Source organism: Pararge aegeria, chromosome Z, assembly GCF_905163445.1.
Source record: "Pararge aegeria chromosome Z, ilParAegt1.1, whole genome shotgun sequence".
NCBI classification, from domain to species: Eukaryota; Metazoa; Arthropoda; class Insecta; order Lepidoptera; family Nymphalidae; genus Pararge; species Pararge aegeria.
In genome coordinates, this window is record NC_053208.1 from 3,187,060 (window position 1) to 3,396,226 (window position 209,167).

Here is a 209,167-nt window from a genome sequence, read left to right on the forward strand (position 1 = left end):
TATATTATTATTTTATATTTAGGCATATACAAAAGAAGGGATCGGCTCTACGAATTTTATGAGGAAAAACAGTAGAAAAAACGTCAACTTTCCTCGAACTCGTCAAAACTTACTCTAAAATATTTAAAAAGGTTTGTGTCCCAGCATAATCTCTTCATATAAAAGAGAAAATAATGAAATATGATAACAACATACAGAAACCTGGAAAATTGTTAATAACGAGTCTGGAAAAACAAAACCTCGTGATATGGACTTCGAGGTAATTGTCAACGATAATAAAATAACCTCTGGCACGGAGGTTGCAAGTACTTTCCAAAACTTTTTCACGAGTGTTCCCAACTTATTGAGAGATCCTTTCATACGGATAAACACTCAGACACTGAAAGCATTCCTGTTCGTCACAAAAACATTTTCCAGTTGTAGGAATCGAACCCACGGGCTTAGACTCAGAAACCGGGTTTCTTGGGCGCTGCCCACCGTGCCAATCGGCCGTCAAATTTGATGTTCGTTTCTGTTGAAGTATTAACTCGTTTGAAAAGGCATTTGATATACATTTTCCTTCACCTTCTATTCGAAGCTAGTCATGTTTCGCGTCGCTAATAAGCTTAAAATAAGGAACACCGGTAAATTGAAATTTAGCTCGTTCCCCAGTGCAATATTATTTCATAGTTTTGGTGCACGCTCAGAAGCTCTTACACTTCATAAATGCATTTAATTAATAATAATACTTACAGAAACTAACGTAAAAGCATTAATGAACTTTGTTTTAACGTTCCACAGCGAGGTCGGGACTTCGTTTTTGTCGACGTTTTTTTTTTTGTATGTGCTGCGGTCTTATAAATTGGAGGCTGCAGGTTCGATCTGGGCAGATGTAACTTATACGCCTAAGCATTGCGATGTCGCGTTAAGACTGTATATTTATATACCTTTATATTAGGGTGATCCAAAACAAATTTTTGTTTCTTTCCAAACAGGCTCAAAAGTCTTTTGGGTGTAAAAAAAAAATCTGTGAAAAGATGAGCCCTTAATATTAATATTAAATGTTTGTTTTCTTGTATTTCGTTAAATTATTATTACGAAACAAATAATTCGCAAAAAAGTAATATTGCAATCATAAATTTAGAAATAAACTATCCTCTCTCTTAACTAGGAAGGTTGCTTTTGCGTTCTTAACACGCACCGCAAAGATAGAAATAAAATTAATTTAAAATTATTACTTTTATTGCTTTCATTTACAGTATTTTGCCGGTACTTTTGTTTCACAGATACAGTGGGACGACATTCTATGTAAAAAAACTTTTAGACCAAATGGCTTCCAAAAGAAACCGTGCTGGTCTTCTAGCAGTCCGCCATGTCACACTATGAGAGCACGCATAAGTACATGATATGTCAGATTTAAGTAGTAGTAGCTCATGTAAAAGAGCTCATCCGGAGAAGGACTTTCGACGGGCCTACTTCTGCTTCTAAACCACGTTGTCGTGGTTGCCAGTGTAATTATAGGCACATGAGGCACTACGCCCCAGGTCGCTGGACTTAGGGCGCTATGTTGACGTATTCCTTGCATGCCCTAAGAAGTGTTGCTCGATTAATAGGCGATGGTTTTTTGTACTAACAAGTGGGCCATCTGCATATTCCATCAATAAAACCCCAAAAATGTATACATACCAAATTTAGCGTGTGCCACCCAAGCCTCGGATAGCATCTCAAACCATTGGTCTCCCACCGGTTCACCTTCCCTACCTGTGCCTCTCACGTGCGAGAGAAGATTCCCTTTGCCCACCAGGACATTAAAACGATGTAGGCGATGATTATGAAAATGTTATAGATAGCGGGGAAAACAGCAGCCACTCGACATGCTGACAGTTTCACGGACAGTTAAAGCGCAACAAACGGAACGGAAACCGAATGGGACAAAGAATGGTAAAATTACCCATTCCAAGATAATTTCTTATTCAATCAATTTAACAATAGAAGTAGTATGTCAATTCAATGCGATTTTCCTTGGTTAATCTACTCCATATTATCAAAGTAAAACTATTTTGCTTCTTTTTTTATTCAGAGCGTATCATATAATTGGAATAATTTAAAGGGGACAGCAGGTCAGAATAAAGTCTACCTCCGCAGTGCTACAACTACCATTCACGGCGCTACAACTACCAGCGATCACCGACCCCTCTGCCCAGCGTGGTGACTATGAGCGGAGCCTGCCGTAGGAAGAGGCCTTTAGCCCAACAGTGGGCAGCGATAGGCCGTTGATGAAAGATCTCTCTTTGCCTTAGACGTGCTAGTCTTGAGAGTACACTCTCAAGAGTTCGTAGTTCGTGGCTGCCGAGAAAAATTACACAGCTTTCATGGATCGCGCAAATCTTCCACAATTTTTTTTCGGGAGAGTTCCACCGCAGTTTTCTGGGTCAATGATTTCACTGTGTAAGTCTATCGAGTTGGTGATGGTAACTTGAAGGTTAGGCTCTGAATCCGATTGCGGTGATAGCGCATAAGGTAGACGCTTGACTTCACTTTCGGGGGCCGAGTTCGAATCCCAGCACGCACTTCTAACTTTTCTAAGTTTTGTGAGTTTTAAATAATTAAAATATGAACGGTGGAAAAAATACTTTAGGAAACCTGAATGCAAGCATGTTCTCAAAGGTATGTGGAGTCCACCAGCCCGCACTGGACCAGCGTGGTGGATTACGGCCTTAACCCCATCTCCTTGTCGGAGGAGGCCCGTGCTTCGTAATGGGTTGATATGATGTGGTGATGATCCGGCAAATATTTATCAGATGCTTAATTTTCGAGATTATTTGTATACCTCACTTTGTTGGAAATTGATGGATCTTTCGGGATAAAATACGAGACAGCTGTAAAGTAGCTAGCTACTTTACAGCAGGCCTAGGCCTGTGTGGCTGCTTCGACGCGTGTGACATTTTGACAATGATAAAAATTGTAGGCTCTTTCATTAAAAAGGGGCCTGCCCAATAGTGGGTCATTAATAGGCAGTGTATAAAGATGAAATAAAAAAAATAAAAGCCTTGAGAATTATTATAATCGCAAAGAAAATTTCTCATGCGGGCCTGCCCTTAAAGATTAGAGGGTTTACTTTATTTCTCGGATCCAAATTGTTTTTTTCTTTTAATAACGAAACGTCATGTTTTCCACAATCCTGGATTGCCAAGCCGACTCAATTTATTTAAATAAAATGTGTGTATACCTATTTCTGAGTGGGAAAAACCTCTTATATAATTATGTAAACCGAGAGCAATGAAGGTCTTTGTACAAAGCGGGTGTTTTAGCAAATAGCGTCTCACATGCTATCTACGGGAAGAATCAAATGAAATGTTGGTGAATGTGTAGGTAGCCGGTCTACCAGTGGCATACTTAGTACATATCCATTATCCATACACGTGTTTCAGTCACTAGACGTCCGTAACGTCCTAGCCCCGGGACGACGATGGTCCTATCCATTATTTTATTTATATCGCCAGAAAATTCGCCAGCGCTAAAGAGTGAGGCAAAACGTAACGCGGCACAATAACTTTTTATCAAAGTCAGCTTGACGCACTGCTACACATTGCTCCAAAACAACTATATGCGCCTCGTGTAAATAACAACAATTTAATCTTCTGATGGAAGATTTAAATTAGATTGAAATAACAGCTGTCCTTTTCTGCACTTATAGATCCCTGTAGATATCACTATCTGCCATCTGAAGATTACTGATCGGACTAGAGTGGTTTTTAACATCGGGCATAAGGCAACGCAACATCTCGGTGTATTGGGATTCAGGTGCTTCCACGCTTCTACACTGTAGTCCTCTCGTGGGTGCATTTGCGGAAGACATCGCAAGATCTCAGTGTAGGGTTTTTCAGTCGTTTCCACGCTTCTTTACTGTAGTCCTAGGGTCAGTGCGTTTGTGGTACGTAAGGCAACGCAAAATCTTAGTGTATGTTTCAATCGTTTCCACGCTTTTTTACTGTAGTCCTCTCTTCGGTGCGATTGCGTAAGATATTGCAAGATCTCAGTGAAGGGTGATTTAGTAGTCCTATCGTCAGTGCGTTTGCTGTGCGTCGGTTGTGCGTCCGTTGCACTTTAATGCATTACTTTGAATGATATGTAGGTTAACACAGCGTCACATCTCATGCGTCGCTTGACTCGCAACATAACATCGACTCATGAGGCTATCCTTTTATTGTGTACGACACTGATTATTCTTATTTTAAAAGCTCTTGTTTAACTTACTTTGTAAGATGTTTTGTGGTATATAATTTTTATTCCATATATCAAGGACACGCTGACAACAGATTAAAACGGAGGCTTAAATAGTGTTTATTATCAACTAAATTTAATTTAAACATATTTGTTATGTTATAAATCATTAAAATACCAAGAAACTAAAATACATCGAACCAACAATTCAATTGAAGACGTATAGAAGAACTTGTTTAAAAATATGTTTGAAATTCATATTCAATAAAAAATTCAAATAAAAAAAAAGACCCAACCACTTTTATGACATATCAATGAACTAACCATGCCAACGAGCCATAATAAAATCCGATTTAAGCAAAGCTTTGCTGAATAAAACGGAATTTTTCATTGTAGACTTTGATAAATGTTTTTTGCACGTATTTTAATCACTCAGTGACGATTCCCTACAATAGAAGATTATATTGTAAGGACGCATCAAATGTGCTTGTTTTACTTATTCGTCATCATCATCAACGCATTACCGGCCCACTACTGGGCACGGGTCTCCTCCCACAGTGAGAAGGGGTAAAGAGCGTAAACCACCACGCTGGCCCAGTGCGGATAGGTGGACTCCACACACCTTTGAGAACAGTATGGAGAACTCTCAGGCATGCTGGTTTCTTCACCGTTTTTTTGTGGTATTTTAATTGCTTAAAATGCACATTACTTAGAAAAGTTAGGCGTGCGTGATGGGATTCTAACTCGGCCCCCTGAAAGTGAAGTCGAAGTCCTACCCACTGGGCTATCACCGTTTCTCAAATATTTAAAACACGAACCTACAAAACTTTTGGTAGTAAATAATGTGAATATATGCATATATAAACCTGCAGGCTTAAAAACCTGGCGAAAGCAATTCGTCCCGGACATAAAAGGTTTCCTGCTTCTAACAAAGTTAGAATCATTTTCGACGAAAAGATTATCCTCTCAGGCATTGTCTCTTTTAAAATATATTATATTTTTAACTTCTCATGCCCTTGAAGTTGATTTTATGCCAAATGTAAGCGGAATTAGTGAATGAAAGTAAACTGTTTTATTTTTTTATTTTAGGGTCTAGTGCATACAGTTATAACTGACGTCACGGTTCTGGGTTTTAGGAGTCACAGCGCATGAAACAGAAAGCTGTATCTGTTTAACCAATTACAGCATTTTTGTAAGAAACTGTTTGATGGCCGGCTGTTCGCTCATTTGGCAGAGACCCTGCTTTCTAAGTCCAAGGCCGGGGTTTCGATTCCCACATCTGGAAAATGTTAGTGTGTTGAACTTGAATGTTTTTCAGTGTCAGTTGTTTATATGTTCATTATATGTATTTATATATATTATTCATAAAAGTATTCATCAGTCAGTTGTTAGTACCCATAACACAAGCTACGCTTAATTTCGGGCTAGATAGCGAAGTGTGTATTGTCGTATTATTATTCTTATTTAACTCTTTATTTGTACACAACTATGAAGTTAGGAAAATAAAAGAACAATAGAAATACAAAGACAGAAGTAGAATACAAAAGGCGACGAAGGCTTAGTAGCGATCTCTGCCAGGCTTTCAGATCCAATGCTTTGGATTAGGACAAGATGAGCGAGAGCGGACAGGTGATGTAAAATTATTATAAACCTACTTTCAAATAGCTAAATACAAACACATAAATAAAATTGCACAAATAAGAAAAATATAAAAAATAAATGTAAAATAATAAACTAATATATACTCAATCATAAATAAATACTTAAGAACATATAGATAATAAAAATAAACATAAACAAGGTAAAAAAATTCGTCATTAATGAGCAAGATAAAATGCTTTCACCGCGTATTTTAAATGTTACAAGCGATTTTGCCTCACGTATATTTATTGGGAGCGCATTCCACAATTCAATAGCGATTCAATAGCTTGCACTGTAAACGAGAGTTTATAGAACTTCGTCTTGTGAAAAGGAATGTGAAGTGTCAGTTACACCATGATCTTATTTCAGCAGGCAATCTTACAAAATGAAACTTTACCTTGAAATATGAAGGTGTTTTAGGATTAAATAACACACAGTACAGAAGTGAAAGTACGAGATGCATATCCCGGCGACGGCGGATAGGGAGCCACTTGAGCTTTTGTCGAAATTCAGATTCGTGGTCATACTTGCGTAGGCCAAATATGAACCGAATAGCAAGATTTTGGAGACGCTCAAGTTTGTTCAGATGGTCCTCAGCCAAAGTAAGATAGCTTTTGTCCGCATAGTCAAGAATAGATACAAGGAGAGAACGTGCCAACATAACTTTAGTCGGGATTGGGAGATCTCAGACGACGCAGTGATCTCGTGTTCGCAAACATACGCCTACTTATTTCTTTTACATGTGTGGACCAATACAAATCATGATCTAAATAAACCAAGTAAGCCAAGTAAGCCAAGGTCCAAGTAAGCCAATGTCTTTAACGGTAGCACAAAAAGGTATACCTTAAAGGTTATAAAGAATAGCCCTTAAGTTACGGCCATCAACTTTCGAAATCATTCCAGGGCTGCCAATGATTGACGGCCGACGGGCGCAGTGGGCAGCGACCCTGCTTTCTGAGTCCAAGGCCGTGGGTTCAATTCACACAACTGGAAAATGTTTGTGTGATGAGCACAAGCGTTTTTCAGTGTCTGGGTGTTTTTATGTATTTTCCAAGTATTTATATATATAAAATTCATAACAATATTCATCAGTCATCTTAGTAACCATAACACAAGATACGCTTACTTTGGGGCTAGGTGGCGATGTGTTTATTGTCGTAGTATATTTATTATTTATTTATTAATGATGATTGATATTGACTCCACAGGATTAACTTTTAGACCATATTGCATGCTCCACTCATAAATAATCCCAAGATCCAATTCGTAGTATATTTATTATTTAAATATATAGTGTAACAATGTAATGTTAAGATTTGACGTCCACTGCTAGACATAGGTCTTTTTAGGGAGTTCCAAACCCAAAATCACGGTCTTGTGCCGTTTATTTCCAGCGGCTCACTGAGACTTTCCTGATGGCATCCGTTCACCTCGTCGGGTTGCCATTCCATCACATTGGGACACCGTGCTCCACCCATTGCAACTTTAGCTTCGCGACTCGTTAAGCTTTGTCCTTAACTCTGGTTCTTCTACGGATCTCCTCGTTCCTGATTTGATCACGTCGAAAGACTCCTACCATATAGCTCTCGCCCGCTGTAGCCTTCTTAGGAGACCCATAGTCACCAAGCACGTTTAGGAGCCATAAGTAATCTGGCAACACGCACTGTAAATTAAATAAAGATATAATTCAAAAATTCCAAATTCAAAATTCATTTATTTCAAGTAGGCCTAATATAAGCACTTTTGAAACGTCAAGTCTGTCTGTTTGTAGTGATTCTACCACCGGTTCGGAAGGCAGATTCTACCGAGAAGAAGCCGGCAAGAAACTCAGCAGTTGCTCTTTTCCAACATCAACAATTTACATTTTTCATTTTAACATTCATTTTTCTATCTTGTGAGAGCTGAAAGCGGAGCCGGATGCTTCCAAGCAACCTTGTCATTAAAAAATTCATCAATTGTATAGTAACCTCGCTGTAATAAATGTGTTTTAACAAATTCTTTAAACTTGTGCATTGGCAGGTCCAAAATCACCTTATATATATAGATAAGTGTATAAAAATTTATTTGGTTAATGATCTATCTTTTAATGAGGCCCGCTTCAGCGGATGCACTTCGACCCCCCAGGATCTTTTGTGCTCAAAAGCTCTTTTGGTTAATGATAAAAGGCGTGCAATGTCGCAGGCATAGCATTTTAAAGAGTGTTTTGAGGAATAGCCACCACCACCACCACTTTGGAATAAAATGACGCGGCGGAATTACTAGATATGATGAGAGTAAATATTTACGATGCGCGCGCACACCATCACAAAAAACCGACACCCTGATATAAGCTATAAGGTTTGACAGTGTACACTTTCAATAGTCGAAGTCTGCAGGCGCTTTTCGGTGATTCAATTGTGAAATTTCAAATATTAATGTTGGTTGATAATGAGTAATAGTATTCCAAATTCAATTATGTTTATTATGTCCATTTCTTGAATTATGTAGAAATATATATATTTTTTTATTTCAATAAACTTTATTTAACTAACTGATATTGCGTTATAATAAAACTTTCAATGTATTAAACACCTTTTTCTAGAAACGTAGGATAAGGCGAAAGATGAAATTTTGTTAAAGTATTTAAATTTTTATCTCGTTATGCCAAACGAGTATAACTTCTAACGCGTATGCATAAGTACACTCACGTTTTTTTTCTATAGACATCACCTAAATTATTAAGTATTCGGTTAAGGCAATGCCTAGGCTTACTGAAAACGGGTATTTGTCTCCTACAATAGGCACGGTCACCATAGTTCAGTAGTCTTAATAGAAGATTTGTGAGTTCAAAACCAAAAATCTTCTATTTTTTGGAGCAGTTTTCGCATATCAAACTCTGTGCCGTCAAAGTAAAATTGACCTAATGTTCATTAATTTAAGGTCGCAAATCCAGTACTACTGCACGGCTAGCATGGGCAGGAGACAATTATATCTCCGGGAAAGTATATAAATTTATCTTCTCCCACAGCTTTATCAACTCTCATAGTCACTGGCACACAAGTGGAAATAATATCCAAATAATATAAGTGTATTAATAAACGGGGGTGAACTTCTCCTATTCCATGTTCCAGTTATTTAGAAGGTGGGTTAGTTACTTAGTACCCTTGTCCGGGGATACAATCGGGGGATATAATTTTTATCTCCCGCCCGTACTCGCCCTGCTGAGGTTTGTTATACAAAAGTTCTTTCATTAGCCCGAGCTAAAATTAGGCAAATTTCAATGCAAATAAGATCCATTTTACTCCCATGTTCACGTATACACATACTCTAAAACAACTCCTTAACTCCTTTGCGAGCCCCCAAATCTTATGCTAAGGCTACAGGTCGAACTATTAGCGATGGTTACTGATAAGTTTAAAAATAAAATAAATAATTATTGAAGTTTGAAAAAGTTTTTGGGGACTTCTTTCTTTTCAATAGAATTTTCTTTCTGAATTGGTCATGAATACAAATACAGACAGACTGGATGACCTCCCCCTCAATTTAGGAATTTACTGTGTTTAGGTCTGGTTGAAGTCTTTGAACCTGGCTAGTTGGTACTCTACGGATAGTTATGATGCCAGGGTATGGGTTTACTATAAAATACCCCTAGGTACACGTTACGATCGTAGACTGCATTATTACTTACAAGGTAGGATTATCGTCAAGGGCTCACTTGTAGTCAATGAAAAAGGCATAGGTACTAGAAGAGCATTTGAAACATACCTTTAACAAAAAATCGATTTATATTAATGTAAACTGATAGGTCTGACAGTAAATATATCCCAAACCAAATCTACACGCCCCGATGGTAGGTATAGATAATGTATTCAATGTTCGCGAATAAATGATACGGGGGAACACTGAATAATGGAAGTAATATTGTCGGGGCTGTGATATTTATGATATACGTATTGTTTTGGGAGGCGTGCTGCTGTGGTGGTGGCGAAAAGGTACCTTCCTTTCTTCTATTAGATTTAAAATTATTACCAACTTTCGGATTCATAAACAAAGCGTACACTCGTCTTAAGGAAGATAGAAACTTCTTTGCAGCAAAACAGATATAGCAAATACAGTACATAGTGTTAGGATGCCTTATCACTGTCATTAGCAAGATTTTTCTTATTGTTCTAATTTACTACTTACCATTACTCTTGATGCTTGTTTTAGATATATTTATATATATATATATATATATATATATATATATATATATATATATATACTATAATACTATATATATATAAAACAACTCCTTAATCTTAATATATATAAATCTCTTGTCACGATGTTTGTCCGCGATGGACTCCTAAACTACTTAACCGATTTTAAATTAAATTGGCACACCGTGAGCAGCCTGTTCCAACTTAAGAGATAGGATAGTTTAGATTTTTAATTATAGTCGCAATTTTATTTTATTGCAAATTATTTTTGTATAATTAATTGACAGTCACATGTTATATACATATAATACTACTATACTACTTTAAGGCTTAGCGATACTGAATGCTTTAAAAACAAAATCAAATGCAGACGAAGTCGCGGGCAACAGCTAGTATAATATATATATTATACAAAATTTATATTACTCATACATTATTTTTATTATTATTACTTTTTTGCGCCTACGACAAGTTCTTAGAGTGAACCATGGTTGACTGGTACAGAGTTCTAAGTATTAAGTTCGCCTTTTGTGCATGTTGTGTTTTCTTGTGCAATAAAGTTTACAAAAAAGAGGGATATTTTATATGCGACCTAAGCATATTAAGCTAACAGTTAAACAGTGAGCGGATGGTCTTGAGGTTGAACTCTACGCGTTTACACATGTAGAATTTCAGTTCGCCTAGGATTCAATGTGTATCGCCTGAAGTATTTACTTAACATTATACATGTGTTAGTGAAAACTGAAATAATACTCTACGGGCTTTACTAATACTTTACATTATGTACTCTCTCTGAGACTTATCTGTGAAACCGTAACCTAATAGTTTTTGAGAATAGCACTGCCATAGGTTTTACTGAAAGAAACCAGATACAGCCCTAACACCACACGCAAAATAAAAATCATGTGACTCCTGTTACTTTATTATAAAGGTGCGCGTCGCGTAGCGTAGGTACGATGCGCGTGTCGGTCTTTTATCTTCAATAGGGTTGTCATAAGTAAACACTTAGAATGTTTTAAATTAGTATTTATGGAAAAATATATATGCTTCTTTTGATTTAATATTGTTACAGGGTGATTCCTTACACGTTACACGTTATATATGCAAAAGTGTTTTTGTTTGTCCTACTCTCACGCCCTAACTATTCAACTCGATTTTTGATTAGAGAAGATTTAGTAAGTTGAAGCGGTGATAGATCAGTGGTTAGGACTTCGACTTTTCGGGGGGCCGAGTTCGAATCCCAGCTCTTCGGAACCTCTAACATTTCTAAGGTGCGTTTTAAGCAATTAATGTATCACTTGCTTCAAGCTCACTTGCTTGCATGCCTGAGAGCTCTCCATAGTGTTCTCAAAACTGTGAACGTCGACTAACCGCACTGTACCGGCGTGGTGGACTTCGGCTTTAACCCATTCTCATTGTGGGAGGAGACCCCTGTAGTGGGCCGGTGATGGATTAATTATGATGATGATGAGCTAGTTGAAACTTTTTCTACTCTCCCCTGTAGATAAAGAGCGCTACTTCAATCTGCCACCTGAAGATTTTAACTAGGTAATTGCATTAATTGGATCACAATTGACTGTTATTACCACATCATGCTAAAATGGCTGAACCTACAGATTTTCATGAAAGTATTATTATGATATACATTATAACAATTATTAACACAATGACTTCTATCCCGAATTTCTTAAAATTTCATTAACTTTCGCGTTCATAAGATAAGATTTTTTTTTTTTAAGACGGCAACTTATCGGTTGCTCCTGTGGTGCTGCAGATGTTTATATGGGCGTCCGTGATCACTGAATATCAAGTTAAGTTACCTTGTGAGTGAGTGAATTGCTCGTTTGCCCGCTATTAATATGAGAAAAAAAAAGAAAGATAATTACGGAAGAAGCATATCGCTTCTTCTGTACTACTGTGTTAAATTTGTAGTAAAATAACTTTATCTCTGATTTAAATATGTTTTTTTCTTTTTTTTTGTACTTATATTACAAGCGTACAAGTAAATAGTGAGTACACACAGATACATTTGTTAAAGCACTAGAGCTAGAATAAATGTTTACAAAAGGCAATTCATTCAATTGCAAGAACCCACTCTGCAAACCATCGGAACACTTTACTGTTCCACGCACGCACATATATGTCTACACGGCTCAATACGAAGAGTAAAGGAAAATGGCGATTACAAACAAAAGAACGCAAGTAAAAAATAGGTAATCGCCAGCAGGATTCGCGCAACATCGGTTCCGTACTAGTCTCGTGATTTGTTCTCGATATCAAACCATTAACGGCCCACTACAGGGGAAGGGGTCCTGTCAGACTGAACCCTTCTCGGGTTCAGGCTTCAGTCCACCATACTAGCCAAGTGCGGGTTGGTGGACTTCTCAGGCTCCTGAAAACCTTATTTAGGTTCGTAGGCAGTAGGTGTCTTCACGATGTTTTTCTTCACTGTTAAAGCATGATATATTTAAATAAATAAATAAAATATACTACGACAATACACACATCGCCATCTAGCCCCAAAGCTTGTGTTATGGGTACTATACCTAAATACATAAATACTTATAATATACAGCTAACCAACCGACACAGAAAAACATTTATGAGCAATTTTTATAATTTTTAGTAGTGTTTTTTCCTACACTTGGAGGAACTATAAATTTTATAAATTTATGTACAACACACAAACATTTTCCAGTTTAGGGAATCGAACGGCATTGGACTCAGAAAGCAGGGGCGCTGCCCATTGCGCCAGTTGGCCGTCAAGATTACGACAACAATAAAAACGCACATAACTCTGAAAGTTAGACATGCGTGCCGAGGATCGAACTCGGTAACCCGAGAGGAAGCCGAAGTCCTAACCACCCGGCTATCACCGCTTGAACTTCCTATGATCAATTTATTTTACATTTTTTGCTTTTTGAACTTCAGATTTAAACAAAGGACGATGGGTGGTGTATTATTTGAATTTTTTTACGTTGGTTATCCTATGCATTGGTAAATAGTACAAATGGAGTTTTTAGTTCACAACTAGTCATCCCGTTTTAAAATTTTGATCACCCCCACTCTAGCCTCATATAAAGATGTTTTATTGACGTTTCCTGTTCAAGTTGCATAAGCTTAAAATCATGCCTGTATAAAAATTAGACAAACGGACACCGTTGCATAACTAAATATTGTCTCTATTTCAATAAAAATCCTTCCGTGTTTACTTTTTTTATTTGCGTAGTTAATTAATTCCAAAAATATACCATTAGCACCTATGATAGTGGGATTATTGTAGACTTGGAGAATACAGTTGTTTTAAAATCTACCTTGTTTTTGTAGATACCTAAAGAAATAAAGTAGTAAAGAAATGTTACGTAAGTATAGGTCTTCGGTATAACACGCTTCTACAACAGAGGTGGAAGTGTTATAATATCTTAATCGACCTATTTTCTTCCACATTACGGAGCGTCGGAGTCACAGTGTAAAACCATAGTTAAAGTTCATATTTCATTTTTAATTCACAATTAATTTAGTAAACGCGTATCGAACCTGACAACTCCCGCAGAATGCCGTGTTGCAATTTATGTGTTAAAAATATTTCTTTATCTATTGATTTATCTGTTAAATTGTATAATTATATAAGCACTAATCGGACGTTAAAATATTACTCACTCTTTCATTATAAAACGTCTGAAAAAATACCGTGTATAGTGCATCAAAACAAGGAGCTATATGACTGATATATGTAGACTGTGGCGTGACACAGTAGGTTGCTAAGTAGGGCAGTGTCAACTGAAAGCGAAAGGGATGGAGGGAAACATCAAAAAGAAATTATTCGAGTGACAATTTACAACCGTTCGGTTTCGTGGCTTTGATGTAATTCGATATTTTTATTCTTACACCAGTTTGTGTTTTCGTCGATAACTATTACATCGTTTGCAATGAACAAACTTTTTGAAAGACAAATAACAGGGCAGGGGTCTCCTTCCTCAATGAGAAAGTCCATCGCGCTGGCCCAGTGCGGATTTGTGGACTCCACACACCTTAGAGAACATTATGGAAAACTATCAAGCATGCGGGTTCCATCACGATGTTTTCCTTCATCGTTGAATCAAGTTATATTTTACTTACTTAAAACGTACATAACTTAGAAAAGTAAGAAGTGCATTCAGAGTTCGAATCAGCAGACTCTGCCCCCTGAAAGTGAAGTCGAGCTCCTACTCACTGGGCTAAAACTGCTTCGCACCGATTGAAGTTGAATGAATAAAAAGGCCTTATCGAAAAAAAAAAAAAAGTTCATTTTTGCATTATAGCGTTTTTATTAAAAACCCTTAAATTAAAGAGTAATTGCAGTTTGAAAAATGTATTTATCACCGTACGAAGAATATAAAATTTTTCATTACTTTGAAAGAAATAGTAAAATTATTTTTAAATGTTTTCGCGATCGATATCTAGCATAAATGCGCTTGCATTGACGAGAACACTTCAGTCTTTCGCGAAGACTCAAGTGACTTTTACTTGCTTTTATCATCTTGCTTGTGATTTTGTTAAAAGGTCGACGACCGACTGGCGCAGTGGGCAGAGTCTGTCTTCTGAGGCCGTGGGTTGAATTTCCTCAAGTGGAAAATATTAATGTGATGTACATGAATCTGTCCGGATATTTCTCGGTAAATAATAAGTATTTTTGTATAGGTTTTATCCATAAAAAAATTCATACCCATAACACAAGCTAAGCTTACTTTAGGGGTTAAATGTCGATGTGTGGATTATCGTTGTATTTTTATTATATGATATTCTAATCGATATTTTCTTTTAAAGGAGATTCTGATGAACAATTAATTTCACGAGGATCCCCTGGTGGAGCGAACTAGGAGAGCCTGATGATACTTTATGTCGTTGGACTATCTGATTGCAAAAATAGAGATTACATTCGTTCATATTGCAAAGGAATTAGTTATACTCGTAGTTTTTGGCGTCAGTATTAAACAAAATTCCGAGCAATATTCCTAGCCCATTGCCACTTCAGCTTCGCGACTCGCTGAGCTAAGTCGGTAACTCTAGTTCTTCCAGGGATCTCCTCATTTCTGATTCGATCACGTAGAGATACTCGTAGCATAGCTCTCAACCGATGGACGTTGGGGTCTTAAGGTGCTGGAATGGCGACCCCGCACCGGTAAACACAGCGTAGGTCGGCCCCCAACGAGGTGGACAGATGACATCAGGTGATTCGCTGGGAGCCGCTGGAGGCAATAGGCCCAGGACAGTGGTTTGTAGAACTCCCTATATAAGACCTTAAACGATTTAAATTTCTTGGCCCGTGCACATCCCAAGGCTTTCTGCGATCCACCAAAGAAAATTTGCTAAGAATGGTGAAGTGTAACTCTCGCAGTTATTCGGAGTTCTTTACAGTAAAAGCGGCAACGCTGTGGAATGAACTCCCTGGTGACATTCGACGCTCTAAATCCCTAACGATTTTTAAAAATCGTGTAAGGAGGCACTATTTGTCACTATAAACATGTTAATATTATGTGTATATGTATGTGTATTTATGCATATTATTTTAAATAAATCTGTCATTTATTTAAGATAACAATTAAAAACGAGATTTAATTTAATTTAACAAATATAAACTATTTAAAACTAAATAAAATCTAAAACGTCCTCAAAACCTATTACATATTATATTATTACATTTATTATTTTATTTAATGGTTTATGTATATAATATATATATATTTTATATAGAATTCAAATTTCCCCTCTCTCATTGCCTTATTCCAATTATTAAGGTAGCATGGAAGAGATCACTTTTAGTGATAAGGTCGCATTTTGCATATAATTTATGTTAATGTAAGTGTTCCTGTGTGTGTTTCCTTTATTATGCAATAAAGTTGTTTAAATAAAATAAAAATAATAAATAAGACCTACGTCCAACAGTGGACGTCAATTGGTTGAAATGATAATGATGTTTATTAAACAAAATTAAACAAAATAGTGGAGTTGATTAAATTTTGTAAATCCGCTACAGAATAGCACGGAATAAATAACATTACTTTGTAGCGATACTAATGAAATTATTACTCAATAATGAGTTTTCATTTAGTTTGTGCAGTTGATGTTGAAATATAATTACACGAAATGATGCGATGATATTATATATTGCGCATTACCTAGAAGAATACCTATAGTGTTAATACTACCTTGTCCCTGACGGTTTGAGATTGTATCGAAAAGTCTAAGAAATAACAACAAGCAATATGTGGAATATGTGGTCTCCTGTTCGAATGAAAAGGGTTTTTTTATAATTTTGAATTGGTATTTGAACTCTCATACATGCAGGTTTCCTAACGATATTTCCTTCATCGTTAACAGCAAGTGATAATAATTTTTTTTAAATTAAAAACACACAGAACTCCAAAAAGTGGTGCGTGCCGGGGCTCGAACTCGGTCTCCACGAAAGAAAAGCCGATGCCTTTCCCACTAGGCTATATAACTCACATCAATAAACTTTGTAGTTATTGACATTATTTTTGTATTTATTTATACATTTATATATTTATTATATTAGATATATATCTATTCTAGCGGGTTCTTTTGTAAATTTATGTTTTTTATTTATACTTCTGAAGCGTCCTTTACGTTGTATACTTTCACGTTTACTCCATAATAATACATAATATTTTTCGATTGTTATTTGAACTAGTTTAAGTTTATAATATATTGCACAAAAAATTCTAAAATAAACACATAAGTATAGATTCTCAGTTTCATTGTGAATCAAAATCAGGAACTGAAATACTGTGACATTTTGTACCACTATTTATTTATATAGGTGTTATTTATTTATTTTATTTATTTATTTGGTTTCTATGACCCATCACTACGCACTACAGTATAACATAAATAGCATTATTAAAAACTAAACTAAAGAAAAAATAAAACTTAAATTAAATATAAATATGCAATATAAAAAAAAGTTACAAATTAAAATATACTATATATATATGTTATGATAAGTGTGTTTGTTTGTGCCTACTTCAATCCCTTACCAATTTAGTTAAATATAAACATAGATTTGGTAGAATCGCCCGAGAGTAACACAAGCTACTTGGGTCTCTGAAAAAAAATTAATATTCCCAGGGATCCCAAAAATCTACCTTCGTTCGCTTCACGTCCTTACATAAACAAACGACTTATTCACAGCAGGTGACACCTTAGGGCGCAGCTAGTTACTGAACATGTATTACGATATTAAATCATCTCGGTCAATCAGCGAAGTTATAAAATGAGCAAACATTAAGACTGCACACCAAAATGGCGCATTTATATATTTATTTTATTTTATTTATTTATACTCTTTATTTGTACACCACTCAGAAAAACGAGACAAAAAAAGAACAAACACAAGAAGAATGAAGCAGGATACAAAAGGCGGCCTTATCGCTAAGTAGCGATCTCTGCCAGGCAACCTTAGGATTAGGAAAACTAAACAGAAAACAAATAGGTGGGGTACACTATTTAGTACATACATACGAATATCTACATGCTAAAACATAAACCAGACTACTAAATAAAAAAAAAATACTAGTGATAAATATAAAAAATATAATAAAATATAATATATATGGTTTTTCACTGGGAGATCTAAACTGTGATTGGGAAATTTTTGAGAAAAACCCGCTTACTAGTGATACTTAAGTAAATGAACAAGCATTCAAATAAGTTCAGCCTTTTCAGTAGGTACTACAATAAAATGGATAGTGTTGAAATCACTACCCCTTCTTTTTAAGTTACCGGTTAGTAGCGCAACAATGACTCCATTTCGATTACACACCAAACTTGAAACTGAACGTGGAAATACTTCTTTACAGGCTCCATTACTAGGCTTGATATTTTATATTTCTTTTTCGCAAACCATGTAATCGAACGGAGGGCCTCGTAACCGGTAGTGAAAACGCTAACTACTAAACCGACGCGGCATATATAGAACATAATCAGCAAAAATGTTAAAGTTTTTTCTCGTAACCGCGATCATTCGAGTACACAAAACATTTGTTCTTATTTCGTAACACCGCGCTGTCATAAATTTGTCTTAAAATAATCAGCGTGGAGCCGTATTTTACATATTTAACGACTTTTTACTGAGAAGTATGTTTGAACATTACAATAAGACCAATAAAGTAAACGTATGTGTGTTATGTACTGATTAAGAGTGATTTTTGCATTTACAAAATAACTGTCTCTTTGTTAACAGCTCTCTCTAAGATATCTTGAGGTACTGGGATCGATTCCCGGTTCGGGCTAAGAATGCTAGGTATGGAATTATATGTAAAATTTTCAGTCATCATCGTCAACCTATCACTGGCTCGCTACAGGGCAAGGATAAAAAGGATTGAAGCCAAAGTCCAACACGCTGCCGACGTGCGGATTGGTAGACTTCACACTTCTCAAAAGAACGTTATGGATCGCACAGGTATGCAAGTTACCCAGCGATGTTTTCCTTTACAGTTAAAGCAAGGGATATTTCAATTTCTGAAATAAAAAAAACACAAAACTCCGAAAAGTTAGAGGTGCGTGCCGGAGATCGAACACGGTCCCCGCGAAAGGGAAGCCAAAGCCATACCCACTGGACCCAGTGGCGGTACTACCATACAAGCCGAAAAGTCGGGCTTGCGTTACAATAAATATCTCTTTTAAATTTTTCTCGACTATTCCGAAATGAAATTAACAAAATAATTAAAACTTGATATATAACAATGTATATACTCTTTGTCTACTTTACTGCAAGCACTACGTTACTGTGGCAGGTAGTCTCTGTGGTAGCAACCAGCCGAACGGCGCGGCACCGCGCCCAACTACACTATCGCGCTCTTCGCGTGTCTTCGTACGCGATCGGAGGCCCCGCTTTGTCTCGCTCACACTCATTTGCTTATATGGGGCTTTTATTTTACTGCTCTCTCTCATAGAAATTTCTTTAGCAGAGTATTTAGCAGAGACAATCTAGATTATTTAATAATTTAGTATGGAGATCAAATGCCAGATTGCGAGTTGAAGTTAGTGAAGATGACCTGCGAGCGAATTGAAACAACTCCACGCGTGTTATTGTTTGCGTTACAACTAGTTGACACTTGACAGATTTATTATTATTGATTAGTAACTACTTATTATTATTATTGATTAGTCCCAAGGTGCTGGAATGGCAGCCCCGTACTGGTAAGCGCAGCGTTGGTCGACCCCCAACGAGGTGGACAGACGACATTAAGCGCGTCGCAGGTAGCCGTTGGATCCAAGCGGCTCAGAATCGTGGAACTTGGAACTCCCTACAAAAGACCTATGTCCAGCAGTGGACGTCTATCGGTTGATGTGATGATGATGATGAGTAACTACTTAGTTGGGAGTTTATTATTGTTTTTTTGAGTTGAATAGTGCATTTTACTGGTTTGTTTTCTTAAAAATTATAGTAAATATTGTTAAATATGAGCTCAATTTGTGTGCAAATTGTTTCTGTGGCGAAATCAAAAAATAATTGGCGAACAACAGGTACATTTTTGCATATTTTTTTTCTAATGAAAATAATTGTTGGAATGCGGCTGGTTACGACATTTACCAGGCATCATAAGAATTAAAGAGAGCAGAACTCAAAGAAACACTTGGGATTACTATGATTACTTTTTAATTTTGGCAAACATTGCATAGAAACTTCTTTATCATAATTCGCGTGCTGACCCTAACCGTAGTGTTTTTGAAAGATTTGTTGATATGGTTTGTCATTTAGCACAACAAGAATGGTGAATTAGAGATCATGACGAGTTAAATTTGTCCTTTAGGTAACTGGGCTTGCTCAAATTTAAAACCCTAGGAACGCCACTGACATCACAGTTTCGAATTTTCAGTGCCAATTTAATAATACTATGGCCTAGTACTGGGAATCTATCGATAGAAAGACCCGATAAACGATAGGTTTTAGCGGCCAAATGTTGTAACTAAAACCTACCCTTTACCTATTATCAACACACAACCGCGTAATCACCGAACTTTCAATCCAATTCTGTGGGAAATCGGGCGCCATTTGCCCCGCCAATGTCGCGTGAAATTAGAGGTCTAAGTTTACTCTATTTTTGTACTTAGGTAAATAGAAGGCGTATGTTTTTAGCCCCTACCCTAAGGCTCCAGTCATATAAGTTATAAATACACATAAAACTGAAAGTCAAATTATTAATTTCTTCAGTAAAAAGAAAATATACTACGCCAATACCCACATCGCCATCTAGCCCCAAAGTAAGCGTAGCTTCTGTTAAGGGTACTAAGATGACTGATGAATATTTTTATGAATAACTTACGCTAGTTATATTAATCCAGCCCGTTTCGCCGGGCTAGATTTTTTAAATAATAAATTTACCATAATACGATAATAATCAGTAAGAAGCCGCCAAGCACATTGGAGCTAATCTGTCTTATGAGGGAAAAGGCCTGTGTCCAGCAGTGATACATTTAAAGAAGAAAGATGATTATTTTTATAAATAAACTAGAATAAATGGCCTAACGATTTGAGACGGTCATACAGTCACAGTGTGTTGTATAGCTCCACCTATAGATGGAAAATTAAGTTGACCGCAGACACAATTTAGGCGCTTCCCGCGCCGCTTTCCCTCGAATCTTTCTTCCTTGTGACGTCATTCGCATAAGGAAACTACGTAATCAATATACGGCACATTTCCACTGTCCATGAGCATTCATTGAGCCTAAAAGTTACTAACTTCCTCGCTGGTCTACTTAGCATATTTTACTGCGGATTCCGAGGTCATGTTAAAAATTAGTTAAAAATAAATCCTGAATAGAGATACCTGATCCGGAGTAAGGAGTTAGGAAATTTCTCTGAGCACTATAAACCGTTAATCGTTTTTATTAAAACCCACTAAACTGCATTTGAGTAGCGTGGTGGTTCTGTAAACTCAAACCATCTTTCCTATATCATAAAAGGCCTGTGCCCAGAATTGGGACGTTTAAGGCTGATGATAATGAACCCCTCTACTATGAAGAACACGTTAAGCTATTATGGCTTACGTGTGATATTAAACGTTATAAGCCCACCCACCCGCATTGGAGTTGCATGGAGGTTCTATGCATTCGGAGCAACGCCAAACCGGTCGCTCGTTTCTACTGAGCGACGCTTGGCTCACAGTGCAGATTTACCTACATTGGATTAATTAGTGTGATACCTGCTGTTTACCGTATTAATAATAAAAATCTTAAGAAGCTTTCGCTTTGTTGTTGGATCAAGGGTCGGATATAGAAGGCAGTAGTCAGTGAAACAGCGCGTATTGGTGAGGAGGTTGCTCACTCTGGAACCCTGACCGCCGATTGCTTGGGCATCAAAAGCCCCGCAAGCGGAGGGTGGATGTTTTTATTTATAATTTTTTAGTAGTTTTCATTTTATTATTATAATTTAGCATTGTTAAGAATTAAAAAGAAAAATTAAATCAATTAATGTAATAACTACAATAATAATAATAATAATTTATTTGCTAGAATTGTGGGTCATAACAAGTTGTTATACAGTAATTAAAATAAACTCCCACACAATCTACTGTAAATGACAGTATGCAAATCTTTTCTGAATCTACTGAATAATATTCAAACTCATTCAAATTAAAAAAAAACTATGAATAAAGAAATTAGTTAAGGAAATAATACTAAAAGACAAAGAATTACAAGTAAATTTATTTGATCAAATGTTTTTTTTAAATTATTGTTTCTTAAAAGGTTAAATAATTTGATGTATTCAAAATTCAAAATTCAAAATTCAAAATTTATTTATTTCAAGTAGGCCTAATATAAGCACTTTTGAAACGTCAAGTCTGTCTGTTTGTAGTGATTCTACCACCGGTTCGGAAGGCAGATTCTACCGAGAAGAAGCCGGCAAGAAACTCAGCAGTTGCTCTTTTCCAACATCAACAATTTACATTTTGCATTTTAACATTCATTTTTCTATCTTGTGTGAGCTGAAAGCGGAGCCGGAAGCTTCCAAGCAACCTTGTCATTAAAAAATTCATCAATTGTATAGTAACCTCGCTGTAATAAGTGTGTTTTAACAAATTCTTTAAACTTGTGCATTGGCAGGTCCAAAATCACCTTAGGAATCATATTATAAAAGCGTATACTCAATCCCACAAATGATCCCTGTACCTTACGCAGACGATATGCAGATGACACTAATTTATGACCATTTCTTGTAAGTCGACTGTTTATGTCCACTTTATTGTTTAAACTTATTAGATACTAGCTGTACCCTGCCACGTTTCGCTGTGGCATTTAAATTACATTAAATGGTTGAGAAAAATAGATAAAAACAATCCTTGATACGTATTATATATCATACTAAAATTTCAGCTCGATCGGTGTAGAACTTTTAAATTTTGAAGTGTACACAAACCAACCAACATAACATTTTTTTATATATATAGATTACAGGAATGTGTAGTGTCCAAGTAAACTCATGTGAGTTTTGGGATGCGAAGAATATTTATTTTAGTTGTTTGTGTCAAAAATTCGATTCCGGCTACGATGGTCAAACCTCAGAGGGATTTTCAACTACGCGGAAGATATTATTAGTGTATGCACCAACACAGGTGCAGACTCTACTCAACTCGCAGTGCTCTCCGGGGCACGGGGTTGAATAACCGATAATTTCCAAACTACTAGTTGATACTGAAAAAATCTTGATTGAGACACCCAATAGGTTATATTGGCCCGACCTAACATCAAAGATTAACGTCTTGAATTTCTTTCCGAACTCAGTGTTCAGGATACGCCATGAGATCCGCACTAGAACGACGATAATGTTATTCACACCTTCATGGATGACCTAATTGGTCATAGAAATAGGCTAGCTATTATATTTTATTTAAGTAAAACACAGTATAATTTATAAGCAATTTTCTTGATTAAAACTTCCACGGGTATCCATCTAGCACGTTACAGCTTGTAGACAGTTTATTTACGTTGCCTACATAATTTGAATATACTGCTAAAGCTGGAAATCCACAAACAAAACAATTATATGTATCGCCTAGCTTTCGGGAGCTAGATAAATATTACTAACGTACTTTACCGTTTAGCTATGTTCAATTTTTGACATTACGTCTTAGCGTCCGTTGCGGGACCTAAGCCTTTCTGAGAGAGGCCTCCGCTTTTCTTATCCAGCTACTTCCATCTACATTCATAAAGTCACATGTCCAAAGGGCTGGAGGTCGTCTCACATTTTTTTACTAACAATAAGCTTGCGCGTGGTGATAATCATGGCTGTTAGAAGGCAAACATGAGGTATAGGTTTTAGCACGCTTACCTAGGTAAAGCCTTTTCACTCTTGCCTTGAAGGTACTCAAGTTATACGTGGGAGGAAACACAGTTGCTGGGAGAGCGTACTACATCCTAACGGTACGTATCGGAAACTTGGATATTAGTGCGTGTTGATGGAATTTCAACCACATAAGGATGCCACCGCTCACGGTATTTCACTGTTCAGTGGTAGGGACGGGGAAACAAGATTTTGCAGTTCCTGACCACACTCAGCGAAGTATTAAGTTTCGAGCTGGTACTTGGCAGAGCCCTCAGCCACAGGTGGCTACGGTACTGTACGCTTATTCAGACTTGAGCCTGCTACAGTGCGAGGAGTTGTCCTAGCGTTCTGCCTGACCATATATATTTTTTTTTATTTTGAATACTTTATTGCACAAACTTAGAAACAATAAAGAAACACACAAGAAACACACAAGAAAAGAAAAAAAATAGGTAAAAATAAAAACAATAAAAAAATGAAATAAAAATAATGTTAAATACAGTTGTGTGCAAAGGCGGCCTTATTGCAAAAGCAATCTCTTACAGACAACCCTTGTTGAAAGCGATAATAGAAAACATGAAAGAGGGACAGTGCAAACAATGAAACATACCCAGGCAAGAGAAAAAAAACCCATATTAGGGATAACAAGTTTTTAGCAGCAACTTTGCTCTCATCTTTAGACTTGATGCATTTAGGAAAATTGAGATTGGATGAGATTTACACTGCAATATCTGGTCTGCGATTCCCACTACGGAACACGTCTAACCGAAAGGTTAGACGTGTTCTAAGACAGATAAAACAGCTGCTGTCGCCGAGCAGCATTGCAGTGTTCCGGTCTGAATGGCGAGTTTCAGCGTAATTACAGACACATGAGTCTTAACATCCACGCCTCAGGCCTCTTAACAACGGTATGCGCTTTGTAGGCCATAATCCTTGCATGCTCTACGAAATGTTGCTCTGTTTATAGACGATAGTTCCACTTACCATAGGTGAGCCAGCCAGACGCACACACGCAAGAACACACACACGTACACACACAAACACACATACATCCAAACACACACACACACACACAAACAACACACACCCACACACACACACGTTATACGATATGGCAGCTTAGTATAGGGTGACAAATAAAATATATTCTTTAGATTGACTCTCCTTTGAAAAGTCGAGTTTTTATGTTTGTTGTTACTATAACCTCTAATTGTGGGTGTAGATTTTACGAGAAGAAGCCAGCAAGAAAATCAATAGTGGTTCTTTTTAAAGATCAAACTATTAGTATATTTGTATTAAATAGTGTGCGCATCAGTAAAAAATCCCAAACAAATTATTATATTTCACACACATTCTGTGTGAATAAATAGAGAAACGCTGCACGTATTTCACCGGAGCTTTCTTTTTAACCCTGATTTAAAGGAAATAAATGGCCTGGCCTCCGCAGCCCCTCACGATGAATGATCATTATTAATCCAGCTTTGCGTTTGACTGGTATTTTTACGTGATGACAAGTGATGTGACGAGCGGTGAAAGCCTAGTGGCTTATACTTCAACTTCGGGGAGACCGAGTTCGATATAACTTTTCAGAGTTATGTGCGTTTTAAGTTTACTTTAGTTAGGAAACCTCGAAAGCGTGAGAAGTCTACCAATCCGCACTTTTCCAGGGACTATGGATTTAGCCCTCCTCATTTTGTGGGGAGACCTTTTAAGCGGGTATATAGTAGTGGTGGTTTTAAATGACAATGTGAGATGGTGAAACAAAAAAAAAACATCCGGCTAAGTTTGTTGTGATCTTCTTCTTAGACGTTTGGAACCCTCGTAGACTTAGTTTTAAGTTGACGAATTTAGTTATCGCCATGGATTCATATGTCATATTTTACAAGTAATGTACGCATCAATCCCTCAATCGAAATAGTTTGTCGACTTAAATGTTTTCTTACGTCACAATATGGCATCCGAATTTGGTTTCATGTCTCTAGTGATTCTTGCATGAATAAGACAATTTTTTTTGGTGCAAGAATCATTTAAATCGGTCACGGGTTTGATCTCTCGAGCGCCAAAGTAAGTCATCCATTGAGTCACGCAGTTGGGGAAAAAAAGTTCTGAAAAGGTAATAAATACATAGCGTGTACTTTCGCATTTAAACTGTTAAATTTTGTGTGAATGTGCCCTAATTGAAACATTAAATTGCGTCATATTTGCCTAATCCAATGTATATGAATACAAACGCCAAATACAAATACGATATCCGTAGTTTACGACTTCCAAGTATCTATTTATAGTTAGCATTGTGCTAAATGTTAAGATTTTTATGCTCCGATGTTAAATTAACAAACAGATTTTATTTTTAAAATGTTTGGAAAATATTATTTGAGTGTTGAGTGTGTAATGTCGAATTGATTACCGGTATGTGAATTATGCATTAAAAGTAATATAAAAACTTGTCTTTCATAGTTTTAGTTGGGTACAAGAAATTTTGACTTTGACTATAAGTAGAGAGAAAAAAATGTGAACCTATCCCTTAGTGTATCCTTAGCGCGACAGACGGTTTTTGGGTATCATATGAGTATATGCCATGCATTGGACAGGTGGTCAAGACTACAACTATTAATGGAGTCCTGATGCCGATGTGGCATTGACGTTTTCAACCCTAATTTTAAGAATTTAACTCGTTAATTTAAAAAGCTTATGTTCAAACAATGAAGTAAAATACATTTAATACACCATAGTAGTATCGCCGTAGTGATGTATAATGAATACGAGTAAATGCGATTGATGTATTTTACAGTGACAAATATCGGGGTTTGAGGGATATGTTTATAGCGATCAGTTCTTCGCTGCGTATAGTGGAAAGTAGTCCTTAACATCGTACCCCCGAACACATTATTTTCTTATCTAAAGAGGGGTGGGGTCGCATTAGGCACGATAAACTTTTATCCTTATTCTATCGAGATAGTATCAAAAAGTCTGATAGGGCAATGAATTTCAAGATTTTTGCAAAGAGCATTTCTTCTGCAAGCTGATCTGTGTTCCTTAATTTCAGGCGTAGGTCTCAAGCCTCACGTTCTTGTTACCACATGCCTCAGACCGAAACACAGCATTGTTGCTTAGCGGCAGAAATAAGCTAGCGACAGTACTTACCCCGACGAACTCTATCATATTTGACGACCGATTGGCCCAGTAGGCAGCGACCCTGCTTTCTGAGTCCAAGGCCGTGGGTTCGTTTCCCACATGGAAGATGTTTGGTGAATATAAATGTTTTTCAGTGTCTGGTATATCTATATTTTAGAAGTATTTATGTATAATATTCATAAAAATTATTCATCAGTGATCTTAGTACCCATAACACAAGCTACGCTTACTTTGGGGCTAGGTGGCGATTGCTCGATAAATGAGCGTAGTGTGTATTGTCGTAGTATATTTATTTATTTATATATTTTATCACAAAAAGTCTACTTCTCCTAAATACGTTACTTATTGTTGCGGTCGCATTACCATAGAATCCGCACAAATTCTTAACATAAGAATGGATACGCAAGTAAGAAGCTGCAAGCGCGGGAGAGACTGCGACATCAAGTATATTCCTCAGTGGTTTGCCGGAAGATATTTAACTTCCGGCAAAATCAGTGTACAGTCATAGGCCTAATGTCACCGCTATCGGATCCGTATTCCATTTCCGTATCCCAGTTCTATGGCATCGACATAGGGTGACATATTTTAGCGATCGTTTTCAAATTTAGAAGATACATTCTATTTCAATGCAAAATTTCACAAAGATATCTTAAGCGGTGACGCCATGCGTAGGAATTAAATTAATTGAATTAACTAAATTAAAAAATTAAATTAATTAATTAAAAAATTCAAATCCCGGAGATAACTTTTACCAGCAGCTTTACCGGGATAAATATTAACCTATGTCCATCTCCAGGATGCAAGCTACATGTTTTCCAAATTATATCAAGATCGGTTCTACTGTTCAGCAGAATATAGGTAACAAGCAAACAAGCAGACACTTTCGCATTAATAATGACTATGGATATTAAAGTTAATATATTATGTTTATTTGTATTATCGTAATACATATAAATAAAGCTGATGATTTTATTCCTGAGATCATCGCGTTCGTTACTTGAACGCGATGATCCCAGGAACCGCTGGTCCGATTTGAAAAATTAATACAGTGTTGGATAGCCCATTTATCAAGCAAAGCTATAGGCTATATAACATCACACTAAGACCAATAAGAGCATAGCACCAGTAAAGAATGTTTCAAAATCGGGGTTCTTTTTTTCTTTTGAGAGATTCCGCTGTGCGTTACTCATCAAAATCATGTATGACAAAGATGTTCCCCTTTAAGAGTTCTAAAAAACCCACGATAGCGTATGTCTATCTTTTAAGGGCGACTTATACGCGAAAGAAGTCGCGTGGGACCGCTAGTCCAACATAAAACAAGAAAATACCTAACTTTTATTACTTTTTCGGACCTTAAGCACACTGTGGCATCGTGAGTCGTATTTCCATTAGCTTTTTCTCTAGAATAACAACAAAAATTGGTTACCACGAACTTATTTTCACGGACACATTTCGACGAGTTTAGCATTAATACTTATAACTAGCTTATGTCCGCTGTTTTCGTCTGCTTTATTATGAATGGATAGTTAGATCTTTATTTGCATAATGCACACGATTACATAGATGTCATTTAAATGTCCATTACAAAGTCACAATGTTTTGTCATTAAATAACATACAATAATAAAAAAACATACAATTTTAATACAACACAATAATACAATATGCGTTAATTATTTAATAAATAAATAACAGAAATATTCAATTAAAAATTCATGTTCAATGTAAAAAAAAAACACATTTGTCACATTTTTGGGCATTGTTTTGCATTACGCTTTTAATAATTTTACGCATTTGCAACCCGAGCATAGAATGAAAAAATTTAGCTTAGTTTGTATATTAGTAATTAACGCAGAGGATATTACTGATATGATTGGGAAAAGAAGCGGTTTCCGGGAGATTCCAAGTTTTTAAAACTGAAACGAACCTTAACAACATAAAAGCTAGTTGCGGGCAACAGGTAGTATCTTATTTAAGCAGCAATCGAAGTATTATTGGTCATTAAAACAAAACCCATTTGTGTATAGGTTCTGTGCGGTCGAAATGGCGGAGTTTATTAAGATGAAACGTTATCGTTAACTGTGTCAAGATGGATATTATATGATAGGACTTAGTAGTATTTTATTCATTTACCTATTGAATACCAAATATTGAAATTAACATGAAAAAAGACCTGCACAAGAACAACGTACCTCTAAAGACTAATATAATTTTTTAATAGAATACCGATTTTATGCTTTTCGTAGGATATAATTTTCGTAGAGGTATAATGAGTAGGAGCTCGACATCACTTTCGGGGGGCTGAGTTCGACTCCCACGACCTCTAACTTTTGTAAGTTAACTGCTTTTTAAGTAACTAAAATATCACTTGCTTCAACGGTGAAGGAAAACATCGTGAGGAAACCTGCATTCATGAGAGATCTACATACTGTTCTCAAAGGTGTGTGGAGTCCACCAATCCGCACTGGGCCATCGTGGTGGACTACGGCCTTAACCCCTTCTGTGGAATGATACCCGTGCTCTGGTAGTGGGCCGGTTATGGGTTGATGTGATAATGTTTTATAACGACGCGGAAATACGCGTGAACTAAATCGCCTTTTTCACTTCATAATACTTCATTGTATCAAAATTCGCGTCACAGATTGCGGTTTCGAGTGCAATGCGATGCGAGTATGATTGCGAATACTGGTCCATAAATAGAAGTTATATTTTCAGTAAAGTAAAGGCCTTAGTACACCACATCAACTTAACACCGCCATATCACCGCCGATTCAATTCCAAGTTTTATTTTTATTTTTACCCACGAAGTTTGCCCTGGACTGCAATCTCACCTGGTGGTAAGTGATGATGCAGTCTAAGATAGTAGCGGGCTAACCTGTTAGGGAGTATGGTAGTTATATTAAACCCATACTCCTAATCGGTTCCTACTCGACATTGTGTGTTGTTGTCGTTGGGGTGGTAACTAGCCACGGCCGAAGCTTTCCACCAGACCAGACCAGGGAAAATTCAGAAATTATAAATTCCTAAGTCGCCCCTGCCGGGAATTGAACCCGGGTCCTTTCACTTAAATTCACAGCGTTTACCGTTGCGCCAGGGAGGTCGTCAAATGTCGTTTACGTTGGATTTAGTGCAGTCAGCTTGACATTCACTAGTCGAAAGCATAGCGTTATCGAGTGTACAGTGCTTCGTTAAAATACCGACTACACCTATTACGTTTTAGTGTTTGTGAGCTGAATGTGATTAGAACTCCATGACGCAATTTCAAGACACGAATGTCATATTCTACTTTGATAATTGTGTTTTGGTTCGAATACCAGACCCTGGTTCCGGCCGACAATTCTTAGGTTATATATATACCTATAGTTTTCCAGTCAAGCAATTGGCATAGCTGCCAGCTTTTTAGAAATTGTCAAGGTCAGTGCCACGGAAAGCATATTACGCTGCCGGTGTAAAAAGCTAGTTCAAGCCCAACCAACCCACTAAGCCCACCAACATATAATTTTAATTAAATGTTATGTTTTATTGTGGTTTAATTACGGCGCCTTTAGACGAGTTTTAGTTGTACGAGCTTCCTGGCGCAGGTGAGTGTTGCGTTCTCACAAGTGAAGTTCTCGGGATCGATTGCTGGTAGGGGCTAATTGTATTTATTAATTTATATTTTATACATAATTTCTGGTCTGGCGAGCTCAGAGACCAGACAAAAAAGTGCTGCTAAACGGTTTAGCGTTCCTGTACGACGTCGCGTAGAAACCGGGGTATTGGTTAAATTTAAATGCCATACTCCATGGCCAGTGGCGTGCATAGAGGGTATGCACAGGGTATGCAGATGAATGAATATGAATAAATACACTTTTATTGTACACCAAAGGAAAAAAAGTAGTTACAGAGATATAAATACATATCAAGAGAGTATAATTTGGTGGCCTTATCACTACATTGCGATTTCTTCCAGGCAACCAATGGCGTAAAAGGAAAAAAACATAGAAAAGAGAGAGATGCTATAAAATGAACAAATCTCCAGTACGCGTTATAAAAAACTTAAGGATAAGCATTGTAAGAGTTATAAAAAGCCTACTTGCAAGTATTTTTAACTCGTACTGGGGATTTTCTTCATTTTATATCATCTGCATATCCTGTGTATACCCTCTATGCACGCGAGTGTCCATAGCCTGAATCCTTATCCTTAAGAAATTTTCATTTTAAAAGGGTCAGCGTTAAGTTGATCGGATGTGCTAAGGCCTTAAGCGCGCCATTGTGGCCGCGACAGTTGTTTGTCAGCAGGGCGGTCGGGTCAGGAGGGGTTGTCACACTGCCGGCTGGTATTGTGCCGCTCGTGCTGATTGCTATCCGCGGGATATTAGCATAAGACAATGTCGCCTTTGCTGACTCACATTTTTGAGATGCTAAAGGGAATCGGTGATTTTAATCTCGGCCGCAATCATCGCGGGTTGTGCAATACGACAAAGGCCAGTTTAACGCCCGGGATAGAAGCAAGCGTTAAGCGGAAATCCATGATATATTATGAAAAATATGCTTCATTTGCTGTACTCCGCGAAAAGCAGGAGAATCTGTATGGTGTAGTTTAATTAATTTCTTCAATACTTATACTCCACATGTAAGTGTATAACAATTATTCATTGTAAAGTCAACATCTCTTGAGGATGCTCCGGTTACATGCCGATGATCTGTTTGGTGTGGAGTATAAATATTGAATAAATTATAAATTACATCATACAGATTCTCCTGTTTTTCGCAGAGTATAGCTAATTCAGCTTAGTTATCATAAGTTAAACGAACGTTTTAAAAAAAAATCAAATACTTTTATTTCAAGTAGGCCTAGTTTTTAAGCACTTTTGAATCGTCAAGTCAGTCTGTTTGTAGTGACTCTACCACCGGTTCGGAAGGCAGATTCTACTAAGAAGAGCCGGCAAGAAACTCGGCAGATTGCACTTTTCCAACATCATTTTATAGTTTAACAATCTTTAGAATTTTTCTGTTTTGTGAGAGATGAAAGATTATCAATCGTGTAGTAACCACGATTGGTTAAATGTTTTTTAAAATATTGTTTAAACTTATTAAATTTAGTTTATCATCGTCACTTCATTAATGCGTCGGAATTATCGTTAAAACCCGCCAACCTGTATTAAAATAGCAAGGTTGGTGGGCGAAGCATCGTCATCAGTCTATATATTTTAATTCTAACCCATTACCGGCCCACTACAGGGCACGGGTCTCCTCCCACAATGAGAAGGGTTTAGGCCGTAGTCCACCACGCTAGCCCACGACGGACGCACATAACTTAGAAAAGTAAGAGGTGCTGCTATTCGAACTCGGCAAGCCGAATTGAAGCCGAAGCCAAAAAAAAATTACTTGGCTAACTTCAGGTTTAAGTTGGTGAACGAAGTTATCACCATCCCCTTACAATTATGTAAACATAATATATGTATAAACGTTTCATAAGTGATTGTAAAAGGCCAACATGAATAAAGAAATTTAGAATTTTTACTTATTATTATACAATCAATACAAGAGATGCAATTACGCGGTTTAATTACTAGGTATATAGGGAAATGATGATATCGAAAGTGACACGGACATTTACGGTCCAATCAACGTGACCTGTTATCAGAACACTTCAGTAAACGTAGCCTCGGATTATCATACACCAATTTTTGTACCTTTTAAAATACTTATCAACCAAAGGACGAACTATGCCGCTTTTAGTCAATTCGCATTGGTATATTGATATAGTTAGTTATGCATTAAGTTAAAAGGAAAATCAGTAGAAGAATATACTTTTTTTCTTTCAGAAAATTAGTTAAACCATAACCGATAACAAAGCTTTTATTTTCAATATTCTCTTTTCACTTCTTTTTAGAACCGCTTTGTCATCGCAATATCGACTCTACTCTGTCGGAGTAAAGAGTGCAAAATAATATTTCGCTTAAGTATTGAATGGGTGTAAAGGCTAGGACTCACAGTCAAAATAGCATGACATGGCATGTAAAGCCAAAGTCAAAGTCAAATATTTCTTTATTCCAATAGGCATATAGGCACTTATAATGCGTTGATTACATAGAAAAATGTGTACATAGTAGTGAGTAGTGATGGCGATAACCACTCACATTACTACCATCTCACATTGTCTCTCACATGCTTTGACATCCCGTGGTTTTGAAAAGTTTTTATGCAAAATATTTATTTGTTTGAAAAACGAGGTAAATGAAAAATACTTTTTCTTATCTTTTTACTATTATATCTCTTAAGAGATATGAGATGAATTGGTACTAGGCTTGTTACGGGCTAAGATTGCTTAAAGAATTTAAGAATAATTAGTAAAGTTAGGGTTTAACTAAAAAAATACATGATCGTTAATTTTCAACTAATTAGTTTCGGACCGTCATAAGAAACAGCCAAAATCAAAAACCAAAAAACCATACCCTAACTATGAAATAATATAATCGTAGGAACACCGAAATTATTTTTACCTTGTTTGTAATCGCTGTAATCTGTAAACTCTATGAAACGAAAATGCTTCACGATAAAGGTAGAACACATAAAAGTATGGGAGAGAATGAGATAGAATAAATTACACATTTTGTTTCCTATTTTTGAATATTTTACAGTGAAGTAATAAGTATTTTTAAGCTTGGTAATATATAATTAACGTTACATTTATCCTCATATTCTTGACACTCTATATCCATCTTGATCTCACGAAGGCTAACTTTTCTTAAACTTTACTGCTTCCGAGTTTGAATGAATTGCACAGGATTTTTTCATGCAATTATGCAAATGGATCGGTGCAGTATTTGAGCCGAGCATGAATAGCAATAAAATTAGCACACTTTCGAATACATGTTCCAAGTATGGATTTTCCTGCACCGTTCTGCTCATGAGCACCGGCCTGATGAAGCAATTTTTGTAGCGAATCCTTTTGTATTATTCTAAGATAACAATAAAAACTAACACAGTTACGCATATAGGAGTATAGATTTTCCTGCACCGTTTTGCCAGTGAGCACCGGCCTTATGAAGCAATTTTTGTAGGGAATCCCTTTGTATTAGTTTAAGATAACAAACAAACGAACACAATTACGCCGATAGAAATATGCATTTTCTGCTACCGATTGATTTCACTGTTCTGCTAGTGAGCACCGGCCTTATGAAGCAATTTTTTGTAGAGAATCCTTTGTATTATTCTAAGTCCTTCGACTATATTATTTAGCTCACTTTATTTCCTCCACATTGTTCCGGTATGATTGACAGTTTCTAGTTAATTTATAACAATGACGTCCAGGCCCGGAGTAAACCTGGCGGGGCTCGTCCTGTGTCTCAGAAAGTACATTAATCGGAATAATCGTTTATAACCACCAACTTTAAAATAGCATGGTTGGTGTATGTTTTAAAATCCACTATCCTTTGACACCTGTGCTGAACTGTTTTAAGGCAGTTTGCGTCCGAATAACAACCAGTGTCAATAATTATGTATATCTTTTAGTCTCGCCCATTTTCACACTTATAGAAAACTCTTTTAATATCGATTAAACGACGTAAAATTTTTGTTTTCTATTATAAATTAATATCAGTAAGGGTTCATTGTTGGAAAAATTTCAAGTAAAAGTTTAGGTACAACTTTTACTTGAAATTTTTAAAGAGATAAAATTCACTCAAGGTTTTTACTAAGTAAGTATTTGTAGGTAAGCTACAGGGCTGTAATTTAGTATTTAAGTTAATCTTATATAAGAAAGATAACTACACCACGAAAAGACTTAGGGATTCAAATCAAGGGAATGACAAAGGGTGAAACCTTTGGTGGGTAACCATTCACCCATAGAGTAAAGAACAGTAAGGAGAGTTTTCTTCCAGTGTCAGTAATAATGTATCTCGCCAATTTTTACACTTATAGAATACTCTTTTTATATCCATTCAATGGAGTAAAGGGCCCAATATTTTTTTTAATTGATTGGGTAAGGGTACTTTGTGGAAAAAATTTGAAATTAAAGTTGTACCTACAAGATAAAGTTCACTCAAGATTTTGACTAAGTAAGACCTACAGAGCTGTAATTTAATATTTGAGTTTATTTTATATCGCAAAGATGGTGACTTCTGCCTTAAATTATCCCAAATAATTAGACGATACAAAACATCCTAAAATTAACTTTATATTATTTATATCAAATTAATTCAAATTAGTAATTATGATTAGTAAAAATGTTATACAAGAAAAATGTGATAATTGTTAGTAGAATAAAGGCTTTTCTATTTTTATTTTATTTTTATTTTACATTTCAAAGATAACTACACTACGAAAAAATTTAGAGATACAAATCAAAGTGGTGAAAAAGGTTGAAACCTTTGGTGGGTAACCTTAGAGTAAAGAACAGTGTTCTTCACAGGCAAGAAGGTTAAGTCTTGAAGTCATAACCCCTCTTGGCCAACGCCATCCGGACAAGAACACAACGCATTTTCGATATTCATATAAAAATTGGAGCTGAAATCCTGTGTTTCATGAGTCGTGCCTCTTACTAAATAGTAAAAATGAAAAATCGCAAAAATGGCCCAACCTCAAAAATAACTCAAAATTCAACACCTGCACCGTACAAAGGCACCAAAGGTATTAATTACTCTACTACTCAACGGTATTGCTACTAAACTTTGAATACCTATACAGACCCCGATCCATTTTACAAATTGGCATTCGCACGGAACATGGTTAATGGGGGCGGCATTGTTATTTCTAACCGACTTAAAAAATAACCTTAAGAAAGTCTAAATACTTTTTTTTTGTTTGTCTGTTGTGTTGATGATTTTTATTTTGTTCGTTCGGTATACTTTCGAGGTAGTCCTATTACCATTAGGTTAAAATCCTGGCCTAGTGGTTACAACATAAATTACTTTAAACTTTGTATACTATGTAGCTTTTATATAGTAGCAAGGAAGGTACCTAGTATCTTTACTTGGCACCAACTTAAAATGTTTTATTAAATATGATTAGAAGTATACTTTTATTTCTTGGTTTTAGTGCGTTGGTCGATTATAAATATTATAGTGGAATTCCTTGCTGTTTTGTTAATTTTTCATTAATTAACACATTTTATTAGTAGTTCTACATAATCTTACCAATATTACGACTCAATAGATAGAAAAGTTGATATAAATAGATTGTTGCTAACTATGGGCCTCATGAAAGCTTAGAGTCACTCAGCGGGAAATGAGGAGATCATGGGGCATATAGCTCGGGAAATTGATGGACGTTGGGGTCCCAAGGGGTGTTGGAAGGCAAACTCGCACCGGTAAACGCAGCGTTGGTGGACAGACGACATCAAACGAGTCGTGGGGAGGCGTAGGAAACAAGCGGTTCCAGAATCGTGGAGTTAGGAACGCCCTACAACAGAGCAGTGGACGTCAAGCGATGGAAGTGATGGTGATGAGATAGAAAAACTGATATTAATTTTCTAGTGGCTACTTTTTCTAGTGGTTCAAGAGTCCATCATAATATTACTCCACTCATTTCCCGCAGAATCGTTAATCTTTATTTGCACACACGTACAAACATTCACACACACACACACGAATATACACACACACACACATATACACAGACACACACACACACACACACACACACACACACACACATATACACAAACATCTCACAGAAAACCAGAGACAGACACATAGTACCCAAACGCCAAACGTATACGCCTGCGATCCGTCATGGGTAATAATCCTGAAAATTGTGAAAGCATGGACCACTTACCTATATCACACGAATGAGCGGCCATTTCTTGCATGCCTCGCCGCACACTATTTATATATAGCTACTACTTCGTGAAAACCTAATAGCTTCGGAGCTGATGGCAATTTCCTTATTAGTTAGTACCAGGGCTCAGAGTGATAGGAAATAAAGAATTAAAGCTAGCTGTTCGCAAGCTTTATTTCTTTATTTCCTTTTTGTTATAATACGACCTTTCTAAGTTTTTAAAGATTTATCCATGATAATACTATAAATCCACATGTGTGTCTGTGTGTTTATTAGTTTTCGACTGACAGAATCAGAATAGTAAAGGCTGTAGTCCATAAGCCATAGTTCATAAGCCTTTCGAAACATTATTAAGAACTATCAGGCGTGCAGGTTGCGTCACTATGTTTTCAGCAAGTGGTATTAGATTGCTTAAACAAAAGACGTACATAAACTACACCATACACCGACAGCTTTTTCTTACTTGCCTAAACGTTTAATTGGGACGCACGAATTTAAAGTGGAAATGAAAATAATTCTTATTAGGAGTTAATATGCAAATAATGATTGTATCATAGATAAGGTGTGACATCATTTGACGTGTTTTAAATTGTAACTTTTATTTTAAATCTAACTTTTATATAAATATAAATAAATAAATAAGTATACTATGTACAGTAGTAGTAGTAGAGCACGTGAAGATCGTGACATGTGGAAATATCCTACTATTATTATAAATGTGAAAGTGTGGAAGTTTGTTACTCAAACGGCTGAACGGATTTGGTTGAAATTTGGCATGCATGTAGCCTTTGCCATGGAAACGTGTGCTCTCCAAGGCGAATTGTCAACTACAACGTCAATTGACTTAACATTCATACCGTTATAATGATCATAAGTATATGTATACAGATTACCTCAAAAAGGTGGAGAAAGAATGAGGATGAAGGAGAGAATTAAAAAATGGAGCGATTTGGTGTGGATTAGAAACCTTTTATCCAGATTCCTTAAGTATTTCCCGCTCGAAACTTGAAATACGAGGGGGACGACAGCTTTGAAATTCGCTAAGAATGTCACCTATGCTATGAGAAAAGAACATGTACTCTCTAATAGTTCTCGCGGTAGAATTAAAAATTTTTAACAAGCGAAGCTTTTCCCCAATTCTGAGGTCCACGCAGACGAAGTCACGGTTAGAAGCTAGAATAAAAATAATTTTCATTAAAAAAAGTTAAACAATGAAAATACATTTTTCCACCTAGAAATTATAATGAACTGTGTAAAGCGGACAACGATTGTGTGTTTGTATATTTGATGCAAACAATAATTGATTACTGACCAGGATGATGATGTATAAGCATAATGTAAAAAAAAAACCACGTTAAAGCTGTTCAAAATAATATTTTAAATATAGACGTGACGCCATTGTTTTGAATTCGGCGTTTCTCTTATTCAAACGTTATTGAAGTTAAAACCCATTCTTACGTTAAAACCTTAAAAAATAAGATTTTCATAATGTATGAATAATATATGAATCATATATAAATGTTGTATTTATCATTAGATAAATACAACATTTTAACGATTCTTTGTTACTGTCATTATTACTATTTTTACATCTAGGTTATTCAGATTTTACATTTTAGGCATGCCTGAGATATCTTCATAATGTTGTCAAAAGTGTGTGTAGTCCACCAATCCGCACATGGTGGACTACAGCCTTAACCCCTACTCACTGGGTTTCTTACAAGGGTATACAGAAGAAAAATTGCATAAAATGGCACAAATCCTCCTGCTATACGAGCTATATATAAATTTTAGGTTAGGCAGTGCTTTTGTGCATGTATGAAGTGCACGCCACTGCCCCTACTCATTGTGGGAGGAGACCCGTGCACTGTATAGGGTTGATACGATGACATTTTAGCCGCCAGCTCCCGAGCTATGTGCTCATTATTGCTCGTTCAACCCATTCAACACCGCGGTTGTTTCGTACGTTGATTAATGAAAATCGGGACCACTGCATGTGTTTTGTTTGATCACACACATTGAACGCCCTGAAGGAATTGAGTGTATGACTGAGTGATTGATTGATGGTGTCTCGGAATATAAAGTAGGTTCTGAAGAGTTTAAGGACCTCGCTACTATATAAAATCGAATGCATGTTAAATAATGCAGGCGGCAAAAAATGCGCAATTTAATTGCAACATAAAAATAATTTAACAACAACAAGTAACAATTACAAAAAAAAAATTAAGAATTAATAAAAACAATAATAATAGCAATAACCAAAAATTTACAAATAATAAAAACAGAACATTAATTATTGCAGTTATATCATAATCATACCTACCCATATTATCGCAGAATATGTGATACTTTACGTTATAAAAGGTTAAAAACACGTGCCTCGTGTACACCGTGCGAGAAACCACAATTAATACGCCTCTAGCTGACATATTAAATGTTTGAAAAATGGTAATAGCCTGCGCCATAACTAACAGTAACCAACCTGGCAAGTTCCCACTGCACCTCACCGATATATCTTCCCGCAGCGTCGAAACAGATTAATCTCGGACACGATAAATAATATGAAAACTTTTTAACGTACTTATGTACGCAAGTAAGACACCTGTAAACGTTCACGTATTTATGTTTACGCTGCAAGTTAGTCTTCTACTGCAAATGTACCTGGTGGTAAGTGATAGTGCAGTCTAAGATGATAGCGGGCTGACCTGTTTAAGGTTTATTGCAGTTATATTATAATCAAACCTACCTATCATTGTTTCTACTAGGCGTCGCACCGAAACGCCTATCCTGATCGCAGCTTTTTATCACCCTACTGATAACAGTAGTTAACTAGCCACGGCTAAAACTTCCCAGCAGACCAGTCCATGTCTAGAACTTCCAAAGTCTCAAATTGTCCCGACACGGAATCGAATCTAGGCCCTTCCTCTTAAGAGACCACCTACAGATAACTGGTATCTTAGAAACGGGCATAAGATATGTTTAACCCGGAAAAGAACGCGGGAATCGTTAACGTGCGCTTAAAAAATAAGCGTTTGTTAAAATACCATAATATGACTATAAAGTTATACGAATCTTGATGTGATTTTGCAAATATACTATATTATAATAGCTTGCTTCCTAATCACGAAATTATTAAAAACACTGAAAATCACGCGACGCGTCCCTGGATCGGACATTTTGATGGTTTTCAATTCAATTTTCATACAAAATCATGAATTTGGATAACACGCTGACGCCATCCAGTTTCGCTCGAATTTAGGCTTGTCAAAAATTTCAAAAACGTGTCTTTTATATGCTAATAGGTATATACTTTCGATATATTTTTCTATACGGCATTCCCAATCTGATGAGGCATCGCTCATATTTTTAGGAGATTTATAAAGAATTCGCACTTTTTACACTCTTTTACTAGACTATTTGATGTGATTTAAAAAGAGTCTTATTCCCAATTATTTCGATTTAATTAGAAAAGCACGAAGACGTTCTTGACCGCGCGTCATGTCACGTCATTTTGTTGCTGGCCTGCACGTAACATTGGCGCAATAAGACACGAAGCCGCGCTACACTATAATACTTAAATGCGTTATTATTAAATTATTAAATTCATATTTGGTTCAGTTTTACGTAGTAGAAGTATAAGTAAGCTTTTAGTGAAAGATATACTGCCATGCTTATTTCTGCGGCCAAGCGGTAATCTTCCGGTCTGTAGAGAGTAGTTGCTGGTATGAACAGGCGAGTGAAGCTTAAAACCTACGCCTCAGAGTGATAGAAACGAGGCGGCAATTCATATGACTTGTTCCTTTCTCTCTCTCTCTTTAGCCGGTCCCTCATGACTGAGGATCGTGATCACTGCTGTGGCGAGTAATCTTGTCATATATGTCTCTCTCCATCGGGTCCTGTCTTTGGCCATTTGTATTGCGTTATAGAAGGCTCCTATGTGTATAGGTTATTTTCCTACCATTACCGCGAAATGTAATTTGGGAGGTGGTACAAATCACCCGTGGTGTATTTTGACCATTATTATATCAACCCATTACCAGTCCACTGCAGGGCACGGGTTTCCACAATGGCAGACACCGTAGTCCACCACGCTGGCCCAATGCAGATTGGTGGACTCCACATCGTTTTAAAAACATTATCGAGAACTCTCAGGCATATAGGTTTCCTTAGGATGTTTTCCTTCACCGCTGAAGCAATATTTCAATTGCTCAAAAAGAACATTACTCAGAAGTCCGAACCACTGGGTTATTATCACCGTTACCTAGATTAATACGATGTTAGTAATTAATTACGCTATGTGAAACGGATGTCACTTGCGTTCGCTTCATAGCCCGTTAGTGATGAAATTTCTATCTAATCACCGCCTTGGTATAATGGGCACACACCAACTTGCGATAAAACAAAATCTGAGTCTCCGTAACGCCTCTATTATGACTTCAATGTAATAACATGAAGTAACACTGATAAATTACGTAGACCATGTTCTATATTCAACTCGCTTTGAATACATCGTATATGTTAAATTAACCTTTAGAAAGAATACAGCTTTCGCAAATTGCTTTCAATGTTAGCTATGATTTATATAAGCGTTCCAGCCGTAACAAAAAGAGGAAAAAACTTTGCATTTAAATTTTTCTGCAGCCAAGTAAAAAATGGCAAATTTTTTGACGACCTTTGTGGCGCAGCGGTCCTTGCTGTGGTTTAACTTTGGAGGCCCGGTTCGATTTCGGCAGGAGAGATTTGAGAATTTATAATTTCCGAATTTTCTCTAATCTAATCTGGTTGGAGGCTTCGGCCGAGGCTAGTGACCAAAACGTGCCGCTAGGCAGTGCGCGTCGTAAACTTTTAGTGGTATGGGCTCAATGTACTCCCCTGCCACTCTGCCGTACTCCCTAATAGTGCCGCCCGCTACCATCTTAGATTACATCATCACTTATCACCAGATGGGATTTCAGTCAAGGAATGTCGGGATGGGATTTCAAGAACAAAAAAAATTATATTACTGTTAGGGAGTACGGCAGTTACATTGAGCCCACACCCCTAAAAGTTTACGACGCACATATATATATATATTAAGCAATAAATGGGAAAATCCCTTTATGGAGCACTGGGTTGGTACACACTCCTAGAGGGTACCTCAAGAGGGTACTTACCTTAATTAGGAGATATTTTTATTTATAGGTTTAGCCATTTTTAATTTATAAAATGGTAAATAAGATAATAGTTACTAGCTAAGGATTTTCGTAATAAACGTTATTATTATTATAATTATTATATATGTGTATACTAGCGGACCACAGCGCCATCTGTTGGGCTAATTTGTGAATCTAAACCATCCAGGGTGCCACCCAAACGTATACCATTCAAATCGGTCCAGCCGAGGAGTTCAGTGACATACACACGCACACAAGAAATATAATATATATTACCTACTACTTGCCTACCTATAATACTGTTACAATAACAGTTATTTGAGGGTTGTTATTCAAAAAACCCGCTTTTGGGGATATCTTATTACAAACCATTAATTTAACTCCACATGTGAATGTCTCTATTTTCAAAACATCTACCTTTTATTCAGCGTTTCGGGGTTTATATAACCTTTGGTTTGGGTACAGTTACCTTAAATCCATTGCTATTTTCTTTTACGCTTATAGTAGCCTAGAAATCCTCGTTAAGTAACAATAAGGCCACCATATTGTAATTTAACCCGTACTACATTGCTCTATTGTATTTGTTTTCCTTTATTTTTTGTCTGTGTTGTACATAAAAATATACATAATAATATAGGAATATGAATACTGGATTATAAATAACTAGACTGTCACTGCTCTCTGAACATAAAGCTTAATTTGCTGAAATTTTTGCTTAATATGCTTGCTGCAATGTAAAATTACTGCACTCTTTATATACGGATGTTCCGAAATGCGGTCTCTTTGTATCCGCTACGACACAAGATCAACCTCAGGTGTTACAGACAGATATTCACTTTACAATACAAAACTGCAAATTCTTAACAATTTTCCTTCACACAGCATGAACTACTGGAAAGTTATAGGTATAATCATCATACCAACCCGTTACCGGCCCACTACAGGGCATAGGTCTCCCCCACAATGAGAAACGATTGAGACCGTTCACCACACTGCCCCAGTGCGGATTTGTGGACTCCACATAGGTTCTTTTGAGAAAATTATGTAGAACTCTCAGGCACTCAGGTGTCCTCACGGTGTTTTCCTTCACCGACGAAGCATGCGATATTTTCGTAGAAGCAAAGCTATGCTTTCGTCTTTCGTCCCAGGGCATGCAGGGAACATGTCCTACAATGTGCCTACCTGGGTCCGTCGACCTGAGGTGTAGCCTCCTAGAATTACATAATATGGAACCACACCCTTCAGGGCTTCAGATCGGAACACAGCATTGCAATTATTTAATCCCCGGATATAGCAAGTAAAAAAACAGTCTCACGCACACACACAAGCGCGATTGCACACACGCTAGGGCACTTACACATATACGCACATAACATACTCAACACAAATACTGCATGTTGAATTTGCATGTTTAAAAATAAATAAATAAATGTATTGCATTATTTTATTCAAATAAACTGAATTATGTGAGGGAAGAGTGAGATCTTCTGGCACGGGTTTGAAACTGAACAGAGGATAAGGCCTTATCTGCTATTATTATATTGCGTGAAAAAAATAATTTTAATTTTATTTCGGGCTACCTCTGTCATAATAAGCTCTAGAAGCTATCCAATATTATCAATGTTTATTAAATTTCAATTTAATTGGAAAACCAAGAGCTGTAATTACAAAATGGATTGTAAATTGGTTGACTCCCTTCGTACCAAATTTATAGAAATAGGTATACTTACAGTAGCCTCGCAATATATTTATAATAATATAATCTTTATTAAACAAAACATAAGTAATTATAAACAAACAGTCGATACATATAAACAGTCGACTAACTAGAAACGGATATAAATTAGTTATATCTGCATATCGTCTGAGAAAAGTACAGAAATCCTTTGTCGGGATGGGTATATGCTTTTATAACATGATACCGAGGGTAATATTAGATCTAGGTTGTGCCACACATAACATATGTGGTGTTGTGAATATTGTAATGTGTGGTGTTGTGAATATTGTAATGTGTGGTGTTGTGAATATTGTAATGTAAAAAATAAATGTTTCTTTCTTTCTTTCTTTCTATCTACCTTTACTTAAGTTTAAACAATATATTAAAACACATTTAACAAATCGTGGTTACTACGCGATTGATGAATTCCTTAACGACAAGGCTGCTTGGAAGCAGGCCACTCCACTCTCATCTCTCTAAACAGAAAAGTTCTAAAGATTGTTAAACTTTAAAATGATGTTGGAAAAGAGCAATCTGCTGAGTTTCTTGCCGGCTCTTCTCAGTGGAATCTGCCTTCCGAACCGGTGGTAGAGTCACTACAAACAGTCTGACTTGACGTTTCAAAAGTGATTATTAACTAGGCCTACTTGAAATAAATGAATTTGGAATTTGACTTAAAAGTATACCAAAGTTTTAACTTACTTTAAACTTTCGACTTAAGACTTAAAAATAACAAGTTTTCACAGATAAGTACTATAATGTTAAAAGGGTACCTGGTAGAACCAAGCAAAAATGCAGCAAATTATACTTGGAAGTTAAATTTTTCTGACATGCAACAGTTTATCTAATATGTTGCGATGTACACTATTCATATTACCATAAAATAAGTCAATGTCAGGGTCATTGTAAACAGAATTAAGAAGGCGAATCTGTTCGCGAAAAAAATCTGTTCTTAGTTTAAGTTAAAGGTATGTGTAGAATATCTTTATGTCTAGGTAACCGTGAGGGTACAATAAATTCTAACTTAGTAATTCCGTACTATCTAAAAAGTTTTAGGAAAAAAATTGTATGCGAATAAAACATTAATAATGACCTCAAAAATTCTAATTTTAATTCAATATTACTTATCAATCTGTTAAAAAAGCTTAATTCATATTCACATTATTTTGTATTTTTTTGTAATGTGACCGCGGATAACGATAATGCTGTATACACCTATAATTGATTATTGTAATGGCACTAGACAGAATTTTAATTCTAACACAGTAGTTACAATTAATTGTTGCTGTGTCTTATGAATAAATTAATAAATAAATATTATATAAAGGGCTCAAGGTGTAAGTGCTATTTAATAAGAAGTTTTAGAAAGTTGAAATATGTGCTTATTTGATTAAATACGACGAAAAATCGACTATAATGTTTTACTTGTGATGGTAGACACATCAGCGCTCGGTGGAATCACGTTATCTAAAGTGCAGCGGCATCCACATTAGCACTGAGCAAACTTTGATAAAAATGACATTTGATTATAACCGCCGTGATATATTTACTAGCTAAAATTATACCACACCACTGAAATGTTAGAAATAACACCAGCTGTACCCGACTTGTTCTGGAAATTATATAGTACCACAGATAAGTTAGAATTAACACCAGCTGTACCCGACTTGTTCTGGAAATTATATAGTACCACAGATAAGTTAGAATTAACACCAGTTATACCCGGCTTGTTCTGGTAATTAAACAGCACCTCAGAAAAGTTAGAAATAATACTAGCTGTACCCGGCTTTTTCTGGAAATTATATAGTACCTACCACAGATAAGTTAGAATTAAAACCAGTTGTACCCGGCTTGTTTTGGTAATTAAACAGCACCTCAGAAAAGTTAGAAATAATACTAGTTGTACCCGGCTTGTTCTGGTAATTATACAGCATCACAAAAAAACTATAAATATATAAGAGTTCTGTATGGTGTAATTTTTAATTTCTTCAATCTTTATACTCCGTACCAAACAGGTCTTCGGCAATGTACAATCTGCGCACGTTTCTCTCCGACACCGGAGAATCCTGAGCATCCTGAGATGTTGACTTTACAATGAATAATTGTTAAATGCCTGACACTTCAGCCTGACGCATCAGCTAACGCAGGGGCAATTTGAGAATTAATAATTTCTGAATTTTCTCGTCTGGTCTCGTGGGAGGCTTTAGCCAAGGCTAGTTACCACCCTACAGACAAAGACATGGATTTAACGTTCCGGCCCGATGTCGCGTAGAAACTAATTAGGAGTGTTGGTTTAATATAACTGCCAAACCCCAAGCAGGTTAACCTGTTACCATCTTCGACCGCATCACTTACCACCAGGTGAGATGGCAGTCAAGGGCTAACTTGTAGTGGAATACAAATAAACCATTCCCGTTGGTACGTAGGAATAAAAAGCACACAATGCTAGCCGAATGTCAGCTCCTAAAAATTTTATAGGTTTTATTGCCTAATTATGAAGATAAGAAATTAATATTATTTTTTTACATGAAATGCGTTAAACGAGATAGGTATGTGATTGTGGAAACTTTTTTTAAATCTACTAAAACCCATATTTTCGTTACAGTAATATTTATGTAAGACTCATAATTTAGTCAAAGCACGTGAATAAAGCTGCCCGGTAGAGCTATTTATTCTGCCTTTACTGTACAAGTAACATTATGGACTTACTTACTTCTAAATATAAAATATTTCTATAATAGAAAGATTTATTTAAATCGGTTCAGTAGTTCCAGAGCCTAATTTGTTGTTACGTATTGAATACCTAAAAATTTTTGAACTTTAAATATCTATACCAATATAATACAAAAACCTTTATATCCAGAAATTTTTAAATTACGCTTCACTTTTACAAGAGTGATTGTTTTGTGTCAAAATCAACAGTGACTCGTAATTTTTAAACCATGACAGAGCACAAAACAATAATTTTTCGTGAGCAATTGCGTGTGTATTTTTGGAACGCTGAAACAATTTTTAGTACCAGTTAAATGGCGTTACTGCGACGTTGATATAGTTATAAGTCAATTTGACTTAGGATCACTAGCTTTAGGTTCAATTCCAAGGTTAAAAAAATAATGTTAAGGTTAGGTTAACTTCAATTGGTCTAACAGTATTCAACAGTGCAGTGCTGGACTAATCTGAGTGTACTTTTAAAAAGCTTGCTTCATACGATAATTTCAATATTAAGCTATTCACGAAACTCCGACTGTTTGTTATTCTTTAGATTAGAACAATTCATTTAGTCTTTGAACACTAACATTTCAATTATAAGTGTATGCTAGATACCATCTGATGATTCTATGATGATTCTACCTTACAGTGAATACGCTCCAGATAAACTATTCACTAATTTTTATGAAAAATTATATTGCGTTTTACGAAAACATTACTTTGTGATTTATTTATTGAAGTTACATACGTGACTTGTTCAGATAAAACTGGATTGACCGACGTAGCTCAACGAAGCGAAGCTGAAGTGACAATGGATTGGGCACATATATTGGGGAACCAATGGTATGGAGCCGTTGGAAACAAGCGGAACGTGGATTTTGAAACTCCCTACAAAATCCCTTTGTCCAGCAGTGGGCGGGAATCGTTTTAAATAATGATGATGATGATACTTAGCAAGATATGTCTAGTGTTTGAATTAGTGTAGGAGAGTATATTTGTCTGATTTGAACCCTTTAAAAAAGCACGAGGATCCAATAGTAATTAGAATCTAGGAACAGTAATTTGGGTTAGATTAGTAAAGTTGAGTTTCGTCTCGCGAGCCGGGCGAAGTGGTCGTTTCCGAGCATCGCTAATAATATTTTATTGTGCCCGTCGGGTTCAGGGTCTCGGTAGTTATTTACCTACGATAAGTTCTGATAAAGTAGGTTGGTTAAAGTGCTAGTTTTGTTATTGTTTTTATTACGATATTGTTTAAGTTGGATATCTCTGAGAGTTGACCTGCCCAGTTTGCCGGACGGTTCGACTCTTAGAGATGAGTGAAGATTTATCATCGGATGAGGTAAACGCAGCTACCCTCAGCTTAGTGTCTACACTTGCTTTGAGCGTGAGTTTAAGGAATTGGTGTCCACTTTACGATCATCTCGCAGAGTTGAGTTGGATTCAGCCGTCTTTAGTTCTGGAGAGTTTTTGACTTTTTGGTTTAGAATGTCGTCAATTTCACGGAATGTTGTGGGCTTATTGCTATGCTGAAGCTGGGTAGCTTAAGCTCGCCCCAGTGATAACTAGAGTCGTAAGCTAGAGTCGCTTGACCCACCAAGTCTGCATCAAAAATTATGGATCCAGACGCTGCGCAGGGAAAAAAGTGCAACCCTACATTGTGAATAGGAAAAGCTAGGAGAACAAGCTCTCAAGTTTGATCAAGAATAGGCTATATTATACTTGAAAACTTGTTCTTAGCTTGATGTCTACCTTCTTGATGATGTTGCTTGGTCGATGTATTTTGACTACCTCCCTGGCGAAGCGCTGTGCGGTGTGGTTTTAAGTTCGTGGTCCGGGATTCGATTCCTTTCAGGGGTAATTTGAGTATTAATAATTTCTGATTTTCTCTTGTCTGGTCTAGTTGGAGGCTAGCCTTTGCTAGTTACCACCATAACTGAAAAGAGATTTAGCGTTCTTTTCCGTACAATGACCGCAAATAAATCGATTAGGGGTATGGATTTAATATAACAGACAAACGCCCTAACAGGTTAGCCTTAAAAATTCTAAGGCAGGGCCAACTTGTACTCAAAAAAATTTGCTGATTTATTAAATGAATAATGGTCATAGTTATCATGTGCTAAATGTATGTAGGATAAATAATCCTCATCTACCCTCCTCTCAGAATGAGACGGATTTAGGCCGTAGCCTACCACGCTGGCCAAGTGTGGATTGGTAGACTCCACACGCTGTTGAGAACATTATGGAGGACTCTCAGGCATTTGGGTTTCCTCACGATGTTTTCGTTCACCGTTTAAAGCATGTGATATTTAAATTGCTTAAATTAAAACGCACATAACTCCGAAAAGTCATTGATGCGTGCTGAGGCTCGAACTCGGTCTCCTCGAAAGGAAGCCGAAGCCTTACCCACTCGGCTGTCACGGAATCCTCAATAAATAATATGATTTAAATATTGTCTCTATTGTCCACAGAAAAGCATTATAAATGCCAATCATACAATCGTGCTGTTGTTGGCGAAGCCTTCGCAAGGGCTGCTACGCTTCAGCCCTCTACACAATGGTGAGTTACTTTTACGCTCATTCGGTACTTCTACTACTACGTTCTTTAATCATTGAGAGATAAATTTAAAGATTTTAAAATAATAACAGTGTCAGTACTTATTTGAAAATTTAATGTACGTTCATAAAAACATTTCTAAATTTAAGGAAAAATGTTACTGCAATAATTTAAACATTAGAAGTAAGAATAAACTTACAGTGCAATATACTAGGTTACATAAAATTCATAATTCGTTTAAAGGTAATTGCATACAATTCTACATTAAACTACCCATTGACATCTTGGAGATGTCTTTTAAAAAGTTCAAAGTTTGTATTAAACGTAAGCTTATAGAAAAGTCATATTATAGTATAAAGGACGTAATCGATAAAAAAGCTTGGGTGTGAATTATTGCTCTAACCAGGTTGCTCTTCTAATAATTTTAAATGACATCGTGAGATGGCGATAACAAAAAAAAAACGCCCGGCTAAGTTTGTTGTGGACATCTTCTTAGACCAGGACGCGTTTGGAACCCTCGTAGCTTTAGTTTTAAGTTTACGAATTTGGTTATCGCCATCATCTCACTACCGTGTAATTCTTATGTACGCATCAAAAGTGCCAACTATGGGCCGGGCCTACTTGAATAAAGATATTTTTGAATTTGACTTTGAATACAAACCCGCGTCTGATTCGGTTTTATAAAAACCAACGTGATACGTTTGTTGTCCCGGGATAAGAATACGTGTTAGTGACGTTGTGAAAATAGACTTTAACTATTGGCAAAAAGTAGACTGCAATAGTATGAGGTATTGATTACAAAAAGAACAACCGACTACTCGTATGTTTATTTAGGGATTCCCCTAACTTAGCACGTGCTACCCCCGTTGCTCCATTTATAAGTAAACGAACGTGGTTATCTCCATTGTCACAAAAATATATTAAATAATATACCAAAGATAACATACCATAGAATAAATAATGCATTATTTTTAGTTTTTGGGAAACTTCATCCATAGCTAAATTTCTTCAACATGCTGGCATAGAACTTAAAAGATTTACCAGGTTTTAGCAAAAACAAGTGTAAAATCGTTGTCGTTAAAGAGTTGAGCTAATAGGCTACTGAGTTATATTTAATTGAAAAAACTCTATAGTAAGAAACTGTCTCATTAATTTCCACATAATTAGCCAATATGCCCTCTCTATTAAGCACACGCAATTTGCAGATGCAAGTAAGCTGACAGTATTCGGCTTACGACATACGTCAAAGTGAGCTATGAGTAATGTATAACGAGATACTGTAACTTTAGTACAAGATTGCTCGCTCGCAATCAGGAGTCGTTTTCGAATTTGGAAAAACTTGAACATCGAAGTAAAATGGATCTTATTAGCATTCAATTATATCTCAACTTTGCCTACAAAGCTTTAAATTCTGTAGCTCGGGTTTTCGAGAAAATATTTGTAAAATAGAAAAGAAGAAGTATAGGATTTAAGTTAATTGGTTAAAGCGCTCAAGCCGCGATCGCCAGAGAGAAGGGTTCAAATCCTGTCGGTTTAAAAAAAATTATATTTATTTTAAATTTATAAAGACACTTATAAGAATTATAAGAGCTTCATGACTAAGTCAACTACCCTCTATTTAAAATTGTTAACGTGCATAGGTATAAAGCGATGTTTGTTAATCCAGCTTTACATTATAATGTCTACACCTAGCCACTGGGAAAGTGTTTAATAACGGCACTCAAGAACACAAACATAACTTTAATGTCGCGGGCATGCTTTCCAACAATTTCCGAGCACATACATGACTTGCATTTCACGCTTAAACTAAACCCTGGAACCGTACAAAAGCTTTCAGCATATATAGCTAATAAATGCCCGGCTTCAGAACTCTCTATACATATAAGTATACCATAAGGGATATAATAGATTTGCCGTATATAATAGATTTGCCATAATAGGTTTGCTGTTTTACTCGCCTTGAATTAAATAAATTAAATATATACTACGACAATGCCCAAAGTAAGCGTAGCTTGTGTTATGGGTACTAGGATGACTGTTGAATTTTTTTATGAATAATATACATAAATACATATAAGTAATAATATACACAACACCCAGACACTGAAAAACATTAATGTTCATCACACAAACATTTTTCAGTTGTGGGAATCTTCCACTTCCAACTGCGCCACTCGGCCGTCCAAATTTCATACAAATTGCCAAAACACATTGTGCGACTGGATGAATTTTCGAAACTCCTTTCTTAAGGCTGTTTACTTAATAATAGCTGTATCGTGTGTGTGCTTATCCCTACCCTACTAATATTATAAATGTCAATGTAAGTTTGTTTGTTACGCTTTCATGCAAAAACTACTGAACCGATCCTCATGAAACTTTGTACACATATTCTTGGAAATGTTAGGAGTAATATAGAATACTTTTTATCCCGACATTAAGTTCGGTTCCTTTGGAAGTCTACCGAGTCGCACTTGACTAGCGTGGTGGCCTAACGTTCTGAGAGGAGAACCGTGCCCTATGGCCGGTGACAGGAGATTATGAAATTGATGAAAAAAAAAATGTTTAAACAAAAGGTTAATTATGAGAGTATGCATCACGAGAGCCGTACGATCAATATATAAACTTGGAACACGCGAATCGCTTCGTGAAAAATTTAAACAAATAGGTATTCTTACAGTAGCTTCGCAATATATCTATAATAATATAGTCTTTGTGAGAATATTATTATTGTCAAAATATTACTCTTTGTAAACAAAAAGCTGAAATTAACAATCGACTTACCAGAAACGGACATAAATTAGTGATAACTGTATATCGTCTACGAAAGGTGCAAAACTCCTTTGTGGGGTTGAGTTTACGCTTTTACAACATAATTCCTAAGGAAATTCTTGACCTTCCAATGCATACATTTAAAAAAATTGTAAAAACGCATCTAGTACAGCGAGGTTACTATACATTTGATGAATTCCTCAAGGACAAGGTAGATTGAAAGCAGCCAGCCTCGCTCTCATCTCCCGTAAGATAGCAAAATGATTGTAAATGTTGATGTCGGAAAAGAGCAACTACTGAGTTTTTTGCCGGCTCTTGTCGGTAGAATCTGCTATCTGAACCGGTGGTAGAGTCACTACAGGCATACATACTTGACGTTTCAAAACTGCTTATAAAGTAGGCCTACTTGAAATAAATGAATTGGTTATCGAAATACTCCAGCGATACCAAAACTTACTAAATGCTAAGAGTTGCTAAATGCTAAGGGTTGCTAAATGCTAAGGGTTGCTAAATGCAAAGGGTTGCTAACTGCTAAGGGTTGCTAAATGCTAAGGGTTGCTTACCGCTAAGGGTAGCTAAATGCTAAGGGATGCTTAATGCTAAGGGTTGCTAAATGCTAAGGGATGCTAAATGCTAAGGGATGCTAACTGCTAAGGGTTGCTAAATGCTAAGAGTTGCTTACCGTTAAGGGTAGCTAAATGCTAAGGGATGCTTAATGCTAAGGGTTACTAAAAGTTAAGGGTTGCTAAATGCTAAAAGTTGCTAAATGCTAAGGGTTGCTAGATGCTAAGGGTTGCTGAATGCTAAGAGTTGCTATATGCTGAGGGTTGTTAACAAATGCTAACGGTTTGGTTTAACAATACTATAGACATGCATGAATATCTTGCAATGCCCACTGTGCCAAAAGGCTTTTAACATTGTACATCAAAATATACAGAGCTAAACCGGCAAAGAATAAAACAGAACTGTTTGTGGAAAAACTCAATATACACATTCTGTGTATTACGGAGCATTGGCTCACTGGAGTACATCTAGCCGTTAACATAAGGAATTACAATGTGTTTGAATTTTGAACATTACTAAACACAAGCAGTAGCCTAAATAGGCTAAAAAGACCCACTATGGAACAATTATCTGCTGGACAATAAGCGGGAGACCACTTGTGAAGAGATATTCAATGTCGCAGCTGCGTATAAATTTGACCAACGCGACGCATCAATTCTAGTTAGAGTTAGACCGACTGATTGCAGAGCCCGGATAAAAAAAAAAGTTTAAACGTGACTAGCCATTTTTCTCGGGAAATGTTAATGAACTATGTGATAAACTCGTAAAACACTTATGGTTCAAGTTCGCCGCTCGTTTAGTATCGCCCATGGGACACGTGTAGGGAGGTAGCACGTAGTTCCTGCGGACATCTGTGGATGTGAGCTTCGGGTCATCTCCCTAATGGCGGGCCGCCTCACGCACGGACAATGGGTGAAATGAAATAAATATTTACAATGCGTGAGAGATCACGGAAAGCTGTAATAATAATAAATCTTTTATTTGGGAAAAAAACAACACATAGGAATTAACATATAGAGTACACGCTCAACATATCACACAAAAACATATAAATGAGGGCAAAAACAATAAAAAAAAAAGTATCTTAAAATTAGGTAGCTAAATCAAAATTAAATGAGCTAAAACAAACAAATATAATTCTATTAAAAATGTTTCTACTATTGTGTAATACAAGAACTTGCAAATTCGTAAGAAAGTAATATTTTATGTTACTTCAAGAACTGCCACGGCGTGAGAAAATTAACGAAAACATTAATGGATTTACAAACTCGCGAAAAAAAACTTTCTATAAAATTAACAACGAACGAAAATATATTAATAAGTCAGCCTTTCGATAAAAAATAATCTGGTTACAGCGCCTTAACATTCCATTGGGTTCCATTTTAAATTTATCCGTCCTCATTTAGATCAATTTATTTTTTATAAATTATATTTATGACATCTTTATTGTGACATTGTAAGAATCTTAACTTACATAAGCCAAAGTTTTAATTTATGAATTTATTAACAATAATAAATTCATAAATTAAAACTTTGGCTTTGTCAACGTTTATAGAATAGAACTAATGAAATGTATCTAACAACTAATAAAATAAAATGACAACGCCAATTTTCAAGCGCTTGGTAGCACATCTATATCGGTAACTAGCCACGACCGAAGTCACCCACGAGACCTGATCAAAGAAAATTTAGAATTTAGAAGTTATCAAATTGATCTTACGAGGTATCGATTCCGTGACCTCTCCTTTATAAGACCACAGCGCTCACGGTAAAAGGTCAAAAGATAAATTAATAAATGTACTAAGACAATACCACCTAGCCTTAAAGTGAGCGAAGCTTGTGTTATGGTTACTAAGATGCCTGTTATTTTTTTATGAATAATATACTTAAATACTTATAATATACAGATAAACACCCAGACACTGAAACACATTCATGTTCATCACACAAACATTTTCCAGTTGTGGGAATCGAACCCACAGCCTTGGACTCAGAAAGTAGGGTGGATGCCCACTGCGCTAATCAGCCGCCAAAATAACAAAAATAAATGTGTTAAATTAACAAAATAACATTGAGATCAGTTTAATCCTGACAATGACACGAAGTTACATTTTAAGACAGAAAAATACTTGAATTTTTACTGGAAACAATTTGGAGAAATAATCACGCAAAAGGGAAAATGTGATATTACGTCCGCCTACCCAGGCGCCCGCATTGATGGATGATCACAAAAGAAAAATAAGTAAACTCTGTAAGCTCTTCCGAAAGATTGAGGCCGTCTCGATGTCGGTTTTGTTCAACATGTTTGTTATGGGACACTGATTATGTAGTTGTGGATTCTTCTTTGCGGGCCGATATCTGTTTCGTAGCAGCACCGGTCTTCTCCTACAATGAGGTCACGCGCATCACGCTGGCCCAGTGCGGATTGGTGGACTCCAAACACCTTTGAGAACATTATGGAGAGCTCTCAGGCATGCAGGTTTCCTCTTGATGTTTTCCTTCAACATTGAAGCGAGTGATATATTAATTGATACAACGCACATGGCTTAGAAAATTAAGAGGTGCATACTGGGATCTAACTGCCGCTTCAATGTATGTTTGTATGTACCCGAGCTGAAAATCAAAGAAAAGATTCCTTCCCCGGTTCTGGTCTTCAAGCTTTTAAGATACTGATAGCTAATAGATGGATATTTCACAATGAAGCTAACCTCAAGCAATAATTACTAAATAGAAAAAACATCTTTTCTTGACTATATTTCTGACTAATCGGTTATCAGCTGTAGACAATAAAGTAAAATTAATCCACGGGAAAAAATGTCAAAGTAAAATTTGAAATAAGAATTTCTCAGTTTAAAAAATAAAACGGATAAGATTAAAAATACTATATAAGGATTACTTAGTATTTGGATTATGTTTGGTTATACAATCATATCTTACCCAATTCATCGAAACCTTCGTCGCGTTCCGGCAGACATTGTTGTATAATAAGTAGTAATATGTCTTGTATTCGTATTTTAAATTTCTGTTTACCTACTCATTTTCATAAACGTTCGTGTGTTTTGAAATAACAAAGGACCCTTACAAATATTATCGAACGAGCATTTAAGTCTAATCTCTGATTCAGCCTTTGTATGAAGAATTCAGTTTGAAGTCACAAATGCAATTCGCGCATTGTTAAGACTCCCATGACATACAGTGTCACGCAAATAATCTTATCTTTAGCTCGCAAAGGAAATCTAGATTCAATCATTTGAGTCACCCTTCGTAACGGAAACGCAATTGTTGTTCATACAATGATGTGCAGTAGGTACTTTGAGATGTCTCTCAATAAGTTCAAAGTTTATATAAAACGTAAGCTTACAGAAAAATCCCATTATAATATTAAGGATTACTTGAACGATTAAAAAGCTCTAGCTTCATAGCTTAATATAAATAAACTGTGAGATGGTGATAGCAAAAAAAATACTTGGCTAAGTTTGTTGCGGGCTCTTCTTAGACCAGGGCGCGTTTGGAACCCTCGTAGTTTAAGTTAGCGTACGAAGTTATCACCATCCTCTTACAATTATGTAAACATATATGTATGAACGCTTCATAAGTGCCTGTGATAGGCCTACATGAATAAAGAAATTTTGAATTTGAATTTGAATTTGTACATGCTTTAGCATGTAGGGTGACCAAACATTCATTTTGATTCACAATAACAACCCATTAGCAGCCCACTACAGAGTACGGGTCTCCTCCCACAATGAGAAGGGGTTAAGGCCATAGTCCACTACGCTGGCCCAGTACGGGTTGGTGGACTCCACATACCTTTGAGAATATTATGTAGAGTTCTCAGGCACGCAGGTTTCCTCACGATGTTTCCTTTACCAGTGAAGCAAGAGGTCTATTAATTACTTAAAAAGGTTACTTGGAAAAGTTAGAGGTTAGCTGGGATTCGAACTCGGTCCCCAGTATAGAAGTCGAATCCTACTCTGGGCTATCACCGCATCACTTAATAATAATTGTATAATTTTATTCTTTACTAATACTACTACTATTATTATTTTGCAAACTGCATGTTTTTCTTTGATCTTTTCTCGTATTTAACCAAAATAATCTCTTTAGGTAGATGCATCTTAAGCTCGGTAGGGCTTAAGATCCGTGTTCAGAAATATCGCTGATCTAAATTCGTAATTTTACTCATGTGCTCTACGGGCGATTGGCACAGAGTCCAAGGCCGTGAGTTCGATTTTCCACTGGAAAATGTTAGTGTAATGAACATGAATGTTTTTCGACATGAATGTGTCTGGGTGTTTATCTGTATACTAGCGGACCCTTCGTCTGCGTATGAGTCAATCAAAAAGCTAGCATAGTCATCGTGGCTAGCTATGTACCCCCTATTATTTTACGTGGTATACTGAGTTAATAAGTTGCCATTATTTTAGTTGATACATACATACATACATCCATCCATACATTCACACTCACAAACATTCGCATTTATAATGTAGGATGATATACATGAATTCGATCGTTGTCCTATATGCCTTGCGACTTGCTGTTACGAAGAGTTATGTCCTTTATCTCCGACCATATTTATCAGATCCTTATTAAAATAAGAGGATACTTGCTTAATAGTATGCACTTTCAAATAAAAAAAGAATTATTAAAATCAACTCAAATTTAACGGAGCTTTGAAGTATTTTACTTCAAAGTTGAATTTGAGTTATACCCCATTACAGATAAAAATTTATATCCCATTACCCGGAGGAAACTTATTGTTTATCGGGATTAAATATCCTATATTTTGATTAGGAATATCAGCTACCACTATCCCAAATTTTATTTAAACCCGCTCAGTAGTTTTCACGTTTCAGACAGACAGACAGATAGACGGACAGACGGACAAGAATTAAATAAAAATCAGTTTTTGACTCAGTATCGATTATAAAGCATCTCCCGGTCAAAATTTTCAAAATATATTAAATGTACAGAAATCGTCTAGTTACAGTTTTATTATAAGTATATATTAAATGTGTATTAACAAATTTTCCAGTTAAAAAGTCAGCATCTCAGTGAGTCTACCTTAATTATTCATAATTTTTATTCAACGCCAAAAATAGGCTGCGCGGCCGTTACGGTGTTAGAGTAAAAAAGCAGCTTGAAAAAGAATTCTAAATATAATTATATATTTTTTTTAGTATTAAATATTAATTTAAACATTTGAAAAAAACTATAACGACATCAGAACTCTTGAAACAATACGGCCGTAAGAAAAAAAATGTAAGTTTCTCATAAGGTTATAAGTTTGTTAATTCCCTATTTTTTTTTCTAACTTGTTGTTACAAATGACAAAATAAAAATATTTTCTTCGTGGAGCCGCATACTATGCATATAGTACGTGATAAAAGTAACTAAACTAACTATAACTAAAGTTTTATATTTTGGTTGTGATAATTTTTTGAAATGAATCATTAATGAATAATTTTTGATTTACAATACAGATCGGCTATCTGCTTGTTCCATGAAGTAATTCGATTAAAACAATCTAGCATTGGCGCACCGCATACTATGCATATAGTACGTGATAAAAGTAACTAAACTAACTATAACTAAAGTTTTATATTTTGGTTGTGATAATTTTTTGAAATGAATCATTAATGAATAATTTTTGATTTACAATACAGATCGGCTATCTGCTTGTTCCATGAAGTAATTCGATTAAAACAATCTAGCATTGGCGCACCGCATACTATGCATATAGTACGTGATAAAAGTAACTAAACTAACTATAACTAAAGTTTTATATTTTGGTTGTGATAATTTTTTGAAATGAATCATTAATGAATAATTTTTGATTTACAATACAGATCGGCTATCTGCTTGTTCCATGAAGTAATTCGATTAAAACAATCTAGCATTGGCGCACCGTAGTAGGTCTCTAACCTCACCTTTACTTAACAGCTGTCAGACACAGTGCTATTAATTTAAATAATTAAAAGCCGTCAGCAGCCGTGGCAAATATGCCATGTAATGTTTCACTCTTAAAACTGTGGTATTTTAATTTCAAAAGAAATTCACTACAATGTTTTATAAAATCTAAGACTGTAGTTGAAATTTTAGAAATTATGAAAAGATTAATCCAACTTTTAACAAAGCTTTGATAAATTGAGCCGTCGTAAATCAATTTTAATAACTTTGCAAGTAAATATGTCTATGTCTAGAGTTTATTTTGAAAGTTGAATTGGTATAAAATTTCATAAAGGCTCGTTGTAAAAACCGAATATTTATTAATACAAAATTTAATCTCTTGATCCTTCTTCACAATTAATTCATACAAATGTTTATTTATACATTATTCATAACCACACAAATAAATACAAATTGAAGTGTCAGTTATAGATTTTATATAATCTCTCATCTTCAAAATTCATATGCTATTTAACTTATTTAAAAAAGTATGCCTAACGTACTTTTAATAAGAGTTTTGTATTGATCTTAAGAACAGTTACAGCGTTGAAGAATCAAGGAATCATTCAATTACGTAGGAACACCCGTAACGACAGATTGTAACTCACTTTGCCAGTTGCCTCACCAGTTGGTTCACCCCGGAACCATTGAGCAGATTTGAATAAAATCTGTCAAAAAGGTAGATTACCTTCTAGGGAATAGCATATTATTTTTATCGAAATATATTATACGAAAACCCTTGACCGAGAATTTATGGAAAACAGATAGTTTTTAAAAAAATGTAAAGGATAGAATCTTAGAGTTCAGTGTTAGGAACTCGACTTCACTTTTTTAGTAATTAAAATAGCGTTTTAAATAATTAAAATATCTCTTGCTTCAACGGTGAAACCTGCATGCCTAAAGTCTCTCCATAATGTTCTCAAAGTCATGTGAAGTCCACTAAAAAGTCTCAAAGTAGTGTGAATTTGGCAAGCAAGCCCGAGCTAAAATGTATGTATGTTAAAAGTGCTTAGCTTGTAAGGAGATATTTGTTCATTTCATTCTTACTCATTTAATTATTACTAGTTTCTGCCCGCGACTTCGTCAGTGTGGACTTCAGAATTGGGTCTAATGGGATGTTTTGATACAAAATAATGTGAATATCTTATATATATAAGATATTCAAAACACTACTTGTAACAAACTTCTACGATTCAATTTATACCAGTAAAAGGTCCATGTGTAAATTATTTATTATCTTTAGAACGTAAAAGATAACATTCCATTTAAAACTTTAAAATGTGCATTATAAATAGTGTTTCCAGTTCACATGTATTTATTGCACACCTATTTTAACTATAATATCTTTCACATCAAAGTTTGACACCTGCTGTAGCTTTCTTTAAAACTTTTAAGAACAGCAATCCCACGATACGGTATTTTAACCTAACTCTAATGATTTATGCAGTGGATGCCAAGATAGCTCGCGTATAGTGGGTTAGTTTTCGACTTTCCTGAAAAGTATTTTTATGTTCTTGCCAAGTTTGTTATAGCTTATAGCATATGTGTTATTCTGATAACCTGTATTAATATTATGAGCTTAATTTGCTATACTACGCGAAAAGCAGGAGAATCTGTATGGTGTAATTTATAATTTTTTCTTCAGCAATGTAACCTCTAAGCACGTTTCGTTCCGAAACCTGAGCATACTCAGGATATGTAATCATTAAATTGTATTGCCAAGCCCTCATTTTAAAGTCAAGCCTTAACAATTAATAATTGTAAAGTCATTAATAATTATAGTTTTAATAATTGTTAGTTCATTGAAAAGTCAACATCTCCTGAGTACGAAACTCTCTCCGAAACCGGAGCACGGTTTCGGAGCAAAACGTGCATAGAAGGTACATTGGCGAAGATCTGTCTGGTGTGGAGTATAAGGCTTTTCGCAGAGTATATCAAATTAAGCTTAATTTTCATAATGTAACATGGATTACCGCAAAGTAAGTCTGCTTCTATCCAATACTTATATTGCTGTAACGGTTTATCGAAGTCCTTACCACCGCATAAATAATTGTTATTTATCATTAATTCATACCGCCGATCTCAGACAAGGATTAACTGATACTGAAACTACGTTATCTAACGATCGGAAATGACATGGAAGTTACTTAATGTAGTATCATACTAGATTTAGTGGAATTAGCTTACTCCTAATGTAAATGGTATATGGTAAAGCGATGATAGCCCAGTTGGTAGGACTTCGACTTCACTTTCGGAGGCGCGAGTTATGTGCATTTGAAGCAATTAAAATATCACTTGCACCAACGGTGAAGGAAAACATCGTGAGGAAACCTGCATACCTGAGTTCTCCATAATCAAAGGTTTGTGATGTCGACCAATCAGCACGGGGCCAGCGTTGTGGACTACGGCCTTTTAACCCTTTCTCATGGTGGGAGGTGATTGTGATAAGTTGAGTTTGAATTGTTAAGCCGCTATGCCATTATATTCAAACCAGCTGAATTATTAATAATTATCATAACTTAGAGAAGTTAGAGGAACGAAAGCTTTTTCATAGTACGAAATTCGAACTCGGTCCTCCGAAAGTGAATCTGAAGTCCGAACCGCTAGGATATCACTGCTTCTGTCTTTAATGATGACTAGGAGGCAATATAGTTCATATTTATAGGCGTTATTGATCAATTAGTTTCGTGATACGTAACACTTTGATGCTCTTACTCTTTACATTAACAGCAACTTCCATCAAGGAAATTTAATGTTAGCAATAATTTCACGCAAATTCCAACCTCGAGGTATGCAGATTTAACCTTTAGGTAAATGTTTCACGCCCTCGACTTATGATATTACTGATTATAGACATGGGCATTGTACAAGAATTAAATCCCAAACACATAATGTACTATAAGTTTGACGGCCGAATGGCGCAGTGGGCAGCGACCCTGCTTTCTGAGTCCAAGGTCGTTCGATACCCACAACTGGACAATATTTGTGTGATGAACATGAATGTTTTTCAGTGACTGGGTGTTTATCTATATATTATAAGTATTTATGTATATTATTCATAAAAAAAATTATTCATCACTTATCTTAGACAAGCTACGCTTACTTTGGGACTAGATGGCGATGTGTGTATTGCCGAAGTAGGTATATGTATTTTATATTTATTTTATTTATTTATAATTCGGATAATCTATATAAGTCCTATGTTTTTGACGACCTCCCTGGCACAACGCTGTGAATTTAAGAAGGAGGTCCCGGATTGGTTTGGGAATATATAATTTCTGAATTTCCTCTGGTCTGGTCGGGTCTAGTGGAGGCTTAAGCCGCGGTTAGTTACCACCCTACCGCCAAAGACGTGCCAAAAAGCGATTAAGTGTTCCGGTGCGATTTCGTGAAGAAACCGATTAGGGGTATAACTACCATAGCAGGCTAACCTGTTAGCTCCCTACAGGTACTATTTTAGACTCATCGTCACTTACCACCAGGTGAGATTGCAGTCAAGGGCTAACATGTAGTGAAATAAAAAATTAAAAAAAAGTTCTAGTCATCACTCTTCTTTATTAACACAATTAATAAAATTCCGTTTATAAACGTTCAATATTCATTTTGAGTCTTATCATTTGATACCCAAGCTAAGGAAGTTGTGATAAAAAAAATTATTTGCCTTTTTGTTCTGGCGGCCATCTTGGGCTGAACCCGAATTATTTACCTTTCAAACCAAAGAAATAAAATTAAAATCGTCTCCCGATCAGGAGCCACGATGCCTCGGAAAGTCACAAACACACACACAGCCACGTAAAACTTCTATAACACCCTGACGTTTTGCTTGAAATTAAATACTTGTAATTAATCTGCCCACAACTTAATCAGCGCAATTAGGTACTTTGAGTGCTCTTGAAATACCTTTTACTTCGGTATTTTTATACTTTTTAAGAAAATCGATCAAAGATGGCCGCCGCCACCACTTAACAGATTAAATGTTTTTTCACGACCCCCAATTATATGGATATCAAATGAAAGGGCAATATGTGTCCGGAGTTTTGATTTTTTTTAACAATACTTGTTCGGAGGACCAATTCTTTTATGGTTTTGCGCTACAATCCAGTTACACACACACATACAACACATCTCGTAAACAGTTACACACACTAATATATGTTACCAATATTTTTTAAGTTAAAGCAGTTTTCTTTGCATTATGCTAATGTCGCAGCTTATGGAGTTTTATGTTTCGTTTTTATCCCGAACAGATTTATTTTATGTCCAATTCCTTTATCGCTGTTGTATCAAAGTTTATGATAGGTTTATAATATTAAAATGTTTTCCACATCTGTATTACACCAACATTCGGAATTTATTTGAATTTGCTGCCTCAAAATATATAACTTATAAATCACTACTACATGAAATTTATTACAGCAAGAACTATAAGTGTAAAATATTCTGCTGAGACATTAAAGTTACTTGATTTATAGACTTACAGCGAAGATTAAAAAACCGAAGACACTACAGTTTGTTTTCTTAACCTGCGACGTAAATAACGACCAGGTGGTATACGTTTCACGTGTCTGTGCGTTTGTGTGTTTGTGTGCGTTTGTGTGTTTGTGTGTGTGTGTGTGTGTTTGTGTGTGTGTGTGTGTGTGTAGTCTGTATTCTATCCTTATAAGTTTTTATTACACAGACAGTCTACTAACAACCTGGCACTCAAAGTACAATATGTAACCATTTAAAAACTTCTACTATTACTACTTATCCTATTAAATGTTAAAGTGTGTATGTTTGTTACTCAATCACGTAAAAACGGCTGAATGGATTTAAATGAAATTTAGCATGCATGTAGCCTTTGACATAGAAAAGAACATAGGCTACCTTTTATCCCAATCCCTAAGTTCCCGAGGAAAAAGTAAAAATTGTTAACTACTTTAGACCCAATTCTGAAGTCCACCAGACGAAGGCGCGGGCAGAAGCTCGTGAAGGTATAATTAGTACTTAGCTTTAGTTTTACAAAACTAGTTGGTCGAAATTAATTGTCTAGTACGTGTGTATGTTTTGGAGTCTATTAAAAACCACTGAACTAATTTTGATGGGAACCTTTTTTTAACCGGTTTCAATCAACCTGAGACGTAGGTGGCTAGCCTTTGTATTATAGTATAAAGGACTATGTTATCGATAAAAAAGCTTGGGTGGGAATTATTTCTCTAACCAGGTTCTTCTTCTAATAAAAATGGCAATGTGAGATGGTGATAACAAAAAAAAACCCAGATGAGTTTTTTTGTGGGCTTCTTAGACCAGGACGCGTTTTTAACCCTCGTAGCTTTAGTGCTACGTTTACGAATATGGTTATCGCCATCATTTCACTACAGTTTACTTCTCATATAATGCAATCATATTTGCCACCTTAGGGCCTACTTAAATAAAGATATCTTTGACTTTGACTTCGACTTTGTAACACAGCATTAAGCTCTACTTTCATTTAAAAAATCTACAGCAATAAGCTAAAATTTACTTGTAAAAAATTTAATATTCATTCTTTTTACCATTTTTCTGGCATAATTAACTAGTGTCTAAAGTGGCAGCATTAATAAACGCATATTCCATCTTTCTCTCTGAATACTTTATAAAGTTATTCGGGCTAACGTTAGTATATCATTGGTCGGGAATATAACTCCAAGTAACTCTCCATAATAAATCGTCTGATGAATGGCTTCAGCAATAAGCCGTCGCATCAAATTAAATAAATACCTGTCTAATTCATTATCACCATAATTCATTTATTTATTTCATTAGATATACCAACTATACACTGTATTATCAATAACATTTTAGATAGTTTATAATCCGAGTACAGTTATCGCTTATTAATTAAATTAAGTTAAAAGCAAAAATAGTATAAACAAAATAAATTAAAATTAAACTAAAATTATCCAGGCACCATTCCGAAATTCACGGTCTTGGGATGCTTGTTTCCAGCGGCTCCCAGCGTTTCGCTTGATGTCACCTGTCCGCCTCGTTGGGGGCCGACCAACGCTGCGTTTACCGTTGCGGGGTCGCCATTCCAGCAACTTTGGACCCCAACGTGATCGGTTCTGCTAGCTATGTGCCCCGCCCATTGCCATCAGCTTCACAACTCGCTAAGCTATGTTACCTTATTCTAGTTTATCTACGGATCTTCTCATTACAATAGTAACTTAACTATTTATTTATTTATTTCTTACAATCAGTAGGTAGGTTACATAGGTGACTGCACAATCCTCTATTGTTAAACAGCATTTTAAAATTAAAGCGAGTAGGTGAATTAATACGCCGCCAGCTGGCAGTTATTTGCTCTTTTGATAACTTTTTTAGATGTTACGATAATAACTAGAAGAAGTTATTATCATGCTTTTGCTAAAAACTATATTAACATATAGTTAATAAAGTTTTGTACTAGTAGCCGTTTTTTTGATTTTTAGTTCGTTTTTTTATTTATTTCTAAGTCTATATGGTAGAAACTGTTTAGTATTCTAAGTTGTATTATTTCAATTTGTTCGACGCAAGTTTTAAAAGTGCGGCCATAGATGCTGAGTCAGTCCGATTAACTATACACTTCAATTAATCTACTAACAGCCAGAACGCTGATTTTCCCAAGAGTTGGCTAAAATCCGTTATTGCAGTCTTCGATTAAATATAAATATGTGTGCAAATGAAGATAAATATTATCCTAAGCTCTTAGTCCCACTAAAGGACACCGCAGGCTAATCTCTCGGAGGAGAGTCGGATTTAGAGCAAAAACTTTTTACGCTGCTCCGAAACTCTTCTTTTCATTGAAATTATTATTATGATATCCATTAATCACGACTTTGTTCAACACATTGTCGAAACTTATATATTGGCAGGTCTTAAATTTCCTTCGGGGATTATGTTAGCGTATACTAAATCCCACAAAGGTTTTCTTTGCTTTACGCAGATTATATAATATGAAGATGTGGATTATATGTAAACTAGCGGTCTCTCGCAACTTCACCCGCGTAATAGTCTACTTTAAACAGACAGACAAGACAGATATATGCTGTTGCGGATTTTTTTTAGAACTTTAATGGGGAACAACTTTGTGATACTTGAATTCTTGCGCAACGCACGCAACGGATGATCTCAAAAGGGGTAAACCCGATTTAAAACATTCTTCATTGGCTCCTATTGGTCTCGGCGATAAATGGGCTATCCAACACTGAAAGAATATTTCAAATCAGACCAGCAGTGCCTGAGATCGTTGCTTTCAACTAACGGATTTAATTAGAATTTCACAGTTTATCCTCCTTTTAGATTATTCATTATTTGACACCAGGTGAGATTTCAGTCAAGGGATTTGAATTGGAGGTTATTTTATTCCACTACAAGTTATCCCTTGGCTGCAATCTCGCCTGAAGTGATGCTAAAGTCTAAGATGACAACGGGGATACAGGGTGTGGCAGTTATATACCTAAAACACATACCCGTAATCGGTATTTAAGCGACGTCGTACCGCAACGCTAAATCGCTTAGCACCTTTGTGGCGGTAGAGTGGTAACTAGCCACGGCCGAATCTTTCCACCAGACAAAATAACAGTATTTTAATTACCATCATCATCATATCAACCAATTACCGGCCCACTATAGGGCACGGGTCTCCCCCCACAATGAGGGTTTAGGCCTTAGTCCACCACGCTTGACGCTGGCCCGGTTTGGACTCCAAACGCCTTTAAGAACGTTATGGAGAATCTCTCAGGCATGCAGTTTTCCTCACGACGTTTTCTTAACAGTTAAAGCAAGTGATATTTTAATTACTTAAAACGCACATAACATAGAAAAGTTGAGTCGAACTCCTACCCACAAGTATATCACCGCTTGCTTGGTTCGTGTGGACATGAAATTAAGCACCGAGTCTCTAACATAACGTAGTACTAAGAAAGCATATTGCAAAAATATATATAAGCAAGTAATATTTTAATTTCGTAAAACGCATATAACTTGGAAAAGTTAGAGGTGCGTGCTGGGATTCGAACTCGGACTATCGAAAGAGAAACCAAAGTACCTATTTACCACTAAATTTTCACCGCTTCATCAGCCTGTTAATATGATTTGATATTATCGCATATGCGGAACGTAATTAAACAAGAGGTAATTCCGTCGCGGTCTATTAAACGTTGCAGTACCGGGATACTGGGTGTAGAGTTATCGATACGCAGCGTCAGTTAGTTATAAATATTAATTAACGTGAACTTGAAAAGGATCGTTATCGTAACTGTCAGTCCGTTATTATCGGAACAAAGTTTCGGAACGCGGCACGAGGAAAAGTGTTAACCGTTGACTAGGTAAAGGACTTTATATTTCTTTGCTAACATTTGGTCCGTTTCAAAAATGGCCGATTGCGCAAATTTTTGGTTGATTACAAGTAACTACTCTTTTAGAACCATTTACATATGAATTGTATATTCCTATAATATTTCAGTCAATAGGTACATACTAGTACCCGTAGTTTTTGACGTAGTTTTGTGATAGCCAGCGGTCTTAATATTGAAGCGTAATTTTATTGGCTACTAGCATACCCAGCCCGCTTCGCCGGGCTAGATTATGCTTTATTTTATTTAAACAATAAACTTACACCATTAAATTTTTATTTTAAGTCTCATAATATATTAAATCATTTATTTCTCTCCTATTCTCTTCTCTTCGCGAGAGATCATTATCTACACCCATGTACACCCAACAATAGAATATCATAATAGTAAATAAAAGTTGTATTTGACAGTTTGACGGTTCAAAAATAGGAGTGCTCCGATCGTTACCAAACTTTACAAGATTACTTGCCAGGTCAATCTGGAGATTCTCTGAAAGTTTCATTGAAATCGGTCCAGCCGTTTTGGAGCCTATACGGAACATACCCACACACTTTCTCTTTTATATATAGAGATAGATGACAATTGCAACGCCAACGAAACCACGTTCATCATCTCACTGAGATGCAATGCACTTTAACTGGTAGGTGTCGTCATCATCATCATATCAACCCATTACCGGCCTACTACAAGACACGGGTCTCCTCCCACAATGAGAAGGGGTTAAGTTCGTAGTCCACCACGCTGGCCCAGTGCGGATTTGTGGACTCTACACACCTTTGAGAATATTATAGAGAACTCTTAGGCATGCAGTTTTCCTCACGATGTTCTCCTTCACCGTCGAAGCAAGTGATATTTTATTACTTGAAACGCACACAACTTAGAAAAGTTAGAGCTGGGATTCGAACTCGGCACCCCAAAGGTGAAATCGAGCTCCTACCCACTAGGCTATCACCGCTTGCTTGGTAGGCGTAGAGAAATGAAATTAAGCACTGAGTCTGTATTATATATATATATAACGTAGCTCGTAAGACACTAAGAAAGTATATTTAAAAAACACATCCATACTTTGGTGGTGTGAAAAAATTTATAATATAGAATTCGCTAGTTACTTTACGGCTCTTGAAAGGCACCGCAAAGTTGATACTCGTAGGATGTCTAATTGGTTTAAAGATCGCCGAGCTTCTGTAGGAAATTGTGTGAAATTGATTCTAAATAGCCAACATCCTCCTATGCGCTGAGCTAATGTATTGGATCTGATACCATTAGCTGAACCCTAATTTATCGCAAGAACCTCGTGATATTATTTAAAAGCTGCAAGACACTTTCTCGCCATACATAGATGGAATGGAATGGAATTTACCATGAAATGTGAATTCTCACATCATTTTTTCGACAGTAGAACTTAGTTTGTTTGATAGAAAGAAAGATAGTAATAATAGATAACTAGAAGATAGTTTGTTTGATGGCCGATTGGCGCAGTGGGCAGCTACCCTGCTTTCTCAGTCTAAGGCAGCGGGTTAGATTCCCACAACTGATGTTTGTGTTGATGAACATGAATATTTTTCAGTGTTTTGGTGTTTATCTATATACTATAAGTATTTATATATATTATTCATAAAATTATTCATCAGTTATCTTAGTACCCATAATACAAGCTACGCTTACTTTAGGACTTGATGGCAATGTATTGTCGTAGTATATGTATATATAGTAGGGTATTAGATGCAGTGTCTACCTAGGTCCAGTGAACCATAGAACAATATTTACCATCGATTAAAAGGAGTTATTTATTATTCTTGCGGCGTACTTGTGGCGTAGGATTCTCTCGCCGGTTGAATCGTACACATTTTTGTATTTGTGTCTCTTACCTATCGTTTTTTCTGTTGCATCCGGTTTGAAATCACAAGGATTCTAAAGAATTTTCACTTCAATTACTACTACTTGAGAGTATGAGATTGGTTTAAATGTTTTATGATTTGTTGCAGGCCTACTTTGCAGTCACCATAGTGACAATGTGTCACTTCATTGACGTGGAGCGTCGGTACCTCACCGGCGCCATGAGCGAGCCCGAGTCGGAGAGCTTTTTAGAACCCGAAAAGATAACACCTAGTGAGTGTACACCTTAATTATACTGTTTTGTTTTTAAAGATTAGTTAGCATAGTTTTAAGCTTATATCGTTTTTATTCAATAAATATAATATATATGCCGCGTGGTGACGACAGATTATAATACAGTTTTCACTACCTCTCCTTTTCCGTGGAAGTAATTCCCTTCCGATATTTAAGAGTCGTCTGAAGGACTACACAGTCCATAGCATAGTTTTAAGTAAATAAATTTATTTCAACTAGATGTTGCCCGCAACATCGTCCACATGTGTTTTTATAGTCTTGTAAAAAAAAATCCTGTAGTGAGAGAGAGAGATGATGAATCGAGTATTTATTGTAGAAGTTATCGAGTTTATAAATTTCAGGACTACACCTAAATAGAACATTAATTTCTAGAGATACACTTAACTGAAAAAGTCACGAACACACGAGGCACGGGTGTCCACTGTCCCCATACAATGAGGAGGGTTGAATTCCGTAGTCCAGTCCATCACGCTGGCCCAGTACGGATTGGTAGACAGTATCCGATTAAAATGAATTAAAAGTATTTCACTGCTATACAAATAACCTTGATGATAAAACCATTTATTTGAATATGAATTGGATAAGCAGGCGTTACTTTGCGGAAATCCATGATATATTATCAAAATCAAGCTTAATTTGCTATACTAGTCTTGGCAAGAAAATAATAATTTGGCAAATAAGGGTCTCGCAATGGTAACCACATCGTTGGATAACAACTTACTCACTCTTAATTTAGATAAAACAAAATTTATGACTTTTAGTATACATAACAAAACTCAACCTCAGCATGGGGTCTATGTCTATAAAAGCTCACACATGCAATGATTTAATAGACTGCGCATGTTACTGCATTAAAAAAACAAGCTTTATTAAATATCTTGGTATTACGATTGATCAGATTCTAAACTGGAAAGAGCACACAATTAAATTAAGCAGTAGGATTAGGAAACTTATTTATATATTTAAATAAATAAATAAATAAATAATAAATATACTACGACAATACACACATCGCCACCTAGCCCCAAAGTAAGCCTAGCTTGTGTTATGGGTACTAAGATGACTGATGAATATTTTTATGAATAATATACATAAATACTTAGAAAATACATATAAACACCCAGACACTGAAAAACACTTATGCTCATCACACAAAGAATTTCCAGTTGTGGGAATCGAACCCACGGCCTTGGACTCAGAAAGCAGGGTCGCTGCCCACTGCGCCAGTCGGCCGTCTATATATCTATAAATATATCTATAAATGCCGATGAAGAATGAAGAATGAGGCAATATACCCTCTACGCACGTTTCGCTCCGAAACCTGAGCATGCTCAGGAGATGTTGACTTTACAATGAATAAATGATTTAACAATTATTGATAATAATAATTAAATATTATATAGAGGATATATTGCCGAAGATCTGTTTGGTGTGGAGTATAAGGATTGAGGAAATTATAAATTACACCACACAGATTCTCCTGCTTTTCGCGGAGTATAGCAAATTAAGCTTGATTTTCATAATATGAATATGAATTAATTCTAGATAATGTAAACCACTTTTGTTTCTACCGACGATCTAATAAAATTTTAGGACACAAAAGCTGTTGTTGCGGCAACAATCATAGTTAGGTACATTCCCTTGTGGACTTTTTTGTAGGTAATAATGAGTACTTTAATCATTTAGTACATATTTTTTATGTATAATCAATAGTTTTCTCAGCGCATGCCAAGTAATCAATTTTGGCTGGCAACATTTTGATTCTTTGCGTTACATTATTGATTTCTTATTAATAATTTGAAATTTTTTACAAAATAATATATCCCATGTTACTGCCAAAATTCATTTATTTCAAGTAGGCCCAGTTTATAAGCACTTTTGAAACGTCAAGTTTGTAGTGACCCTACCATTGGTTCAGAAGGCAGATTCCATCGAGAAGAGCCGACAAGAAACTCAGCAGATTGCTCTTTTTCAACATAATTTTACAGTTCACAATGTAAAAATATATATTTAATATATTTTCTATCTTGTGAGAGATTAGAGCAGAGACAGCTTCCAAGCAGCCTTGTCGTTAAAAAAATCATTAATCGTATAGTAAATTTATTAAATGTGTTTTAACACATTGTTTAAACTTATACATTGGCAGATCCAAAATTACCGTGGTATTTAGAATATTAAAATATAATGCCACAATTGACTTCTACACCTTTCGTAAACGATATGCAGAAGTCACTAACTTATGTCCATTTCGAGTAAGGCAGTTGTTTATATCCACTTTTCGTTCATAAGTTTGTCTTACAAAAAACTATATTGTGAGGCTACCGTAAGTACCTATTTCTTTAAATTTCACGGAGGGATTCACGTGATTTAAGTTTATATATTGACAGTACAGTTAGTGTGTTAGTTAAGACTTCGTTGGGATGATAAACTGTTAAAACCGGTCCTGTACTTTCTGATCCTATTGGGTACAAACAAACAAACAAAAAATCTTTCCCCTTTATAAAATTAAAGTATAGATATAATATAAGATAATCATCGCATGCATTTATTAAGATGCTAGTGGTAACTAGCCAGAGCGAAAGCCAGAGAGAAGAGAAAATGCCTGAAGCATACTGCTCCGTTAGCGGAAAAGGAGTTGTTATGTGGGACTTGCACCTAAAAACTCTGTGCGTCCCTCAATAGACCTATAAGTGACAGTACGGGATTCACTTGCGTATTCACCGCACTCTCGCCAAGGTTTTGACCCCAATGGCGGGCCCATAACCGATGGACTGGTCACTGCCGAATCCCCCAGCTCGGCTAGCATGGGCAGGAGACAATTATCTCCCCGGGGAAAGGATAAAAAGTATAACTATGTAGTTCTTCCTCTTTTTCTTCTGCTGGCGGCTCAGGTTCGCCTGGTCCCTGGTGTCACGTCGACCGGCTACGATCTATTGTGACGCCGCTGCCTAGATCTCCCAGCAAGCACTGGTTGCCTTCAGGAAAAGCAGCACTTTCCTTGCTGGAAAAAATTTAGCTTCCTCTGGTTGCATTACTATGTAGTTATTAGTATGTATTTTTTTTAATATACACAAACTGCAGTCTGTTATCCTTTTCTTTTCCTCATCCTAAGGTTGCCTGTAAGAGGTCGCTACGAAGCGATAAGGCCGCCTTTTGTATACTGCTTCTGTCTGTGATTTTTTATTCTTCTTCTTTATTTTTATTTGTGTGCAATTAGAGACTATAAAAAAATGACTTCTCCCTACAGCTTTATCAACTTTTAGAGCCCTGGAGCACAAGTGGCAATAATATCCAAATAATATATAAATAATAAAATAAATATACTACGACAATACACATACCATCTAGCCCCAAAGTAAGCATAGCTTGTGTTATGGGTACTAAGATGACTGATGAATAATTATATGAATAATATACATAAATACTTATAATATATAGACAAACACCCAGACACTGAAAAACATTCATGTTCATCACACAAACATTGTCCAGGTGTAGGAATCGAACCCACGGCCTTGGCTCAGCAAGCAGGGTGGCTGGCCACTGCGCCAATCGGCCGTCAAAATATGTTTATTAATGAACGAGGGTTAACTTCTCCTATTCCCTGTTCCCGTGCTATATCAGGTGGAAACGTTAATTATATGGCGGGGATATAAAGCGGTTCTAATTTTTGTCTTCTGCTATTGCTAGCCCTAGCCCAGGTAGGCGCATGCTACACGGCCCGCCGCCTCCTCAGGTCTGGCATTAGTTGGGTGACAAACTTCCCACTATACAGACCCTTTTTTTATTGTCGTTGTGGAAAAAAAACCACCACGGCATGTCCTTCTCGTTGGCTTTATTGGACGTCCGGGGAACCCGTTGTATACTTCCCAGACCACTAGACAGACCCTGCCTAATCGAACCTAAAAACCTCGAAATCCGTAATTCATATACTGAACACGACGGGCCTTAAAAGGTTTACCTATTTGAATTTAATGTCGCTAATTTTCAAAATGGTTCATCAATCTAACTAATGCGCGAGGCGTGGTAGATACCGTTGAAGTGTTTCCGGAATTTTTACGCTACATAGTTAGCTTCAGCTTGGACTGATGTAAATAGATCATTCAATGCCCAAAGAAAAATGTATTCGGTTACCTATTAGCGTTCCTTCGCGACTTCGTCCGCGTAAAAGTCAACCTTGAAATATAGACATGTGCTTTCGATGATATTTTGTTAGAACTTCTAAAGAGGTACAAATTTGTGATATATGATTTCATCGTAACTTTAACCGTTTACGCAATGTACGCAGCGAAAGCTCTCAAAAGGAAAAATTACCCTCGATTTTCCGTTAATATGTAATAAAATAAGTGTCGGCAAGATGTCTTCATATTAGTGTCGAAAAAATTATTACATTTTCGGTTTCGCCCCCATCCGCTCAGACTGTGTAACGCGTCATAAGGAAGTTCTTTCCGAACACAACTCTGAAACTCTGAATTTGTACTCCAGGGCCAGAGTCTTAACCAAACCACGGCTAACATACGCATGCGCTGAAGCGAAAAAAAAGTTTACGCTCTCTATTTGCTTGCGCGATACAGTCACAGGTTGTCTTTCCGAATAATCCTGCAGTCACTCATACATGTGGGGATTTTCAAATTCCCCCAGGAGCTAGTAACCCCGAGTTAAACATGATAACTAAACGATAGAAGCATTTTTAACCTTCTCTAAACCTTATCCTACGAGGGAAGGCTGGGCGTAATCTGACTATGCCGAGTTTCAGTTAAAATGACAAACCTTCCAAGTAAACAGTTGTAGGACGTAGTTGCATTCTGAATAATAACGATGAATTAACTGCTATTAAATATGTGCTACTAAATGTCCAGTGTTTAGGAGGTTTCTCGGTTGCGTTAAAGGCTGCTGACATACTTACTGCGGCTTTTATACTTTGTTAGTGACATGAATTGGAACGATCGATGTAGATACTTTGTCGATGCTTTGATATATACTTAAAGTTTGTAAGCGTTATGTTAACGATACTGAAACCTGAGATTCAGTACATTATTCAGAGTCTCCTTTTCATGAATTTGACGTTAATTTTAACACTTTTTTTAACTTATTTCAGCATGCAATCATCTACTCAGTCTGTCTAAACTAGAGTTTAAAAGATATTAAAAAAAATATATTGTAAATTTGAACTTCACAGCGCGCGTAAGCAACTGTATCTATCTCTCTCGACATTAGGGCGCCTGTATCAAGTTTAACTTGCTTCAACGGTGAAGAAAAACAACGTGGGGTGATGGAAACAAAGGTGTGTGGAGTCCACCAATACGCACTGGGCCAGCGTGAATGACTTCGGCCTTAAGCCTTTCTCACTGTGGGAGGACACCCGTGCTGTGTAGTGGGCCCGGGTGTTATACGATCATAATGATGATTCAGAATCAAAGCGTATGTATGTGTATAAAAGTAAAATGTAATGTCCCTTATATAATGGAAAGCATGTAGTATTTTTCTACATTTTACCTGGCACCATCTTAAAACGTTGTTGATAATATTTATTTATTTATTATTTTTGACGTGACAACGTCTTATATATTGGTTTGCCGGGTGACACTTCAAGAAACTGCGTTACGCTCCGCTCACGTTATGCGCTCACAATGAGAGCGAGTGAGAGGCACGCGTCCCTTCCACTCGGGCATGGTTAGCCCGCCTAAGAGCGAGAGAGACAGACATAAAAAGTGAAAGGCTGTTTCATTGTACGCAAATGTATTGTATATTATTGTATGTATATTTGTATATAAATACGTATGTATGTGTAAAGGTAAAAATAAAATTTTGTTAATATGAAATTCAGTGCGAGATTCTTTGTATAAATTAATGTTTTAAATATAATTCTTTGTATAAATAAATGTTTTAAATTGTTACTATTATTTTATCCTTCTTCCTACTATACGAATGAATATTCACATTAAAATTATTTTACCACTCAAAGTCGTTGTCACGTAAAACTTTCGCCCGTATACCGACTTTACAGGCAACCAATTTTCTTTTTGCTTTTTAGTTGGATAACAAAGTCGGTTCATCAATGTCAAACAATTGTTTTATCACGCTTTTTAGTGGATAGGTATACAAACATATCTACGTTATAATAGCCGAATATGCTTTTCCCAAAGCCGGGGCATTGCATCGGGAGTTCTCCCGGCACTTCACCATCAGCTCATTTATGTGGTACCATAATTGAAGGGCTACCAGTGCAATACTTATTATTGTGTAGTTTCGGTGGCTACCCGTAGTCTTCATCATCAGTTTCACTTGACCAAATGGTGTGCTTCGGTAACAAATGCTCAAGTTACTTTAAAAATACTTAAGTCCATATAATATTTGAAGAGTTCCCTCAATTTTTCAGGAAACCGTTCAACAGATCTTAACCTAATGAGAATGGGATCACATGGGAAGTATACCATCGCAAACAAAAAAATAATTTATCCAATCGGATTATAAATGACAGATTTCTGAGCTAATAAACACTAGAAAAATAAATAAAAAAATGCAACATAATTGAGAACAAATATTGGATAGCAGGCGTTTACTTTGCGGAAATCCATAATTTATTATGAAAATTAAGCTTAATTTGCTATAATCCTCGAATATAGCAAATTCTGTATTCGGTACATTGCCCAAGATCTGTTTGGTGTGGAGTATAAAGGATAGGAGAAGAGTATGAATCTGTTAGGTTTGAAGAAATTACAAATAACACCAAACAGATACTCCTGCTTTTCGCGGAGTATAACAAATTAAGCAAAATTTTCATAATAATTGAGAATCTTCACTTTTTTTGTAATTCGGTTAAAAGAAAAAGAAAAATTGATCTCGAACACCTAAACAAAAACAGTAAATTGATATCCTTTTAAAGATCCATTGAAAACAACTTTACAAAATAGTTAAACATCGGAAACATAATATTGAAAATGATTACTATAGTAATTAGATACCAGTTTTCATAAGTACCAACTTTGAACGGTTGCACAGAAGTTTCGCTGGTCGAGTATGAATAACAGTATCAAAACTGATACCCAACTACGGAGAAATGCAATCTCTTTAGAAATCTAAACCTGGGCTACTTAAGCGTTGAAAACAAAGATGTACTTACAAAATGTTGCAAACCCTGATTAAATAACAAACATCTTATATTTTACAAAAATACGTAGTCAGTGGCCACCGTAGTGATATTGACTGTGCTAATTTACTGTTGACGTGTAAAACAAACAACGTCCTTAGAGTTTATTGGAATAGGTGGCCACTGACTACGCCTATTGGTAGACATTATATACTTTTATTATTATTTATTTTGAGACATAAAGAACACAGTTATATGAAAAATGTATATGTTTATATGTTAATCATAAATCTATCCACATATTATTGTAATTATTGTAAGACTAGCTTCTTCCCGCGACTTCGGCTGCGTGGACTTGTTTCTAAAGCTTCGTTCGATAACAATTTTAATCCTACCACGGTAAGTTGAGAGATCGGTATAGAAAGTACATGTCTTTTCCATAGCATAGGTGACATGCATACCAAATGGCAAAGCTGTTTGCCCGCGGCTTAGCTCATAAACAATTTTCGGTTTTCCGTCGGGAACTTCTGAAGGATACGGGATAAAAGGTAGCCTAAATTTCATCCAAATCTGCTCAGCTGTTTTTGCGTAATTAAGTTCTTGGCCACGAAACAAATCGCGTCGCGAGAATTTTTGATCAAATGTTTTTTTTAAATATGAATATATAAATAATATACTACGACAATACATATATCGCAATCTAGCGTAGGTTGGGTTATGGGTACTTAAATGACTGATGCATATTTTAATGAATGATATACATATATACTTATAATATACAGATAAACAGACACTGAAAGACATTCATGTTTATCACACACACAGCCTTGCAATCAGAAAACAGGGGCTCTGCCCACTCGACCGTCAACTGCATATCGTCATCATCATATGAACCCAATGCCCATGTCCACTGTAGGTCACAGGTGGTCCCACAATGAGAAGCGTATAAGGCCGTACTCCACCACGCTGGCCCAGTGAGGATCGATAAACTCCACACACCTTTGAAAACATTACGGAGAACTCTTAGGCGTGCAGGTTTCCTCGAGATGTTTACCTTCTTTGTTGAAGCAAGTCATATTTTAATTACTTAAAACGCACATAACTTATAAAAGTTTGAGGTGCGTGCTGAGATGCGAACTCGGCCTTACGATAATGAAGTCAAAGTCCTACCCATTGGGCTACCACCGCTTCACTAATACTACTACTACTATTATAACTCGGATTCACGGGCAAGCAAGTTAGTTTTCAATCAATTTGAGCGCCATATTAATATCATTTATTATTAAGAAATCTAGCTTCGCGTTGTCAGTGTGCGCTGGCCCTTAAAAACCCCACCCTCGGGCTAAATTAAATTTTTTGGGTCTCATTTGACCATTTTATTGGGGACCGGGAGTTATCGCAAGAGATGGGCTCAATGGTCAAAGTTCAGTAATATGATTTACTGGAAAGGAAAACTGATCAAAAAATATTACACGGACTCTTATTTTCAAATCTATATAAATGATTTAGCTTTGACTTGCTGTGTTAATCGGTATTTTAATCGTATTTTTTTCATATGAGGACTATGCTATCTGTTTTGATTAATAAATTCGTATTCAGAATAAATTTTAACTTATTAAATAAATATACATATAATAATATATAATACTAGCTGTTGCCCGCGACTTCGTCTGCGTTTGATTTTGTTTTTAAAGTATTCAGTATCGCTAAGCCCTAAATGAGTATAGTAGTATATATATATATAAATATATATATATAAATAACATGTGGCTGTCAATTAATTATAGACAAAAAATTAGCAATAAAATAAAATTGCGACTATACTTAAAGAACTAAGCCATCGTAGTTAAATATAATATGGTTATATTTATTCTCAGGCAAGAGAACAATATTGTGAGAACACGTTGCACTGAGAGTACGCTAAACACTCTGTCTCATTTATTTCACAGATATTTGATAACAGTCGTTTAAGTCCGCTACTATTATTCCCATATTACCCGTATTAAAACAGCACGTAGGATCTTTGCTCTAAAATCCCTCTCCTATAAATAGGGGCACGAAATTAGATAGATAGATAGATCTTTATTTGCATAAAACATACGTTTACATAGATGCCATTTAAATATCAATTACGAAGTCACAAACTATTGGTTGTGTGTATTGAAATATACAAACCATTGGCATTTAACACATAAAATCAATTTTAAAAAATTATGCAGATTTAATACAGTACAATAATACAAAAGCGGTAATAATTATTAGGGTTAAAAAAAAATCAGAAACACTAATCAATATAAACTGTTCAATGTCGAAATAAAAAACATATGTCACAGTTGTTTTTTATCATATTGGACTCATACTCGCAACCATTTCTTCATCTTTTGCGTAAAATGTTTTATTGAAAGTTGTCAGGCTTGTCACATAACATAAACTTCCACTGCTTAATACTGGTTTTCTCTAGGTATTTAATATGTTTTGAGACGGTATTCAACAAATCGCCGTCGCATTCGATTATCTCCACACAACGCATAATGATATATGCAGCTGTAGCCGTCCATAAGTTGGTATGATTCAAAAAGAAAAAAAATCAAAATTCATTTATTTCAAGTAGGCCTAATACAAGCACTTTTGAAACGTCAAGTCTGTCCGTGTGTAGTGACTCTACCACCGGTTCGGAAGGCAGATTCTACCGAGAAGAAGCCGGCAAGAAACTCAGCAGTTGCTCTTTTCCAACATCAAAAATTTACATTTTATATTTTAACATTCATTTTTCTATCTTGTGAGTTATGAAAGCGGAGCCGGATGCTTCCAAGCAACCTTGTCATTAAGAAACTCATCAATTGTATAATAACCTCGCTGTAATAAATGTGTTTTAACACATTCTTTAAACTTATGGATTGGTAGGTCCAAAATTACCTTAGGAATCATATTATAAAAGCGTATACTCAATCCCACAAATGACTTCTGCACCTTTCGCAGACGATATGCAGATGTCACTAATTTATGACCATTTCTTGTAAGTCGACTGTTTATATCCACTTTTTGTTTATAAAGACTAATATGTTGTCTTACAAATACTATATTGTTATAAATGTATTGTGAGGCTACCGTAAGTATACCAATTTCTTTAAATTTTTCACGGAGGGATTCACGTGATTTAAGTTTATATATTGACCGTACAGCACTTTTCTGCAATATGAATATAGTTTCAATATCAGCAGCTTTGCCCCATAATAAGCTCCCGTAAGACATCACACTATGAAAGTACGCGAAGTAAACAAGTCTTGCTGTTTCTACGTCAGTAATCTGTCTAATTTTCCTGACGGCGTAGGCAGCCGAGCTTAGTTTACCTGCTAGTGTATCTATATGGGTACCCCACTGAAGCTTACAATCCAAGGTCATGCCCAGAAAAACTGTGGAATCTTCCATTTTTAGTGATTCTCCATTTATTATTTATTAACATTACAACATATTATTTTTATTAACTTTCTTTACATTTGGTAAAATAAATTCCACACACTTAGTTTTTTTTGCATTTAAAAGTAAATTATTGACAGTAAACCAGTGCGACACATGCGACATAGCACGGCTTACATCGTCAGAGTTGTCTCTACCTCTATCAGTTTTAAAAATTAGAGATGTATCATCAGCAAACAGTACAATGTCACAGGTTTCACTGACATGGTGTGGTAGATCATTTATATACACCAAAAATAGAAAGGGACCCAAGATTGAACCCTGTGGGACACCCATTGACGTAGCCGACCCCTGCGACTTAATGTCTTTTATGCAAACCCTTTGGGTTCTGTCACTGAGATAAGAGGCAACCAAATTTAGTGCAACGTTTTTGATACCATAATGGGCTAGTTTAAGAAGCAAGGTTTTATAATCGACACAATCGAATGCTTTGGATAGATCACAAAAAACACCAATGGCATTCTGGGAACGTTCCCAGGCATCGTACACATGTTTTAAAAGTTTAACGCCTGCATCCGTGGTACTACGACCTTTAGTAAAACCGTACTGCTCCGGATGTAGTAAGTTATTTACATTGAAGTGATTCAAAAGTTGATTTAATATAATTTTTTCAAAGACCTTACTAAGAGCTGGTAAGATTGAAATGGGTCTGTAATTGTTAATGTCGTTTTTATTGCCAGATTTAAATAGAGGTATAAGTTTACTATGTTTCATTAAATTTGGAAAAGTACCTCTATCAACACATTCATTAAAAAGTATGGCTAAGTAAGGGGCAATAACGTCTATAATGTTAGATATTACCATTACAGACATACCCCATAAATCACCGGTTTTTTTCTGTTTCAACAACTTAAAATTCTTTATTATATCATATGCAGATATATGTTTAAAATTAAATAAAACTTTGCACTCATTAACGTTGTTCCTCAATAAACTCTGAGCTGCAGTAGGTGAAGAATTAAGTGAATCAGTCAACAAAATAGGAACACTCTGACAAAAGTTTTCAAAGGTACTTGCAACCTCACTGTCAGCGGTAACTTTATTATCATTAATAATTAATTCAAAGTTTACGTTGCGAGATTTAGCTTTCCCAGTTTCATTATTAACAATTTTCCAGGTTGTTTGTACTTTGTTATCCGATTTTATGATTTGATCCTTAAAGTATAGCGACTTAGCATGAAAGCAAACGTTCTTAAACGTTTTAGAGTACATTTTTACATGTTGTAGGAAAGCTGAAGTATGGTTATATTGTTTTTCACTATAGAGCTCATACAAATTATCTCTACTTTTGTATATGCCAATAGTTGCCCAATCGCTAAACTTTATTTTTTTATTGAAATCTATATGTTTGAAATTGAATATTTTGTTAAATTCATTTTCTATAATATTAAAGAGCGTACCATAAATGCTGTCAGGATGACCGTTCTTAAAGACAAGGGCAGGAATTTTGGATGATATTTCACCTTTGAATCCTTTGAATCGCGTCAATTTGCTCTTAGTTATCGGCCTACACTTGACGATATGTTTATCTTTGTTTATATTATTCAAAACAGTAACAGATGAACAGATGTTGAAATGAGACGCCTAATAAGATTATTAACTACTAATAAGTGTATTGACTATTTACTTTTCCACTGCACAACAATTATCTCTCCGGGGAGAAAAATAAAAATTCATCGTTTCCCACAGCTTTATCAACTCTCAGACCATTGGCGAACAAGTGGAAATAATATCAACAAGTGTAATAATTCGGTTAAAATTAAGGGGGTAAAATAGGGCATTTAAGTTAAGTTAAATATACAAAATATGCATTTAGGTTAATGACATAAAATAAACAATGCGTTTATAATTTTTTTTCTACTCTCTATAAAAAAAAGTTTTTACTGACTTTTTTTCTCATTAAGTCTAAAAACCTGACATTTTGAAAATAGTTTTTTTTTAAATCGTAAACACCTGTTACGAAGTGTTTATTATGAATATGTATAACTGAAGGACATAAAGTAATTCTTTGAAAATTCACTTATTAAATACCTTATTACCTCAGTGTGTCTTTCTACGTTTGTAGCCATCTAACATACAAACTATTGAAATAATTTGGGTGCGATTCTATTAATTGCTTGTGAAGCCGCGGGCAGAAGTTGTTTATAAATAAATTGCAAAGCTACTGTACGAATACTGAACTGTGGAATGCACTCCCAATAAGCATACGACAGTCAAGGTCACTAGACATTTTCAAACATGCTGTTAAAGCCTATAACTTGAGCAATAAAGACGGCAGTGATCTCTTACGTATGTATATTATGTTAAAGTTTATATTAGTTTAGTATTTTTTATATTAATTATTATTAGTATTTTATTTGTGTATGTATATAATAATAATACACCCCACCAATCGGTTTCCCTTGGTTTTCCTAATCCTAAGGTTGCCTGGAAGAGATCGCTACTAAGCGATAAGGCCGCCCTTTGTATCCTACTTTTTAAGTTTATTTTTGTTGCTTTCCTTGTTTTTATTTTCTATTTGTGGTGTACAAATAAAGTGTAAAAATAAATAAATAAATAAATGGAATACCCTTTTCTTCATTGATCTAACTAAACGATTTCGTTCATATGGTAACCGCTGTTTTGGGTGGCCTTCTGCAAGGTAAAAAAAGGTAGGTAACCAGCCATTAATGGTGAGACTCTTCTTACAAACTAATCTTTCCTATTTTTATCCTTTTGCACGTTCCAAAGCTTCATTAAACCTGGCGAACAAAACGACATGACAACCTTTGTTCATTGAGTCGTTGGATTGTTTGTCTCGTACAGCCGAGATACTATTTTAAATCGCGTTTAACGTAATTCCAGAACGTCACTTGACATATTTCCGCAGTAAATCTCTTTGTAACAGTGCTTTGTAATTATGACGGTAAGGTAGCGTTCAGATTGAACGCGCACAGACACACGTTTGCGTCTACGAGATCAATTGTTTGTTGGATCTCAATGCAATATTTACAGATATCAGGTTGTGTCATTTTCTTACGTCTTGTTTAACGGTGGGCCTGAGACTCTTCAAGATATGTGTGTTGCAGCTTACTTCATAATGCACCTCCTCTCCTTTCTGAAACATTTGAACTCCCAAGAACAATAATTCAAAAATCTTTATTGCAAACTACAGTGGTTGGATTACAGAAGTAAAGTGAGTCTTAACTCGTTTCATATGGCTAGGCGGGCTATCCAGTGTCAGGTCAACACCTTCCTCGACGAATAATATGGTAACCACGAAAAGTTAGTTATCAGGTAAAATCCATTATAATAAAATATTTTAATAATAGGTATGTTGCTAAGTATTAGGCTCGGATTACACCTGTAAGTTTTACAGTGACTTACGTAAGTTGTAAGTCACTTTAACAAGGAAAAAAGTTGTTTACATTAGTAAATTAATCGTAAGTGACTTCCGTCATTTATTTACACAAGTAAAACCTACAGGTGTAATCCCAGGCTTAAATTGAGTTATTTTTTTTATAATATTTTGATAAAATACAGTTGCTAAGTTTGATTTTCGGTGCAGCCTTATATGTCATAAAAAGGTTTGTGATTTTGTGTACAGAAAAGTTCGCACGAACTTTAAAAATAACATTAGTTTATGAATATTATAAAAAAATTGCATTAAAAAGCGAATTATGCTACTTATCGATTTCAATACGGACAATAATAAAAATAAAAACATTGCTGGAAATAAACTGTTTATATACGTAGCGCATCGTAACCCGCCACGTCGTAGCGCGAGCTATTCGCTACGAGCCTTAACGTTACGTGGTGGCTACGAGACAAAAAAAATCTAGACAATTATTATTCGCGCGGCGCTACCGGCGAAGCGTTCATGGGTAGCAGCGACCTTTTTATTACATATTTTTATGCTGTAGTGGTTTGTCATGCAAATAGGCCTTCGTTTTAAATATGCTTGAAAACCGTCTAAATTGACCTCCGATTGGCGCAGCGACCCTGATTTCTGAATCCAATGCTGTGATTTCGATTCCCACAGCTAGATAATTTTTGTGTGATGATCATGAATGTTTTTTCAGTGTCTGTTGATAACTATACAGTTTTATAATTATTTATGTATATTATTCATAAAAATTATTCATCAGTTATCTTAGTACCCATAACACAAGCTACGCTTGCTTTTGGACTAGATTGCGATGTGTGTATTGTCGTAGTAAATTTATTTAGTATATTTATATTTAAATATTTTGTTTGACGAGTTGTGCCGCCCTGTCTCGTAGACATATTACAATAGGACGCGCGTATGTTTATTCCCGCTACCGCATTCGCTCGGCAAAAAATGCAAAAGCGGCAGAATGTTCATATTGCTCGCCCCGCGTTCTGAAGTCGCTATTAACAAGACGAGGCTGTTAAGTTCATTAAAGTCGCGCAAAAATTCATGCACCGCGACTTGCCCCGTGGCTAGCACGTTACGCCACTAATATGAACGAACCTTTAGGTCACCCTACCGGTATCTGAGCAATATTAAGATGCAAAGCTAAGCTGTAAAACTGTATTTAATTTCATACAAAAGTTAGTTAAATTGATTGAGAAGTACTATGTACTTGACTCCAATTGACATATTATGGACCGATTATAGAGTCGAATATCACTTTCTGTAAAATATGTAAGCCTATGTAAAAAAATTACATGGATCCGTTGTTTCACTGCTGCTCGAAAATAGGAGAAATTTCTCACTCCAGTACACATTAACGCACAATTAGTATATTTAATATAATACGGTTAGTTTTCATTCGTTGAAGTATCGAAAATACAGATGTGACCATCAAGATTGACCACGAGGTCACTACTATTATTATAACTTAACTAAAAGTATATAACTTTCTGTTTTTAAATTTTTCAACAGTGAAATTATAAAAGAAAAATACAAAACAGTATTCAAAATTTATGAAAAATAAAAAAAAAACACTCTTCCGCTTGCGGGGCTTTTGAATACCCAAGCAACGGGCTATCAGGGCTCTAGAAAGCGGAACCTCCTCACAGTACGCGCCGTTTCAAGGACTGCATTCTGTATGATCCAACAACCAATCGAAAGCTTATTTTATTAATTAATTCTTTATTGCATACACAATAACAAAATACAAAGAGAAATAAAATAGATAAAAAAATAAACTAGTATAGGTGTGCAGAGGCGGTCTTATCGCTAAAGCGATCTCTCCTAGACAACCTTCGACGAAAGTAGTACTATCAGGGACAGGGACGCAAAAAAAGCAGCTGAGTAATTAATTCAAGTGATCCTATCGGTCTTTTCTGAATATCTCGAGCAACGCGTTCGCACGCTGATTATATGGTCACGGTGGATAGCCGTCTTTAATCTCGCATTACACTGTTCTTTGGAGTTTTAAATGTAACAAAGCTGCCTTAAAATTTTAGCTCGAAATTGTATTCAAGGACACGTTTCCCGCTTTAAGAGTGCTTGCGAATGTTCAATGTGTTAGTTATTACGAAATTCCCCCTGCTTTACCACGTTATTATATTCCATGATAAATAAAATATCAGGGTCTCGAATAGAAGCTTTTGTAACTATTTTTATTCTATTATTTTTTATTACACAAACTACTAAAATTATTATTCTTCGCATCCTGAAACATACATGAGTTTATTTGCACGCTGCACATTCCTCTAAAATCTAATAAGTTTAAATATATCCAATATCATATTTTAACCATTAAAAATCAATACATATACAGCAGGTCGTTCACTAATAAATCCAGTGTAGGTAATTCTGTACTGCGAGCCATCGCGTCGCTCAGTAGATACGACCGACCTACGTTGCTAGTACTAAAAAAAACTTCTTTTTTTTAATCTTTATTTATTTGGGGCATTTAAACAACACAGATATGCCAGCCCCATCATTAAGTAACAAAAATCTTAATTATGACAATAATACCAAAGCTTTCCAATTGTGTCATCCGTTAACATTGCATCCTCACATCATCCCATCATTATCATTAAGTAATCTTTCATACTAAACTTACTAAATCAAAGATTTAGCTTAGGATATATATATATATACATATATATATATATATATATATATACCGGATATACCGGATTTGATGCATTTGGTACAAAAAGACAGATCAAATCCGGTTCCTACCCGGTACATATATTTATATAGTAGGTAGGTAGGTAGCTTACGTCCTTTTCCGAGGTCTGACTGTCTTTTTGTACCAAATGCATCAAATCCGGTTTCTACGAGTAAGTTAGGCATGAAAGCGTAATTTGTTTGTACTTCTATACGAACTTCCATTTTGTATATAATCCACACATTAACTATAAATTAAAAACTAAACTTTTAATAATAATAATTTCTTTATTCCATGCAAAGCCCATATACATTTAAAACAACAATTAGTATTAGTTTATGTACAATATCGAATTAAAAATTAAAATTGCAGTATAAATTGATTCAAATGGCATGTCATAATTATAAAATTAAAAAGACAAAATAAAAAATAAATATAAAATAAAAAGTTACAATTAATAATGATAATCCCTTGCCTACCTAATAGTATAAATGTCGATGTAAGTTTGTTTGTTACGCTATCACGCCGAAACTACTAAACCGATCCTCGTGAAACTTTGTACAGATATTTTCGAAAGTGTTAAAAGTAATATAGGATACTTTTTATCCCGCCATTAAACTCGTTTCCTTTGGGAGAGGGGATGAAAGTGTTTGACGATTTTACACCATAACTCCGACAAATTATAACCGATTTAAATAATTATTTTTGTACTATAGAGGTTATAATACGTATTTAATTTTGCCCAAAATTTGTGTAGATCTGATGAATGTGGTTGGAGATAGAGAACAGCGGAAACCCCTCAGCGGACAGCAGCAAACCCCTCATTTAAGGCTTAGCGATACTGAATACAATAATATTTTTTTATACTAAAATTAAATTAGGTGCCACATCAAAAAACAAAATCAAACGCAGACGAAGTCGCGGGCAACCACTAGTGATTAATATATTATTAAATTTTGTTTCAGTAACCGTGACTCTGAACATCACATTGCTGGCTTGCAGTATAATGGGGCTCATCTCTTGCATTCTGCTCATAGTTGGCGTATATAAGGTATTTTACCCCTTTTATTTAACATGTTTTTACTAACGACCGGGACGTATGTGTGTGTCTGTCTGTGGATTTTTATTTAGATTTTTTTGTATTTGGGAGTGTTCTTAGAAATGTCTGATGAAATCGGTTCAAGATGGCCCCCGATACAAAATGGCGGAATACATAATTTTCTCTACTCTCTCAATATGGGTATCAAATGAAAGGGCTTGACTAGTAGAATACTATACACTATAAACAATTTCAAATTCAAGATGGCCGCCACCACAAATAGCAAATTACATTTAGTTCCCACCTCCCTTAATATGGGTAACAATTCAAATTTAATTGAATGACTTATTTTATTTGATTCCTCTATAAGTAACTGACTGTAATCTCATGTGATGGTAAGGTGATACAGGCTAAGATTGTAACGGGCTAGCCTTTTAGGGGCAGATATATAAACCCCTACCTCTGTGGTTTCTACACGGCATCGTAGCGGCATGTCGTTGTCGGTAGGGTAGTAACTACCCCAAAGTGAAAGCCGGCTATAAAACTAGAAAATTTATGTAAAGCAAAAAATCGATGGATTCGTCAAACGTTTGCCTGTAAATAATTTAAAAACAGTCTTCTTTAAACAGAATAACGCTTCGAAGGGCATGCAAGGAACAGTTCACGGCAATCGTTCGTCAATTACCATCGTTTTTTTCCTCTATTATTTATGGCTTTACTAGCCTTTGTTAAATTCAATTTTTGATTTTGTAAATTTTAACTACAAAGGTTTATAAAAAGTCTTGCTGCTAATAGAAACATAATTATGAACGTAAATTACTTAAAAATCAATGAAAACTTTCGAATTTTCATCCCCTATTTGATGCCTTTAGGGTTGGAAATTTGTTTTTTTCGTTATTTTTAATCGAAATCCTAAAATCAAAGTTTCATGTATGTAACTTGAAAAATAAATTGCTAAATAAAGGATTTGATACAAACTTTCATCCCCTATTTAAACCTTTTAGGGTTAGAATTTTCAAAAATCCCTCTTAGCGGACGGCTCATCATCATCACATCAACCGATAGACGTCCACTGCTGGACATAGGTCTTTTGTAGGGAGTACAAACGGTAGTAGCGGACGGCTACGTTATAATAACTAAATGTGTGCAAAATTTCAGCCCGATCCGTCTAGTGGTTAGAGCTGTGCGTTGATAGATCAGTCAGTCAGTCAGTCACCTTTACCTTTTATATATAGAAGATATATTTTAGTGAGATGGTGATGACAAAAAAAATACCCGGCTAAATCTGTTGTGTACTTAGACTAAGGCGCATTTAGAACCCTCTTAGCTTTAACTTTAAGTTGGTGAACGAAGTTATCACCATCCCCTTTACAGTTATGTAAATATATATATTTATGAACGTGATAAAAAAATATAGAGGATGGATGACCAGGTATTCCGATATTAACTATAATACCAACAATGTTCAGGATGGCACTTAGATCTTTCATTAATTAACAGTATTATTGAAGCTAAATACCTAGTTACTTGAAGTAATTATTTATTCTCATGACTATTATTCTTCCTTCCTATTAAAGTATTCATTTTATAAAAGACATCTTTAAAGCCCACCAACCTGTTTTAGAGCAGTGTTGTGGGTCTGTACTCTATAAACCTGACTTCCCAAGGAGTGAAATAAAACAACTGGACTGACTCTAATACTGTATATTAAGCTTCTCTATAATTCATATTACTTGTTACCTTCAAATGACTCTACTACCAGTTCGGAATGCTGTCTTGGTTCATGTTGGACCATGTGCTTGGTCCGACAACCTGATTGGTTAGTAAAAGTAAGAATTAAATAATAAACGTGTGTGTATTATAACGCATTATCTAGTTATCGGAAAACCAAGTTTCATCATTTAAATTTGAAATTTTTGTAAAAAAATCAATTAAATAGCCGTAATGAGCCCACAGCCTTTGACAATTAAAAGCGTTTTTATGAAAAACTAAAATGTTGACTAAAGCTAACTTCAGTGTGTCGGTTTCTGGTGACGGCGTGCGCGCGCATCGCAAAAATTTTATCTTATCATTTTTCCCTAACGTGCCAAAAGAAGTAAAACTTCAAAAACGCCCGTGTCTGATTTTACAATTGTGTATCAATAGTGGATCAAAAACAAAAAGCACCAATGATCAAAAAAGTAAGAAATAGACACGTTTTCAATCATACGATTGTAACTCGTGTCAATTAAAATGATTCATCCATTAATAGATACTTAATAGATCAATTTTGTATCCAATCAGACGATGTGTTGACTCGGGGTTGCAATCCTTTGATCTTTTTATTAGATGTTTTTAACATATTTGTCAAAAAAAAATAATAGAAAAATACAGACCAATTAAATAGGTTATGGCTTTAGTTTTATGTGGACGAATTTAGTTATCGTCATCAACTCACTTCTTTGTCATATTTTACATATAATGTCAAAGTGCCATCTATGTGCCTATTTGAAATATTTGACTTAATATAAAGAAATATTTGACTTTGACTTTTAAAAGGAAGACATAAATATTTTCTACGACATATTTAGTCGGTGCCGAGTTTTACATGTTTATAGTTATTTATATACTTTTTTAACTTTATAATCTTTATAGCAAAGAAAGTATCTGGTTTTATTTCTTCATTTATTTACCACCGACTTAAAATGTGGAAGAAAACATTAATTTCATGCTTTTGACACAAACATAAAAAAAAATATATAAAATACAACCGAATTGAGAATCTCCTCCTTCTTTAGAAGTCGGTTAGTAATGCCTTTCTCGACCATTTCTTCCTGCATTCTGTATATTATATAAAACAGGTTCCTCTGCCATTCAAAGTCCTATTTATTCAATAAAATAAATTAAATATTGGATGCAAGCAGGCGTTACTTTGCGGAAATCTATGATATTCCATAAAAATCAAGCTTAATTTGCTATACTCCGCGAAAAGCAGGAGACAACACAAATTAACAATTATCCTATGTAAAGTCAACATCTCCTGAGGATGCTCCGGTTTCGGAGCGAAACGTGCGTAGAGGTTACATTGCCGAAGATCTGTTTAGTGTGGAGTTCCTACAAGGATTGAAGAAATTATAAATTACACCACTCAGATTCTCCTGCTTTTCGGGGAGTATAGCAAATTAAGCTTGATTTTTATGGTAAAACAAATGAAGTTATACCTATACAAGGCACTTTTGATGTGTAATATATGCTCCATAGTAGTAAGATGATCGTGATAACTATATTTGTGAACACACAAGGTTACGAAAAACATCTTATTCGAAAAAGAAGCCCAGAGCGATTTTAACCGGTTTTCTTTTTGTTATCACTGTCACACGTTGCCCATTAACCGATAGAATAGAAACAATCCTAAAGCTGATAATATTTATGTAGTGGAAGCGTATAGTGGCACCTAATTTTTTTTTTTTTTTCTTTTCTGGCTTTACAGAGATTAGCCAATGTCAGGTGTTGGCACCTAATGTATATTACTAAATTAGCACATAAGGTGTTGCCAATAGTAATTTAAATAATATTTCACACTACTCGATCGACAATGCTGCTAAGTATTGAAAGGTCAAGTATATCAATAATCCTATAGTACCTTCTGGAGTCCTTAAGGACTTTATGATTTAGATAAGGAAGGCATAACTGAATAAAATCTGTTAATTCTGATATTGTTATCTCGCTCTAGCGTCTGATGGCGTCCTTGTCACTCACCAGAACCGTCAATCGCGAACAATAAAGTTTCAATTTAAAAATAATAATTCCAATACTTGATTCTATCGTCCCTCGCGAAGTGTGAAAAGTAGAGTATTCTACTCAGGGTTAAAACCACACTTCTCAAGATTCTGGATGCTACGTTGCTACGCTACGCTTGGGAGTTACTCTTAAATAGCACGTTTGCTTGGGATTCATCCCAGCGTCAGTTAGTTTTATTTTAACAACGTAGTTTAGTTTTATTTTTTTCAAATCACACCGCAAGCTTCCTTATATGAGGTTGAACAGTCAGCATCAACATCCGGTCAGCTTGGACGAACCTTATCAACGTTTCTGATGCGAATGCGCTACGCGCGTGAAATGCCTAACCTGCATAATAGTTCCGTGCTAAGTTACTTTTTACATTTCAGTAAGCATATACGTAGTAAACAATATGTATTATAAATAATAATTATATTTGTAGTATTACAATTTATAACATGTAGTTTAGTTTGCAATATTTTTATGAAGATATAAATTTATTGCCGCACCAACCCCTTCATTATAAGAACTACTTTCGACAAAGATTGTCTCGGAAAGATCGCTTTAGCGATAAGACCGCCTTTGAACACCTAAACTAATTTTTTTTTTCATTCTTTAATGTGTTTCTCTTTGTATTTTGTTTTTGTGTGTGCAATAAAGAATTCAATAATAATAATAATAAACCTTAGAAGCTATGTAATTGATATATTCTATGCGGTTTAGTTATTTACTGCAGATAATATTTATTTTATATATATTATAGCTGGTAGCTCTTGAGATTAGGGCATTTAACGGGGCCTTTTTAAGGGCGAATGAACTCTTTAGATTTTATAATATTTGGCAAATGGTATTTGATTGATGTGCCGTGTGGTGACGCGGCAGTGGCTAGTCATGTTTCTCGGTGGATCGACGGACGTTGGAGTCGAATAATCCTCGAGTGGAGACCACGTATTTGCAAACATAGACAGCCCACCAACTAAGTGAAGCAACGACTTTTGGAATATGCCAGGCACAGTCTGGATGCGAGAGTGAGAGTACGAAGACTTCTAAGAGTAGATGCTTATTGCCTGATGATGGTGTCGTAGGAGTTTGCTAAACCATAATATAACACCTACTTTTTAGCCCGAGAAAATCAAAACGGGTGACGTTGTGGGAAACAATTATATATTAATATTTTAGTCCCAAAAGAAGCTTATTAGCCAGCTTTAGTGGGATTGCAGTCAAGAGCTAACTTGTAATGGAATCAAAAAAAGTGTTAGAAGTCCATCTTCAACCTCACATACTTTGATAATAAATCGTACCAAAAGTCTGCAAACTCAAATTTGAGCAGCACGAAGCTTCTACTGCTAGAGGATGCCTATGCCTATCGGTGGGACTTGGGTGGGATGTAATTAGGCGGATGATGTCATGAACGGATGATGCAACCGTCAGGTGTACTTATTGTTTCTTCATAATGGAACTTAATATTGGATAATAATCCAATAAAACTTGTGTTTAGTTATAAGTTACATGTAATTAAACTTAGCAATGTTGTGCAACCCCACTTAACAAGAGTGCTATACAGTTTGAAATCAGCGCAAGGAATTTAATGTCGTTACATATTGCTCTCTTTTTGCTACTTTGGATTACATCATAGTAATTTTTGGAGCCTGTTTTAAGTCAAAGTCAAAGTCAAAAATATCTTTATTCAAGTAGGCCCCTGGCCCATAGATGGAACTTATGATGCGTACATTTCATGAAAAATGTATACGCTGCCATAGTGAGATGATGGCGATAACGATATTCGTAAACTTAGAACTAAAGCTACGAGAGTTTCAAAATGCACCCTGGTCTGAGAAAAAGCCCAAAAAAACTTAGCTGTGAGTTCTTTTTCTCGTTCTGTTAAATCTTTTGACTGTACAGTATTAGTAGAGAGAGATAGAATATATATTATGTATGTAAAGTTGATTGTGACTCGAAGTAAGCAACTATTTTTACGTGACGCAATTTATGCTAAGAGGCAATCGTGTATGTTTGGGATATTGATATACTGAAATGGACCGAGAGTAATAACCTCGTAGCTGCATGATTACATTTGTTCTCTATTAGGGATGGTTTATATCTTGCGAGCACGCAAACGATACGCGGAGCTAACTTGAGCAGCTAACTTGATCGAGTACTGAATGAATATGAATTCTGTTAGCTAAGCTGCATTATTTTTAGATGTAGAACAATTACTATAATCAGTAAAGCAAGAACCCTTTGCCTGGCTAGCTCCAGAAGATTCCCCATCTTTTTATCATTTACGCTTGTTTTTCGACTATCTCTGCGAATAAGTTTTCGTCTTTTTTTTTGCATGATTAGCATAAATCATGAATGAGGTATTTTGGGCTAAACTGTCTTCAGACATGTGCCCTAGTTTCCTGACAGGGCGGCTAAATATTGCCTGAATCCCTATCTCTGGTATATAGGATTATGTCTTTCCATTGATTAAGAGTCCTGTTTCTAGGACACAGAAGGCTCGCCTTTCACCGTCGAGTTACTTACATACTGAGCTGTGATTGAAATCATAGGGCATTTTCATGCACTGTATAGACACATCCTTGAAATTATGTCATCCTAGTCCAAATTTTCTAATAAAGCTCGCTCACATTTGTATGTTAAAATCTCTGTCGTAGCGATGTGCATCGTAACCATCAATTCTATGCTTATGACGAAGATTATGTAAACGTGTTTGTTGAATTGTAATTTCTTATCCAAAAATCATTTGTTCATCGCATCCGATAGCGAAAACCAATACATCTGTTGATTCTAGTGGTTTTACATTTACCTTACAGTTATGACGACCTCCCTGACACAAAAGTAAGTGCTGTGAATTTAAGTACGAGATCCTGGGTCCGACTTTCGGTAGAAACAATTTGGGAAATTGAAGTTGCTGAATTTTCTCCGGTCGATCTGGTGGGCAGCTTTGGCCGTGGCCACTCTACCAACAAAGACTTGCAGCTTAGCGATTTCGTGTTCCGGTGCAATGTCGCGTACAAACTGATAAGGTTATGAATACTCGCTAACAGTTTAGCCCGCTACCATCTTAGACGTCATCTTCAATACTACCAGGTGAGACTGCTGTCAAGGGTTAACATGTAGCTAACGAATTAAAAAAAAAACTCGTTATTTCTCCATGCGACCTCAGACGGCTTACAAATAGTAAATCGGTGACCTATATTCTGGCTATATCTGTTCGTAGCGGTATTGCTAGATCTGACCAATTGTTTGACGCTCCCTGAGACTGTCAGACTAATTTGCTCGGAACAGTAAATACGACTGAGACAAACGTTCTGAACCATCTAACTACCGAAATATCTGGTGCCGTTGAAGAAACAGCTTAAATTTGACAACAATTTGCTAGTTCAAGTAACTCGCTCCATGTAAATGTTACCGTTTTTCTAATGCGTAGATATACTGTAGCTATGATTGTTTGCCGTGTATGAATGCTTTTGCATTATGTCGGATCCGACTCCGATGTCACATTTATGCACAATGTTTTATGTATTAAACAATAGCTAGATATATATAACAGGTTGGGAAAAAAGTCTTTTCGCATCATAGTATGTATGAACTTGTAATAAAATCTCTTTGGCTATACTATTTGTATCTGGCTGGTTTGGGTATCATTAAAAGTTTAAATTTTAAATAAGAAAATTCCAAAATTCAAATTAGGAAATTGTGTGATTTTTGAAGATGAGTGAATCTAATGAAGAAATTCGATACATTTTAAAATATTACTACAAAAAAAGTAAAAATGCAACAAGAGCCGCGAAAAAAATTTGCAATGTTTTCGGACCTAGTCGTCTGAGAGAGTAGAGAGAAATTTGGTTTAGGCGTTTTCAATCCGGAAATTTTGATGTCAAAGATGCACCTCGCTCTGGTCGCCCTATTACGGACAAAATGGATGCCATTTTTGAAAAAGTGGAGCAAGATCGGAATATCCGTAGTTACAACGTAGCTGAAGAACACAAAACAGTTTTGGCGCATTTGGCAAAAAACTGGGTACACAAAAAAGCTGGTTATTTGGGTACCTTGGGTACGAGCTCACTGAAAGAAACTTTGTGATTCTTTATTACGACGTAATGAAACCGAACCATTTTGAAGAATCTACGATATTCCCATTTTGAAGTATCATGTACGACAAAAACGTGCGAAAAAGGTCGTGGTCAAATGCCGGTCAGGCTTCACAGACTGTGGCGAAACCCGGTTTAGCTCCAAGTTGATGCTGTGTGTGTGGTTGGATTGGAAGGGCATTATTTAAAATGAGCTGTTACCACCAGGCAGGACCATCTGAACTCTACTGCAAACAACTGATGGGATTAAATCAAGAAGTTGAGAGAAAGCGGCCGGAATTAATCAACAGAAGGGGTGTGGTTATTCATCATGACACTAGTCCTGACGTATCTTTAGCCACTCAGCAAAAATTAAGAGAGTTTGGCTGGGAGGTGTTTATGCATTCTCCGTATAGTCCTGACCTTGCACGTTCAGATTTCCACCTGTTTCGGTCTCTTCAGACTTATTTAGGCAGTGTCAGGTTAACATCACGAGAGTCGCGGTTTTTTAATCAGAAGCCCCAAAATTTCTATAGCGTTGGGATTATGACCCTACCTACAAGATGGCAAAAAGTTATCGAACAAAATGGTACCTACATACTCTAGTTAAATGTAAATAAACTATATTAAAAAATGTTTTGAATTATCTTAAAAAATGCGAAGAAATTTTTTCCCCAACCTAATATATATTCATATTCTACGACAATATACAGACCGCCATCGGAACTAACATGACTGACGAATATTTTTTGATAATAAATACTTATTTGGGTATATATATATATATATATATATATACATATATATATATATATATATATATACCCAAATAAGTATTTATTATCGGTCTGTATATATATATATATATATATACAGACACTGAAAAACATTCATATTGACCACACAAACATTTTCCAGCTGTGGGAAGCGATACTATTTCTATAAAACTGAAATTTCGTCTGTTGGTATGTTCTGTGCAACTGTTAATTTGGCTCACATGTTGCTTGCATCCTGGAGATGGACACAGAATCTATCCCGGAAAAGTTGTGCGTAAATTTACCCGCGGTAATATAGCCGAAATTTTTAATTAAATAGTTTTCATTCTGGAGACATCCATTTCAGCTCGATTAGGACTAGGATTTTTAAAAACCCAAATAGCTGTTTTATAATTTAACCAGCAGACGCGACTACGCGTTGCTGTGTTTGTATTTCGATAAATTATTACACACATCGCAATCTAACCCTTAAGCAATCTTATCTTATGTTATGGATGCTAGGATAAATGATGAATAATTTATGAATAAAGTACAATAACACTTATTATATACGAGTACATACGAACACCCACACACTGAAAAACATGCATGTTCATTACTCAAACATTTTCCACTTGTGGGAATCGAACCCACGGCCTTTGTCTCAGAAAGCAGGGTCGCTATCCACTGCGCCAATCAGCCGTCCAAATAAAATAATATTGCAATTAGAAAATGAGATATATCGTATCTTAAGTAAGAACAAAACGCACATTTAGAAAAAAAGTTAAAATCGGTATGAAATCCGAAACTACCGAAGCAATAGTTTCGAAGTTAATTGCTGTCAATCGTGACACTAGAATTATATATAATAGATATTAATATTAAAGTCTACCTCAATTGTTCTAGGACATAAAATTTATGCTGCTACCGTGGATCTTCTCTATGGCCCTGGAGACTCTGGTGGAAGTCGTCAACTTTATCTACCTGTTCTACTTGCAGACAGTGAGTATTTCTTTTTGCATGCCCAGCTTGCGTTATACTGCAATCTTGCCTCGTCTAAATCAGCAATTATCAGCCGTAAACTTTAATGTAAGTATCAAGAAAAAAAAGACGAGTGAGTTTGTCTACTATGTAGTTAACGTACATGTATCTCTTTATATACCTACACAGCTTACTTTACACACCAGTAATATATCAGTATGGATACGTTTTATATGCTTATAAAATAAATAAAATATTTTTTTATGATAAACTTCCATTATCTTCATCATCATCAAACCGGCCCACTACAGGCCACGCATGGTGGACTAAACCCATCTCATTCTGAGTAGGGTTTAGTTACCTGGCAAAGTGAGAATAGGTAGACTTCCCATGCCACTCATTTCTTTCATTCCCATACCTCTAATAGCATCAGTTCCTCATGTCGTTTACCTTTACCATTGAAGCATGTGATATTTATTTGCTTAAATAAAAACAAATAAATATCACATGCTTCAATGGTGGAAAGAAGAGGAAAGTGAAGCCTTAACCACTAGGCTATCACCGTTTTTTTACTTACGTTTCACTATACCGCCGCAATATTTGGTATAGAGTAAAAAAGAGTCCAGAAACGCTTGCATGTACTGATGCACTTACGTATACGCGAGCGACACAGGTCCGAAATGGCTAATAGAACAATATTCGACGCTACAGTTTTTGCTTGTTAGTAGCGTATCTACTCTTTTGGAATTATATGAATATCAAATTAGCAGATTTACGTGACACCAACCAATTGCGCGAGACACATCGAAACGAAGTACCTATCACGGACATCTTGATGCTTCAACATTACATGCAAAATATATTTACATATATAAATAAAACAAACTAGAAAAGCAAAAATTAATAACACAATGTTCTACCGTGTAATATTGTTTATGCAACACTTTAAGAGTGAGTTAATTCTTTTGTATGAAATTTTAATCTAAGACACCAAGTTTTTCGTGCCACGACATATGAGAGTGACTTGCGCATAACATTCGTAAATCAAAATTAACCCTAATAATCTGCACCAGTAGATACAGTATTCAAGCATTGTTTATACAACTATGGCGGTCCATTCAAAATTTAAATGTTGCCTCATTTTGTTAACTTGAAACTTGCACTGAGGATTTGAGCTGTAATGCGCTTGCATATTCGATATTGCTTTGAATGAACTTACTTCTGTTATATTTCCATGGCAGGAAACATGGAAACCGGAAGAACACCTTAGCGGTTTGTATTTGAAACGACGTTGACCACAAGGCAGTCTGCTAACGGTGTTTGCCATTTTGTGGTAGAGCAAGACGTTTATAGTTTCTGTATGATTGGCTAACAGAACTAAAGTAAACAAAGCTGATGATGATATTCTATTAAGTTTTTCTGTAATTACGATTATTAAGATTACAGGATTATTTTAAGTAGTCATTTTGTAGCTAGAATTGAGAGTTTTACATAGGTATTCAAAAACTATGTGTATCGGATATTAACGTTGTTTCTGAAACATTTAAATTGAATCACAAACTTATTTGATTTTTATCGTTATTATTTTATTTTATTTAGTAAGACCCAAAAAGTTTACTTAGTAATAAGAAAAAGACAAAGAAAGCAGCATAAATACCAACAATTAAGTAGCCGCCATTAAACTTAATCATAAGAACACACAAAAAAGTTGAAGCAAACGTATTAATCTTAATTATGTAACTTGTAACTTGAAATAAACACATTTATATGTACCCTTACTTTGTAACATGTTTATCAACGTGGATATATAAAAATATATATACCTATAAGTAATATACTCACAAATATAAACATTTACATAAATGATAAATAAACTTAACTTTCTTTAATTATTCTTAATTCCATTTAGCTTATTTAATATGCTTCTATGACCTTAAGCTAGAAACAGTAAATGAAAACTATCTTAATTAACAAAGCCAAATTTAATACATTTTTGAAGTGAAACTTCTTTAGAATCGTTGTGATTCCAAACTCGAATCGAAAAAATAAGTCCATAGAGACAAAACACATAAATGTATTGAATTCAGCCGGCCAGAGAGTGAATGGAACACATTACACATTTTGTTTCCTATTTAAGTTACCAAGGAAACCGAATAATATCTAAATAAAGAAACAAACACATAAAAATATAGAACAGAGCGAGAAAGAAAAAATTATAAATTTTTTACCTATTCTAGTTACCATGGAAACTAAATTATAAACGTTACATTTATTCTCATAGTTCTGATACTCTACATCCACCTCACTCTCTCGTAGGATACTTTTCAGAAGTTACACTTCTGCCGTGTGTGAATAAATAGTACAGGATTTTTTTTTTAATATAACCATCCACCAACAAACAAACTCATGATTATCAGACCATAGACACAGAGTTGTCAAGAAGATGCGAACGAGCCCATACTCGTGAGACTGAGACCTGCTCGCTCCATAATCAGATTACCATGTGATGATATTGCATTGTATCGGATTAATATATGCATGCAAAATTTTAGCTCAATCGGAAACCAGATTAAATTTAATACACAAGAATTAAAAACTGACGGACAGACACCAGGATAGTTAAAATTGAATAAAAGCGTGTGGTAACAGATTTCACACCAGGGTAGTTAAATTTAATGAAAGCGTGTGGTAACAGATTTCATGTTTGGCCTTCAATATAAACATCTAAATAAAATTCAAAATTCATTTATTACCAGTAGGTTTAATTTATAAGCACTTTTAAAACGTCAAGTCAGTCTGTTTGTAGTGACTCTACCACCGGTTCGGAGGGCAGATTCCACTGAGAAGAGCCGGCAAGAAACTCAGCAGATTGCTCTTTTCCATCATCATTTTATAGTTTAACAATCATTAGAATTTTTCTGTTTTGTGACAGATGAGAGCGGAGTGGCCTGCTTCCAAGCAGCCTTGTCGTTAAGGAATTCATCAATCTTGTAGTAACCACGATTTGTTAAATGTATTTTAATATATTGTATAAACTTAGGTAAAGGTAGATCTAATATTACCTTCGGTATTTTGTTATAAAAGCATATACCCATCCCCACAAAGGATTTCTTACTGAATAAAAACAGAACTTAACTGAATAAAAACATTCAGTACATATATAGTGAAGAAATATGCGCGTTCTTCTTTCTACCTATACTGAGCTATACAAATTATTGGCCTACCCTCATTCTAAATGGTAATAAGTAACGATTTTGGAGCATTAAGCTGAATGTTAATATACTTATCTACTTGATTAACCAAACAAAAATTTGTCGGTGTAGGGAAAAATTATTTTGAGTTTATGCTTAAACCTTTAACTTAAGACCTGTGATGTATATTATGTGTGATGAGTCAATCAGTATATACTGTAATAATCTGACAGTATACTCGTCACTATTTTTTTTGATAAACCAGTTACTTAGGTTACTTTATCAGTAGGTTACGTAATCGATAGTTTACTTAACTCCAGAAAAAAGTTGTGAAGTAAAACCTATCCATTACCAAGAGTATTACAATCTGTAATATCCCAGCACCATGGTAACTTTTTTATCTTTAGCCTTGTAAACATAATAATAATGACGCCTTAATTGATGTAGGTACCTTAATTAATAAAAAGTAGGTAAATAAATAAATATTCTACGACGACACCTTGCCATCAAGCCCCAAAAAAACATAGCTTGTAGGTACTAAGATGACTGATATATATTTTTATGAATAATAAACATAACTACATAAAATAAAGAGATAAACAGCCAGACAATGAAAAACATTCATGTTCATTACACAAACATTTTTCAGTTGCGGGAATCGCATCCACAGACTTGGACTCAGAAAGCAGGTTCGCTGCCCACTACGCCAAATGTTGTTTAAGAAAATTGATACATATTAGTTGAATACTGGTGTCTGAAACATTTTTCTGCTAGTGCATACGTGGCTTTCATGTAACATAGTGTATTTCTTTCTGTAATTAGACCAACTACGAACATCTGTAGTTTAGTTTATCTATTTTGTCGAGGGAACAATAACAATGAGATTGTGCGATAAGGGGATAAAAACATTTTATAGACGTTTTTTGTTAAATGGCCGTCGCTAGGCGTGTAACATGATTAATCGCTTGCTTAACAAAACCTTCACACAGAAAGAGATTTTTATTCATTGGATTTTTGTTATTTCGTAAAAAAAAATCATAGTATATAGAACTTGTAAATGAAAACTGAAATGATACTTCACGGGCTTTAGAGGTATATTATGTACTGCCTCTGAGACCAATCTGTAAAATTGAAAACTTAATAGCTTTTGAGTAAACCACTGCCATAGTTTTTACTAAAAGAAAACAGATACAGCCCTAACATCACATGCAAAATTAAAATCATGTGACTCCGGCCACTTTATTAGGTAAGCGTGTGGGAACTAACATGACTGACGAATATGTTTTTAAATAATAATTCATATAAATTCCCAGACACTAACAAACATTCATGTTCATCACACAAACATTTTCCAGTTGTGGTAATCGAACCCGCGGCCTTGGACTCAAAAAGCAGGGTAGCTGCCCACTGCGCCAATCGGCCGTCAAATTAACATTAAAAGTTTTAAATGGCAACAAAACATTGAAATCTTGTATAAAACAAATAAAACAGTTATCGAATATGTATAAGCTATTAGTTATCTGGTTTGTCACCCCAAGCCGGAATACGTTCCGTTTTCCGGAAATAGACACGTGGTTATAGTTATATGTCTACTCACAAGCTTATTTTATAACCTTATTAAACTTCAGTGGGGATAAAGTAGTGACCTAATTGTGACTGAATTTTATAAATTGGTTATAATTAGAGCAGTACATGTCGTACATGTCTTTTTATGTCAAAAATCTTTCATTTACTTTTTAGTCTAGACATAGTTTTGAAAATATTAATAACTACGAAAAGAATACATTCAAAACGAAAATCTCCATTTATTTTACTTATTTTTAAAAGTTTTTTTTTTTTCTAAACCTCGATACAAGACTCTTGGAGTTGCGACCTGTTTGCGAGACGTACTATACTTGCATAAAACACACTAACCCATCATGTTGCTTCCATGCGAGTGTTACCTATCGCGATGGGTGATAACTAGTGCACAATACGTTTAGTAGTAGAAGAGCTTTTTGTGACAGAGCTCGTCCGTGGACGTACTATTGCCAGTGGCGTGCACTCCATAGATGCACAAATGCACTGCCTACCCTAAGAATTTCATACAAATTTTATTGAAGGAGAATTTTTAAATTTCATGCCATCTTTTTGCTGGTTAAAACCCTTATTGGTTCTATCTTAGTAATTTATTAAAAATAAAAAAAAAGACACTATACGTAGACATTTCAGAGTATTTTGGTTTTCTTTTATTTCTCTAATAACTAATTTATATCTTCTGGTAAATCCTATGGAATATTTGTGGCGGCATGATAATGATGGAGCGAAAACCGCGTTCTATTCGAAACATCTATTTGCATTACGATGAAGACAGACAGACAAATGAACTGGTGAAAGTAACAAAACTCCTCATTTATCTTCTAGTTTAAAATACATGTACATTTTTGTACGTAGTTCAAAAAATAAATACGTCTGCCAAATTCTGTTCGAATTTTCACATTTGAAAACGTCGCCATGGAATAACCACCTGATTTTTATTTTCCTTAATTTTATACCCACTGTTACTCGGGATCATCTCAGGATTCGTTGAACGATCGAACCTCATACATTCAAATCTGTTCTGGCATTTAGCAGTTTCAATTCAAAAACTCACATACCTACATTGATCCTGCAAACATTACACACCTTTTTTGGCAGTCATGTGAAAGTCAGTTGTAAATATTAGTCCCGGGCGTTTCACCTATAGGTACTTGTGGATTGGACTATGACAGGTTATTTGCCGAATGTCTTGTACTCCAAGAGGGCGTACGAAATTATAAGTACTAAGGGATTGTTTTATAGTAAAAGTCTTTCTTTGTTTTTGGCGACTACTAATCAAAATCGTTTCTATATTTTTTAACTAAAGTTATGATTGACGGACCAAGCCGATGTCCTGCCTAAATAAGAGGAAAACCATTGCCTCTAAACAGCACTTCGCAGGCAGCACACGCCGAAGGTGCCTGTAATTAAGCCGGCAACCAAACCCTACAGACTAGAACACAGAATTGCTGCTTGACGGCAGAAATAGGCCTGTCGCTAATATTTGTCTGGATGAGCTCTATCACAAAAAGCTGTACTACTTGAAAAACTTGTCAAAAAATTATTGATACATAATATAGGTTTATAAAGACCATAAATTACAATGTAAAATAACAAAAAACAAAAATAGATACTCGAAATCAAACAGAAACTTTAGAAATTTGGAATGATAAAACGTTTTGGACAAAGTTTTCCCTCCTCGGCTATGTATTGCTAGAAAATAACTAGGCACAAGTATGCAAATTACTTTTGTAATCAACTCGATACTTATACCTTAACCTTTTTTATACTTTTAGATTAACATTTATTCATCTTTTAGATTTTAGATTAATCTATTTTTGGGGTTAGGTACAAAATATTTAATTAATTCAGGTTTCAAATGTAAACTATCAGAAATTCTAATAAATAATTGCAAATTCACTGCTGCAAGTTTTAGTAACTACTTCGTAATAATAAACTTCCTGCTTTTCCCAAGCAGTCCCTCAAAATATACCATGCCCTCTTGGCCCATTGTTAACATAATATGACATGTTGAAGCTGTTCTGCCACTTGACAGGTCCGATTAATCGGGTACATTTTGGTTATAAATAAGCGTTCATAATATTATACAAATACAATTATTGTTATTATTCATTCTTTTTATTCCGCTACAGGCTAGCCATTGACTGCAATCTCATAATTATCAATCCATCACCGGCCCACTCCAGAGCACAGGTCTCCCCTCAGCGAGAGAAATGTTTAGACCGTATTCGTAGAGCATCGTAGGCCAAGTGCGTACTTGAGACTTTAAAAGCCATTGAGAACATTATCGTGAACACCCAGACAAGTAGGTTTCCTTGAACTTTAAAGCAATATTTTCCAAGAGGCATAACAAAATAGCAGTTAGCAGCAGGCAAAATGTTGTTGACGTTTGGCAAAAAAATTGTTCAAAAACTCCACTTTGGTATATAAAAAACCAAAAAAAAAAATTCTTTAAACATTTTTAAGACGGTGCCAAGTAAAAGGTAGAAAATATCTTGGTACTTTCCTTGTTACTTAAAATTGAACCGTATACCAACAAGTTTAGTATTATAGTGAGTTATTCTTACATTTTTCCTCTCACCGACTTTAAAATGAATAGAAAATATTAATTTCTTGCTCATCGAGGTTCAATTCAGATATCCCGATATCCAGGTTCATAGCGCGACATTCATTTGTCGGACGTCTAACTAGATGTCACCACTTGTACTTTCAATCGCGCTATCGTTTGGTTCACCTCAAAAGTATAAGAGGCGTCGACAACTAAATTCGTTACTTATTGGTTATCGATAACTAATTTTTGAAAGACGGACAAATCATAGTAATATGATCGTCCTCTATAACTAAGCTATGTTCGTGAGTACGTGAGCCACTAGAAAACTATTAGTTTTCTAATGACTAGCGTAGTATTCGCGGATTAATATACAGACCAAGCATAAAAACGCGTTTGTACATATTTAGACACACACACGCGTTAGAAGTTATACTTCATTGGCGTAACAAGATGAAAATCTTTTCAAAAATTTTATATTTCGCCTTATTCTACGTTTGTAGACGACACTAACATTAAAAAAAGGTTTTTAATACATGGAAAGTTTTATTATAACGAATTATAGTTAAAGGAAGTTGATTAAATATCACATAATATAAATATATATTGTGTATACACTTGTCAGTTCTTACGCAAACATACGTAGATGTCCTTACTTTTACTTTGTTGACAATATATAGCTAACTTCAGGGTTTTGGTTATTGGGACAGAGTGCGCGCGCATCGTAAAAATTTAGTGTCATAATTTTTCACTAACGCGCTAAAATAACTTAACTTGAAAACGTGTGTTATTTAATTTTTAAACAAAAGCGTCAACAGTATTAAAATAATACTGCTTCAGCGATGGTAGTAAGGCACCTGTTTGCGGCAAATAACATAGTAAGGAACACTCAACAGCTATGCGGTACTTTTAATAATTTAATCTGCTTCCCGCTGCTCGAGTCGCAAGAGAGACCTCTACATTAGTTTTTAACTGGCATGATCAAGGAAGAACCAGAAATTGTCTGGAACACGTTTCATTTCACGTGGTTATATCGCATATAAACTAGCTGTAGCCCGCGACTTGGTCCGCGTTTATTTAAGGTTTTTATAAATCCCGCGGAACCCTTTTGACGGGATAAAATGTATCCTATTGCCATGTGCAGGGTTCGCACTATTTTTATGCAGTTTTTCACCAAGGTAAGGAAAGCTTCGCTTATATAAATGCTTTTTTTTAAATCTCGTGGGTATCTGTTCCTAACAGCTTTTTTAGCATTTCCAGAGTGCATAGTTATGTGCCAAATGCCATTAAAGTCGGTTTAACGGCTGAACAAACAGACAATTATAATTTTAGTATGTATACTCTTTATATAATATTAGTATGAACTCTCAGGCATGCATTTAGTATTACTTCTCATCAAAATAACTACTTCATTTGGTTTAATATCGCAATGCAATTTATTAGATAATATATAATCTATATTTTAATAACTCATAATCTACACAAAATTTAGAAAAGGAAATTTTAAAAGATAGGCTACACAATATTTTAATTTAAAAGTATAAATGATACAGTGATTAAGAAAACATTAGTTGATAAGGGTAAACACTTTTTTTACTCAAGATTACCTCCAATGTTGTAGGATCTTTAGTAAAAAAAAAAAAGAGTGTTGTGAGTAAAAAAAATCATTACCTACTATGTTGGTGAAAATATGTAAACCATACGCAGTTCGAACGTGTATTATCCGACTTAGCCCCGCAAGCCGGAACACGTTCCGTTTCCCGGAAAGAGACACGTGGTAATGGAAACACGTATACTCGCGAGCTTATTAAATAACCTTATTACACCCTCCTCAGTGAGGGCAGAGGAGTGACCTGATTACAACTGATCTATACCAATATACAAGTTATAGCAATGTTTACATGTTACGTCATAGCTTAAGGAAAGGCCCTTTTGTCTGCACCCTGAAAGTTGACAATAATTTTCTATTGTATATTATAAAAAATGATTTGTTAGCTGGGGGTAGAAACTTAAAATTAAAAATTTTCATCCCTAAAAGGGCTAAATAGGTGGTGAATGGAGTAACATACACTTCATTTTTTCTTACATAAACTATACACTTCAGTTACTTTTTGGTGTACAGATAGTTTGAAAAATTACAAATAATGTATAAATTTTCAAAAAAGACTTTCAATATGGTGTGAATTAATGGGCCAGAGTGGTGGACTATGGGACCCCTTCTCATTGTGGGAGGAGACCTGTACCCTGTGGGCCGATAATGTGTGACATGATGATGATGTTCAACAAAACCTTAAATTTTGCATATGACAGATACAAGATATTTTTTAGGTATAGTAGATACTTCCGAACATCGCAGGCCAGTCTTTCAAAATTAATCGCGCTTGCGAGCAAGAGATTGGTCCGACGCAGGACGCAACTTTTAACGCCGCAGGTTTTCGCGGGGGTATAACCGTCGCTTTAGGATGTTGTTTTTTAAAATGTATATATACCAACTGTGTTGTAAAACTAAAAACATGATATAAATATTTTCTACAACATTTTTAAGTATGTGCCAAGTAAAATGTTGACAATCACTTCATTAAATACTACACAGTCCCTTTTATGTAGCAAGTATGAACCAGAAATTGTCAAACCAAAAATAATTTTATTTCAAATACGTTTATACTTGACAGATTTCAGAGGTAACGAACATAAAAAAAAAATACAACCGAATAATTGATAACCTCTGCCTTTTGTAATTAAGAACTATTGTTCAATATTTTGTCTTCATCTTTATTAACATAATGTTTAAATCTTCTTTTTGCAATAAAAAAAACCTAGCTAGGTGAGTACCTACGTCATAAGAGACATTTACCTAGATTTATGTAACCCTAGATAGATCTCAGAAGAATATAAAAATTATATTTGAATTTACTACTATATTTTAAAAATATTGCAATTTTACATGAATGCAGCGCAACGAATGCGCTTTCTACCTTCGCTTGATGTAACAAAACTAAGTGGCCAACACTTGTATGAGAAATGTTTGCCGGCTGTGAAGACTTTTTCATTCGCACTGGTAGCGAAGCAGGTCAAGTTAAGTTTTTGTTTGATATAACCAACTAACTCTAAACATTGTCTGGGTTCGTTGGAAGTTATCGGGCATATAAGATATATATTGGGGTTTCAGGATTTAAAATAAAAACAACCGATGACTCTTGTTATACTTTAGTCAGATATTCAGTCCAATATCCAATACAATTCAAATCGCTGGTCAGAAGTTGCTTCAATATGCTCTCTAGCAAACTAAGTTGAAAGTCCGGTTTTGTACCACTTATCTGACACCTTTTTTTACATGTAAATCGTGAACAGAGGAATAATCCAGAAACATTATTCATGACTAGTCTTGAATAAATTTAATTTACTCGTAGTTCACGTTGTCATGCGCGGTTCTGATCTTTATGTTCTAAGTGATAAACGTTCTATGTAACAACATTACATTATTGCTAAACTGGTGGAGAATCTTTTATTATGCCTTGGAAAGCAACAAGCTAGGCTATAGTTAGACTTGACGTTTTATCCAAGCATTGCCGATTCATTGCAAGGTTCTCAGGAGATGTTTCATCAAATCCATGTGATGATTATGCAGGAATGTTTTGACCTCTCTGTTGTAGTCTTATAAGTGGGTGGTCCCGAGTTCGATCGCCAGTAGGAAGAGTTTTGTCATTTAGGATTTCTGTAGTCTTATCTGGAGGGATGCTTCAGCAGTCGCTAGTGTCCGCGTAGGAACTGATAAGGGGTAAATATGAGTTTAATACGACTGTCATACCCTTAGCAAAATAGCCTGCTACCATTTATACTGCATCATCACTTACCACCAAGTTAGATTGCTGTAAACATGTAAAGGAAAAAGAAAATTGGAAACTTAAAAAATTTGCGAGCAAATACAGCGTCAAAAACATTGATGTTAAATGCACAGTGCATGTCAGTGTGACAAAAAGAATCAAATGTTTATTATATTAGGAAAATGTTTTAACAGTAAAAAACATTTTCTGCTCGTGCTACCAGCTCGTTCCACCGATAGCAGGAGAAGGAATTGTGGTTCCTCGTCGTACTACTGAATGCTTCTACTTAGTTTCTCTTGAGACATCACTCTAATATTATATAAAAAAAATGTCATTGACTTTTCTTTTTTAATGGATCTTTAGACTGGTACCAATCAATGACATCATCGAGAGAATAACAAAAGCAAAAGAGAAAGACAGGGGTTTGAAACCTTCTAGAAATTAATTTTTCATGCATGCTTAATTAAGAATGTTGCTATCCAAAATAATAAAAGCTCATCTCATTCATGAAGACCAAGGTCTCCGAACAGTGATGACCTACGGATATGAACCGTGGTCGCTTTCCATGGACCTCACAAGATGTCTCAGAGTCATTCAGAGGGCGATTGAGAGAGCTATATTGACAGTATCTCTACGTAATCAAATCAGAAATGAGGTGATTCGTAGAAGAACCAGAGTTACTGACATAGCTCAGCGAGTCGCATAGCTGAAGTGGGAATGTGTGGGGCACAAAACTCGAAGAATCGATGGACGTTAGGGTTCCAAGGATTGGCGACCCAAAACTGGTATACGCAGCGTTGGTAGGCCCCTACGAGGTGCACAGACGACATCAAACAAGAAACAAGTGACCCAGGAGCGTGCATTTTCGAACTCCATACAAAAGATCTGGTAGAGGACTTCAATCATTTGAAGTGATGATGATAATGATGAAAAGCTAACCAATAACTAAACAAAAGTTAAAATTTAATACCTACAATACTACACAACGAAAAGGGATTTTTAACAAGTCATGCATTGCACAATACATTCCATGCTATCGACTTTTATGTCACTAAGTAGGTGACCATTATGTCACAGACGTCTGATTGGCGCAGTGAGCAACGATCCTGCTTTCTGAGTTCAAAGCTTAGGACTCCACAACTGGAAAATGTTTGTGTGATGAACATCAATGTTTTTCAGTGTTTGGGTGTAAATTAATAAAAAAGATATTCATCAGTTATATTAGTACCCATAACAAAAGCTACGCTTACTTTGGGGCTCCTTGGCGATGTTTGTACTGTCAGAGTATATTTATAAAACTTGTTTGTTTCTGCAGATATATGAACAAAATCGATCGTTAAAATAGGGACATAGGTTTTAATTTACTCTGTCGTTACTTTGTTTCGATACTAGAAAAAAATCAATGCTTGCGAAATATGCAGTAAGGGTACTTACTGTATGTTAATTTTGATCCGTGAATATGTATGTAGGATAATAAGAGTCGAAACGCTTTACGACGCAGAAATTATTTCACTTAATATTCCGCAAGTCGTTACAGAGTCGTTCCCCTGCGGTTACACACGAGCTGATAGTTAGAATTCTCTGACCACTTATCACACAAAATCACAAAAAAAAAAAACAATTCGACTTCGAAAATTAATGTTATATTGAATACGAGGCGCAGTGGGTGGGCGCAGTGGGTAGCAACCCTGCTTTGAAATTCCGTGTCTGGGTGTTTATCTGTATATTATAAGTATTTTTGTGTATTATTCCTTAAAATATTCATCAGTCATCTCATAAAACAAACTACGCATACTTTTAGATAGCGATTTTTGTATTGTCGTAGTAGGTATACCTATTTTTATATTATTTATTGGTCATTTTAATGGACAATGTGTTTAATATACGTAAATCCATTTACGTCACGTTGTATAATCTTTCATCTGGGACTTTTATGTTTCGAGAAGCTAGCAGATAAATGCCTAGTTAAATTATGAAAGGCCGTAGGTCATTCAGACATTGCTTTGAACCACTTATAAAAGATTCGGCTCTTAATGTTTTTTTTTTTTTTTATGATCTACCTTCATAACAGCCTCTTTGGTCTATTGGGTAGCTTGTTTAAGTAACGAGGTCTTGGATTCAAACCCCAGGTCGGGGCTAAAATTTCGAGTGTTATTTTTTTTCTTTTAAAGAAAATCTTAAGAGTTAGGAAATTGGCGGAAGCCTCGAAGAGCACGTTATGCCGTTGGTGCCAGTTATTATGACTAACTCATGAAACAGTCGTTAAAGCCCACCAAACCGCATTGGAGCAATGTCGTGAGTTTATGTCCTAAATCAATCTCTGCTACGCTGATCAAATTTTTATTCAAGAAATTCTTAGTTTAGCTTAGGTAGAGCTGTCGGTTACTATCTCACACTCTCTCTCATATTTTATAACAAATTACCGAATGAAATCTATGAGATGTCTCTCAATATTTTCAAAGTTTATATAAAACGTAAGCTTACAGAAAAATCCTATTATTATGTCAAGGAGTACTTAAACGATAAAAAAGCTTGGGTGTGAATTGCTCTAACATCATAGCTTAATATTAATTTACTGTGAGATGGTGATAACAAAAAAAAAATATATATATACACTACGACATTGCACACATCGCCATCTAACCCCAAAGTAAGCGCAGCTTGTGTTATGAGGTCTAAGATGATTGATGAATATTTTATTGAATAATATACGTAAATACTTATAACATACAGATGAATACCCAGGCACTGAAAAACATACATGTTAATCGCACAAACATTTTCCAGTTGTGGGAACCGAACCCACAGCCTTGGAATCAAAAAGCAATGTCGGTGCCCACAGCGCCAATCGGTCGTCAAATTTAAAATTATCCGGATAAAGTTAAAGTTTGTTTTGGTCTCTTTTTAGACCAGAACGCGTTTGGAACACTTGTAGCTTTAAGTAAATCCCCTTACAATTATGTAAACTTATATGTATGAACGCTTCATAAGTGAATTTGAATATGGTCTTGGCTGAGGTTAACGTTTCTTTTGTCTCTTAAATAAAAAGCAATGGAAGAGAACTGATAAATAAATAATATATTCTCTCAATTATATCTTTATGTGTTTACTTTATGACTTTGACCTTGTTTGTGTGGGGTGAGTCGTTAATTCGTTATATCTTTCTTGTTTCGAGTTACTGCCTATTTATAGCCTCCTGATACCTACAATATTGGGAAAGCGATTTCCTGTTTGCGAATTTGACGATTCAATAGTATTTAATAAAACAACTAAACGGTATTGGTTTGATAAATACCTATTTCCGTACTATTCCTTTAACCCCTGACGCAAAAACGACGGGGTGACGTGTTTGTGTTTGTGTGTGTATCTCTATGGCATCGTAGCTGCCGAACGGATGAACCGATTTTTAGTGTTCTTAGCTATGTTAGATGACAATCGGTCCAAGATGGCCGCCGCCACAAAATGGCTGATTACGTATTTGTTTACAACTCCTTCAATATGGGTATCAAATGAAAGGGCTTGACTAGTAGAGTACTCTACACTATGATATATTTTAAATCCAAGATGGCCGCCACCATGAAATAGCGGATCTGAGTTTTTTCACAACTCCCTCAATAAAGGTCTTGAATAGGTACGTTTTTCAACCGTTTTTTTTTTGTTTATTTGTTACGCCATTACTCCACCAAGTTTACAACAAATATCGAGGAAACTCTTCAAATATTATAGACACAACTATATTTGAATATTTTTTAATGTAACTTGAGCATTTTCTTTCATGAAGCAGCATTTAGTCACGTCAACCTGGTTATGAAGACAAAGTCTGGCCACCGAAACTTTATAATAAAAAGTATTGCACTAGTTGCGCTTCGATTATATTATATAGTGACGTAAGCGATTTATGCTCGCCACAATAAAGGAGCTGATGATGAAGTTTCGGGAGAACTCCTCAACCATTAACTTAAAAAAATAATTCGGAAAAATCAATATTTGATTTTAACTTAAATATAAATGCAAGCGTACCCACTAAAAAGCGTGAAGCTTTTAATTGTTTTACATGTCAAAACTGTTTATATTATTTAGTGTCCGGGATTTTTAAATTATAAATGTATATATATACCTCTTATGTATTCCATTTGATTATATTATTCATTTCAAGGACAGCATTGCCTAAAATTTATAAGATTCTAAATAAATAACGTATTCCGTCCTCCATTACCGAAAACATTCCCCAGATTCTCATAAATTTTAATGAAACCAACCGAGTTTTTTTGCGTTAATTATCACAGGATTATGATAAGTATCGAATTGGTGGTATACCCTTGATATTGAAGCATAATGATATTTGCGTCGGTGATAGCGCAATGGGTGGGAATTCGGTCTCACTTTCTGGGGCCGAGTTCGAACCCCAGCATGCACCTCTAACTTTTCTAACAAGCTGACCGTGCAACTTCATCTGCACCAAATCGGTTATTACCGGAAAACACAAAAAAAATGACATTTTCTAAAAATGAATCCTAGCTAGATCGATTTATCGCCCCCGAAACCCCCTGTATACTTAATTTCATGAAAATCATTTGAGCCGATTCCGAGATTCCAGATATTTATATAAAAGAATTACTCGTTTAAAGATATAAGATATATGTGCGTTTTAGGCAATAAAAATATAAAATAAATAAATATAGTACGACAACACACACATCGCCATCGCCCCAAAGTAAACGTAACTTGTGTTATGGGTAGTAAGATGACTGATGAATATTTTTATGAATAATATACATTAATACTGTATATTACAGATAAACACCCAGACGCTGGAAAACACTTATGTTCATCACACAAACTTTTTCCGGTTGTGGGAATCGAACCCACGGCCTTGGACTCAGAAAGCAGGGTCGCTGCCCACTCCGCCAGTCGGCCGTCACTCTTACTATAGAGTACAAAATATATAGCGAAGAATATATAAAGCGAAGAACTGTAGGTATACAGTTCTTTGCTTTGTTTTATAAATACCTCATGTAACAATGCCACTCGATACGTCTTATATAGTAATAAGTAGCTAATCGTTACATAATTGACACGCGGGGGATCTTCCCGATGAGGAATTTAGCCTACTTTATCTTGATAACGTCTTACAAAACATCTGCTCATAATTCATGTCTAAACGGTGTCTAATCGCAAGTTAAGTGAAAAGTCAAACTCACGCACTGATGGTTCCGTCACTTGAAAGCAAAATAAATTATCGTAGTCACTGGATCCAAGTTAAGTAGTATCTTTTTGGGACAAAACTCTACTCTGAAGGGCGTGGTTGCCGGTGAAATTACGGGCGAGTGAGGTTTAAAACCTACCCCTCAAATTAGTGGCCACAGGGCAGCACGTTGCAGGATTTACGAAGTGTTACTTTGGCGAGGGTTATAATAACGTGGGCAATCTAAAAGACCTATATCCAGCCTTCTTCGGCTAAGGTGAACCTGTACACGCAAAGCCGTAACGTAGTTGACTATGTTCAAGATCCGTAAAGAATTATTGTGCAATACGCATTCATCTTACACTTTTGTCTTCAAACCAAGAAGCCTGATAATGGAATTTGATCGAAATAATTATCCTTCCCGTTGAATCTGATAATGTTTGTGATCGAAATTACGGGCGACGGGCGATATTATTAAAACAAATGTCAGGAAAGTTGGACAGTTGTGGCAGTCTGACAGACTAACGTCTTAAGCGTCTTATCAAGGTTACGGTAGTAAATAAATATTTTCTGCTGATATAAATAAATAAATCCAATGCATAACCTAGATTGAATCTTTGGATGCTTAAAAAGCATAATGGGCATTATAAATCATTTTGGAAAACTGGAAAATATTTTCGAAGTTCAAGCAGTACAAAATAATGTTTATAAAAGCGTAACGTCATTATTTTAAATTCGACGTTTCACCTGTCGTGGTGGATCGGTGGTTTTGGCAGTTTTGTTTATTGAAAATGAATCCCAATCTCACTTCGAATATAAATATAAATACTTTTTTAACGATTCTTTAACATTAAAGATGATGGATGTAATAAAAATACAGGGTATGGGAGGGTAACAGAAAGGTTTCGGGTTCGAATCTCAGCAGGGACAGAAAGAAAGAAGAAATAACTAATAGTACTACTTATTTAAATTTAATAAAAGTTTGTAAAGTAGACAATTTCATGCAAAAATTAGTAGGGACAACTTAAGTTACAGTTAAAGTTTAACTGTAACTTAAAACCTCCTTAGTGCATCAGGATATTATTTGCTAGAGAAAAACTAAAAGCACTAGAAAACAAAAATTCTAAATTCATTCAAGTAGCCTAAATACAAGAACTTTTGAAACATCAAGTCTGTCTGTTTGTATTGACTCAACCACCAGTTCAGTTTACATTTTAACATTCATTTTTCTATAATGTGAGAGATGAAAGCTGAGTCGGATGCTTCCAAGCAACCTTGTCATTAAGAAATTCATCAATTTTATAGTAACCTCGCTGATATAAATGTGTTTTAACATATTCTTACTCTAACTTATGCATTTGTAGGTCCAAAATTACCTTAGGAATCATAATATAAAAGCGTATACTCAATCCCACAAATGGATTTTGTACCTTTCGCAGATGACACTAATTTATAACCATTTCACATAGACTAATATGTTGTTGAAAAGAATGACTTTCCGCATACATGAAAAGTCAACTTTTTGAGCAAATGTATTTAAAAATATATTTATTTGTATACTAGCGTTTGGTTAATTTGGGAAGTTAATTATTGCTATATCATCATTTCAGCTGTGACCAGTTACCGCACTCCCGACAAACCCACGTCCCCAAATGATTTATTAATAACCTTGCATACATCGGTCATTTTAGCGCATTGCCATCTTCTGTCTAACTTTATCATCAAGTCAGATAAGTCAGGCGTTAACATGCATTGTATGGCAAATATTGGTTAATTCTAAGCAATCAGTTATGTCAACTGTATCGGGAGTTTAAAAAAAAATATTCATGTTAAAAATGCTACACAGGTCTACCTCCGAAAATTCTAAGAATTTGTCGACTCCGATCTCAAACAATATTGGTATGCGAAACTCGAATGTTTCAAAATATGTCACACCTCATGAGATGTTGGGGTTATAATAGACAAAGATTTGGGATAATGATAATAAAATGACAAGGTCACGACAAATTCTCACTAACCGAAATTTTAGTATCTAGTCAGCTTTCTCTAAGCAAGACTTTACGTTTGACCTACCTAAACCTTAACTTTTTTAAGCAGTTTACATCTTAGGTACCTACTATGCCGACGGGTTATTACTAGCATCAACGGTGAAGGTACAAAGCGTGAGAAAACATTATGAAGAACTTTTTAGCATCCAGGTTTCTTCACAATGTTTTCCTTCACCGTTGAAGCAGGTAAAATTTTAAATACATTAAATGCACATAACTTCGAAAAGTTACAGATGCGTGCTGTTATTCGAACTCGGCCTCCGAAAATGAAGCCGAGGTCCTTACCACTTGGCCATCTCATCGAAGTCCAAACAACTTGACTATCACCTAATGAGTAATATACGAATTGAAATGCATTTAGACCGTTGCACTACCTTTATTAAACTCGAGTATTCAGAAACCATTGATTTTAACAATATATAGCAGCCTACGTCATATTCCTCTAATTCGAATCGGTAGAAACATACTACCAACCAATTCAAAGCAATCATACCAACAATGGTGCTGAAGGACGTCCTTAATCTTCGCTTCTTTCGCTAATAGATTTCATGTCCTCAACAGTGAAATATTAATGACTTTTACTCTGCGTCCTTTCAACTAAGTCTATGCTAAAATTCAACAATCAAGCTCAATCGGCGTAGGGCGTAAAGTAAGAACAAACCAATATAGTTTCGCACACATAATATTAGTTCCGTACTCTTACATTTCTCATCTTCAGTAAGAAAAACGTTATAAAGTTACAATATTCCCGGATGGGCGTTTGGTTTTGGTCACCTGAGGTCCTATGACTTGTTTAATGTGAGGAGGCCGAATAAAAGACTGAAAGAAAGTTAAAAAAAATATTTTTAATGAATAAATACAGTAAAATTTATTTTGTGAACAATCTCTAACATTCGACCACTATAACATTCTGCTGTTCTATAATTCTAATAATCTAACGCTCACACACAAACACTACCATTTTACCGCTCTACAACTCTAAAACTCTGGCACTGTAACATTCTGCCACTCTAACATTCTACTACACTAACATACTACCACTGTAATCCTGAACACTCTACCATTTGAATACTCTCATTATCATCATCATCATCATCATCATCATCATCACTCATCACAATCGGTTGACGATTGAAGTCCACTGCTAGACATAGGTCTTTTGTAGGTCGTGCCAAAATCCACGGGCCTGGGCCGCTTGTTTCCAGCGGCTTCCAGCGACTCGTTTGATGTAGTCAGTCCACCTCGTTGGGGGCCGACCAACGCTGGCTTTACCTTTACGGGGTCGCCATTCCAGCATCTTGGAACTTCAAAGTTAAGCGAGCGATATGCCCCGCCCATTTACACTTCAGCTTTGCGACTTGCTGAGCTATGCCTGAATTGATCACGTAGAGATACTCCCAACATTGCTCTCTCCATCGCCCGCTGAGTGACTCTGAGCCTTCTTATGAGGCCCACAAAAAGGCCCAGAGTAGCGACCACATTTCCGATCCGTAAGTCATCACTCTACTACTCTACCACTCTACCATATGGATCATTAGGACAAGCATAACATAACTTCTAGACATGTAACTTAAGATTTGTATAGAGATTTGTTTAAGCACCATTACAATATGTTTTCTTCACATTCGCTGATTAAAATTTGATGAATTAAACATTAATTATTATCATCATTCGCAGCCTAGTAATATCCCACTGATGGGCACACGCCTCGTTGCTCATACGAGAGACGGTTTTAGAGCATGTCCCCACCACGCTGCTCCAATGCGAGTTGGTGGCCTTTAACGACTGCTAACACAATTAAGTTATGATAACCAGAACGCACAGAGGTTTACAGTGCCAATTTACTAACTCCGGGTGTATGGATAAAAATTTAATATGCTAAATACATAATAGATACCTTTAATAATTTTTGACCCGACCCGGGTATTGAACCCAGGACCTAGTGATCCTTAGTTGAAAATGCTAAGCACCAACGAGAAATATAATTTTAAAAGTCAGAAGAAATAAACACAAATAATTATTTTTTACTCGGCTTCCATAAAAGGGAATACAATCTTAAATTATTTGCTTGGATACACACCAAAAATGGCCGATGGCTACCAATGTCGTTCGCAAAGAGCTTGTATATAATTATAATGGCGTTCTTGTATTGCTTTTATCCAATAATATTATTTATTTTGAGAAATATATTTTATTTACAATATATAAAGACATCCTGACATCATCCGCATAAAATTTCTGATATCCCGTTCTCGATACCGAAGGTCATAAGTACAGATAAACTCTGATGTTAAATATTAGTGGCAGACACATTTAAAAACCACATACAAAAAAAATAGAAGGTCAATTTCAATAAAAACTCAGTTTCAGCTTTACCAACTCTTTTAAGGCTATTTTTAAAATATAAAAACACGTTATAAATATTCTTTATAGTTTTGGTTTTGCATTGATTGTCTAGAAGAGATTATTAGAAAATAGCTGTGATCTTAAACTTGACCTTCAAAGTAAATAGCGATGACACCGCGTATTTGGCATAAGAATTCCTCATTTATTTCTCTAAGAATCTTGACTGTTGAACAAAGTTTTAGAACAAAAGTTTTTCATTATCATGATAACTAATATTTGGATTTTGGGCATCCAAAGAATATCCAATACTAATACTTTAGCTTGGCCTCAATATTTTGAAGAGTTACGTGCGTTCTAATGAATTATATATTGCTGGCATTAAAGGGAATGAAAACAATGTGAGAGTGAAACCCTAAGTGAATAGTGATTGATGCAATAGCTAGACTTATTCCGTACCTAACGTTTTTGTGCATATAGTTTCTGCTCGTTATTCGCCCGCCTTTCTAACCGTTTTTGAAGTTATACTTCTTTTGGCGCGAAGGAAAAAAATGATGAGAGTGAATTTGTACGGTGCGCGCGCACACCGACACCGTTATTCTACATCGTAAAGTTAGTTCTAGGTGGCATGAAAATCGATAACTATATTCAAGTTCATATTCTAGTATTTTTATATTTAGAACACGTGTTTCGTAAACAGTGTGAATAAATAAATATAATTACGTTAATAAAACCTTTTTTATTGAAATAAAATCTCTTTGATTAATTTTAATATTAATATTCCTGAATTTTAATTTATTTTTCCATACGCCAAAGAAGTATAACCTCTAACGCGTGTACATAAGTACACACACTCTTTTTTTTTAACAAATATCGTTGGAGCCGCTCGTTTTCCTGGGATCAAAAGTACCCCTAGTTACTCTTCGTCCTTTTAACTAACTCTGCGCCAACAATGAAGATGCTTGGTTGCTTTGGTCATGTAGGCAGGACGAACATACAACAAACATACTATCGCATTTTTAATATTAAAATTCAAATTCTTTATTTGGAAAAATTATGTTACCATTTTTTGTTTCAACTTTCACGCATAATTGTCCAGATATTGAGGTAACTTAATAAGCATAATATTAAGAATATTGCCAGTAAGATAATTACGTAATATCTAGTCTAATATTTTTGTGCACAAAAAATTCCTTGATTGAATAAAATGAATTAGGATTATATGCAAAATGCATCATACCTATATCTATAAAATATCGGTAGTAATAAATCTGAAAAAATACACCCTATTGAGTATACAGTCCATTTTTCTCGGACCGTAACCCTCTGGACCCACGATTCATTTATTACGGCCATTTGAATTCATCATTCATTGTTTTATTTGGTGTCCCGTACTTACTTACTTACAGTGGTAACAAACTTTTTTTGTTAAGGTGTTTTTACATTAGCTTCTTTGTTCGTTCTACTTGAAACTCCGCCCAGATAAACACTTTTTATTGCGGCACCGAAATGTTCCTAATACATTTTCTCAATTAAGATAATCTAAGAGAGATCGCTTTAGCAACAAGCCCACCTTTAAACGCCCGCTTGTTTATTTTATTTTGTATATTTTTTTTTATGTGCTCATTAATCACTTCAACTAATCAATCAATGCCTCCTATGAGAAGACTTTTGGAAATGAACTCTGGAACAAAACTTCTATATTCAAAGAGTAGTGAAAAATATCTCATAATTATTAGTAATAATCGAAGTAATTAAAATATCACTTGCTTCAACGGTGAAGGAAAACATCGTGAGGAAACCTGCATGCCTTAGAGTTCCACATAATGTTCTCAAAGGTTTGTGGAGTCCACCAATCCGTAATGGGCCAGCGTGGTGGACCACGGCCTTAACCCCTTCTCATTGTGGGAAGAGACCCGTGTTCTGTTGTGGGCCGGTAATAGGTTGATGTGTGATGATGATTGAAAGTCCATGCAGATTATTCATTGTAAAGTCAAAATCTCCTGAGGATGCTCCGTTGTCGGAGCGAAACGTGCGGAGACGGTACATTGCCGAAGATCTGTTTGGTGTGCCGTATGAAGACTGAAGACATTATAAACATTAGACTGCTTCGTAATAGCACATTAAGCTTGATTTTTATAATATAATTTTCTTAGTTAGAGGTACAAACCGAAGTACAAAGAAAAAAATAGGTTGTCTGTAAAGTCGGCTTACTGACGATAGTTGAACGTGACAACGTCGTAAGAAAATACTGATGGAATGGTTGCATTTTTCAAAAGAAAATTTTAATTTTATTTATTTGATAAATATCATCGTTGCTATAAACAATTGACACCACATTCACTTTTCACTGCACTTAATCCTTGCCGAAAACATGTATATGTATTATTGTATAGAAGCTGTCCACGCAGACGATCGCTCACTCAAGTAGGAGAGAGACAGATCTCGAACGCGGAGGCCGACTGTGCCTCTTTGTTGCTCGTTCCGCGCTCTCGCTTGCACTTCAAGCCTTGAATGGAACGCCTCAGAGCGAGGTAACGCCGCATACGTCATGTTTTTTCGTGCGTGCAGCCGGCTCCCTCGAATTATAAGACGTTGTCACGTCAAAAAAATAGTTTTATTTACAATGAGGACATTTCTCGAAGGTGTAAGGACAAAGGTGGCAGAGATAACGTAAAGTTATAGCGCTGTAATTTTTGGTTTGAACATTTTTTTTAACGTCAAAAATGTATATAGTTTTACATTTAGATATTGTGTCATCAAGGGCGTAACCAAGCGATATATAAAGACAGTTGGAGAGAGTTCTACATTCAAGTACCTAATAAATAAACAAATTCATATTTCTGCCTGTCTGGAGTTAGATTGTAAAGTTGTTTAACTTGTTTGACTAACTCGGTATCTTACTTTTAGGAACTTAAATAGCGGGCTCTTTACGAGGAATATTAAAGGGGTTGGTGAAAGTCAACAAAGTTGGCAATTTGCATTTCTGTCATCAAACGAGTAATATATTTTTAACCAACATCATAAAGAGAAATATATTTGAAATATCTTTTTTGTATTTCATTTAGATGAGTAACTACTACACACACACACACACACACACACACACACACACACACACACACACACACACACACACACACACACACACTATAGGGCACGGATCTCCTCTCAGACTGAGACGGGTTTAGTCCGTAGTCTACCACGCTGGCCAAGTGCGGATTGGTAGACTTCACACGCCGTTGAAATCATTATGGAGAACGCTCAGGCATGCAGGTTTGTTTCCTCACGATGTTTTCCATCACCGTTTAAAGCAAGTGATATTTAAATTTCTTAAATTAAAACGCACATAACTCCGAAATATCAGTGGTGCATGCTGGTACTCACTAGGCAATCACAACATCTTCTTGTGTACGGTTACTACTTATGCAGCAGTTAAATTCGGATGTTGGCGACACACAGGGGCATAAAATATTCTACCTCTTTTATAAATAAACTATATTTAGTTTTTGACTATGCCATATTTATTTGCTTTAATTTTTTTTAAGTACTTCCGCGAAAGTAGGTCAATATAATAAATAATGTGGCATGGACACTGTATAATATATTGAATCGTAGTAGTTAGTTAAAAGTAATTTTATGAAATGAAAATGTATAAAGTACAGAGGTTTAGATACCAACAATATTGGGATTGTGTATAAATTCCAACGCGAATGTAGTGATACAAGAGCATGTTGAATATGCAACACGTGCTTACACTAATTTCCTTACAAGCTAAGCATTTTTAACATACATACTTTTTACTAGGAATTATAAGACGTTGTTACGTCAAAAAAGTTATTTAGGTACCAGTAAACTACGGAGCACTTAAAAATTATAATATGTATTCAAGAAGAAGATGCGATTGCCATACCATCATCATCAACATCATCATATCAACCCATTACCGGCCCACTACAGGGCACGGGTGCCTCACACAATGAGAAGGGGGTTAAGGCCGTAGTCCACCACGCTGGCCCAGTGAGGATTGGTGTACTTCACACAACTTTGAGAACATTATGGAGAACTCTCAGACATGCAAGGTTTCCTCACTGTTTTCCTTCACCGTTGAAGCAAGTGATATTTCAAATGCTAAAAACGCACATAACTTAGAAAAGTTAGAGGGGCGCGCAACCTTGAAAGTGAAGTGGAAGTCCTACCCACTGGGCTATCACCTCTGTTACGTTATGCTAGAAAATATATGCTTTTTGATTTCCGTTGGGAAAGTGAATAATCGCGAACCTTAAGGATACGCCATCTTTCTCATCCTACCCAAGCTCGATTAGCGCTCAATAATAATTAAACTTTGTCGAAAATCCCCTACAGATTAGTTCCCTGCCCACTCAAATTAAGCTATCAAGTTTACATGAATAGTCAAGTTATTTAATCAGCGTTAAAATATTTGCGTACTTAACCACGTAGAAGGTTAATAACAAAGAAATCTATAAATATTTTAAAATAACTGAAATGAAATTGCAAATTGCAAGAACGTGTCACGTTCGTATGAACTTTTCGCTGCAGGCACCAGTGTGTTCCTAGGAGATCTCCCAATATGTACCGAGGTTGGCTATCGAGGGGGGTTTGATAACCCGAATCCCCCCCCCCCCACAAAAAAGGCTATTTTCGTTACATTTAAAGAAATAATATAATATGAAGGAGATTATTTTTGCCTTTTTTTTATCGATGTTCGATGATCGTCATCACCTTGATACTATTAACGTCACGCTGCACGCTGATTTCCTTGAAGTGACTTAGACAATTCAAGTGTATACTATGAGTGCATAACTACAAAAAATTACTAGTGTAAGGAAAGCCAGAGCCTTTAAGCTTCGACTTAATCTACCAAGCTATCATAATTTTATGTGACTGCCTTAAAACTAAGATGTTTATCAGAAATTAAAACATCCTAGTTTCCAGGTGTTTATTATTCTCTGAAATGATACAATTTTAAAACAAAAAAGATCAGCGAAGTTCTATCGGCATTAATGATACGTAGCATATAAAAGTTGGTTTAATTTTTACAAGCTTTTATTTCTTTGGCTTCGCCAATAATGACGTACTAACCGTTTGATAGATCTTGGTTAATATTTGGTATATTAACCTCTAAGATAAGATCTATCTAAATAGATAAAGTGATCAGGCGCTTGAGTAGCTAGTATTGAAAGCTTGTTAAAAATAAACATGTACATACATAAATAGTTTCTTTTTGATTATAAAGTAATTGTAAGAAATCTTTTATTTGTATCACCGTTTCTATTAAAAATAACCAATACATTGCATCGCTAACCCCGACAGCTTTGTATAGTTTGTGTGACTATTTTTATGTTTTTGTATGGCTAGTCCATTTGCATGATTATTTTCTTTCTTAGGGCCCCGTCGTGCCATATGATACCAACAGAAGCATCAACTTTACCAACACGACTGAGACTGACATCAGCGGGCAACGGAATGATAGGAAGGAACCTGTGATCAAGTATGCGGGACAGGTAGGTAACTTCGTGGATACACCTGCAGGCTTAACGTGAGATTTTTTAATTACGTTTACACACTCGACTGTGTGAAAGTAAACTACGATTATTATGGAAACGAAACTGCGCCATCTAGTACGATTTTGAGAAACTGTATTGTCACTAGATGGCGCTCTTTTGATTCCATACTAATCATTATAATGAAAGGAAACAGTTTTGTCAATAGATGGCGTTCGTTCCATTCCATACAAATCGTAATTAACTTTCACACGATCGAATAAGTAAACTTTGGTAAAAATCTCACACTAAGTACCCTGAACCTTAAGTGTAGTGTTGCTTTTAAGAGTCTTAAAAGCAACACTAAACACTTTTAACATTAAACAGGGTCATAAGCATACTAACATACTAGTTTTAGGTACAGTCTTCACATAGAAGAGAGAGTTTTAGAACATAGGTCTAATCAAATGTAATTTTAACACCCTGACGGTTCCACTCATAAAGACTAAAGAAACCAAACTTTTTCGGTATTCATTAGTGTCTTGACGTTCCTGTTGGAAATTCTTAGTACCAGCCTGGAGTTAAGGCATTGATGTGGGCCTCGTGCCTCGAAAACCACGTAAATCAATGGCTTCATCTTTACCCTTAACGATTATTGTAACTAACACATCTGCAGGTAAAAATGGAATGATGACTCACTGACTGACTGACCTGGCAACGCACTGCAACGCAATAGGACGGATCGAGCTAAAGTTCGTCATAAAAATAGTTTTTATAATGTCGGTATAACATATGTTTAGAAAGGTACCATTTTAAAAGCCCAAAATTTTACTGAAACCCGCCAACCTGCATTGGACCAGAGGCAAGCATGGAGGGTATGCACAGGTTATGCATATGATATAAAATGAAGAAAATCTCCAGTAAACGATTTATAGACACTTGGGGAGGCTTTCTATAACTCTTACAATGCCTGTCCTTAAGCTTTTATAACTCGTATCGTTTGCATACCCTGTGCATACCCTCTTTGCTTGCCACTGGGTATGCCAATCTTGACGACAGTGAATAGCGCGATCGCGACTTTAAATATAACTCTACTAGATATTCCCTGCGGCTTCGCCCGCGTAAATATCGGGACGCAGCGTACCTAGTCTACACCTGTACTCATACGTGAGATTTTAGACAAACATTTTTGTTATCTTTGGTATTTTTTTTTTTTTTTAATTTATGCTATATTACTTCTGATACCTCTAAGAATACGTGTACAAAGTTTCATGGTGATCGGTTTAGTAGTTTTTGCGCGAAAGCGTAACAAACAAACTTACATTCACATTTATAATATTAGGAAGGATTGAAATCTAAACTACGTATAACATTAACTTGTAACATTTTGAAACCTAGTTTCGGCAACACTGTCCGTCCGAATGTCACAACTGTTCAGCTAAAGCTATTAAAGCTGAAGTTGAAATACAGCATATTGGTAATTTGTTTTTAGATATTTGCTTTCCCATTTCGCATTATCTTTTCCATGTACTCTGTTATTGACAGTAGCAACTTCGTAGCCGATTGATCTTTAAGAATAAGAGTTTTAGGAATTTCAGCTTTAAGCTTCCACGAGTATACAAGGCGAGGCAAGTTAGGCTAAATAAAACTGTCACGTTCAAACTTGGTCAAAACAGCAAACCTGTCTCACAACACACTCAACCACAACTTGTCACTTGTTGTATAAATAAATATACAGTGTGTCTATGAAGTGTGAGGGGTTCCGTGCATAGTTAAGGTTTTAGATAGGTAGATAGATAAAAAGTATTTATAGCACATACAGAAAAAAAAGAAAATTAAAAAAAACAAAAGTTAAATAAATATATATGCGCAAAGGCTTATCGCTGAAGCGATCTCCTCCAGACAACCTTTGGTTGAGAAAGCATGTTTGGATGGAAAACGGGATAGTGCAACATTCAATATAAAAATAAATAATTTATACACATTGTATGTAGCGTATTAGGTTTTAAGGCGAGGTCTCCATTTAACCCTGACCTATAGTTTGCATTTAGATCAATCACGAGATAGAAGATATATGAATTAAGTGCATGCATTTCTTACAATTTTTTGTGTTAAAGTTAAATACCAAATTAAAATTACATTTTCTCTCTTGTTTCAGCTCAATTTCAATCCAATAATATCGTTTTTATTCACACTGGACTTTTTCATCATCATGCTGAACGTGAGTAATTAATTTTTATTCAATAATATAGCTATATGTATAATCGTAAAAAACGTGTGTTTACTTATGTAGACGCGTTAGAAGTTATACTTCTTTGGCGTAATAAGATCAAAATCTTTACAAAAATTTTATCTTTCGCCTTATTCTGTTTGTAGAAAAAACTACACTAACAATAGAAAAAGGTATTTAATACATTGAAAGTTTTTTCGCGCATTATCTAGTTAATAAATATAATAAAGTTTATTTAAATACCACAAATCAAAACAAAACAAAGTTCTCACGCATATATACCTACGTTATAAATGTGTTTATTTTACTTTGTTGATTATAGCTTCAGGTGTCGGTTTTTGTGGTGGTGGTGAAGGTGTGCACTTCGTAAAAATTTACGCTCATAATTTTACACAAACGCGCCAAATGAAGTATTACTTCGAAAAGGCGTGTAAACCGGGTCATTTAAGAAACAAAATGGCGCCGTCCAATTGGTGCTAAAATACGGCGGATCAGGCGGTCGCCCAGACAACCGGTATTGCCAACTTGACTGTAGCATTTAACTAAAGCCATCCTAGAAAGGCTATGCCGTATAACTAAGAGACAGAAATACGAAGTAGTTTATGAATATTCTAAGAGATGGCACTGATTTATTTGTTACTCAGATCCTAGGTTAAATAAATAGGATCCTGAGTAAAAAATAAATCCGGAATAGTAGAAGCGCAGTAATATAATCCATGGCCTGATATTTTGCTTGCTTGATTGATCCCCACATTGCGTCCCACAGATACATGAACACCGATATTTTGAAAAACCGAAAATACTTACCTGCCCTAGCTTGTATATTTATGAATTGCTGGTATTTATCAAAATGAACAATCACTTGTTTACATATAGTGATAGCGAACGCAGGAGCAATTAAAATGTATAATCCATATTCCACAGCGTTATTTAGGATTAGTATTTTCATTATGGCGCCTAAAATATTACCAGCGTCGTTAGCCAACAGAAACATAAATCTTGCAGATTTTAAATATAAGATTAAGAAATTGCTTATTGTGAAATGTTATTATACCACCCAAGAATATTTAACAGATACAATATTATAGTTTGACATGAATAATAATAGATTAGACCAGCAATTGAGTATAGAATTGATCAGAAATATGCCGATTAATCCCGTAATTTTAATGTCAGTTTTGTAATTTGTTACTTATTCCTCCCCCATTTCTTGTTGATTGAGAGATTGGAGATTCTAACTTTGCTTGTTTTTTTATTATTATTGTCTATAATTGAAAGTAGATATTAGTTTAACAACATATTTTTAATGCATGCGATTAAAGGCGGATTGTTATAGCTATAGTACCAACCAACATTGTGAAAGCCAATCAGCAAATAAACGAATTTAATTTAATTTCTGAAATCTGATAATTATGCTATGAAATTAAGTATATAATATAATAGATAGTCACGAAGCTGTTTTGAAACAGAGTTGACAGAGTTAAGCATGTACTAAATTCCACTTTTCTATGTCCTCAACAGTTTCCATACCCTGCTATATACACTGACTGACTAACTTAGTAACAGACAAAAGTATAACGATGATGAAGAAACTTTTTCTTTTTGAGTGAAACTACCGACCACCTGCGCATATTTGTACCGCATATTTAGTATGGAGATAATACGTTACTTCGCTTGAACTGTTCGAAAAGCTACTCAATACTGATATATTTTGAAATAGCAACAGCTTTCCGGTATTGATATTTTCATGTTATTTGTAGGTACAAATAATGAAACGCCTATCATTAACAGCGATCCGACATCATAATGAAAAATGTTCAGCGTTAGTTAAGACAAAAATGAACGTTGAATATAATTAATCATTTTTTAATTTAACGGACTGGGGATCTAACGGACAGGCAAACAAAGACTTCGAAATTATAACGAAGAAAAATGTGACTCAAACAGCTACCGGGATAAGATTGTTTTCCATGATAGGCATTAGGTGATAGTTCGAATAGAGCGATGCCTATTTTTCTGGCATGCACTCACTCACCTCGCGTAAGCATTCCTAGGCATGCCATCGAATGCCATTGCATCCCAAAGTATGCAACGTGCCGCTACTGCCGTCGCGTACTTCCGTACTATCTTTTAAAGTTTTTAATGTCACAGTGGGAAATCTTGAAGCAGATCTGTAAACATTGGAATCTGTAACGTTTTACGACTAGTTAGATATATACTATAAATATACTACGACAATAAATACTACGACAATAGATTTTGTGTGTTGTGTGTGTGCTTGTTGTTTTGTGTTGTGTGTTTTGTTGTTTTGTGTGTTGTGTGTGTGTGTTCTTAGATGGGTGTTTTTTGAATAATATACATAAATTCTTATGAAACACATATAAGCACCCAGCCACCGAAAAACATTAATGTTCATCACACAAACATTTTCCAGCTGTGGGAATCGAACTCAATCATCGGTCTCAGAAAGCAGGGTCACTGCCCACTGCGCTATCGGCCAAATAACTTTCGTTACAACCACATTTAGTAAGATAAATAAATCCAAAAATGGCCATTAAAATGTGACCAGACTATAAAACCTAAACATTACGAAATACGAACGGAGAAATGAATGGTTTATTTAACATAATTCAAGTAAATAATGTGTACTTAAGTTATTTGTATACTATTCAAGCCAAATCATATGTACATACTAAATGCTCCTTCCAAATCCCGGCATTCATACACTTGGAGACAAAGAGGTGTTTTGTTCGCGTCGAGCTTTTAAACTTTAGGCCTGTAAATCCCTAGGGGGTAACCTTGGAAGTTTAAGAAAATAGTAAGTTTGTAATTTCATTTCATGGAATATTACAATCATTTTTAAAATTTCCTACTATGTTTTTAAAATTGTAACTTAAAAAATATTATTTCAATTTAATTTTATATATAAATTATTTAAGTTATTTATACCACTCCATGAATGATATTTCACAAAAATAATAATAATTACAAGCTAAAAATATTATTACAATAAAAATAAGCCTTCTAACTGTTCACTTATGGGCATGGTACCCAAAATGCTGGCGCTATTGGGTCGAATCTCTAACTTTTCTTTTAAGTTTAATAAAGTAAGGAGTTTTAACTTTAATTAAAATATCACTTGCTTCAGGGGTGAAAGACCTGCATGCCTGAGAGTTCACGAGTTCATATTGATGGTCATGATGACCATCAATATGAACTCGTGAACTCTCAGGCATGCTGAAATGATAATTTTAAATATCGTAGTGCTCGGCAGTCGTCTCTGAGGTTATGTTCATTACGTATTCGTTTTAAGAATGACTACTTTATAGGCTCTTTTGCAACGACAGATTTGTCTATAAACGACCTTACAATAAGAGCCAAAACTCTAACCCTCTAATTAATAAAAGTGGCATAACGTCAGAATAGATAAGCTGTGTTCCGCCATACTTAAACTTCAGTACATTTGATTAATAGGCGGGTACGCATCTTACAAAATGACGTGGCATAAAGTCGAAATAATTATCCTGCATTCCAACTATCATAAAAAACACTGTATTCCGACTACGTTGTTACTTTTTTTCACTACAAGTTAGCTCTTGACCTAGTGACCTAGGTGTCTGACCTAGGTGATGTAGTCTAAGGTGGTATCGGGCTAATCTGTTAAAAGGTATGGTAGTTACATTAATCCTTAATCGGCTTTTGTTGTTTCTTTATTGGTACCCAGCCACGGCCAAACCCTTCCACCAGACCAGAGAAAATTCGAAAATAATAAATTCCCAAATTTCTTCTACCGGGGATCGAAAGCGGGACTTCCTACCAGAGTGCGCACCGCTGCGCCACGGAGGTCGTCAAACCATTGTATTAGCTATAAAGCTAAATAAAATATGTACAAAAGTGCTTTGGCTATCACGCAGTTGCTTATGTCAGTTCCGCTTAAAGAATAATCTCGCTTTACTTTAGTATATTTAAATTTAACTTCATACATAATTCTCATTTGACTTTCTAAAGTAATTTTGAGAGGCTTAAAGGACCGAGCTAATTAAGTCAGCGTATAAACTGGGCCCTTACAAATAATGTAACAGTTTCAAGCCAACTTTACAAAAACAACGCAAAACTAAAAAAGGAAACACTTTACGAAGATTCCAATCTGATGGCAACCACATGCATTCTTCTTCTTCTTCTTCTGTTCCTGGGCCTTTTCCGCACTTGGTTGGTCTGGGACCGTCCGTTGTACGTATGGCCAATGATGCGGCTCCCCGCTGGATAACTCCAACCAGCCGAGCTCACTCCAGAAGCTTAGCAGGCCGGACAGGTTGCCGAGTGCTTCATGGAGTGTTGCTGAGGAGCCAAGGTGTGCTGTGCGTTGTTCTACTACTCCATTGCATTGGAGCATTACGTGTATCGGGGTTTCTTCCGTCTCCATGCATGCTCTGCAGAGAGGGCTGTCAGTTGTACCTAAAATGGAAAGGTGTTTGTTTAGTGGGCAGTGCACTGTTAACCACATGCATACGAGTCGTCATCATATTTTGGTGACCTCCCGACACGCTGTGGTTTCATGAGTAGAATCTCGGGATCCAGGCAGGGAGAATTTGAGATTTTATACTTAATTTCTGAATTTTCTCTGGTTTGGTCTGAGGACGCGGGCGATGGAGAGTGCTATGATGATAATGGCCTGACGAGAGACTTCGGCCACCCCACAAAACAGTGCTGCTAAGCGTTTTAATGTTCCTCTACGAGATAAATCCTGCTACCTTCTTTAACTGCATCATTAGTTGGCTATCTTGTAGTGAAATAAGATAAAGAACTTGCCTCATTGAGGGACAGTAAGACTCGAACATGAACACACGTGTGTCCTATTAATTTTATCTCAGTTCTCGCAAGTAGGCTGCCATTTGCAATGTCCTCAAAGCGTCAAAGAACCTAATTATCTAATTACATTCATTAGTAACCCCATGTTTGGGTATGAGAGTACAGTGTTTAAAAACAAAAGTTATACGCGTCCTACTTATGCGGTATTTAACAAAGAGCTTGGGTAAAAAGTGGTTTGCGCATCCAATCTCTTATCTCCGAGAGATTGCGACATTATAACTGAAAAAAAGGGTTATGTTGCTTTTTAATGAACCAATATTTGCTGCGTTTTTTACAGGTTTTTTTTTTAAATTCGTAACATTTATAACTTGACTACTCATTTCCGATGTGGAATTATTGTAATTAATTTATAATTTTTACCCAGCTGGGCACGAACCTGCTCTAATAATTATAATTTCTCTTCGTAAGTGCTTATAGAAGTGGCCCTTTAAAATAGGACAAAAGCTAGGTTAACCCATAGTTGGCGCAGTGGGCAGCGACCCTGCTTTCTGAGTCAAAGGCTGTGGATTCGATTCCTACAACTGGAGAATGTTTGTGTGATGGGCATGAATGTTTTTAGTGCCTGGGTATTTATCTGTATATAATAAGTATAATGTATATTATTCATAAAAAATATACATCACTCAGTGTAGGAAACGATGTTTTCGCTCAAGAAACTTGCATGCCTCGAAGTTCTCTATAATGTTCTCAACGGTGTGTGGAATCCACTAAACCGCACTGGGCCAGCGTGGTGGACTACTGCCTTAACCCCTTCTCATTATAGGAAGACAACCGTACCCTTTGTGGAACGGTAATGGGTTCAAACCTCGCCTTACAAAGAGCCCACTGCTGGGCAAAGACGTCCTCTTTCTAAGGCGGTACGGTCCTCTTTCTAAGGTTGTACAAATGCTCAGGATAAACTATATGAGGCCGAAATGACTGAATATTACAATCGATTGCACTCCAGCCATATTAACTCACAATCAACTTAATATATCGTTTTGCATAACCGCAGATAGTTTTAATTAATGTGGTCATTAAGCCCGCCGAGATTTCACAATGCGGATAATTGTACCAACAACGAGCAAAAATAATACCCGGTTTTTACCCAACTGTGGTGAAGCCGGGGAAGTTTATACAATTTAAAGTCTAGCAATAATTATTTGTAGTAGTAGTATAATAATAATAAGCCTGACTATAGACCCGGCGTCAGTTCTTAAAAATAGCAGTGCATTGCTCTACTGGGAACGAACGATTATCACTGACAAGTTTATTGCGGCTAAATACACCTAGTGCTAGTCCATCGATCAGTGCGCCATGCGATAATTGTTGACATTACTATTCCATATGACGTTAATCTGGTGAGAGCTGAAAATGAAAAAGTATCTAAATACTTGGACATTGCTCACGAGACCACTGCCATGTGGAGTTTTGAGTCGACCGTTATTGTTCCGATTGTCGTTTCTGTCAATGGTCTTCTCGCAAAAAGCTTCGACCAACATCCTAAGAAGCTTTCGCTTGGTTGTTGGATCAAGGGTCGGATACAGAAGGCAGTAGTCCTTGAAACGGCGCGTATTGTGAGGAAGTTCCTCACTCTGGAGCCCTGACACGAAGATCTGTAAATCCGTGAAGAGTAAACAAAGGCTTTCTCGAGGTACGTTTCCTGTGAACTTTTATGAGAGTAACTATCTCGGGGACGAATGTTTAACCTAAATCTGTATTAGCCTAGTGGTTAGGACCTCGGGTTCACTTTCGGGAGGCCAAGTTCGAATCCCAGAACCTCTAACTTTCTAAGCTATGTGCGTTTTAAATAATAATATCACTTGCTTCAACGGTAAAGGAAAACATCGTGCAGGAAATCTGCCTGCCTGAGAGCTCTCCATAATTTTCTCGAAGGCGTGTGAAGTCCACCAATCCGCACTGGGCCATCGTGGTGAACTGCGGCCTAAATCCGGTAATGAGTTGATGAGAGATGCTTGTAGGTTCTGTCGATATGTTAGGCATGTAGGAGGTTTCTGCCGTGGCTAGTTACCACTCTACCGACAAAGTCGTACCGCTAACCGATTTAGCATTCCGGTACGATGTCGCGTAGAAACCGATAAAGGTCGTGGGTTTAACATAACTGTAAACTGCTATACCAGGTTACCATTTTTGGCAGGTGAGATTGCAGTCAAGTGCGAAGTGTATTGGAATAAAAATAAATAGTATTAAATATCATAGGATGCTTTACAAAGAAAATGCTTCAGTGAGAGGTTCGGAGACGTTGTCGGAGGATGTCATGGAAATCCATTTTAAGGAAGCAATCAGAATAGTTACTTTATTGAGAATGATAAAGTAACTTAATGAGTTTACCGTGCCTTCATTGCGCTTTATTTAAATAACTTTCCATTTTATTACACCTTCGAGCTATAAAAACGAATGGCAGCATAAAATTCACTCGATGCATTTTAAATTTTAATGAATTATAGAGCTCTACAATATAGCAGTTATAAAACTTTTTATAATTAGTATGAATGAATGAATGAATAAACTTTTATTGTACACCAAAGAAAAATATAGTTACAGAGATATAAACATACGAAACATAGAGCAAGAGGGTACAATTACATAGCGATTACTTCCAAAGACGAAAATTAAAAAAAAACGTAAATGTTAGGCAGGTGATGCAATAAATAAGATATAAACATTATTGTAAAACATTGTTCTATTATGCGTATGCGTATGCGTAGTGTTCAAGCTATTTACAATGAATAGGAGTATAAAGATTAAAGAAATTATAATTTACATCGTATGATTGTATAGATTCTTCTGCTTTTCGCGGAGTATAGCAAATTCATTGTATATTATGGTATTTCGCTTCTATCCATTACTTTATGTTATTTTGTTTTCACAAAACTAATCTTAATCCTAAAAATAAATAAACTTTCGTAGCTTATTTTAGAATAATAGAAATTTTGATTGGTAAATAAGAATATTTCAGAGTATAGGAAAAAAATGTGACTTTATAAATGTAGGTTATTCTCGTGTGGCATGCGACCTGCGTTGATACGCTAGCAGTGTCCCATTTATCATGCGCAAACCAAAAGGCTCGAGCAGCTGTGGAATCTAGTTCTCGATGATTTAGATGAACTAGGTTATTTGTAGCGCTTCTGAGACTTTGAAACTACGGTCATCAAGCGCAAATTATTATTTTAATTTTTTTTATACTTGGCAGACCTAGCATATTACCCATCCGATGGCATAAGAAAAGTTTGGCCTTTAAACAGACCAACAAATATCAGGCAATGCAAGCAACAAGTCCTACAAAGTGGCACACCTTGTTAATCAATTTGATGCGTAGGTTTTAATCCTTATGTGCCCGTAATTATACTTCAGCCTGGAACCAACAATGCTGCTCGGTGGCAGAAATAACACACAGTACAGCATTGAAAGAACATGCAAATCTCAGTGACCTTGAATAGGAAGCCACTAAAGCTTTTGACGAAATTTTTGATACATGGTCGCCCAGATATGAACTGAATGTAGCCGACCAGCTTTTGAAGTAGCTCAGGTTTGTTAAAATAGTCCTCGGTCGAATTAAGTTAGCTTGCGTCCGCGTAGTCGAAAAGAGAGAGGAAAAAAAACCAAAGTAATTAGCACATCTATGCTAACATAACTTTAGTCGCAATTGGAAGAATGGATCGCAGGCGACACAGCGATCTAAAAGTCGTAAAAGTCCCCCTACCCGAATCCTCAGTGACTTGCACGCAAGATGATAATCTTAATATATATAAATCTCCTGTCACGATGTTTGTCCGCGATGGACTCCTTAACTACTTAAGCGATTTTAAATTAAATTGGCACACCGTAAGCAGTCTGGTCCAACTTAAGAGATAGGAAAGCTTAGATCTTTAATTATAGTCGCACTTTTATTTTATTGCAAATTATTTGTCTATAATTAATTGACAGTCACATGTTATATATGCTACTATACTCATTTAAGGCTTAGCGATTCTGAATACTTTAAAAACAAAATCAAACGCAGACTAAGTCGCGGGCAACAGCTAGTTCTTTATGAAGATGTAAGCCAAAGTGCTTAATAGAGGCACGGCACACCATTGTATGAAATAGGAGGTAAATTTCCCCAATCAACCTTTGAACACAAATATACCAACAGGGATAGCATGCGAACCACCCGCTCGGTCTACACGTTACTCAAATTTTTCTATTTAAATTGACTGATAATGGGTAGACATAGCACTCTCGTGAAGCACATCCTAGCCCTACATAATAGCCTGAGATTTCGCTGGAATAACCTTGAGTCATTACTGTCTGCTCCAATCAAAAATTTCGGTTAGATCAGTGTTAATAGCATCAACCGTAGTACTAGGATTATCAAGGGTTCAATGATGATATATTTGGATATCATCTGCATACATGTAACACGAATATGTACGAATAGACATACGTTGAGAAATTTTATTAACAAAAATTAGGTACACTCTGAGGTACTCCGGCCGCATTTCAAACATTCTATCATATTAATGTTCCATAATACTTAACAAGACGTCTTTTTAGAGTTGCTGGCGAAGAAAGAATACTTAGAATACGTTTTTTATCGACACTATCATTTGAATCAGAAATAGAGAAATTCAGGAGTTCAATTTCAATGTTGATTTTATCAACGCGGATTTTGTTTTGACCTACGCGGATTTATCCATTCCAAGTGACTCAAGAAAATTCTAAAGTTTAGCGGTATCACCATTCTCGAAGGTCTTATAGATTTGGCGTTGTTGGACATCTCGGCACAATGTATTACAGCGATTCCTTGATTTATGGGACTTTAATCGGTTAGTTTCGGTTAATTCTATAATGACGTTAAGCTGTCGGTTATTGTCACAAAGATGTAAAAGCTCACCTATGCACCTTTGCTCTTAATAACTCTCGTCTATGAGAGAGGATGCCTGTCTTCAGAAGTGGGACGCTTACAAGCTGGTGATGATGATGAGGTGTAAAATAACGCATTAAAAATTCACAGTCAGACGTAATTTATGGTTTAAAATTGCTTTAGAAATTATTATAAAACATTATGACGTCATAACTTCTCTACGCCAGCGCCCGCAACGCTTCAGCGTAGTAACATTTATGTAGCTCGTAAATAACTTGAAAAGAGATGAAGTCATAAAATATAGAGTTATGCCCAAGTATAGTCACACCTTTACATCAGATCTAATTTAAAATATAACCGTCAAGTGCGAGGCGGACTCCCGCACGGAGGATTCTATACCTTAGAAGGAAGAATCTAACTACTTATAAAATATATATATATATATATATAAATAAAAAAACCCACGACCAAAATGACCTTCAATTTGATACCCATATTGAGTGACCATTAAAATGTAATAAATCATATTGTGGTGGCGGCCATCTTGGATTTTAAATTTGTCATAGTGTGTAGTAGTCAAGCCCTTTCGCACACAAATCATTTTAATTTTTATTTTAGCGACCTTCATCTATACTGAAGCTGACTCTGTATTTTTTTTTGTCTGTGTGTCAGTTTGTCTGTATGTAGGTCATAGGATACATTTTATTCCGAAATTTTAACCGAGTTTGCTTTGGAGAGTGGATGAAAGTGTTCGGTGATTTAACACCAAAGCTCCATCAAATGTGAACCGATTGAATATTTTTTTCACAAGTCACAGCTTGCATCCTGGCTCATCCCGGATGAAGGATTAAATTCCGGGAAAATTAACGGTTTCTGAAGGTTTTAAGGTTCATACTGGAACTTCAGGTTATTATTCACTCTTTTGCCAAAAAAGTACTTTATGAGTACTTTTAGTATTAAACATGTATAGGGATTTGATGCAACAAAATAAAATAAATATAAATATTTTGATCTAAAACACGGAAGTGTTTTAAGAAGTGTTTTGGTAAATAAGTGGTTCTTGATTAGTTTTATTTTCATTTGTTTGACACCAAACCGTTCCGATACATAACATTGAGTACAGCGCTATATTACCAGTTAATTGTAATGATATTGTCTGGCGTATTACAGTATAAAATTTGTCACGGAAAACCAATTCGAACAACTTTATCAACATCAATTCATTGAAATTACAGAAAACCTAATTTATTTATAGCACAATATCTAAACTTAATCTGCGGGCATTTGCTAGAATATTTTCAAACAACTTTGTAATGGAACATTTTATTTTACTTCCCAGTCCTTTTTAATTGTTGTGTTTCTAAGTAATTGAATGCAAATAAATCCAAAAGTTTTATTTTGAAAAAGGGTTTATTATAGTAACAACTATAATTTATATTGTAGTTACTTCTCTCAATGTTGACAAGGGAACCACAAAAAATGGATATAAAATAAAAATGAGGGTGGTGCGGTTTATTACCATCACCTTCCTCACTAGCTATTGCTCGGCAATTCGTTGCGCATTTATCTTACTAAAAAAAAAGAAACCGGCCTGCACAAAACCCATAGTTTACCAAGATCTACTAACCCGTTTAAACAGTAGACTTTACGTAAGGAATTGTTAAATTTTTCCTAATATTTCTGAGAGAACCTGCTAAAAACAGAAAAAAAAAATCAAAGAACCTCGGCACGAGTTTTAATTAGAGAGCAGCGTAAGGCAGAGCTCTGAACCGGTTTCAATTTACCGGCAAATTGTGGTAAATAACCAGTTTATTTTAATGTTCCGCGTTTTACCGGTTAAATGATAGAACGAACCGAAATGCTGCATGTCGGGTACCGATATGATTTAGCGAACGATTTCATAACGTTTATTAAACCAAAATAAACCGGTATAAACAAGATACGCTGGTCCCTTTGACAAATATGTTGTACAAAGAACAAATTAAACATTTTTTTAATATATTCTTATAAATCGATGTTTATTTCTACTGTTAAATGTGTGGCCTTAGGCCGTGACTAGCTACCACACTACCGAAAAAGACGTACCGCAAAGCAATTTAGACTTCCGGTGCGATGCCGCGTAGAAACTGTTTGGGTATACGGGTATACTTTCGTACACCTAACACGTTAGACCACAACTGACTAGACTGCATCATTACTTACCATCGGAATTAAAGGCAATGGAAAAATAACGGGTAAGTTTACTAAATATGAAATCATTATGAATACTGCTTTGCAGGTAGCTCGTTTATACTTGGTTCACGCCTGGACTACGATGGCATTGTTTGTGGTGCAGCTTTATTAAAAGCTAGTCAGAAATGAGAGATACAAAACAAGATTATTACTGTTCCTAGTTTAGCCTATATACTGTTATGTACGGCTACAGTAACTATTATTAAAGAATAATATGCCTAAAGGAGTCAATTAAGGGAAAACCACAATTTAAATTGAAAAGTCACTTAATTTTTATTCACATTATAACTTCTACTAATTATAAACTATTAATGTATATTAGTTTTGATAACTCTGAAATATTTGTTTATAATATACTAACAAAAGTTTGTAAAATAATCAAAAAACAAACGGTAACTATAACTGCCAGAATTCAATATGATTGGACAATCCCATTTTTTTCCTCCCGAAACATTACAAAAAAAAATCGTGTGTTTACTTATTTACACGCGTTAGAAGTTATAATTTAGAAAATATTTATTTCTTGCTTTTTAGATGTCGGACAACAAACTCCGTTGTAAATGATTTTACGTACATTTACCGTTCACGCATCGCACGCATTGGAATCTCTCAAAAAAGATATTTTTTTCAGTTTTTGCAACATTTCTCATTGATCATAGTAGCCATTGGTCGTAGCGTGATGTTATAAAGCCGTAATTGATACTACCAAAATAACAAATCGATTTCGAAACAGCATTTTCTGAGATTAGCGCTTTAAACTAAACAAACTCAACAGCTTTATAACATTACAACTGTGCCTATCCAAAAAACCACGTGAATCTGAAACTCCGTTGCGCGGATTTTGAAAGACAAATGCGGCAAAAATAGCCATGCTATCCTGCAGGAACTGTTTGCTTTATCAGACTATATTGTAGGTATGTCTCTTCCAAATTTTAGCGAAATCGGTTCATTCGGTGTGGTGTTAAAGCGTAACCATCCATCCATCCATCCATCCCTCCATCCATCCATCCATCCATCCAATCATGTATCTCGGGTACATGCCCTGCTTTAGCTTTACAGCTGGATGAGCCGTGTCATGTCGATAGCCTGTTAATAAATAGATCTTCGTCCGTAAGTAATTTGGAAGTTATAAAAATCTAATACCTGCCAGTCTTATATCTTCTTAAGAAACTAATTCCTAATAAAAATAATTTATTTAAATGTACGGCGCAAAGCAGAAAATTACATTAAAAGTTATAAAATACTAATCAAGGGCGGTGCAAAACATTTTGGCGCAGCGTTGGGGGCTGTGGTTTTAAGCTGGAGGTTCAGTGTTCGATTCCTAGCAGGGAAAAATTTGGTAATTTATGATTTCGAAATTTTCTCTGGTCTGATCTTGTGGGAGGCTTCGGCCGTGGCTAGTTACCACCCTACCGTCGAAGACGTGTCGTTAAGCGAATTCCGGTACGATGTCGCCGATTACGATGTGGCAACCTCCCTAACATGTTAGCCCGCAACCATCTTAGAAGATCCATCTAAGATTGCAGTGAATGGCTAACTGGTACTTGTATAAAAAAAAAAAAGTACGGGTCGAAAAATTATTGAATGACCGGTCGTATTAGGAATCGGGGATTATCTCGTCTTATAACTAAGAGGAAATATCAAAAAATACTGTCATCAGAGAGAAAAATAAAAATTAATGTGATTATTTTAACGATAACCAGATTTTTATGTACATCATCATCGTCAACCGATTGAATCCCACTGCTAGACATAGGTCTTTTGTATGGAGAGATTTTATTTTACGTACGTACAGATTTTTATGCGGTTATTTAAGGTTGTACGTATAAGGCGCAAACAAAGTTAGTGATTTAACATTAAACCTAAATGTGTAAGGGTCATTAGGCTTCACGACATTTATAACGCGTCATCTTCTATATATCGGATCTTCGGCATAGCTTATTTATAGGCTCATAGCGTTTGCTATCCTAAACTAACATTCTAGCTATTAACCAACGAAGCAGTCTGTATACAGTTGTGACATACAATATAACACACAGCTAGATATGTCTTTTGTAGGAAGTTTGAAATCCGCTTAGGGCCAGCGAATCCCTGTGACTCATTTTATGTCTGTTGATCTCGTCGGGGGTCAACGCTGCGTTTATAGGTGCGGGGTCACCATTCCAGCATTCCAGCTCCCTGGGCCCCCAAAGTTCCTCGGTTCTGCGTGATAAGCGCCCCAGCCATTGCCATTTCAACTTCGCGACGCGTATATTAATCGAATACGATTTTTTATTCGATTAATATTAATCGAATATTGTGTAATTTTTATCACAATATTCGATTAATATTAATCGAATATCGTGATAAAAATCGTAATGTATGACGCGTATATACGCGTCGCGATTTTTTATCACGATATTTGATTATGGTAATGTTAAAAATCGTAATGTTTAAATATCCGATGTGTTTGGTAACTTACCAAATAGAAAAAGTTTCTGTTTAAATGGAACGTATTTTTTGTGTGACAACTTTCTGCTACATACTATAGTCCCAACGAGTCCGCCACTTTATTTTCTCTTTTTCTTCGAAAAAAGTTCCCGTCGGTATTTGAACATGATCTGCTAATTCCGTACTCCAAAAATTTTTAAAAAGCGAAGTTCGTTTGGCGCCGAGCTACTATGCAAAACAAGGTGATAATGCACTGCGATTCGCAAAAGGGAATGTTTAACAACTTTGGTTTCAAAGTCAAAACTTTGACAAAAATATTTTTATTCAAGTAGCACTTTTGATGCATACATTATTGAGATGATGGCGATAAACATATTCGTAAACTTAAAACTAAGACTACGAGGGTTCGAAACGCGACCTGGTCTTAGAAGAAGCCCACCTTAGCCAAGTGTTTTTTTTTATTACCACCATCTCACATTGTCATTTAAAATTATTAGAAGAGCAACCTGGTTAGAGCAAAATTCACACCCAAGCGTTTTTATCCATTACGTAGTTCTCTATACTATAATAGGACTTTTCTATAAGCTTACGAATACACACTTTGAACTTTTTAAGAGACATCTCCAAGATGTCAATGGGAAGTTTATTGTAGAATTGTATACAATTTCCTTTAAAAGAATTATGCATTTTATGTAACCTAGTATATTGCACTGTAAGTATATTCGGTCGGCCGATTGGCGCAGTGGGCAACGACCCTACTTTCTGAGGCCGTTGGTTCGATTCCCACAACTGGAAAATGTTTGTGTGATGAACATGAATGTTCTTCAGTGTCTGGGTGTTTATATGAATATCATTCATTAAAATATTCAGTCATCTTAGTACCCATGAAACAAGTTACGCTTACTCTGGGGCTAGACGGTGATGTGTGTATTGTCGTAGTATATATATATTTTTTTATTCTGACTTCTAATCTTCAAGGTCTCACTTATAGTGTTTCGAGGTCCTCCCTCGCTCATTGGCAAGCGCTGTGGTTTTATAAGTGATAGGTACCGTGTCGATCTCCGGCGAGGACGTTTTGCGAATTACGTAATTATTATTGAATTTTCTCTGATGTGGTCTGTATCGAGGTTTCGGTTTATCGGTTCACAAGGCTTAGGCTATATATAGGCTCTAAAGATGTTTTATACGGGATACAGGTCTCTATGGGATGTTTTAAGGTACCTATTATAAATACGAGGATGATGATCATAATTACGAAGGTATACCCTACCTGGATATTTATGTTAAGGTACTTCAAAACTCTTTAAAAAAAAAAACTCATTTTTCGGACACCCCAAAATTGGTCCTTACGTCTGGGGACCAAAGAGCTGGCGTTTATTTAGTCCAATGGCTAAGTCTAGCAATTCAAAAGGGCAATAGCGCCAGCATTTTGGGTACCATGCCCATAAGTGAACAGTTAGACGGCTTATATTGATTGCAAATATTAATTTTAGTTTGTAATTATTATTTCCCGAGCAAAATATCTTTTTCGTTGGTTTATTAAAGAAGACCCAGCAATAAAGTAAGTGTCGAGTCGAGATGAAATAATATTAAGTTACATAAAATTTTGTCCATTTTTTGAATGCTGTGGTCCGGATACCCTGATAACACATGCATTAATAACTTAATAAAAGACTAGCTGTTGCCCGCGGCATGGTCCGCTCTTGTTTTTTTTTGTAAAGCATCCCGTCGGAACAGTGTATTTGGGAGAAAAATAGGGTGTAGTTTTTAAAAATAACTATTTTCAATTAAGCGTGTTTAAACTCGCGATTGTTTTTTAATCAAATGTCCCATTGGAATTAATTAAAAAATACATTTTTTAATGCTATGGAAATGTCCTTGATGATGAAACTATTTATTTGAATAAGAAAGAATTACTACTGCGATACTAACGCAACCTAATAATACATTTTCCAACACAAAAGCTGCTACTGCTCAATTTAAAAAGAACCTTCATCACTAAAGTTTTTTAAGAGATTGTTTATTGGCTGGAGTGACTGGAGAAAACTAAACGTATTTAAATGAAATTTTGTTTTAAGGTATCTTTATTACAATAAATTTGCGATGCCATTGATGAGGCATTTGTAGAATAAACATGCGGGGTTCTTCGACGGGATCGTTTTACGACGGTTTCCAGAATATGGCCCACATAAAAAAACCCCTAATCTCACCATAGCAAACAGACATTTTTCATTAAGCAACACTTCTATGACGACATACTCTAATCTAACACAAATATTCCGGGTAGATATTATTATATTACGGAGCAAACTATAAATGAATACACACACACACCCATTATTATGTAGTCCTATACCATATATTTAATCAGGAATTCACCCATCAATTAAAATTATGTTATGTAATACCTATTATTAAATTAATTATAATTAAGAGATACAAATTTATTCGTCAACAACAATAAAAAAATCTCTTTTTAAATTTTTTATACATAATTGAGTTATTTACGATCAGTTAAAATAAATTACAAATCCAACAGTGAGGTCTAAAGTTCTTAGTTATGAATGCTGCTGCCGTAATAATAATATGCTCATGAGATAGATACAGAACCAGCAATTCTAAAACCATAACTGTGTTTAAACTTTTTTGTTCATTTTATGTCTGGTTAAATATATTCACAATTACAATCATGAACACTCAATATTATTAAATATCAATATAGCAAATAAAAAAAAGTTAATATTAAATTTTTGACCCGGTGGACCCGTATTTTGGCAGAGGCATAGAGATTATTTAGGAATCGTCTCCCCTTGGGTGGGTCATTTTGGTTTTTTTAATAAACGTAAAATTATTCGTAAGGGCGCTCCTTCCGACATGAAAATACCCTTTTTGATAGAAAAGGCACCGACGGTAATTGTGGCAATTTGTCAAATGACCCGGCACATATTATTGTTATAAAGGACCTAAGACAAAGGACAATCTTCTTCTTAATAATCTTTTCGCGCCTAGTAAAACAAAACCGGGTAACTAATCGTAAAATATGATACATTGAAAATAAATGGTGTTTTACCCCAAATTATTATCAGTTTTGCAATTTAGTATTGCTTTAGTAGTTTTTAGCTTCATTATATTCTAAGCCATTAAAATGTTTTCTTCAAAAAATCATCAACAAATAATTGTATAGATTAGGACCTTTAAGGGGTTGAGTGCTAATAAATGAGTTTAAAATAACTAACAATCTATATAAATCTATATATTTAAAGTAGTTCAAAGAGAAACAATTATATGAAATTCTTGACCACATTTCTGACATTTTTAATAAGATGCTAGTGCGAAAATTTGAAGTAGGTTTTTCTTACTTATAATAAATTTGGGATAAAATAAGAAACACTTTAAATGTACTTTATTGGTACATATTTGTTATTAGATTTTTTTGATTGCTATATTTTACAGCCTGATGTAAATTAATAAAGTGTTCCTATTTTTACAGTCTGTAGCTATTTGTGGCCGGTATTTTTAATACCCGTCGAGTTCGGCGCGTCAGTGACACCTCGGTTAGTCTCGACGTCTATTTCTATTTTGTCGAACCCATTATAATGTACCCATAATTTATCAGGCGTGAGTATAAAATGGCCAACCAAGTCTCACTTAAATTAGGCAGCTTGAAGGTTGTTTGGAAAAGAGCGCCCTTACCTACCTACCTGCTTATCTATATTACAGTATATGTTTGTAATCTCATATTTAAAGTTTTTTCCGTGGTCTACAAGAACATCTTTGGTTAATTTTATGGAGCGCAGTATGGTGTTTTTACACATTCTGTAAGTTTAGTTTCTAAAAATAAGCATAACTCGTGTTATAATTACTAATTTATGCTGATAGATCTCCCAAGTATAGGTAAAATCAAATTGAATAACGTAGCAACAACGCCTCAACTCCCCGAAAGTACCTAAAGTCTTAGCCTACCAAATGGGCTACTGCCGCTTGCAGAACGTAGTAGTAGAACTATACACTATGATAAATTAATAAACCAAGATGGCCGCCGCCACAAAACGTTTAATTACTTTAGTATCAAATGCAGAACGTAGTAGTACAACTATACACTATGATAAATTAATAAACCAAGATGGCCGCCGCCACAAAACGTTTAATTACTTTATAGTATCAAATGCAGAACGTAGTAGTAGAACTATACACTATGATAAATTAATAAACCAAGATGGCCGCCGCCACAATACGTTTAATTACTTTAGTATCAAATGCAGAACGTAGTAGTAGAACTATACACTATGATAAATTAATAAACCAAGATGGAGGAAACTGGTGCAACGCATGCGATGAAGCGATGTTTACATCGTCAATTATAGCTTAAAAAAAATTGTCGTAGGTCTACATATATGTACGCATTTAGATAGGAGCAGTTAATTGTTGGCAAAAATCATGATATATTATGAAAATTAAGTTCAATTTACTGTATATATATGGCGTAATTTATAATGTCCTTAATCGAATTGGATTTGATTGAAGAGATCATAAATTGCGCCATACAGATTCTCCAGCTTGTCGCGGAGCAAATTAAGCTTCATTTTCATAATTTAGATAGGCATTTAGACCCTACTTGTTCAATAAATGCGACAATGTAAGGTATTTCTATGCCCTTTTATAGGATCAAAGTAAGTACTAAAGTCATTTTTATGGTTCCGTTACCAATGGTAAAAACGGACCCTGCATCATTTTATTTATTTATTATATTATATATATTGTGATCATGCAGTCTAAGATGGTAGTCTGTTAAACTAAACGGTTTCTACGTGTCATGACGTGACGCTAAATCGATTAGCAGCATGTCTTAGTCGGTAAGGTGGTAACTAGCCACCGCCGAAGCCAGACCACAGCAGAGAAAATTTAATTAAAAATTTCTAATTTCCCCTACCCGGATTTGAACCCGATACCTCCAACTTAAAACCACAGCGCTAACCACTACGGACTACGGGAGGTCGTCAAAACTGTAAACCTAGGTAATAGATCGAACCTAGAGGGTCATTGCGACCACCTCTAAACTGTAGGGCAGTAAAGAACCGCGCTGCAAATGAATAGATTCGCGAAAACTGATCAGTGGTTTCAACGCCGCCTGCAACTACAGGCTGGTCACTGGGTTTGACCGTTTGGTCCGTGGTGTTAAATCCGTTAGAGTCGCGGCAGCGTCTAGCCTGTCTCGCTAACCAGCGCATACCACGCTGAGGCCGCTTAGGTGAGTCGCGTGCGGACATACATCTTGTAGATGCACAGCCTCGCACGGAGGGCCAAGTGAATCGATTACAACCAAGCATCCCCCTTTTATACGGTTCGAGACGAGGGGCTAATGACAGCAGTTGCACATGAGACCGGTCCACACAATGCGTTCCGGCCGGTAGGAGCGGTTCCCCAATTATTATTATATTTTCAACCCCGACGGTAAAAGGACGGGGTTTTATAAGTTTGACGTGTTTGAGAGTGTGTGTCTGCGTGTGTGAGAGAGAGTGCGTTCGTGATAATCATTGTAGCTCCCGAACGGATGAACCGATTTTGATTTTGTTTTTTTATGGCTGAAAGGTGAATAAGTTTCTTTCTAAGAAAAATCTTAAGAGTTCTTAGCTATGTTTGAAAATCGAACCAAAATGGCAATCCCTAGAAAATTACTGCATTCATGTCATATAAGTATCATGCTTGGCTAGTAGAATACTATAACAAATTTCAAAACCAAGAGAACCGTCACCACAAAATGATGATTTTTATTTTCAACTCAAAAAAGGTGTTTCGTGAATTGAGTTGAAATTTCTAAACTACTTTGCATTACTATATATATTTGACGGTCGATTAGTGCAGTGGGCAGCGACCCTGCTTTCTGAGTCCAGGCCGTGGGTCCGATTCCCACAACTGGGAAATATTTCTGTGATGAATACGAATGTTTTTCAGTCTCTGGGTGCTTGTATGTATATTATTCATTAAAAAAATATCCACAGTCATCTTAGTACCCATAACACAAGCTACGCTAGATAGCGATGTGTGTATTGTCGTAGTATATTTATTTATTTACTAGTATTTCTATATGTATATATCTTATCCCCCCCTTTCCCAGGCAAAAGGAATTATTATCAGACTGAATCATAGTGAAGTGCGGCCGGGTATACTGAATAATATATCATAATGCGGCGTTTCGCTGCCTGCTTCTTGGTATTTCATTTATGCGCTAATATTGATAATTTAAATTTATAGATTTCAACACCAGATTGATAATGTGTTGAGTGCACCATCGTTACCTGTGTCTGTACTCGACCTTGACATTAGACCTTGAAGCATTTCTCCATTTAAAAGAGCAAGACAAACTTACTGTTACTATCTCTTTCACCCTTACTAACTGGCACAAAAGAGTTAATTAGTAGAGTCGGAATCGATATGTATGCGTAAACTTAAAATGTCTGCAATATTACACTTTGTTACAACTGAGAAGAGTTTAAATTTAATTGATAATGGGCTATTTAATTTTACAGCACCGTAGCCTGTGCTTTTTGGGCGTACAGCAATGTTGATTTTGGAAATTGGAGGTAAATATTTGACCGAACGAAGCGTGGTATCCCAGTTTACTTGAAACTTGAGTCAATTGGCATTGTGTCCGTATGTCATCCCGTTCATCCGTCTGAATTACAGAACACAGTTAACTCCAATGGGGCTTGAATATTTCAGTATGTAGCCTGGTTTACTTTCTAACCACTTCAGTGGCTGCTTGTTCTTCAAAATAGCAGCCATAACACACGTACACATAACACACATATATATTTTTTAAACTAATAATATATGTTTTGTTCCGAGGTAATCAGCGTTATTCCAGCAGTCTTCCTACCATTATACTCTTGTCTTATTCCAGTACATATTAAAAGCTGGCGTCCATATATATTACTCATTATTACATTAAACAAATCCACCTTAAGTGCCAAGTTTACTGGATTTCGTATAATGTACATTAATCTTCTGTACGTGTATTTCAATGGGTTTCTGTATGCTATAGAAATACAAATAGACCCAGTAGGTGGCGCCGCTGTCAGTGTGTCACTTGATTAAAATATAATCTTTAATGTGGCTTTGCTTCTCCGGGCAAGACAACATTTACCGGTTCTACTAGTTAGATTATAAGAATAAAAAACAAATCTTGAGTACGACTTTCATACAAGCAGAAAAAGGTTTATTGCGTCTGGCAAGAAACAATAATAAATTTTATTCAAAACTTGATATATTCCATTTATCGAAATAACTAAACTGCGAGAGACAATAAATGATGTGAAATCATTCATTTAAGATTGCACTTCTACATAAACGAAGACTCGCACACGCACACAAGAACATACATTTGCACACTCATACACACTGTATGAAATGAGCCATTTTATCTAGACATTTATCCGATATATTTAAGTCTTTATGGTTATTTCAGTTGAGGATAGAATAGGTTTTATGACCGAGTTATGGCCGTACACTCTGCTTTTCACTATGATTGTGTGAAAATGAAACAAGAGGTATTTTAAATAAATGACCATAATTCTAATTTATAAAACAAGATATGAAAATGGAACACCCTTGTACGTTTAATGTAACTCATTTTTCTTCTCTGCCATTATTACAGTGTTTTCTTTAATTTGTAACAAATAACGTAGTAACCTAGTGGTTTGGCCGGTTTTCGGAGGGGCGGAGTTCGTTTTCCGCCACGCACATTTTACTTTCACAGTTATGTACATTTTCTTCGTCCAATCGAATATGATTTGATGCGTATTGGTATATCTTCCCATTCCGAGAAGAGAAACGTGCCGATTAAAAGAAACCTTTTACTATGCAAGCCTGCTCAGCTAAAACTATCTGGGCGAAATTTTGTAAAGAAATTTTGCATCCTGGAAACGGTTATAGGATACTTTTATCCCGGAATATTGATAGGTTCCTGCTGGATTTATATTAAACTAAAAAACGGAGTCGTTTTTTATCTAGTTTTTCATATTATGTACTTTTGTTGACAGATCTACGCCATGGTGTGCGTGATTTCGCAACTGCAAGAATATTTTGAAGGGCGTGGGACGGTTGCTTTTGACAATTCTGATAGGGTGAGTATCATCACTGCTTCTATGGTCAACTGTTTAGCACGTTTGACTACGGATAACGAGGTCCTGTGCCAACCCCCATGCCTCGGAGAGCAACTTGTGTCAAAACCCACCGACCCGCATGGGAGCAGCATGGTGGGTCTACGCTCTAAAACTGTATCTCCTATGAGAGAGGATGTCTGACGTTAATAGAATGCGGATGACGAGTATGCAGCCCTTGACTGCAATCTCACTACGTGGTAAGATTGATACGGTATAACATTTTAGCGGGCTAACTTGTACGCGTTTATATCAAACCTATTTATTTATTTATTATTTTTGTACCAAAAATTATGATTACATACATAAATATATGAAGTATACAAAGGAAAGCTTATAGAGGAAGAGATCTCTTATTGTATCTTAATGATAATTAATAAAACATGCAATATATCTTAACACTAACAAGAATCTACATAACCTACTAATAATAATAACAACTACTAAAGATAATAAATAATTCGAAAAAAAATTACTTTAATATTATATTATATGCAAAATACATAATAATAATGAAATAATAAACATTTATATGAATATAATATATACTACGTGTTAAAGAATTACTCTTAACCCAAATACCAATTTTTGTTGAAAAATCGATGTAACAAATAAAAGACTTTAATACTAATTTATATTCCATATAACGCCTTGCTTCTTTTTTTTCTAAAAAATATCTTATTTTTAAACCAAAAGCCCTTGCAAGATATTCAATATCATAAAACTTGAAAAAAAAATACTCAGTATGCCTTTGATGCTTGAAAAATATAAAATATTCATTCAAAATGTCTGCGTTCAAAGCAACGTTTGGGGTTTCAACCGGTAAGAACTAAACCTATCGTAGTAAAAAATTTAAGTTATGTTTTGATCATTCAATCGAATGAAATCATCTCAAAAATTTGATTAATCCAAAGCTCGTAATTTATTCAAACGTCGTCTGAAGGCTTACCTCTTATCTCGCTAAGTTCATAAATATATGTTTAAGTTGTGTTTATGATTGTTTAATATAACTTATTTAAAGTTAAGGTTAAATTTATAGTTAAAATATTTATTTTTATATAATTGGTGTATGCATTTAGGGTGTAAATAACAGAGTATGTAATTTTATGTAAGTTTATTGTTATTTCTCTTTTTCTATCTGTGCACCAACCACCAGCACAATTTTTTGTTCTCCTTTCTTTAAATGGTTGTCTGGAAGAGATCACTACCAGAGACAAAGCCACCTTTACGCCCTATATTATTATTTTTTTTCCTGTATTTTTTTTCTATTATTTAAAGTAATAAAAAGTTTTATTAAAATTATTATTACTAATATCATTTTAGTCATGTTTGGTGAACAATAAAGAACGTTACCATTAATTTCTTTATGCTGTGGTGCATAGGAGAACGAGCTGATCCATTTCCAGCATGAGGGACCATCGAATTGATTTATTCCATGGCCAGAGTGTAAATGTATTCGATAATCCCTGCCGCCAGTACGAAGTTGATTGATGAACGTGCCACAAGTGATCATTCGGGGATACAGTAGCTTGTATTGTTGGGGAGCAATTCGGGGGCATTGTGGAACTTTGATGGCCACCTTTTTACGTCGAACGGTTCAGAAGTTAAATTAAAGGTGGTCGTAGATCGACCATTGTTAGCCGTGCAATGAGAATTTCTAGCTCCCTGATTCTCGGTCACGAACCTTTTTGGTGCGAACATCTAATGCGTTGATACATAAACATGACCCGCTGGTCAGACCTGCTGTTTATGTATCAACGCACAGTTGGCTTAAAATGGCGGTAAAGTAAGGCTTTTACGATTATTATTATAATAAATAAATATACTACGACAATACACGCATCCCCATCTAGCCCCAAAGTAAGATATGTTATGGGTACTAAGATAGCTGATGAATATTATTATGCAGAATATACAAAAATACTTAGAATATACATATAAACACCCAGACACTGAAAAACATTCATGCTCGTCACACGAACATTTTCCAGTAGTGGGAATCTAACCCACGGCCTTGGACTCAGAAAGCAGGGTCGCTGCAAACTGCGCCAATCGGCCGTCGAATGTTAACCTTTAAGTAAAACAATCCTTAATAAACATTATTCTTACAGCTGGCAGTAGTGCAATATACTGCAGCAGCCCAGCATACTACTACCACGAGCTCAGCACCGAGTGGCCGCCGACGTTCAACCGCAAGACCTCTACCAAGCCGTTGCGACCCTGAGGAGTTCTCCGAAGCACCGACCAGAGCTATGCGTAAGTTCATCCATCGATCTATAAACCTTTGCATCACTCCAGCTATTGAAATTGTATTTCAGTGGCGGATGCAGTACATCATAATGTAAACTTCTAAATATGTATTCTCTCTGTTTTTTTTTCCAATCTCGATAATTTATTTGGTACATAAAATTCATAATTCGTTTAAAATAAATTACATACGATTCTACAATAAACTACCCATTGACATCTTTGAGATGTCTCCTAAAAAGTTCAGTTTGTATTAAACGTAAGCATATAGAAAAGTCCTATTATAGTATAAAGGACTACGTAATCGATAAAAAATAGATATTTTTGACTTTGAAGACACTGACCCCCAAGACACGGGATATCTTAGTTTGGTCCAGGCTAATTTAAGAAAAAAATTGTACTATTAATCAAATAAAAACTATTATTATTCGAAATCTACTCTCACGCCCGTGAACAAAATAAATACATATAATGAGCCATAACAACATTAATATATTTACTTAGATACAAAGAACTTAATACACTTAAATATACCATATAACCATTTTGGGGACCTTGCGGGTTAAAGTAGGGGCGTTTAAAGATTGTATGTATTTAGATGTAGATTTAGTATTCTACTAGTCAAGCCCTTTCATTTGACACTCATATTAAGAGTGTTGTGAAAAAATTGTTTGCCTATTGGCCCTCCACACAAAATGGCGACTATCTTAGACTAATTTTCATTTAACATAGCTGAGAACACTCCCGACTCATTCACTTTTCAAACAAAAAAACAAAATCGCTGAAAGTCCATTCGTCCGGGAGCTTCAATGCCACAGACAGATACATACAAAGACACGTCAAACTTATAACCAGAGTAAATCAATGCTTACAACACTCGTTCGTTTTTGCTTCAGGGTTTAATAAGACTGGATTTCGACCAGTCTTACTAATAAATCTTGCATAGCAGTTGCAGTTGTATAAGGTTTTATCTTATTCTTTCATACGTCCAATTACTCATGTAAAAAAGAGAGAAATAGTTGCTTAACTATTCACCCACTGTACAATATTTATTAGGCAGGTGGTAGACAATATCGATCATATAATCACAACCGACAATAAAAAAGTCATGGCCGAACTCCATTAAAAGAGAACCGTCATAGAATAAAAATGAACTATTTATTGGCCAAGGAAAGCTTGAAATCCACCCATATGGCTGACTTTATAATTGAATTTGATGTCGGATGCAATCAAGTTAACGTTACCTGCCACATTTGCCGTGAATTCTAAATCTGACAAGCAGTTGGTCTTGCTTTTGTTTTCAACTACCAAGCAAAGCAAAGCATATTTTAACCGATAGACAAAAAAGAGGAGGTTATTAATTCGTTTGATTTTTTTACGTTTGTTATCTCAGAACTCCGTCATTTAAAAGATAAAAACAAATAGGCAGGTACCTATTTGATTTCAGCTATTAAAAAGTGTTAAAACCTGATTTAAAAAAAATGTTTGTGGCGCCACAGGACGCCCGGCAAATGTGAAAAATGTTGGTTTTTTTTTATATAAGTTAAATGCATAAAAGAACAGATTAAGACAGGAATGAGATATAGCGTACTAAGAAGATAAAGCAATATAAATTTGTTGCATAAAAAAGACAAAACTAAAATCAAAATAAAACTAAAAAGTATTTCAAGTTTATAAAATATTTGAAATCGCGACAACTCAACTACGTATAATCAACTATATATATCTACATTCCATTATATAGTATCATACAACAATCAGGTTTACCCTCATCTATAGATGTTTCACATCAAAAACAAGGATTTCAAATTTAACAAAAAGGCGTAATCAGTGCCTGCTATCATCCTAGCATCATTATTTACCACAGGTGAGATTAAAGCAATTAAAACATAACTTGTTGTTTTAATTGCTTTAATTAAAAAAATATAAAATTCATCAGTCATCTTAGTACTCATAACAAAATCTAGGCTTAATTTGGGGCCAGATGGCGATATGTGTATTGTCTTTGTAAAATTAGAAATTAACCTTATACTGGGGGTAGAATTTTTACAAATTCCGGAACATGTTTCGAACCCATTTAACATTTATTTAATAAAAATACATCGCCATCCAGCCCCAAAGTAAGCGCAACTCGTGTTATGGGTACTAAGATGACTGACGATGATTTATAACATACAGATAAACATCCAGGCACTGAAAAATATTTATATTCATCACCATGTTCCAGTTGTGGGAATCGAACACACAGCATTGCCAACGACCGAATACTTATTTGTAATGATATAACCTGAAAAGTTACGGACTTTAATACCACCTTCGACCCTTATTAAAGAATTACATAGATAATTTTTAAAAGTAACAGATTTTATCAGAAATTCGGCTGTCAAATAAAAAAGGATTTTTCAAATTGCATTGGGGTTTACCATATACGGGCGTCCCAACAAAAAAACGTGAAAATATAATAAAATATTCTAAATACCTTTGTAATTGTTTGCAGAGCGTACACACAATGTACTGAGAGTCGTCCCACTCACGAGCCCGGCCAACCATACAATGATTTAATTAAAAAATAAAGAGGCAACATAAAACATTTTCTCATCTCCACGGTTGTTCAGGCCAAATTAAATGACGTACTCGTTTTTGTATCTACATTAACATCTCTTGCTAAAGTCACGTGAAAAATAAGACCATGGATGTTATGTTAAAAATTCGCTTGTACGAGTATACCTAATAAATCCTAAAAGATAATTTATGTACAGCTCTAAAGTAACACCACACTTTTTAATTAATTATAATTTTATCTATCACATGGATTTATTTTATTAATTCTTATATGTGTATGTTATATAACATAGTATAGTTTATTTTTATTTATTATCCCTATAACCCTATAATACTTATTACCTTACTTTACTCATATTATAAATGTCAATGTAAGTTTGTTTGTTTCGCTTTCACGCAATAACTACTAAACCGATCATCATTAAACTTCGAACACATATTTCTGAAGGTATTAGAATTAATATAGGATGCTTTTTATCCCCAAATTAAGCTCAGTTCTTTTGGGAGAGGGGACGAAAGTGTTTGACGATTTTACACCATAACGCCGTCAAATGATAACCGATTTAAATATTTACTTTTGTACTTTAGAGGTTATAATGTCTGTTTAATTTTTCCCAAATTTCGTGTAAATTTGATGAATGTGATTGGAGATACAGGACAAAACTCCTCAGCGGACGGCAGCCAACCCGACATTTAAGGCTTAGCTATCCTAAATACATAAAGTGCGTAGAATTACACCTAAATCGAATGCCACATGTCTTCCAAAAACAAAAACAAACGCAGACGAAGTCGCGGGCAATATACACGCGAGCTAGTAAATATATAATGTTCATTTCTATTACTATTATAGTTGTTGTATTGTTCTAGTAATATAGTGTTAAATTTTCTAATAATCAAGCTCTTTCATTTAATACCCATATGGGTTTGTGTTGTAAAAGAAAAAGTAATTCGTCAGTTTGGGGTAGCAATCTTGGATATGAACAGCGCAATCCACTATTTCGTAGCCGCGGCTATCTGGGACCAATTATCATCAAACAAGCTGAGTAAACTCCCGACCTTTTAAACAAAATCCACTCGACCAACTGTCATGTATTGTTGAACACTAATTATATCCAATAGGCCAATATCTAACAAACGTATTGGCACGGAACACCGTTAACACCTATACAATACCTAAACCGCCCTAGATATAATAAATTCACGTCTTGTTAAACCTAGTATAGGTTTCAAGTTGTAACCAAATGTTCTAATAACAAACATTGACTACAAACTTCGATTTCGTTATCATGCACGTAATGTCGATGTCTAATTCAATGATGCTCGCACTCCTTTATAGTCATCAATATAAATTTGCTAAATATGGCAACGTGAGAGCTCTGTTCCAACCTTATGACACTTTCTTGCTTTATAAGGTAGTAAATAAGACTACACCTCGCATTTCAAGGTTCACCACAGAAGGACTGTTTAAATTTCTTTTATCTACATTTTTTTTGGATCTTCATATCATACCCAAATTAACAATTTATTTGTTTATTTTGGTCACTCATATTTGGCATATTAGATTTATTGTTACGTAACATAGATGTAGCATTTTTTTTTAAGTCAGCCCAATAGGAAACCTAATCATCCATCTCAGAAAAACCGCATTTCAAAGTTCACAACAGACAATCGTTTGAAATTGGATCACATTACAAATACATTTATTTGACACTTTTGAAATCTAAACGTTAAGATCTTCTATTTAATACACCCTGAAGTTAGCTATAGTCAACAAAGTAAAAGTAAGGACATCTACGAATGTTTTTTTTTTTCTTTAACTATATTTAACTATAATTCATTATGATAAAACATTCAATGTATTAAAAACCTTTTTTCTAATGTTAGTATCTTCTAAAAACGTAGAATAAGGCGAAATATAGAATTTATGAAAATATTTTCATCTTGTTACGCCAAAGAAGTATAACTTCTAACGCGTGTACGTGTATAAGTACAAAAACGTTTTTTTTGCGTTGTCTACTTATACGCCAATATTACGCTCACTGACGTAGTCATGAACATAGTTTAATTATAGAGGACGATCATATTACTATGATTTGTCTGTCTTTCAAAAATTTGTTATATATAGTTTTAATAAGTTGAAACTTTTAGTCGTCGACGCGTCTTATACTTTTGAGGTGAACCAAACGATAGCGCGATTGAAAGTACAAGTGGTGACATCTAGTTAGACGTCCGACAAATGAATGCCGCGCTATGAACTCGACGTCTGGATTGAACCTCGATGAGCAAAAAATTAATATTTTCTATTCATTTTAATGTCGGTGACTAGAAAAATGTAAAAATAACTCAGTATAATACTGTTATACTATATTGTTGGCATACTGTTCAATTTTATGTAACAAGGAAAGTACCAAGATTTTTTCTACATTTTACTTGGCACCGAATTAAACATTTTTAGGGAATATTCTTTTTCGCATTTTAGTAGGTAGGTTTGCATGTTGTTTTTGTATCTTAGTTATAATATGGCTTTTAAAGTCTCAAATACGCACTTGGCCTACGATGTTCTAAGGTTACGGTCTAAACACTTCTGAGAGGAGACCTGTGCTCTGGATGAGATTCAATGGCTAACCTGTAGCAGAATAAAAAGAATAAATAATAATAATAATTGTATGTGTATAATATTATTTATAATTAAAATGTACCCGATTAATCGGACCTGTCAAGTGGCAGAACAGCTTCAACGTGTCATATTATGTTAACAATGGGCCAAGAGGGCATGGGATATTTCGAGGGACTGCTTCGGAAAAGCAAAAAGTTTATTATTACGAAGTAGTTCTACAATTTGCGATTATTTATTAGAATTTCTGATAGTTTACATTTGAAACCTGAATTAATAATATATTTTGTAACTATCTTCAAAAAAATGATTAATCTAAAATCTGAAAGATTAATAGAAAATACAAAAGTAATTTGCATACTTCATCATCTCAACCAATTGACGTCCACTGCTGGACATAGGTATTTTGTAGGGAGTCCCACAATGCACGGTCCTGGGCCGCTTGCCTCCAACGGCTCCCAGCTACTCGCCTGATGTCATCTGTCCACCTCGTTTGGGGCCGACCTACGCTGCGTTTACCGGTTCGGGGTCGCCATTCTAGCATCTTAAGACCCCAACGTCCATCGGTTCTCCGAGCTATGTGCCCCGCCCATTGCCACTTCAGCTTCGCAACTCGCTGAGCTATGTCGGTAACTCTAGTTCTTCTACGGATCTCCTCATTTGATCACGTAGAGATACTCCTAACATAGCTCTCTCCATCGCCCGCTGAGTGACTCTGAGCCTTCTTATGAGGCCCATAGTTAGCGACCATGTCTCTGATCCGTAAGTCATCACTGGCAACACGCACTGTTCGAAGACTTTAGTCTTCAGGCACTGGGGGATTTTGGACGAGAAGATGTCACGAAGTTTCCCGAATGCTGCCCATCCGAGTTGGATTCGGCGGTTTACCTCTTTCTCGAAATTGGACCTACCTAACTGGATCGTGTGTCCTAGGTATATATACTCGTCTACAATTTCGAGTGCAGAGCTCCCAACAATTATTGGGTGGAGCGGAACATGAGTGTTAGACATAATTTTCGTCTTGCTCATGTTCATACGAAGGCCCACCTGTTGAGAAACTCTGCTGAGGTCATTGAGCATCGCATTAAGGTCTTCCAGAGTCTCTGCCATTATGACTACATCGTCGGCAAACCGAAGTTGAGTGATGTACTCGCCGTTAATGTTGATGCCAAGCCCGTTCCAATCCAGAAGCTTAAAAACGTCCTCCAACGCAGCGGTAAACAGCTTCTAGCCAATTTGAAGTAATTTGCATACTTGTGTCTAGTTATTTTCAAGCAATACAGAGCTGAGAAGGGAAAACTTTGTCCACAATGTCGCAACGTCTAATCATTTCAAATTTCAAAAGTTTCTGTTTGTTCTTGAGTATCTTTTTTTAGGTTTTTGCTATTTTACACTGTAATTTGTGGTCTTTATGGTTTATATGATATATTAATTATTTATTGTCAAGTTTTTCAAGTAGTTTAGAGCTTTTTCCTTTTCCTCCCGTCAAGCAGCAATTCTGTGGTTGCCGGCTTAATGACAGGCACATAAGGCCTTCAGCTTGTGCTGCCTGCGAAGTGCTGTTTAGAGGCAATGGTTTTCCTCTTATTTAGGTTGGACATCAGCTTGGTAAGTAAATCATAACTTTAGTAAAAAATATAGAAACGACGTTATTAGTAATCGCCAAAAACAAAGAAAGACTTTTACTATAAAACAATTCCTAGTATTTATAATTTCGTACGCCCTCTTGGAGTATAAGACATTCGGCAAATAACCTGTCATAGTCCACTCCACAAGAACCTATAGATGAAACGCCCTGGACTATTATTTACAACTGACTTTCACATGACTGCCAAAAAAGGTGTGTAATGTTTGCAGGATCAATGTATGTATGTGAGTTTGTGAATTAATATAACTGCTAAATGCCAGAACGAATTTGAACGGCGTAGAGTTAAGGAAAATAAAAATCAGGTGGTTATTCCATGGCGACATTTTCAAATTTGAAAATTCGAACAGAATTTAGCAGTCGTATATAATATATTTTTTGAACTACGTACAAAAATGTTCATAGTCGTACATGTTTTTTATACTCTATAAGATAAATAAGGAGTTTTGTTAGTTTCACCACTTCATCTGTCTGCCTGTCTGTCTTCATCGTAATGCAAATAGATGCTTCGAATAGAACGCGGTTTTCGCTCCATCATTTCCATGCCGCCACAAATATTCCATAGGATTTACAGCAGTAGATCTAAATTGTGATTAGAGAAATTAAAGAAAACCAAAATTTTCCGAAATGTCTACATTTAATGCATTTTTTTATTATTTTGTTCCAATTTTTAATAAATTACTAAGAAAAACACACTGCAAATTGTTGCTTGGCATTTTTCTTATCGAAAAAGTTTTACTGTACCCATTTTGTCAGAAAATTGGTATGGTGGAATAACCTTTGAAGACCCTCCTGGCGCAACGGTGAGCGCTTTGGTTTAAGTAGGAGATAACGAGTTCGATTCCCGGCAGGGGTATTTGGGTATTTATAATTTCTGAATTTTCTCTGGTCTAGTCTGGTCTGGCTTTGGCCGTGGCTGGTTACCACCCTACCGAAATGGACGTCCCGGCAAGGGATTTAGTGTTCCGGTGCGATAGGCATAAAGCAGAAATATGGCATAAAATAAAAAAAAAATTCTCCTTCTATACAATTTGTATAAAATTTTTAGGGTAGGCAGTGCATTTGTGCATCTATTGAGTGCACGCCACTGCTTGTAGAGGAATAAAAAAAATCTATTACTTAGAACTTTATAGGTTATTAATTGTTTAAGTTCTTTTAACCTCATTTCGCAACTCTCAGCACCTTAAACCTTGCAGTTATTTAGAAATCTAACTCAAATAAGAAAAACAACTCAACCTTATAAATAATGGATGTCCATTGGATAAAGGAGTCCCTCTCTGCAGTCGTATCATAACATCTCACTGCTCTCTTGCGACTCGAGCAGCGGGGCGCAGATTAAATTATTAAAAGAACCGCATAGCTGTTAAGTTTTCCTTACTATTTTATTTGACGCAAACAGGTAGGTGGCTTAGTACCATCGCTGAAGCAGTATTATTTAAATGTTGTACACACATGTATATACTTCGACTTTTTCAGTCGCCCAGTTAAACTAATTAATGTCTAATGATCATTGGTAAAATATAATAAACAAAAAATCTATTTAGTAAAAGGGATACTTTGGTGTCCTAGCATCGAGTTAGACAGCCGACTGGCGCAGTGGGAAGCGACTCTGCTTTCTGAGTCACAGGCCGTGGGTTCGATTCCGACAACTGGAAAATGATTGTGTTATGTACACGGATGTTTTCATTGTCTGGGTGTTTGTGTCGATATTATAAGTATTTATGTATATTATTCATACAAAAAAATCATTAGTCATCTTAGTACTCATAACATGATCTAGGAATTTGGGGCCAGATGGCGATATGTGTATTGTCTTTGTAAACTTAGAAATTAACTTTCTTTATACTGGGGGTAGAATTTTTACAAATTCTGGAACATGTTTTTAATAATAAATAAATAAAATGAACGTTGTCAGGAAAAAATATGCAGCGGTGGAACAAATGATTCCCATTACTATAGCGGATAACGTAAGTTGTGCAATTCGAAGGGATTCAAACTGAAACTGTCCAGGTCCGGACGGATTGCACCACTTCTTGCCAAAATGGTTCCGTAATAGTTCCGTTCCGTAGACATATATATTTATTCCACTACAAAACTCTTGACTGCAATCTTACATATATGTATTTGATGATGCAGTCTAAGATGGTGGAGGGCCAACTTGTTAGGGAGTATGGTAGTCATACCCCTAATCGGTTTCTACGCGACATCGCACCGGAACACTAAATCGCTTAGCGGCACGTCTTTGTGGGTACGGTGGTAACTAGTCACGGCCAAAGCTTTCCACCAGACAAAAAGTATAATGTATTATATATATTATTATGGTATTAATAGAAATTTTCTATAAGCAAAAACTCGAACTCGGCCTTTTGAAACAAGGCAAGTTTTACCTCAGTAGAAGGGAAGTTTTACCTTCTAGGCAATCAATGTTTTTTCACCGCAATTAGTGCTTATTCGGGTACAAATAAATTCTTAGCGAAAGAACGTTATCTTGTTATACAATATTTTAGTTTAAGTTAAATTCTGTTGTTTTTGAAATGTTTGAAAGTGACATTTAGCTACGACAGCAATAAGGTCCATTGACTTATTCAGTTTAACTTTCAACTTGTTAGTTCGAACCATTACCCTAAGTACCTATTCAGTGTCATTACTGAGAATAGAGCCGTTACGAGGTTCTGAAAATTTGCTTTCTGAGTTCGATTCCCAAAATTGGACAATGTTGTGTGATGCACATGAATGTTTTTCAGTGTCTATGTGTTTATCTATACGTTATAAGTGTTAATATATATTATTCACAAAAATATTCATTAGTTATCTTAGTACCCATAACATAAGCTATGCTTACTTTAGGGCTAGATCCTACTAATGTTATAAATGTGAAAGTGTGGAAGTTCGGATGTTTGTTACTCAATCACTCAAAAACGGCTGGACGGATTTGGATGAGATTTGGCATGCATGTAGCCTTGGATAAGAGCATAGGCTACCTTTTATTGCGATTTGTTTAGTAGTTCCCGACGGAAAATTTAAAATTGTTTACGAGCTAAGTCGCTGGCAGACAGCTTTGGAATTTGGTATGCATGTCACCTATGCTACGGAAAAGGGCATGTACTTTCTATACCGGTGTCTTTTATACGTCTCGTGGTAGGATTAAAAATTGAAACATAAATGATGCCGTATATAGGAGTATATTAATTAAACTTATGTTCGTCATACAAAAACATAAATTTTGCGACTGTTGTTACCATATTAAATACGTAATAGCTGAAACGCATTTTAGCTATTTCTCTACTACATCGCAAGAAATAACATGGGTATAAATTTTATTCCATTTTTATTACTACCATATTTTCAGTTCTTTTTGGACCAAATTCTGAAGTCCACGCAGGAAGTCGCGGGCAGAAGCTAGAATATTATAAAGGCGAAAGTTTGTATGTTTGTTACTCAATCAGGTCGTAACGATTGAGCCAATTTGGCTTAAATTTTATACAGACATAGATTGCAGTCTGGAACAGAACATAAGCCTCTTTTTATCATGGGAAATAAGAGAGTTGCCGAGGGAATAATGGAACCTTGATCCACGCGAACGAATTCACGGGTCCCTCATACCCGAATGAACCTTGTTCATGGATCGTTAAATGCAGTCATTTGGAAAAGGGGTAGAAATTTGGACCCCACTTATAAAAGTCTCATCGTTATTAATCCATAATCACCTCACTATAACTGCTACCAATTAAAAGATTTAAGACCTAAATCCACCACGCTGGCCAAGTGCGGATTGGTGGACTTCACATGCCTTTATACACATTATCTAGAACTCCCAAGCGTGCAAGTTACTACCAGGCTATCATAGCTTATAACGTCTTCCTAGTACTCATTTTAGAGAAATGGTTATAATTTCAAGATAGATTCGTAATAATTTTAGATTTCATATCAGTTAACTTTAAAAAAATTACAAACCTAACTGAAATACATTCATGTCCACCAAGGAAACACTTTCCAGTTGTTGGAATCGAATCCACGGCCTTGGTCTCAGAAAGCAGGGACGCTGCCCACTGCGCCAATCGGTCGTCGGATTATAAATTTTTACTTCATCCCTTTCTGTAACCATACTATCGATTTACAAAAACTATGCATAGTTATTTCACTAGTATAGTGTAATATAAATTATTCATTTTAATGACTAGTTATAATACGCCATCGGCACGGATCCTCAGCTAGCCCTGGGATACATACGGTCATACATTGAGGCAATTTGTGTTGTAAACTGTTAATAAGGACCTAAGTGATCTATGGTTTATAAAAAAGAATAACGCAACTTTATGAGTGCAATTATGAATTTAGCCAAAAAAATAACTTTATCATTTATATACCTTTAATTGAATCGATTGAATGAACGAATATACTTTTATTGCACACCACAAAAAGTACATAATAAAAGAAAAGTATAATAAAACAACACATACAACTTGGTGGCACTTCATATCGATTTCTTCCAGGCGACCAAAATGGCGAAGAAATCAAATACAGAAAAATTTAAGGCGGTGCATATGTATACATAAATAAATAAATATACTACGACAATACACACATCGCTATTTAGCCCCAAAGTGAGCATAGCTTGGGTTATAGGTACTTAGATGACTGATGAATAATTATATGAATAATATACATAAATACTTATAATACAGGGTGGGTCACGGGAATAGGGCCAATAACAAAAAGGCATAAATATGGATATCTTAGGAGTACAATAATTTTATTTACATTTTTTGGTTGAGAAATATCTGCAATTTCAAGTTTTAAAAATTACATCGCGCATATGGTGTCCATCTTGTTCATAGCATGAAGCAAGTCGATCCATGAAGTTATCGTGAACGCGCTGCAACAATGGTTCTTCAATTGATGCGATGTTTTCTCTTATTGCATTCTTAAGTTCGTCCAAAGTTCGTGGTTTTGATTCATAAACTCGTGACTTGAGGTACCCCCAGAGGAAAAAGTCACACACCGTCAAGTCAGGTGACCTTGGAGGCCACAGCACATCCCCAAAACGTGATACAAGGCGGCCAGGAAACATTTCGCGTAAGACGTTCATTGTAACAGTGGCAGTGTGAGGTGGTGCCCCATCTTGTTGAAACCAAATATCCAAATGATTGACAAGTGCCCTTCTTCTGCGCAGCTCGGGTCCCAAGAAGTTGTTAATCATGTCAATGGTACGGGCACTAGTGACTGTCACAGTGTTTCCTTGTTCTTCAAAGAAGAAGGGACCAATGATAAATGATTTTGAAACTGCACACCAAACGGTCACTTTGGGGCTATGCAATGGTCGTTCGTGCAGACCTTGAGGGTTCTCTGCAGCATAATAACGGCAGTTCTGCCTATTCACATAACCGTTGAGGTGAAAGTGTGCTTCATCACTCATCAAAAGCACCATGTCGTCATTCATCTCGAATAAAGACAACATGTCTAATGCAAATTCCGAACGCTGACGGTAATCAGTAGGTTTCAGTTGCTGAACAATAGCCAACTTGTAAGGATGGAATTTCAACTCACGTTTGATGATACGACGAACAGAGGAACGATCAATCCGTAGGGAGGGCCTGAGCTTGTTTGCGCACCGAACGTCCTGGACTCTGAACAACAGCTGCTCTCACCCTCTCCACATTCTCTGGAGTTGTAGCAGTACGAGTGGGGCCCGGTGGTTTTTTTTTCATAATGTTTCCAGTTGTTTTAAAAGCATTGACCCACCTCATAACGGTTTTCCGATTAGGAATAGCACCATGACGTTGAATGTTGAAGCGTTGTCTCAATGCACGCTGCGCCGCCACGACTGATGACGCTCCTCACAAATTCGTCGTATGCAAACACGCGGTGAAAAACACCCCACTGCTCCATAGTGGTAACTAAATGGCATGACCTGACGGTTCGAATGAGCTCTCCCCGACCTCCCTACTCCTTTCCTGTTCGGAGAAAACCCCGCCTACTTTTGGCCCTATTCCCGTGACCCATCCTGTATATAGATAAACACCCAGACACTGAAAAACATTAATGTTCATCACACAAACATTGTCCAGTTGTGGGAATCGAACCCACGGCCTTGGCTCAGAAAACAGGGTCGCTGCCCACTGCGCCAATCGGCCGTCTAACACACACCCATTAAATAAATATTTCGGTACCTAAATAAATATACATAATATATATAAAAAAATATTTGTAACTAAAGACAAATAAATAAAAAATAATCCTCAAACATAAATATTAAAAATATTAAAAAGAGAAGAAGGGAGCAGTGTACTATAATGAACAGGGTTTATATTCCACTAGTACCTAAGTACTCGGATGCTTCCTTCTATCTTCGTTAATGAACCAAATACACGTATAATTGTATACCCCAACCACAATTCAAGTAACTACAGAGCCGTTTGAGAAATGATACTAATCACTTTTCAAGGTAGTATTGCGGAGATTTTCCGAGATAATCAATCTGAATCAATAACTTTCTAACACTCAGGACTATTCGAAGTAATATTTTCAGCGCGCTTAATGTATTTCAAGTTACCAAAGGTCACAGAGCCGTTAGCGCAAATCAGTCAATTTATATGGACAGCTAATATATCGTCTGTGGCCAACTACTCTTCTCTAACTACTCCACTTTGAAGTCGAATATCGCAATAATGCGGTCACACTGAAAGCTCATTTGTAGCTTATAGTTTTTATTTTTTAAACTGCTCACTGCCAGTTTTTAGTTGGGATTTTTAAATTTTAGGATATTGTAGAAATTTTTGGATTACGATCTCATTTAGAATCATAACTACACAATCGCCATGGACGTAGAAAAGTGACCGTGTTTTGCTATTATAATTGCACTTAAAAATTATACAGCTACTAAAGGCAATTCAAATAGTTGAAAAAGGATGAAATTTTACATTGTAATTATTAAAAATAATACACAATAAAGATCCATTAATGACATGGAGTATATTATATAAGTTATAAAAAATAAACTATTTAAAATGGCTAAAATAGGTAAGTTTAAAGGTTCAAATCCGTCGTTCTTCAATTATATGACGGTTTGACCAAAGTATACATGTTAAAAATACGAATATACCGTAGGGCGTCCTTTCACCAAATTTACGTATCACGAGTCGTTGGTTTCACTTTCATCGCATTTTATTTAATCGATTCGACTCGTTCAAGGATAACCCTGGATACATATGTTGATCTATAACGTTACTCAAGGCGTCAGTTATTCGAGCAATTCGGGGTGTAGATACAATTTATACAGCCTGCCTTCAGGCTATATCGATACCGTACGGTGTTTGGATGGAAGGATTTATTTGTGTTACATTCGTAAATTGGATTGATTATGAAACGGTTTATTTATTGATGCACGTTAATAGCGATTGACTTATTTTGATATCATCGAGTATTGAAATGAAGAAATGGAAATATTAAGAAATCAACTCGAAAACCAGCTTAATCTGGGCTGCCTTAAATCTTAAACTTTTGACTACGGATTAAGAGGGTTCATTTTTAAAATTGTTGGTGTGGTGTGTGTGTGCGTGTGTGTGTGTATTTGTGTCTGTGAGCGTGTGTTTGTGAGTGGGGGGGGGGGTTTGTGTTATAATGGATTTGCCTGTAGTTTTCTGAATTACGTACGCATACGTTCTGTGTATGTACACCACCGAGTCTTTTGTATTCATTTTAATGAAATACGAGTATAACGATTTTAATGAGGTACACTTTTTCACGTTCAAAATATTTTAAGGAGGCAAAAGATGTTATTTAAACTTGTTTATTAAACACCGCCACACTACTATAGTAGTAGCTGTTTAAGAGGGTGAAACCAACCCTTTTCCGAAATGTTTATAAGCACGAGTGGAGCGAGGGTGCCCATAGTGTAAGGGTGCATTTGAATAGATATTTCGTGTTAAACCTGCTGCTTTTCTGCTCATTTTCTCATCCACCTTGATGGAGGTCAGTCACTAAGCTGGATCAAATTGGCAAACCGCTCTAATGAGATGCAAGAACTTGATTGACTCAAGAGTTAAATATACCCTAAATATGCCATTGGTCAGATTTTATTCCGAATATTCAAAGCTACCGCATAAATAACGATAACGGAATTCCACGTGGATAAACTATAGCTACGGCTATAGCTTTCCGATAAAGCATCAATTTAATCTGCGATAGCTAACACTCTTAATTAACACAAAGGCTATGCCGGCTATGCGAATATTCTAACTTCCCGAAGGAATACCGTTAACAGCTTTGAGTAACTTCATTTTATATCTGAAAATTGAAATGGAGTCCATATAGGATCATTTTGTTATCAGTCAAGACTCTTCTACTCGGAAACAAACATGTGCAGGTATCAAGGTGAAATGAACAATAAAATATAATTAAAAGGCCGTGGTCGCCGGGATTTGCATGTACTTCACTTCTGTACTGTGTTTTTTTTAATCCTAAAACACCTTCATACTTGAAGGAATAGTTTTATTTTATAGGAATTCCTTCCGAATTGATATCATGTTGTATGCTGACACTGCACATGCCTTTCCACAATACGAAGTTGTACAAGCTCTCGTTTACAGTGCAAGCTGTTGAACTGTGGAATGCGCTACCTACTAAATATACGACAGTAAAAATCTCTTCCTATATTTAAAAACGTGGTCAAAGCGACCAATATTAATAAATAGTTTCTGTTTTTATTATCTTTATGTTCTTAAGTATTTATGGGTTAATTGATGATACAACGTGTAAATGAAAACCGAAATAACACTTCACAGGCTCTAGCGGTATAACGTAGTATCTCTAAGATGTTTCCGTGAAACCGAAAACCTAATAGTTATCGAGTAAACCACTGCCATAGTTTTTACTGAAAGAATTTAGATAGGTCCTAACATCACATGACAAAAATTCAAGTGACTCCTTTCACGTTATTATGCGCGTCGCGTAGCTTAGGTACTATGCGAGTGTCAATCTCTTATCTTCAATAGGGTTGCCATAAGTAAACACTTAGAATATTTTGAATTAATGATAATGCTTCTTTTAATTCAATATTTTTACAGAATCATTTTTTATGATATATACTTATTCATTCTTTAGTATAATTCCTTAATTCCGTTACACGATGTAAACCTATTAGTTTATTTTTATATTTATTTATTATATTATTCTTATCAGTGCAAATATTTATGTATTTGTATTTAGCTATTTGAATGTAGGTTTATAATAATTTTATACCACCTCATGTTGTTTTTTAATCATAAGGTTGCATGCCAAAGATCGCAACTAATCGATAAGGTCACCTTTTGTATTCTACTTCCATCTTTGTATTTCTATTCTTCTTTTATTTCCGTAACTTCATAGTGGTGTACAAATAAAGAGTTAAATAATAATAATAGTAATAAAAAGCTTGCAGTTACTTGTAACTGAAAACTTCTAAGTAAACTCAATCAAAAGATAAGGCCGTTTATGCCGTTTTAAAACACGCAAAAGTATCGACTTAAACCAAAATAAAAGTTGATAACCGCGACGTATGAACTCTTTGCATAGGTACAACTGACAAGTTTTAAGGAATCTGGCATTAGGTCGGTTTTATTATCCCTGTCTCATTCTTCTTTCTCTCCGGACCCAACTCTGTATGCAGTGTAGACAAATTCGCGGGCAAGAGTTAAAAAAAGTCATATTTAAATTACTTAAATTAAAACGCACATAACTACGGAAATTCCGGGGCTCTCGGGGGAACTCTGTCTCCACGAAAGGAAAGCCGAAGCCTTACGTACTAGGCTAACACCGCAACCAAGAGATACTAAATAAAAAAAAAGTAAAATTATGTAAGTAGTAAAGTAAAGAATACGGTAGAAAATATAAGGAGAAAAAATGTTACAATGATTTTTTTAACTTGAAGTGGATTAGCTATTATTAGATAATAGTGTCTGTTCTTTGAAGCCTAAGGTAAAAGATTTTATATGAGTGATTTCATGTGCTTGTATTTTTATCGAATTGAGATAGCTTGATTAACTAATTTTGATATTTTCTAACTAAAACTAGGTTAACTCAATCTTTTAAAAATTCCATTGGTTTTTTTTTTGGTTATGTACCAAGTACAGTGTAACCAATAAAGAACCTAGCTATTTCCATAATTGTATAGTTTAGAAACCGATAGGCATAGTACATTTAAAGTGTCTTCGATCCGCTATCAGGATTGATGTTTAGGTACTCGTTTGACAGCAAGTTATTTAGACTTCATTGTATCCTGATAATCAAATTCAGAACCTACTGTCAACCTCAGCGCGGTGAGGACTGGTCATAAGTCGACTGCTTTATGACTACGTATAGCTTTCGGTTCGCCAGCTTGTCAGAGCGATGCGATGCTAATCGAATGCTAGTTGAACTTACATATAAATAAAACTAGCGCGACTTTACGTCCGCGAATGAGTCGACTTAAAAAAATAGTCGTATGTCCAATATAAATGATTCCGAGATTCCAATATAAATGAATCCTAGCTAGATCGATTTATCGCCTCCGAAACCCCATGAATATATATATATATATATATATATATATATATATATATATATATATATATATATATATATCGATAAAACACAAATAAAATTATATTTTCAAATAACGAATCCTATCGATTTATCTGGATCGATTTATCCCTGCATACTAAATTTCATAAAAATCGTTGCAGCTGATTCTGAGATTTCAAGTATATATTTACAAGAATTGCTCGTTTAAAGATATAAGATGGATCGCCTCGATGCCTCGCCTACGATGCTAATCTGTTTCCGAGTCAAAATCTGTGAGATCTGATCATCCATTAAAAGAACCGAAATAAAGAAACAAAAACCATAAGGCGGACTAGGACGAGATAGACACATAACTAAGCATATTATATCAATTAGAAGCCGCGATCCTCGGTAATGAGGGATTGACCTAGGAAGTTGTGAGCGATAATCTTTTAGTAAGCGAAAGTAGCTTTTCAGCCGCCGCCAAGCAGCATTGCTGTGTTCGTCTGAAGGGGGCTTAATATCTATGCCTTAGGTTAAATGGGAGGGAGGCACTTTGTGGGACGTTTTTCTTTATACTGGTACAAATTAGGGCTTCACTGCGACCATACCTCTTTTTTTTTTTTGGGGACATCCTTATGGATACCGCCGCACGCACGTCAGACTTGTACCGACTAAAAGTCCAAGGTATTCCAATCAGTAGCCCGGTGACTGGGCAACGGGAACGGTTTCACACTTATCCGCAATCTGCAATCTCACCAATTTTAGTGTAGATTAACCTCTTAGGGGTATGGTAGTTATATTAATCCCCTAATAGGTTTCTTTGCTGCATCGTAACGCTAAATTGCTTGGCCACGACCGAAGCCTTCCTAGTGGCTTCGGTCGCGGCCAATTAATTTAAGACCGGATCAGAGAAAATACAGATATTATAAATTCCCAAATTGCACTTGATCGAATTGATCGAATTAGGGTGATCGACTAAAAGATTTTCCTTGTGTATTCCCTGCGAAGTGTTGCTCTGTATATAACGGAAGGTTCCCTTTTATCATAGCCGCCATCTGCCTCAATTAGGACCCTAAAAAAAAGTTTTTGCTGTCATAAGCTTGCGAAAGAAGACACCTATTTGTCAGATAAGTGTATCTCATGATTTTCTCTTTCAACTCGAGAAATCCCGTAGCCCATACAACGCGGTCCGGCCAGCGCGGCACAATGTGCGCGGCAGCGGACAATCCGGCTCATTCTCAACAAGAGTAAGTAATTCGATGAGCGTTTGAATACATTCTAAAGCCTCATTGTGTTATTGTTGCTAAAAGGGATTTGGGGTTGACTTCAAATAAAATTCTAGAGATAAAGTTCTAACAAAATAATTGCGTCTTTAAAAATACCGGGCGAGGATTTAATACGGGCGGTCTTGAAGTTATAACTTCAAGGTTCTTAATTCGTAGAATCACAATGCATAAATTGTAGAAATAATAGCCAGCGTTAAAAATCGAACACAATCGTAAACCAAGCGAAAGCAAACGGAAGTAAAAATAAATGAAAGGGGAATAGAGAGCCAAGTGCAAACGGTGTTGTTGTTTATGAAGGTATATAATGTACAAATTATTAAAACATTTTTTTCTGTGTAGTAACAGTAATCAAAAACTAGTATTTGCATAATTCCTACTATCATTTTAATTTTTTTTTTTTTACACTTTAACAGTACAGAAAGCCACGTTGGTCTAGTGATTAGCATAACTACGGGTAACAAGGTGCTGAGTTTGAATCGGTTCGGGTTAAAATTGTTAGGTATTGTGTTTATTCGGTTAATAATATTAAGTACCAGGCCAGAGTTTAGGTAATTGGCGGTGTAAACCACCGTACATCGGAGAGCACGTTAAAAATAACCGTGGAATGAGTACAGAATAGAATTTATTTATTTTTAATTGAAATAATCGGCGGACCAAGCAGTTTGCTCACCAGCCATAGAGAACAACACTTCACACGGCATACAAGGAGCACGCCCTGCAACATGTCCTGTGCCCATTCATTTAAGGCCCCATTTGACTGTAATTACACCGGAAACACGCTTTTCAATGATGCTTACAAGCAGAAATAAACATGGCGATAGTACTGCCCGGACACTAACCCGCCTTACCGTTTAATTTTTTTAGTTTTAGTGTAAAAACTTCATAACTCCCTATATCTGAGGCACGATTATACCGAGCTAACAACAATTAATATACAATACTGGCGTTATACCGCGTCATAGCACGTCTTGGTCGGTAGGACAGCTCGTAATTAGCAACAACCGAAAACCAGGACAGAAAAAGATACAAGAATTCGAAATACTGTAAAGAAACGTCGTACGCAGACTTTCCGTGTGGATACCGTTAAGGAGTAAAGGTTTAAAAAAAAACTGCTATAACCCAGGCTAATATTTTTAGTACTTTTATACATGGACTTCTTTCACAACTTTCCTTGTTTGTCTGTAAGGTAAAAATATATGAAACATGCAAAAAACTGAGCTATAATAAATCAATATACACACTTAGTTTAATTCATTTGATTCCGAATTTATATATATCTTATAGTCAGAGATTAAACATGAAATCTACGTTCGGTCACCAACTTATTTAATTACACTAAATAGTCAGCAACCCTGTTCCCGAGGTATACGAAGCATTCGGACAATCTCCCTCAATCTAAACTTAAATAATTTGTGGGACGCTTGGATGAATTTCGAGGTTTATTTATTATTGTGTTTGTCTGATTGCACGGCGCTTATAAAACCAATTTATTTTATAAAGTGCTTCTCTGAAGTTTAGAGTACAAAGTGTCTCAAAATGGCTCCACCATTTGATGTAAACCTAATTTGTGACTAGTTGTGTACAGCGACTTCGTTAACATAGAATTTCTTTCTTTCCTGTGGAATTGAAGTATTATTCGCGGAAAATTTGTCGATTATTATTATTCGTTAATGCAAGATGTTTCCTGCGCGTAGTCTGATTTGTTTCTTTTCGCAAACTATGTGAGAATCTATATACGTGCAGTAAAACTTCGTACCCCTTTTTACTAAGATTTCCGTCGCGCGGACGGAGGCGTTTGAAATTTCCCACACTTATAGTCTATACTAGCTGTTGCCCGCGGCTTCGTACGCGGATTTGTGGTTTTTCATGAATCCTGCAGACACCGTACATTTTTCCGGGATAAAACGCAGTAAATGTGTTAATCCAGTGTATAATCTACCCCCATTCCAAAATTCAGTCAAATTGGTTCTGTGGTTTTCGCGTGAAAGAGTAACAAACAACCAAACTTTGATACTTATAATATTAGTAGGGTAGAGAAGGTGTGCAGTATACTAATGTTTTTACATCAAATCAATAAAAAACTGCTACGTATTTGACACACACACGTATGTACCTATAATCTTTTTAAATAATGTTTTTGGTTTCTTCGTCTATTCTTAGGAGAATGGCTTTATGCGTGCACAGAGCACAAATATTACGCCAATGTCACGTTAAAGGAGAATACACTGCTGTTGTTTATCAATTATTATTGTCAGTGGTCAGCCTGAGTTATGAGTTAATGGTTAGTTCTCCAACTCTTATTATGAAACATAAAAAGGGTTTGTTTCTTGCACACTATATATTTTATACTGTGCAGGTTCAAAATCTTAGTATGAAATACTTCAATTTTACGGTCGAGTGGCACAGTGGGCATCGACCGTTATCCCTGAGTCAAGGCCGTGGGTTCGATTCCCACAAGTGAAAAATATTTGTGTGTCGAACTTGAATGTTTTTCAGTGTCTGTTTATTTGTTTAATATAATTATTGATATACATCCCTACTAATATTATAAATGTGAATGTAAGTTTGTTTGCTACTCTTTCACGCAAAAACTACTAAACCGATCATCACGAAACTTTAATAGGTATTCCTGAAGGTATTAGAATTAATATAGGACGCTTTTTATCCCGAAATTAAGCTCAGTTCTCTTGGGAGAGGGGACGAAAGTGTTTGACGATTTTAGACCAGGCTTAGCTATCGTAAATACATAAAGTGCTGCTACATTTATGAGGCACATGTCTTTCGAAAAACAGAAGCGGACGAAGTCGCGGGCAACAGCTAGTTATTCATTAAATATTCAACAGTTAACTTAGAATCCATAGCACAAGCTACGCTTTACTTTGCAGCTAGATGGCGACGTGTGTACGTTCGTAGTAGCTATAATTTTGATAAATTTTTTGGATTATAATTTCTTTGAAAAAAAAGTTATTTTAACGTTAGTGTGAACCGCTTAAGAGGAGTTAGCGGATAACCTAGCTTTAAAATGATTTCGAGATAACTTATGATTTACCATAATATGGTTACAGTAATCTTTGAGGACTGTTGAGGACTTCTTCTTAGACCACGGCGCGTTTGGAACCCACGTAGCTTAAGTTTAGTTATAGAGTTATCGCCATCACTATATAATTTGTATGTAGTTAACGCATCAAAAGTACTATCTGTTTGCCTTCTTGATTAAAAAAATATTTGACTTTGACTTTGAAAGAAATCCTATAAAAAATCACATAGACTATATCAGTATAGTCTATGTGATTTTTTATAGGTATGGCTGAACTGATATATTTTAATATAGATATTATAAGTAACGGGCCCACTTGAATAAATAAATGTTTGACTTTGACTTTGAAATGACATAGTTTAATTAGTTCGTCTGATTTAGTCTAAATTAGTTATTTGTGTTTTATTGTGTATGGCTGAAATGATATTTTATAATAGATATACTCGTGACCCATAATAATATAGTGCGCTATTTTGTAAGAGGGTTCAGCCAAAAGGGCTAAACATGACAACGGGCGGAAACCGGTTCTATAACCCTACTGTTTTTCAAGTGCGTCGTTGTGCACGCAAATAAATAAATTTAATACCCGCTAGTTTTTGTTTGTTATGTCCGTTAGTTTATGTGGTACGAAATTGTAAGTTACCGACCTACCTAGGTATCCCTCGTCTGCGCAGGAACTTGTAATCGCGAAATTATCGAAGCAGTTGTTTTAATAACTCTTATATTGTTGCGCGTGATTCAGGCATTGTAAACTGATCTTAATCCAACTATCTTGTACAAGGCGCAAACTCTTTGGAGTCTTATAAAAGAGTCAATAAGTAATATTATGTGAGGAACCACTTGAAGGTGGAAGCGAATATGACTGAAAATAATTGTTCTGTCTCAAAAGATTAATCAAATACATATAGATTTTTACGCTCATGGGCGTATACCCTGAACAAAAAATATTGAGAGTATCCAAATCTCGAAATCTACGGTTGGCTGAACGCTTGATGTGCACCGGAGTATTCCAATAAAAGCTTTGAGTTGACTGTGGCACATTTATGCGTCTTTTTTTTTTAAGTATATAGACTATTCTATTTGCTTTTGTTTTATTTTGACCCACATATATTTTATTCTATTTTTAAAATATGTCTAACTCAAAAAAATATCGAGTATTTTTAATACAGGAACACCGAACTGGTCAAACAGTTTTAGTGTATTTATGTTCATAGAATCTAGAATCTAGGCTGCCATCTCTGTATTTTCGACCTGCCTAGCGCAGAGGTTAGCGAGGCCCCATATTCAAACCCCAGCAGGGGCAATATGGAATATTATAATTGATGAAATATCGCTGGTCTGGTTTGATGATAGGCTGGCTTCGGCCGTGCCTAGTTACCACCGTACCAGCGCATTTCAGCGTACCGCTACACGATTACGGTACATACATTTACCAAACCCCTAACAAGTTAGCCCGCTACCATCTTTAACTGTATAAGTATCATCACTTAATACCAGTACCCTTAATATAAGATTTGCTCACACGCAATCCCGGAGTAGTTTCAAGTATCGAAATACTTGAACATCAGAGTAAAACGAATCTTATTTTAGTAGCTTTAAAGATCAAAATGGCTTACAAAACACTTATATCATAAGAATCAAAACTCAAAAGATTTGCGACTTTAAAACGCGACCTATAAGACTAATTTTTCTTTGAAGGTATGGAGTTTGATATGTGAAAACGCATCCACGATTGTGAACGAGAAAATCTTGTAGGTACGAGTATTTGTTGTGGTATTAAGTGATGCTACACAGGCATTGAGGACTAACCTCTGCGGTTTTTTCGGTGCTTTTATAACCTTTTTTATGTGCATGTTTAAATAATTTAAAAACATTCTAAGATCGCGCAATAACTGTTAAAAGTTAGGTAGTTGCGTTAAAGCCATACCATCGTATCCGTACGAGTATTTGTTGTGGTATTAAGTGATGCTACACAGGCATTGAGGACTAACCTCTGCGGTTTTTTCGGTGCTTTTATAACCTTTTTTATGTGCATGTTTTAATAATTTAAAAACATTCTAAGATCGCGCAATAACTGTTAAAAGTTAGGTAGTTGCGTTAAAGCCATACCATCGTATCCGTACGATAAGTCACTTCACACAGTCGTCAGTCACAGGATACTAGATAGAAGCAGGCGTTAATTTGCGGAAATCCATAATATATTATGAAAATTAAGCTTAATTTTCTATACTCCGCGAACAGCAGGAGAATCTGTATGGTGTAATTTATAATTTCTTCAATCCTTATACTCACACCAAACAGATCTTCGGCAATGTATCCTCTACGCACGTTTCGCTTCTTCGCATCTTCAGGAGATGATGACTTTACAATGAATAATTGTAAATTATAAGGATTGAAGAAATTATAAACTACACGATAAAGCTTCTCCTGCTGTTCGTGGAGTATAGCAAATTAAGCTTAATTTTCATAATTTTCATAAAAGGTTGTATTGGAATAAAAAAAAAGTATGTAATGCTGGAGATATGAAATGGAAATACAAATTCCATTTCCCATCTTATTCCAATCCCTCAAATTCAGGATCAACTCGATCCTCCAAGAACCTCCTAATTGACTTTTTACTTTTGTTCCCAGCCTCCAGTCTATCGAAGTCATCCCGTTCAGCCGTAAAGAAGCACGTGAAGTTCCCAGATGAAAGCTGCATCGAGGAGGGCACTGAGATGCCTGAGCGTTCGACACAAACGAGTAAGCATTTTCCTATAATTCCGTACCCAAAGGATAGGACGGGACCCTATTACGGCCCTCGATCGGCGCAGTGGGCAGCGACTCTGCTTTCTGAGGCCGTGGGTTCAATTCCCACAACTGGAAATGTTTATGTGACAGTCTGGGTGTTTATATGTTTTTTATAAGTATTTATGTATTTTAATAGCTTCCGCCCGCGACTTCGTCTGCGCGGGCTTCACAAATGGGTCTAAAGCTTCGCTCGTTAACAATTTTTATTCCTACCTCGGGAACTACTTGATTTTGACGGTATAGAAAAAAGATGTCCTTTTCCATTGCATAGGTGACATGCATACCAAATTTCATCCAAATCCGTTCAGCCATTTTTGCTTGATTGAGTAACAAACATCCTAACTTTCACGTATATAACATTGTTAGGATAGTAGGACTCATCAGTCATCACTTTGGGGCTAAATATGTGTATTGTCGTAGTACATTTAAATTTATATTAATAAGAATCCGCTGTCCGTCCGTCCGTAGGTCAGTCTTCACATGAACCGTAATAGACAGTGGAAATTATAACAGATGATGTATTTCTGTTGTTGATATAACAACTAAGACTGAAAACAAAAAAAATCTAAATTGTTTTATCCGTTTGGAAAATGCGATGCCGTATTTTTATAATTCTCATCTATATCTTATCGACATAAGGCAGAAATGATGTTAGTTTTAATTTCCAACCACCTTTAGCCGATTTCTCTAATACCTAATAGGTAAATAAGTTATTTATTTATTTATTATTTATTTATTTATTTAAATTTGATGATAAATTAGTAACAGATTATTTTATCTCTAATAAAAATAATACTTAGTAAAAGAAAAAGTTAAAATCACATTTTTATAAATTAACTAAACTTAAAGGTAGAAATACGTTTGGTTTTTATACCGAGCGTATTTTTTACGGATACTACAATTTCAATTTTTATTTTCCTAGTATTATTTGTGTTGATTGGTTTGTTTTAATTATCTATGACGGCATCGCCATCAGACCATTTATAACTCAAGAACAGCTGGATAAATTTTTATGATATTTGATTTTTTAGATTTCTCTTAGACCGGAATAGCATAATAAGTAGAAAAATATTACATTCTTAAAAATAATGATCCGCGGTACGAAGTTCGCCGACACAGCTAGTTTATAATAATTTATGCCTCGCAATTCAATCTTAAAATTCTTAATTGTAATATTTCCATGCCAAAAAAATAAACATTATTTTGTGAGAGAAAAGTATTGATATTTAATTCTAATTTTAAATTTTGACATTGAATTTATAAAGTATGTCAATATAAACCCTTTTTGAATTTTATATTTCAATTTAACAAAAACTCAATATAGATAAAGTTGGTTTTAAGCCATTAATTTTAGTATCAATTTTCGGTTAAACCACTAATTTTATAATACATTGTGACATTTTAGGCGATATTTAAGAAGTGAAATTGTATGCCAATTATTTCGGTAATTTTCAATTAGTGTGACACGGGAATCGACTCTAGGATATGTAATAGAACATTTTAGCAACTAGGCAATTCGATGGACCTACTATTAAAGACGCTAAGTAACATAAATTTCAATATATAAAAATAGCCGCTGCTATTACGGAATTTCGGAAAAATTCTCTAAACAAAATGAACGTCCTTTTCCGCAGGAAATATATAACAAGGGTGCCACTAACCAGTCCTCTCAATTTAGTTTAGTTTAAGGTCAAAGGCAAAAGTTGAGCGTTCTTTATTCAATAAGATCTGTTGAAGGCACTTTTGATGCGTAGATTTTTACAATTTTTCTCTAGAAAAGCAATCGACGGCCGACTGGCGCAGTGGGCAGCGAACCTGCTTTCTGAGTCAAAGGCCGTGGGTTCGATTCCCACTACTGGAAAATGTTTGAGTGCTGAGCATTAATGTTTTTCAGTGTCTGGGTGTTTATATATATAATCTAAGTATTTATGTATATTATTCATCAATTCCCATAACACAAGTTACGCTTACTTTGGGCTATTTGGCGATGTGTGTATTGTTGTAGTATATTTATTTATTTATTTACTAGCGTACCCAGCCCGCTTTGCCGGGCTAGATTTTGCTTTATTTTATTTAAACAATAAACTTACATCATTAAATTTTTAATTTAAGTTTCATAATATATATTCATTCTCTTCTATTCTGTTCTCGAGCGGGTGAAGATCATTATCTACACCCATGTACACCCAACAATAGAATATCATCATAGTAAATAAAAGCTGTATTTGACAGTTTGGCAGTTCAAAAATAGGATCGTCACCAAACTTTATAGGATTACTCGCCAGGTCAATCCGGAGAATCCCTGAAAGTTTCATTTAAATCGGTCCAGCCGTTTCGGAGCCTATACGGAACATACCTTTACCATACATACCTACACTTTCTCTTTTATATACATAGATTATTTAATTATCGCCTAGAGGTAGGCTCTTATGTGCTTCTAAAGCGTTTCACCGTTTTAAACGGATGAAGAAACCATTGTGAAACCCGCATGCCTGAGAGTTCTCCATAACGTTTTCAAAGGCGTGACTAGTCCACAAATCTGCATTTGATCAGCATAGTCGACTACGCTGGCCAAATGCGGATTGGCAGAGGAGACCAATTCCCTGTTGGGTTACCAGTGTACGGGAGCTTTGGTGATACACCCGACCGTAACAATAGGAAGATCTTCCTCCGAGCGGGTGATCTTGCTCGGGGACCGAGGTCCGGACATTCATTTTTGTAAGTTGTATATATAGGTATTCTTCGTGAACACTTAACTAGCGCGATGCAGGATTTTTGTAGCGCCATCTAGTTCTGTAATGTGTAGACCGCTACAGGTGTAATTTCAATTATCAAAATACTGCAAGTTCTTTGATCCAATCTGGTGGGAGGCTTCGGTCTCGGCTTATCAGCTTACTGACAAAAACGGACGTCTTTCTTAGCAAGCTGATACGTCATAGCGGGCAAACCGTACAACAGATGACCTCCCTGGCGCAACGGTGAGCGCTGTGAATTTAAGTAGGAGTTCCGAGGTTCAATTTCCGGCAGGAGATTTATTATTTCTGATTTTTTTTCTGGTCTCGTCTGGTGGGAGGCTTTGGCTATGGCTACTTACCACCCTATCGACAAATACGTGCCGCTAAGCGATTTAGTGTTCCGATGCGATGTCGCGTAGAAACCGAATAGGGACTACCATACTCTAAAACAGGTTAGCCCGCTACCATCTCAGACTGCATCGTTACTTACCACCAGGTGAGATTGTAGTCAAGGGCTAGGGTGGATTAGCGTGTCTGTTGCTTGGTAAGCCCGCTAGCATCATAGATTGCAAGTCAAGTCAAGTCAAGTCAAATATATCTTTATTCAAATAGGCACATAGATGGCACTTTTGATGCGTTATTATATACAAAATGTGTACATAGCAGTGAGTAGTGATGGCGATAACTACAATCGTAAACTTAAAACTAAAGCTACGAGTATTCCAATCGCGCCCTGATCTAAGAAGAAGCCCACAACAAACTTAGCCGGGTGTTCTTTTTGTTATCACCATCTCACATTGTCATTAGAAAATATTTAAGAAGCAACCTGGTTAGAGCAATTGTTTACACCCAAGCTTTTTTATCGTTTACGTAATCCTTTATACTATAATAGGACTTTTCTTTAAGCTTTCGCTTAATACAAACTTTGAACTTCTTTAGTGACATCCCCAAGATATCAACCGGTAATTTATTGTAAAATTGTATACAATTTCCTTTAAATGAATTGCTTATTTTGTGTAGTCTAGTGTACTGCACTGCAAGTTTATTTTTGCTTCTAACGTTCAAATTATTGCAGTCACATTTTCTTTTTAATTTTGATATATTTTTGTGAACATACATTAAATTTTCAAATATGTATTGGCTATAGAGTGTCATTATTTTAACATCTTTAAATTTATCTTTCAATGACTCTCTCGGACCCATTTTATAGATCGCACGAACAGCCTTCTTCTGCAGCACGAAAATAGTGCCAATATCAGCAGCATTACCCCATAGTAAAATTCCATATGACATAATGCTGTGAAAGTAACTAAAATAGACTAGCCTAGCAGTTTCTATGTCTGTCAGGTGGCGTATCTTCTTTACTGCATAGGCAGCAGAACTAAGCCTGTTCGATAAATTATTTACATGAGGGCCCCATTGAAGTTTAGCATCTAACGTTATTCCTAGAAATACTGTTGTATCCACCGGATTCAATTCCTCATTATTAAGTAGTATAGTGGTTTTTACATGTTTAACATTTAGTAATGTGAATTTATGCACTTAGTTTTATTTTCATTTAAAACCAAATTATTAGCTTCAAACCATTGTACTACTTTATCGAGATAGTTGTTTACATCGTCTAAAGCTAATTCACGTCTCTTAATTTTGAACATAAGTGATGTATCATCAGCAAACAATACTATCCCGTGATTGTCCTTAACAAGGTAAGGCAGGTCATTAATGTAAATAAGGAATAGAAAAGGTCCTAATATAGAATCCTGTGGAACACCAATTTTCACAAATGACCCATTAGACCGCTTTCCATTAACGTCTACCATTTGCACCCTATCACGCAAGTAGTAACTAATCAAGTCGAGAGCTACACCCTGAATTCCATAGTGGTGTAGTTTTCTGACTAACGTTTCATGTACAACACAATCAAACGCCTTAGACAAATCACAGAACACACACATCATGTGACTCCTCCCAAGCTTCAAATATATTATGTATTAGCTCAACACCAGCGTCGATAGTTGAGCGACCCCGTGTAAAACCAAATTGTTTAACGTGGAGTAAATCATACTTATGAAAATAGGAAAGTAACTGATTTAAAATAAGTTTTTCAAAAATTTTACTGAAAGTGGGCAGTACTGATATTGGTCTGAAGTTAGTGGGGTCAGAAGTACTACCCGATTTAAACAAATGAACTATTTTATCTATACAGTTATTAAATATTAATGCTAAATCGGGTGCAACGATATCAATTAGTGATTTGAGAACTTCAACGGAAATGCCCCACAAGTCACTTGTTTTTTTATTATTTAATAATTTAAAGGCTTTAATAACGTCAGAGCCACTAACATGGCTGAATTTAAAAGCGTTTTTACACTCGGGCACGTTATTCTTCAATAGAGAGAGAGCAATATCTGGTGAAGAGTTCAATGATTTAGTGGTGGAGATAGGAATGTTAGTAAAAAAGATTTCAAAAGCAGTAGCCACCTCGAAATCAGATGTTAAGTCTTTATTATCTACATTAAGTTTAAAGTTATTATGCCGCGGTGGTACTCTTCCCGTCTCCTCATTAATTATTTTCCAAGTAGTTTTGATTACGTTATTGCTATTTTTTATTTTATTCTGTATGTATCGGGACTTTTCCAAGAAGCAATCGCGTTTGAAACTACTGGAACATAATTTAACACAATCTCTAAACTCAGCATCAGTATTGTATTGACGTTCTGCATAAAGTTCGCCTACTCTTATGCAGTTCAATTGATGCCCACTCACTAAAAACTAAAGCATCAGTCACCACAACCGACTTACTAGTGAATATAGAATTAAATAGTCGTTGAAACGTGTTGAAAAAACAGCTGTACATCTCATTCGGACTTGTCCCCGATTGTAAGAACGGGAGGTCTTTGACGAGGCTAGTTCTCATTTTCTCTATGCGGTTTGATGTCACTGGTACAAAAGTAATTTTATGTTTGGAGACTTTTTTCTTCACATTTTCAAATTGAATTAATTGACCACAATGATCAGAATCTAATTACCTTTGTATTGTTACTAAACGTGAGATAACAGTCGAGGGCTAACTTGTACAAGAAAAAAGCTGTCAGAGCTATTATAAAAGTGAAAATGTTTTTAAATATGGCTTTATACGAACCTTCACCTACTGCACTCAGCTCGGCAGCAGCAATCTCCCAGTATAATTAGTAATTGGATCGGCCATTCCCTGAAGTTGAATTTTTCGTAATACCAACGCCTCGATTAATTACGGGGCTTTCACACACAGTAAGCGTGAGTTAAGTCGTTATAAATATATTACCAATGTATATTACTCACTATTTATTTATGGGCGTCATAAGAAGGCTTAGAGTCACTCAGCGGGTGATGGAGAGAGCTATAGTGGGAGTATCCGCTAAGGTCTGGAACGCCTTCCAGCTTCCGTCTTCCCCCGTACCTATAATCTGAATCCCTTCGGATCAAGAGTTTAAAAAAAAAATGTTTCATTCCTGACGACGTTAACGTACATTAAGCCCATCTTCAAGTATCAGACATGTTTTAAATATAATTTTTTTCTTTTACATCTGTGTAGTTGTTTACATTTGATTTGGTGTAGGGATATCCACTTTTTACACAGCGTAATGTCACTTTTCAGAAATAACATGATTTATTAATTATTTTGTATGAAATAAATTAATACTGAATTTTACATAGTCATAGAACAAATAATGTTTGTTTTAATGGCAGAAGCTACAGTGCCGAGATCTTTTTGGTAATTTTTTATTTAAACCTGTATAAATAGTGTCTTACATGTATATCTATATATATATAAAAGGAAGTTGTGTTAGTTACACCATTTATAACTCAAGAACGTCTGGACCAAATTTTATGATATTTGATTTTTTGGATTTCTCTTAGACCGGAATAGGATATCTAGTTTTAAAATATAACATTGTTAAAAAAAAAATGATCCACGTTACGTTCGCCGGGACAGCTAGTTTAAATATAGAATACTATTTATCTCATAAAAGCACTGAATAAAGATGACCTAGGTTTGATAAAAAATATCCTTTCAGCTTACCTGGCCGCAGTTTCTCATATAGATATAGCACTTACGTGGTAGTGATGGTTATATTAATAAAGCGTGTAAAAATAATAGAACCAAAAAAAAAAAAGGTCCTCCTATCACATGCATAAGTGCATGATTCATACAAATATGTTCATAATTGGAAAGGAATGGTGTCTCACCATTTTACTTCGTTTGCCAACTTAAACCTAAAGCTACGAGGGTTCCAAACGCGCGCTGTTCTACAAGCTCACAACAAACTTAGCCGAGTAATATTTTGTTATCACCATCTCACACTAAATTCATATTAAGCTATGATTTTAGAGCAATTCACATCCAAGCTTTTTTTAACGTTTACATTATAATAGGATTTTTCTGTAAGCCTACGAATACGCAAATAACGTACGGACTACGGTCTATTATATTCGACACCCACTCCGGTTCACAGCCGTTGCATGAGGATAAATGACAATACATGCGCGGCACTTTGACCTTCGCACCCCTATTCGTTCTATTTATATTTCCCTTTTGTGCGACCTTGAATGGACTTTCGTGCTATGATCATAAACAACAGGCCTTTAACCATAAGAGTAAGAGCATTATTACTGTTGTATTGTACATTTAGAGGTTGTAAAGTTTGGCATCCTACTTGTCATCATCATACCAAACCATTGCTTTCCCACTACGGAGCACGTAGCTCTTTCCACAACGAGAAGGGGTTAAGGCCGCAGTCCACCACGCTGGCCCAGTGCGGATTGGTGGACTCCACACCTTTGAGAACGTTATAGAGAAGCAGGCAGGTTTCAGGCATGCAGGTTTCCTCGCGATGTTTTTCTTCACCGTTGAAGTAAGTGATATTTAATTGGTTAAGACGCACATAACTTACAAAAGTTAGAGGTGCTGGGATTCAAACTCGGCCCCCCGAAATTGAAGCCGTAGTCTTACCCAATGAGCTATCACAGCATCCCTGAAATCTGTATATTATGTTATAAGTAACTGTTATAAAAAAGATCTGTATCCATAAATATAAAAATGTTATGTTGGTTTGTGTACGCTTCAAAAACTCAAAAAGTTCAGCACCGATCGAGCTGAAATTTTAGCATAATATATAATCCGCATCAAGGATTGTTTTTATCTATTTTTTGCATCAGTCACATATCCGTGAGTCTTTATATCTGCGCAGACAGTGGTAAAACAAAAAATTGTATATTCACAAATATTGCAAAATTTAACTTATATGTTATGTATTCTTTGTTTTGTTTCTCATTTCTCAACTATTCCATAAAAATGTTTATATATATTTCTTGTGTGCGTGTGTATGTCACTGAACTAAACGGCTGGACCGATTTGAATGAATTTTTGGTATGCAAATCAGCCCGACAGATGGCGCTGGGGTCCGCTAGTTAGGTATAAATTATTTTTTCTTACTTAAGTTGTTGTACCGTACCCAGAAGAAAACGGAATACAACTGCTGCAAATCAATTTCTCGTTTCTAACATCGACAATTTAACACTAATAATTCCATCTCGCGAGAGATGAAGACGGTTGCTTTGAAGCCAGCTTCATCATCATCAACAGCTTATTACAGTCCACTGCTGGACTAAAGGCCTCTCCCAACTGGAGGATTTGCCCATAATCACCACGCTGGGCAGGCGGGTTGGTATTCGTAGTAGCATGGTAGTAGTAGCACAAAGGACGCTGCTGCCCGCTCTCCGGTATGTCCCCTCGTACGACACCCGCGGTAAGAACTGGGAAAGTTTATCATTGTGATAATCATCGAATTACGATGTCAGACAAATCTCGAGCTTAATGAAACTATAATTCTGTCTCAATTATGCAAGCACACGTGTGACGTTGCACACATAACGCACGATATAAATCGTATCGCTCCGGATTATTATCACACGTCATGCGGTTAATCTCAATGATGTCCAAGCGGACATAAGTGACAGTCGATAAAATAGCGTCATGTCTTGATTTGCATATGTTACTATCGTAACCACTACTACACTATATCGTAACTAGATTAGAAGTCTAGAGAGTCAGTCATGTTATTAATCAACACGTTTATTTTTAAACTAGCTGACCCGCAACTTCGTCTGCACATCTACGTCCGATAGACAGACAATCAGTATCGATTATAAAGCATACACCGGTCAAAGTTTTATTTTAAGTATAGATAATGTCAAAAAAAGATTATTCTATGAAAGAAAAATATTCACAATGAAAACAAATATACCGTGAAAGGCAATTCATTAGGTAAACAAAACACTTTACACAAAATATTTTACACAGTTGTTACGTAAGCATATCCACGGGATAGCCATAGTATGCCTGCTAACCTAAAAGCGGCGGTATCGCATCATGTTCAAGTTACGTCGGCGCACCTAATCCAGAGACTAGCTTTGAATTGTGATGCGATAGCTTTTTTACCACGTTTTCTATGGAAATTAATTGTAAGACGCTAAGCATATTAGTCTTAACATCTCTTTATTCTGCACCCTGCTGCAACCCTAAATACAAGTCAGTGGTGTGAAATATGGTTTGAACCCATTACGGGTTGATAATATGAACCCACCCGTAATGGGTTAATATTTTAGGCTCACAATTCTGTTAATTATAACTTGCGTTTATTTTTCGATTCCTTTAAGTTCCATATCTTTATTTACATAGGCACAATAAGATCTTGGATGAATAATTAAATAAATTGTAATGTACAACTGAATGCCGGCTGGAAATGAGTCTGGAACTCATAATTTAGAGGTAGCATTAAATCAATACAGTAACTAATGGCAGCACAGCATTATTTGTAATAGCTATTAAATATACCTTTAAAACTAGTGTCCAGGGTCCTAAACGAGCTAAATTGGTTATGGAAACACTTAGGTTAGAGATTCGATTTAATTTTAAATATATGTCAACAACGTCATTACAAGCTTTTACTTAAGTTTTGCCCTCTAAATTTTATCACGCGAGTGTATAAGTTTCTTGAACTGTGCTCAAATTGGCTATAAATACGGTAGTGTGCAACCAGTGGCGTGCATTGGGTTCCTTGCCAGGGTATGCAGAAAAATTTAATATAACGGCTAAAATTCTCCTCCTATACGGGTTATATAACAAATTTTAGGGTATGCAGTGCTTTTGCGCATATATGAAGTGCACGCCACTGTGTGCAACGTAAGCTGAATTTTAATAAGCATTACTTAATCAAGTCTAAAGTATAGGCACATACTAACAAGTTCGCCTCAAGTTGAAATAAAAAAAAAAAAAAAGGACGGAGTGTTCATTGTATGCCCAAAATCCCTGTGACTGTACCAGGTACTAAACAGTTGTTACGGTTATCAAAATTGCAACATAATGTTTATTATGTGAATAGTATTAAGATATTATTATCAATAATATTCATAAAACGCCCCAATGTTAAGTAAATTTTATGTTAGGGCGAGGCCAAGATATGCGTAAGTCATTATACATCAACCCTCGCGGGATGAATTTCTCGTCCGTACGTCTAGATGTCGCCACTTGTCCTTTCCATCGCGCTAGCGTTGTGTGCACCGAAAAGCATAAGAGGCTACGTAGACTTTGTACCAGCATGAAAATCATCCATTTATAATATTTTTGAAATAGGGGTGTTCATAGCATGAATCACTTCCTTTATATACCAAACTAAGTACCGACTTTATAAATAAAGAATGCGAAAGTGTGTGTTTGTACTGTCTGTTTAAAATGCAAAAGATTAATTTTCTTACTACAGGAGGTTTTTTTTTTTCAAGGTTTAGGTTTGTAGTACCGACTTCTCTTCCCGGATAGTTAAATTAAGAATTATTCGTCTGGATGGTTATAAACCCCAGTAAAGCTTTATCAGCAAGCGGTGGGCGTTCAAAGGAACGTAATGATTCAGACGAATTTTTAAGTTAATCTTCTCAGTTTCTGCGGAACATTAACATTTAACAACTAGAATACAACAATAAAAAACAATACACTAAAGTTGATAAAAAAATACTTCATTAAATGAGATAAGGATAATAAGATATTAGTTTAAGCAAATTAACAAAAATAACTAAACTAAAACAATACTTATTTATCTAAAAATTAATGAACGTTTATATTTAGGAAAAACAGATTAACGAAGTAGTTCGCTGATTACATCCGTTCCGTAATGTTCAAGTACTATTTTATTGCGATGGTATTTTATAACCACGATATCTCGTAAGATATTCATGAAATCGAATGATGTAAAGAACAATTTTCTTTTTAACTAAATACTTGTGATAAACAACTTATTTATTTGGATGAGGATTAAAATCATGTTTATAAAAACGCGTAATGCATTATTTTAGAAAAAAATTTGATTCGCATAAAAAGGAAGGTAAAGGAACTATGCTCAAAATGTGCAATATATATGTGAGCATATGTCGCGGACTTTTTAGATATTTTAAAGGAAAACAATTTTTAGAAATATTTAAAGGTTTTCGCTGCGCTCGTAGCCCAAAGTCTCCGAAGGAAAAAAACCCCTGTTTTAATACATTCTTCTATTGGTCTAAGCGCGATATATAGCCTAGAGCCTTCCTCGGTAAATGGTCTATCCAACATACAAATAAATTTTCAAATCAAATCTGTTGTTCTTAAGATTAGAGCGGCATACAAACAAACTTTTAGCTTTATATTATTAGTATAAGATATAAGATAACATAAAGATTTACAGTGTCTTTACCACTTTAAATTTATTACCTTTCAAAGGATTTTTTTACACATATATTATAAAATTCAAAATTCATTTATTTCAAGTAGGCCTAATATAAGCACTTTTGAAACGTCAAGTCTGTCTGTGTGTAGTGACTCTACCACCATCTACTCTATAGCGGTGATAGCCCAGTGGGAAGGACTTCGACTTCACTTTCGGGGGGCCGAGTTCGAATCCCAGCACGCACCTCTAACTTTTGTAAGTTATGTGCGTTTTAAACAATTTAAATATCACTAGCTTCAACGGTGAAGGCAAACATCATAAGGAAACCTGCATGCCTGAGAGTGCACCAAAAGGTTCTCAAAAGGTATGTGGAGTCCACCAATGGGCCAGCGTGGTGGCTTAGCCTCTTCTCATTGTGGGAGAAGACCCGTGCCCTGTAGTGGGCCGCTAATGATATTTATATTCTTTTAATTTGAGAAATTTAAATTTCACTTAATTTAATTGTGAAGAAAAATATCGGGAGGAGACTTGCATACCTTAGAGTTATCTATAAAGAGGTTACAGTAATTTTATATAAGTGGGTAAATAAATAATTGAACCTAGTTATCAAAACTATAAATTCATATTGGCCAGATATTTTATTAAATCGTTTAAATTTTTTACAAATACGAACTTTATAATTATTATTTAAAAAAATAAATAGTTTTCTGGAAACAATTAAAATTATATTGCATTATCAACCAATGCTCATGACATTAAGTTGGTGGGTATTTCGATATAAGTACGACTGCATTATCGATGCACTTCAGTTCCACCTCGATGTCGTCGCGCCCTGGGATTATTCTCATAGCGAGATCTTGCGCTCGCCCCACTCCCCCGGTGACGCCGTAGCAACCCCTCAGGTGGTTATCGGAAAGTGTCCATCCGAAAAAAAAAGAAGATACACTTCACTCCTGTGTGGACTCGAACAATGCAAAGATACCTCGGTGTCTTAGTAGTTTATCACTAGAGATTATTTTTTTTTGGAATTATTTATATTCATCATCATATCAACAGATAGACGTTCACTGCTGGACATAGGTCTTTTGTACGGAGTTACAAATTTCACAGTTCTGTGCCGCTTGGATCCAGCGGCTACCTGCGACGCGCTTAATGTCGTCTGTCCAGTTCGGGGCTGCCATTCCAGCACCTTGGAACCCCAACGTCCATCCATTATTTATATTAATAAGAACATTTTATTTTCCTTCCTAAATTAATCTCTGTATTTTTTTATAAATTAATATACTACGCCTTGAAGCCCTAAAGAAGCTTAGCTTGTATAGTGGGTACCAAGATGACTGATGAATATTTTTATGATTAATATACATAAATAAATACCAAGACACTGGAAAACATTATTGTTCATCACAAAAACGTTTTCCAGTTTTAATCGCGCAACCCAAAATCTCTTTAAAAAGAATAACATTGAGTTTAAATACAGGGCCTTTCCAATGCATGCATATTGGAGTTTATTAACTTTTGTAATACGAAATATTTTCTTTAAACATGTTTAAATTATTCAAATTTCTTCTTCTTTACAAAAAATCTTCTACGAGTTAGTCATACAAAAGTTTGAGACTGCTAAATCATACTTATCGGACGTGGATCCTTTTCTCACAGACTAATGGGAAAAGATAGAGGGCACCTTCGCGTACATACAAGTTTTGTAGGAAGCGACTGGAATGGCAAAGTTCAGTAAATCAACAGTTTTTATAAACATGACAGCTACATAGTTGTATACTGACATTTAATCAACACTTCAATACTATAAACTTACTTATACATACTTACTAATATTATAAATGACAATGTAAGTTTGTTTGTTACGCTTTCACGCAAAAACTACTTAACCGATCCTCATGAAACTATGTACACATATTTTTGAAGGTGTAAGAAGTAATATAGGATACTTTTTATCCCGACATTAAGCTCGGTTCTTTTGGGAGATTTTGGGAGAGGGGATGAAAGTGTTTGACGACAACTCCCACAAATTATAACCGTTTTAAATAATTATTTTTTTACATACTAAAGAGGTTATAATATGTGTTTAATTTTGCCCAAACTTTGTGAAGATCTGATGAATGTGGTTGGAGATTGAGGACAGAACTCCTCAGCGGACAGCAACAAATCCCTCATTTAAGGCTTAGCGATACTGAATAGTTTAAATTATTTTAGAACACAACTAAATTGAATGCCACCTCAAAAAACAAAATCATACGCAGACGAAGTCGCGGGCAAAAGATATTACATTTATAAAACGTGCCGTATATTGTATAGTGCCGTGTGGTGACAGCAGATCAGAATATAGTTGTCACCATCACTCCTCTTCCCTTGTCAACATCACTATCGTATGGGGCGCCTAAGGGTCCGTTCACACAGACCGGCTCGGAGAGGAGAGCAGATTTTTATCACGTTGGAAACAGTGTTTTGAGTGATTGTAGTAAAGTTTATTTTTGCATTTGCACCTTTTTTGTCATTAAAAATGCCTGAACGCGCTTCGTGTGAAGTAATAAAAGGAGCCGACCGGCTCCGCTTGCGTGCTCTTTCTCGCTCGCGCAGCCGCACCCGCTTTCAGATCTCTTCCAGCCGGTCGATGTGAAATAGTTGGCGGCTCCGCTCCGGCCAATTCCAAGCGTATACGACCCGGTCTGTGTGAAAAGAAAAAAGCAGGCCGATGCTCTCCGAGCCGGTCTGTGTGAACGGACCCTAAGGGGATATAACGGCCAGTAGAGTCCTCTTTGCTGCTACCGCCATTTACTGCGATAAGCAAAACGTCCCGTGTGGGGAGGCTTTTAGCCAACAGTGGACTGCTTTAGGCTTTTGTAATAATAAAACGTTCCTGTAGTTAGAAACGTAACTTGTAAAACATCATTACTAGAGTGACTTAACCGTTACGTCAGTACAGATTTTCATTCATGTTTTGTTACTGCTCATAATTACTTACTGTAAATGCCCAGCCTAAATGCAAATGCCAACTACTAACTGTAGTCTACGGGTCTATTGAAAAAAAAAATAGTTAAAAATTCATTTTTTAAATTAATTTCAAGAAATAATTAAAAACAGTGAAGCTTTATGTTTCAACGTATACAATCTAAAAACAACGCATTATATTAACGCATTGTTCTTAGAATTAAATTGTGATAAACTATTAAGACACCGGAAGGTATCTTTGCATCGTTCGAGTCCTTGTAGGACTAAAGTGTATCGAAAATGCACCCGGTTTTTGTATCGAAATACCCAATACCAACGACTCAATATCATGAGCATTGGTTGTTAATCAAATATGATTTTAATTGTCTCTTGGAAACTTTTTATTAATTAAATAATAATTATAAACGTATTTGTAAAAATCCTAATTAATTTAATAATATATCTGGCCAATATGAACGTATAGTAATCAAAAGTTTAATTATTTACCCACAGTATAAAATTACTGTAACAATTGTTACCGCGCATAGATTTTAACTCTTCTCTATGGCACCCAGGTGCCATTTACCCTCTATACTTTTACTTTGATCAAAGCTTTTACATACAAATTATGCCTCTCCAAAAGAATTGTAATTTACACACGCATTAAAACTTATCTCGAAGCTTTGCTGTTAAGTATAAAATGTTACCATAACCCCAGCACACGATCTTACCTGTCCGTCTGTTTGTCTGAGATTTTATCATCGTATAATGTATTGTAATCATATATTTCATTCTTTGTATTCATCCTCATCATCATCACATCAACCCAATACCGGCCCACTTTAGGGCATCGACCTCCAACTTCAATGAGAAGAGGTTAAGGCCGTAGTCCACCACGCTGGCCCAGTGCAGATTAGACTCCACACATTGAGAACATTATGTAGAACTCTCAGGCATGAAGGTGACTCGTGAAGTCAAGATTGTATTTGACTACGAGCTTTTTTGCTGGTACGCAGTGGCGTGCACTTCATACATGCACAAAAGCACTGCATACCCTAAAGTTACAATATAGCCAGTATAAGAGGAGGATTTTTTCCATTTTATGCAATTTTTCTGCTGTATTGATTATTCGCCATTTTATGCAATTTTCCTGCTATATTGCGAAGTACATAATTTCACTTCTATAATTTTAAAATGGACCCAGTTCATAGTTTAAGGTGTTTTGTACTTCTATTGAAAAGACAGATATAGTAACAATATACTTACTTTAATTTTTACGGGCGACTGGCGCAGTTGGCAGCTACCCTACTTTCTGAGTGTTGAGTGTCTGGGTGTTTATCTGTATAATATAAGTATTTATATATATTATTCATAAAAATATTCAACAGTCATATTTTCATTGGGCCAGCGTTATGGGTTTATGCTCTTAATTAATGTTGGTAGACTAGCTACACCATATGTTGAGACCTAGAAAGCACGGACATGTCAACCTAGAGACGTCCCCTGTGTTTCTTATACCTCAACTTACATACTGGCCACGGATGGCACGATGCGATTCAAAAATTCTTTATTCATGAAGGCCTACCACCGGCACTGACGAAGCGTTCATACATATATGTTTACATAATTGTGAGGTGATAGTTACGTTCCCTAACTTTAACTTATAGCTAAGAGGGTTCCAAACGCCGGGTAATCTTTTTTTTTGCTATTATCATCTCACAGTTTATTCATATTTAGCTATAAAGTTAGAACAATTCCTACCCAAGCTTTTTATAATAGAATTTTTCTATACGCTCTCTTTTTTAATAAACTTCGAACTTATTGAGAGACATCTCAAACATTTCATTCGGTAATTTTTTATAAAATAATATACAAAATTATTATTATCTATATGTTCATAAGTATTTATGCATGATTGAGTATATATTAGTTTATTATTTTATATTTATTTATTATATTTTTCTTATTTGTGCAATTTTGTTTATGTATTTGTATTTAGCTATTTGAATGTACGTTTATAATAATTTCACACCACCTATCCGCTCTCTCTCATCTTGTCCTAATCCAAAGGTTGCCTGGCAGCGATCGCTACTAAGCGATAAGGCCGCCTTTTGTATTCTACTTTTGTCTTTGTATTTCTATTGTTTTTTTTTTCCTAATTTCATTGTGGTGTACAAATAAAGAGTTAAATAATAATAATAATAATAATAATAATAATACAATTTCCCATGATCAATTACCAATTTGATGTATCCTAGTACACTGCAAAACGAGTTTATTTTTATTATTTCTAATATTAAATTTGTTACAGTCCATTTTCTTTTAAAATTTTGTTATATTTTTATGGACATAAATAAAATTTTCAAATATGTACCGATGTAAACTGTAATTATTTGAACTTTTTCAAATTAATAAACGTTTATTTCATATATACCTATCACATGCACTTATGAAGCGTTCATGCATATAACATGTTACTACTAATGTTAGGTGATGGTCATAACTAGATTCGATAACTCAAAACTAAAGCTAGGAATCAAAGCATCAAAGCTACACGCCTCTATTTAACTTGCTTCAGTTCTGACATCTTTAAAACAGCGATTTCGATAGCACTATTATAAAAGAATGATAGAAATCTTGATAAATTTCAAGTGTAGCGGTGCTTTAGAAATAAGTTTTTATTCTATTCTATTCTATTATATTGCCGCAAACAATGAATGCCCTCATTTATTATGAAGTCACGTCGTTTAATGGCTCCTCAAAGTTTTAGCTCACTTGCGAAACTATCTCACTCTAATTGATGATCCAACTTTGATGATTAAGATGGTTAATGACATGAGTTTTACCGTGATTTTATCAATCAAAAATTAACAGAGGTAGCGTCAATACAGATTTTAGGGTTTTTATCCAAAGAGTAAAACGGGACTCTATTACTAAAAATCCGCTTTCCGTCCGTCTGTCAAAAGGCTTTTACTCATGAACCTTGCTAGTGAGACTGTTGAAATTTTCACAGATGATCCATTCTTATTGCCGCTATGACAACAATATCTAAAAAAATATTTAATTAAATATTTAGGGCGGAACCCTTCGTGCAAGAGTCCGACTAGCACTAAGTCGGTTATTTTTTAAACGTCTATTACCTTTGCAATAAAATCGACCCTTATGCCGCCACAGCAAACGGCATGCTGCCATTTAATATTTACTTTCTTAAAAAAAGAGAACGTTCGTCAATACGACTGTATGTCTTTTTTTCTGTGTATATTTGTGACGCGATTACTCCGCAATATTTTACACCGATTTTGATAATTCATTTTTGTTTGTCCTACTTCAGAGGTCGTCCTATTTAAATTTGTTGAAGATGTATTGAAGGGATCTCTTCAAATCTTATAGGAACACCTATAGCGATTTGAGCATTTTTCGAAACGTACCATTTAGTCACGTCATACTGCTGATCAAAACCAAGGATTGCCACCGAAACTATTCAATAATAAGTATTTACTAGTTGGGCTTGCGGTTATGGCATCTTGTAGGTAAACAATATATGCTCGTGACAATAAAGGAGCTGATGGTGAACTGCCGAGAGAGCTCAACCATTAAAGGCGCGGCTTCGGGAAAAGCAATATTTTGTAGAAGGTTATGAGCAGTTGACATTTGGCTATTATAACTTAGATATAATTGTTTTTTAGTTGATTTATTTGTTATTATATTATTATGTGATATATTTGCGATACAAAAGATTTATTTTTGTTTTATGTTCATTATATATTTATTTTAAATAATTTTACTTTACCTTTGACCTTTTTTATTTAATACACGACTAAATCAAGGGACAGATACCTGCAATTATTCGTTATACGACAAATTCCCGTGGAAACTATGTCTCACATTGAGGTAAAATGTATCTTAAATTCTTGCTTTGTACCAAAAAACATCGTCGAGTTTCGGGTGAAGCGTGTACAAAAAGATGAAAAAGGATTTATATTATATTAACATATTATATACCTAACGGTGTAGTACCCGGCCGCCAACCCGGATTGGAGCAGCGTAGTGGGTGATTGCTCCAATTATTTTTCAGCTATGAGAAAGGAAGCGCATGCCTACCATGGGACATGGTTAATGGTTGATTTTGGTTCTATTTTTTGTTTATGGAAGGCTTCCACCATGGCTAATTATCACTATCATGATAAAGACATAAGTCATTTAGCTTTCCGGTGCAGGCTGATTAGAGGTATGGCTTTTGTACTTTCACATTATAATATAGAAATGCGAAAAAGTGATGATATTTCGGTTTCCCATTCGTTATCGTGGAACCGAGCGCTATCTCCGGCGTTTTTTGCCTTTAACGGTGAAGCAAAACATCTTGAGGCAACTTGCATGCCAGAGAGTTCTCCATGATGTTTTCAATGGCGTATGAAGTGGTGGGGCCTAAGAGATGACCCGTGCCCTGTGGGTTTGTGTGGTTTTATAGTCAAGATGATGATGATGTGTTTTTTTATACAGATTCTCCGGTGATGAGTTCGCTGTGGATGGAGTTGGAGTCGGATCAGCAGGTGCCGGAACGCTGACGGCGGCGAAGCGAGCAGTACTACCGGCCGGTGTCACGCGCTCGCATTGAACGACGCAAAATGTCCGCCGCCGGTGTAACGCCCGCTGACCAAACGAAAGACTCTTATCTGTAAAGGGGTTGTAGCCCTATCTATGCGTGTAATAATCAGAATCCCTTCTTTATGCATACCAAAGCAAAAAACTTACCAGGGTAAGGATTCCAATCTGCAAGCAAAATAATCCCAGCACTGCATAGATTTCTGTCGCTTATCAAAATAATCGTAATACCCATTACTTACCATTTTAAGGATTCATATCTCGTAGCACAATAATCCTAGATCCTTTAAAAATATTTAAACAAAAATAAATGGTCGATAACAAAAAGTATAGATTTTTATCGCTTAATAAATAATCGTAGTACCCTAACTTTGTACTTGCCACGGCAAGGATCTCTCTAAGCAACCCACTGTAAAAAAACCTTCACAAAAATAAATAGACGGAGCATGGATTTCCATTTCTTACCAAAATTGACGTTGTAGCCATACTTTTTTTATTTATAAAAACTTTCCACGGTAAGGAACTATATTTGTTAACAAAATAATCCTAGCGCCCGTGTAAAGATAATTAAACAAAAATGGCTGAATAATAAAAGTATAGAAGAATAATATATGTAGCCTAACTTTGTACTTACCACGGTAAGGATCTCTATCTCTAATAAATGTGACCGGTACCACGGTAAGGAACTATATCTGTAAGTAATCATACAATTAAAATTCACCATAGTATCTATAAATTTTTCGCTTACCAAAATAGTAGTACATAGTACAATTACTTCGGTAAGGATAAGCTTACAAATATAGGGCTATTTGTAAGCAAAATAGTCGTAGCACATCTGTAAAAATATCTGTACATAATTATTTTGACGGAGTATGGATTTTTATTGCTTACGTATTACTTAACACTTACAAGAATATGGATTTATATCTGTAATTAATGTAATCCTGGCACCCGGTAAACTAAGTAAGGAAGAACGAAAGTAAGGAAGGATAAAGATACATGGCATACTGGTGTTAAGCAAAAGATATTTAGATAGATAGATAACGGCGCTAACGAGAAATCCAAAACAAACGCGAGCGAAGTCACAGACAGCAGCTATTAGAATATAAACACGTAGTATTTATCTATGGTTAAAATTAATTCACTTTTCGAAAACCCAAAAAGTTCTGCACCGATCGAGCTGAAATTTTAGCATAATAATACGCATCAAGCATTGTTTTTATCTATTTTTCTCAACCATTCAATCACAATGTGCCACAGCGAAGCGTGGCAGGGTAGAGCTAGTTTTAAATTATTTCACAATTCTTACTAATTACTAAATAATAACTGACGACTTATTGGCGCAGGAGGCAGCGACCCTGCTGTCCGAGTCCAAGGCCGTGGGTTCGATTCCCACTACTGGAAAATGTTTATGGATTAACATTAATATTTTTGAGTGTCTGGGTGTTTATCTGTATATTACGAGTATTTATGTATATTATTCATAAAAAAATATTCAGCAGTCATCTTAGCACCCTTAACACAGGCTACGCTTACTTTGGAGCTAGATGGCGATGGTTGTATTCTCGTAATATATTAGTATTAATATTTAGTAATATTACAAAATGCAAAGTGTATTTGTCCCGCCTGCACGCCCTGAGTAAACAACCAATCAACAGGAGTTTTGCGATAGAGTTAGTTAAAAGAACGGAGAGTAACATTGGCTATTTTTGCGGAACAATAAACGGTTCCAGCACGGCTAGCATTGGCAGGAGACAATTATATCCCCGGGGAAAGGATAAAAAAGTATCGGTTCCCACAGCTTAATCAACTCTCAGAGCTCTGGCGCACAAGTGGAAATAACATTCAAGTATTTTATGTGTAATAATAAACAGGGGAAACTTCTCCTACTCTCTGTTCCCGTGCTTTAGGCAGGTGGACACGTTAATTATATCCCCTGTAAATTTTGTCTGCTGGATTTATAAAAACCATAAAAAACTTGAACGAAGAATACGAGGAATAAATAGTGCTGAATAATTGTTCACATGACAACAATATCTATTATTTTGATCGATGGTATCAACGTTATAACATTGAAACAATGTATTTCCTTAAAGACGAATGTATTTATTGCCAGGGAAAACAGGGTACTCAGAAGATAATGTAAAGGTTACGAATATAACGGACGTAAAGGTTGTACATATTTCTAACTATTTCTATACCCTTCTTAGATTATGGTCTTGATTTAAAATATAAAGATACACAGTTGCTTACAGATCAAAACTAACTCAAAAATTTACCTTTTTTTTGGAACACAGTACAAGCTCTTAAAATATCTTTTTAATAACTTACATATTAAATTGATTTGTAAAGGTAAGTAATGTAAGGTTTATTATTTAGTTTCAATGGTAACTGGAATAGGTATAATGTTTTCGATCTCACTCTGTCCTATACATTTAAGTGTATGTCTCAATTAACTTATTATTTTGTTTTTTGAAGTTTTACTTCAAAAAAGCGCTGGAGTAGTCGAATCCTACTGAGGTAGCAGCCTTTTCAATGAAGCAGCTAATGCATTCAGTTTGTAATATAGCACGTAATTAGTTTTAGAGTAAATGGTTTTGGCACACGTGTGTTGCAAGTTGTGGTAAATTGAGCTATAAGCGAGCCTAATAAGGAAGCAGAGAGTGTAAAAATACATGTGTTGTATTTCACATGTGTTTTATTTTTCATCAGACTTACTAGGAAAAAAACAGGATTAAGTTTTAAGTATATTTATAATGATAAAGAAGATGCAACATATTTTTTCATTTAAGAAAATACGTACCATTTTAGCCGCATTCAAACTCTTTGTTGGAAATTTAAAATAACTTAATTGCCAGATTTAATTTAAAAAAAACCATCTTCAGACATATAACTTGCAGTGCGGTACAAACTAGTATTATTCGGGGCATAATAAATAAAACGGTAGTGTGGTAATATCAAATAAAACACGTGTGTTTAGTATTTTAGTTCCACGTAAGAAGCAAGGTTATGATATCATAACTTCTTAAATTTAATTAGGTACTTAATTTACATTTAGTACCCCATCTAGTATAACTGTTTAAAATCGTAAAATATTTATTTAACATTGCAGGTAGGTCTGATAACTATTTTAAGTATTATAATTATTATTTTAAAAAAATATTTTTCAAAATATGAATTTTAAAATATCCTAAAGTCAAAAGTGCTAAAGTTTTATATAGCCGGCTACGCATAGATATATCACCCTACTAGTTCATTGGCTCAATATTATGCAGGCACATGGATTACTTCTGCCTCCCAGTAGCATTGTTGCAATGGCTAGAGTGAATAGGCTTATTCTAGGCAAGCGTGCCTACCTAGACCTCATCATTGCTTTCCAACGGGCATGATTTTCGTCAAAAAAAAAAATGCTTTGTTCCAGTCCGAAAGGCGTGGTAGCCGGCGTAATTACAGGCGCATGAGGCTTAACACCTATGCCTTGGGTTGATGGAAACACGGCAGTAAATTGCAGGTGTTCCTTTTGCCCTGCAAAGTGTCACCCTGCTGATAGGTGATAGTTTTCCACGTAACATCAGTTGGGCCATCTGCTTGGTGGGTCAATTATTACTATTAAATAGAGTAGCCTAGGTCACAAAAAAATATTAGACAGGGCCCTAGCGGTTTACTTATAAACAAAGTTACCAGTGAGTAACCGCACCTGGGCCGTAAGATAACGTAATTTTATTTCATACTGCATATCTTTTGTTATGTATATCAATGAATTATGTATCCAAGAATCGGCCGCTCAATGTGATTGAATGTCGATAACCGCTCTCTCACTTTTGTACCGAATGCCGAATGTGAATTTACCAAAAAAAAATATTTAGCTTGAAGCCAAAATATATATAGGTATTTCGAATAAGGATCATTTTACTTACGATATCATAAAATGTTATTATAGAAAACTATTAAGCGCCTTTTACATGCATTGATTTTGATCGTATGGAAATCCACATCACAATCCACGTCAGATTTTCCACGTCTCACTTGCATCTTCTGATATGAAAGACAGCATTTAGCTTAGGTAGGTAGCTTTAGAATAAAATAGAATTTGGTATATCACATATTTTTATATTTATCATACCATTGCTGTGCACATCCTCACGGAAAGGATTGTGGTTATTTTATTTTATTTATTAGCCAATCATAATTTTTTTACTCTCCTCCCTCATTGAAAATAATACGGTAACGTGTTGAAATCCCTACAAATGCCCCATTTCCGGTTGTGGATGTCCTATGGCTGAAATGATTAGGATGATTATATACAACTATTTATAGTTTCACAAATTAATCAATCCAGAAGAAGGTCTTAAGCTACTCACATAGAGTGTTTAGACTTTTCAGTGAGAACTAAATTAAAGAAGAAATCGTTAAGAAAAAGCTTTTGTCTGAGTAGTTTTGTAGAGAGTTAGTTGGACTCACTTTTAAATGGTATGTAAAAGTTGATCCAAATTTGTCTTTGATGAATAAAGATTCATGAAGCTGTGCCAAAGAAAATGAAAAAGTAACAAAACCGACATAATGTTACAGTAAATTTATAACTGCGGGTAAATAATTAAACTTTTGATAACTATAATTTCATATTTGCCAAATATTTATGTTCATGACATTGAGTTGGAGGGTATTTTGATATAAATTCGACTGCTTTATCGATGCACCGCAGTCCTACATGGACTTGAACGATGCAAATATACCTCCCGGTAAGTCTTAGTCGTTTATCAATAAACAAAATGATTGAGTGTCCAGACGATTTGGAGACTTTCAAAATCGATGTGTGTAGAAGAGGCATAACTATCTTTAGATATAAGTAACTACTTAATAAAAAAAAATATATGTTGAATACAATTTTCATCAGACCAAAATAAATCTATCTCAACGATACTACGTAAATAAGAGTACATAGTCTTAGGTGCTTTTCTCTTTCGAATTTAACTAGTAATAAGTGTATGTAAAGAATCCTTTCCACTTAAACAGTGAAGTCGCGCTACAAACGTACCCCATTTTGTACAACTTTATACTTTGTGTAAATACTTTATTTAGACTGCCTCACTGGTCTAACATATTCGATGACTTAGCTCCTATAAGATATTTTTATTAGAATTTAAAACTAGAATGAGCTCTATGCTCGACTGTATAATGTATCTTTTTAACACCCGACGCGAAAACGATGGGTGTTTGCGATAAGTGTTCTGTGCCTGTGTGTGTTTGTGTCTGTCTGTGGCTTCGTATTTACCGAACGAATGAACCGATTTTGATTATGAATGTTTTTTGGTTGTTAGGTTAATTAGTCGGATCTGTTCTTAGCTAGGTTGGATTAAAATCGGTCTAAGATGTAGAAATCACGAAATGGCGGATGACATATTTTTAAAACTCCCATAATTTACTGCTCAGTGGCGTGCACTTAATAATCAAATAGATATATTTTCTGCCATACCCTGGTAAGAAACCCAGTGCTCGCCACTAACTGTACTGTAATTGAAAGGAAGTTCTTTTAAATTTTTTATTTATATATTTTTTTAATGTTTGTGCACCGATTGCTCTGTTAACTGTGGACTATTTTAGGAATTTATTGTTTGAATCATTATACCCTGGTAGTCACATTGTAACCAAGTTAGATTCTATAGGGCCTTAATGTACAGTGTGAATGGATGAAAACTGCATGGTTTTCGTTCAATCTACATTTAAGCTGGTATAGAACGAACTGCTTCGCATTCTTCGCCAGGTCTGATAGCTCAAATATATGAAATACCTCTTACAAGCTATGCTGGTGCCATGGACTGCATCATAGCACCACGAGAGGTTGCGGTAGTGCAATAAAAACGGTAGTGTTTTTATTTCCTCTGATTATGCAGTTTTCCTTTCGTGAAAACCACTGGTCCTAGGGTAAAACACCCATAAATTATCACTTTAAGGTTTTCTATGGGCTGTTAAAATAAAACATTATATCTATTATATAAAGCTAAGAAATTAAATACTTTTTCAGTAGGTATAGAATAATACAGAGTGTTACCAATCAATGTTATAATGTTATTTATGCATATAAGGTATATTATATTAGTATTATTTTATTTTAGCCGCAAAGGCACATTTTCCCAGTTATTTCTGTATACATAGGGAGGTTGTTAATAAGTGTTATGGGGACTTGAACTTAACTTTCTAGGTTCTGACGTTATTATTCAACCACAACTATTTTTGTTTAAGTAATTTTTAAATTGTAATATAAATATCGTCAATCTGACGTTAGTAGGTATCCTTACCCTAATAATTGGTTTTTTGCTTGTAACCTTGGGCCCAGATTCTCATTATACTGAAATCTTATCTGAGTAAAGTGCCGTCTCAGTTGAGGGTATATTACAATCTGGCCGCTGAAAGAATACGTTCCTGCATAAGAAACAATAATACACAGTTGATATAACCTTGTAACTTGTATGTATTTAAAAAAATATTTTTATTCTTATATTCAATAGAATCAAATAATTTTAATATCAACGTATCGTATCGTATTCGATTTCCATGCCATAGAATGCCAGATGGTACGCAACATGTTATAATATATAGATCCTGCAATCACGCAAATAAAGATTTGAATTCAAATTTGAATTTAAGTAAAATTGTACAATTTTGTAGTAAGTTGACCTAATAATATGGTTTTTAAATTCACTGTAGCCGTACTAACAATAAACTGTAAATATATTCTTATCGAAGCAACGCAGTTATGAAGTTACATGTTCAATTCAATCACTACCCGTCGGGAACGCATTCATTCAACAGCCTTAGTATTAAAATGCAATAGAGATTGGGTAACGCTGCAAAATGCATTTTGTGACGTCAATTTGACATCTCAACAATATTGATGTCTCAAAATGTAGTACAATGACTTTTTTAAGATCTAAATGTCGTAGATAATCCTGTACATAGTTTAAACACGATTAACTTTTGTAAAAATATTCAATTTCATATATAAATGCATCGTGAGACGTAATTTTTATGCTTCTTCATACAAGATTTGAACATATTTACTTCTTATTTCAATGTGTAATACCTACTTTTAGAATATAATAGAGACTGGGGCCCTAGCAGTGAAATTGATGTCGTAACGGCAATGGAATGGATTTTGTGACGTCTATATGACATTTTGTCGTTATTGTAGCTCCAATTTGTTGTCACTATCTTGAATGTAATAGATTATAACGAGTAGTTTGAGTACAATTTAATAGAACAGTTGATATTCCTTGGTAATAATATGGATGTCTTTTACTCTCAACGCCGTCAATTTGACATCACACATTAAGACTATATAATCACTAAACGTTATAGACAATCCCGTATAGCTATAAGTCTTTTGTTTAGCACTAATTTATATAACTTCACCATTCACCCATTATATGTATATATATATATATATATATATATATAATGGGCGAATAGTGTAGCTGTAAAATTATATTTAGTGCGTAGGTGTATAAAAAAAAATTGTTCTACAGCCTTTTTTAACACCTTAAATTAATGATTGGTCTCCGAGTAGCGGAGGCCAGTTCCTGATTATCTATGGCAGGCATCTTTTGTGACGTCACGAATGACGTCGCGCACTGTGTTAAGACATATTGTAACCAAAGCACTGCTTGTCATAGAAAATCACGTATATAGAAAATAGTATTTTGTTAGAAATAGTTGATTTTGTAAAAATATATAATGGTGACGGTGCATAATATATGGGGTAGTTCAAAATTATATTTAGTAGTATATAAAAATATGTAATAATAAAGTATATTTAAAAAATTATATTATTTAATTTTTTAGTATCTTAGGTTAATGATTGGTCTTTAAGTATCGCGACGCAGACCAGCCCTTAATCTGAGATCTTTATCCATTTTAATTATTGTGTGAAAGGGGATATATTTAATTGTATCGATTAACAGTCGAGAGACGTGCATTAAAAAAATTATTTGGCGTTAATCATGAATTAATTCCAATGGCAACCCTTTTACATTTTACAAGCCTGGTATGATATATTTTTCCCCATTTTGGGTCCTCACGATTCAAACAGTCCATAATTTAATATTAATTTCATCAATTAAATTTTGCGGAAGCATAGCATTTAGTCAGTTTGTTAGACCTTGGTACAACATTAAATAAAATCCAAAATAAATCCACTAGTGAATCTAAGAAGTGGATATCCGTCAACTTTTAATTGGATAGAAAAGCTTTGGCGCTCTGACAAAGATGCGTAAATCAAAGAGCCGCCTGTGAGTCAGGATAATGATTTCATACCCCGTTCATCCTATCATTCATTCTATCCAAATTAATAGTTTTATAAAGTTTAATTATATACCTGCAAATACCTTATTAAATTTTTCAAATTGACCCTATCTATCGGCCGCGAATAATATAGTTTGGAAATAAAACTGGACCTGGTAGGTGGTGCTGCAATTAGTTTCTAGGTTTTTTTAAGATATTAAAACCTAGAATAACCGATTTCAAGTTGCACGGGTCAGCTAGTATACAATAAAAATCAAGCTTAACTTTCTATTCTCCGCGAAAAGCAGGTGAATCTACAGATTTACATCGTCAGATTATTCACACCGTACAAGGTGTGATTAATAATTTCTTCAATCATTATACTCCACACAAAACGGATCTTCGAATTCGTCATCATCGGTCCACTACAAAGCACGGGTCTCCTTTTAGAACGAGAAGGGTTTAGGTCGTCGTCTACCACGCTAGCCAAGTGCGGATTTGTAGACTTAACACGGCCTTGAGAACGTTATGGAGTACTTTCAGTTCCTCACAAAGTTTTCCTTCATCGTTTTGAAAACGCACATAACTCCGAAATGTCAGTGGTCCGTCCCGTTCGTATGTGTACTCTTTACAAACGTTACGTTCCCACACCGGAGCTTCCTAGAAGACTTTACTATTAATAATTGTTACTTAAAATTGCTGCTTTTCACGGAGTATAGTAAATTAAGCCTAATTTTCATTGTCATTGACACTGATAAAATTGTTATAATTAGACTATATCCTACTAGGCTACTGCCGTTTTTATTTTTTTCCATATTCAAACCAAATTTACCAACTTAAAGGTTGAATCTCACTGAACATAACGCAATATTTGCGTTGTAAATTTTCATTGCAGTGCAGTGCCATCAAGTGCGTTTTCAAGTCAACGCACGACCCGCAACAGTAAAGCCCGACATACCATGATTTGAAAAGTTCATACAAATAGCAACTTAGTATGATGACAACTTACCATTGTGTATGATAACAACCTCCCAATGCGCTTTGGTTTTAAGTGGGAGGTCCCGGGTTCATACTACGGCAGGGGTTAGGGATGCTGTAATTTCTGAATTTTATATCGGAGGAGGGAGGCATCGGCAGTGTCTATTAATCACACTACTGACCTTTGTCAGTAATGTGATACGTGCCACGATTTAGCGATCCGATGAGGTCGCTTTGAAACCGATTAGGTGTATCGGTTTAAAATCTGCCACACACCAGGTTAGCCCGTTACTATCATCTACAGGTATGATATAACTTTTAGTGGAATAAAAACAAAGGTACTCATAAACTTGAACAGAAACACCATTTACCCGAAAATTGACAATATAACAATTCGCCGATGCGTCAGGTCTTGCCGCTGGAAGTTTGTCACCCCGACTATTGACAGGATTCCGCCGTGACGTTTTTTTTTTTAAAAAAAAGGCTGTTAATCGGTCACAGAGTACTGTTTGTTCTCTTTGCAGAATGTATATGACACATTTGTCTAGCCTGTGGCCGTCCTCGTTTATTCTGACGTCACGCTGTTTAATGACTTTCTGAAAGTTTCGGATCACTTTTATTCGAGTAGGTATATATCTATGTAGCAACTTAGTAATGAGGAAACTTTTGATTAAGCAAAGAGCTTATTTTTTATTAAGTAGGTAAATATAACGTTATGTATGTCAAGGATTATAAATATATCTGTCCTATCATTTTAAGTGGAGAAAAATTTTTGTTACTTAAATATTATGCGCTGCAAATAGAACTGCATGGCTGTCGGCCAGAATATGAAACAAGTACAATGTATTCTAATTAACGTGCTTGAAGCCACTACGGATTCCATGTGGCGTATAAAATGGCTTATAAACGGACTTTGAAGTGTCAGTACGTCTTTCTGCAAAAAATAAAAACTTTCTTTTTGCTATTTATCGACGGAACAAGCAGATGGCTTAAACAGAAGCATGAAAATTAGACGACCGTTGTTATAAATAAATAAATATACTACGGCAATACACACATCGCCCGCCCCAAAGTAAGCGAGGCTTGTGTTATGGGTACACCGATACAATGTTTAAATGAAAACCGAAATAATACTTCGCAGGCTTTAGAAGAACATTATGTACTGCCTCTGAGACTTATCTGTGAAACCGAAATCCTAATAGTTTTTGAGTAAGCCACTGTCATTGTTTTGACTGAAAGAAATCAGATAAAGCCACTGCGAAATGTTGCTTTACCTATAGCCCATAGGCCATGGGATATGTAAGCAATAATTAAAAAAAAAAAAAAAAACTATGTGAAGTGTTGTTTATTAATAAAAATACTATTTAACTTCACAAAGTTTTTTTACAGCCAAGTAGTTTTCAATTGTATTGTATTCCCTATTGTATTATTGAGAGAAACATAAAACATTATTTTCTATTATATTCTGTCTATTTTATTTATCGCTTTCATTCAAGTTAAAAGAGCTCGCTGGTTCTTATATATAAATAAAATATAAGAACCAGCGAGAATATCTCTTACTATTTGCGTTCATAATAATTCTTTGGTAAATCAATTTGTTTTGAAATTCTCTGTAAGCTGTGCAATACAATACCATAGAATGCATAGAATACTGAACAATACTGTATTCTTAGATAGAAGATTTTACAACCGCGACGATTTTAATAAACAGCATTCTGTTTTCAATCATGGCGGATTTTTTTTTTTTTTTTTTTTCAATTTTGTAACCCCCATTTGGTGATACGTGGTGAGTGAGGTCTAAGACTTATTTTTGGGGTCAGTTGTTAATGGATCATATTATTTTCCGTAATTTTTTTTTATCATACCCGACGATTATTATACCTTTTTTCAATAATAATAATAACATACACGCTGGGTAACAGCTGATAGCTACTTTGGGATGACCATAATCATCTGTATCAATGTCAAATGTCAAAATAATCGGGATATGCTATGCCCGTCTCCAGAAGTGAAAATGTCAAATTTCTTTTGATTTCCAAAACCGATATTAAAACAATTGCCTCATTATAATTCTACATGTTTATTTATTTATTTATTAAGAGCACTAAAAACATGCATATTACACGTTTTTAAACATAGCACATACACAAAAACATGGATTGATATGCACGTCAATTACAGGTGCACATAGCATTGACAAAGCATCGTGTAAACTTAATTTGAGTTTTATTCTAAAAGCTGTGGGTGAGTCATGGAAGATATCGATGCCAGGTATCTCTTTAGAATCCTCGTTGCATTTCGCATAAATACGTTAAACAGGCGCTTGTTTTCCGTTATGAGATTTAGTAAATGGTATATGAAATTTTTTTGTGGATTTTCAACTTCTCGTGTAGGTACAGGTGCGGGACAGTCGGAGATATATGATTGAGAAGGTTGTTACATTTAATTTGGTTTTGTAATATTTTATGTAAAAACACAGATCAAGAATATCCCGCCTGTTTCGAAGAGATGTCATTTTAAACACTGCCAATCGCTAATCGTATGGCTGTCTGTGTGAAAGGCCACTGACATAAAAAGCCAGGTGCCGAGTAAAAGCGCGCTGTATAATTTCAAGGCGCTGTTTACGAGCGAGTGCACGCTGCAAGCAGGATTCCAGATAGTACTCGCGTATTCGAGGCTGCTTCTCACTAAGGCATTATATAATATAATTTTAGTCTTAATGGAAAACCCCCTCGTATTACGTTTTAAGAACCCCAGAACTTTCGCGGCTTTAGTAACAAAATTATTAACATGAGATCTGAAATTTAGATGGTGAGCTGATAAAGTAATTGTTGCCAATCAATTATTAAAAGCTACTTATGTAGTCGATAGTACCTAAGTAATGGTAGCGGTGATAGCGCTGTGGGTAGGAGCTCGAATTCACTTTCGGGGGGCCGAGTTCGAATCGCAGCACGCACCTCTAACTTCGCTAATTTATGTGCGTTTAAAAACGGAACGGAAAAAGGAAAACATCTTGAGGAAACCTGCATGCCTGAGAGTTCTACATAATGTTCTCAAAAGTATGTGGAGTCCACCAATCCCCACTGGGAAAGCGTGGTGTGCCCTGTAATGGGTTGATATGATGATGATGATGATGATATAGTAAAAGGTACTGTTAATCTGCCCTATTTTAATATATAACGTTGTACATTGGCTTGATACAATAATGAGGTAACATGCTACGGATTTATCCGTGTCTCGATCGAAAAACAAAAATGAATGATTGCCTACCGAATCCTCGGATTTATGACTGCCATTCATAATCTCGTTTATGATATACGGCTATATTTTCTCTTAATCGACACGCACAATATCGCTCGCGTTGTGTAGGCAATACGGAATACGTATATTTTATTGGGTGGAGTTTTAACTGGCTCGCAACTTGGAAGTTCTCAATGTATGCATTTGTTTTTTGGGCTTCAGAGAGCAAAGCGTGATATATTTCACCAAATTTTCAACATCACCATATAAACCCATTACGTACGTAACAAAGCAGCCTCTCTCCTACAGCGTTTACGTACCAGCGACAACGGCATTCTGAAGGTATTTGCTGCCAGATTCGACTGCCCTATACTGTGCCACTGTGTGTAATTAGTAGGGCTAGTATAGTATTGTTTATTTTTACTTTTTCTTATTAAAACTAATCAATACTAACTTAGTGGTTAAGGAAAAAATTTTACCAATATTCTAACAATCTATGGATGGAAATGTCTGAAATAAATTATTATTATTAATATTACCGGCCCATTACAGGGCACGGGTCTTCTCTCACAATGAGGAGGGGTCAAGGCCGTAGTCCACCACACTGGAACAGTGCGGAGTGGTGGACTTCACACACCTCTGAGAACGGAGAACTCTCAGGCAAGCAGGATTCCTCACGATGTTTTATTTCACCGTCGAAGCAAGTGATATTATAATTGATTAAAGTAACTTTGTAAAGTTTGAGTATCCTACATAATAATGCTTTCAAAAAGAAAGAAGGTTTAAGAGCAAAGACCTACTAAGCTCCGTTGTAAGATGGTGGGCTAATACATTACTTTGACCAGCGTGGTGGACTACGGCCTTTACCCCTTTTCATTGTAGGAGAAGACCCGTACCCTGTAGTGGGCCGGTAATGGGTCGATATGATTTATTATCTAACATTTATTTCAGGAAAACCAACCACTTATAATTTTTTTCTTGTCAAAGTTTCTACGTTGTGAGCTAAGTGAATGTTTAGTACAGGTTTTCACAACGTTTGCAAATAATTTCAAAATTAATTACATTTTAAATATAACTGCATTACAAAATAAATGTCTAAAAACATTTATTAGTAAGGTTTTAAAATTTAAAAAAAAAATTTAACATCGAAGTCCGAGTTTGTCCAAGCTTTTCGGTTCGGTTTTTCTAAATTTATTTTGTCTTTTAATTTGACGTTAAGCATGCTTCGCTCCATACTGTCTTGACAGTTCTCAAAATATACATTTAAACATTAAACCAAGATTATGCCTCTAATATTATAACTGTGAAGGTGTGGTTGTTTGTTACTTAATCATGCAAAAATGGCTGAACGGATTTTGATGAAATTTGGCTTGCCAAAAAGCTACAGACATGGAAAAGAACTTAATGATTAACTTCTTAGCCCAAAGGCTACAGACATGGAAATAACATAGGCCGATTTCATCCCGATTCCTTAAGTAGTTCCCGAGGGAAAATTTAAAATGGTTTACGAGCTAAGCCGCATGCAGACTTTGGAATTTGGAATGCATGTCATGATGTCACCTATGCTATGGAAAAGGACATGTACCTACTCTCTATACCGATCTCTCAAATAGTTTCCGTGTTAAGATTAAAAATTCTTAACGAGCGAAGGCCCAATTCTGAAATCCACCCAGACGAATACGCGGGCAGAAGCTAGCATATTATATTTTTAATCGTAGCTTTAGTTTTAAGTTTACGATTGTAGTTATCGCCATCACTACTCACTGCTATGTACACATTTTGTATATAATAACGCATCAAAAGTGCCATCTATGTGCCTATTTGAATAAAGATATATTTGACTTTGACTTTTTGACTTTAATCTGAAATAATATCAGAAATACCAAAATGTCCAAAACCGCAGAAGTTGTTTTATGTTCATACTATTAGATGGTATACGTTGTTTTTAACTTAAAAATATATACCTACTGCAGAATAGGCAGATAAGTCTTCCTTGTGCTAATTAATGGACGCAGTTCTAAGGGAATATAATGGATAAATTCGGGCGAAGAACAATTCCAAGCAATTTTAGCTTGAGTGAGACCTCGTTAAATAGTTTTTCGGAAATAGAATAAAATTCAAATGAATCCATTGACTAGAAAATTACGAAACAGTGAACTAAACTTTTATTTTAATTGCAAGTGGGGGATTCCTGTAGGTACATTAGAAATTGTTTATCGCGGGAAGCTATTGTAATTGATATGAAAGCCTAATAATGTTTTCTCATTGTTTTGTTTGTCTGTCTGACGCAAAAATGGAATTTTGTATATTTATAGCTGATACTTTGAGTAAAAATTCGGGATATAATCTGGCAATCACTGATATCGAACGTCACTTTTTTTTATTTATTGTATGGAAAAGTTACGTTTGACAGCACCGATTCAAGATTTACGCCTGTCGCAAACCTTTCGCGAGATACGTAATCACCCTGCCGGTGTCTTTAAGAGACACGTTATCATTAAATATAGTTTTTAATTTACTTCTTATATAAAGTATGTTGATATATTAGCTACGTTGGCACCTAACCCACCTAAAACCTGTGCCTTCGGCTGATACGTAATCGTAACATGTATTCTTAATTTATTTCTTGTATGAGCTGTGTATTTTATCTTGGGTGTGACGCCTGAACTACAATCCTGTGTTTTGAACCGAACAGTAATTTGTAGAATCTGTTTTTTTTATTCATTTGTTGTATTAACTTTGTCAATGTCATCTTTGAATAAAATTGACGCAGTTTGCAGCGACCCTGCCTTCGGAGCCCAAGGCCGTGGGTTCGATTCCCACGGCCTTGGGCTACTGTTTTTTTTTGTGTTTACATGTATATTCTAAGTATTTATGTATATAATTCATAAAAATATTCATCAGGCATCTTAGCACCCATAACACAAGCTATGCTTACTTTGGGGCTAGATGGCGTTGTGTGTATTGTCGTAGTATATTTGTTTATTTATTATTTATTACCTTAGGTGTGGCATTAAAGTAGAATTTCCTTTACACTTTTCAAATTTGCAAATAATATTTAGCTCGGTGAAGCCATACCGGGAAAACGGGAGGCAAATTGCTTAAATTTCCATTTGTAGAGATAATTCTGGCTTCGTGTAGATACGCGAACTCAAACTCAAAACTTATTTATTCAAATAGGCCTATTACAGCCTCTTTTGAAGCGTTCACGCAAATAATTTCATTAATAGATCGCTATGTGTTGTTCTTGCTTATAACTACCAACGCAAAAAGAGGGATGTTTTTACATCTGTAGCTATCTGTGCGTCTGTGCATAATAAATATAATAAATAAATATACTACGACAATAAACACATAACCTTGCGTTTTGGATACTAAGATAGCTGATGAATATTTTTATGAATATAATACACACAAATACTTCTAATGTACAAATAATCACCCAGACACTAAAAAACATTCATGTTCATCACACAAACATTATCCCGTTGAGCGAGTCGAACCCACGCCCTTGGTTGGACTCAGAAAGCAGGGTCGCTGCCCACTGCGCTAACCTGCTGTAGTGAACTATCTAAATATTTAAACTATGTGTATATATCTGTGCTCTTAACTCCTAAACAAATTGACTGATTTGAATGCAATTGATGAAAGCTGGTGAGATGAGATGAGATCCTCATTAAATGAACATCTGTTCCGGCGTCTGTACTACTTAATAATGAGGAACTGAAACTGGAGGATACGACAGTTTTTCTAGGAATAACGTTAGATTCTAAACTTCAATGGGGCCCTTATGTAAATAATTTATCGAACAGGCTTAGTTCTGCTGCCTATGCGGTAGAGAAGATACGCCATATGACCGACGTAGAAACTGCTAGACTGGTATATTTTAGTTACTTTCACAGCATTATGTGATATGGAATTTTACTTTGGGGTAATGCTGCTGATATTAGCACTGTTTTCGTGCTGCAGAAGAGGGCTGTTCGTTCGATCTACAAAATGGGTCCGAGAGAGTCATTGAGAGATAAATTTAAAGATTTTAAAATAATGACAGTGTATAGTCAGTACATATTTGACAATTTAATTTTAAACATTAGAAGTAAGAATTAACTTATCTAATATACTAAGTTGCATAAAATTCATAATTCGTTTGCATACAATTCTACAATAAACTACCAATTGACATCTTGGAGATGTCTCTTAAAAAGTTCAAAGTTTGTATTAAACGTAAGCTTATAGAAAAGTCCTATTATAGTATAAAAGACTACGTAATCGATAAAAAAGCTTGGGTGTAAATTATTTCTCTAACCAGGTGGCTCTTCTAATAATTTAAAATGACATTGTGAGATGGTGATAACAAAAAAAAACACCCGGCTAAGTTTGTTGTGGGCTTCTTCTTAGACCAGGACGCGTTTGGAACCCTCGTAGCTTTAGTTTTAAGTTTACGAATGTGGTTATCGCCATCATCTCACTACCGTGTAATTCTTATGTACGCATCAAAAGTGCCACCTATGGGCCTACTTGAATAAAGATATTTATGCTTTGACTTTGGCGTTTGAAGATTA

General features: G+C 35.6%; 1 protein-coding gene across 1 annotated transcript; it reads left to right on the top strand.

The window, feature by feature from the left end:
* The first annotated feature begins 48,311 nt into the window (after positions 1–48,311).
* On the top strand, positions 48,312–192,073 carry LOC120636353. The gene is made up of 9 exons (XM_039907801.1): positions 48,312–48,386; positions 68,008–68,131; positions 85,756–85,841; positions 95,326–95,421; positions 123,780–123,842; positions 146,268–146,351; positions 148,499–148,647; positions 172,938–173,041; positions 192,009–192,073. The coding sequence occupies exons 1-9, from the start codon at positions 48,312–48,314 to the stop codon at positions 192,071–192,073; spliced, it is 846 nt and encodes a 281-aa protein (XP_039763735.1).
* The last annotated feature ends 17,094 nt before the right edge of the window (positions 192,074–209,167 follow it).

Coding starts and splice junctions, on each gene's coding strand:
- LOC120636353 (XM_039907801.1), top strand. CDS start 48,312: ATGCCAATCATACAATCGTGCTGTTGTTGGCGAAGCCTTCGCAAGGGC. Junction 68,132..85,755: donor ACCCGAAAAGATAACACCTA/GTGAGTGTACAC, acceptor ATTTTGTTTCAG/TAACCGTGACTCTGAACATC. Junction 173,042..192,008: donor TGAGCGTTCGACACAAACGA/GTAAGCATTTTC, acceptor TTTTTTATACAG/ATTCTCCGGTGATGAGTTCG.